General features: G+C 36.5%; 14 protein-coding genes, 1 long non-coding RNA gene and 1 pseudogene across 41 annotated transcripts in view; 8 read left to right on the top strand and 8 right to left on the bottom strand.

The window, feature by feature from the left end:
- Window positions 1-461, bottom strand: part of LOC109109327 (partner of Y14 and mago B-like) — a 1853-nt gene extending 1392 nt beyond the window's left edge. Inside the window, exon 1 of the mRNA XM_019122465.2 lies at window positions 367-461. Within this exon, the coding sequence (XP_018978010.1) occupies window positions 367-397 (31 nt within the window). The 5' untranslated portion in view covers window positions 398-461. The remainder of the gene's footprint in view (window positions 1-366) is intronic.
- Window positions 462-7193: 6732 nt separating this feature from the next.
- On the top strand, window positions 7194-26098 carry LOC109064507 (spermatogenesis-associated serine-rich protein 2). 2 transcript variants are annotated; one of them, XM_042761681.1, is made up of 13 exons: window positions 7194-7344; window positions 11706-11757; window positions 16208-16287; window positions 16455-16563; window positions 16843-16892; window positions 17005-17239; window positions 17326-17505; window positions 20914-21049; window positions 22923-22981; window positions 23573-23682; window positions 23757-23859; window positions 24597-24754; window positions 24833-26098. In XM_042761681.1, the coding sequence occupies exons 2-13, from the start codon at window positions 11733-11735 to the stop codon at window positions 25079-25081; spliced, it is 1494 nt and encodes a 497-aa protein (XP_042617615.1). In that variant the 5' UTR covers window positions 7194-7344; window positions 11706-11732; the 3' UTR covers window positions 25082-26098. The 2 variants fall into 2 exon arrangements, with proteins under 2 accessions (XP_042617615.1, XP_042617616.1); XM_042761682.1 differs by lacking the exon at window positions 7194-7344 and adding an exon at window positions 7401-8035.
- A 12134-nt stretch (window positions 26099-38232) lies between these two features.
- On the top strand, window positions 38233-48008 carry pcsk1nl (proprotein convertase subtilisin/kexin type 1 inhibitor, like). Its single transcript, XM_042761683.1, has 3 exons — window positions 38233-38404; window positions 44768-45310; window positions 46112-48008. Exons 1-3 carry the CDS (start codon window positions 38327-38329, stop codon window positions 46502-46504), a joined length of 1014 nt encoding a protein of 337 aa, XP_042617617.1. The 5' UTR covers window positions 38233-38326; the 3' UTR covers window positions 46505-48008.
- Window positions 48009-49007: 999 nt separating this feature from the next.
- LOC109059898 (LHFPL tetraspan subfamily member 3 protein-like) lies at window positions 49008-56379 on the bottom strand. Its single transcript, XM_042761684.1, has 5 exons — window positions 56234-56379; window positions 56102-56147; window positions 54321-54749; window positions 53255-53488; window positions 49008-49586 (listed from the first exon to the last, which is right to left on the bottom strand). The coding sequence occupies exons 3-5, from the start codon at window positions 54736-54738 to the stop codon at window positions 49561-49563; spliced, it is 678 nt and encodes a 225-aa protein (XP_042617618.1). The 5' UTR covers window positions 54739-54749; window positions 56102-56147; window positions 56234-56379; the 3' UTR covers window positions 49008-49560.
- Window positions 56380-59138: 2759 nt separating this feature from the next.
- Window positions 59139-72869, bottom strand: LOC109055290 (histone deacetylase 6-like). Its single transcript, XM_042761685.1, is given in 28 exon segments — window positions 59139-59875; window positions 60061-60189; window positions 62053-62199; window positions 62945-63088; window positions 63170-63537; window positions 63636-63810; window positions 64100-64249; window positions 64331-64523; window positions 65517-65719; window positions 65831-65999; window positions 66164-66328; window positions 66423-66543; window positions 66694-66761; window positions 66846-66952; window positions 67029-67118; window positions 67200-67259; window positions 67346-67411; window positions 67614-67740; window positions 67842-67910; window positions 68287-68391; window positions 68491-68603; window positions 69683-69779; window positions 69879-69919; window positions 70016-70100; window positions 70409-70494; window positions 70936-71046; window positions 72000-72095; window positions 72685-72869. Coding segments are annotated over 27 exon segments (3321 nt in total). The 5' UTR covers window positions 72063-72095; window positions 72685-72869; the 3' UTR covers window positions 59139-59806.
- Window positions 72870-78589: 5720 nt separating this feature from the next.
- LOC109089297 lies at window positions 78590-83973 on the bottom strand (annotated as a pseudogene).
- Window positions 83974-90183: 6210 nt separating this feature from the next.
- On the bottom strand, window positions 90184-114392 carry LOC109102906 (host cell factor 1-like). 6 transcript variants are annotated; one of them, XM_042761691.1, is made up of 30 exons: window positions 114181-114392; window positions 112411-112595; window positions 110699-110847; window positions 108728-108888; window positions 108427-108635; window positions 108259-108343; window positions 107196-107302; window positions 106890-107069; window positions 106314-106637; window positions 106049-106200; window positions 104257-104451; window positions 103412-103636; window positions 102543-102644; window positions 101953-102003; window positions 101286-101499; window positions 100961-101100; window positions 100727-100865; window positions 100422-100618; window positions 98773-99723; window positions 98259-98667; window positions 96776-96918; window positions 96185-96436; window positions 95247-95496; window positions 94893-95162; window positions 93613-93731; window positions 93374-93511; window positions 92691-92876; window positions 92313-92610; window positions 91979-92042; window positions 90184-91878 (listed from the first exon to the last, which is right to left on the bottom strand). In XM_042761691.1, exons 2-30 carry the CDS (start codon window positions 112583-112585, stop codon window positions 91839-91841), a joined length of 5925 nt encoding a protein of 1974 aa, XP_042617625.1. In that variant the 5' UTR covers window positions 112586-112595; window positions 114181-114392; the 3' UTR covers window positions 90184-91838. The 6 variants fall into 6 exon arrangements, with proteins under 6 accessions (XP_042617625.1, XP_042617624.1, XP_042617620.1 ...); XM_042761690.1 differs by having other exon boundaries at window positions 98259-99723; window positions 100961-101028; XM_042761686.1 differs by having other exon boundaries at window positions 98259-99723.
- A 1176-nt stretch (window positions 114393-115568) lies between these two features.
- LOC109102567 (interleukin-1 receptor-associated kinase 1-like) lies at window positions 115569-127640 on the bottom strand. Of its 2 annotated transcripts, none has more exons than XM_042761692.1 (14): window positions 126984-127640; window positions 126150-126317; window positions 124607-124714; window positions 124418-124494; window positions 124036-124221; window positions 123848-123912; window positions 122725-122839; window positions 121937-122049; window positions 120056-120263; window positions 119062-119130; window positions 118762-118986; window positions 117479-117893; window positions 117230-117349; window positions 115569-116203 (listed from the first exon to the last, which is right to left on the bottom strand). In XM_042761692.1, the coding sequence occupies exons 1-14, from the start codon at window positions 127093-127095 to the stop codon at window positions 116106-116108; spliced, it is 2079 nt and encodes a 692-aa protein (XP_042617626.1). In that variant the 5' UTR covers window positions 127096-127640; the 3' UTR covers window positions 115569-116105. The 2 variants fall into 2 exon arrangements, with proteins under 2 accessions (XP_042617626.1, XP_042617627.1); XM_042761693.1 differs by lacking the exon at window positions 126984-127640 and adding an exon at window positions 126564-126977.
- Window positions 127641-127937: 297 nt separating this feature from the next.
- On the bottom strand, window positions 127938-140679 carry LOC109102566 (methyl-CpG-binding protein 2). Of its 3 annotated transcripts, none has more exons than XM_042761696.1 (3): window positions 140523-140679; window positions 135779-136147; window positions 127938-134410 (listed from the first exon to the last, which is right to left on the bottom strand). In XM_042761696.1, the coding sequence occupies exons 1-3, from the start codon at window positions 140552-140554 to the stop codon at window positions 133174-133176; spliced, it is 1638 nt and encodes a 545-aa protein (XP_042617630.1). In that variant the 5' UTR covers window positions 140555-140679; the 3' UTR covers window positions 127938-133173. The 3 variants fall into 3 exon arrangements, with proteins under 3 accessions (XP_042617630.1, XP_042617629.1, XP_042617628.1); XM_042761695.1 differs by having other exon boundaries at window positions 135779-136150; window positions 140523-140663; XM_042761694.1 differs by lacking the exon at window positions 140523-140679 and adding an exon at window positions 140112-140509.
- A 7965-nt stretch (window positions 140680-148644) lies between these two features.
- Window positions 148645-190435, top strand: LOC109102905 (FYVE, RhoGEF and PH domain-containing protein 1-like). Of its 7 annotated transcripts, none has more exons than XM_042761699.1 (17): window positions 148645-149662; window positions 175410-175547; window positions 176558-176744; window positions 177491-178160; window positions 178839-179077; window positions 180205-180361; window positions 183612-183750; window positions 183954-184012; window positions 186205-186351; window positions 186463-186555; window positions 186636-186715; window positions 186912-186942; window positions 187035-187136; window positions 188041-188169; window positions 188253-188411; window positions 188505-188651; window positions 190054-190435. In XM_042761699.1, the coding sequence occupies exons 1-17, from the start codon at window positions 149515-149517 to the stop codon at window positions 190321-190323; spliced, it is 2895 nt and encodes a 964-aa protein (XP_042617633.1). In that variant the 5' UTR covers window positions 148645-149514; the 3' UTR covers window positions 190324-190435. The 7 variants fall into 7 exon arrangements, with proteins under 7 accessions (XP_042617633.1, XP_042617631.1, XP_042617632.1 ...); XM_042761697.1 differs by having other exon boundaries at window positions 148646-149662; window positions 175410-175622; XM_042761698.1 differs by having other exon boundaries at window positions 148646-149662; window positions 175464-175622.
- A 4976-nt stretch (window positions 190436-195411) lies between these two features.
- Window positions 195412-214958, top strand: LOC109068256 (microphthalmia-associated transcription factor-like). Of its 4 annotated transcripts, none has more exons than XM_042761705.1 (10): window positions 195412-195916; window positions 199636-199749; window positions 205456-205684; window positions 205786-206004; window positions 209117-209212; window positions 210886-211003; window positions 211727-211783; window positions 211990-212065; window positions 212385-212532; window positions 213886-214957. In XM_042761705.1, exons 1-10 carry the CDS (start codon window positions 195780-195782, stop codon window positions 214309-214311), a joined length of 1620 nt encoding a protein of 539 aa, XP_042617639.1. In that variant the 5' UTR covers window positions 195412-195779; the 3' UTR covers window positions 214312-214957. The 4 variants fall into 4 exon arrangements, with proteins under 4 accessions (XP_042617639.1, XP_042617640.1, XP_042617642.1 ...); XM_042761706.1 differs by having other exon boundaries at window positions 210886-210991; XM_042761708.1 differs by lacking the exon at window positions 195412-195916 and adding an exon at window positions 197731-198106.
- Window positions 214959-219979: 5021 nt separating this feature from the next.
- Window positions 219980-226541, bottom strand: LOC109068259 (myoD family inhibitor-like). Of its 3 annotated transcripts, XM_042761709.1 has the most exons (6): window positions 226388-226539; window positions 225357-225507; window positions 224390-224521; window positions 223879-224118; window positions 222458-222757; window positions 219980-220135 (listed from the first exon to the last, which is right to left on the bottom strand). In XM_042761709.1, the coding sequence occupies exons 2-5, from the start codon at window positions 225484-225486 to the stop codon at window positions 222498-222500; spliced, it is 762 nt and encodes a 253-aa protein (XP_042617643.1). In that variant the 5' UTR covers window positions 225487-225507; window positions 226388-226539; the 3' UTR covers window positions 219980-220135; window positions 222458-222497. The 3 variants fall into 3 exon arrangements, with proteins under 3 accessions (XP_042617643.1, XP_018940655.1, XP_018940652.1); XM_019085110.2 differs by lacking the exon at window positions 219980-220135 and having other exon boundaries at window positions 221979-222757; window positions 223879-224082; window positions 226388-226541; XM_019085107.2 differs by lacking the exon at window positions 219980-220135 and having other exon boundaries at window positions 221979-222757.
- On the top strand, window positions 220121-221949 carry LOC122145900. Its single transcript, XR_006160621.1, has 3 exons — window positions 220121-220273; window positions 220461-220682; window positions 221831-221949. It is a non-coding gene; the product is annotated as an uncharacterized LOC122145900 (long non-coding RNA).
- A 1334-nt stretch (window positions 226542-227875) lies between the features above and the next one.
- LOC109068266 (CXXC-type zinc finger protein 1-like) lies at window positions 227876-234394 on the top strand. Its single transcript, XM_042761715.1, has 15 exons — window positions 227876-228047; window positions 228556-228668; window positions 228775-228875; window positions 229033-229160; window positions 229287-229442; window positions 230023-230166; window positions 230525-230632; window positions 231032-231219; window positions 231310-231517; window positions 231740-231847; window positions 231955-232004; window positions 233360-233456; window positions 233550-233702; window positions 233891-234038; window positions 234141-234394. Exons 1-14 carry the CDS (start codon window positions 228045-228047, stop codon window positions 234035-234037), a joined length of 1704 nt encoding a protein of 567 aa, XP_042617649.1. The 5' UTR covers window positions 227876-228044; the 3' UTR covers window position 234038; window positions 234141-234394.
- Window positions 234395-235122: 728 nt separating this feature from the next.
- On the top strand, window positions 235123-251556 carry LOC109063625. 5 transcript variants are annotated; one of them, XM_042761710.1, is made up of 14 exons: window positions 235123-235276; window positions 237936-238416; window positions 241830-241941; window positions 242471-242982; window positions 243168-243244; window positions 243352-243392; window positions 244683-244739; window positions 244901-244936; window positions 245141-245191; window positions 245581-245763; window positions 245862-246143; window positions 246698-246778; window positions 248039-248287; window positions 249379-251556. In XM_042761710.1, exons 2-14 carry the CDS (start codon window positions 238187-238189, stop codon window positions 249844-249846), a joined length of 2379 nt encoding a protein of 792 aa, XP_042617644.1. In that variant the 5' UTR covers window positions 235123-235276; window positions 237936-238186; the 3' UTR covers window positions 249847-251556. The 5 variants fall into 5 exon arrangements, with proteins under 5 accessions (XP_042617644.1, XP_042617646.1, XP_042617645.1 ...); XM_042761712.1 differs by having other exon boundaries at window positions 245889-246143; XM_042761711.1 differs by having other exon boundaries at window positions 243355-243392.
- Window positions 251557-253322: 1766 nt separating this feature from the next.
- LOC109068485 (coiled-coil domain-containing protein 120-like) overlaps window positions 253323-288358 on the top strand; it is a 42894-nt gene continuing 7858 nt past the window's right edge. Inside the window, exons 1-6 of one of the 3 annotated variants that reach the window (XM_042761718.1) lie at window positions 253323-253553; window positions 285323-285472; window positions 285581-285662; window positions 287343-287473; window positions 287678-287794; window positions 287886-288009. In XM_042761718.1, coding sequence (XP_042617652.1) covers window positions 285611-285662; window positions 287343-287473; window positions 287678-287794; window positions 287886-288009 — 424 coding nt within the window. In that variant the 5' untranslated portion in view covers window positions 253323-253553; window positions 285323-285472; window positions 285581-285610. Of the gene's footprint in view, window positions 253554-273331; window positions 273692-285322; window positions 285473-285580; window positions 285663-287342; window positions 287474-287677; window positions 287795-287885; window positions 288010-288358 lie in introns of those variants that run through there. The other 2 variants (XM_042761719.1, XM_042761717.1) reach the window with 2 other exon arrangements.

Raw genomic sequence — 288358 nt, forward strand, 5'->3', positions numbered from 1 at the left:
TAACAAACAGCTAACATCAGTTCATTGATGAGTCAGTGACGTCATCGTCCAGTTCAGTTCAAACAGTGTCTGTGGAATCAAGTCAACAATGTCGCCAGAAATTGCTAGTTTCTGACGCAGAACTAAACTGCCTCACCGCTGCAGCGTGTGTATCTCAGCAGGATAAAACGAGCTCGAGTAAATGAAACACAGATATACAGAGGAAAAAACGAAAAGATTCGGATGCTTGATGTGTGTCGCGATCAGCTCGAGTCTCGCTGTGTTTCTTCAGCCTCGCGCACACGACGCCACGCATTATCACTAACACACATGGCGATTATAAGACTGTCTACGCAGAAATGTGTGTTTGTGTGTGAAAGGCTTTACCGGATTCATCTGTCACATAGGGGGTTGCCATCTTTAACAAAGGCTAACTTCCGTTTCCGCTCTGTGTCGCTATCGCGAGACTAAGAGTTTGTCTTTTTTTTTTTTTTAGAAATTTTATAATGCATCAGACAATAAAGAGACAAATGACAAAACAGACAGAACTTCTACAGGAATGAAATTACATAAATTCTTCATGTAAAGTTCCATAAACAAAATAAGAGAACGATAATAAATAAATTAAATTAAAATAACATAATAAAGATATAGATTTTATTTTGAGAAAATTTGTCTAATATTATTAAATTTTTTGTTAAATATGTTTATTCCATCTAAGATCAAATCAGGTTTTTTTGTGTCACTCTTACTAAAAGTTAGATGACATTTAACAAGTGTAGCTAGACCGGAAGGGACCGCTTTAAGCACTGCATTATATTCTGTAAACGGTACGGGGGAATTATGAACAGACATCTTCATAAGATAAAAAATGACCTGATTTATCAAAAACTGAAAGAATTCCAATTATATTCCTGTTAAACCATGTAGAAAGAAAAACAGATTTATTCCTAATCATTATATCGGAGTTGTTCAATAGAAAGGTTTTATGTGGTGAAAAAGCAAGCAAGAAGAGCTTGTTGATGAAATTAGGACAGAGCTACTGGCAATCTATTGGGTAGTTACTTTTTAATAAAATGGAAGGCCACCAATTTTTGTAAAAATATGATTTGGGATAAACAACCATATATATACTGGGATGGGATTTGTTATATTGTATTTAAATTTATGGTATTTGTTTTAGATGTTTTAATAAAATCTAACACTTCAAGTCCACCTTTTTTCCAACTATTTGAAAGGACTGTTTTTTTAAGCTTATGAGGTTTATTTTTCCATATGAAATCTAGAAAAATGTTGTTAATTCCTTTAGCAGTAGAGTCATTAACAAAAAGAGAAAGAGAAGGATATACAAAATGAGATAATCCTTCTGTTTTAGACAAAAGAGCTCTGCCTTAAAGGGAAAGGTCTCTTTGGAGCCAAAGATTAAAGATGCTTTTAGGTTTTTTTTGACCCTGCTAGAAAAATTAAGCTGTTTTCTGGTTGCAAATTTTTTGTTAAATAAATACCCAGATACTTTACAGTCTCTTTTACAGAGATAGCATCAATTAAAGCATCATCACTTTAGTAGAGCGTCATTATCTCACACTTGGACATGTTTAGTTTCAATCCAGAAGCACATGAAAACTGCTCAATTACATTTATGGCCTTAGTTCATTGACTCTTATGTTTTAAAAAGAGAGTCGTGTCATCAGCCAACTGGGAGATTTAAATTTCTCTATCATTGCTCATGGATAATACTTCACGATAATAGTTCTGTAACTAAAATAAACAAAAAGGGTGAAATTGGACAGCCCTGTCTGACACCGCGGGTGATAATAAACCTATTAGAAGTACTGAAACTAATTAAGACAGAACATTTTAATAACATTAATAAAAAAGTCACCAAAACCAAATAATCTGAGAGTCTGCTAAAGAAATCCATGCTCAGCGGTGTCAAAAGCTTTATAAAAGTCTAGGAAAAAAATCATAGCTTTAGAATGTATAAAATCTGCATAGTCTAAAATAAGTCTTATATTGTTACTGATGTGCCTATCTTTTATAAAACCTGATTGTGTCTCAGCAACCAACTGATTAAGTTCATCCTTTAATCTATTAGCAAATACTAAGGCTAAAATGTTATAATCGATGGTCAGGAGCATAATTGGACGCCAGTTATCTATTAGAAGAGTGTCCTTGTCCGGTTTGAGAACAAGGGAGATAACACCTTGTTTCATTGATTCTGTCATTTCCTTTGAATTTATACATTCTTTATACATACAAAGCAGTGGTTGTTTGATTAATTCCCAAAAATGAACATAAAACTCGACAGTTAGTCCATCGCTGCCTGGAGATTTTCCTTTCTTCATAGAGTGAAGCGCTACTCAAACTTCTTCAATAGTCAGATCAGAATCACAAAAGGCTTTAAAATCAGTATCAATAATTGGGACATGAGTTTGAACCTTCTTAATAAAGTTGTCGCAGTTATGTTTATCAAACACAGATGTGTAAATGAATTGACTTCTCCTTCTTCCAGCCATTTAGCCCTGGACCTAACAAAGGCACCTCTAGCAATATCTAGATATGCTTGATTCATTTGTAGATGTAGCTCCCTTAATTCTACCTCCTCTTCATGAGACAGATTACCAGTCAATAAAGAATTTATTCTTTCCATTTTTTCAGTTTTTTTTTTTTTTTTTTTTTGGATGCTTTTAAATCTTTACTTCTTTTTATAGCTATTTGTCTGACTCTGTATTTAAAAAAATTCCCATTTAGCTTTATATTTGTTATGAATTTTATCAGGAAACATACAATTAATAATTTTTTTAATATTGTCTTTGAAAATGTTATCATTTAAAAGACAATTATTAAATTTCCAATAACCATGTAACTTCGGACTCTCATCATTGCAACCTAATTTTAAAATTATTTGTTTGTGATCAGAAAGAGGGGCGAACGAATGAGATACACTTTTAACAATTTGCAGGGCTGATGAGGAAACTAAAAAGAAATCGATTCTAGATTTCAAAGACATTTTACTATTTTACCAAGTGAAGTCCTGTGTGACACGATGAAAAAACCGCCAAGGATCTGTGAGGGAGAGAGAAGAACATATTGATAAAACATTATTAGAATTATGATTAATACTGAGACCTTCATTGCTTCTAGGAGGAAATCTGTCCAGTGTCATCTAAACATTCATTAAAATCACCGCCTAAAAGTTGAAAGGGACCTGTGTATTTATTATGTATTTCTGTCAGTTTGCAAGTAGTTTGAGAAAATAATATTTTGTTAGCTGATAGAGAATTACAGCCATATAAATTGCAAATAATAAAATTTTAATAATAAAATTGAAACCCCAGCAAAGTGATTAAATTAAAACCATGGCTACAATAAATTAAATTACCCCATTGATTCTTCCAGAATTTAACATCCAACTCACAGGAATGTGTTTCCTGAAGGAAAATTAAATCAGTTTCGCAGCTTTTGCAAAATAAAAAAATAGCTTTTCTCTTTACCACATCACGCATACCTCTAACATTTTTTTTTTTTTTTTTTTTTTTTTTTTTGTCATTTGCCAAGTATGGTAACCCATACTCGGAATTGGTGCTCTGCATTTAACCCATCCAAGTGCACACACACAGCAGTGAGAAGTGAACACACTGTGAACACACACCCGGAGCAGTGGGCAGCTACATCCAGCGCCCGGGGAACAACTGGGGGTTCAGTCATGAGTATTGAGGGAGGAAGAGAGCGCTGTTCATTCACTCCCCCCCACCTACAACTCCTGCCAGCACCGAGACTCAAACCTGTGACCTTCGGGTTACAAGTCCAACTCTCTAACCATTAGGCCACAGCTGCCCCCAAAGACATAAAAGAGAATGAACTAAACCTGAAATCCATAACAAATAGAGAAAGACAAAAAGAAAATATATGAACCAACACCTGAAGAAACTGTACGGAAACTTTATTTCAAAGGAAGGAACGATATACAACCAACCAATGTCATAGAACAAATAAAGTGACCTATGCAACGTTATAATAATATTAAACCTAGATAACCACTTCTTAAATATAGACAAAAATAAGATAAATTAATTTTATTTTTATTTTTTTCCCAAACTAACTGTCAAAAAATAAATAAATATATAAATCAGTGCTAACGAAAATCAAGCATACAATTTAACATAAGAGTCAAGTTTAGCTATAAACTCAAAAGATTGGATCATTAAAAAATCAGTCTCTTCTCATATATAAGTCACTTATTAACCAGGCACATCAGCTAAAACAAAAAGGCTGAATACCGTCTAAACCCAGAAAGAACAGAAGAATCATAAGCCTAATATAGCCTACTTCACATTGGCGAAGTCAAATCTCTTCCCATCAATCAGAGCAAACGATCCACGGAAAGAAACCTTTTGGGGCTTCTTGACCAACAGCCAAAGCTTTTCTCCTGCCACCCTGTCCTCTGGGGATAGGGCCTCAGTGAGTCGTAGCTTGTTGTCACGCAGGAACTTGCAACCTCTGGCAGCTTGCCAGACAGTATCTCGGTAATGATGAAGAGCAAACAGGATAATTATAGACCTGTATGTACCATCCTTTCTCCGCGGGCCGAGATGATGGGCGATGTCCACCGCAACCTCCATCCTCTCACTGATGCCAGGAACCACATTGCCAAGGACATTGATTGCAACACAACGGACATCTTCTCCATCATTTTCCTGTACACCGTGCAGCTTTAGCGTCCACCTCCAACTGTACCTCTTGCAGTCTTGTGCAATGTATTGTTCATTGTTCCTTCGTGTTAGTTAATACATTTAATAATGTTAACAACTGACACCTTATTGTAAGTGTTACCATAATATCTATAAATATTAATACTTTATAATGATATTATATTACATTTACACACACAAAAAACTAAACATTTGTTTAAATCATCTGTAAATTGAAAACAGGAACATTTCATTTTATGGATGTGGAACTTCTCCAATGTATCAATAATTCTACATATATAAATGTTTTTTCTTCATTTCTTTCCCATGGCCATTGAAATATATACTTATATGAGTTCTACAAAATTGTAAAACTTTTTTTCAAGATCAGTCCAAAACTTCTATGTATAAAAATTCTGGATATAATATGAAAAAAATATTTTCACTGTTTATTTAATAGCTGAGACTTGTGTAGAGCGCCCTCTAGCGGAAGCTGGCCTTGCTGTTCACATTGGGGTTTGATGCTGCCTTTAGATTGGATCATATAGTTTGGTTTAAACAGTCATTCAGTGTATTGGTTATTGAGAAACTATAAAATCCAATAAACAAAACAAAACAAAAAACTTTTCATTTGACTAGCTAAAAGAGTTCAAGCTGTTTTTTTTTTTAGAAGTAATGTGTAGATGTGTAAGTGTGATGTCCCATTCTCTGAATTTGTGCTCTGCATTTCACCCATCCAAGTGCGAACACACACACACACACACTCTCACATGGACACACACACACACACTCTCTCTCTCACACGGACACACACACAGACACACACACACTCAAACTCTCTCTCTCTCTCACAGACACACACACGCTCTCTCTCTCTCTCACACCCACACACACACACTCTCTCTCTCTCATGCACACACACACTCTCATACGGACACACACACTCTCTCTCTCTCTCTCTCTCTCACACACACACACACTCACACTCTCTCTCTCTCTCTCTCACACACACACACACACAGGGTGTAGAGAGCACTGGTCATTCACTCCCCTCACGACTGCCCCATTTGCAGACAATGAACACAAATGGGGAGAAATGACAAATAAATAAATAAATAAAATCAAATAACAAAAACAAAACAATAAAACACCATAGAGTGTTGTTGTTAATTCTAAATCTTCTGAAGTCATATGATGCTTTGTTGGAGGAACAGTCCCAAAATGAAACCATTGTGTAGATGGGAAATGGCCATTTGGGGCATGCAGTGTTAATGTGTGCTTGATGACAAAAACTGTGTTGTCTGTGAGATGTTTTGGATGAAAAAAAATGAGAGAATATTGGTGCAATATTTATTTATGAAATACAGATAAATACAGACTATCACTGCTGCATCATCAGTAATGGAAACCAACACATATAATCTGTTTTTCAGGACAAAACACTGTGTTCTGTTCACTTCCACTCATCACCCGTCAGCTGTTCTCGCGCCTCTGCTTTCCTGCTTCACATCCGGCCTGAGGACGCTGGAGCAGCAGAGGAACTAACCTCGTCAGGTTTACCCTAACCCTTTTTTCCTTTGTTTTTTTGCTTCGATTACTAAACACTTGTAAAAAAAAAAATCAGTTCCCTCGAGACAAATCTTTAAAACATTTTCTAGTATTGGAAGATGATTAGAGCTGTTTCACAACTTTGGTCAAAGTCTCTAACCCTAACCTGAACCCTATTCCTTCTCTAACTTTAACCATGATAGTCTTATAATCCTACTTTCTTGATTTCAACCATTATAATTTTATTTATTTTCTTAAGTTTGGAAAACTTACGTCTTCTAGATTTTAAATTTTTAGGTGCTTTTCCACTTTGTTCTTTTATCCCACGTTAATGTTTTAATACCTGTGCCTGAGCTTGCCCATTAACTGGGCCTTCATTCCCTTGACATATCCTATCCTAACCTCGACTCAACAGAGCTGTTCATTCATGACATCAGATTAAGGATGGGTTTGAAGACTAGTTGTTTTAGATTTATGAGTGCAGTAAGACTGCAGTGAACAATACTTTATAAGGGGAAGTCGTGGCCTAGTGGTTAGAGAGTTTGACTCCTAACCCTAAGGTTGTGGGTTTGAGTCTTGGGCCGGCAATAACTGCTCCCCGGGCGCCGCAGCATAAATGATACCCACTGCTCCGTGTGTGTGTGTGTGTGTGTGTGTGTGTGTGTACACGCACACACTTTGGATGGGTTAAACGCAGAGCACGAATTCTGAGTATGGGTCACCATAGTTGGCTGTATGTCAAGTCACTTTCACTCAAGACTTTCAAGTGTTGCTCTACAACATGAATTGCATCAAACATGAATTCTGAACATTTTTTGGAATCGTTCTGCATGAGGCCCTTCAGCTCATAAATGTTCCTTCTGCACGCGCGTTTAATTGTCAGCAATGCATGTCCCATTTGTTATATATTTGAACTTTTAGTGAACTGTGTTCTCTGTGGCTCAGCTGCCGCGCGTGCGGATATAAAGTAGGGCGGAAGTAAGGGGCGCGCGCTGGTCGAGCGGAAGTGACGCGTTAGCCGGCTGAAAGAATAGACAGACGTTCGCGCACAAGCGATCGCGCAAAAGTCAAATAAAAGAGCGTACGCTGCGCGTGCACGTGCCGCGGATTTCTGCTGGTCGTTCAGGTAAGACGCTTCGCTCCATCGCTCTCGTGATTCCTCGTGAACGCGAACAAAAACACCCGGCGTCCCGTTTGCAGCGGCGAGAGTCGTGTGTTAAATCTCGTGCTTTGTACGGTTGTTTTCATCCGTGTGTCGTTTTGTGCGCGTCGCTCTCTGTTAGCATACATTAGCTCCGCGGCTAGCAGAGGCGTTGCTAAGATACTGCCACATAGCAGCGCGCGCCGCAGTGTGATTGATATCATAAACGCTCGCCTCGGTTCAAGCGCGTTATTATTAACTCGTTCGGGAGCGAATCACGGATCTCTGAGCGTCGCAGCATAAACGCACCCAGATCCAGGAATACATCGCCATCGTTCACAGCAGACAAACGCACCTCGAAGCGCTCTGGACGAGTGTTTTGACGCGTGTCACGTGCGCAGTGCCACATCAGCGCGCTCTTCCTGCCGGGATTCGGTTCGCTTCCTGTCGCGGTGGCCCATTTCCAGACGGGAACACAGCGGCGCTTTGTCCGGCTCCAGTTCAGCCTCCTTTCTTCTCACCTTTTCATCGCGCAGATCGTGTTACGCGTCTTATCGCCGCACGATCCGCGGAACTCTGCGCGGATGGATCCGGTTCCGAGGCGCGGAGCGGCGAGTCACCGCTGGAATATTCCGGTTGCATAATAGAGATGCGAGCGCCGCGTGCCTCCTCTTTGGTAAACAGCCGCTCGGTGTTCCGGTCAGGTTAAATATAGCCCGTGAATGCGGCTTCACCTGTTTACGGCGCACAGGTGCGCGATGTGCCGACGCCCGCGTGACGTTTCGGTTGCGTCGCCCCCGGCGGGGAACGGGGTGTGTGTGTGTGTATGCGTGCGTCAGTCCGAGCGCGTTCGTGTTTGCATAGTTTAAGTTTCTTTTTCCTGAGAGCGAGTCTGTGGTTATTGTGCTCATAAAGGAGCCGGTGTTCTGAAATATTCGGTGTCTGAGATTTTCGGTGACGCTGGGCGGAGCTTACATGAATATTCATGAGTTTCCTGTTTCGCGTTAAAGCGTCTCTGATAATATTAGTACGTTGTCACTGAAACATAAACGATTTTCAAAAAGGTATGTTTTAGCCTAGAATGACATTATGCTTAGTGTATTGTTGTTTTTATTACTATTGTTAATATGCAAAAATAATTTAAAGATTGTGATTGTCGTAATGATTTACCTGATGTAGGCTACGCTCCAAATGAGCCTACAAACAATTAAGCATTTTTATAATATTAAGAGTGCTTAAAATGTGTCGTTTAATAACTGTTCCAAAATGTATCTGTTGTGCCATAATAAAATGTATGATGATTATTCTGTCATTCCTAATCGTTTGCTCAATCATTCAAAAAAATTTTTTTTAATAACAAAGCAAAAGATGAATTTTTTTTAATGCACACATGAACTGGAATATAAACATTCTTAATCTCTGTATTTATTTCTTTATTTGTCTAAAAAATATACATTTAGTACATAAAATGCACTATATAGTTAAACAAAAGTGTACAAATGTCTTTATACACTTTATTATTGTATTTAATCATATACACATTGTGGTGCACTTGACAATCATTTTGACTCAAATGTGTATTGGTCAAGTTTTGAAATCCACAACCTTGCAGTACTTTAACAATTTTTTTGCTTATTTTCTACAAACTTATAACAATTAAAATGTTTTGTAGTTTAATAGAAAGTGGCTATATCAAAACATACAGTAATTTGTATATTTTCATTTCAAAGATAAAAGTAGATTGCTTTTGCTGAATAAAGACTTCAACTGATTCGGTGTTAAAAGTTTTATTAACCGATGTGGTGAAGACATTACATAAATGACATTTACTACACACCTGTATAAATATAAAATACATGGTCATGTTTTGAAAAAAAAAAAAAAAAAAACAGGTGAAAGCTACACAAGGATGTAACAACTTGTATATGTGTTCAGGGATAGGCCTACTGATCAACATAAGCAAGCACATGTTATATGACTTCTGTTTTAAGTAAATTATTAAATACATTATTAAAGTAAATTCCTATATGAACAAGAAATGGCAAACAGAAATTTATGCACCATGAACAAACTCAATGAAATCAGTCTAAATGTTGGGAGAAGAAACATGCTTCCAAATCAATGGGATCATATTGTTTATACCACTGCAGAATAAGCCATTCAAGAATGACCCACATGTTTTTAATATTAGTGGAATATCCACCAACATGAACTTTTTTACAAAACCCTTTATCCATGAAACATGTTTTATTAGGTTGTGCTTGGTTTGATTACCTTTGATTATCTTGATTCCAAAAGTGTGGATTTCAGGAGACAAAATGTAGTAAAACTTTAAAACTGGTTAAATAATACAACATTTGTATCAAATAGTAGGCTATACAAGTTTTTTATTTTGCATATGATTTGTTTAACTATTACACTGATAAAGTACACATCCACCATCCCCTGCATCAGATAAAAAAGCAAAAGTTAATTCTGAGAACGTTTACGCATGTCTTCATCTATGTGTGCAATAGTGGCCTCATATATAACTTGACAAAAATATAAGTCTCCCCCATTAGAAGAGCTTGTAAGCTATAGGAAAAAAAATAACAGGCAGAAGTGCAAGTATCAAACTCTGCTGATTTGTAACAGATATATTAATTACAAACAAACAGCTTCTCCACATGAACTGTAGGCTGTCATGCACTTCCATGTGACACCTTTTTTAAGGAGAAAAAAAAGTTAAATAGTTGTTACTACATAAGAGTCTTTATATCGTTCTTCATTTCTCACCTTACAGTCTTACAATACAGTGAGCAAGTTTGTGCCACCATATGCTACACAACTTCAAATGACATACTTTTCATAGCAAAACAGAGGAATATGAGAAAATATTTAACAGCTACTGGCCCATTTACTTGTAGCGTATTCTAACGATAGGCTGCTTCTGGCAAATCAGTGGCTGTAATCGTTGAGTAAACATTTAAAACAGCAAACAATAACATTTTGTGCACAAACGAACAATTATATTCAACATTTGCTTATCTTCGTTAGAAGCTGAAACGTAATTAACCTACCTTGTTGAACAGTTTTTGTGATCCGGTGAAAACGTACTAATATTATCAGAGACGCTTTAACGCGAAACAGGAAACTCATGAATATTCATGTAAGCTCCGCCCAGCGTCACCGAAAATCTCAGACACCGAATATTTCAGAACACCGGTCGAGTCCGGGCAGAGGCGGAACGCGCGCGGCTCTCGGGGAAGAACGGATCTACTGAGGTGCTGCTGAGCGTTTCTGTCCCGTCCGCTCGCTGCCAGTCAGCAGCTATTCAGCCAGATGTGTTTTCTGTGACGAGCGCACTTCAGTTTCTTCATCAGGTCGTTTCAGTTCGGTTGTGTTCGGTTCTCTCCGGCGAATGCGTTGCAGCAGAGAGAGAGAGAGAGAGAGGGTCGAGTCCAAGTGTAAATGTGGAGGTTTGTCCTCGCGCAAAAAAGACGCAGATCACTGCAGGCCTGCGGAGAAATGAATTCTTACACTCCGTCATTAATGATGCTGGAGTGAGAGTTAAAGTGATGCTGCTGGGCTCTTTCTCACTGAGAACGGGCACCAGATTTGTCTCTGGATACTTCAGATCGAGCGAGGGCCCTGTGTCTCGGCTGGGTGCCTGTTGGTGGCTAGATTGCTCCGAAAGCTGCCCGTGTATAATCACCTTTATTGTGTCATGTTGTAAATTAGGCTTGGTTCAGATTAATCAAACAAAAGCGAGATTATATAATGTTTGCACTGCGAAGGCGGCTCAGAGGTGCTTCTAAAGTGGCAAATAGGCGTCCTTACACAGGCTCAGAGGTGGCTTAAATGCATTCACACAGTAAGTCCCACTGTATGCTTCGACACTAGAGCCGAGGTGGGTCTGAGCAGGCATAATGTAACCCGGCTCTGATGCAGAATTGTGTATCTACACTGAATTTTGTGCAGCCTTGACTTGGTTGTGTAAAGATGCAGTTAGTGATTAAAATCGTTCTTCCTTTAGCTGCCATAACATCTAGAATGTAACTTTAAAATAAAATGTTGGGTGAAATTTCACACTGTTTCTCTTCTCGTGTGACAGAGCACGATAAACCATCTTTAACAACCATCGCTTCACTTCTGGACACTTTAATGAGCGACTAATGCAAATACTGACTTTAACTCTGCTTTAACTTCTTACTACCGTATGTTTCCATGAGCTTCAGTGAGGCATCATTTTACATCGGTGCCTTTTTCTCCATCTCAGTGTTCATGCTTTGAGAATTGAACCGTTTTAATTACACTCTTGATTACAGTGGCAGGTGTTAAATTTCAGATTTTTTCTCTTCCTGTAGAATTGTGACTGACTGAGGAGGAGGAGGATGGCGAGGAAGAGTGGTTATAAAGGTGAGCGATCCCTAAACATGATTCGGTTCATATGATCACTGACAGGCGAGTATCAGTAATATTATCTCCATACTTATTCTGATGACGTAAACGTAAGGAATGTCTCATTGTGATAATGTTCAAAGTTTAGACATCATGCCAATTTCACTCCTCTTCTGCACCCATATGGCAGCTGCTTGTGTTTGTGAGATGCTTTTTATGCTATTAAACACTGCAGATAATCAGTCATGTTGGTGAGGGATTATAAAGGCAGCGCTCTATGCTCACTTTCTGTTTATAACACACTCACAGTTTGAATAAGTTATTTTTTATTGCACTAGATACACACTGCAACGATTCTCGATTGACAACCGTATTAAATTCAGGATTTAAGAACAGGACAGTAGATCTGGGCGTTTTTGTTCTTCACGTTTCTTTGTTTAACAATGAACTTTGTTGTTGGAACTTGAACTGCTTTTGCACTTTCTGTAAATATTTGTATGTTTAAATGAGTACATATGTTATAATTTGTAGCTGTTCTGTCTGAGTCGTGAGTTATCCCTGAGCAAATGCTTTCATGGCAGTGACCGATGAGGTGCCGCCGAGTAATTTAAGTAGTTTTGTTACATTTGAGACTTTGATTCTGTCGTTAGAAACCCGAGAACACGAAAGCTTGTTACTTGTCTGAGATCTGTTTCCTGTGTTGAGTTTTCTCAAGCAGAAGGAGAAAGCAGTCATGAGTCAGTTCCACTCCTTCATCTGAACGCTCGGGGACTCCTGATCTCAGGGGGCTTTAGTCTTTGGTAGAAGCACAAAACGCGTCAAAGACCAGACTACTTTTGATGAAACGGTTCTTTAACGCTTCCTTTGCAGTTGAGTCGCTCTGTCCGCAGTCTCTGGTTTTGTTTGGCAGATGAAATCTTTGTTTCACTGACTTTGCAAACTGCTGAACTCTGATCGTGGGGTGGAGCTGGAAGCAGCAGAACGTTCTGTAAACTGAGCGCCTTTGACCTGATTAAACCGTTCCTTGCTGCGTTGCGTGTCTTTATGGCTGATATTTCTGACATCTCATCAGTTTCACTGTTCAAGAGCTTGAGAAATGTTGCTCAGAGGGAGATCCACGCACAGGCGCACATGAAAGCATTAGCATTTCCCGTGACGCTGAATTTTTGTGAGTTAACCTGGAGTAATGGAAACTAGTAGAGCTGCACAATTAATTTAATTTCTATTCGTGATTACAATTATGGATGCCACAATTATGTAAAGGCGCAAGAGTCCACTTAAATGATTCTGCACTTAAGATGTTTTTTTCCTTTCTACAGGTTATTTACAGTTTTTCCATTGTTTTAATTTCAGGTTTAGTATAACATCATACCATGCTTAATTTATTTTATTTTATTTTTTTAATTTAAAGAAGAAACCAAACCATTGTATATTTGAGGCATAATACTATAGAAAAGCAATAAGTTTTTCAGGAAGAGTGTTTTCAGCTCGTTTATTTTCATATTAAAAATGTCATGCAGTTGCTTCAAACAATGATATGAAGCTATTCAAAACATCATTTAATGTTAATTGTGATAATCATAATTAATAATCACAATTACAATGGAATAATCGACTACTATGATTGTTGTCATAATCGTGCAGCCGTAGAAACTAGACACATAGTTTGGATAAAAATCCAGTCAAACTGACGTACAGTGACTTACACAGCAGCTTCACAGATTCCTGTGAGAATTAACACGAAAATCTGCCCTGCTAACATCTGCTGATAGAGGCACTGTACTAGTAAACCTGCGGTCAGTTATCTGGTTATCTTGCAGATCGGCTGGGGCTTCAGTCAAAGTCTGTTGTTCTTTACTGATGCCTCCCCTGCATCATGTGACAGGAAGTTCATACTGGATGTTCATGTGTAGTTTGAGGGCTCATGGATAACTATCATCCTTTAGTCACTGATCTGAGAACAGCTTATGTTCTCGGATCAGATTATGTCCTTTCTGCTGTGAGATGACGTGACTAAAACTCTGGATTAGGGCTGTGTGATTAATCGAAATCAAATCACAATCACGATTTGAGACGTTGCGGTTTTGCTAATTGCAAAGCCTGCGATGTGGAGGCGATATTACTCTGTTCCAGAGCATATGCATGACTGCAGCCTTGAGTGACAGTCTTACTAACCAATAGAGTGAGCGCACCTCCATTCTCCCCTATCAGCACTGCTCTAGCCAACTGCGTAAACACCCACCATAAAAAAAAAAATAAAAAATAAAAAACCTGGAAAGCGGGTGTGTGTGTGATTATGGCGCCTACAGGGTCAGATCGATACTTAGGCACATTAATACTAAAGAAAAAACTATGTAATATGAGATTACTTTGGCTTCGAAATGACAGACACCAAACAAAAAAAGCAAGAGCTGCGTCACAACACATATCAAGAGCTCCCTTATCGGTTCTGCTTTCAGTACTGGAGAACAAAAGAGAAATTCTTAGATGTTTTTATTAGTACATGAACGTTATTGCGGTCTTCTGAATTGTGAATAGCGAACATGCATTATAAACTTCTTTTAAATTATAATCTGATGTGCAAATTTTATCTCTCCAACAGATTGTAATTTGAAAAGAAGTTTATAATGCATGTTTGTTATTCCCAATTCAGAAGAGCGCACACACAGCCTGTGTCTCTGAATGCTTCTCATACTCGCTCCTCTCTGCCGCGTCTCACAGAAGAGCTGTTTAAACGATATGGACAAGGCTAGACACGCGCACAACCTGTGTCAGCTCGCGCCTGGCTACACGTTTAAAACAAGTGTAAATTCAGTCTTAACTGCTTTGCTAAATTCACTTGGATGAAGAGAAACATTCAGCACATTTTAAACTTGTTTTTAAAATCCCAAATACTTAAAAATGAACAAATCAGCCAATGTGATACTATAATAATTAGCTAAAGTAATACAGTTCTTTATTTACACAATAATTCAGTAATTAAGTAAATTCTGTAAAAGTAGTAATACCATTATAATATTCCCTGCTGAAAAAACAATAGAACCCCTCCCAAAACACAATAGAATATTTAATGGATTTAAAGGTTATAATGGGAATTATATTAGCTTTAATGTAAACTATAATGGTGTCTGCTGGTATTTGATGGATTCTATTGGTGGGATGTAATCTGGCAGATGAGAAACAATAGAACAAAGTAATTATTATTGGAATAATGGCCAAAACGCACTACAAAAAGCAATTTTGTAACTGTTTTAATGGAAACAATAAGAATTTCTGTGATGGTTTCTATTTTTTTTTTTCAGTAGGGTAACAATACCCATACTGTGCTGCACACTTTTGACAATGTTAAGCTAAAGCTAAAATCGCAAATCAAATTGTACTGTGCTGCACACTTTTGATACTGATTACAGGATCAAAAAAATCGCATTTTTTAGATATTTTCCCCAAATCGCACAGCCCTACTCTGGATGTGGTGAAGAGTCTCGGCAGGAATGTTCTAGTAGATTCATTCTGAATGAAGAGAGATGATGGCCCTAACAAAATAATCACATACAGAGTTTGCCCTCAGTATAACACCTGTACGAGCTGTCTAATATCCACAGATTGACTGTGTATTTTTATTTTTCTAGTTTTGTGAAGCAGCCTGCACCAGCACAGACTTGGAAAATGAACTTAAGCTGTGCTGGATGACAGACAGAAGTCACGTTTATGTTGTTTTAGTGTTTGACTAATTCTGTCCAGTGTTTGTGTAATTGTGTCCAGTGGAGATATCATTTTAATTTTGATAGACAGATCGATGTGCTGGTTTGCTCTAAAAATATATACTATAAGGGCCATTATGGTAATTCTGACTCCCTGTACAGTTAGAGATGGAAAGGACAGACATACTGGAAATTAATGTAAAAAAAATTAAATGTGAAGACATCAGATGAAACGTCAGGCGGTGTGGAGCGATAAGAGAAAGTTTGAGTTCTTCCTCTGTCTCAGTGCAGTTCTGATTTCTGCAAACATATAATAGAGTTTGACCTTCAGTAAAGTTCACGTCTGTTGCTTAATTAGTGGTCTGCATTACTACAAACTGGGAAACAAATCATACAGTGGATTCATACTGTAATGCTGCTCTAAACTGAGTAATGTTTTTCTTTTGTGCCTGAAAGTTAAGCTATTACACCACTTTAAAGTGGAAGTGTGATTTATATTCAGCTCTGTTCTAGTTTTACTGCTAGTGGAATTAATGAGAGCTGTTTCTAAAGACTTCATGTAGTGTGCTAGTTTTTCTGAATGTAATAACTGATCCTGCGATCGTTCCCCGTTCAGCCCCTCCTGTCTCTCTCTTGACCTACATATTTTTGGAGAAAAGCTTTAACCGAGATCCTCTGCCAAGACTTTCTGCACTGTTAAGTCGAGCTGCGTTTCAGAACTGAACACGTGGAAATCTCTCAGTCTCCCCTCCCTCCTCTTTTTCCAGATGTGTCGGGTGTGGTGTTCGACACGCACTCAAAGATGGTCATGTCTCAAGGAGGAACGTTTGAGAATATGAAAGAAAAGGTACGAATGGCTTTGCTTGTGTTTGTCTTCGGGTCGTTTACGTAGAACGGGATTGGGTTCTCTGTGAATGGCCTCTTCCAGTCTTCAGCTGTGCTCTTTATGTCAGTGTTTTTACTCTTTCCTGTGAATCTCGAGCTCGACTTGCTCAATGTTTTGGATCTCATCAGATAAACGCCGTGCGAGCCGTGGTTCCCAACAAGAGCAATAATGAGATCACTCTGGTGCTGCAGCACTTCGAGAACAGCGTGGATCGAGCGGTGCAGGCGTTTGTGGAAGGTACAAACACACACGCGCACACACTTTTAAAAAGATTTTTTTAAACACTCAGCACTTCAAAATTCAAATTTTTAGGTTTTTCATTTAATTAAACTTTTCATTTTATTTAGTTTTACTTTTAATGAACTAAACCATGAATATAGCCATAGAAGCTGGCAAAGAAAAGAGAAAAAAACAAACACACCCAGTGCCCTCATGCAGGTCTCATAGGAGGCAGTGCTGTGTGTCCCGAGTGATGTGATTGTAACCTCTCTGTGTGTGTGTGTGTGTGTGTGTTAGGCGGGGCCGTGGAGATCCTGAAGGAGTGGAATGTCACTGGGAAAAAGAAGGTGAGGGAACAAGCTTCACCAAACATGCAGTTTAAATGTGTGTCTGTAACACAAGTTGAATAATGAATATTTAAGGTTTAACTGCTGCTTGCGTTCACTCTGTAACTCACAGCCCAAGAAGAAAAAGAAGCCAAAAGCACAAACTGATGTTCCCGCAGACTCTTCTCCTGTCGAATTGGCTCCGGATGCTGAGTGTGAGGAAGCCGTTAATGGTTTCCATGCCAACGGTTCGGCAGCGGCCGACGGTGATTCGCTAGATTCTCTGAGCGAGCAGCTGGACTCCGCCTCTCTGGACACCACGGAGCTAGACTTGGAAACCGCCGCCCCTGAGGTTTCGGAGGCCACAGGTGTGTTTGCTGAGAGCAGGTGATCCCCTTCAGGTGTTTGAGCTGTGATTAATGCTTTAACTCCGCCCTTCTTTCCTCTGCTACAGGTGGAGACGTGGGGTCCACGTCAAGCCCTGCCCCTCAGCCCAGCACCAATCACGGAGCACGACAGAACCATCACAGAACCAGTAACAAGTCTCAAGCCAAGCCTGTTTCCAGCTCCCATCATCCCTCTGCGCCCGTTCTGTCCAGCGACACACAGCAAGGTCCTGCCAGCAGAAAGATGGGTAAGAGATTCTGTATTGGTCTGAGTTCCCTGTCTGCTTCACACACGACAGAAGACGAAATAAACATCTGTGTGGCACTGAGGCTGAGTTCTTCCAGCCGTTTCATTGGCTGTTTAAATAAAAGGAAAGTTAAACTTGTGTGACTGTGAGTTAGGGTTAGTGTGATCGGCCTGTTATTCAAGTTACAATAAAGAAAAATACTATTTTAAAGAGCAGGTCATATGGGTCTTTGAAAAATATCTCTCTTGCAGTTTATAACGTAGCTATCCTTAAATGAAAACAATCGGCAAAGTTGTTAATCAAAAAAGTGCATGATAAATAATAGGGCTGCACGATTAATTGCATGGGATTGTCATGCGTGTCTCGTCAGTAAAGCCTGTTCTGAGATGAGTAGCAAATGTCTATCACCTGCTTTCAAATGGAGCAGCACTTACTACACAGAGCCGTAGTTCACTGACAAGCTACGCAATATCGCATCAAAATCGCAGATGAATCGATTTGTTTACGTCATGTTGAGAAGATGCTGTGTTTAGGGATATCACAGAAATACAATTCGAACCTTTTGTTGTGTGCTTGTCATTTTACCGAGGACTGCTTCTCTAATCTTGGCTTTTATCTTCGTTGGCTTTTAATCTTCTTTATTTGGACTAACAAGCTCTCCGAACCACAGCCTGTACTTACGATTGATACGTTGTGTGTACATTTTCAATTGAGTGCCCAAAATATCAAGTTTTTGTGCTAATATGTGATGTATACCTAGTGCAGCTTTAAGTTTCCAGGTAAAGCACGATATTACGGTCTTACTGAAGTAGTTCTGATAAATCGCTGTGGACCTAAGAATGTGTCGATTAATGTAGACTGACGTCATTCTAATTACTTGGGTTAATAATAAAGAATGAATAAACAAACTTTATAATCAGTGAAATTGCAGTTATTGGGTTAATGTGGGAGAGGTTAGGTTAGGCTGGTGCTCCTGGGGTACAGCTGTTCTGCGTTCTGATTAAAAGTTAAGAAACAGAGCGTCTTTTGTCTGTCGTTCTTCAAACATTACAGTAGACAATTTGGTTTACAAACTGTATTGTTTCATCAGTTAGTCAGGTTAGCACTTGGCTAACATATCCAACATTATTGTTTTAAGTGTTCAGAGTTTATCAGCTAAACTTTAGCTGTGGGAACAATTCACTTAATATAATAAGTGAATATATTAGTATAAAAGTGCATATGTGGTGTTGTATTTTATGTCGTTATTATAAGAATGGATTGGAGCACTATATTATTGTTTTATATAAAGGTGCTTTGTCAGTGATAGCGCTGGCTTACTGGCTCAAGGACTCCTCTCTGTGCCAATCATAACAGGCTTGGCCAGCTGACCAATCAGAGCAGAGAAGGCTTATGGAAGGGAGAGGTTTGCTCCGAACTTTCAACTTCTTATTTATTTGTATAGCACATTTTAACGCAATTTTGTTGCCCAAAGTGCTTCACAATTTAAAAGAAAGCATATACAAAGATTAAAAACAATAAAATCTAACATAATTAATAAGAATAAACCACTTAATGAACCAACCAACAGATGACAAATACCCTTTATCAGGTCATTACACATTCTTGTCTTTAGTGTTTGAGAGGGTGGGCTAGTCTTTGTTGTTTAATAGGGTGTCTTGTTTTAAGTTGTGTGTTTTAATGTAATGTTTTTGGATTTTACAGCACTTTGGTCTGCAGTTGTGAAGTGCTCTATAAATAAAGTGAGTGAATGAATGAATGAATGAATTGGGGTTAGGTTAGAGGTCTCTACGAGGGTCTTACCTCTGCGAAGGCTAATGTTTTCGGCTGAGACTAAAAAACTGGATGGAGCATGCCGAATATGAAGTGGAAGACTATTCCACAATTTGGTAGCCATAAATGCTCTTATCATCTTTAGACCTCTTTTTGGAACTAAGAACTATCAGTTACAGTTTATCTGATGATCTTAGTGTCCTAGCCGATGTGTGGTACTCTAAAAGATTGGTGATATAACTTAGGGACATGTTATGAAGTGCTTATATTAAATGTATATTCTGAGAAAATTACAATGTTTTCTGACTTTAGATGCATTTAAACCTATTGTAGGGGGCTCCAACACAATATTAGGACACATTAAAATACCACATGACCTGCTCTTTAATGTTTTATTCTTTGAGGAAAGTCATGATAGCAAATTTACTTTGTGCTTGAATTTTTTCTTTCTTTCTGTTTATCAGAACTAAAGTAAAATACAGATATCCAAAAATAATGCTCAAGATTATTAGTGAAGTACTGTTACTCAAATACTTCACAATGAAGAGTCATGTGAATTTTTTTTTTTTTTTTTTTTTTTTTTTTCTCTCACGTCAGCAATCGCACAGAACACAGGAGAGCCGACAGAAACGTCAGAGAATCTGAGCTTCCTGAGATCTGTTCTTGTTTTAATCATTAACTCACTTCATTTTGATTGATTTCTCATAAAACAAGATCATATCTTCTGTCATTTTGTTACTTAAGTAAATGCATCTTGATTTAAGAATCTTTAGACATTCGCACTGCAAACAGGACAAAAATACTGAGGAGGAACAGCACTTTTTGCAGTGTACATGAGAAGTGATCATTTGTATTTTCAAACTTTGAAGTGTTGCAAATACAAGACATTTACATTTAAAGACCTTATAGATGTATCGACTTTTTCAATTTATTCCTTAAATTTTCTTCACTTGGTCTTAAAAGGTATTGAATATACCTTCATAAAACCTGCAGAGATGCTGGAGTGTTCAATTTAAAGTGAAAAACCTCCTGCTGTGAGAGAGACTGCAGTGTAGCTGGAGTCAAATTAATGTAAAGCATTCATTTCATAACCTTTATAATTGTTCAGATGAGTGACTTTACTTTTGCATGACTGAAGGATGTTTGACCTCGTCTACAGTTTATTTGAACGCTGACACTTGCTTTTTATAAGGGATTAAATCTTAAAGTTATAAAATATATTAAGATTAAAAGATTACTTCTCACTATCATTGTGTGCCTTTTAATCTGTACTGTAAAAGTAGATGGAAAATGAGAGCAACATTCTTTTTTTTGTTCTGGGGAAAGTCATGCGTTTCACTTAAATGTTCCTGAAGTCCTGCAGTGAATTAGGATTGACCGAAATTGTGACAGAAAAAGACACATTTTTCATCACATTACATTACATCACATTGTCGTCATCATCATGAGGCTTTTAAACACTGGTGAAGGACTGCTTTCAAGAGACGTACATTAGTGAAAAGTTTGCCCAAAACTCTGACTGGTCCCAGATGTTTGCTGGAGACCAATGGCTGGAGCTTTTGGGGCTCATGCACTGTTAAAAGTGCCTGTGTGTTCATGAGACACTTTGTGAAGATCTAGTGTTTGTTTTCTCAGGGCCTAACGTCGATCGCTCCGTAAAGGACCTGCAGCGATGTGCAGCGTCACTGTCCCGCTATAGAGTCGTGGTGAAAGATGAGATGGACTCCTCCATCAAGAGCATGAAGCAGACGTTTGCTGAGCTGCAGAGCTGGTAACTCATGCACACACTCACAAACACTCACTCTCACACTGACTCACAAACATGCGTTTGGATCATGAATCAGGAGTTTGATGAGGTGGCACACACACACACACGCAACTGACTCACTCGCACTCTCACTCACTCTCACACTGACTCACTCGCACTCTCACTCACTATTACGCACACACTCACTCTCACACTGACACACACACACTCACTCTCACTCACAAACACTCACTCTCACACTGACTCACAAACACTCACTCACACACACACACGCACTCACAAACACTCACTCTCACACACACACACGCACTCACAAACACTCACTCTCACACTTACGCACACACTCAACACTCAAAACTCCACACTGCACAAACTCACACAAAATACTCTCACACTGACTCACAAACACTCACACAAACACTCACTCACTCACACTCACATTTTTACACACACACACTCACTCACACTGACACACTCACACTCTTACGCACACACTCACTCTCACACTGACTCACAAACACTCACTCACACTGACTCTCACACTCACTCACACTCTCTCACACACACACTCACTCACACACACTCATCAACACACACACACACACTCACTCACACACACTTTACTCTCACACTGACTCCACTCTCTCACACACACACTTACACTCTTTCTCTCTTTCTGCACACACTCACTCTCACACTGACTCACTCACACTCACTCTTACGCACACACTCTCTCACACTGACTCACAAACACTCACTCTCACACTGACTCACACTCACTGACTCATTCACTCACACACACACACACACACACACACACACATATGCATACACTGAGAAATTGAGTTTTCTATTGTCCTCCTGCATTATCGACACATTATTTGACACTGTAAAGTTGCTTTGACACAATCAGTATTGTATAAAGTGCTATACCAGGGGTGGCGAACGTTGGTCCTGGAGAGCCGCAGCCCTGCAGAGTTTTGCTTCAACCCTAAACAAACACACCTGAATGAGATAATCAAGGTCTGAAGGGTTACTAGGAAGCTATAGGCAGTTGAGTTTTAATTAGGTTTGGAACTGAACTCTGCAGGGCTGCGGCTCTCCAGGACTGGAGTTCACCACCTCTGTGCTATACGTATAAAGCTGACTTGACTAACCCAACTCCTACCCTTAAACTAACCCATCAAACAAACATGTGCACAACCCTAGATTTACATCAACATCTTGTGGCTGATTTATAAGCCTTTTGAACTGATGAGGACCAGTCAAATGTCTCAAAGTATTTCACTTTTGGCCCTCACAAGTATAATCAGAACAAGTCCACGCACATTAAATGCTGTCACAGTTTGGCGTTTGGGCTGACGATTAATTGTCAAACAAATAATTGTGAATATTTCATTCATGTCACCTTAAAGGTGCATTCAGTAGTTCTTTAGCTTAGCATTAGCATTGCCATTCTTGTTTTTTAAGTACCGTTACCACAATGGTGTTAAATGGTCTCTGAGATTTATGTAAAACACAGTGAAAGCACTTTTGAGTCTTCATCTCATGTGAATGTACACCATTCAGATGACATTTTAAATTGGCAGCAAACTACTGAATGCAGTTTAATAAATCATTTACTTATATTTTACTTGGAATCATGTAATAAAGCAGGCTTGAATGATTAGTTAATATCTTAAAATCAGGGAAAGGAAAAAGTCAATTTAACCATGATCATAACACAGATTAGAAAGTCAAAACCCACGCACTGTGATCAGCAGCATGTTTGTCAAACTGTAGTCATTTGATTCGCTCAAACCTGTGACGAGTGAATAATCTGTGTTTATTCAGTATGTGATGGGTTTGTCTCTAACTGCTCCTGTTCTCTGTTCAGTCTCATGGATCGAGAGGTGACGCTGCTCACTGAGATGGACAAAGTCAAAGCAGAAGCCAGTGAGTAGAACGACAGCATTGCTACACATACAGAGTCAGTCCGTCTGTCGTTCAAACTTCAGCTCCTCACCATTCCTTTCCTTGTGACAGTGAAATGTGTAAATCAAAAATAAAGTGCTTATTACATGAAGTCAGCTCTGTTTTGACAAGAACTTTGTACTCCTATAAGGAGTACATCAGAGCCCATTGTCTGTCAAACATACTTTTTAATTCTGTTGATACACTGGAAAAGGTTTTTAAGCAAATTAATCTAAATGTAGTTTGCGTTTATGGGATGAATGGGTCTTAAATATCTTATTTGGTTTCTGTTTAACTCGAGGATGGTGTTCACCATGAAAAAAGCCAAAGAAGCTGACACCGCATTAAAAAGCCCTCGCAAACAAACCCATTGTCATTGTTATCATGCTGGCGCTTCATGGGTGTAACCTTGCCTGTCCAAAGCAGCAGCGTCTGTGTATGTCCAAATAAACCGCATTTAATGCAGATTGGCACAGAATCAAGCGTGTCAATGAGTGGAGGGAGACTTCCATTTCAGTCACTGTGTGTTTATGCTGCTCGCTGAGGCTGATCAGGCCTGTGTTCCTGTGACAGTGGCGATTCTGGACGGCCGTCAGAAAAGAGCAGAGGAGCTGAGGAGACTGTCTGACCAATCAGCATCACTGACAGAGGAGCAGCTCGCTGAACTACGGGCAGACATCAAGGTACACACACAGCAGTGACAGTGTAAATCATCACGCTTCATTTACAGCTGTCTAATGCCCATCTCTCTCTCCAGCACTTTGTCAGTGAGCGCAAGTATGACGAGGATCTTGGTAAAGCTGTGAAATTCTCCCATGATCTGGAGCCTCTTAAGTGCAGCATCATGTCGTTTGGATCAGGTGGGTCAGTGAACCTGACCAGTGTTGCCAGAGTCACGGTTTTCCCGCACAACTGGTCTGTTTTGAAAATGCAGTCGCAAGGAAAAACGAGAGATCTGAGGGTTGCGGATTTTTTTGGGTTACTTATATAATGTACCATGAAAAACAATTTTGATATAACATTTTAATCTGCTCACTTTAATTTGCTAAATGCTATTATAAAACAAAGGTGTAAATAAATAATAAACATTAACATCGTGATTTTCTGTAAAGCTGCTTTGAAACAATGTGTATTGTGAAAAACAATATAAATGGCCTAAATTGGACTTGCTTGAGTTTTTGTGGATGGCTATGTCTGCTTGCAGTGTTATTTATTTTTATAGCTCATTTTATACAAGCAGAGTGCTGAAAATGAAAATCAGACTAATAGAAGTATTAAGAGTACCCAAATTAGCTGAGGAGGAATAAAATAGAGATTAAATAATTATGCACATTCTACATATAAAGATGTTAAAATAATCTGAAAATTATTTAAAACATTGAATAAACGAAATCAAAACATTTATTTTAAGGCCCTTTAGGGGAATCCTGCAGCTGTCAACTGTGATTGGACGGGGCAAAATTGAGTTACTTTTCAGTCCTTTTGGGGGGGGGGGGGGGGGGGGAGGGAATATGGGCTGGGACCTGGCAACCCTGATCATGACTGTTTGTTCCATGATTAAATGTTCAAATGACTGATCGTCTCTGTCTGTCTGCAGTGTATCATCCTCAGACTGGCTACTCCAGCCGTTCTCGTTGTAGCTCCACCTCTTCCTCCATCACAGGCTCCACCCCTGCCAAAGCCCCGCCTCCCTCTGAGCTCCAGCATCATCAGGCCTCTGCTTACACGGGCCGTCCCAGCGTGCCGCACAAACAGGTGAGCGATCGCAGGCACTCGTGTACTGTGGCAGTCGTGTGGTCCTGCTGAGCCGATCTTTGTCTCTCTGTCTTGCAGATTTTCCAGGGTAACAGGCGCATCATTCATGGTTACCAGGGCAATCAGCGATTTAACGGAAATGCGTACCCCGAGCGAAATCCCAGCCGAAGCAGCTACCGCTATCAGGGAGAGCGCGGTCACCAGAACGACCTCAACTCCCAGCCGACCAATAGCACGAGAGGCTCCTCCCACTCCTCAGGCTATCGCTCAGATCCACCTGCCCAGAACGGGCTTCCACAGAGGCAACCGCGGACGCACTGCCCGTGATGCCCCCCCCCCCCCCACCACCCCCCTCCACCACCCACACACACAGCTGTCCGATGAAGAGAAAGTCGTTTACATCAGTTGAGCTGCGGCTCGACTTCTGCTCTTCACTCTTCTGTCTTACTCTTCTTTCACACCTGTCTGTCACATCAGCATTCAGTGTTAGTCTCAGTAGTTCCTGTGGTGAGTGTTTGCTTGTGGGCTTCCTCTTTCAATCAGTCAGAGTCGAGGAAAGCGATTCTCAGATGATCAACACTAAAACTGCAGGCAGAGTTTGTTCTAGTGGGCTGCGAGTGGTTTGTGTTTGTCACGTTGTCGAGGATTGAAGCCGGTGTGTGGCATCCCCCAATCGGGTGCTAAAGCACGAGTCTTCACGCTCACCATATACCTCACATGCATCCGCTCTCAAGGCCTCATTTCACGCTGCACTGTTCTTTCCGCGCTCAAAGTCGGCGTCCTTTAGCCTTTCTGAAAGACTCCGTTTGGAAAGCATGTACACTTGCGTTTGCATGCTGGGATATCAGAATGATAAACGTCTGTGTGTTTGATCAGGGAAGCTCTTCTGTCTGGTTTGACATTAAGTCTTGTCTGTGTCTCTTTTATTTCTGAAAGCTTCATGTCATGATGATCCGCATTCTTCTCAGCTCAATCCTGTATATATGTAAACTATATATATAATGTTTTGTAGCCTCCGGCCATGTATGTAGTGCAATTTATTAGTTCTCTGACTGAACTGTGTTATCAAGTAACTTCTGTTCTTCCTTGTGTATGGAGAAAGAGAGAGACTCGTTTCTTTTCTTTTTTTTTTCCCCAAAATGATCTGAGACCGCTGTAATCAAGTGCCTTCAGTCATGCGCTTTCACCATCTTGTTCCTTCTGCTCTGATGCGGACCAAAGACGTCAGAGGCCTGCTCCTGTAATGCGGACTGCACTAGCAAACACTCAATGTCTTTCTCTCTAATTGGCCTCCTTGCTTTTCCTTTATTATAAATAAAGAAGGATTGGTAGCAAATGCTGAAACTGTTTGCAGACTCTGTTTTCCTCAGTTATCCTTATTTTGCTGTTGGTCAGAAAATGGTGGCATTCATGATGAAATATTTTGTGTATGAAGCTGGTCTTGTGCTGATTTTTCTGGCCAAGATCACAGTGGTGTTTGCTTCAGGCAGAATGTTTCGTGTTCTGACACGTGTGCTCTGCTGACCACTCTGACGGAACACAAGCTGCTTCTTTAGTAGTTTACTGGCTGGCTCACACACAAGTTTCCATGTTTTATGGGCTCATTCCTTAGGTGTAATGGATACTGTGCAAACCAGTGCTCCGGGGCTCAAACACCCACAGAAAAACAAATATGCGCCATTAATTTGAAGCTATAGCTTGGTGTGTGTGCACATAATAATATTTCTTATAGAAGCTGTTGATGTGCTTTTATATTCATTTTTTTGATTAAGTGCCTATTTTGTAACTGAAGATTGGGAGAAATGTGAAGTGTTCATTGGAGTTAAACTAATCTAAGTAAGAATGTCAAAATGTTTTCAGTTATGTAGAGCTGAAGTTTTAAAAAGTATGCATTTTTAGCCAATCGTAATTTAAAGCTTAGTATACATAATATTTTTCTTAGAATCTCTATCTTTTATACGTTTTTTTTTTTTTTTTTTGTGTGTGTGTCTGTCTTGTTTGTTACTTGTCTTGTGTCCATTTTGAGAATCTGGAGCAATATAATTTTGTTCTATTTTAGCTAATTGTTAAGTGAGAATATTATGTTTAAGTCATTACTTGTTCATGCAGAGATGAATGTAAAAAATGAAAAGGTGTATGTGTTTCTCATAGTGCTGTCATTTGATTAAAAAAAAATGAACACTTTTTTCACATTTTTCTGAAATTAATCGCAATTAATCCCACCTAACATTAAATTTTTTAAATCTATTCTAATTGTAATTTCACATTCAATCTTCAAATTAATGTACAAACAACATTAAGACAGTATTTTTTAAATATTTGTTTAATGGCATCTTTTTTATGACTGAAGGCCATTATCAATGATACCAATAAAGATTTCTCAATAAAATGCCGTCCACCCCCCCACCCCCCCCCACAATATTTAACCATTGACTATAGCCATTCAACATTACAGTATAATTGAGAGCTATCAATTTGAAAATGTATTAGACTTAAAAAAAACAAAACAAATAATTCTAATTTAAGTGAGCTTAAAACAATCTTCACATAAACCCATTATAATAAATGTATAATCTTCACATAAACCTTAACCCTAAATTCTAAAGTTAATTTAGATGAATCCTTAAAGCAGGGGCGTGTCTAGGTGGTGGCCAGGGGTAGCACCGGCCCGCCCTGAAATGTGTCTGGCCACCCCAGGTGTCCCCCCACCAGATGTCTTACAATAGTCTTGTTTATGAAGGTAAAATTATGTCAAAAAGATTTTCATGCACAAGGTTATATTTGTTAAGTGTACATGACATTGCAAGCGTAAAATAAATTTGCATGCACAAAATAAGTTTTGTAAAGGTAAGTTTTGTAAATCAAGTCATATGCTCAAGAAAATAGGACTTGCATCATTTTACTATTTTTCTTAAGTGTAAATCACGTGTTGAAAAACTGCAACTTCATATTAATTTGAAATAAATATGATCTGTATTCTTCTGACCTGTTTTTTGTGCTGAAATGCGGCCAAAAGCCTTGCAAGTCTGTAAATGGCTGTTTGCAAGCAAAAATAGTGGTGTTAAAAACAGCAAAACAGATTCACTCTGAAGAATATGTCTCTGTGTGTAAAATAAAGCTGTTGCAAAGGTGTAAACAATTTGTTGCATATGCAGGGCAAAACTTTTCCTGAAATAACCCGATATACGCTGCACTGTTTTTTTTTTTTTTACCTGTGCTTGCAGTTTTGGCACGATTGTCTCGCTTATTGGAGTTTGCAAGCATGAGTGGGAAGGTGGGACTTATTTCTTGTAACCAAACAAACAAGATTCTTGTTGACTCTTTCTTTTCTTATATCTGATTGGCTCAATAATGCTCCGGGAAGACGTCACTTGTGTCATTTCAGCTCAGCATCATCCTCGCGGCAGCAGGAATGGTACTTTAATGCACTGCACAAACAGACAAATATAGAGATTTTACGATCATTTATCCATGTTTTATGGCTTATTGATTACCACTGGCTTAACTGTAGTAAAACCATAATGGCTGGTATACAATTTATGTTGATATGCAGATCATATATCTGCTTACACCACTGAACTGATGCTACATTCAGTAATTAAAACTGTTAATACCAGTTAGGTCTCAGAATCATGCAGTGCTCTTTTCAACAATACCTAAAACAATACTTTAACTCAGTGCTGGCAATGGGCAAGATTCTCTGGGGGTACTTAAGTTGGGGGCATATTTTTCCACCGATGCAGAAATCCCACTATATGTATGAAAATGTACTCCCTTGACTTTGTTAACCTGTGTCCCCTCTCCCCCATTTTCAGCCCTGATTTTACTAACTCAGTTTTGAAGATCTCTATAGATCTCTATCTCTACCACGACTGAGGTGCCCTTGAGCAAGAACTGAACCCCCAACTGCTCTCCAGCATAAATGGCTGCCCACTGCTCCGGGTGTGTGTTCATGGTGTGTGTGTGTGTTCACTGCTGTGTGTGTACACTGCTGTGGATGGGTTGCCCACTGCTCCGGGTGTGTCACGAATTCCGAGTATGGGTCACCATACTTGTTACCATGCTGTATGTCATAAAGTTGGCTTCACTTTCACTTTCTAGTTAGATCCTGCTGCTATAATGCACACCTTTTATATTTTTTGATAATTATGAAAAATATTGGCTACTTTTTCATTACACTGTTCATGAAAGTGCACTTTAGAGGATGAATTTAACAATAACCCTATAATAAGAAATACTATAATTATAAATGAATAATTCGCTAGTTTCATTTGTAAATGCAAAAACACTAAATTTTAACAAGAACGTTAATTATTAAGCCCGATTTAATATAAGTCAGTAGGCAGCTGTACGATCATGGCGTGGGTGGTCTCTCCTCAACCACCAGCAGTGTGCAGCATCCACTTGGAAGCTATATGAATCAATCTTTGATAATCTCCATGGTTGCTATGGTCACGCGGGTTTGTTTATTGCATTAAACTCGTCCGGCAAAAATTAAACCAAAAAAGATTCGAGCTTCATTTTTTTTTTATCTTACAATGACAGTGCATATTTACTACTAAAGTAGTGTCCAATTACTACTCAGTAGCTAACTCGATTACTCCCACAGGTTAGATCTTAACTCCGATTACTTATCAAGTGCGATTGCAAACTGCCTTAAAAAACTTGCTGGATTGTGTGGAGTGAAAGAAAGTGACGTGACATGTGGCCAAGTATGGTGAACCATACTCTGAATTAGTGCTCTGCATTTATCCCATCCAAAGTGCACACACACTGTGACCTCACACACATACTGTAAAGTGTTCCTTCGTGAGCATTTTTGGGCAGCCATTTATGCTGCGGTGCCCGAGAGCAGTTGTGGGGTTGGATGAACAGTAACAGTTGCCTGTTAGTCATTATCCTTGCCTGCTATTGACGTTAGGGTCTAGGGCGATATATCTAACGTCAAGCCATAATCATGAGCACATCTAGTCAGTAAAGCTGGTTCCCTGATTAGCGCTAAATCGCACATCACCTGCTTTGACAAATGGGACCGGCTCCAGGAGGCATGTTTAACGCCCCTGCCCCTTGACAGAGCCGTAGATCACTGACAAGCTACGCAATGCAATCGCGCACAACTTCATCATTATCGAAGGCGATACATCTGCGATAATGAACCCGATATTGCGTAGCTTGTCAGATGCGCATGATTATATCGTTAGATATATCGCCCAGCCCTATTGGTGCCTTGCTCAATGGCACCTCAGTCGTGGTATTGAAGGTGGGAGAGAGTGCTGTACATTCACACCCCCCACCTAGAATGCCTGCCGGTACGAGACTCGAACCCACAACCTTTGGGTTATAAGTCCAACTCTCTAACCATTAGGCCATGACTTCCCCAAAGAAGAAGCAAGGCACACCCCCACTGGTGCTCTTACTCAGCCAAGACTTATAAGAACAGGTTCTAATGGACCTTCTGATGCCTTACATACAGGAAACAATGCAATTTGTGGAATGTCAAATGTTTCTGCTGAAAAAAATACAAATAAGCCTTCACCAGCTGTCAACAGGTTAGCTCTTAATGTTAATGGAATAGTTTTACAAAGCATGAAATTTCATCATCATTTACTCACCCACATGTTTTTTCAAACTTATATGACTTTCTTCTGTGGAACACCAAATAAGAGATATTTAAGATTATTTAAAAAAATCTTTTGGTCACCATCTACATTAACTACAGGAACAAAAAAAGTTGAGACCATTTAACTAAATACTTTATTTTTTGTTTTGCAGAAGAAAGACTGACATGAGTAAATAATTAGTGAATTTTCATTTTTGGCTGAATGCTTTAATGCTAAAAAAAAAAAAAAACAGGGGTCTCCTACCATGCTCCTGGAAAGCAACTGTCCAGCAGAGTTCAGCTCCACTCCTAATCAAACACACCTGCACCAACTAATCAAGTGGTCCTGAGTTACTTGAAAATGACAGACAGGTGTGTTGGAACTAAAGTATGTATGAAGGCAGCTTTCCAGAAACAGGGTTGGGGATCCCGTCTATAAACATACATTATTTATTAAACTAGCTACTGCATGTTGGTCTCGTTGCTCTCGCTGACAAAGTGGATCCACATCCATAATATTTACCACTAACAACATCACAAAACGCCAGTAGTTACAAAAAAATTAGAATTCAAGCCACTTGACACCCTAGAGGCAACTCAATGAAAACACTGTTATGCCATAGTGGACCTTAAAATGCCTTTAGTTGAATTTGTCCATTTAAAATAGCTACTGCATGTTTGTGTTTGCTCTCTCTTACAAACTGGCTCCACATCCATAATATTTCTCCACAACAACATCACAAAATGCCAGTAGTTACAAAAAACTTAGAATTCAAGCCACTTGACACTCTAGAGGGCACTCAAAGAAACACTATTATGCCATGGAGGACCTTACAATGCTTTTGATTGAATTTCTCCAATTAAAATAGCTACTGCATGTTGGTGTATTTGGTCTCGCTGACAAAGTGGATCCACATCCATAATATTTGCCCCTAACAACATCACAAAATGCAAGTAGTTACAACAGTCTTAGAATTCATGCCTTTTGACAACACAGAGGGCAGTCAAAGAAACACTGTTATGCCATGGTGGACCTTAAAATGCCTTTGGTTGAATTTGTCAATTTAAACTAGCTACTGCATGTTGGTGTGGTTGCTCTTGCTGACTAAGTGGATCCACATCCATAATATTTACCACTAACAACATCACAAAACGCCAGTAGTTACAACAAAATTAGAATTCAAGCCACTTGACACCCTAGAGGCAACTCAATGAAAAACTATTATGCCATGGTGGACCTTTAAATGTCTTTTATGAAATCTGTCCATTTAAAATAGCTACTGCATGTTGGTGTCTTTGCTCTCGTGGACAAAGTGGATCCACATCCATAATATTTAGCCCTAGAACATTACAAAACGGCAGTAGTTACTAGAAGTAGTTAGAAAACAAACCAATTGACACCCTAGAGGCACTCAAAGAAACACTATTATGCCATGGAGGACCTTACAATGCTTTTGATTGAATTTCTCCAATTAAAATAGCTATTGCATGTTGGTGTATTTGGTCTCGCTGACAAAGTGGATCCACATCCATAATATTTACCACTAACAACATCACAAAACGCCAGTAGTTACAACAGACTTAGAATTCAAGCCACTTGACACCATAGAGGGCACTCAATGAAAAACTATTATGCCATGATGGACCTTTAAATGCCTTTGATGAAATTTTTCCATTTAAAATAGCTACTGCATGTTGGTGTCTTTGCTCTCGCAGACAAAGTGGATCCACATGTACCGGCAGCGTGCAGCAACTGCCGCCACAAAATTACATTATATTTGTACCATATTGTCATTAATATACTTACTGACTTTAACTTGGACCACTAAATAAATAGACTGCTATTGTTATGTAAGTATGAGGGTTAGATTATTATACAGGTCATTTCAAGAGTGATAAACAAAGTGATAGAAAATATTTATTTTCATGCATTTTAAATGTTTAAAAATGTGGAAACCACTCATTCATTGCATCATAGCATCTCCTGACTGCATTATTATTTGTAAAATAGGGGCTTTATGGAGTGTGTGTATACATGGTTATAAGTATAACAGTTTATATTTCATTAATTTTGGGAAATGAACAAGTGTCTTAGCCCTCAAGGGACTATTTGTCCAACCAGCTTATTCCTGCTTGAAAAGCAAAATGTTATTGATAGTGTAAAAAACATTAACTTTGAAGCACATGCTGATTGATGGACTTGCATTACTCAACATTACTTACTACCTTCCAGCAACACTACATTCAATGAAGGTAAAATAGTAAAAAAACATAATTATAGTTTATTTAAATGGAATTGGAACCAGAAAATTTGTATACTGTAATATATATGTTGAATTTTGACATTGACAACCTTTAAATTAAGTTGACAGTAAGTAATAAACAGTATTGAACACTGAGTATTGCGCATTTTTCCTTACCACTATTTTTTTAATAGTTGTTTAATGATTTTAATGGAACCGGAATCGGAAAATTTCTAACGATTCCCAACCCTAGTCATGTGTATGTTGCTGTGTTTAGTTATTCTAAATGGATCCGTGTACTGTAGTAGATATATGCAGTTAGCAGGTGGCTGGTTTAGGGTTTTTTTTTTTTGACATCTCCATGTGGCCCTGTTCAGTATCGCAACTTGGCTTCTCTAAAATGTAAAAAAGCTCTTTGCTGTTGCAAATAAACTGTTGAAACAAGATAAATGGTCTATGCTTAATTTCATGAAGTGTGCGATTTAATCACAGAAAAAGGGTGTGATTAATTCGATTAAAAATGTTAATCTATTGACAGCCCTAATTTAAATAAAGCCTACATATTTATTTATTTTTATTTCTTTAACATCCTGCCCAATTTTATCCAATAAAACAATGTTTATATTAAAGGCATTGAATTATTATAAAGGCAATGAAAACAAATATAGTGAAAAAAGGCTATGCTGTCCATTATGTGCAAAAAGGGGCTAAATCACATTACAATCTAAAATCAAAAATAAAGCTTTTTAAGGCAGAAGTTAAATTCACTAAACTAAAATGCAAGTAAATAAACAAGAGCTCAGATTAATTAGGGGCCAAGCACCGAAGGTGCATAGGCACCTATTGTATCCGATCCGTTAGCGTTCTTCTTTTTCTTCTTCCGTTTCTTCTTCCACTCTTGAGTCTATGGCTGCCCATAGAACCGCTTGCGGGAAAGTTGTGAAATTTGGCAAACTGATAGAGAACGGTCTCAACATTAACCATAGCAAGTTTGGATCCTCTAATTCAAACTCTCTAGCACCACCACAAATAGCTTTTGAACCATAAGGCACAGAAGGAATATTGTTTTTCCTTCTGAATCCTTGGCTCATGCCGAGTCAAATGAACACTAAAAATCAAAAATCGCAAGGTTTAGTTTTTTCGCTAATTTTAATTGTTCGAAAAACCTACTTTTGTCTGACTACGGTTGGTCTAATTTTCAACCAAAATTGAGTCAGTTCATCTTCAGACCATGCTGGCAAAAAGTTATGGAATTCAAGTTGATTCGTTCCAATCGTTCTTGAATAACACGCCATGTATTCTATGAAAAGCATGCAAATGTTAAAATGGTTGTTGGGTAGGGCTGCGTGTATTTTGTGATATGTATGTCTAAAAATGGATGTAAGCTTATATGCGCCCTGTTAAACTGACAGGACTTAAAAACACATGCAAATGATAACTTTGGGTGTGGTCGACTTATTTTCACATGAGTCACCTTTTTAGATTCCTGAATCCTTGCCGAGTCCAGTGATACCAAACATGCCAGGTTTTGTCTTATGGTTTGTGCAACGTTGCATTTTAGCGCTTAAAAAACATTTGCCAATATCTTAGAAACCATTACTCCGATCTACACGAAACCACTGTAGGAAATTCGAAAACATAGCGTGCCAGCCATATCTTCATGCCCAATTGACAAAATTTTGATAGTAAGTGGCAAAAAAAATGCCAGTCCATCCAAAATGCCAAAGTCGGTCCATCAGTCATTTTTTCTGTTCTTATATATAAAAATGCCTTTAACTCCAAAACAAAATTAGATTTTCACCAAATTTGACATACATATGTATGGGCACACTCTAAGGACACATAAAAAATTTGGTGGGATTGTGCCTCTTGGTGGCAGTATAACTGAACAAAACATGAAATTGCCATTGACTACAATGTAAAGTATTATGATATAAAATGCTATATTTTACGAATGCATTGGTGTACCATTACGAAACTTTGTATGTACCATCGAGACAATGACCTGAAAGTACTCAAAATTTTCACACTCATCGGAAGAATAGCTGCTGTCAAAATGAAAACCCTACCCGAAATAAACTATTTTTTTCTATGATCCCCATCACTCCTACAGATAAATGGTTCAAAACTCTTAATTCATTAACAACACAATTTTATTGGAAAAAAAAAACCCCAGGATATCACTCTCAACACTACAAAATAAAAAATCACATGGGGGGCTTGAGGCACCAAACTTCCATCACTACTTTCTGGCAAATCAATTCATAGTTAAATGGATCAATATACACAAGCATAATTACCCTTGGCTAGAACTGGAACAAAACCAATGCACAAATATCTCAGTTGCAGACCTCCCCTTCCTCTCACAATCAATCAAGAAATCCAAACTTTGCCAACATATTACCATCCATTCAACTCTGACAACCTGGTGGAAAACGAACCAAATCACAAAATCATCACTAGAATTAAACAGGTTCACCCCACTCTGGCCCAACCCAGAATTCATGATACAGAATAAACCGCTTTATTTTCCCACATGGGCACAAAAAGGAATCACACATCTTCACCACTTTTTTTTGAGAACCAACATTTCATGTCATTTAACACACTCACACAGAAATATGGGGTTGGGAGAGAACAATTCCTTCAATATCAACAACTTAGACTTCAAATTAAAGATAAAACCACACTTACTAACAATACATTACAACCTTCCCAGCTTATAGAAGAAATTTTGAAAATTAAAAACTTCAAAAAATTAGCCTCCCAACTATATACATTGATTTTTAACCAAAACACAACAATAACACTTCCAACAACCAAGTGGGAAACCGATCTGGCTGTCTCTTCCAGACAGCCAGAGTACTGGGAGTACTGGGAACAAATCTGTAAGAATACATTTTCCATGACCGATAACACAAACCTGCAGCTTATACAATATAAAGTCATTCATAGAACTCACATGACCCAAAGTAAAATGTTCAAAATGGGCCTACACAACATTGATATCTGTTCACAATGCACTTTAGGTAGCACAGACGACTATTTGCACGATATGTGGCATTGCCAACCAGTTCACTCTTTTTGGATTACAGTCACTGAGACACTGTCCACGATCCTGAGCCACAGAATCCCATCATCACCAACACTTTGTCTCATAGGCGACTTTTCCAAATCCATATCCCGCAAAAATACAGGAATCCATTGCTCATTTCTCTAGCTGTCGCTAAGAAAGTAGTTCTTCAAAACTGGAAATCAAAAAAATCTTGCCACATTAAACACTGGACAAATTTAATCTCAGAATACATTGCAGTGGAAAAATACAATGCACACAGAAGGAAGCAATCATCAGCTTTTGAAGACACCTGGTCCCCATTTTTGACATTTCTTAATATATTTCTTAATATCACACAAACATAATTACAAGCCAAATGTACATTACCAGATATATACCTCACTTCTTTCATTATGTAAGTTTATATATTCTTTCTTTTCACTTTTGCTTTTGCCCTTGCAGGTATCATTTCATACATACACATAGGCATACAGTATCCATACCTATGCATAACATGTTTCCATATTTCTTTCCATATTTTTTTCTAACATCCACCAGGGCGTTTTTTTTTTTTTTTTTTTTTTGTTATAGTAAATTAATGGAATTAGTTAATGCATTTTCATTGTACTGTTTTATGTTATGTTATGTTATGTTATGTTATTTTTTTTTTTTTTTTTTTTATAAAAAAAAAGAAAGTACTCAAAATGTTTTGAGACAGTGCCACCTTGTGGTCAAAAGTTATAATGAAATTTCAAATAAATGAGCGCCACCTATTGATCAAACATCGTAAGCCAATAAATCATGATACTAGAGGTTGTATTTATGATTTTTCAGCCATTTTGACTGTAATCATCCTAAAATGGCTTCAATGATTAATTTCTGCAGTTGGTAATTGCTGCTTGCAGCTATATTTGCATTTTATTTTTGATTACCCTATTAAATCTATCTGCTATCATGAAATACACTTACAAGTTTAAAATTATACATGAGACACAATTATTGTGCTCCTATTCTATTGCGCTCCATCTGTTTGGCGGCACTCATTCTATAAGTCTGTGAAGTTTAGCGGAGCATCACATGCAATAGGCTCCTGACAGCAAAATGGTCATATTTCCATGACTTTCCAACATTTACAGCTGGAGAATACCTGTGACACCAGTTAAATGTAAGTTATGCACTGAAGAAAATGGCAGATATCAAACGCATTAAACCGCACAAGAGCCTATCTGTACTATGGGTGCTTCTCAATATTCAAATTGATGCTTCCTCGTTTCCTCACTCTGCTTCGAGCCTGTGACCCCAGAAACCGATCGAACTCAGACATCTTGAAGGACATCTCAATTCTCTAATTGCACCACGAGGAGGCGAGGAACGAGGAGTGAGGAAGTTTCCTGATGAGCAATGAGCAAAGATACATGGGTGTCTTTTTCTTCTAAAAACTTGACACACTGATAAATTCTCCTGCCCCTTCACATCTGTTGTAATAATTTTAATTTATATTTTACCTTTTTCAGTTTAAATAAGCCATGCATGTCATATTTTTAAAACGGGGCATCTTTTGCTTTATTAATATATAAAGCAGCTGATAATGCTTTGAAGTGACGCTTAAGTGTTCAAGAATATTCCAATAAACAAATAACCGTTCCTTTGATTCCTCCGTCCCCATTTTTCTTTCCTTGCATCCTTCCCTAATATCCTAAAGGGGTGGACCTATAATGCAGTGAAAGGAAGTGAGGGAAAGAAACGAGGATGCACAAATAAGAAATGAGAAGCACCCTTTATCTTACCAGCTATTTTAAAGCCCTTAATATAAAGCATATCTCATGTTTAAGACCTAATTGGATTATGCACTTTCCCCGCAGCATGTCCTCTGCTATTATTCAGATGCACTCGTATCAAACTATTGTATATCAATATAGGTGGTATGGTCACATTCTGTATGCCTATTAACAACTATACAGTGTCTTATTATTCTAACTGAATGTACTGACAATTTAATATAAAATGTAATAATACATTTAATAAGGATAGGAAAATATTGCCCTTCATATCATTAAAAAGTGTTCTAGAAATTAAAGACAAATATATGCTGATTAAGTAAGACCTGATAGAGCACTGATGAGACAATTGCTTCAGAACAAATTGCATTTAAAAAAAAAACTTTTTTCACCCAGACAAGTAATTTACTGACAAGTGAATGACTGATTTACTTGTCCGAAGGACAAGCACGTCAAGGCTTAATGTCAAGCCATGTAATTACTATTGTTACTTCTAGTACTACTACAAAAATCTGATCTGAAGTTCTTGTGCATTGTTGATTGCACATAAAGATACTGCCAAATACTGAAATGGTGAATAATCATTATTTTGTACAGCCAGACATCATGTACCCATTTCCATATAAGTGCATTACTAAACCGTGATCTGATTTTTCAGATTCCAGTAGAAATTTATCACCAGCTTTACCATGCAAAAATCACAAGCACAGTCTCTTTCTGTCTCTGTCATGTATCTCTGATCAGAGAAACAGTGAAGCTCCTCCCCCTCTGCTCTTCACACACTCTCTCTCTCTTTTTCTCTGTGTTTCTCTCTGTCTGGATCTGTCCGTTTCTGTGCTAGTGTGTGGTAGCAGCGTTTCTCTTCACTGCAGGGGCAGCTTCATTCTCTCTTCCAGGATGTCGGGCCTTCTGACCAGCTCTCTTCTGCTCTTCCTCTCCCTGACGCTGTTTCAGATCCCCACACCAGAGGCAAAGGTAAAGCAAACACCATACCAGACCCTCATTATGTGTGTTTTCTGAGACTGAGTGCGTAATTCACTTTGATTTCTCTATAGCTACATTTTTAACCTGTATGTTTTCTTCCTTTTTACCTCTATGCAATTAGAAAAGAGGTTTGCATTTGGTACTAAATGCCAATTTCATTGTGTTTAGAGGGACTTTTCTATTTCATTTCAAGTATTTGTATATGAATCATTGCACATGGGTCATCTTGAATATGTGAAAGTAGGCCTACTCATTGTATTATTTGGGTGCTTTTCATATGTTATGCTTGGCTGTGTGTTTCTGATACACTGATGTCAGAGAGAACAATGAGATCAGTAGAGCCAGATGGCGTGAAATAGAGCGTACAAATCATCATCGCCTGGCAACAAGAGAGCACATATCAACAGGGTTTAAGTGTCAAATACAATCCTGATTAAATGCTGGAAATTTCTCAGAAAGGCAGCACGCAGAAATGGATGCAGAGCAAAAGGCTCTTGCAAACATCCCAAGATCACATTAAACATTACATGCATCTTTCAGTCGCAGAGCTCTATGTTATTTTAGCAAGGTAGACAGCATGAGAATTATCATAACAGATTATGTGTTTTGTGTACTTGTTGAATTTGCTGTTCTATTGCTGATGAAAGCATTTTATTATGAGGTTTTATACAAAGAATATATGTGAATATTCATACACATGAATTTAAATAAATATAAATTTGCAACAAGCACACAAAAAGGTAATTAATGTTTAGAATCAGTATTGATTCCAAGGCATTGCTATAATGTTTGGAATGTTTAATAGTGCATTTCTATGCATTTGCCAAGGTGATAGGGCCTGTGATACTGGTATCTAAATCCTTTTATCATAAAAATGAGAGTTCAGCAGTACTGATATACATTGGAGAGATCATTGGAGAGAGACCTGATATAAAGAGCTGTGAATTAAAGTGACGTGTAGCAGTCATTAGTGTGCGCTCATGTTTTCAGCACCATGGACAGCAGCTGTCACTGAAACACAGTCATGTTGATCTGAATGTAAACGCTACAGTCATTTTGGGAAAGTGTGAAGGATTAGGGACCGTATCTGCAGGACAACACGGGATAAAATCAATAGCAGAGGAAGCAGAATCTCATTAGCAGAACAAACAGCCACTCTCTCACTCCAAGCGTAGGAGGCACGCTGCCATGGCAACAGCTTTCAGAGAACACTCAGTTTTCTTCCATCCATCCATTTATACTGTAAAAAATGTTTGTCAGTTAACCTAAAATCTGCTTCATGTGCTATCAACAGATTTTATTAAACTTAAAAAAAAAAATGTAAATGACTGAATAAATGTGAATATACTGGGTTTTCATCTAATATTTATATTTAATTTTATTTAAATTTTATGTCAATTACTAAAAATAGATTTTAGATCTTTGTTTTTTTTAAATTAGATTTTTTTAGAATAAGGATTTTAAATAAACACTGATTGGATTGAGTTTTTTTCTTTTTATGATTGTTTTTATTTGATATATATACAATATTTTTTTTACACCTTTTTAAATTGCCAAAAATATTTATTTATACTTTTACTTATGGATTGAGTTTTTTTAAAACAGTTGTTTTTCATTAAATATTTTTTTTTTTAATTCAGCTTTTTAAATTACCGAAAACAATTTTTAATAGTTTTAGCTATAACACCACTGATTGGATTAAACTTAATCCATACACTTAAACTGTAAAAACGTTTTACTGTTTTAAAACTGTTTTTTACACTTGCTATTGATTTTTTTAATGAAAAAAGTGGATGCATGAAGTCCAATCCCATGAAGTATATTGATAATCTCCAATACATTTTATAATGACTCACACAACTATATGCAAATTGATGTGACAAAGCACTTTGGCTGGAGTCTGCAGGAGCTGTAAAGTAACTTTGCAGATAGTTGTTCACATTAGAAACATTTCCATTGGCGCAGTAATGCAGAGTGAAGCTGATGGTAAGGAACCAGAGGACATCAAAACCACTTGAACTCATGATATTAACAGCAAGATTCATATCACCACACACGCAATGTGTATGCCTGGAGTGCTACAGACGTCATAATGCGCCAGAATGAGTCACTGATTCAACTCCCACAGCGCTCAGAGGAATCCTGCTCCTTTAGTTTCAGATGTCACTATATCTGTCTCATTTATTATGAATCATAACAGCCCTGAAATACCACATAAAGTTAGAACTTCATTTATCATTCTGACAAAAAATATGCTTTACAAGAACACAAAACTTGCACATATGGTAGTTTTTGAGCTGCTATGTACATAGTTGCTTCTCAGCGCTCGCTTTGCAATTTAGAATAATTATTTTGCACACAGAGGGTGAAGACATCGTCATGACTCAGCACTTCGTTTATAGCCTCAGGCTTGAGCTCTTTTCAGTGGCTAACATGAGTAGAGAAACAGATTCAAGGTTCTAGACCATAAATCCCTGCTGAAACACAGGTCTCCTAATGGTGGACACAGATCATTATCAGTGCCAGTGACAGAACTAATATATACACTGAAGAGGACCTGGTTACTCATACTGTCAAAATGTGCTTGCTATGCACCCTACAATGATTTCAGGCCCTAGAAAGCATCTTTCTTTTCTTCTCAACCGTGTGTGAGTGTAATTGAATGTCTGACTCAGTGGGGATGGAGAGGAGGTGTGAGGATGGGAGTACAAATGAGAGGAGAGGAAACATGCTTACTAATGCTTCCTCTCGAATGCATTAATGACTAGTATGTAAAGTGTCATTGAAGTGGGAGGTGAGTGTTTCTGTTCTCTCAAAGGCAAAAATGTATTTCAGAATCTTCAAATCGTAAAATCTTCTGCCCTTACTGCCATTCATCCCAATTTGGTCCTCTGTAGGAATACATTAATTTCTAAACAAGATTACATTATTTAATTGCATTCAATTATTGAACAATACATAACAACAAAAGTGTAGTTTAACATTCCAAAATGACTGTAATCAATTACAGTCAATATCAATGTCACCTTCAACTCAACCTTGCCAAGACAGAACTGCTTGTGGTTCCAGCAAACCCAACATTTAATCACAATTTCACCATCCAGTTAGGCACATCAACCATAACGCCTTTGAAAACAGGCAGAAACCTCGGAGTTATGGTTGATGATCAGATGACTTTCTCAGACCACATTAGTAAAACTGTCCGGTCCTGCAGATTTGCTTTATTCAGCATCGAGAAGATCAGGCCGTTTCTTTCGAAACATGCTTCACAACTCCTTGTTCAAGCTCTTGTTCTGTCCAGGCTGGACTATTGCAATGCTCTCTTGGCAGGTCTTCCAGCCAGTTCTATCAAACCTTTACAATTAATCCAGAATGCGGCAGCAAAATTAATTTTTAATGAGCCAAAAATAATTCACGTCACACCTCTGTTTATCAATTTGCACTGGCTACTAATAGTTCCTTGCATAAAATTCAAGATATTAATGTTTGCCTACAAAACCACCACTGACTCTGCACCCCTTTACCTAAATTCATTACTTCAGACTTATGTGCCTCTAGAACCTTGCGTTCTGTAGGTGAACATTGCTTTATTGTGCCATCTTAAAGAGTCACACAATCACTTTCACAGACTTTTAAATTAAATGTTCCCTCCTGGTGGAATGACCTGCCCAACTCAATCCCAGCAGCTCAGTCCTTAGCCATCTTCAAGAATCGGCCAAAAACATATCTCTTCCATCTTTATTTGACCCTCTGACTCAAGCACTCTCTATTCTAATTCTGTTCATTAAAAAAAAACTTGCCCCTTTTAGACTTGGACTCTATTCATTTAGTAACGGCTTGTTTTCTTTAAAAAAAAATACTAGCTTCTCTAATCATTTTTTATTCTGTTTTCTTTTTAGTTATTATAAAATTAACAAAGGCAAAAAAGGCCTCTTACACTAGCTTGCTCTATTATTTCTTTATAGTTTATTTTTGTTTACTATATAATTAAAAAAAACTTGCTATGTGTACTGCGTTAAGCTAACTTAAACTTGTTATAGCACTTGCATATCTTTTGATTTTGATTGCTTCGCTAAATGACTAACCTTAAAAGTGAATGTAAATGTAAATATAATAGGCCTAAATCAACGGAACTAAACTTGCATCACCACTTTTTTTAACTACAAAAAAAGTTAAGCTGAAATGACCAAAAATACTGAAATCCACTAAAGTATGTATCATCATTTTAATTAACATAATTTCACAAAGCTACTGCTAGCAAAACCAAAAAAACCGCCCAAAGACACGTCACCTGTCAATATAATAAGTCAACGGAACAAATTTAGCAGTATTTTAAATTAACAACAACAACAAAAGTTTAGCTTAAGTTACCAAAATAACTGAACTCGATTAAGCCATCTACAGCTATTTTTAATTAACGTAATTGCACAAATCTACTAAATCAAAACCCCACCGACGACCAAACATCCGTCACCTGTCAACAAAACAAATCAAGGGAATGAATGGAGGCCCATTCCATCTACTTACCAGTGTGTAAACTAACTTAATCCTCCGCTCCATCCTAAAGTAAATTCATATTTGTGTGTTATTCCGTCTTGTTTTGATGTTTCTCTTCACCTGTTTTTTTAATCGCACGTTATGCGCGTCGCCGCGGCGCTAACGGTGAAACTGAAAGCTTATTGAATTGAATTGTTTGAAAACGCCGTTCACGCTGCGTCATTTAAATATTCATTTTGATTGGTTAGTTTAGTAACGAGAGGCGCTTTATATGAACGCGCTTGATTTACAGCATATGAAAGAAAAATATTTTCTATTTTACATGCATCTTGGTTATACACATTACTAGGTAAACTAATTTTATCACGTTCGTTGTTACATTCATTTTTAAAGGGGTCATATGATGTTGCTAAAAATTATGTTATGTATTTGGTGTAATGCAATGCATTTATGCAGTTTAAGGTTAAAAAAACACATTATTTTCCACATACTGTGCATTATTGTTGCTCCTCTTTGCCTCGCCTTTCTGAAACGGTCGATTTTTACAAGGCTCATCGGTCTGAAAAGCGAGGTACGCTCTGATTGGCCAGCTATCCAGTGTGTTGTGATTGGCTGAATACCTCAAAAGAGTGTGACGGAAATGTTACGCCCCTTACCATACTGTGATGGCGTCTCCGAGCATGACGAGACAAAACCAATAAAACCCATTATAAACGAGGCATTCATTGCATCCAGTGGGGACGTAACTACTGATTATAATGACTTATACTGTGTTTTTACGCGTTCATTGCATATCGCATCTAGTAAACATAAAACTATGTCTGCATTTTGTGATTGGAGAAATGATAAACAACAACCACTACTCTACACTGCTCAAAACTCACATTTGAATCGTCAGTGGCAAATTCGTAACATATGAAAATGTACTTACAGGCTGTGAGTCAGAAGTGCCATACTGTCCTTGCAAAGTTGGAATTGCCCCACTTTATAGAAACAGCCTTTGTGCACAGACGCATTGTAGGCTACTCTCCCAGGTAACAGTCCTCCGTAAAATGCAATGCACACATCTGAATATTTGGGTTGAACTGTTCTGGAACAGTGTTGTAAATACAACTTAACCACTGATTTGTAGTTGTGTCCTCTTTTGGAAGACCAAACAAAGTAGTTTTGCTTTCTCAACGAAACACACAGCCTCTTTACGACATGGCGGAGAAGGCAGCAGCAGCAATACTACAGTGAGAATCAAAGTTACACCTTCTTTCTTTGCGTGAACATTTGGGCGGCATTATGCAAATCATCCCACACAGTGATGTAGACATGTGGGGGCGTGTTTAAATGAGGTGTTTTAGGAGGGCGTGGATGAGTTTTAACTTTTATAAAGAATATCTCTTTGGGTTTGAGTGAATTCTGTGAACTAGAAAAGGTTTTCTTGTTCATTATAGGGTTTAAAATATGGGTAGTTGACAAATAAGTATATATATGTAATATCCATATAATATAAGCAACCTTTTGTTTTTGTACCATTTTTAATAATTTAAATTAAATAATAAATATTCATTTTAATAATGTAAATGAGGTCATAAAAGCTGCATGCATAACATTAGCTCTGAATGTTCATAAAAGATTACTGAACATTATGAAACCATACAAACTGGAAATACATTTGCCCTGTCATTCCATTCATAAATAAAATGTATCTTTACATTACTGTACGGCCACTCATGATATTTAAGAGTACAATGAGTATAAATAAGATTTTCTGTACTAAACTGTACACAAACTTGTTTAACATCATAACGAGACACTTTTCACCAATCATCTGTTTGATTTCTTTCTCCTCTTCTCTGTATTTGTCAGCCTCTCTCTACCATGCGTGGAGGAGGTCGCAGCTTTGACACCCAGGCAGGTGGAGTCCGTCTGCGAAGAGACCTGCGTGATTCAGTGCCCTACGAGGCCCAGATGATGTCTTACCCCGCTGCTGACTTCAGGAGTCGGAGCAATGATCTGTACTACCAACCAGAGGTCTTAAGAGCTCAAGGTGTTGGACAAGCCCTCCAGCGGCTAGTGGAGAATGATCAGAGGCGGGATCAGGAAGCAGCATATCTGGCATCAATGCTGCGTCTCCTGAACGAGGCACAGAATAACGGGCAGGGCAAACCAGAGGAAGAGGAGGAGGAGGAGGGTGATTTCCAGGGCCCGTACCCTCCAGACTACGACGAGACCGAGCAGGCTGTGAGCATGGCGAAGCCCCAGGCCTCATGGCAGGGCCTTCTGGATCCTCAGCTTACTCAGGCTCTACTCAACCGCTACAAGCAGGAGAGACTGATGCAGGCTGGACTCGCTCCGAACACCAACAGGATACCAGAGAGAGAGCAGGACAAAGACCAAGAGATGCTCAGGTAATGAAAACATACCGTTCATAACCAAACCAATGCCTCAGTGTCAGGGTTATTATCATTAAGTAAAACTATTAAAACATTTTTTTGTTTATTGAAATAAGCTGAAACACTAAAACGAATAACTGTAAATAAATAAAAACTACAACTGAACTAAACCTAACTAAACCCAAAATATAAATATTAGATGAAAAACTTAAACTATAAGATAAGAAATAAATAGTAATATTAGAGAACGATAATAAAACTGACAAAAGCACATAATACTAAATTATGTGTAGTTATATCTAACTAAAATGAAAATGAAAATAGAGAAACGAAATACTCATTCAAAATAATAATATTTATATAAAATATTTAAAAAAAACTAATAAAAATGAGAAAAGCACATAAAATTACTAAAAATATTTAACCAAAATTTAAATTTAAACAAAATATAGTTTAAAAAAATCTAATTAAAATATAAATATGAACTAAATATGTTAAATATGAAAATTTGATCTAGATAATAAAATGTAAATAAACTACTACGAATCACAAAAGCACAGAACTAAATTATATATTTTTTTAAATTAAACTAAAACTGAAAATAAAAAAGCTAATTTAAAATATTAATAAAAAATGTCGAATGAAAAACTTTAAAATACAATTAGAAATAAATAGTAATTTAAAATTGACAAAAGCACATAGCAAAATGTTACTAACAGAAAACAGAAAATGCAGCAATAAAAGTTCATTCAAAATATCAATAAAATACCAAGCAAACATCAAAACCATTTTTTATTTTTTGTCTTTATATTTTCAATACCTTGTTGAGAAGATCCTCTCCAGCTTGGGATCGGGTGGCAATCAGGGAGGCCCTTCAAACCAGCGTGCTAAACGGGACCTGAGCATTGTGGCCAACATGGAGCAATCTGGAGGATCCGCCCTAAAACGCTCCCGCCGGTCCTTGGACTCCGCCCCTGGCCCCTCCCCCCATGCTGAGGCATCACTGCTGAGGGTGAAACGGCTCGATGGCGACATGGACGACGACGAGGTTGCAGGGCAGAGCAACAGAATGCCACACGTCGGTCTACAGAGAATGAAGCGCATAGACACTGACCTGCCACCCCCCAAAAACCACAGCCGCAAGCGCAGAGCCCTGACCTACGACCCCGCTCTGATCGCACAGCACATCCTGCAGTACCTGCCAGCCTAAAGAGTATGTGAAAGTGAGAGGAATAAAAGGGAAATGTTTGGGGAAATAGAGAGAAATCTAGACAGACAGAGCAAGCAAGAGTTTCAGACGGGACTGCAACATTTCACTAGATTACAGATACGCCAGTGTTCATTGTCATCTGCCTAAATCTATTCAAGGCCTGCTTGCCGAGGTACTCTGATATGATGATACTCTGTTTCAATGTTATACTATAATAAATCCCACACACATAACAGCTTATGAAATATGCTTTTTGTTTTTCTTCTTTCTAGCTACATTCTACAGAACGTAAGCCCTTTTCCACCACGGAACAAAAAAAAATAAAAAGGTAACTGTGACTTTTTTTTCTTGCAATTCTGGGTTTATATCTCACAATTCTGACATAAAATCAGAATTGTGAGATCAAAAGTCGCAATTACCTTTTAAATTTTTTTATTCCATGGTGGAAACAGGATTCCATAGTACAGGCATTAATTGACCATACTGACATGGAAATAATTAGTTATTGACTTGCACAAGTAGCTTGTTGCTGTTTTTGTCAGAAACAACAGGATCAAAGTTACATTTAACTTAATTACAGATTCAGATTTTAAGTGATGCTACACTATAAATAAGATCTGTTTGAATATTGCTGCTGATAACCCACTTGGTTCTTAAAAACAAAACCACAGCTTGACCAGGGTCATGTAAGAGTGCATTTAGGTGACGTTTTGTCGTGTACATTGTTCTTACTGTAAGCCATTTGCCACTTGGCAATCCTGAGTTTCTCAGCAGATGAAAGGAGCATGACTCTGTTTCCTTAGAGATCCAAATATATCAGAGCTTTGCTACAGCTACAGTGAGTTTGGAGATGCTCTGTTTCATATTGTGAGCAAAGTAACAGTAACTCACAGCTCAATCAGTAACAGGCTCAATCAGTGTCTACACCTACAGTACTGTTTTAGAAATGAAACTTAATTTAGAATTTAGAATTTTTTTTTAGAAACAAATGATTGAGAAACGAAAATGTCTGAAATCTATTTATTGCATAAGATATCCAGTACAGGTTTAAACAGCACAACACATCAGATCAGTTGCTTTATACAGCAGTAATCAGCAGCACTACATGAGTTTAGACTCAAAAAGAGCCTGTCTAAATGTCAAACATGCTCTAAGTTAGTTTCCTGTCCTCTCTTTCTCTGATTGGCTGTCTAAAGTAGTGTGCCATTTTCTTAGTGTCATATGCATCCTATCAAAGCTTGATGAAGTGTTTTTGTCCCTTGACTTGGCTTTGAAACACTCTGTCTGATACTAATCGCTGTCCCAACTTTCTGCCCTCTGGGTCTGTAATCTGACTGTTATGAATTTGTGAAGGAAATCGTAGCTATATAATCGTATATAAATGCTTATTTGTGCAGTCATAAAATCTTGTACAAAAATACATTACTGCAAAAATACAATACTGCAAGTTTTGTCAAACAACAAAAATCAGTGTAAGTGCTAATAAAGTGTATGTGAACTACAACATTTTGTTTAGAACTCTGCATTGCTTTTACAGTGGAAGTGGATTAGAAAATACATCACATTCAACATTTAATGCAACGGCTTGATAAAGTCATAACCTATTAGCATTATATCTGAAACAAGCACAACTGACAATGACTTTTTATATTTTAATGGTGGCTGAAGACAATTACGATTAAAACAGTGACATGCAGTTTGAAAGTCAGCATGAAACAAAAGTTGGAATCTACTTTACTACCATATTGTGATGTGTTTCCATGTGAAACATGAGAAATTTATCATTACGGTACATCACTTGCTCACCAATGGATCCTCTGCAGTGAATGGGTGCCGTCAGAATGAGAGTCCAAACAGCTGATAAAAACATCACAATAATCCACAAGTAATCCACACCACTCCAGTTTGGTTCATTTGTTGTCATGTTCAGTGAAGTGAAAAGCTGAGTGTTTGCTTTGGTTCATCAGTTTTTTTTTTTTGTGATTTGATTAGGTGTGTGTTTGAAGTAAATAATTTATTATATGAGTTAGTTTAGAGAAAATGTCCATCTCCTGTTGTCCTTTCACATCAAAATCCACTGACATATTTATTTAGAATTAATTAGGACTGTTTTTCCTTGTAAACAGTGTGTTATCTGTGCATATTTCTCTCCTGAATCAGATGAGATTACTTTTTCACTGGAGAAAGCAATATTATGGATAGAGGACTCATATTTTTGCAATGGTTTGAAGTTAAAAAAATGTCTTCATGATGGCTTTGTTTCTTACAAACACGCAGCTTTTCACTTCACAAACTGTTAATTGCTGGACTGGAGTGGTGTGGATTACTTGTGGATTATTGTGATGTTTTATCAGCTGTTTGGACTCTCATTCTGACGGCACCCATTCACTGCAGAGGATCCATTGGTGAGCAAGTCATGTAATGCTACATTTCTCGAAATCTGTTCAGATGAAGAAACAACCTCATCACTGGTGAGCAAGTGATGTTATGTTGGATTATTTTGATTTTGTGCTGACTGAAATATGAGCACTGTAATTTGCTACCTTTAGCTTAAAGATGATCAAATCAGTAAATCTAAACGATTAAGACTTTACTGACCAAAAACAAAACAAACTAAATAGATTTACAGTATTATTATGCTGAATCTCTAATTACATATAAATTCAGACCTCATCTTAAATTCATGCACAAAAACATCTAGAACATGGAATCAAACATCACAGTCAATCCTCTAAATATCATTTAATTGAAAACCACATGTCTTCTGTGATCACAGAGACCTCGACTATACCTCCTCTTGGAAATGCACTAAAGAAAATGGCCTTGCCTCTTCTCTATTTAGAGCCGCCATTACAAGATCAGAGTAATGTTCCTCCGTCAGGGGAGAAAGGACTCAGATACTGTTGCCAGGTGACTGTTTCTATGCAGACAGGTTATGTAAGCAGAATTCACAGGACGGTGACATCATGCTGAGGGGGAAGAGAGAAGCGTCTCTTCACATGTTTTATGTCATCATTATTTGTCAAGAGAGAAGTTGAGAACAGCTCAGGCCTGCTTTATGCTGCCAGTAACAAGCCAGTCACTGAGAAGAGAGAATAAAACAACATTACATGATTAAAATATCACACACTTCACAATAGTTTATTAGTTAACATTAGTTAACTACTTTGGTTAACATGAGCTAAGCATGAACAATACTTCTACAGCATTTATTAATCTTAGTTAATGTTAATTTCAACATTTATTAATGCATTATTAAAATCAAAAGATGTGCTTGTTTACATTAGTTAATGCACTGTGAATTAACATGAACTAACAATGAACGACTGTTTTATTATATTATATTATATTATATTTTTTGTAATTTGCTAACATTTATTGTTGGCAAAATATTAATATATTATTTGTCAATTAAGTGTAATTTTAATCTAATTTATATGTTATTATAATATTAAATAACAATTTGAATTAGAATTTATTTTAAACTGTTTTCATTTTATTTTATTTTACAATTATATATATATATATATATATATATATATATATATATATATATATATATATATAGTTGATGAATCATCATCCTGGCTTGGGGATCGTTATATATATATATATATATATATATATATATATATATATATATATATATATATATATATATATAGTACAGTATATATATATATAAATAAAATGATCCCCAAGCCAGGATAATGATTCATCAACAAGCAGGTCTGGTGGTGGACCGATGAGGTTAAAGAAGCCACAAAGGTGAAGAAAAATCTTGTGGGTGGCCAACAACTGGCAAGAGTACAGACGACTGAAGTTGATAACGAAGAAGACAGTGGCTACCATGAAGGCCCGACAATATGCCAATCTCTATGTCCAGCTCAACATGCCCAAAGGAGCCAGCCAAATCTACAAACTCAAGAAAGCCCCCCATCGCTCAACCCTGGACACTGGCCAAGTAATGAATATCAATATCTATCAATATCAATAATAAAAGCCCTGCTGAGGTCGAGCTTGCCATCAAATAGATGAAGAACGGAAAGGTCCCCGGACCCGATGACATTCCCGTCGAGTCGTGGAAGTTACTCAGACACAGAGGTACAGAAATTTGTCTATTCAGCAAGATCATCAACGAGGGTGCCACTCCCCCACTGTTGGCTGCCAGTGTAACGGTCCTGATCTGGGAAGACAAAGGCGATGTCGGCAAATGCACCACGTACTCCCCGATCTGCCTGCTCTGCCACAACATGAAGATATTCGAGCACGCAATTGATGCCCATCTCCAGAAGATCATCTCTATCAGTCCCAATCAGTGTGGATTTGTTAGAGGAAGCAGGACTACTGATGCAATCTACGCCATCAGACTGCTGCTGGAGAGGCACGGGGAGAAGAACCAGCCAATACACATGGCTTTCTTCTATCTCGAGAAGGCATTTGTTTGCATGCCCCGGGACCTCATCCGACATTCCCTCCACTCTCACGGTGCACCCAAAGAGTAGGTACAGTGGATCCAGCTCCTCTATGCCAACACCATCAGTGTCGTCCGATGCCCCGCTGGCCTGTCCGAAACGTTCTCAATCACTGTCGGCGTGCACCAGGGATCCGCCCTCTTCCTGCTTCTGTTCATCCTTTGCATGGCCATGGCGGATATTCAGGCACTTCAGCAAAACCCATTGTGGGCTCAAATGAGAAGTAAGTGGCAGGACGTGCACAGATTGCGCCTCAACATCAAGAAGATGAGTACATGGCCCCAGACTGATGGGACCATTAGAGTTAGAGGGCAGCCACTGAACAATATCACCAAATTTAAATATCTCGGTTTGCTCATCAGAAGCGACGGCGACTCCCTCCCCAATGTCCACGCCTGGGTCAACGTGGTGTGGCTCAAATGGGGACAAGTTATGGGGTTCTCTTTGACCGCCAAATGCCCATACAACTTAAGGGCAAGATCTACAAAACCATCATATGCCCAGTTGTGCTGAAAGGTTCAGCGTGCTATATTTTTTCGTTGTTATTGTTAATTATTGGCACCCCTGTTTAAGATGTGGTCGTGGACTTCTAAAAATTCTCCTTTTTTTTTTACACAACATAGAACCCAAATGCAAAAAAAGAGAAAAATCCAACCTTTTATTTTAGTACATTACTTTGGTGGTAAAAAAAAAAATCACACATTTAGAAAAAAAAAACTTGAAATCATGTGTCCCACAATTATTGGCACCCCTAACAATTCTGCTGAAAAATGTAATTGATTTTTTTTTTTATATAAAAATATTTTTCTGTAGTTGAAAAAGTTGGTCAGGGTATCTAGGAACTTTTAATTAGTAATTCATGACCTGGGGTATAAATATGATGTGACACAGAGGCCTAATTCTCTTACCCATTTGTCAACATGGCAAAGACAAGAGAACACACCATTCAAGTAAGGCAGATGTGTGTCGGCCTTTCATAAGTCAGGCAATGGCTACAAGAAAATAGCCACTCGCCTTAACTTGCCCGTATCTACAGTCAGAGGAATCATTAAGAAGTTTAAAAGAACTGGAACAGTGACAAACAAGGCTGGAAGAGGTCCCAAGTCCCAAGTTTATCTTGCCACAACGCACAGTGAGGAGGATGGTAAGAGAAGTATAAAAAAGTCCTAAGCTCACTGTCACAGAATTGCATCAAAGAGTGGAATCTTGGGGTCACAAAGTCTCCAAAACAACCATCAGACGCTCTCTACATGCCAACAAGCTGTTTGGGAGGCATGCAAGGAAAAAGCCTTTTCTCACTAACACTCACAAACGTAAACGTCTGGAGTTTGCTAAGCGGCACTGGGACTTCAACTGGGATCGCGTGCTTTGGTCAGATGAGACTAAGATTGAGCTTTTTGGCAACAAACACTCTAAGTGGGTCTGGCGTAAAACAAAAGATGAGTATGCCGAAAAGCACCTCATGCCCACCGTGAAGTATGGTGGAGGATCTGTGATGCTGTGGGCCTGTTTCTCTTCCAAAGGCCTTGGGAACCTTGTTAGGGTGCATGACATTAAGAACGCTTTGAACTACCAGGACATTTTAAATAAAAACCTGATGGCCTCTGCCAGAAAGCTGAAGATGGGTCGTCAGCAGGATAATGATCCAAAACATGTGGCAAAATCTACAAAAAATGGTTCAGCAGTCACAAACTCAAGGTCCTCCCATGGACATCTCAGTCCCCAGACCTCAACCCAATCGAAAACCTGTAGGGCGAGCTAAAGAGGAGAGTGCATAAGAGAGGACCCAGGACACTGGATGATCTTGAAAGATTGTGCAAAGAAGAATGGTCAAAGATCCCTCTCTCTGTGTTCTCCAATCTTGTGAAATGTTATAGGAGGAGATTAAGGGATGTCTTGTTGGCAAAAGGGTGTTGTACAAAGTATTAACATCAGGGGTGCCAATAATTGTGGGACATATGATTTCAAGTTTTTTTTTTTCTAAATGTGTGATTTTTTTTACCACCAAAGTAATGTACTTAAATAAAAGGTTGTATTCTTCTCTTTTTTTTTGCATTTGGGTTCTATGTTGTTTAAAAAAAAGGAGAATTTTTAGAAGTCCACAACCACATCTTAAACAGGGGTGCCAATAATTGTGGAGGGCACTGTGTATGTATATATATATATATATATATATATATATATATATATATATGCTAAACTCTACTGTCTTAAAACGGGCAGTAAAACATTAATTGATTTTAGAGATTTTAGCAAGAATAAGTGCAGCATTTACCATCACCATCCTTGGCATCTTCTGGCAGCAGGGCATCTTGGCGATTCCCCAAAACAAAAGCCAGCGTGGACAGTATGCCAGCGTCCAGCACCCCCAGCATGGCCAGTATATACGCCCAGTGCACAGAGCAGTTCCCCGGGGAGAAACTACTCACACGGTCCCCGCACAGCGCCCGCATCTCAGCACACGCCCAGGAGTCTGGGAACAACACACACGCCAGGGCCAAACAGAAGCCTGCATCAAGAAACAGAGATGCAATTAGTAGTACCGTATTGGATAATATATATCACAAGCTTTCAATAATCACTTCTTCATCATCACATACTACACAGATCTCTGGATCATGCTGTATTTCATGTCAAAATTAAAAGAAAGAAATTAATATATATATATATTATATATATATATATATATATATATATATAATATATATATATATATATATATATTATATATATATATTTCTGTTAGAAATTGCAGCCTTGTGAAACTATTCAGATTTTCTGAATTGTGATATTATTTTCATTAGAATTAAGCACAAATTTGTAATTTGAGACACATTTATATGTAAAAGTAAATTAAATTAGATTTTGCTTTAATAAGGTATATATTGGTGTCAGTGAGGTTGTTTCAAAGAATTAAAGGCATTCATTTCAAAAGTAACATAAAAGACATTAATATTGTAACAAATTACTTTTATTACTAATACATGTTTTTCTTTTGAACTTTCTATTCATCAAAGAATCTTCAAAAAATGTTCACAGTTTCCACAAAAATATGAAGCAGCACAAAAGTTTTCAGTATTGATAATAAACAGAAATTTTTCTTGAGCAGCAAATCAGTATATCAGAAGGATTTCTGAAGAATCATGTGACACTGAAGACTGAAGTAATCATGCTGAAAATTCAGCTTTGCATCACAGGAACAAATTATATTTTTAAATATAGAAAACAGTTATTTAAAATAGTAACATTTTACAATGTTACTGTTTTTCCAGTATTTTTGTTCAAATAAATGTAGCAGTGGTGAGCTGAAGAGACTTGAGGAGTCAGCTGAAGAGTCTCACCTGCTGTGAGCTGCAGCCAAGCACAGATCTTATAGACGGTTGCTGCATTGCAGAATCTGAACAGACACAGGCAGCCCACGCTGGCCCACACCATAGTCAGAGACATGCACACCAACACAGCGGGAGACTGGAACGCAGAGAGTGGAGTCAGGGTGCGAAGAGATCCCCGGCATTCTGGGACAGGCCAATCCATCTCCATGCAGACCTCAAAGAGGCCCAGTGTCCCGGTCGGAGGAGCCGGACCCCCTCCTCGGTAGTGTAGCTCTCGTGTGCCCACCCATGAAGGCTGGATGAGAATGACCACCTCAATAATGGCAAAGCAGAGCGTGCAGATGGCCCAAAGCATGCCCACCGCCCGTGCGCTCCGAATGAACTCAGTCTGATACAGACGGGCCACTTCAGACGAGTGACGCTGCATGCTGGAGACAGCTGGAGACGACAATCAGCAGAAAGATAATATTATGCAATGACATTCTATTGATCATCTACAACGTTTAAAAACAACATTTTGAATATCTATGTCATATGTCCGTAAAAAATAAAATTTTTTTACAAAAATAAAATTCTGTCATCATATACTAACCCTCACCACCAGGGTCATTTTAGTATCATTGAGATACTTTTACAGTATTTATTCATATTTTAATTTTAGTTAGTTTTAGTAGTTTTGTTGTGCAAACTATCTAAAAAAAATTAAATAAGTTTGAGATTTAAATTAATTTCTGTTAAAGTTTGATAAATGATATTTAATAGTTTTAGTTTCAGTTAACTATAAAACCCTGTTTCAAACAACACCAGACCCCACTGACTTTCATTTTATTTTGCAGATACCATAGTACTATAATTCACATTCCATAGCTTTTATGATCACACTGTACAATAAGGTTAGTTATCACATTAACTAAAATTAACTAACAAAGGGCAATTTATTTGTTACCATGGTTATTATAGTAATATAAAACTAAAATTGTTGAAAAAAAAAAAAATGTTACTTGAAATAAAATATTTAAAAAAAAACATTTCAGCTAGTCGCCAAGGTAACATTTCTTATTTTGAGTTAGTCTAACTAGATAAGATAATAATTTAAAATAAAAATTAAAAACTAAATTAAAAATGAATAAAAACTAGACAAACAAATTCTAATAAAAATGACAAAAACACAAAATTACTAAATCTAAAATGAAAACAGAAATATAAAAAATAATGACTAATAATTTGAAATATAAATAAAAACCATTAATATCTCTGTGATACTAATATAACAATATTTATAAATTTTTGTTAGCCTGTTCATGTTATCTTAGGTCTATTAAATATATACAATTTTGATTTTAATAGTATATTAGTAAATGTTGTAATTAACAGTAATACATTTTTTATTGTTATTTCATGTTAACTATAATTGTTATAATTGTTAGTTTATATTAACTAATAAAATAATAATGTTAAATGAAACCTTATTATGAGGTGTTACTGTTTTTTACAGTACTCGTGTGGTAATATCAAATGTACTTTTTTGTGCTTCACATTTATTTAAATTATACTTTAAGGAATATGCTATTACAATGAAGCATGTTCTTAAAAAAAACAACATGGTTTTACCATGGTAAAAATGCTAATACCATGGTCATGTTTAACCAAAAAATCATCAAAACGCATTGTCAATTAATAAAAAAGTGACATGATGAACAGATGAACAGCAAAGAAAGCTGATGCCTAGACCTGAAAACCTGATCTCAACCTGGTAAACGATGTAAAGAGATGGATGAAGGGAGAGTCACCTCTCTGCTCTGGCTGACTCCAGGCCTGTTCCTCCCACCTCAGGATCTGTGCGACAAAAATCTCATTAAAATTGAATTACTTGAAAGCAGCATCACATAAAATGTAGGAGTGAGTGAAAGAGAGAAATTGACCTGAATGGAGGGATTCTTCTCCTCCGCTTCCTCCCGGTGGGATCACGGCAGGATGTGCGACAGTAAAAACAGGCCCACGCTGCTTGCAACCATCTTCCTCACACATATGGAGGGAGAGAAGGGAGGGGGAGCGCAGAATCATTCGGATTGGGAGGAGGGTCTCTGTGCATGCGCGCACACACACACACACACACAGAGAGCAATGCAATCCAATGATGCACAATGAGAAAATGAAATTATCTGTCAATCCCTGTTGGGGGGGGGGGGGGATGGAAGAGTTACAGCTCATCAATCCTAAAAGCATTAAATTCCATACAGAGAGAAGAGGAAGTGAGAGAATAATACACAGAGAAGAAGTGATGCATTTCAGATGAGCACAAGATAAATACTACAATGAATACTAAGGGAATAAACATGAATGGTGGAGGGAAGAAGCTCGTCTGTGCATCATTTAACAGGTTCATTTGCATTATGATCGCTCAGCTGACATGAAAATTAATGCCTGCAAAAACAGTAACCATAACATTTAATACAAGACTATCTTACTCTGGGTATATCTAATTAAAATATATCACCTCAAGAAAAAAAAGGCCTAAAATATATATATAGTCACTAAATAAAAAAATAAAAAACATATTTTTTATTTATTTTGTGGTGAATTAAAAAATAAATAAGCATCAGTTAAAAAAAAAAACAAACAAAAAACATATTCAGATCATATTTCGACCCAAAATCTATATATCCATCTCTCTCTCTCTCTCTCTCTCTCTCTCTCTCTCTATATATATATATATATACTGGTACTAATATTGCAATTAGGTATTATTACTAATATTAATATTAGCAATATTGCAACATTTATGGGTTGTAAATGTGAACTGGTGGATCGACAAGAAGATAATGTAGTATAAATTAATATTAAAATTAATATAATAATTGATACTTTTGACTCCATTTTCCTAAAAAATGGTTTAAAGTCTGAATTGTGAAGTGTATTACTTTATAAAAAAATTTGTTTTAAAGTCTTAAATATTAGCTTAAATATCTTGAAGATAGGCGGCTCTGCCAAAAACCACCAATTAATATTTTTAGGTATATAAATTGTCCGGACCTTGGCTGGTGAGGAGGGGTTTATTACTGGACCTCAAACAATTTTAGATGAAGACCCCTGAATTTATATATACACTGTATATATATATATATATATATGGTGTGTGTGTGTGTGTGTGTGTGTGTGTGTGTGTGTGTGTGTGTGTGTGTGTATCTATATATAAAATACTATTGTAACATATACACACACACACACATATACATTCACACACACACACACACATATATATATATATATATAGGAACACTTTGAACAAAGAGATCTCAATGGGGAAAAATATCATGCAGGATATCTATACAGATATGGACTGGGTAATTTGTTAGGAATGAAAAGATGCCACATTGTTTAATGGAAATGAAAATTATCAACCTACAGAGGGCTGAATTCAAAGACACTCAAAATTAAAGTGAAAAAAGGATGCAGCAGGCTAGTCCATTAAGCTGAAATTTCATTGCAGCAACTCAAAATGGTACTCAGTAGTTTGTATGGCCCCCCACGTGCTTGTATGCATTCCTGACAAACGTCAGGGCACGCTCCTTATGAGACGAAGGATGGTGTCCTGGGGTATTCCCTCCCAGATCTGGACCAGGGCATCACTGAGCTCCTGGACAGTCTGAGGTGCAACCTGGCAACGTCAGATGGACCGAAACATAATGTCCCAGAGGTGTTCTATTGGATTTAGTTCAGGTGAGCGTGGGGGACATTCAATGGTATCAATTCCTTCATCCTCCTGGAACTGACTGCATACTCTCGCCACATGAGGCCGGGCATTGTTGTGCACCAGGAGGAACAAGGACCCAATGCACCAGCGTAGGGTCTGACAACGGGTGCAAGGATTCCATCCCGATACCTAATGTCTAGCCTGTAGAGGTCTCTGTGTTCCTCCATGGATATGCCTTCCCAGACCATCACTGACCCACCACCAAACTGGTCATGCTGAACAATGTTACAGGCAGCATAACATTCTCCACCGCTTTTCCAGACCCTTTTACATCTGTCACACGTGCTCAGGGTGAACCTGCTCTCATCTGTGAAAAGCATAAGGCGCCAGAGGCGGACCTGCCAATTCTGGTGTTCAATGGCAAATGCCAATCAAGCTACACGGTGCCAGGCAGTGAGCGCAGAGCCCACTAGAGGACGTCAGGCCCTCGGGCCACCCTCATGAAGTCTGTTTCTGATTGTTTTCTCAGAGGCATTCAGACCAGTGGCCTGCTGGAGGTCATTTTGTAGGGCTCTGGCAGTGCTCATCCTGTTCCTCCTTGCACACAAAGGAGCAGATACAGGTCCTGCTGATGGGTTAAGGACCTTCTACTGCCCTGTCCAGCTCTCCTAGAGTAACTGCCTGTCTCCTGGAATCTCCTACATGCTCTTGAAACTGTGCTGGGAGACACAGCAAACCTTCTGGCAATAGCACATATTGATGCGTTTGACTGTTTTGGGGGTTTTCTAATGGTTGCCCATCTAGTGCACCTGTTGTTAATTTTATTAACACCAAAGCAGCTGAAATGAATTAACAACCCCCTCTGCTATGTAACTGACCAGATCAATATCCCAGAAGTTTAATTTACTTAATGCTATACTCTGATTAAAAAGTGTTCCCCTAGTTTTTTGAGCAGTGTATATATATATATATATATATATATATATATATATATATATATATATATATATATATATATATAATATATATATATATATATATATATAAATACTATTTATTTAATTCCACATTGGAGTGAGATTCTCCCCTTGATCTTTTCACAAATGTGGCCATAAAATTGCAGTGGCTTTAAAGAAAGTGGAACAGAAGAGTTTTTATTTAGAATGCAACATGTATCAAGAGTTACAGAGTGAGGGTTTCCAACGGTTTGAGTCATTGTGTTTGTGCAAAAAGGAAAACAAAAAAAGAAATGGAACACAAAATAACTCATTACATCCTGTCCTTGGATGCTGTTTAAGTAAAAATTGCACTTTTTATTGCTTTCAGGTTAAGGTGGTTTTGTAATTTCCACAGTTTGATCGACTTTGCCCGGAGTCATACAGTGAAAACAGGAATGCTTCTCAACAGTGCTGTGCAAACATTGAGAATGAAATACATTTGAAACACTGATTTGGCTGGTTGTAAAATTGTGGTTTTAGCACCATGCTACCGTTTTTCTGCAAGAAATCTTCATAAAATCAAAGTACTGTTTGGAAAAAAAGCTACTATTACAAACTGTAGAGAGGGCACCTTTTAAAAACTAAGATTTTCTTTAAGATCAAACAAATTCCATTAAAAAAAAAATCAGTATTTTGGCAAACAACCCCACAACTGGCACAATGAGAATCTATGAAGTATGTTTACGACAAAAGTGAGGAAGGAAGACCGATAAACTGAAGAAACTTGCTTCCACTGCAGCTCAGTTTGGTCTCTTCACATGCATGCAAACAACACAAACAAACGCTTCCTTCTCTCTGCTGGTTTAGCTGAAAGGAGGAATCTCCTCTCCAAACTTCACAAGGTGAGCGGCACTTTTGGCTTCATGGAGCACCTGTGTGTGAAGAGACAGACAGTGACACGGCTGTTTGTGCATGTGTATTGAAAAAGTGCATGTTAAATCTAACAGTGACAATTTAATTGATCTCATAAAGAACAGAAATCATGTCATAGAACAACATTAACAAGTTGTCATGCATCATTCAGCGATTACAGGCCCCTGATCTGGGCGGCACCCACCTTGTTGTGGATGTATGACTCACAAGCGTAGCACCAGACAGAAAGGTCAGCGAAGCTCAGCACCATTGGGTGACCCGACACCTGTCCGTGGGTCACCATGTGCTGCTTCACATAACGCCCACAGAGCACCTGACAGGAAACAACAAAAAGTGCTTCAACCACAATAAGATTCATAAGTGATCTATTAAAACAACAATAGGTCTCATTCACAAATAATTGTGTGGATTATTCATATTTATAAACACAGAAGAACTTCAAAAAAAAAAAAAAATCTAATTCACAACATGTGCATATTCACATAAATCTGTTCTTAACCGTCATGTTGTATTCTGGTGATTTTGACCCAGAGAAGATTTTATTTTTCTCAAAAATAGTTCATGTTATTCCACTGGATTAAAACTTACTGACTTTGTTCACACAGGATGTAACAACTTCCCAAAAGACTCAATCATTTTTGTACTTGTGTTAGAATGTTTTTTCCACCTTATTACACTAGTGGAAAAAAAATTAAAAAAAATCAACCATGGCTTTTTTTGGTCAGAGCTGCCCACCAATACAATCAGATTCTGTCCAGTTGGACTCAACTCATATATATATGTATATATATTACTCTTTGTCATTCAAAATTGCAAGATAAAAGGCAAACAGAGCGGTCTGACTTTAGCTTTGTGAAATTATGCTAAAAAAGCGAATTCACTCTCTGACAGCAGGTGGCGCTTACGGAACAGCTGCAATATAGTGTTGTTTGGTTACTGCTGTAAACAAAGCAGTGCTGTAAAATGAAAAGGAAATGAAGCCGTCTGAACAGGGTTCCTACAGGTTTCTTTAAGTTAAATTCAAGTCTTTTTAAGACCTTTTTAAGACCATTTATATAAAAAATTAATGCCTATTTCACGTGCCTACCAGCAAAGAAAAACAAAATCCTTGAACTTGTGTTCATTTATTTTTCAAATGTGGAATGGGTAAAAGATAAGTCAAGCAGGTTTGAAAAATAAAAACATTTCAATGGGCCACAAGAAAGTTTGCTGAACAATGTTGTTTTTTAACATTAGCTAGCTACTTATTCCATGCTGGGAATATGGGGAACTGAGAGACCCCTGAACAATAAACATCAAAAATCAGAACTCAACAATAAATTAAATTAAGAAACACAGTCAACTCCTTAGCTCTTCACTCAGGGCAGCATTCTCTTTATCAAGGTTGTCCACTGGTTTCAACCAATGACTAAAAGAGTTTTTATCCAGCCACGCTTCATTAAATTTACATTTCCCCATAACCTCAGAATGAAATTGGTAGCTAGCTAACGTAACAAAAAAACGTTAAAAATATAACGGCGTCAGTCAACCTTTCCTGTGGAATGCTGAGATTTTCTTTAATTTTTCACGCTTCTCCTTTGCTTGTTGCTTGAGGTCTGTGTTGTGTTGTTTTGCTTTGCAGTCTATGGTTGTGGTGCTGCAGTGCGTCATCTTCATTTACTGAAGGCATCACGTGTTTCGCAGTATTTTGTACTGTGACCCGGGGCTGCGTTGCGTTCTCAATTATTGGTTCCGCCACTCTTTATTTATACTACGTCATTTAATCAAAATAATCGTGGTTGACAAATGAAACTTTTGAGGAAAATTACAATACGGAGAAGTTACATACAGCACAATTTTTAAGACCCAGACATCAAAATTCAAGACTTTTTAAAGTCTTTTTAAGGTATTATTTCCAAATTAATAAATTCAATACTTTTAAGGTTTTTTAAGACCCCGCGGGAACCCATGATTAAAGAGTTTTTATTGTGTTTTTAAGTTTTTATTTCAAAATTAATAAATTGATCATCCTAAACAACATGCACGCTCAGTGAATGAGACCCAATGTGCACCACTGTTGGCAGTGATAAATCACAACTCTAAACTTCATTCAGCACTCAGTAAGGCTGTTACATGAATGAGTTTGGCACATCTATGTGTTGTTTTTGCTGTGATTTTGAGCGTCATTAACTGTTACCTTGTAGCAGAAGAGGCAGATCCAGTTTTCTGTATCACCTCCACACTCTTCACACGGCAGGAAGACATCGATGCCGCCTGCAGGCACCGGTCGCACCGACTCCAAGTGTGGGCACCATGACAACGGGTCCACCACATACATGGTGTCCTAGCAACAAGAGCCACATGATTAGATCACCACTCAAATTCACATTAGTATCGCCCAGAGTACTGAATGATGCAACAGAATGAAAACAATAAATCTAGCTCTCTGCTACTCGGCAATTCAGCAACATGACTGCAACATTCTTAAATTTACCCATATGCAAATACCCTACCCTACCCTAAAAAAAAAAAAAAAAAAAAAAAAATATATATATATATATATATATATATATATATATATATATATATATATATATATATATATAATATATATATATATATATATATATTTATTTATTATTTATTTATTTATTTAATATATTATTTGTATTACTACTACATATATATTATTATGTGTCTTTTAAATTATTATTATTTTTATATATATATATATATATATATATATATATATATATATATATACACCTTAATTTTATTATTTTATTGTTCATTTATTACTCTTACATTGATATAAACACATATAATATATAATGTATTATTATTATTTATTTATATTATGTATTTATTATTACTTACTATTAAATATCATATATATATATATATATATATATATATATATATATATATATATATATATACACACACACACACACACACACACACACACACACACACAAGCACACAAACATTTAATATTTATTATTATTACTATTATTAATAATGTATTTTATTTATTTATATATTTTTTAATTTTATGGGTCACATTTTACTGCATGTGCATATGTTACCAAATCCGTGGCTTGTGCTCCAAAGACATTTCCTAAGACTGACATCATAGTGGCGTGACCACCAGCGGCTTCCAGCACTGAACTCTCCTGATCATCCACAGCAGCTGAATTTCCAGAGACCACAGATTCTGGGATTGTCCGTTCCTATTCAACAGAGCATGTTTGATGACTGAATACATTACTAGTGACCAAAACATACTGCTAATGACATTAGAGATTGCTTACAGGTGTCTCTGCTTTTACAGCTGTAATCTCTGCATGCGTGCCATCTCCAGCGCTGGCTTTCTCTGACTTGAGTTTTAGGGGTGACTCCTGGCCTGCTGAATCCCTCTGTGGGTTGGGTTTCACCTTCCGTCTGGCTCCTCCAATGGGGACAGATGCTGGGCTGGGGTTAGATGAGGTACTTGTGTTGAGATTCAGAGAGAGCAGGTCCTTACTGAGCTCATCAAGGCTGGACTGCTCGAGATGCTGCGGTGTCTGTCCAGGACTCTGGGAAGGGGTGGACTGGCGAGGAGATTTCTTGCTCTTGCCCGCCGATGCCCGCTTGCCTTTCGATTTAGGAGACGGCAAAGTCAAACGAAGGGACTCTGGAACTGACATAAACACACAAACAAAAGCATGATGCATTAAAATAGTCATCCTGTTCGTACAATTCAATTCTTCAGACTTCAGATTCGATATGCAAACTCACTCTGTATTCTCAAGGAGCTCCAAAAGGGGGCGTGTGCACGCAAGACATTGTTAATGGTAACAGTAGCGCTGGTCTTCGGAGGGGGCAGATTGTCTAGAGACGGAGGAGAGTCTCCCAGCAACATACTGGTGCACATGGACATTGACTCAGAGATGGAGGTGAGGTTATATCCTCCCTATGGTGAAAAGGGTAAGATGACGTCCTAAATGATGTTTTTAAAAGAAGTCTCACCAAAGCTGCATTTTCTTTGATCAAAAATACAGTAATATTGTGAAATATTATTACAGTTTAAAATGACATTTTTCTATTTGAATGTATTTTAAAATGTAGTTTATTCCTGTGATGCAAAGTTGAATTGTCAGGATAATTTCTCCAGTCTCTAGAAACTGATTTCAGCATTAGCCACTGAAAACCTCAATAGGAAAAAGAGTAAACTTGTGAATGTGTGAGTGAATCTAACCCACCTCCAGTATGACTAGCACTCTTCCTGCAGCCAGACTCATTAACTGATGGGTGAGGTGAGCGTAGCCCTCTGGGGTCACCTGATACCCTCCTAACGGATCACCTCGTGCTGCATCAAACCCAGCAGACACCAGCACCAGCTCTGGGGCAAACTAGAACACAGACAACACTATTCAGTTAGTATTTAACACCAAACAACATCAGGTAAAAACGAGCATATGATGTGCTTTTACCTCTCTGGCTATCGGCATCACTATGTGATGGAAAGCCGCCATGTATTCTGGGTCTCCCATCTTTCCTCCATTCCAGGGGATGTTGACATTGTATCCTGTGCCCTTCCCGACCCCCACTTTATCATAGTTAGCATCCTCCGAGCTGGGGAAGAATGTCCCGTCTTCGTAGCGATGCAGGGAGATGTACAGAACACTGGGAGAACAAAGATATTTGATAGCTCAGCTTTGTGACTGATCTCAAACAACAATATTTATACATATGACAACATAAAGAGGACACATTAATAATGCAAACCCCCCTTTGCCTATCCACCCAGACAAAACAAAACATTAAAAAATGGGTCATTTAGGAACATTCACGGTTATGATGCACCAACCATCACACTTTAGCACTGATTGTTTTATGAATGCAACTTTGTAAACAGGCTAATATTGAATGATGTGGCAGGTTAACACTATACTGAGTGTGACCACAAATCCATTGTTAGTCATTTAAAATGCAAAGAGGTTGGCCAAGCAAAAAAAAAAGATAACTTGCATCAGAAGTCTCAAAACAGATGGTTTAATTCTCAGGGTCAGAGAAAGAGTCAGAAATGCTTAAGCAAGCTAAAATATGATTTTGTTTGGTGAAAGGAAAATTTTAAATGATAAATTACGGACCTCTTATCGGCACCTGACTTTGGAATCCAGATTAGTGATTTTTTTATATATATTATTTATATACTATTATAGCATTTATGAATATTTTGAATATTGTTCTTTTATTTATTTGTTTTTTATATTATATTTTTCATTTTAACTTTAGTTTGAGTTTTAGTAATTTTGTTGTATGCTTTTGTATTTATACTACTTTTATTATTATTTATATAGTTTTATAATTTTTAGTTTATTTAATTACTATTATTATATTATTATATTTTATATTATATTATTTTTAATATAATTATTATTATATTATTATTATTTCTATTCAGCTTTTATATGTAAGTCTTCCTTTTAGTAATTTTGGTCTTTAAAAAAAAATTTATTTAATTTTTTTCCTCTAATATTTATTACTATCATAATATTATTATATGTCAAGTCACAAAAAAAAATTGTAATAGTTTTATTTTGAGTTAACAATAACAGCACTGATCCAGACCACTATACTATGGTTGATCATGGTTGACTGTGGGACTGGTCAAACCTGTCATCCTCCTCAAAGATGTGTTGTGTGCCGTTTCCATGGTGAACATCCCAATCGAGGATGAGGACACGCAGGGATTCGTGAGTGATGCTCTGGGCATAGCGTGCGGTCAAAGCAGCCGTATTATTGAAAGAGAAAGAACAAGATGTTTTTTTTTCTTCATGATGACCCGGAGGACGGACTATGGCCACGCCATTTCTCACCTACAGGACCAGAGAAAAAATTAAGGACACCTGGGAACAAATTCAAGCAGTAACATTCTGGGACACATTATACTGAAACATGTTAAGAAGTGTATTACTCATAAAGATCACCTGGCCTGTGATTATGGCCCGTACAGAGTTAAAACACGACCCAGCGGCCACCAGGGCGCAGGTGTAGCTCTCATTACAGATGTAGATGGAGTTGTAATCGTTTCCCAGTCGGTGCAGATCTCTGGGTTTCATGTGCTCTGTGCTCTTTATAGTGCTTATATGCGCAGAACTAGCACAAGAGAGATAAACAGACATGAACTGAATCAAATGCAACGTACGACATCAGTTTTAGTAAGAAATTAAATAGGAAACATTAATTATGCAAGTGAAATAAAGACTTAATTTTGTTCTACATTAATGTGGTCGATATTGATTTACTCATTTGATTGTCACCTGTGACAGAGTGCCAGCTCTTCTTCTGTTGCTAGGCGAGCTGGTATCTGAAGGCAACGGGACAGCAGGCCCAGCTCCTCATGCCGGCTAAAGATGCGAGAAATTCTCTGAGGGAGCTCTGGATGATGACTGTGGGAATCAATACATCCTCATCTTATATATTACGTACAACCAAATAATTAAAACACACACAAAAATAATAAGATGTTTTTTGTAGGGGTGGTGTAGTTGTGTGTGTTTTTTTAGCTCTTTTACATATCACATGTTTTGTTGTGGAGTATTTCTCTGGTCATAAACTAGTCCAGTGATCAGAGAGGAAGCCTTCACTTCTGCACACACTGGAGCGGGCAGGGGAAGGACATCGGAGAGAGGACCACCCTCTGAAGATCAAACACACACATTCAAGAGCCGAAGAAAACATACAAACCTGTCAATCTTACTATGGTGCCAGCTGTACTGAATAATTTTTGAATAAAAATGGTGATGAATGTTTACTTTATATCTGAAGATGAAGATAAAAATCTTCTTACCAAAAATCTGAAGACTCTTCCAAAATGGATACAAGGCTGAGATGGTCTCCGAGATGGACTTCAGGGCACTGCAACAAACAAACACAACAAACAGGGAATAACACAAAGAAATGTAAGAGAACGTAAGCAGATGTGTTCTTCGGTTCACTCACCTTTCACTCGGAGCACCAGGAGAGGTCAGGTGAGGGCAAGGGTCACCCAGCAGTGACCTCACACTAGCACAAACACCCTCTGCTGTGGACTGGAGGTTATATCCACCCTAACAGATGAAACACTAGTGAGTCTGAGTGAGATGTTAACCACGAAGAAGAATTTTGTTCATGATACGATCATACCTCAAGAGCCAGCACGAGTCGACCCTGTGCTACACCTTTCAGCATGTGGGTCAGGATGGAGAAACACTGAGGACTCACTCGCATCTCACCCTAGACACACAGAACGTTTTAAATCATTCAAATGGAATGAGTTTTGGAAACGATATAAAAGGGAATCACCTCGCGTCTCACCTTTGGGTCACCGATCACAGAGTCAAAACCGGCCGCCACTAACACCAGCTGAGGCTGAAACTGTGCAGCACACACACAAGAGATCAGTCATCATGAAACAGCAAGCTTTAAATCAGATGTGCAGGGGGCTGATCTAAAAGGTGTACCTCATACGCCACTGGAAGCAGGAGCTGCTGGAAAGCTGTGACGTAATCGCCATCCTCCATCCCTGTCTGGAGTTAAATAAAGAGATCTGGCCACATTACCACACTTCTGAAACATGTTCATTTCTCACTTATATGTTACCCTAATGGAGTTTTACATGACCATTTTCAACCTCATTTCAGGTGTTGGTAGCATTTCTACATGTAAATGTAATTTGGTTAATCTCAGGAAATGAGTCACACAAACACTTAGTAAATTAGTGTGGTGTACCTTGTTCCAGGGCAGGTTGATATTGTAGCCCTGTCCTGCTCCTGAACCCACCGAGCTGCTGTCAGACTCCTTGAGATGCGGCCAGAAGGAGCCGTCTTCATATCTGTGCACTGAGAAATACAGCACACTGCCACACAGAAACACAGAGAGAGTCTTTACAAATGAGGGACATTCAGAGAGAATAAATGTAATGTGATGTTCTGGTGCTTCGGATATGGACAAGTTTACCTGGGATCCTCTTCAAAAATATACTGGATTCCCTGTCCGTGATGCACATCCCAATCCACAATCAGAACTCTGAATGAGGAAAGAGTCACACCTCATGCAATAGATTCTCAAACCACAAACATCATTTAAAAACGGTTTTGCATCATATTGAGCTTCTGTGATGTTACATATTTTCTGAATATTGAGGGGAAATAAATATAAGACCAGACTTTCAATTTTTCATGTCATTTACTAATATTTTCCGTCGCCTATGCAGCCTTAGGCACATGGGTAAAAAATATGTTTCAGAGGTGATCATTATGTTTGATGAAAAATGATTTTCTGTCTCAGGATAAAAAGTGCTCTGAATAATCGCTCACAATAACACCGGGAAAATGTATCAGGTCAGTTTCATAATGTATAGGTGCAAATAAAAGTGTGACGGTAAAGCAAAATGCTCTCTCACCGTTTAACTCCATGCTGCTTCTGTGCGTAGCGCGCTGCTATGGCCAGATTATTAAACATGCAGTAGCCATTCATCTTATCTGCATGAGCGTGGTGACCAGGAGGCCTGTGTGTGCAAGGGAAAAACAGTAACTCAAACATAGATCAATATAAACCGAAAATGCAGAAATATTAGCATTGCTAAGAATAACAGATGCAACGAGACCTGTTGATGGAGAAGCCGTTACGCAGCTGTGCTGTGATGATTTTATGTAATAGCTTTATCCACGGGGATGTGGTACTGATGCCAGACGGGAGGAGGGGAGAGGATTAATATTCCTGGTTGAATTAAAAAAAGTTCCACAAAGCTAAAACCATGTTGTTTGGCAACCATAAACTAATAAACTACATCACTTTGTAAGAACAATAGATTATTCTGATTATGTTTTATTATTATTTTATAAAAGCAATAAGCCAAAAGAGACTGAGTGTTACAGTTATTTTATCACTTTGATTCATGCTTAAAGGGATAGTACACCCAAAAATTAGAATTTGATGTTTATCTGCTTACCCCCAAGATATTCAAGATGTAGGTGACTTTGTTTCTTCAGTAGAACACAAATGAAGATTTTTAACTCTTTCCCCACCAGCATTTTTTTTTTAAAGTGCCTGCAATTTTGATGATTTTCGCTAAAATTTAATGGCCTACAGCATATTTTGCTGTATGAATAATTTAATATGCAATACACCAAAATAAAGATCAAAGCCTCTACTTTTAAACAAAAAAATCAGTTTTTCTAGTTTAAAGCATTCTTTTTTGGGGAAGCTTTGTCTTCTAAATGAGGAGATAACTCGTCAATGGTGGGGAAAGAGTTAACTCCAACCGTTGCAGTCTGTCAGTCATATAATGTAAGTGGATGGGAATCACGGCTTTGAGAGTCAAAAAAACACAGAAACACAACCAAATTAAACCCTGCGGCTCGTGACGATACATTGATGTGTAAAGACATGAAATGATCGGTCTGTGCAAGAAACTGAACAGTATTTATATCGCAGGGTTTAATTTGGTTTTGTTTGTGTATGTTTTTTTGATTCTCAAAGCTGTGATTCCCATCCACTTACATTATAAGATTGAAAGACTGCAACGGTTTGTTAAAAATCTTCGTTTGTGTTCTACTGAAGAAACAAAGTCACCTACATCTTGGATGCCCTGGGGGTAAGCAGATAAACATTGAATTTTCATTTTTGGGCGAACTATCCCTTTAAGCCCTTAATAGTCATCAATACTGATTTCATGCTGACTTTGAGAAACATCAGGGAATGTACCGGATTTAGATGAACACTGAAACATTGGAACTGGAGTAATAAGCAAACAATAAATTCCTGGACTGGAGGAGACTTGTAATCAGGTGACTCACAGGATGCAGGTAGACAGAATCATATTTATGAGCCAGAGTCTTCAGCTCCTCCTCTGTCATTTTCTGTGTGGATTTCATCAGCTCTACATACTCCTTCCTATTGTGCACAACACATTCCCCCATGTGACATCAGATGATCATAAAACAAACGCGATTAACAGCGTCAATCTTTATTCAAGCTTGCATATAAACTCACGTATGAACGAGTAACAGCTCAGCTTCTGACACAGCTCTGGCTTAAATGCAAAAATAAACCAATCAAAACTCAAAAACAGGAGGAATTCAGGTACAAACCTGTTAACAATAACATCATCGCTACAGGAGTATCTCTACCTCTACTTGTACACAGCGTCCCCGCAGACCTTCCGTCTCCAGCATCTCCATCACAGTGCTCACTCTCGCTGGACACTCCAGGTGACTGAAAACAAAGACATCCAACCCACTGTTACATAAAAACTTTATAAACCAATACTAAGTGAACTATTTCAAAAGAGGTTAGTTATCAAGAATATGTCACTAAAATCACTAAAAATAATATTTCTACTGCATCTTCAAATGAATGATCAAAAGAACTTTTGAAGGTTCTGTCTTTAAATGCTTTATAGCATCTACTGGAAAGACATAAAGGGTTACCAAATGGCTTTCTTAATTAAAGAAAAAAATAAGGCAGAATTTTCACTTTTAGGCAAACTATTGTCAATAAATGTAACCATCCTGAAGCGTCACCTGGCATCCCAGAGGCAGTGAAAGTGAGTAAAGGCATCTACGTAGACGAGACCTGTTCCTGTTGCTTTAGTTTTACCACGAACATCCTAAAAAACATCCCAAAAACATTCAAAAAGCCTTTCCAAAAGCACGCCATCTTTGAACATGCAATCTAACACTGATAAAAGAAAATACCGCATGTGCGTAACTGAAAATGTGCTTTTATGCCAACATTGGGCAGCTATATTAAAATGGTCTTGCCACACCTGCTTGTAATCAAAAGGAGTTAAGCACAGTAATGCTATTTTTTTGAAATATGAAAAGCTACTGTAATCTATTATGTAAGCTGCAGGACAAGACAAGAGTTGAGAAAATTGGGCAGGAGAAGGGGGAGGAATTGCAATTGACTAAAATCTTTAAGGTTTTAAAAAAAAGAAACAGACTCTTTTATTCATGCATAATGAATTTTGCTGTTTGAAATACAATACAGACAATTTTTGACAAGTTTCATGAGAAAACACATTGACTAAGCGTGATTAAACGTCTACCAAGTTTTTGAGTTCATTGCTCATCTCCTCCTCCTCTTTGCTCCGATCCATCCTGCCCTTCCTCCGCGCCTCCTGCAGATTCTTCTTCTGGTTCTGATTGTTGTTTTCTCTCTGGAGAACACAAAGGTTTTCAGAGAGATTTGCATGCAGCCTAAAACAGGAATCCAAATAAAACACTAGCTCCCACGTTGAAAACTGAGCAAAACAGAACAAGACACTGCGTAGATCAAGTGGGCAAACTTAAAGAATATCTGTGGATTATTAACCTCTGAACGAAGCTACTCATGTACAGACTGAAAAAAAAAACAGAAAATGATTAACACACGATGAGCTGACAGGTGCTGAGCACTGTCTTAAAGGAATACTTCATCCAAAAATAAAACATCAACACACCCTCAAGATGAGGATGAGTTTTTTTCTTCATCAGAACAGATTTGGAGAAATGTTGCATTACGTCACTTGCTCATCAATGGACCCTCTGCAGTCAATGGGTGCCGTCAGAATGAGAGTCCAAACAGCTGATAAAAAAATCACAATAATCCACAACACTCCAGTCCATCAGTTAATGTTTCAGGGCTGTATGTTTGTAAGAAACAAATCCATCGTTAAGGCATTTTAACTTTAAACCTTTACTTTTGGCCAAAATACAAATCCAGCAACAATAAACAATACTTGCACTTTTCACTAGTAAACGGTGCTTGATCTGTACACATTTCTCTCCTGAATCAGATCAGACAACTTTCTACTGGAGAAAGCCATATTATGGATAGAGGACTATCCAGAAGAAAAGGTTAAAAACATCTTAATGATGGAATTGTTTCTTGCAAAAATGCAACAAACGCTCAGCTATTTGGCCTCTCATTCTGACGGCACCCATTCACTGCAGAGTATCCATTGGTGAGCAAGTGATGTAATGCTAAAATTCTCCAAATCTGTTCTGATGAAGAAATAAACTCATCTACATGTTGGATGGCCCGAGGGGGAGAAAACTATTTAGGTGAACTATTCCTTTAAATGGTTAACATGAATGTTTTCTGGCAAATGGAATATAAACATTCTCTCACTTTGGTTTCAGATGTTGCTCTCGGCGATCGAATAGAACCTCTGGAATCTGGAACAGGATCCATCAGTTTAGGATTTTACAGATCCACACCAAAAACCTTGAGAAGAAGAGGATGCTGTGACAGGTGCTCAAAACATCTACTGTACGTCAAAAGTCCCAAACTGCATGTATAAAAAAGATCATTTATATGGAAGAACAAACAGTTTGACGATAAATTAGAGGTTATCGCAAATGCTACACTTAGTTTTATTTTATATACAGAATAAATAACCGATACATTTGCTATTTTAAGTTGTGACTATGGCTGAATATTGTCATAGTGACTGAATATGACTGTATATACGTTCATATTATGACATATAAATAACATGACATAAACACCTATCATGTTATGAACTTCATAACATGATAGGTGTTTATGTCATGTTATTTATATGTCTGTAATAATAATACACTATTAAAATAAAAAGTTACTAAATAATAAATGAAAATATATAACACCATATCCATCCATTCAATCATTCTGCTTTTGCACAAATTCTAAATCAAGAGCAAAATATCTGAATATTTAACGAGATACAGTACAAAACAGACCATTTGATTTTCTTTCTTAAAGAAACGTCCTGGAAAAATGAAAGTTAAAAAATGACAGATGTCTGAAGAATGTACAGAACAGGTTTACTTACTGCTTTCAGAAATGTGTGATGTGTATATGATATGGACAGATTTGCTGTCAGATTCTTATGCCGTTCGTAAAAAAACACTCTTTGAAATTCAGATATGATATTAAAAAGGACTAATGTGCCAGTCATTTGAGCCTAAAGCTGTCTGCTTTCCTAAGTTTCCGTGCCTGATGTTATTTTTTGTTTTCTGGACTTGAAATGTGAGTGATGAATGTAGGTAGATGGGGTGGGGATCGGATAGTAAATATGTATGTTCAATATTATCTATATTCAAAGGGTATGAAAACAGCACAACAATGTTTTGTTTAGAAATGCTAACGGCTAACACGCCCAAGTGTGCAGAGCAGCAGACGCGATTCCGTCTCTATGAACTATTTCCTATGAGACATGACGCGCTGCAGCCTCTAGGGGGCGCATGGAGGCTCCGACGACCTTCAATGAACACTTATTTAAGTCTATTAAAAAAGTCAATTGTTATTTCAAATTAAGTGCTTTCTGGCAAATATTAATTTACAGTAATCTCTATAAAAAATATAATTTCCAGTAAACACGGACTGTGATTGGTCCTTTTCATCCTTCGGGACAAATGTGGAAAAAATATTTTATTATTATTTTTTTACTTTATAAATGTGTGTGTATACTATATATATATATATATATATATATATATATATATATATATATATATATATATATATATATATATATAGTTTTACTTTTAATCTTAAATGGCAATTTATTTATATAGCACAATTAAATACAATTTACATTGTCCGATGTGCTTTACAGTATAAAAAAATCATAAACTAACGACAATAAAACCATAGTACAAATATAGATTTGAATATAATATCATAAAATAAAATAAGTGCTTCACTAATTTGATAATGAAATACAATGGAATGGTGCATCAATGAGCCGGAATTAATGGGAAATAGGCCTATATAATTCAGAGCATTTCTTCTTTTGTCCAGTAAAAATCAATAAATCCAACACAATGCAGATCACACATACACATAAATGAAGGGCTGAGCCTACAACATTCTCAATGTGGCAAACACTCTCTCTCTCTCTCTCTCTCTCTCTCTCTCTCACACACACACACACACACACACACACACACACACACACATACAAAGCATTGAATGAGCCTATAACAGAATGGCTTTTTAATTTTTTTAATGGCTTTTTGTCAAATAAAAACAGCCACTCACACATTCAAAAACAAAGATCGGAATGAGCCAATTACTTTTTCACACACTTTCTCTCTCACACACACACACACACACATTCACACACACACACACACACACACACACACACACACACACACACACACACACACACACACACACACACACACACACACACACACACACACACACTTTAAAGTCAGCTCAAAGTACTACTGCAAGACCTGTTCATGATTCCAAACGAAACATGTCTGGAAGATGCTAGAGGTTAAGTTCGTTACAACATTGACTTTTTATAGCAGGGGGTCAAACTCAATTCCTGGAGGCCCGGAGCCCTGCAGAGTTTCGATTCAACCCCAATTAAACACACCTGATTCAACTAATCAAGTCCTTCAGGCTTATTTGAAAACTACATGGCATGTGTGTTGGAGCAGGGTCGGAACAAAACTCTGCAGGGCTCCGGCCCTCCAGGAATTGAGTTTGACACCCCTGGTTTATAGATTTCAGCCTAAATATGCAGCCACTGAGTGCTACAGCCAAATAGTGATACTGATATTTTTTTATATTTTTATATTTTTATACCATCATATGTCACCAAAGTCACCAAATTTTTAGGTTTTGGCAGTCTGATTTTTTTTTTTTTTTAATGATTTTTTTTTGACGTTAAAAAAGATATATTAAATATAAAAATAAGCATATTTTACATTAAAAAATGGTAATTTTAGAGGTAAATAAATTTAAAAATCACAAAAAAAGCATAAATTGATTTTAATTTTTTTTAATTTTATCGGAGATAGTGCTATGACATTTATTTAAAAATAAAAATTGGTATCACACCTGAGACCTTCGTGTCCTACAGCACTTCCTCGTCGCTACACCCCGCCCCTATTGACTCTGCTTTTTACATTAACCACGCCATTCTTCCTCTTTATTTTTCTCCTAGGCGCGAGAGCAGGCGCACTGAAATGACGTCATTAACGCAGAGCGCGTGCTCGCTTGCAGTCTGTGCTGCAACGCTGGAGGTCAGTGCTGCGTATTTACCAAAAATTGTGATTATGATATGACATAATTGTCAATTCGCTTGACACGAAACTTTACATGTAATACAATTCTCAAAGAAAGATTCAAATAATAATTATGCACACTATTTACAAGTACACCCTGGTTTCTTTTTTTTTATAATTTTTTTTTCTGTCTTTTTTTCCCCTTCTTAATTTATGTTAGCGGTCAGGGGCCAACTTGTACAATAATACAATATAATTTGAAATATGCCATACAGACTAAGACATGGGATTTTTGTTTTCAAACTGTAGTCTGCAAGGTAGCGCTCTGTGGGGGAAATTAATAAATAAATAAATGCTAAAAAATGAGATCAAACTAAATAAATAAATTTTTATAAAAATAATAAATTAATACTAAAAATAAATAATACATCTAACATTACAGTACTATGTTGAGAACAAAAAAAAAAACATAATAATGTAATATAATGCAATAAAAACATTTCCCAAATAATATTTTACGCATTTTTTATAGGCCTAATAGTATATACATTTTCACAGTACAAATTATAAATGAAAATATATTGTTTTATTTTAAATTTCAGGGTGGGAGTCCCTTGCACAAGGATGATCATATCAGAAAGATTGGAAACACCTGGATTAAGAATTTTTTTTTTTTTTTTTTTTTTTTTTTCTGTAATTATGACAAAGCCCCCTGTTTTCAACTTTTTTTTATTAACACAAACTGGTAATATTTATATAATAAACGAATTAACCATAATTTATTTTGTAATTCAGAAATTAAAGAACTTTATGTTCTATATTAAAATAAGTAGTTATTGAGTAGTTTTTTTTTAGCATTTAAATTTGCATCAGAGTTAGATTATTTAAACGTATTAATAATAACTTATTAATTGAAATACTTTGAAGTCAAACGATGAGGCACTATTAAAACAACTACAATAATACAGGGAAATATTTAATCAGAATACACAGCTACATTTGAATGGCTGTCAGTGGAGAAAGATGCTTTTATGGGGTCAGTGAGGTCAACAAGCTAAATTTTGACCATCCCTTGATAGAAGCCATCGAAACAAACATGTAAGGCCACCAATCAATCCTAAACTGCTGGAACATTTTTTTTTCTTCTCTAATGATTCTCATATATTTCATGCCAAACAGTTCAGCCAGTTTGTATTGTGATCAACATTTCTGCACACAAAAGCAGTTTATTTAGCATACTGAGAAATCACCTCTATCGATTTTAAATGGAAAAAAACCCATTTAAGCCCTTCTTGTCTTTGTCAGTCTGTTTACGTGAATGGAAAAGAGGTTGCGAGCGTGAGCGCGGTGGAGCTGGCGAGCGCTAACGTTCGGGCCTGTATGTGTCGGCTGGACCTGTCCTGTGGTTGCTAATCTCTCCCAGTCATTCAGTAGCATTTCCCCCTCACTATGGTGCCGACTCCACCAGATAACACGGCTTCACCCTGAATGGAGGAAGCCCATGACAGAAAAAAGCGAACGATGTGCCTTGTGCACCAGGCTTGAAAAAACACCCATGCCATTGCTTGCAGCCTCTTTCTGTGCATCTCCCTTTCCCTTTTGCAATTTTTTTATAGAGTCCGGAAAACCAGAAGCCGCCTGCGTTGCACAATGAGGCTCCACTAGAAGCCAGGGGAGCAGAGCTATGTGGTCAACCATGAGAGATGGAAACAGATGGAGGAGAGGGGAGGGGCACTATCTGAGATATCATCGCCAACCAGAGTTCAGCTCACACAGAGACCCGTATTCCATAGCGCTGAGGCCTTTTTCCAGAGTGGCATGGAGCAATGCACGCAATAAAGCCAATCTGGCGGCTCAGTGATGCTGGGATTATAGTTTGTGTGTGTGTTTTGGTGACACTGAATGTCATGTCTTCCATAACAGTTATGATTTTGACTAGTAAGCAACCACTGAGAACTCTTTAGTAAACACATACTGTAACAACAGCTTAATAACACTCAGAGCACCTTAGAAACTGTATAGCAAAACCATAGCCAAACATTCTCACTGGGCAAAAAGAAAAAAAAAAACCTGGCCAAAATATATTTTAAATGTATTATAATGCTCAATTAAATATATAATGGTCTAATGCTCAATTAAATATTTTTAGTTTCTACCTTTATATACCAAAATATATTTTTAAAAATATACAAGTAAAAGGCCAAATATAGAAAAAATATTTACGTACAGTATTATATGTTTTTGCCTTTTTTTGCCATATATATATATAGAGAGAGAGAGATAGAGTACACACACACACACACACACACACACACACACACACACACACACACACACACACACATATATATATATATATATATATATATATATAAAGGGAGCAACATATGGTTTAAATAAGAAAGTGGAACATCTATGAATTTGCCTGTGATTTGCAAAACTAAGCTTTTATGTGTTTTCGACTATAAATCACACATGATAAACAAAAAATGCTGTTGAAGAAATGTTTCTCCCACAGCACAATCTGAACTAATTGGCACTGAAACAGCTCGTATGATTTATGCATTTTGGCATCACTCATCCCCTATGATTTTCGAGCAGCACTTGCTCCTCCACTCTATGGAAAATGCTGGATTTGCATATGTGCTGTCATGGCACATCGTAACTGTCGAACTCCCACTACAAGCTAATTCATGCAGGCTGCAGAGTTCTCAATGGAGTGATAGAAAAACCACAACCACAACGTCAAACGTCTGTTATGATGCAGTCACGTCAAGGAGCCTCGCTGTTTGGATATAAAGACTGTTTTGAATTCAAGCAAGTCTTCACGCTCCTCTTGTATCTTGTCAAGATTTACAGCAAATACAAAAAGAAAACGATACTTTACATAAATGTTTATTTGTAAACTGCATTCTTTTTCCATACAACATTTTAAAAACAAATTACAGATTCCACAAAGAAAAGTGTTAAAGAAAGTTCTAGAAAAGTGATTACAAACACAAAAAAGTAAAGGCAGTCTATATATACACTATCATTTAAAAGTTTGGGGTTGGTTTTTGAAAGAAATCTCTTCTGCTCACCGAGGCTGCATATATTTGATCAGAAAAACAGTAAAAAAAATGTGAAATTTTATTACTATTTAAAATAACTGTTTTCTATTTGAATATATTTTAAAATGTAATTTAGTGCTGTGACACGAAGCTGAATTTTCAGCATCATTACTCCAGTCTTCAGTGTCACATGATCTTCAGAAATCATTGCTTCTCAAGAAACATTTCAGATTATTACCAGAGTTGAAACAGTTGTGCTGCTTCACATTTTTGTAGACACTGATACTTTATTCAGGATTCTTTGATAAATAGAAAGCGTTTATTTAAAATTTTGTAACATTATAAATGTCTTTACTGTCACTTTTGATCAATTTAATGCATCCTTGCTGAATAGAAGTATCAATTTCTTAAAAATATATATCTTTCTGACCACAAAACCTTTGTCAAAACTTTCATGTAGTTTTATAACTATGGACATGTTCCACTAATGCTTCACAATATGCTTCATAATATTTTTCATCTTTCAAGCTTTTCAAATCAAACAAACTTGAAAAGTGTGTTTGTTCTATCTTTCTTTAAAATAAATGCACACGATTTGATGTTTTGTATACAGTGGATTGATGTTCAGATATCATGTGTGACTTAAGCATCCAAATATTTTTAGGGCAACATGTTTTTTTCATGCATCCACATCTGTTAAATTTTCAAGTATGTTTTTACTGAGTATCTTAACACATGGCTGGGCAGTTGTGAGTGTTTTGTACAACTTTTCCCAGCTTTCCATGGTTCCTGTCACACCAGGCCGGGTAAGATGGCAGCTGGTGGGTGGTATGGGTAAGGCAGGCTGGTGGCTGTGGAAGGCAGCGGTGGGCGGCAGTGAATGGGAAGAGTGGCTGTAGATGCCCAGAGCTCCTGGACTCTGAGAATACAAGTCGAAATGCTGATCGGATGCAGGATTCTTTGAAAAGTATAGATTCTCCTCTGTGGCGCTAAACTTCTTCCCTTTCCTGTTCTTGCTGGACACCTTACGGTTGCGGGTCTGGATGCCTTCCTTCTTCATAGCGAGCGGTCTGTTCACCTGATGAGAGAGATTATGTGTAATTTCTAGCCAAATGGAATTGCATAAATAATGATAATCTGGTCGAAATTCGACAAAACTACTTTACGGTGTAGAGTAAGTCAGAAGTTGGCTGAAAGTGTTGCAGAGCTACAGGGAGGAAATGACTACGAATGATTTGTTTTTGTTTTGTTTTGCTCGCAATACACAGAAAAAATTCATGCAAATCAGGTAACGGCACAAATGCAGGCAAAAATTTGGTGCTAGATGTAATTTGCATGCCACAATTCCCACTTGTGAGTGACACGACTTCACAGTGGATTCCATCGCAGATTTTTACATGCATCAGCTTTTACTCAATTAACCCAATTCCGTTTTTACATTTGCATAAAAAAAGTCAACTGAAATGAGTGAAGTTGCTCACATTGTGAAGCTTGAAATAGAGTCCGCAAGCGTTACACACGGGCTCTCCGCTGGCGTTGCGTCTCCACAGCGTGGTGGTGCTGGTCTGACAGTTCGCACACTGAGTTCCTGTTCGCTTACTGATGACCTACAGAGAGAGAAAAATTATACAGCAGAAAGTTGAGATCAGTAAGACTTGGGGTTTTTTTTCTAAAGAAATCAATACTTTTATTTGGCAGAGATGCATTAAATTGATCAAAAGTGACAGTAAAGAAATTTAAAGTACTGCAAAAGATATTTGAAATAAATGCTGTACTTTTGAACTTACTTCCACAACAACATTAAGCAGCACAGCATCAAATTAGCATATTAGAACGATTTCTGAAGGATCATGTGACACTGAAGACTGGAGTAATGATGCTGAAAATTCAGCTTTACTATCACAGGAATAAATTACATTTTAAAATACATTCAAATAGAAAACTGTTATTTCGAATTGTAGTAATATTTCACTGTTTTTACAGTATTTTTGATCAAATAAATCTTTAAATAAATCTGTTTTTTTTTAAGTTCGTTCTCTAAATCAGTGAATTGAGTATATGTGAGGTGTACCAGTCTCTTTTTGGGTCGGATGAGGGGTCTGTTCTGTCCGTTCATCTTGTGGTACAGACCGCAGGCATTACAGAGGTAGTGTCCCGTTCCATCACGCCGCCACAGAGGGGTTGCAGTGGCCCCACAGTTCACACACTCACGCGGCTCTGTCACCACAAAAGATCAGAAATAATGTTTACATTGCACATCATTGCCCAGCTTGATCAGAAATACACAATGAAACAAATTCTTAAAAATAAAGATTTCAATTAGAGCATTTACAGACTGATGTCCTACTTTTATTCTTTAGTTTGTTAGAAAACCATTTATGTGCTGGTGATTTTTATACAATTCAGAAACCAATGTGCTGATCGAGTAACAACAAAGAACCATACAGTAGCTGAACCAAAAGTACTGCAAAGAACCACTGAAGAACATTCAATTTTAAAAAAGATTGTAATTTTGACAGTAAAAAAATACTAGTCTAAAACCCTTTTAGTTGGTTAACAATAAGTTCCCTTATTCTATACTGTAAAACTCTATCTAAAGGGATTTTTCATGTAATTTTACAGTAAAATACTGTTTAATTTACAGTTTTTGGAAGGGAAAAGAATGCTATTCATCTTAGTTCATTAGGGTTTTATGCTACATCTTATGTTAATTCATATTTATTGCATAATTGTCATGTGTATTAGTATTTACCTCAGTAATTATGAGGTACTAATTGTATTAGTATTATTGTTTTGATTTGATTTGATTATTTTTTTTGTTGTTTTAAGCTTTTTCCCAGTTAATTTTGATAATTTTATCAGAAATCAAAACATCAGAAGTTATTTTGCTTCTCAAATAAATCTATCTTGATTTAAGAATGTTTAGATATTTGTATTGGAAAACAAGACAAAAATATATAGTAAAAAAAAACTTTTTGCAGTGTTTTAACCCACAACTCTAGTGCCACCCCACATTATCTGCCTGTTATGATACTTCCTCACCTAATGGAGAGAATTTCATCTTGCTGCATAATTTGGGTGAGAAGGACGAGGGTGTGTAGAGAAGTGAACTGTTGTAGTCCTGCGTGAAGCTCCCGTAAGGACTGTAGTGGCTCAGTGACTGCGAGTGTGTTTTTGAGGAGTGTGTCTGCGCATACACACTGCTCACTGAAGGGGAAAACACACCGCCAAACGCCTCTCCACCTCCAGGAGGACTCAGCCTCTCTCCTTTCATGCTCTCCTGCACAATGAGGGTGTCCTTTTGGTCCTGGATAATTGAGGGCAGGGCAGAACGAGGCGGTCTGGCAGAGGAGAGGGGCGTGGAGCCGTGGAAGGATGAGGAAAACGCACTGCTGTGCCAGGATGATGGGGATGATGAGAAAAGGCTGGTTAGAGATGGGCCATTCGAACTTTCCAGCCAGGACAGGTTTCCCAGGAATGGAGAGGAGTAAACGGGATATACTGAGGGAGAGAAGGAGGAAGGAAGGAAGCTCAAAGAAAGGAACTGAAATCTGGGAAAGTCTGTTAATGCTGCTCCATTAGGCTGCTTAAGTAAAACGAGCATGTTGATAGCACCACAGAGACACAGTATTTATATATATTTTTAAAAGAGTTTCAACTTTCATTCAATTACTTTTCTGCATATTAAACTGGGATATGTATGAAAGCCTGTTTCTGCCACTGAATAAAAAATAAAACAAGGTAATTGCGACTTTTTATCTCACAATTCTTTTTTTCTCAGAATTGTGATATAAACTCGCAATTCTGACTTTATAACTTGCAGTTTTGACTTTATAACTCATAATTGCGTGTTATAAAGTCAGAATTGCAAGAAATGAACTCACAATTCTAAAAAAAAAAAAAATCAGAATTGTGAGTTTATATGGCAATTACCTTGTTTTATTTTTTATTCAGTGGCAGAAACGGGCTTCCATAGTTATGTTGTTTTATTTTTTATTCAGTAGTATTATTTTACTTGTGTAAAGTAAAAATGCTAAATTAAAAAAATTAAATTCTTATATTTTTTACTATTTTTTATTTTTTACTGAATACATTTTTTTTAAAGTAATTGCGATTTTTTATCTCACAATTCAGACTTTTCTTTCACAGAATTGTGAGATATAAACTCACAACTGCAAGTTATAAAGTCAAAATTGCATGATATAAACTCGCAATTTTGGGGGGGGGGACTGTTATGTTCTCAGAATTGCGACTTTATGCCTCGCAATTGATAGTTTATATCTCGCAGTTCTGACTTTATTTCTCAGAAATGCAAGTTTATATCTCACAATTATGACTTTTTAACTGGCTATTGTGAGTTTGTATCACGCAATTCTGAGGAAAAAAAGTCAGAATTGTGAGATAAAAAGTCGCAAAAGTCACATTTTTTTTTTTTTATTCAGTGGTGGAAACAGGCTTCCATACAACACAGTCTTTAACAATACATTTTAAATATAACCATTGCTGAAGATGTCCCATACTTTCACTTACATATAGTTTCTCTGTACTAGTGGGTTCTTTTTACATTATTTATATGTTTTTTTCTTTATAGGACAACAACAGAGTACATTTTGGAGATGTTAATACTATGGCACTGTTCCAAGAAAAAGTAATAGCATATGAATATGGTAATTGTTCAGTACAGTATACACTACTATTTGATTAAATAAATGCAGACTCAGTGAGCAAAAGAGACTTCTTTCAAAAACATTTCAAAATGGTACAGACCTCAAACTTGTGCATGGTAGATATGTATATCAAAGTACCATGTTACATTGCCATAATACTTGACAGTGTGCTGTGTCCTGTACGTGCAGCACTGACCTGAGCTGGTTTGAAAAGCTCCAGATGGACGACCATTGACAGGGCTGCTGAACAAAGAGGGCAGGCTGCTGTGATCAGCATCGGTGTAGGGGTACACTGAACCCTCCTCAGTGTGGACCATATAGCTGGAGTCAGGTGTGTAAGTGGGCATCACCTCTGATGATACCATGGAGGAGGAAACCCAGCGAGCCTGTTCAGTGGAGGTCTCCATGTCTGTCCGGAACTCCTTTTGTACCGCGTGAATAGGGAAATTTAATGCACATGGAAAATGTCACATAAAAAAAAAAAAAAAAAAATTATATATATATCCCTGAAGTAGCATGTTAAAGTGTAGTGCAATGAGGGAAAACCTCCTAATTATGTATAATTCTGTCAGTAAGAACAAGAAGAATTTTTTGCATTGAGTGTATCAGTTACAATCCAAGCTATTATTTAATTGTTTCAATAACTGCAATAGAATATCTTCAGTTAAAAGCTGAACCACATAAAAATAAATTTCAGAAATACATTCTGAATATATTTGGAAATCAAGCTGGAATCCCAATAACATTTAAGACCATATTTACATTTCAGATTCACATTTAACACAAAACCCATACTTTCACATAGCAAACAAACCCTTCTATCTTTGGCACATATCTTAAAATAAATGATACTGATTTGAAGTGCACAAGACAAATCACAACAGCAGTCACCTGTCTATTTAACAGAAATTACACTTAGAATCAAATTACTCTAAAAACAAGATAAGCATCGCTTGCATTGTTTGATTTGCTAATGCAGCTGTAGATATGGTAATGTAGATCTGATTGTAAAGTGGCATACCTGAGCTTATCTGTTCGGTCTTCAGGACAGGTGTCTGTGACGAAGATGAGCACCGCTGATGGGTCAGAACTTTATGTGTGAAGATTTCTGTGCTCTGGCATTGTGGGTGATTGAGGTTAGACATGTGGGGACAGTGGGCGGAGCCACAGACAGGTCAGCTTCAGCAAATGGGGTGTCTCATAAGTTCAAATGCACTAAAAAGTCTGGAAATATGCCACATCAGTCTACACTGCAAATGAGAATTTCAAATATGCAAAGACAACAAAGAGTATAAAGACCAAAATCAAATACTCAGATCTGCTAAAACACACAGAAAGGTTTCTATGTGGAAGTTGAACCGAATGCATCAAGAAAATTTGAGTAAATTCTCAAATACTAGCTTTAAACTATTTTACAATTATTCTTAAAGTATAAAGACATATAAAAAGCAATATAAAGAAATAACCAAACTCATTTACTCACATCTACATCATTTACTCACCCTCATGTCATTCCAAACCTGTACGACTTTCTTTTGTGGAGCACAAAAGAAGACATTTTGAAGAACAACTTTGGACCCCATTGACTTTCACTGTATGGACAAGAAAGAAAATGACTGGAGTCATTTTTCAAAATATATTTTGTGTTCTACAGAAGAAAGAAAAACCTACAGGTTTGGAACAATGTAAGAATGGGCAAATAATGACAGTATTTATTTTTGTGTGAACTATCCCTTTAACTAAACTCGCTGTAAATTCTATTAATTATAACCAACGTAAAAAATAAATAAAAATCTTGATAAAAGCCAAACCACCAATGGAACAAAAGGGAAAGTGGAGCCAATAAAAGATGCAAAGCACAGCTTAATATGTAACACAAGAGGACAGTTGAGCTGATTGCATTAATGCAAATAGAGACAAATGCTGCAATCGTTCTAAAGACATCCAGCTTCACCACATGCACACAGAGCGGGGCTGTGGAAGTCATTTGTTAATCAAAGCGTACCGTTTTCTTTCCTTTTGTTTGTTCAGTCTGAAGGGAACTTAGAGCAGTGAATGATGCTGTGTGTTGTGTTTATCATTTAGCTCAAATAATGGAAAGTATAACAGACTACAACAGAATAAAAAGTCCTGGTTTGGAGTTTATTTGCCTGAAATATAGTGTCCATGTTAATTTAACAGATTCACTGAAGTTACACTATCTGCTTCCACCTCTGACAGAGAGGCTGTGTGATGAGATTCACAACTATGACTGTGTTAGTGCTTATAGTAATAAAGTTAATATAATGTAAAAACAGCTATAAAACAAGGACAGAACTGCTTTGTGCACTATTAATAGAAACTAGTTGTTTGCATGATCAGTGATAAGACTAGCTTCCTTCACAGCTTTTCAACAATGTAATGATCATTTGAAAGGTAGAATGCTTCCTTATTGTTATTAATTATATAACAGTGGATGTACACTAACCTACTGTTCAGAAGTTTTAATGTTTTTAAAATAAGTCTCTTCCTCTCACCAAAGCTGCAGTAAAATTGTGAAATGTTTTTACTATTTAAAATAACAGTTTTCTGTGTGAACAATTTTAAAATGTAATTTATTCCTGTGATGCAAAGCTGACTTTTCAGCATCATTACTTCAGTCTTCAGCGTAACATGATCCTTCAGAAATCATTCTAATATGCTGCTGTTAAGGAAAAACTTCTTATAATTAGCAATGTTAAAACAGTTGTGCTGCTTTATATTACAATTGTTTCAGTTCACAACAACAGCATTTATCTAATATATATATATATATATATATATATATATATATATATATATATATATATATATATATATATATATATATATATATATATATATATATATATATATATATATATATATGTGTGTGTGTCAATTTTCGATCAATTTAATCCACCCTTACTAAAAAAAATCTTACTGTGCCCAAATCTTTGAAAAGTAGTGTATGATTCACAACCTGGTGATTTGTTCTTTGGTGCAAAAAACTGGTGCAGGGAAGAGTGCTGACACTAAACTGCATGAAGCATGATCAAACCTGTTCTTGTGCATCACTGTATATAGTTACAGCTAACTGAATAAAACCAAAATCAGTTAATTTCCACTGACTGGTGTGAAATGATAAGGTTAATGGTTGTTGAGCAGAAAGGAAGAATCGTGGGACTTTTTTTCCATTGGCATTTTACAATTCCTCTGAAGTGGAGTAAGTAAAACAGTTTTAGATGATATCAAGTCAAATAGGCTGTTACTCTAGCATGTGTACTGTAGCATGTAAATTGAAACCGAAATATTTATATACAAATACAGCTAGACATGCCGTTTGAAAGTTCACTTATAGTCTGTTCAGCAAAACTGAACATTATATAGCATATTCCTTTTTAATAGAGCATTATAATAAATAATCTGAATATTTATTTAGTTTTTCATCCTCAAGAAATGACAAACTACACTTTTGTTAATTAAATGGTTTGACTTTTTGTCATACTTATGACTTTTTATTAGGGCTGTCAAATGATTAATCACGATTAATCACATCCAAAATAAAAGTTTTGTTTACATAATATATGTATGTGTACTGTGTATATTTATTATGTATATATAAATACACACATGCATGTATATATTTTATGTTATGTTTATATATTAAATATTTTATATATAATATAAAATATAAGAATATAAAGAATATAAATGTATATACAGGGCTGTCAAATGATTAATTGTAGTTTATCACATCCAAAATAAAAGTTTGTGTTTACATAATATATGTCTGTGTACTGTGTATATTTATTATGTATATATAAATACACACACATTTACAGTATGTATATAGATAAGAAAAATATGTTATATGTATATATTAAATATATTTATATATAATATAAATATAAGAATATAAATATATAAATGTATATACATGTAAATATTTTCTAAATATATAATTTATGTGTGTGTATTTATATATACATAATAAATATACCCTGTACACATACATATATTATGTAAACAAAACTTTTATTTTGGATGTGATTAATCGTGATTAATCATTTGACAGCCCTACTTTTTATGTAATAATTTTGCCTTTTCATTGCATAATTGATTATCTCTTGAAAATATTTGATGATATTTAAACACATCAATCTAGGCATGCCATTTGAGAGCTCATTAAAAGTATGTTCAGGAAAACTGAGCCTATTTCATCTAATTACATATTTTAATTTAATTTTCCTTAAAAATGAAATAAATGTGCATGACTTAATAGGCCTCTTCCTGGTGTGAAACAAAGTACAAAGCCCTTCATCTCTGCTCATACCGCTGTCACAAACAACTCTGCGCATGTCTCTGGATCAGACTCGGTCCACCAACCTTTCATGTAAAGGTCTATCTACTGGGAATTCAGAAGGTGTGTGCATGCACTGTCTGTGCTTTCCTCCACGCTGAGGGATGGGCAGCTCTGAGTGATGAGGGTCCGTGAAGAAATACGGATGGAGGAAAGCCTAAGGAGAGAGACGGGGCACTAAGAGTGTCACTGGAGTTACACGACTAAATAAATCTTTACTTCAAATGTGCACCTGTCTAGTACTGATGCTTTGTTTGGTTGGAGAGATGAGGAACTTCTTCAGCAGGTCCAAAGCTTGTGATGACGTGTCAGGCACGATCTCATCCAAAGGAATGGGGGGGGGGGTTTCTTTAAAAGTGATTTTATTGTAGTCTGGTAGTTCTGTTATTTCCTAGATTAGATCAACAAGACATAGGCAAAACAATGACCCATAGTTCACCCATTGTGTGTCAAGTTGTTCTAAACTGTAATGATGAACGGACATAGTGAATGCAAATGAGAGCTCACTGGCCAAACTTTCTGGTTGGGAGTTCCCAGCACTCGTAACACACACCACAACAGCTCAATGTCATTCTCTCCAGGGAAAAGTGGAGAGTTATTCAACAGCTCCCCCAAAAATGCAGCCCACTGCCCTGAAACAAGCCAGAAGCCACTCGGACACACCAGCTGAGTGTAGAATGGACACTACTGCCATCTAGTGGACACTCGAGGAAAGAGACAGTTAAGAAGGGATTAAAATATCTGCTTTAACTTTACATTTATTGTACTATGAAATCTGACATTCAGTCACAGTTTAGTTTGAGTTCATTACTTTGGTACAATTTATCTAATTTAATTTAAAAAAAAAAAATCAAAAAATGAAAACAAAGACAACTGTCAACTATACATTTTACAGCTACAGATTAATAGACTGGATAGTAATTATAATTATTTATTGATGGATAGAAAGATAAAAATGTAAAAAATACATGCTGATGCATTTTACATTCTTTATCAGTAACATTTTACTCAATAATTATTTTTTTAAATTATAGGAAATTTCCTATATTCCACAATTTCTTACCAGAGATCAACTCCTTCATCATGTTTCCGAGCACCATACAAAAGTTTGGGCGCTCTGTACCATTTGAAACACAGCACATTAAAAAATTTTAGCCATTTAATCTATGCTTTAACTGAATCTCACTGCTAGGACCAGTGTAGCTCAATGCCGGCTTGACAGAAGAATATCACCTAGTGACTGTACAGACCATCTCCTTCATTGGAAAAGAGCCTGGCCAGACTGAAGTCAGCCATCTTCAGGTGACCTGTCGAGCTGATTAGAAGGTTTGCAGGCTTTAGATCCTACACACAAAAAAAATGCAAAGCACATTAATAAGACAGATCACAGTGAAGGATAAATGTAGTGACATGAGGAACACTGGCTCACCCGGTGCATGATGGAGTTCTCGTGGCAGAAAGCCACTCCTTTCAGCAGCATCATCATGTAACCTTTGACCTGGGATGCGGTGAGAGGACGCTGGGAATTCCGAAAGACTTCTGACAGATCTGAAAACATGTATTCAAACACCAGCACAAAGCCTGCGCCGCGAGGGAAGACATCCTTCAGCTCCACCACCTACAGAGATGATCAAAACAGAAATAAAAATACATCAAATGAGGGAAATATAAATAATATAAATAATAAAGGATTCCAGGTTGTCCAAATCATCATAGCATGGAAGCACATTTCTGCCACATGAAAAAAAAAAAAAAAATCTTGCTTTGGTGAATCATAATGATATAAAGAAAAATCATAATTATGACTAAAGTTCTGACTTTTTGTCATAATTTTGACTTGTCATAACTTTGTCATGATTTAGACTTCTCATAATTGTCTTCATCTCATAAATGACACGTCATAATATCAGCTTTTCATCTCATAATTTTAACTTTTGTTAACATTTTTAAATTTTGACAAATTTCTGCCATGGGTTTGCAAGTCATAATTTAGACTTCTCATAAGTATGTCTTTTCATCTCATAAATATGACTTAGTATGTCATAACTTCGACTCTTCCTCTAATAATTTTGACTTTTTGTCATCACTTTGACTTTCATTTCATAAATTTCTGCCATGATTTACTATGGCATAATTTCAACTTTTCATCTTAGAATTATTACTTTTTATGTCATAATTTTGACTTTGTCGATTTCCCATTTTTAACTTTTTGTCATAATTTTTTTTTTTTTTTTATAAAATAATTTTGACTTCACATCATAATTTTGATTTAGTATTGCCTAACTTAATTATTTTACGTGGCATAAATGGGCTTCCATATTCATAGAATGTGAGTTTCATAAGCAAAAGAGATATATCTTTACTACACAAGTCTTCAGTGGTCAGTATCTCCGAGACAGTTTCTGTACGGCAAGCGAATGAAGACAAAAGTATTTTTAAAACGATCACGTACTGATTTATTCTAGACAACCACATAAATAAAAACGAACATTTTTTAACAAAAATGGAAAGAAAATTTTTTATATTATTTTTTTTATTATTAGTATGTATAATTTTATTTTTTTTTTTAAGATCTGTTGTATAAAAAGATATGTGTGGTGTGGATATGGGGGCTGTTTTAGACGGACATCATAATCGATTGCGCTTACTACTATATATATATATATATATATATATATATATATATATATATTTATAGCGATTGTTGATCTACATTTGTGTGTCAGATACCAGCATAGAAATGTCCCTAGGTTTATGGGTAATGTTACCAACCCACGAGTAAAAACATTTTATCCTGGATATCCTATAACTTATTGGAAAGCATTTTTTTCCCCCTATGCATACATGCATTTTCATATATATATATATATATATATATACACACACACACACACAGTTAACCCTTTTCTAAATTCATGTTGTACACTTACGAGGCAAATAGACTTAAGCAACCCCATGTGTTAAAAGATGTTAAACTTGTCAAGTTTTACCTACATTTGAGGGCAAATATGGTAAATTTTTGACTTATTTGTAGGATTTAAAGAAAATATTAATGTTAAAATCCCAAAGCCATGTCTCATCTTTTTCCTGATACAAATAATCTTTAATATCTTGCTGGTCACCTATATTTCTTGAACATAACATTTCTCAGAAGACAAGACCATCAGCAACACAAATGACAAAAACGCTCAAGTAAACAGCAGGCAAAACAAGACAATTGAACAGAGACAGAATTCCATTACTTTTATATGTCAAGACACAAAAGCAATCAATAGATGACAACATGTAAAAACATTTTGTTACAGATAATTATATAAAAAAGGCAAAGAGTTTTTCGTTTTACGTCTTGCTACGTGAAAGAACTAATTTACAACAGAGTTCAAACTCTGGCTAAGCCAACAATCCATCTGCAACGTTTTCCAACCGCTAGAAACAGGAACACACTGTTTCTAACTTCCATTCAAAGACAGACATACTCATCAAAACCTCTCCTTAATTTCCAGCAATTTAGCGTTTACACAGGCCTGCATCCCTAAACAAGTCCAAACAGTCTGAAGCAGAGAGTGAAAATGGTTCAAACTTTTGCTGCACAGCTTGAGAAGAATCCCAATTCGTATCTACCAACTCACAAAACCAAGCATATAAGAGTAACGTGAGATTCAGAAAAGTACATTTACAGGAACTAGAGACTAATGACAAGGGGGAAATAAAAATAAAAGCATCTTTTTCTATAGTAGCCTTCTATAAATGCCAAAAAATAAAAAGCTGGGTGAGAAAAAAAAAAAAAAAAAAAAAAAAAGGTGGAGAAAGCCTCAAAAGTGGGTCACTGATCAGAACAAATACATACATTTTACACTACATTTCCCAAAATAAAGGTGAAATCATTCATGAACACGGGAAACACTGTGGCCCGCATTCAAATTCACAAGCATGGAGACTAGAGGGGAGGAGAGGTTTAAAACTGCGCCCTGAAGCACAAATACACAAGGAGAGACCTTTTCTTATAAAAAACAAAACAAAACAAAAATGATAATTACAAAAATAAACCACACACAAAGAACTCCTGTATCACCATTTACTATTTTTGGGATTTTTTTCTCTCTCTTTATACAAGATCTTGTTTAAAGTAGTATGCTTTTTTTTTTTTTCATCTACATGGATGGAAGTCCTTTTCGTCTTCAGCATTGCAGTCCACAAATTGTCCATCACAGCAAATGTATGAACACACAGTGATGCAAAACAGGCTACTGAACAGGAAGTGAATGAATAATTACAGATTCTCCGAATGAACAGAGTCTATTCCCTCAGAAGCATCACCAAGTGCTGTTCGTTTTCATTTTATTTCCATGCATTTCCCTGCTTCGTTTCGCCGTCCACACTCCCTCCTCCGCATCGTGGTTGAAATATAGACTTGGCCAAATAATGAACACATCAACAGACTGACAAGAGAGCAACGTTTTTTTTTTCTGTTATCTATTGCTTGTATTGAAATAAGCTTAAAAAAAAAAAAAAGAATATCAAGGGAGGAAAACAAACAAGTATCTGATAACACAGTTAGAACTAGACTGAACGCTGTTGGAATATCTTTACACAGAATTGTCAGGAAAAGCAAATGCATGTGCTTCTGAGAAGGAACATTTATGGGTTTTTAAAAAATACAGTTGGTAATAAGGCGTCCATGGCACCAAACTGTCCAGTGATGGGAGCGGATCTCTCAAAAATGGAAACAAAGGTTTTCCTATTTTTGGCTGCAGTTTCCTTCCATTTTGTTTCATTTGATGGAAAGGGGTGAGAAGTGGAAGCAGGAAGGTCTTTCAGCCAGAGGTGGAGTTCAGTCATGGTTCAGCTCATAAACAGGGTGGGGTCAGGGGTCACGTGAGCTCTCACTGGTCAGATCTGGCCTTCTTTGGACCAGCGCCTTTCCTAAAAGGGCAAAGAAACGTCCAGTTTCAGTAAAACACATTAGGTTTGGTATACAGGTCTGCATTATTCGTTTTGGAAGGTATAAGGGCAACATACTCACATATCAGGGGACGAGACCGGCCTTTTTGCAGCAGGTTTGGCCGCAGAGCCATCTTTACTGGTTTCTGCAAACATATAAAAAAAATTTATAAAACAATTTCATTCCACAGCTTAAAGATGTTTAAATGCACCCTTTTCATATTTTCAGGGTTCTATCAAGTCATAATCATATTTGGTTTTTGGTTAAACACATTATAGGAAGTCGTGGCCTAGTGGTTAGAGAGTTTAACAGAGCACAAATTCTGAGTATGGGTCACCATACTTGGCTGTATGTCACGTCACTTCACTTAATACGCCACAGTCTGAAAAGTGTCTATCCAACAAAATGTTCTCACCTTGTAGCCACCTGACTTGTGTTGCGGGGCCGTAGCCCTTCTCGTTGCGGGCGGCAATACGGAAGATGATGGCGGGTTTGGTGGTGTAGTCGATGTGGGCATTGGAGAGACTAGATGACTGCACTAGACAGGACGGGTTGGGCCCACAGTACACCCGCATAAAGGCAAGCTGAGCCGGAGCGGACGCTTTAGCCTCGACTGTTTGTGAGCTCTGGATGGCCAGATACACCGAATACTCAATGATCTTCCCTGAGGTCACTGAAGGAGGCTCCCAGGTCAGGTGAGCACCATCGGGGCTCTAATGGGAGAGGAAAAACTATTTAGTGACCAAGATTAACCCATATGTAGACCTTACACAAGCCATTTGCATTGCCCAACCTTGCTGATTTTGATGGCACACGGTGCTCCAGGGAAGCCAGGTAAGCAGGTCTTAAATGCAGAGACCTCGGAGAACGTCCCACGGCCGCATGCATTGATACCAGCCACACGAAACTTATATGCAGTGCCTGGAGAAAGCTCAATCTTCTTCATTCGGCTGTAGTCTGGGATTGCGCCAGAATCATCCTGCATTGTCACAGTAAAAATTATGATTAGTGGTCGACTGATATGGATTTTCTCTCTCTTTTTTTTTAAATGCAGATGCTGACTAGGAATTTTTTTTAATGCCGATATCTTAAGAGTGCAGGGTGACTGACAGACAATATTTCTCACTATTTAAAGATAGTGTAAAGTCATTTAAGAGACCGAATTTGAAAATTTAAAGATAAAAAAAAAAAAACTAAAAAAAATAATCAAATAAATAAAGTTAGAATTTAGATAGCAAGTTTTTTATTTTGTTATCAATCCTATTATAGTATTTTTTATAAATAAAAAAGTCGCAACCAGTACAATCAGTAATCTGTTGTGTTTGAGCACACTGGGAATCTTTTTCTTAAAAAAAGACTAGGTATCACTAATTTTGCATAAAGTACACAGTGATTATGACATTTTATTAGGTGTTCAAAATACATTTTACTTGAATTGCAGCAAAATACACAAACAGCAACATGATCACTACTTACATCAGTACCCGCTGAATCATCTGCTGGCACATAATAGTGTGTGACAACCATGTTTGTAACCTTAACGATTCCAACGTCAAACCACTGATTCTCTTTCTTCACTGGTGGCTTTACAACGGCCGGAGGAGCTTCTTGCTTCTATGACAAAGACAGATGGTTGAACAATAGTCTCAAAGTTAACAGCATCTGAAATGGATATCGGTGCAGTAGTTCAAATCATGCACCACCAATAAACTCACCCCAGCTGCTGATTCAATCCCATTGGCCACCTCAGCTAAAGCAGTGGCCGCTTGCATCTTGGCAGGACTGGCGACCACCATTGGCTGAGATGGTGCAAAAGTACTTGATGGGGCTAGAGCTGCAACAAAATAGAGGCATTTTTAGCATGCACTAAAATTTGATCATGAAACAAAATTGAGAGTCCAAACAGATGATAAAAACATCACAATAATCCACAAGTAATCCAGACCAGTCCAGTCCAACAATTAACAATTTGTGAAAGGAAAAGCTGCATGTTTGTTAAAAAATAAATAAATAAAATAAAATAAAATTCTTTAAAGTTTCTTCACCCTAAACTGTCATTCTGCAGACAATAGTCCAGACAGAGTCCATAATAACACTTCCTCCAGTAATAAAATCCAAACCCTGTTGTTCTCTTGAACTGTTTAAGACTGTTCACTTGTAAAAAGTGCTTGATTTGTGCATATTTCTCTCCTAATTTAGTCAAGGCGACTTTTTCACTGGAGCAAGCAATATGCAATATGACTTGTGTTTTAGTGTAAAGGTGCTTCTCAATAAATTAGAATGTCGTGAAAAAGTTCATTTCAGTAATTCAACTCAAATTGTGAAACTTGTGTATTAAATAAATTCAATGCACACAGACTGAAGTAGTTTAAGTCCTTGGTTCTTTTAATTGTGATCATTTTGGCTCACATTTAACAAAAACCCACCAATTCACTTTCTAAATGAATATGTTGACATGGCAATCAGCTAATCAACTCAAAACACCTGCAAAGGTTTCCTGAGCCTTCAAAATGGTCTCTCAGTTTGGTTCACTAGGCTACACAATCATGGGGAAGACTGCTGGTCTGACAGTTGTCCAGAAGACAATCACTGACACCATTCACAAGGAGGGTAAGACACAAACATTCATTGCCAAAGAAGCTGGCTGTTCACAGAGTGCTGTATCCAAGCATGTTAACAGAGAGTTGAGTGGAAGTAAAAAGTGTGGAAGAAAAAGATGGACTGGAGTGGTGTGGATTATTGTGATGTTTTTATCAGCTGTTTGGACTCTCATTCTGACGGGACACCCATTAACTGCAGAGGATCCATTGATGAGCAAGTCATGTAATGCTACATTTCTCCAAACCTGTTCTGATGAAGAAACAAACTCATCTATAGCTTGGATGGCCTGCAGGTGAGTAAACTTAAATTTTTGTGAAATGGGACCATATTGTGTGCGTCACCACTCATTTTTGTTTGCACCATTAAAAACGAGGAACAAAAACAAACATCTCACTCTCTGCAGAAGTACGTGGAAGGAGACGGGCCACGGCTCCCATCTCGTGGCCATTGCTCTCAGATGCTGGGTCATTGAGGCTGTCTGCTGGTGCCAAGGCTTCAGTTGGAAGAGCAGCTGCGGCTGCTTCAGCGCTTAACTGCTGGGCTGCGGCCGCCTGCGCCTCCTGGAGCTGCTGCTGTTGCTGAACCAGAGCAGCGAGTTCCTGCTGGGTCAAAACTATAGGGATGGTGGTGGTTTGCTGCCCATCCTGACCTGCGTTTCCCTCACCTGAGACAGAAAGTAAAGTCAAGCAGAGAAGTCAAACTCTACTGCATACATCATAATGCATATGGCAGTCTCTCGTACACTTACTGAGCACAGCCTGCTGAGCCGCCTGTAGGACAGCCTGGATGGCAAGGGCCTGGGCTTCTTCTGTAGCCGCAGCCTGTGCTGCAGCCTCGGCCGCTGCAGTCACAGCCAGCTCCTCTGGCGTCAGTCCAGTCACCATGAGGGTGGTTTGCTGCCCTTCTGCAGACATCAGCTCCTGGGGCAAAGCGAGGGCTTCTGAGTCTTGAGCTGCGAGGCTCATCGATTCTGCACCCTCCACACCGGCCTCCATCTGCTGTATGGAGACAACAGGGAATTGGTTATTTGCACAATTAAACAAATGTTAAAAGGTTCACACAAGAAAAGTTTGAGGTAGACCCGGGCGATAAAACGATAATTACCGAGAACTAATTTTCCTTGATAAAACAATAAAAAGAGTTAAGAAATGTTCAATAGAATTGTATACTCATTTGAACCGCGCCACATGGACCATTTATCCACTCGGCTCAAAGTTCAAAGATCAGCCCCATCAAGCTCTCGTTGGATCTGCTCCTCTGCGAGAGGAACGTCTGTATTTCCGCAACAGACAACAAAACTTTTTGGTTGAAAAGGTGCGCTCGTTCAAAACATTTGCATTCGATCGTTGAAATCTAGCGGGTCTTTTGTGTCGGAAATTCAATGATGCAGGTAGCAACGATTCTCTCCGGCCAATCCATGATCAGCAGAGTTTACATGTCACGGTTTGGTAACGGTACGGTTCACTTGGAACCTCAACCGAGGTGGTACTAAAAAAAAAAAAAAAGTACCAGGTACTGTACCCAGTGGAAAACCCCCCAAAAGTGAACGTACCGTGTCGTACCATGCAGTGGAAAAGCACCATTTCATTATGTTATTTACGCATTTATTACTGTGAAGCAGCTTTGAAACAATCTGTACTTAACACTGCACTAAATAAAGTTGACTTCACAAAGTTTCTTCCTTACCTCAGCCTGATCCCCTTGACCTGGCTGTGCTTCCATGGCGACATGAACCTGTAGCATGGTGCCCTCCTCTCCCCCTGCACTTTCATCTATGGCAACGACCCTGACAGCTCTCTCTTCAGCCAGCTCTCCCTGACACTCAGTCTGCATAGGCTCTTCTCCCGCTGCTGCGGCCTCAGTGCTGGTCTGCTCCATGGCCTCCGCCTCGCCCGGGACCTCAGCCACCACCGCAGATCCAGCCATAGACGAAATCTCCTACATTGTGGAGAAAACACAAACAGAACGTGAGGAGGATGACGAAACATCTTAATCTAGATCATTTATTTGCATGTCTAAGATCAGAATTCAGGCATTTGTAAAAAAAAAAAAAAAAAAAAAAGCAAAAAATGGCTTGCACTACAGCTTATTCTGGTTCAGACGTACCTAATTAAACAAGAAAGTACTGTGTGTATATGTAAAATGTCTTTACTAGATACTTTTTTTTTTTTTTTTTTTTTTTTTTTTTTTTTAAGAGTTAAGTAGAATAAACAGGTGTGTTAGTCACAGGAAATTGCATGAAGCCAGCCAATCATCAGTTTAGAGGTGTGTTCGTACCGGTACTGATGGTCCTGGAGTGGGCGTGGCCTGTGTTACTGTGGTGATGGCTCTGCTCTGTGTTGTGGGATTGGCTGGTTCTGTAGATGATGTGGGTTCTGAGCTGGTGCCACTGTCACTCTGCCCATCACCGGCCTGCTGGGCTAAAAGGACAAACACAGATGAGCTTAATTACTAGGGATGCACTGACACTGACAGAAAAGTTACGTTGATAACAGAGCCAATAATAATTGTTAAGCAGTTGACATGATGACCAACATTACAAATCTGTATGGTTTAGCATATTTTATTTTTAAAAAATGTTCACTCTGGAGTCTCAATCTAAGTAAAATAGGCATCAAGACATTTTCATTTACAGTAGAAAAGATGGATAATCTATTTAATTCTTCTGAGAGGGTGCAAACGGGTGTAATTTAGCCCTGGTATTAACAGCTTGAAATGTCAGGCTAACCAGATCAAACATGTTAATTAAGAATGGGGGTGCAAACAAACAAAAATACATGAAAAATAATAAAAAATAAAAAATAATACGCCTTTGATAACACATACTTTATACACAAATAAGTGACTAAATAGTATAAAACATTTTTACATTTTAAAGATTAAAAAAATATGCCCATGGAGCTAAAAATAAGACGCCTCCCCTTTTAAAAACAAATAAAAAGGAAAGAAAATACAATTATCACTAATATTTAATAATAAAAATACTATATAATATACAGAATATAAAATAGATGAAAACATGAGTGGGTTAACAACTTCTGCTAACTGAAACAAACAATTACGCATTCCCTTCAAATTAATAATACAAATTGATATTTTAATATCTATTATATATTATTATAATGTGCATATTTACACTAGGGATGCTCATATTAACTGTTCAACGGTTAACTGAAAGTAAAAAAAAAAAAAAAGCTGCCCGATTAATAGTATCAGTTTAAACGGTTTAAAATTTTTTTTTAAAGTATAGAAAATCGAAAGTGAACAGTGAGCACACATTCAAAAGCGATTTCAATACCGGCATATTGATAGTGCAAAAATTATAAACAATATAAGAATGTTTGTGGGACTGGAAGGTAATGGTCAGAAGTTCAGAAGGAGCAGCATTATGAAACAGTTCCGCGTAGAGCTCTACTCCAGACCATCCACACAACAAGTCATCATTTTAGGCTATTTTTAAAAAATAAAAACTAAACACATTGTGCACTGAGGGAGCCCTGCTATTTATTTTTATGTGTAGGTTCTGTTCTGTATGCTGCTGTTTGCACTTAAACCTGTGAATTTTTTTTTTTTTTTTTTTTTAATGTCACAGACACTCATCAATTCTATTTTTATTTAATACTAATTTATTATTCTAATCTTATCAGTTGACTGTTAATGTTCGAGTAACAAGTAATGGTTGTCAGTCGGGAAAATGAACCAAAAACGAGCATCCCTAATTTACACACAAATAATGTTCAGGTGTTGTAGAGATAAATACCTGTTCCTTCTCCAGTTTCTAAGCTGCTTGTAGCTGTGGTGGCTGTGTTGGTGGTGCCAGTCTCATGAGTTTCACAGGGCGGATTGGAACACACCCTCTGAACAGTGCTGTTCTGTCCAGCACCAACAGAAGATGAGGCCTGGGTTGGTGTGTTGGTGGTACCTGTTTCATGGGTTTCACAGGGCGGATTGGAACACACCCTCTGAACAGTGTTGTTCTGTCCAGCACCAACAGAAGATGAGGCCTGGGTCGGCGTGTTTGTGGTGCCGGTCTCATGGGTTTCACAGGGCGGATTGGAACACACCCTCTGAACAGTGTTGTTCTGTCCAGCACCAACAGAAGATGAGGCCTGGGTCGGCGTGTTTGTGGTGCCGGTCTCATGGGTTTCACAGGGCGGATTGGAACACACCCTCTGAACAGTGTTGTTCTGTCCAGCACCAACAGAAGATGAGGCCTGGGTTGGTGTGTTTGTGGTGCCGGTCTCATGAGTTTCACAGGGCGGATTGGAACACACCCTCTGAACAACGTTGGTTTGCCCACTGTCCATACTGGAGCTTGACTGCGTAGCCGTATTGGTCGTGCCTGTCTCTTGTGATTCAAAGGGAAAATTTGAGCAGACCTGCTGGTCACCACCGGACACCGCTGAAGTGTTTGTGGTGCTCGTCTCGCTTGTTTCACTGGAAGGGCTGGAGCACATAGGCATCAGCGTAGAGGAGATGGCAGCTTGGCTTTTGTTGGAGCTCTGCACTGTTCCCGTCTGGTCGGAGCCCATGTTGGAGCGGGCAGTAGTGGAGGTGTTGGTGGTACCTGTGCGGAGATTCTTCGGCCGCATGGAGCCTGAGCCAGCACTGCTCTCTGAGACGGGTGTTGCTGGTTCAGAATCAGAAGCTGAAGATGTAGCTGCCGAAGATGCTGTCGTCTTGCTGTTTACGGTTTCCATCTCTTTAGATCCCATGTCGCAGCTGGCAGTTGTGGCTGTGTTGGTGGTGCCCGTGTCATGGGTCTCTGAGGGTGGGTTGGTGCAGACCTGCTGTGAACTGCCCATGTTCACAGAGGCGGTGGTTGCCGTGTTGGTGGTGCCTGTCACGTGCATCTCACAGGGAGGGTTTGAACAAGTCTGTTCAGTACCCATTTTGGCAGAAGCCGTTGTAGCAGTGTTGGTCGTCCCAGTCTCATGGGTCTCACATGGAGGGTTGGAACAAATCTGTTCAGTGCCCATTTTGGCAGAAGCTGTTGTCGCCGTGTTGGTCGTTCCAGTCTCATGGGTCTCACATGGAGGGTTGGAACAGACCAGCGTCACAGTGGTAGGACCTTCGCCAGCACCGTCACCAGCATCAGCACCAGTGGTGGAGGGCTGCTCTGAGGTGGGAGAGGCCAGGATGGAGACAGGAAGATCCTGTGCAGGCTGAGCCTCAGCACCACTTGGAGTCGTGATCAGGGTTACTTGAGTAGGTTGGGCTGCCGACTAAGATGGAAGAAAACCATTAGGACATTTTTTCATTGTGTGTACCGAAAGGAATGAATAAATAATTGTAAATAATATAAAGATTTATTTAAAAAAATAAAAATAATATTACTACTACTTATGTTCATTTATACAAATTAAAAAAATTGTAATAAAAAAAATTAGAGATTATAAATAAATTAAATTATTTATTTAGATAATAAATTATAATAACATACACATTTAAAAGTTTGGGTCAGTAGATGTTTATTTTTTATAATTAAATGTCTTTTAATATTCATCAAGGCTGCATTTACTGCATCAGAAATGCAGCAACAGTGAAATGCAGTGGAATTCTATTACAATTTAATTAAAGATATTATTACAATTACTTACCATTTAAAATAACCATTTTCTATTTGAATATATTTTAAAATGTAATTTATTCCTGTGATGCATCATTACTCCAGCCTTCAGTGACACATGATTCTTTAGAAATCATTCCAATATGCTGATTTGTTGCTCAAGAAACATTTCAAATTATCAATGGTGAAAACAGTTGCGCTGTTTAACATTTTTGTGAAAATTCTTTGATGAATAGAAAGTTTAAAAGAATATTTAAAATAGAAATCTTCTGCAACATTTTAAATGGCTGAATAATAGTATTAATTTCTTAAAAAAAAAAAAAAAAAAAAAAAGAAAAACAAAAAGTGACTCACTTGTATTGTAGCGGTGGCGAGGTTGGTCTGGGCAGCAGATACAGTGATAGCGGTGGGATTGATCACCTGGCTGGACAATGTGGCAATGGAGCCAAGTGTGGTGACTGGAGTCACCAGGCTGGCATTAGCGCTTGCCACATTGGCTCCTGCCACGCTACTCGATACAGTACCAGTTACTGTACCCAGAGTTGTGACTCCTAAATACAGAGAGGGCATTATTAATGAGGTAACGATATCAAGAAAAAATACTTCTCTGTAATTTGTATAAAACTACACTACAGAGTTCATAATCTGAATATTCATACCCGTGGTGCCCTTGACAACCAGTGTGGTAACAGTTGGTTTTCCAGCGGAGACGGTGCCTGGTGAAACCAGACGCACTCCACCCATAGGCAAAGTGCGCAGGATAGTGCCTGGCTGTCCGGGCGCCCCCTTCAGAACCACCTGAGACCAAATAAAATATTCATGAACCACTTAAAATACTAAATCAAAACTTATTTGAGCTGTGACTGTGGTTTCAGAGTTCAACTAGGCCTCACCTGTGTGACCCCCTGTTGTCCTGCACCTGTCAGCTTTGGCATAGCGGTTATGATTTTCCCCGGAGCACCTGTGCCAGGAGTAACAACCTTAGTGGTGATAATTGTGATGGGGGACTTGACCCCAGGACTGCTAGTCAGACCTAGTAATGAATCAGGAAATAACATCAGGAAATCATGTAAGCTTGCAACGATGCATAAAAAACCGATCTGTTAATTAAATATAAACACAAGGTTGTGCGGCTTAACATTTTGAGTGCAAAGGTGAGATACAATTTAACTAAAATTGCAATTACAAATGAGATGAACAGTCAATTGTGAGATGGACCTGTTGCTCCTTGTTGGATAGCAGACATGGGAATGGTTTTAATAATGGTGGTTCCTGGTTTGTTGGGGGTAGTTGGAGAGACTGTGCTGTATCCCAGGATAGTGGGTTTGGTGCCAGTCCCTCCGGCCTGTGTAGTTGTAATGATTGTGGTTGTCTTGCCATCAGCAGATGTGACCAGTTTCAGGATGGTACCGGCAGGCAGAGGAGTTTTTGTCTAAGAAAAAGAAGAACAAATCAACATAAGCTACTTAAACTGGGAAATTCACAAGAAATGTTTCTGAACAGCAAATCAGAATGATTTCTGAAGAATCATGTGACACTGAAGAGTGGAATAATGGCTGCTGAAAATTCAGCTTTGCCATTTCAGAAATCAATTACAAGTACAAGTTCAAATGACAATACGCTACTTATTCTAGGTAATTCACAATATAATTTATATTAACCCCTTAGCAGCCCTGTAAAATTTGCCTAAAACGCCCTACCCAAAGTAAATTGCATGCTGTTCTTGAACCATTTGTAGTATTTGCATGGTTTTGGTCTCTTTTGAGAGGTGACACACTGACATTTGTTCCTCAACAGAACAAACCTCAGAATCACTGCAAGTCTTACTTGTATTTAGTAATAGAACTTTAAACACACTGAAAAAGGAAGGAAGCATTCCGCCTACTTTTGTTTTGTAATCAGATGCCTGCAGATGATTATAGCTGGGAGCTATTAGCTGGAAAACACAATGGGATCACAGCATGAAGCCTTGTTGGCGGTCTGACAAAGACACTGATTGTACCTGCTGTGCTGACTGTATCTTAAAACGGTATGCATCATTCGAATCACAAGAATGTCAGCTGTCCAAAGATGTGTGACATGTTGTATTGTTTCCTTGCCACTGTCGACTTTGGCTTGCTTAGTTGGGGACACCTAATTTCTGGCAACATTGTTGACTTGATTGCACAGATACTATTTGAACTGAACTAAGCTGAGCTGGATGATGATGAACTGACTTTAACTGGAAAACTGAGTGTTTTCTATCGTCCTCTTGCATTATCGACACACTATTTTCCTGTTTAATACTGTAAAGCTGCTGTGACACAATCTGTACTGTATAAAGTGCTATATAAAGAAAGATGACTTAAGTATGTGACAAAGTTAACCCTCAAAAACATGCAGTGTACCGCGGGGTTACAGTGGAACGCTAACAGGTTGAGAATACATATGATTAGGTAAGAAATGTACATGATTAAAATGAGCAGCAACACTGACTTGTATTAGAGTGACAGGACTGCTTCCAGCCTGCCCGGTGACTGCAGAGGTTTGTACTGGTTTGGTCTGGACAACAGACATCACCTTCCCGAGGCTGGAGAGCTGAAAACAGTTAATGTTTATTACTTGAAGATAACCAAGTCAAATGCTTAAAGAAAGAAAAAATAAAAAATAAAAAAATAAAAGGCTCTACCGTCAAAAAAAAAAAAAAATTAGCAAACCAACATGAGAGAGGTCATATAATAAATCATTAAACGTTTCCTTTTGGAAAGGTTATCTCATTGGTGCACTTAATATAGGTCACAGTAGAACAAAAAAGAGAACAGTTTTAAAGACTTATTGTGTTTGGAATTGCCCATTATTACAATCTTTGAATTTATGTCACTATTAACTAATTTTAAAGGGTTAGTTCACCCAAATATTAAAATTATGTCATTAATGACTCACCCTCATGTCGTTCCAAACCCGTAAGACCTCCGTTCATCTTCGGAACACAGTTTAAGATATTTTAGATTTAGTCCGAGAGCATTCTGACCCTCCATTGAAAATGTATGTACGGTATACTGTCCACGTCCAGAAAGGTAATAAAAACATCATCAAAGTAGTACATGTGACATCAGAGGGTCCGTTAGAATTTGTTGAAGCATCGAAAATACATTTTGGTCCAAAAATAACAAAAAATACCACTTTATTCAGGATTGTCTTCTCTTCCGGACTAAATCTAAAATATCTTAAACTGTGTTTCGAAGATGAACGGAGGTCTTACGGGTTTGGAACGACATGAGGGTGAGTCATTAATGACATAATTTTAATATTTGGGTGAACTAACCCTTTAAGTCCAGACTATCTGTTATTGTTTTTTCCCTTACCAGAGGACCGCTGCCACCCATTGAAATGGGGCTCTTAACAAGGGTTATAGTTTTGGTGACTCCTCCGACCATGGTGGTGACGACCTGAGCCTGCTGGGCTACGGTTACTGTGCCTGATTTGTGCACAGTGATGATCGGCCGAGTCGGAGTGTTAGGAGTAGAGATGGCGGAAGTGCCGACCTGAGCTGCAGCTGTTTTCAGCATTCGGGTCGCAGGATTAGTAACCTGGAATAGAAGTAGGAACAAAGACAATAAATCACAAACAGCTACAGGAAGTGAATAATCTGGGTAATTTAAGTCCAAAAGGATGTGAGAAAGGGAAGTTGATGAGGCGTTCTGTTTTATTATTTTAAAACACATTAGACAGACATTTTATCCAAAATACTTTTTGCTTACCTACAGCACAACAGTTCAATAATCCACTTCAGGTGTGTAAAAGATGCAGGTAACACTTTACAATAAGGTTCTATTAATGTATTAACTAATATGAGCAAACAATAAACAATACATATATTACAGTATTTATTAATCTTCGTTAATGTTAATGAAAATACAGCCATTCATTGTTAGTTCATGTTAATTCACAGTGCATTAACTAATTTTAACAAGCACAACTTTTGATTTTAATAATGCACAATATTGAAAATTAACTAAGATTAATAAATTTTGTAGAAGTATTTTTCATGCTTAGTTCATGTACGTTATAATTGTTAACTAATGTTAATTAATGAACCTTATTGTAAAGTGTTACCAAGGTGCCTAATGCCTGGATGGTTCTCGAACAGAATAAGCTGGAGATCTTACAATGTTTAGTCAAAGGTCTTGTTGTGCAAGACGACACTCACCATTACTGGTGAAGCTACTTTGACAGTAGCTGGCAGAGTTGTGGATCCAGGAGTCAGAGCAACGGTTTTCACAATGGTGGCCCCAGCTGGAACATTTAGCACAGTGGTCGCGGAAGAGGGTGGGATCTTCTGTGTGGCAGCTGCAGCTGCAGCCAAAGCAGCCATGCCACTCATCTGAGGGCTGCTGCCAATTGGCTAGAGACCAAAACAGTGTTCCAAATGGTTTAAATGCAAATTCAACATGGGAAACTAACATTTGAGACAGGGCTGAATCCAGGTTTGCTGTGCTTGTTTGTAGGCCTGCACAACTTGGCCAAAAATGTTGTGGCTTTATATCATTATAACAATAATTATTATTATTGTTGTTATTGTTTATTAAAGATGACATATCATGAAAATCTGACTTTTACAGGTTTTAAGTGAAATAATCAGGTCCCCGGTGCCAACCGGGGAAACGTGTAAAAGATTAACCCAGTAACTTTGTTTTGGTAAGCCTTTTTCTGCAAGCATCTGAGAAAACAAGCGCGTCTGATTTCGCTCCCTTGGTGACGTGGCAAAGGGATCTCATTATAATATTACCACCCCATAATCTGTAAGTTTATACCCATAGTGCCGTCATTTTGATTTTGCAAGTGCCAACGGTGTACCCGCTCTGATGCCATGGTGAAAGTTTGAGCAAAACATACTAACTGTTCTGTCTTTGGCTGCACAGACGAGAACAGAACACTATTTAGAGTCCCAGCCTCAGAGGAGACAACAGAGCAGTGGATTTATTTACTCTATATTGTGGCTGCCACACAGATCTAAAACCTTTACAGACATAACCAACTGTTTTTGTAACTCATGTGTGTTTTTAATGTAAACTTGTGTGTGAAAGAAATTAGTTTAGTATTCACATGCTGTGACAGCTGCTTTCTGTCCATGTGCTTCAGATGTGTGCACTCAGAAACACTATATCAGAAGTTTAAACTAATATGGTTTAAAACGCATGATTTCAGCGCGATAAACATGACAATCAGAAACAAAAAAAAAACAGATGTTTTTAGCAGGTCCGAGCAGTAATGACACAGCTCTATTCTGGAAAAAGGTGGCGGGGAGCAGCAGTCCATTTGCATTTAAAGAGACAGGCCCGAAAAACAGCGTGTTTCTGCCTCCACTCAAAATAGGCATTTTCAAAATGATATAATAAATGATCTGTGGGGTATTTTGAGCTGAAACTTTACAGACACATTCTGGGGACACCAGAGACTTATATTACATAATGTAAAAAGGGGCATAATATGTCATCTTTAATAAATAATAAAATGTAGTATATATTAAAATACATTAAAAAATGCATTTAAAATAATAAAATATTATTATTATTATTATTATTATTATTATTACTACTACTACTACTAACAACAAAGTTAATAATAAATTATTTTATTAATAGTCGTTTTTATAAACAATCATTTAATAAATATTTACATAAAATGTAATGAACTACTAAAAACAACATTACAAAAAAATAACATAAAATTGAATATTCCTATTGTAATATTTTACTGTAAAAATTACAACATTAACACAATTAATTTCCTAATTTTCACACTGGATCATGAGATTGCATGCGTGTAAAATAACATCACTGCACTTCACTCTAAAACCAGCAGTGCATATATTTATTTAATAAAAATCACAGTTTTTTATTGTGTTTGATTATCACAAGTCAAATCGCATTTTCACTTTGTTTTAAAGTAATTGTCAAGCTCTAACTTAAGATTTACACTGATACTGATTATCTACATACCGTCCCCTGGGTACTCTGTGCAGGGACAACCATGCGGACACCTGCAGGAAGTGATGTAACTGTGACTGGGGATTTTCCTCCTGCAGTGGCCTGACGCACAGTAACGACTGACGTCCCGGGGGAAGAATGAGGCGCTGCCACTTTAAGAATAGCTGGGAATGAAGAGAATAAGTTGGGTTAGGTAACGTCACAATTATTAATATTATTCTTTACAGAAGGTTGCACAGCAGTCTGCCGATTGCAAAAACCACAAAGTAATTTGTACCTGGTCCACGAGATGAGGCTGCAAGAGGGCTGCTTGGCATGGCGGCGGTGGGGGAAGGAACTTGTGGCACCATTGTGACCCCAGACAGAGGCAAGCTCTGAGCTGCCGGAGCGGCAGTGGCAGGTACCGGACTCTTAGGCGAGTTGATGGGTACAGACGGGATGGGGTTGACCGTTGGTGACGTGGCAGCTGTTGCGGCAGGGAGGTCGTATTTCTGCAGCTGCAGCAGGTAAGTGTCAGCAGTAGGCACCGCCCCCCAGCTCACCTCCAGAGAGTTGGTGTTGGCACGGACCAGCTGCACACGTGATGGAGGCTGAGGACGATCTGTTAGTGAAAGGCCAGATTTTAAGCACTGTCTGAAATAATACTACTTTGATTAAGTGTAATAATTTGTTTGTTGGTAATTTAGCACCATGCCAGCTACTACAGCCATATTCACGCTGGAAAACTAGCGAAAAATAGAAAAGGTAAATATTCTAAACAAAACATGCGGTGTAGATACTACAGTCCCAACGTTTTTCCAAAAACACCTATTGGGCTATTTGTGATGTACACTGAGGTATCAGTTCAACTCGCCTGTTTCCAAACACCACAGATCTTTGCAGCAAACTTGGTTGTTCCAGGCTTTGCGGTAGCCGTCTCTTCCACTCCAGACGTACAGCCTATTGTTTATAGCCACAGAGCAGTGTCCGGCTCTGGCCCTAGGGATATTATCCTCGAGCGTGTCCATCAAGATGGTCTCCCAAGACATCGAGTCTGAAGGAAATAAAGATTAAGATCAGCAGTGATAAAACATATGAGCTCTGTTCTGAAACAGGCAGCATTTTAAGAGATAAGAGGCTGATCTCTTTTAAAGACCACTGGCTTCTTTGTGTAACCTACCTAGATTTAAGCAGGCCAGTGTGTTAGTGCACTTCCATTCCTTCTCGTGTGTTGCTACTTTGACATCATCCATGACCAGAGGAACCCAGCCACCAAACACAAACATCCTAGGAAAATATGAGACCAAAGTTAGTCAAATCCACACTAACTAGACAACTAAACATGGTTCAACACATTATATTTTTGTGATTACTATAAAAATAAAAACTGTAGGGCTGTCTTTAATTTTATCCACTTCCAAAAAGGAAAGCTGTTTCAGAGACGTGCAAGGTTTACATTTGATAAAAGATCATTAACACAAAGATTTGTTTTAGTGGTAAACCAATACAGATTTTTTTTTGATGGCTGATGCAGACACCGATAATAGAGATAAGATGCTTTTTAACTACATTTAGGTATACTATATAGTACCCATGTAGCTAATTGTGCTATTTATTTAAAGATAGTAAATAATATGCTGCAATTAAATGTTTATTTTCCATAATATTTACGAAATTAAAAATAATTAATTTACAAATAAAGTAATTGGTAAAAACACATTTGTATGCAGGAAACAACTTCATAGCTCATAACAGCTGGATTCGCTAAAGTTTGCAAGGTTTGTGGAATTAAATATTTACTAGACATTCAAAGACTTGTTTAAATGATTTTAATGTGCATTTGCTAAATGCTGACACTATATTTGAACGTATAATTAATTTAATAGACTCATAAGCAAAGGCAATAAACTACTGAAGACTGAGAATGGGAGCTCCTTTGCCGCTGAGATCAGGTGCATTTTCAAAATAAAAGTCCTGCTTCTGACACTCATCAGCCAAACAGGAAAAATTCAAATGCCAAATATCGTAAAGGTCAACTACTAATTTGTTTCTGTGGAATAACATGGACAACAAGACTAGAAATGCATGCTGAAGTAACTCTGAAAGTCGATTATGATTTCATGCAAACTAAATCTTCATAAAATAAGGCAGTGCTGGTTTCTCATCAATTATTTCCAATCTTGAAGACAGTCAATGTTTAAATAAACACTATGTTTAAACAAGCTTGAGAAGTTATAACTTACTTGTTGGTTATAGTGGTGGCAGAGTGGAGACTGCGGGGCAAAGGTGCCACACCACTTATGGCAGGTTTGTTCCAGGTTAATGTATCTACAAAACAAAGCACACGGTTAACGCATGTTATAGCATGGACATTTCTCAAACAAATACCTTAAGCCAAGACTTTCTCTCACCAATGTCTAAAGTCCAGAGGTCTCCAAGACGGCAGCCACTCATGCCGCCATAGATGATGAGACGAGACTTTTTGGACGTTTTCTCTGTGTAGACAACAGCAGTGTGGCTCTCTCGAGGAGGGGGAAGCACACCGTATGTAATAGGGATGTCCCAGCCTGCCACGTTAGACCCCGGGCGAAGCTCGAGAGTGTAGAGGTCATTCAGGTATCTGAGGCACAAATGAAGAAACAATTTAATTGTGGATCTACTGCTCAAACATTTAAGAATTAGTTTGAGCATAAACTGTATAAGGCTTTTTACCTGGGAATATTGTTTTTGGGATCCTCACTGTCATTTGCCAATCCACCAAACAAATAGCATTTGTTTCCAACCAGGGAAAAGCTGTGGCCCAGGCGAGGACATGGTGGTGGGCCATTCTTGGGGGCTTTGGGCTTCAAACGTTTCCACTCCCATCTACTGGCCTGTTTGAAGTATTTGACAGAAATTATGAATTATTACATATGTTAGGGCTAATACTACGAAAAAAAAACAACAACAGTCAACCTTAAAGTGCCCCTATTATGCCATTTTTAAGGTTCCTAAAATTGTTTTTTTTAGGAGTGTCCTACAATAGAATTACATGCATGCAAGATCAAACAACACTTGTTTTCTCAAAATATGCATTTAATATCACCTCATTTTCTAATGATTCTCAAACAATTTGTATCTCTAAACCCCTCCTTTCCGTGAGCCTGCTCTGCTCTGATTGGTCAGATGGCCCAGTCTGTTGTGATTGGTCTACCGTGTACAGTGAGTGTTTGAAACGATACGCCCATTGGCATAGTTCCATATTTTGAACGCTTGATAGAAAATAAACATCTATTATTTATCAGAATTACAGGTTGTGATTCAGTGGAGCCAGCTAGTCCAAATAAACTGGGTAGTAGTGTTGTCAAAAGACCCGGTACTTCGGTACCAAGTCGGTACTAAAAAAATGAAAATATCACGGTACCAGGTTTCTTTAAGTACCCGGTCAACCCGGTTCTTGACGCATACAGCGCTATGATTTCCGTGAAGCAGAAAACGCGGACGGAATCTCAAAATCCAGTCATGAAAATGAAACTTACATTTTAATATGGACAGTCACGGAATTTGTCAAAGTTATCATAAATTAATCAAATCAAATCTCCATATGGACCAGTATCTGTAAATGTTAAAAGTTGGTTAAAATATGAACCCTGCATGTTCTGCGCGTCTCTGTGTGAATGAATGAATGGCGTGCGGGTTTGTTTACTACATAGACTGAAGCATGTGACGCTTGCAGTAATATCAGCATCTGCGTCTCAATGAGGACATAAATATATAAACAACATCACCAGAACTGTTCTGAGTCACTTCACAAGCATTTTATAATTTCATTTGAGTAAAACCAGTGTCAATTTAAAGGTATTCACGGCAACCCGTCAAAATAAAAGTTCATTTTTACATAAAGGCATTGTGCTGGAAATATTACTATTATTTAGTAGAATGTATGTGATACTGCTACTACTGTTGAAAAAAAATAATAAAACTTTATTTTTTAAAGAAATAAATCACACAATATTTCTTCCATGTTTTAATTTTAATAGCAAATCCCCTTTATTTACCAAAAAATAAATGTGTTTAAATTTCATAATTAAAAGAAATTAAATTTGGGTGAAACTTGTTTACTGTTTTTCATAATTATATTACTTGTAGAAAAACTTTAAACAATTGTAAATAAGTATAAAGAATGGCATTGCTTTTATTTTTAGTGATAAAGTGTTTTTTTTCTCCTTAATTAGCATATTTTTGTGTTTTGCTTTGGTACCGAAATTGGTACAGAGAACCATGGATTTTTACTGGTATAGGTACCGAATACTGAAATTTTGTTACCGTGACAACACTACTGGGTAGTGAGCCATTTTCAAGAGCAAGTGTTTTGTGAATCACGCACTGAACTCGAACCCGAGATTAGAGAAGCAGTTAAAATGACGTGTTTGTGGGCGGGGTCAACGTAGAACAATTATGCAAATGTGTTACCCTGTGACGTGTAGCCATCACGGAAGTAGGATTTGAATTACTAACGAACGACTCACTCAGGCTGTACAGAGTCAACTCTTTATTTTGGGAGACAATAACTTTATTTATCGTGGACTTTCAGCTTTACAACTTTGCAGTTTGCTTACATTCACATACAGCTACATTACACACTGCATCAAAGGCAATAATGGCACAATAGGGGAACTTTAAAGCTGATGCTGACAGACTTACCTGTAGTTCATAAAGATCATTGCTGTACTTTCCGTACTCAACCATGCCCCCGAACACAAGGAGTCTGGTGCCATCGCACACAAATCCATATGCAGCACAGCCAGGAGGAATGTCACCCCGGACAGCAGGAATAAACCACTGATTGGTGGCTGTTGAGAAACATATATGTGCGTCATTGTGGTTTTGATAAATATATCATTCTGTGCTGTGTTGCAATGCATGTGTTCTGTTATTCTGTGCAGAACAAGGTTATTATAGTTAACTAGAAGCTAAAAAAAAAAAACATGATGCTGCTTGAAATTACTAAAATATAGAATAAAACTAAAAAAATACAAAAAAAGACATCTCATTTTCATTTAGTTTAACTTGATTTACTAAGTGAAATATACATATATGAAATAAACTAGTTTTTTTTTTACATATTTACTAATTAATAATAATTTTTTTTTTAAATAATGACTTTAAAATAAAAAATCAATATGAAAAAAATTATAATTTGAATTTTAAAAAAATAAATAAAAATAAACATTTGTACTTTTGATAGCAACTTAAGTGTGTAACCCTATTATAGTAGTTTTTCCACAAATAAAGGAATCGTTTTAAACATGCATTTTCATGCAGGCCACAAATGCACACTCCCGACGATCTAATAGCTGGATTTGCTGAAGTTTTAAAGGTTTGTGGAATTAAATATTTCATTTTAAAATAAATGAGAAATGCTGCACTGGCAATTAGCTCAAATAATATCAATAAAATAATCTGATGGCCTTAAATAACTAACTAAAATATAAATATACCTCTAGCAAAAAAATTTAATAATAACAATACAAATACTATAATAGCATCTTAATGATACTAAAGTAATATCCAAATGTAATATCACTATCTTAATAAAAATCATCACTCGGCGGCATGGAGTGCAATATCAAAGTAAACATCAAAGTCTACTTATTTCATAACATTCATCAGGCCTTTCCGCAGATCTGCAACATTATTTAACCTTAAGTAAAATTATCCACAACATAAATAGTGTGAATTACACTCTCGTCCATTCATCCTAGAAGTATTTACATGGCAATGCGGGAAATGTTGTGGGCGGGGCCTGTGTGTTGTGATGACGCAAGCGGCGTTCTCATAACCCGCCATTTCTCTTTGCATTTTCCAGGCGTGCCTGACAGACCCACAGAGCTTGGCTAGTGCTGCAGCGTTAGCTGGTTAGCGGCCACTTCAACCCATAAACATCTTAACCTAACCACACACAGATCAGCTAGCAGTGCACCTGAATGCATCGCTACATTCCGCGAGAGATGCACTAAAATCAAATGCACTAATGTTAGCGCAAACATGACTATGTGAGTTTTGAAAAACACAGTCAAGTGTTATATTTTTGTGCACATTCTTCATGGCTGGCTAGCTAGCTGATCGCTTATGCAGATTTCGTCTAGCCGCTAACTGCGCTAATGTAACGTTACCTGGCTAATCCTGTCAACAATCAGTCAAGAAACTGCTTAATAAATTAAAAGAAGGAGTTGTGTAAACTGATATATGTGGTTAATTATTTCACCTGTCGATACGTTTGCAATAAAGGCAAATCTGACTAACTTACCAAAACAAGGCAGAAACTGGCTAATAACATAGCAAGCTAAAGGCTGCAAAAATAAAACGCAATTACAAACACTAACGCCTTTAAACCTAAATAATAACGTGCTTACCTGTGTTATAGACGTGCAGCTCATCCACGATGCCTTCGTTCCCTCCGCCGAAGACTACCATCAGCTCTTTAATGGCTACAGCTCGGTGTCCGTGTCTCGGGCGAGGAACCGGGCCAGACCAGCCCAAAACCCTCTTCCAGCGCGGCTGCAGAACCGAGGTCCCCGAAGAAGCCATGTCCACTTCTCTAGCGAGACACAAATCCCAGGCACAGCGCTGATTTTAGTTCGGACTCCAACAGCATTCGTGTGTCAAAAGCTCTGTGCTAACCGGATTAGCCCGCTAGCACTAGCTAGCTTTGCGCCAGCTGGCGTAACTAGGTCACCGAAACGCGTTTGTTTTTGGCCAGATGCTCCCCGGAATGCACCTAAACGCTACGTTCTGGGAAATACTAGCGTTTACGCGCGTCGAAATTCGAAAAGCTTGGCGCCTGGGAAACCGTTAGCACGTTAGCCGCTCAAATCTGCGCGAGCCGCCATTTTAGCGGCAAACGACGCTTTTCATCACGAGAAGAAAGTAAATAAGACGGACGCCGGCGGCTGAGCAAACGCGAATTCCCGGCGAAACGAGGCAAGGCGAGTCGAAATACACAGCGGCACGCGCAGGTGGGCTCCTGCACATTTTTCTCAAGTATCCTTAGAGTGAGCGAAAGCGCATTTTTTGGGTTAAATGTCTTTTGGAGGAAAGGAAAAGCGAGATGAAGATGTGTACGCCGCCATCTTGCGGAGGCTAGCTAAACTCTAAACACGGGCGCCTAGTTAGCTGCTAAGCGGCTAAGCTAACACACACAGAAGCTAGTGAATAGAAATGGGCGGCGGAGGCGGAAAAAAGAAATGGGCGGCGTGAACGAAATAATAATAAACAGAGAAGGGAGGTGGAAAAAAAATAAAAACAAAGCAAATAAATCTAAAACACACTATGAAGGGAACAGACATGTGCAGCGGGGGCATAAATACAAATAAAAAACGATCGGCGAATCGAACATATAACGAAATTAATATAACGGAAATCGTATTGTCCGTCAGTTAAGTTAAACCCCGCCGGTAAAATGTGTTATAAAATTAAAGTGCGCACTGAAATAAATGCGGATAGAGGTTTTTAGTGTAAAAGTTCATGTGATGTGAGGATTTTTTTCCATGCCTCTCTTGTCTGGGTGCCGCCATCTTTATAAACAAACCAAACAATCCTCCCTCTGGAACCAAATTAAGCTTAGCGCTTTATAACTGATCCGAATGCATGTTTATATTTACAAACAAATACATAATGAAACTCATCAAGTACAGTTTTCTCCTGCAAAACAGCGCTGACAGGACTAAAAGGGAACTTACTTTTGCTGTTGTTAGCTATTAGCCGCATTAGTTAGCTGAAACGTTCAATGAGATCCACCGGGCAGCCGGCCCAGACAGCAAGCATTTTCTGCCCAGATCCGGCCCACATCTGGTCCGCGTGAAATCCATGCGGGCCAGATGTGGGCCGGATCTGGGCCGAAACTGTTTGCTGTCTGGGGGTTAGCTTCAGTGCTAAACAGCTCAATACAACACTGTAAATACTACATACTCATTTGGCACAACAGAGGAAATGTTACACGTCTCATGTTTATTTACTGTTAACATTGCAGGTGTGGTTTTTAATCGAGATGCACAGTTCAGTAACTTCTGTTATGGTTTCGTATCGTTAGCTTCCCTCAAGAAAAATGGCGGATGTACCGTTAGCCGTCACAGAGAAAGCTGCAAAAAAACGGTTTCTGTCATAGCCTGACACCAAATACTTACTCGTTCCGATTCGTTAACTTAATTTAAAAATCACGAGGGAGGACTCAGAGAACGAATTCGACCCTGGGTGCGCCTTTCACTGTAGATATTGCTAACTCTACATCTTTTCATGCAGCGCAGGAAGCCGCCATCTTCTGGACAAGCGCTCGAGAATCCAGCGGCGGCGCGCTTCCGCAGTCCGCGTAGAACGTCACAATCTTACTGTGCGCGCGCAGATACTTTCTGGCCAGATATGACTTATTGGTTTGGAAACAAGGGTCCAATCACTGCCTGCTGTTTTTTTCTGGAAACCATATTGTGTTCGGATTGTTGTGGGATGACAAAAGGCATAATATTTTCATTGATGTGAATCATGTGATGTTGATTCTTTATCCATAAACAGATGCTTTAACTATAATTGAAATATATTTGCGGGCCTGCGAATTTACTGGAATGTTGTTAAGAGACGTTTGGAAGATGAATCAAAGCTACTAATGTGTTCATTTCCCGCCAATTTTATTGTGTGTTTTGCAGTGCTTTGTTATTTATTTATTTATTACAAAAAAAAAAACAAGCAAGCCCAGCCCAAGTGACAAAAAAAGTAACCGTAAGCACCGTAAGGGATTACTTCGCACAAAGTAACGCAATCAGTCAAATTTTTATGGAGTAAAGAAATATTATAATGCATTACTTTTAAATATATATATATATATTTAAAATTAAAATCTATATACAAAAAAAAATCCATATATATATATATATATATATGGATTTTTTTTTAAGTTATTGGAAGTTTCTAAATGTAAAGCTTTAACTTTTATTTCATGCCCATCATTTTAAAGTTAATCCTTCAATGACACTGTTGTCTCCTTGTTGAAGAAAAACACTATCTTTACAAAAGTGGTGGTGGGATTAACGGCACAATAAATATTTATTTCACTTTGTTTAGATTATCATAGTCTAACATTTGTAATAATGCATATTTTTTTGGATTTTCATAGTTTCAGATATAAAGTTTGGGCTCTTTTTGAAAAGTATCTAAAATAGATTTTGAAGGCGTAGTAAAGGAAGGTTTTTCTTTCTTTCTTTCTAATGTGATCTCCATTTAGTAAACATATAAAAAAATTGGAAATATTTTAGCATTAATAACGAAACATAGTGGGGGACACCCATTACAGAATATACAGAAATCATGTCAAATATATTTTTATTATGTAACAGAATAGAGAGAATTTCTCCTGTAACTCTAACATGACGTTCTTCCATCTCAAGTATTCATGGTCTCTGCATGAAATAATAATTCTAGTTGCTAGTCATATAATTCATGTAAATATTATATGCTTATAAAACATTTCACTGCCAATAAACAAGAGTTGTATTTCATTCACAAATAAATGACCCAAACTGAATGTTTTTTTCCCCCCTAAGGAGCAGATTTAATAGTTGCATCTGATAACAATTTTTCAAGTTATTACATTACAGTGTAAGTCAGTGTATATACTTAAAAAGGGCTGATTGTAGAAATCTGTAAAAATGCTGTTACGTAATGAAAATTGCACTGGCTAAATGTTTAGTACCATAGAAACAGATTAGTCATTAATGTTAAATAGCACTCTCACACATGTAGGTGTTTTGGCCATAATACAAAAGCTTGACTTTGTTATAAAAAACAAAAACATGTCGCTGAGAACTAAGCCAAAAACAACAAACAACAACCAACAGACAGATATTGGATCGCCAAAACAACAGGCGTATAACAATAAATTATGCACTTTTATATTTCTTCGGCTTGTCATTCAAGATTCACAGGTTCACAACTACACAGATTTCTTCATCAGTACCACTTTTTATTCATCAGCAGCTTTGGCCAAGGCATTTTCTCTACCATAAGCGTAATTTCTGGTAATATTTGAACACCGTATTTGCTGGGTCCCAGTCATCCAGTGCTAAACTGCAGCAGGCGACGGCATGTTGATTCCAGATGTCTCACATGCAAACTCATCACTCTCTTCTGGCTCCCTTGTTTCAGCATCCATCCCTCGGTCTGCAAAATAATGAAGCAGCATAAATATATTATTTTGATTCAAGCAAACAAGCACAGAAATATTGTGTCGACATTTTGTTTTTAAAATGACAGTTTTCACCTGAGATTTGGAGCCATATTAGAGGGGATGTAAAAGTGGTTTTAGAAAGCGGGCAGCATCATTTTATCTTTACACAGAGATTGGTAGGTCTATTAATAATATCTGTTGACTTTAGCAATTTTTGTTTCATTATATGTCAACGGTGACAGTTCAAAAATTGGCAAAAAGCACTTCTTGTGTTTTTTGCCTCAAGTTTGCATGCCTGTAACTTAAGTAGTATTAAAGATACCTTAATATCCTTTTAGGTTCTGGTTCTTAACAAACCTTCCTTTTGTTGTCTTCATTTTAATAGTTTCAGATATAAAGTTTGGGCCCTTTTTGAAAAGTATCAAAAATAAATTATGAAGGCGTAGTAAAGGAAGGTTTTTTTTTATGTGATCTCCATTTAATAAACATATAAAAAGGTGGAAATATTTTAACATTAATAACTAAACATAGTGGGGGACACCCATTACAGAATATACAGAAATCATGTCAAATATATTTTTATTATGTAACAGAATCCATGGTTAACATGATAATTTCTCCTGTAACTCTAACATGATGTTCTTCCATCTCAAGTATTCATGGTCTCTGCATGAAATAATTGTCTGCTAGTCATATAATTCATGTAAATATTATATGCTTCTGAACAATCCACTGCCAATAAACAAGAGTTGTATTTCATTCACACAAATAAATTACCCAAACTGAACTGAGCCTTGAATTTGTCACCACAGTTGCACTTTGAATGCGATTTGTGACTTGAGCAATGCCTTAAAAGCAAATCTACAGACATTAACCACTGCGCAATAAGACAGAGCAAATGCAATCTTGTTAATCAGGATCTATGATTATACTATATGGGTAATTTTCAGCTACGTCTGAAGGATGCCTTTGTTAGTATAAAGTACTGTCATCCAGTTACAGCTGATTTGGACACTTACATAATGAGGTGCCTGATGACAGCAGATCAGAAGTTAAAATCCTTCCCTCTTCATAAAGCTGAATTTTCTGGACCAGTTGCTGCCTCACAGGATTTACAAACACTTTCTGTTCAGAAAAATCTGTAGATGCAGAAAAATTCAGACAGAGAATGAGAATGGGCCAACCAGAAAGTTATAATACAATACATAAAAAAAAATGCTCTTAACTATTTATGATCTGCCTATTTTAATAACAAAGAATCTCATTACCTTTATTCAGACTGGACTGTGAAGGGCTTTTCACTGAAGCACCACTTGTTTTAGTGCTCTGAATGCCACAGGCCCCACATGACGTCGCCTGAGCTCTGCTACAGTGACTTGTCAAGTATTGAGAAAAGCCTTGACTCTCATCCGATTCACACGGCGTGCCAGAGGAATGTGAAGCCCATGATTCAGCATTCAACTCTGACTCTGAGCAGCTAGACTGAGTCCCGGCAGAGGTCTTGTGAAGGCAGGGGTACGTGCTCTCTTGAGGGTGGAGATTGGAGAACTGATGGACGAGAGAGTCCAGGGAGCGCAGAGGCTCAGGGGTGGATGGATGAGATGATACGGGAGACATTCTCACCGTGGTCGATCTGCCAAAGGTCTTCAACCCTGAATGCACATCTTGCAGTGCTTTAAACACCTATAAAAACACCAACCGAGCCAGAATAAGCCAGATAATTCTAACTTAAACATAATATTATAAAAGGGTATTATTGTTTTTAATATTCTTATTATTTCCCTGTTGTCTGTTTAGTTTTTGTGACTGCTCTCTGACCCATCTGTTTTTCGCTGCTGTACCTTTAAGAAACACGCCCTTCACTTGTGAAAAGCTGGGTTTGTTGTCAGGTGCAACCGTTTTTAATTTCTCCATCCTTTAATATTTAATAACCTCAATAAACGCTCTTTTTAATTATGAATGTAATACTATATTTACAATTCCATTTTTAAGTTTTCAATTTTAATGTCTCACCAAGGCTACATTTATTTGTTCAACTTCAAGCACACAGTAAAAGCAGTAATATTGTGAAATATTATTACAATTCAAAATGAACCGTTTTTTATTTGTATATATTTTAATATGTAATTTATTCCTCTGATGCCAAGCTGAATCTCAGCAGCCCTTACTCCAGTCTTCAGTGTTTCATAATCCTTCAGAAATCTTTAGAATATGCTGAAGAAAACATTTCTGAATAATATCAATGTTGAAAACAGCTGCTAAATATTTTTTGTGGAAACCGTGGCACTTTTATGTCAGAATCTTTTGATGATATACAGTTTTTATTTGAAACAGAAATCTTTTGTAACCTTATCAATGTCTTCAGTGACACTTTTGATCAATTTAATGCATCCTTGCTGAACAGAAGTATTAATTATTTAATTTATTTTTGATTAATTGAAGTTTTTTATTTTTAAAATTAAAGAAATAAATTTTAATTTATCCCTTTAACAAGTTTAGCTACTAAAATCATAATATAATAAACAAATAGCATTTGAATAGATTCTCCTACTTCCGTCATGCGAGGTCTCTTCTTCCGTCGTCGGTCTAAACACTGACATGCCAGCTGAGAGATCTGCATTGATCCATGTGGGGTAGGAGTGTCTTTAGTCTTCAGTCGAGGATCCAGATGTTTCCTGCAGATGTTCTCCGCTGCATGAGCATAGGACAGCTCCCGCGAGTGCTTCCCTTTGCTGAAGCTTCTTCCATCGTCTTCCTCCTCTTTAACTAAATCTTTCTGTGAGAAATAACAGGTTTAACCTCTACACTAACATACTGTATGTGACTAAAATATGACTTCAGCTCTTCTTACCAAGTAAACCGTTCTGGATTGGTCATCGACCTCCAGAGCCTGCCGCCCAGTAAGCACCTCGAGCATGACCTGCGGTACAAAAGAAACTGGAGTGTTACATAATCAAATATGGAAAGCTGAAAGACTTTTGCAGTAGGAATGGGCGATACATCAAATCAAGTTTAAGTTGAGCTTTATTGTCATTCCGCTACATGAGTGGACATACAGTGGAACGAAATGTCGTGCCTCACAGGACCACGGTGCTACATAAATACAGACATACAACAATGAAGTAGAACAGTATAAACCTATACACAACTAACCTACTGACAGATTTTGATTATAAATATACTATATATAAATGTTTACCTATACATAAGTTATATGAATGCTTCATGTGATACTATACCTATACACAACTAACCTACTGACAGATTTTAACTATAAATATACTATATATTATATATAGAGAGAGATATCACTATAATATACTAATATACTGTAAAGCGAAACTTTTAACATTATCACAATATTTCCTGATTTATACCTTCAGCAGAGATATCACTATAATATACTAATATTATAGTGATATCTCTGCTGAAGGTATAAATCAGGAAATATTGTGATAATGTTAAAAGTTTCGCTTTACAGACAGTGAGCCAACTTCACTCGCCTTTTTTTTCCCCCTCACAGCCATGACAAGTGATGTCAATCATGGCTGCTTATAAAATGCTCCTGTGTGTATTTGAGTGAGGTTTCTGTATATAAAGTGTTTTTGCAGCATTGCGCACTGCAGCCAATCACAGACAAGCAATGTTTCAGAATGCTATGACTGACGATTAAAACCATGGCAAAAGATGGGACAAAAAAAATCTGATATGGTCAGATGTCAGAATAGATCTGTGCATGAAGTCTTGGAGTCTAAAAGGAAAGTAATACCCCTCCCGTTTATTTTATGTAATGCATTTCATTGTTCTTCAAAGAACTGGCTTTGCTCATCTGAGCTGCATCTCACCACTCCAAAGCTGTAGACGTCGATCTCCACTCCAAGCTGTCCATCCTTCAGGTATTCCTCTGGGAGGTATGCAAGAGTTCCCCGGACCGTAGCTGTTTTAGCCACAGTGGACGTCTTGCCTGGGGTTTTGTTGGGGTTCCGGCATAAACGCGCCAATCCAAAGTCCCCCAGCTTGGGCTCCAAGTGATTCCCTAAAAGGATGTTAGAACTGTAACAGAGGGAACACGACTGGTTGGTACCCTAATGATTAACATCCATGCCCAAGTGGATCAATATATTCAGCAAAAAGCAAAACTGAAGTGCTGGATTTTATCGTTCTGGAACTGTGACGTGAAAGTGAAATGTCCCTAAATTTCCAAACATTTCGGGTGATGGTGTTTTTGCAGCACCAGTGGCAAACAAGTTAACTGACCCAAATGCTTACTTTTGTTTTTTATTTTTTTCATTGACTAACTCATCCCGATCAAAAGGTACTTTACAGTGTTTGCAGGTTTTACAAATGTAATGGGTGCAATCACACTGCATTTAAGACACTAGTGGGGAATGAATTTGCATCCGTGAAAACTTAAAAGTCCCTGTAATGTCAATTCTGAGAATTGTTTATAAATGCATTATAAATGTTGCAAATGTATTACTGAAACACATTTCAAAGACTGTGAATTCTGTAGTACTGAAAAATGGAGTTGAACCATTTTCACCAATTCTGTGTTCAGGGTTTTTTGGGTGGGGCTTAAACTGTGTCACGATGATGCACTGGAGCCACTGATCATGGCCCCTCCCTTAACACTATAATAAATGTCGATGACGCACTGGAGCCACCGAGGTTCTGGCTCTGGAGGCTCAAACATGTATGGCTGTGTAAATTCAATTAAGCTGCTAGGAGCATCTACTCAGGCTGCAGCGGTATTTGACTGTTAAGAGGCGGCAGCTTTCCCGCAAGTGGGCGTGGTTTCAGCGCAGACAGCGGACACACCACCAGTGTTTGAGAGCAGAGGATACCGCCCAATTTTTTCAAGATATTGACAACTTATTTTATGAACTTCAAATATTTTTTTTTATTATTCAAATTTGGCTGAGTGGTTAATAATACATTTTTCTTTGGTGTGACAAACTCAGAACACATACTTAATATTGACTTTACAAGGACTTGAATTCCATCAACTAATCTGAGGTCATTTGGGTCAATATGATTCCTACAATTTATGTAACAGCAGTGTGATTGTCAGAAGCTGGGACTGACGTTTGGGGTTTTAGGAGAGAAAACTTTCAGTAATGTGTGATGTGATTCCAAAGATGCCCACACCAAAATTCATCTAAAAATACTGACTAGTTGGTTGGTTAGTGGAAAAAAAAAGATACAGTATTGCATTTTCATGATTGACTATTGCTGTCCCTCCCAAGCATTCATGTTAATCCCTATCAAATGCTGCTGATTCAAAGAGTCCAGCAATGAGCGTAGACTTTTTTTCTTCATATTTTTTAAAAAGCCTCTTATGCCCACCAAGGCTGCATTTATTTGATGAAAAATACAGTAAAAACAGCAATATTAAGATTTTTTTTTTTAACTATGAATTTTCACCATCATTACTCAGTCTTCAGTGTCACATGATCCTTCAGAAATCATTCTAATATGCTGATTTGCCACTAAAACTTCTTATTAATATCAATGTTAAAACAGTTGTGCTGCTTCTTAATTTAATGGAAACAATGAAAAAATTTTCAGGATTATTTGATGAATAGAAGTTCAAAGGAACAGTGTTTATTTGAATGTATTTTTTGTAACATTGTAATATACGTCTTGGGTAAATTAAAGCAAAAAAAAAAAAAAATATCTTATTTTGAATGCCAGTGTACATGTGATTTACATGTTCTTGCACTCACCTCTTGATATCGCCATGAATGAGTGCAGGTGAGCAAGAATGCAGGTACTGAATAGCTTTGGCAATGCCCAGCAACACATTTACACGTTGTGACCAACAGAGGGCGTTACTGTCCTGAAAGAAACAAGTATTACCAACAGATGTACTAATATGATAATTCTGTCGTCACTTACTCATGCAGTAACAAACCCTAATGACTGTTTTGGGGGCTCACTTACATACAAGTGCATAATGACAAGATACAAAAATGATAAGATACAAAAATGATAAAAAGCCCCACTTAAGTACCACAGAAGTTGTCCATATTTTGTCTTGTGAGAACCAGTGACTCATGCCATATCTTGTCATTGATATTATTGGCATTGTCATTGATGTTGTCATCATTGTCGCTGACATTAAACATTGCACAACAAGTTGTGATTCATTATATTTGAATGTACAGGCCCTCAAATGAGATTTGAGAGCCAGGATGGACAAAACTATTTTCAGTGAAAAACAATTTAAATTTCATTCTATTGTATGACTTCAGAACACTTCAATTATGAGTCATAAACTAATTTTGTGGGTTTTTTTTTTTTTTTTGATGTCTCTGTTCCATTCACTTTCAATGTATGTAAAAATAGCACACAGGACTTTCCTCAAAACATCTCCCTTAGAAGAAAGTCATACACATTTGGAACAACATGAGGGTGAGCAAATGATGATGTAATTTTCATTCTGAGTGTACTACTCTTTGAAGTAGTATACTAAACAATGAGCCCATATTGTCTAGCAAGAGTGATTCCTCACCTCATATCGAAGCCGGTCCTCTAAAGAGCCGTTTGGCATATAAACATATATTAAACAATAAGTTTGTCCTTCTATACTGTAGCCAACAAAGTCCATTATGTTGGGATGTCTGTATCTGTGTAATAAGAAAGAGCCGTATGAAAAACCGTGTTGCTTGAGATTATATTACATAACATGTAACAAGGCTTTACAGTAGCTGAAGGAAGCAAAGCTTGAAAGGTTAATGTGTCAGAAAAAATGATGAGACAAAAAGGATGACAACTAACCACAAAAAAAGTTTTGGAGGGTGTGCTGGAGACCTTCATTTTTGGCTCATGAAGAGGTGTGGTGCATAAAGAGCGATCTAAATTTGAAGTGGGTAAGTCCCATTCTGCGATTCTGTTGAACAAACATAAATGCATCACAGCCAGCCTGAAAAAAAGTTGATTAAAGGAATTGTTCACTCAAAAAGTTATTTCATCGGAAAAGATGTGGAGAAAATTAGCATTCCATCACTTGCTCAGCAATGGATCCACTGCAGTGAATGGGTGCCGACAGAATGAGAGTCCAAACAGATGATAAAACATCACAATAATCCACACCACTCCAGTACATCAGTTAATAACTGGTGAAGTGAAAAGATGCATGTTTGTAAGAAACTAATACATCTTTAAGTTCAGTGAAAAAGTCCATCTTTTTCACAGGAGCAGGCAATATTATGGATAGAGGGCTTGTATTTTAGCAACGGTTTGAAGTTAAAAACATCTTAATGATGGATTTGATTCTTACAAACACGCAGCTTTTCACCTCTGAAGACATTAACTGATGGACTGGAGTGATGTGGATTACTTGTGGATTATTGTGATGTTTTTATCAGCTGTTTGGACTCTCATTCTGACGGCACCCATTCACTGCAGAGGATCCATTGCTGAGCAAGTGATGTAACGCTAAATTTCTCCAAATCTGTTCCGATGAAGAATCAAACTCATCTACGTCTTGGATGGCCTACGGTGGAGTACATTTTCAGCTAATATTTATTTTTGGGTGAACTATTCTTTTAAGACAAAACAGGAAAGACAGATTTTGAGGCCGAGAACAGGAAGCATAAGCCAAAGGAGCAGAGGATGGACAGACAGTTTCTTACTGTGATAGCTTTTCTACTTCCGTCATGAAACTTTCCTTCACGACATTCCAGTCCAAATGAGAGTCCTGCTCCGAACACCCACATGAAAGAGAGAGAGAGAAAGAAATAGACGCTCAGGAAATAAACTGAATGACTCAACAGAACAACCAAAATCATATTGGTTTGTTTTGTTAGTTCTGTTCTAATACTTCTTTCAGCTTCTTCACAGCAAACTCTGTGTTTCTCATCACAGCTTTATACACGTGTCCGAAACCTCCTTCTCCAATCTGCTTGCAGGGGGAAAAGTTGCATGTGCATCTCTGTACTTCCTCAAATGGCCAGCTCATCGCAGTGGAGGAAAAAGGGGGGGGATCCACGCGGTTCTCACACAGGCACTATGAGAAGGCACAAATGTGTCAGTGGATTATGAGACTGAACGAAAGAAAAACAATGGCTAAAGGAAAAGTCATCCTGACTAATGCCTCACCAGCACAATAAAAACAATGAACAGTCAACCAATCAAGGATTTTCTATTACTTGTTTTAATGGCTGAATATCTTATTATTTGTATTTTTTTTACAAATGAAACACCTCTATATTTGAGATTCTTGAATTCACAGAGTCCAGATCAGGTGGCGGGGGGCTAGGCTTGGGTAGAGGCCTGATTTCTGGAAAAGCAAAATGACCATTTTTACCAAAGATGTTCTGATTAGCAGCAGTCAACTTGCATTTTTAAAAAAGAATATCATCATGTACGACAGATGCATGCACTGCACTTACCGGGGACAGGGAGAGACTCTTTGACAAAGGAGACTGTACTGCTTTGACATGCAGGGACTGGTGGCACCGTTGAAGGCTGCTCTGAACAAAACTCCGGTATACGTCTGCCTGTGGAAATGAATACAAAAATACATTAATGGAGTATAATATAATACAAGTATAATGACATGAAGTGTCTGCACAAATCTGAAATATATCAGTTAGTAAACACCTTTTCTATGTTTAATGGACACTTCTCTAATACAGATGTATTTTAGTATTATTTATATATTATTTTAGCATTCATTAATTTTGAATTGGCTTTTTTATGTTATTTATATTTACATATTTATTTTAGTTTCAGTAAATTGTTATAGTAATTGTTTTATATATATATATATATATATATATATATATATATGTATATATATACACACACACACATACATATAAATATAAATGTATATATATATATAAATGTATATATATATAAATGTATATATATATATATATATATATATATATATATATATATATACACATATATATATACATACATATATACATATACATATATATACACATATATATACACATACATATATAAACATATATATATATATATATATATATATAATATATATATATATATATATATATATATATATATATATATATATATATATACACACACACACACACACACATACATATATACATTCATATAAATACATACATATATATACACCTATTATGTATTTATTTGTTTTTTTTGTATTATAATATTACGTATTATTATATTATTCTGTATTATAATTTTTTTCTAATTTTTATTTCAGTTTTAGCACTTAAATTTTAACTTTCTTATCTTGGAAACAATTATTTATTTATTTTCCCATCTGGCAGTTCCAATAAACTGTAAGCCATGTCAATAAATAATACACTATTTGTTTAAAAAAACAACAACAACAAGATAGTGACTCTCAAGCAAATATTGTGCTAAAAAATCTAATTTCAATCTCAATTGCTATAACTAAATGAGCCTATATAGCAAATGTATCTGCATTATATATGTAATTAGTTGCATTTTGATTAAAGACTATAGGGACATCTTTTTTCTTTGAAATAACATGCACTGATAAATCATGCAAAATTAAACAGAAAAAAAGTGTTTTAACATCAAATACGATCAATGTGTACTGTTTAAGATTAAATAAGTATATAACTAATTATTCACTGTTGTTTTTTTTTCAGTAGATGTCAGGGGAGGATGTTATTGGTTGTAGCTGTAATGCCAACAGCCTATCTAGTGATCAGAGAACAGAAACTAAGACAAATAAGCACGTGTGATCACAGCAGAAAACGGTCACATCTGACAACATTGTGTTTCTTCACAACTTAAATGTGTTGCTTGTCAATAAAGTGCCTAAATCAAGACTATCATGTGAGTTTCATGACAACCACAGAACCCACCTGATAACCTTGCTGGTTAGGGCATCAGATGTGGTAGAGGCAACAGAAACACGCAAATGACTTGACACAATGATATAGAAAGTGTACGTACATTTAAGGATGATATCACGGGCCCTAAACAACTGCAAGCCCTCAAGAATCTTCAGCAGTTCTCCAACCGTCCCGTTGCGACAGCCCCATGTGTGCATGAGGTCCTCCGTCCGTCTGGGGCTTTGCTCCAAAAGGCGTAGTTCGGTCTGGTCTGATATTACCTGTGAAGCTGCAGGGAACATTGGGACTTAGTTACAATTGTGTAAGAGAATCATTCATGCCAAAGGATTATTATTACGACTGTGAAGAAAGTTCTAGCTGACTTTCTCCAGCTACCTGGATAAAAGGACAACACTGGCAAACATTTACTTCACATAAATACCATTTTATCTAAACTAATTTCCAATCCCATGATTCCCCCATTGAAGAAAAGCTGTGATGTAGCAATAAGATGGATTAAATTTCAGCATCTCACCTGAATCAATGGACACAAAAAAGACAACCCCAGCGATCCACGTCCATTGCTGAACAGATGTTTACTTTTTAAAAACATTACGAATTATTTAACCCTTTATTACTCCATCGATCACGATGAGGCCAGGGCAACAATCCTGACATTTAGCGAAACACTGTAACTCAGTTACCTTAAATACATTCATAACCACACGAATATCATTATAAAGATGTATAAACTTTATTCACAACTTAATTAAGCAAATTAACCATGGCGGTGAGAAACTGAACAAAACTAAACTTCTGACATCAGCGCTCAGATGGCTAAGCGAGTTAGCGAGTTTGCTAATCAACACATCCTCTTGCCTTCGAGTTCAGATTTAAATAATTGACTACTACATAATCCTAATGGAAAAACTAAACATAAATATGTAATTCTTACCGAATAATATCCAGTCTGAGTGTGAGAGTGAGTCCATAAACCGTGTAAAGTCATTCATAACAGACGCGGGTAGGATGTACAGAAACTCCGTATCAAACTCCGCTCCAGACATTTTCAAAAACCTTATTGTATTTTGCTTCTTTGTGTTTTTTTTTTTTTTTTTTGCTCTTTACTCAGCTATATTGTTTTACGTGGTCCTTGAACGCCTGAGTTTCCTGCTTGTGGCTGTCACTCCTCTGAAAGGGGTCTTTTTACTTTGAGTCACCACCACAGCCGTCACAAACCATGAATATTTATTGCGTCATCTTTAAACCTGTGCGTGACCTAATTAATATTCATGAGCCGCCGTTGAAGATACCGCACCTGACCGCCGCCCACTTTCTTACGTCAGCAGTCGCGTTCTCACCGGCTCTGACTCGGAGAGACCAAGTCACATTTCGTTTATTAATATTCATACCCGTCACCTTCACCATAATAAAGTTCGCTTATTCCTTCGCCATCACGTATGAATCACATCTTCCACTTCCCCTTTTCCACATTTAGTAATAGTGTAAATTTCACTGTCCTGATATTTAGTGCTGCATTTGCATTTTAAGGCATATGCTCAAATTTCACGTGATGCGATATGCTACACGTATTTTTTTTTTGTCTGAAAAATACATTAAACTTGCATATATATATATATATATATATATATATATATATATATATATATATATATATCAAAACATGAGTGATTACTAAATTAACTTAATGTACAATATGTGCAACCATTGTTTTGACTGCAAACTTCAGAGAAAAACTCTGATTACACTCCTTTACAGTACTTTTCCTTGTTTTGTACGTTTTTTCCCCCTCACATTATGAAATACTAGATATTAATCTTACAATAGGATGACAACACTACCATTGTTTTGTTTGTGATGCGAGTCAAATAAATGTTTTAGACAGAGAGCAGGTAAATGTTGTTTACTATTGTGTATCTGTTACATACGGCAAACAAATTATACAGTAACACAGTACTATAAAAGTAGACACAAACTATACTTTTCACTTTCAGGAAGGCAAGGACTTAGCTGGGCAGATGGTGAATAACCACTGACACCTAGTCTGTAGGATTGTTTGGTTAAAATAACATTTTTTTTTTTTTTTAAAGATACATACTACCCATCCCTTTTATTTAAAACTAAATCAAAAAATAATATGAAAACAAAACTGCTTTGGACAAAGGTAAAAAATACATAGAAAAAGTTAATGGGTGTCCTGCCGGGAAACATACTTTATAAAGTGCAGATCTTAGACTCGTTGTCCTTCCGGTCAAAGCTGAAGGGTTTTTTTGTTTTGTTTTTTGTTTTGTTTTTCCTCATAAAATGCGATGTGATTGGAAGATTATGTTTGAGGCCAAGTTTTTTTTTATGGTCGTGTCAAAATGGTGAATATTTCCCAACAAACACACAGTACTCAATAAACTGTGAGACATTCAACATAACAGGGATGAAAAGAAAAAAAAAAACACATCAAAATCCTATAGCTTTTTACATCGTCAATATTGCCCAAGTACATCTCCCTAATGTTATCCTTTTTTTTTCTTCTCAATTAAGAAAATAAAGCAAGGCAAACATATTCTTGATCTCTATAAATCCTTAATACATCCAAAGCACTGAATACCAACAAGAGGCAAACACATGACTCGGAATAAAAATACAACTACAGTAGAAAGATAAATTCTATTACTGAAACTTCAAGGCACAAGACTATGTTAAACAGACCATGAACTTTCTACCACGGTGGATCTGGAATCTGTTTCTTGTAGTTTAACTTCCGTTTCATTTGACTCTGAATTGTCCTCCTTGCACAATTCAGAGTGCTGCATTTTAGTCATAAGGGTAAATTTCTTTTACTTCAGTCCTACTGTTACACAAATCTAAAGGAGAAAACTCATTTCCGATCTGCTGGGTATACTATTGCTACGAAGATAAAACGGTCTATTTCAAATATTGGATTTATAATTGAAAAATAATAATAATAATAATTCTACTAATAAAAATAAATCTAACACAGAAATCTACAAATTACTCTAGCCACTACAAGTAGTGGCGTTAGCAGCCCAAACTCAGCTACCATCAGCTAAATCAAAAAATACTTCAATGAAATAAATCTGTTCATATCAAACAGACCGAAGTGCACAACCTTCATTAAACAGAACACATTCAGTATTTTATACCTCATGAAAGCCTTCAGATTCGGTTGGTGTGGTTGGGCTCAGCTCTTGGAGTGCTGTTCGAAAACATCTTATATATAATAGTAAAGGGCAAGCAATGTCCTATCTTCTAATGGCAATCATGCATATTGATACATGTTCACGTACATAGCATGTATTTTTGGCTACAGGGACACAAGGACATTCCTAAAGCATATTTCACTGCCAGAGGCACAAATAACCCAAATGAGGGAATAAAACAAACAAATATAAATAATAAAAGTAATCATCTTATTCTGTCTTTACCCATTTGTTAGGGCTCCATTTTTGTCAGTGGGCGTTGAGCGCTACAAAAGGCAAGAAGTTCATAAAGCAGAGGGTTTTTAACAATACATAATTTCTAGGTGGACACAGATGCCCAGCTGATGGAAAAAAAGAAAAATGATACCCTAGTTACAACACACACACACACACACACACACCAGTGCACGTTCTACTTATGAAAAATGACCAAATAAAATCCAAGCATTTGAGTAAATTCACCATCCACGTTGCTTCGTTGGGATAAAGGTGTTTCTTTAGAATCAAAGGTCACTTCTACCACCTTAGTAAGTCTCCCAAAATAAAGGCACTACCCTTTCTTTTTCCGCCAGACTGATGCAGCTTGTGAGTTGTGAGTCGTAACTTCAATTCATGTCTGGAGGTTTCGTTCCTGTAACTCAGAATGTGCTTGCCGAGTTCAAGGTAAAGGAATCCATTCGTCTACCTCCAATCTCCAGCTCGAGTTTAGTCAAACCAGGGAGACGTTCACCGCAGACAGGTCACAACGTCAGCCGCCGGTTAAGTGAGCGCTCAAACTCTGCCGAGGACAGAGGGTGAGCCCGTGGTGTTTGACTTTAACACTTAAAGTCTCTTGTTTGACGTCAAGCAATTAACTGAGTTTGTCTTTACAGCGAGGACCAGACCGTGTGCTCCTCTGACTTAAAAATCCATTTCCTTCATCTGCTTTTGACTATTTGAAATGATTACATAGCCCTTGTTCTGAGCAGAAACGCTCTTTTATTTTCTATGCCTCTTCCCGGTGAGGGTCGAGGGAGCGGGAGGCTGGAGGAAGAGAGTGGAGATGCTTTCAATCTTAATAAGACTTGAGGGGAAAAATAAATATGCAATGTTCCTTGTGATTGTCGATTGTAATTTAATCTACACAACATAAAATTATTCTTTTTTCTTTAAATGTATTTGACATAGCAGACAACAAGGCTACTCTAAAACACACTTGGAAAAACAGGACTGGTAAGTTCTCTCTCGCATGCATTTCAATCCCTAAACGACAGCAAACATCCAAAACAACACCCTACTCTAGTTGAACTACCAGATGAAAAGATTTAACAAGTGCTGAGTGTTATGACTCTAATTAAGGTTTAGTAGTACATATTTTTCAGCATTTATGTCAGTGGCAATGCACATCCATCACCCAAGCCACAATAACTATGAATGTATACACAGACAAAACTGAACACAATAGTTTGTGGAAAAAAGAGCAACCCCTCACAATCTGTGATGACATCAGATCCAGAGATCTGTGAAGATTGGTATAACAAAAAAATAATTGTATGGTTTGTCTGGCTATATATATATATATAATTTCCTTTTTTTATTTTGATTTATTAATTAGATTAGATTTGACAAGCACACTGAGTTGCATGTAGCAGTCAAACATCAGGACATTTACTAACTAACTGCGTTTGTCACCTCATTACTGGCCATAGATACGCGATCACAAATACTGTACGTTAGAGTTGGGGTTCTTGGACTCGGACTGCAATTATGAATGAACTCTGCCATTTAGGACTTTTTTTTTACTGAGTACAGTTGAATCCACATCATGTATAACATGAACGTTAAAAAGAGTAACAACATAACATTAAGATGACAATTCATTAATAATGGTTTCCCACTCAAACTTAATTGACTAAGGACTTTTAACTTGACTCAGACCTAACAAGCTGGACTCTGACCCAACACTACTGTAAGTCAAATGTAGCCTTTATGCGTGATAATTTGGTAAATATGGGGTATTTGTACAGAGAAAGCAAATCTAAACAAAAGAATGGATCTTTATAACAACACTGAACATGCATTCTATGCTGCTGACACACATCTAAAAAAAAGTTACAACCTCCGGACATGAAACTGAAGTATGTGCAAAGCAATTCAGAAAAATATATGCTATTAAATTGGTATGTTTCTCACAATTCCAATATTAAATTCTGTGAAAGTGTTTTAAAATTAAGGTGCATTTCATCTAGAAGAAGAAACAAAAATGAAATGGAAAAAGTGCTGTATATTTTCTGTAAAATCCTAATTTTACATAATCAACAAAGAAGAAAATTCAGAATTTCCTTAGGATTGTTTCATCTCAAAGGTACAATCAAATTAATTACCAAGACATCTTTAGTATGTTCAATCTCTCACAACTTTATGCACGGACCTGTGATTTGGTGTCCTTCTTTCTGATTGCAAATATTCTTTGTCATTTTGAAAAAGAAGACTTTAGAAAACTAATAGAACTATTCATGATTGCATGGTGTTGTACAATGTATGCAAGGTTTTCTTTCATTTGTTGCCAAGTAATGTTTCATAATACTCATAATTAAAAATATTTATGTATCTATAACACTTAACCCTCATCATCAGTGCTGAACCTGGCTTTATAAACCTTTATGTACAAGAAAGACAATGTCGGAGTACTGTAATAAATAGCACGCAAAGCACGCAAACATCAGCAACCCATGCATTTGACACAACTACAGCCTGACAAGACATTATATAAATATAGCCATCTATTAACTTTTCCATCAGAATCGTTTTTAGAACAGCAGCTCTATGGGATAAGTCTATAACCACACATGATAAAACCAAAAGCTACATTTGAAACGGTATGCTTTTTTTTTGGTAGGGATTTGTGTCGTAAGAACACAAGGCCACTATTTAAATTGTACTTAATGGAAAAAAAGCAGGTTAACATAACTAATTCCTTTTCTCGTATTCTTTTACTCGAGCTGACATCTACTCCAGATGCTACACTGGACTGTGCTTTCAATACTCCCTAACAAATTCATTTGTGCTTTATCTCCCCCAGCAGAGAAAATGAAAAATAGAGCTTTCCGCTCTAGTTGCATTTTCTCAGGCACCTCCGAAACTGGTGATTATTAGGTTAACCAAACTACTGATAATTAATAGACATGTGCACTAAAAATACCAACAACTCAAAAGGAAATACTGCTTCCAAATTCAATTGATCTTAACAGGTCAACAGGCTGGAAATATCAGCTTGGCACAAACCCACGACTAGGAAGTTCATTTCTGTCAGAGTTAAGCTAGCGTCTTATTTCAAAGGTGATGATGCTGCAACAGCTGCGTCCGACTCAAATGGAAAGGTGGTGATCGGAAATGTGGCCCTTTTTTCTTCAGCTTGCTGTCGGATTTGCCCCTTCGTTTTAGACACAAAAGGAAGAACACACTGATAGGACACCTTTTTTCTAGGGTTGAGATGACATGGCTACGCTGCATTTTAGTACTTTCGAGAGCATCTTTGATCGGAAAGTTTCGCTTTACGACAACTATGGCATGTGACTTGTGCATCCATTACCACTTGAGTGTGTTTCTACTTCCTACAAGCTCTGACAAAGGAATAACTGGTTTAGGTGAGTGCTAAGATATACTAATACAAAGATATAGTGGGAAATAAAAGGAAACCATAAAGAAAAAGGTTAGCAGAGAATTCATCCGGAAGCAAGAGAATTATCGCCCCGCGTCCAACCCACAGAGAGAACGAGACACAACAGCTGCCTTTTGTATAAGTACGTTTACATTTTTGTATATTTTTGTTTCCTTTTTCTCTTTTCCTCAGTAAAAAAGAACGAAAAATCACTCGTCTCGCCATGACCGCCTCCAACTCTTCCGCACCCGATCCATCACTTAAGTCAGTCAGCTCACTGGCTCGCTCACTGGTGTCCGGGACTCGACTGTTTCCTCTCGGCTCGGCCTTGGAACGGCGGAGGGAGGAACAATGTCTCTCAGCTCCTTGCCATCCCCCGTCACAGTCGTCTGCTGCCCTCTCAGGTCAGAGGAAGCCATCTTGCTTGCGTTCTGAGCGTCCCTGCTCGAGGAGCTATCAGTTCTTGCTTCCTCCCGGCAGGCCACATGTTCCGCTCTGGGCCTGGAGGTGCTCAAGTCCTGGGGTTCGTTTTCCGTTGTCGCAGGCGCCCCCCCTTGCGTGGAGTGACCCAGGGAGAGCTGGTGAGCCTGCGGAGTGTAGGTGGAGGGCGGCATGGCCTGCAGATGGTGGTGTTGGTGGTGGTGGTGATGGTGGTGGTGTTTAAAGTGCTGCCCTCGATGATCTCTCTTCTTGTGACACTTCGGTCCGCTGCCGCTGCTGCTGCCGCTGGTTGCCGTCCCGCTACTGCTGCTGCTGCCGTTTCCCGGATCCGTGGACGCCTCTTTGTGCTTCCGGCTGGGATGCTTGTGAGACTTCTGTCCTGTTTCTACCTCCTCCCCTGTAAGGGTCACAGTTGATGCAGTCAGTCGTTTTGCTATCACGGGTACAAACGTCTCCGTCATGGAGGTGGTGGAACCTTCCAACTCCTCTAAAGTCTCTCGAGTTTTGCGTTTCTTAATGGGAAGTGCCCTTTCTTGAACAGGCTTTACGGAAGACTCCTTCTGAGCTTTTTTCTTGGCCTCGGCGGTGAGAATGGCTGCGGCCGCGTATGCAGCGGCTGAACCCGTCCCCACCGCCGACTGTGAAGCAGCTGCTGGCTTGCGGCCACGTTTTTTGGGGGTGCTCGGCGGTTCCTGTTCTGATTTCCGCTTGCGCCCTCGGCGCACTTTGGCAACTGCCGCTTGCACCACTGAAGCCCCTGGTTCAGTTTTGGGTGCCACAAAGGGCATCTTTACAAGGAGTTTTCCTGGACTCTTTTCAACGACACGCTTTACAGCCACCCCTTCTGTGGCCTGCCGTACCTTCCCACTGCCTTTGGGCCGACCCCTCCCGCGACCAGAAGGTTTGACCACTTTAGGCTTCTTTGGCGGCCTCTTTTCTCTGCGAGAGGGGCTCCCGCGGCCCGTGACTGTGAAGTCAAAGTCATTGGGATCTGTGGTGGTATCGCCCACCTTTTGGAAGTATGCCATGAGCTCCACTTTGGAACGGAAGGCTTTCCCTTCTGGGCTGAAAAATAAAAACAATATATTTTGTATTAAACAAATTGATGACTGTAATTCTGAGAAAACAATTTGAGAATTTGAGAAAGTGTATCTGTGATAAATTTACATTTTAAATCATGTAAATCATAGTTAAAAAAAAAAAAGTTTCTTGGATTTCACTTTTATTCTTTAATAAAAATTATATCAAAGGGAAAAAAAAAAAAAACTGGTGCGGGAAGTAAATCATACAAACCTGTAGTCCAAATACAAATATTTTCTTTGATTTCACATTTATTTTTTATTAAGCACCTTTTAAGAGTAAAATGAAATCAAAGAAAAAAAAAAACACTTCAGTCAGTGATGAACAGCATGCACCCTTATTCATCATGTCAAATTGTTTGGCAGAACAATACACTTGACAACAATGAATTATTAAGCCATTCAACAAATCTTAGAAATCTAATCTAAACATTAATCTCTGTGACCCAGACCAGTGTAATGTACAACTCTCTCTCTTTACATGTAATTTAGATTTACTGAACAACCACTGAGTTGTTATATCATGCTTCAAATACTGCTGGGATCTGTTACACAAGCTCATGTCTTACACTGAAAGTGACCAGCGACACGCCACCTCCAACAAATCAGCTGTAAATCTGTGATTAAAAGACCGCTCGCTTTGACAACAATAACTATATTAGCGTCCACACCAGTGCATGATAACGCTGTATATTATGAGCAAATGCTGCATTTATGTCGTCTGCCACTTTAAATGCTCGAGCTCTGTAGAGCAGGATGGATTCTGATTGGCTGCCTATGTTTTTATCATTCATTAGCAGTAAAAAATCATTTGCAATTATATATTGTTCTCTGTGCTGTTATCGTTATTGTTGTAGTTGTGGTGTGGACTCTGCTATTCTTTTAAAGAACGAATTTTAAAACTTTAAATCTTCATCACTGTCATCTTTGGTATGAACAGGCCTTAGGACTTTAACAACAATAAAATGGGAAAGTTTCTCACTCAAAACATCAGTATAAAAGTATGAGCTAAAACAATTAAAGATGATTTAAATTTGTAGGCCAGAGACCAAAAACATCACAAGCTTGCTTTAACGTAATGGACAGAAGTACTTAACAAATAAGATAATTCATGATATATGTAACCATAGGGGATATAGCATATCAAATGAAGCCTTAACTGGTACCTCCAGTGTTAACAGGTTTAGCAGCATGCCGTCCCTTTTAATCAGCAGTCAAAGAATCTCCAAACACAATAACTGAACTTTAATAATGACTAATTTGTTGCATGTGTGTCATGAATACAGTATTATGAAACAAGTATCCTCACAGTTGCTCTCAAAAAAAGTACTAACTTCCTGTAACTTGTACTAACTTGATCAGGTAGACATCAAATTTTCCAGCGGATCGCCCCGACTTGCGCTGTTTCAGCTTGCGCGTCCAACCTTGAGGCAGTGAAGGGTCGTCATACAGTGGGCCTCTGTCCCGAATGATGGAACGCCGCTGCTTGGCTGATGCGGAAGATTCTGGAGCGCTGAGAGCAGCTCCAACTTCAGGGTCAACGGGTTCAGACTTCCCTGCCTCTGTCTGTTGTCCAACATCCCCCTGCGTAAGGAGGGGCGGGGGTGGAGGAACGGACACTGTGGCCTCGAGTTTTTCCACATCTTGCCGTTCCCTTTTGTTTTTCTTCTGCTTCTGCGTCTTGTCTTTTGAGCCCTCCTGGTCTTCATTCTTGTCCTCACCTCTGCTGACAACACAAGAAATAAGTGGCACACTGAGACAGGATGAGTCTTACGGGTCCATATTCAAGTCAACCGCTTGTCTAAATGAAGTATTTTTTTTTAAACTGAACAGAAGTGCTGCGTTTGCATGTTTGCCATCATAAATTCAACATTTTGGCTTCAAAGCATGCTCATTTTCAGATCACACAAGCTCTATTAAATACCACCAAAGAGCAGGCAATACGTGGCCTGAATTTAAAGTGTTAGCATAAGACTCGGTTAACCAAATAAACTGATGCAGTTTGCACCTTAACATCTTTAGACATCATGTGAAACCGGAGTCTAGGATGTGTCTATTTCGTAACTTCAGGAGAAACACGTTCAATTTGATTTCTACTCTGCTTACAGACACACGGAAATCACCCTGGAGGTGTCGAGAGGCCTTTGTCAAGCAAAACCTTGACGTGGAGGTTGAATCTTTGAGGACGGAGGGATTTCCCACTTGTCTGTGGCTCGTTGATCAAAGCGACAACAAACTCTTTGTCATTTTTACAAAAGAGGTTACTGATCAACTTAATTTGCCTTAGACCTAATTGGCAGATTACTCTAAAAACGTATGTGTTTGTCATCGTGACCACATCGCAGTTTGGTGTTTGAGTAATGAACAACAAACTAAATATTTCGCCCATAAAAACACATATACATTGTGAACTTCATTTCCATATCTACAGCAAAGAAAAAGTGAGAGATTTAAAGGCAAAAATAACTACCAAAATATGCTGCCTCCTTATTGTGAACTTTTTATACAGACGTCTTACAATGCTTCCTGCCTTGTTTCAGTTTAGAAAACTTTCACAGCACAGACACCTTTTTTAGATTTTCTTAACATTTAGAGTTACTCTATCAGGGTGGAGACTGTAACAGATCCCACATGTTCAGATGTTGTCACTTTTAAATGACAGCAGGTGAAGTAAAGCGATGAAAGCATCGACAAAATTTACCAGGCAGAAAGCTGAACGAATAGTAATTTTTTTTTTTTTATCTTACACTCACTAAAACAATGACTAACAGTCTGCAATTAGAGTTGCTGACATGTTTCAGTACATCAACGAGAGTCACCACACCTGAGAAGTTATAAACAAACATTCATTACAGAGTATTCAATTTTGATGTGCACGACTTAGCACATTGTCATACTATATTGCAAAATAAAAAACATATCTGAATTCAATTTAGCTACTTTATGAGTACACATGCTTTACTTAGCATGCATTAGTATAGCTAGAATATTTAATTTGCACTATAAACCCTGAGCTACCATTTCCCATCATGCATTTTCACCGGTTTTAAAACTTCAGTAGAGCGCAACAGTTGGGTTTCGGAAGCAGAAATCACATTTTCAAAACAGAGAACTTGAATTTTAAAAATAACATAAAAGTTTTAAGAGCTCAAAGACTGTTAAGTGATCATATCATATGCTTCTGTGGAAGTCAATGAAAATTTCATTTTTAGAAGTTGCTTAATATAAACTATTTAACTTAAAATGGTATCTTAAAAAAAAGGGGAAAAAAAGCCTAAAAGTCAAATTCCCAGTGAAAAACTATGCTATCCATAATCCTGAAATGAGATACATTTATATAGAAATGAAAAGCATGGTAAAAAATTATTCTGAAAGGACTGCTCAGTCTCAAAATGCACTGCAAATAACATAATCAAGTCTGCCTTCCAAGTCTCAGACTACTTATTTCCATATACATGAATATTCTGCAATGAACATAATTTAGAGTGTAATGCTGTTTTGCTTAAAATCCACCAGTTTTAGTTTTCACATTTTTAAAAACAATTGCATCACAATGTTTCATGGGATGAGTAGTTATGTTGAGGGTCTGGCAACTCTGAATCTGATTTAAATACTTGGTGACACATAAAAGAGGAGTGACAGCATGAGATAAAGAACCCTTCAACAAGCCAAATTGGCTTCTACTTGACTTTTAAATAAAACACTAAAATAAGTTTAAAAGAATGAACTTCTAATGTTTTTACTAATAAACCCAAACTAACTTGCACAGACTGCACTACATCCTCAGTGATATTCACCTGACTTCTTGATTTATATCTTTTGAAGAGCCAGTGTCATGAATATACATTTCTACAATTACTTTGTTAACAAACCATCCAAGGAAATCATCATCATTTTAGGCAAAATCTGCATCAATTCATCACTTGAGCTGGACAAATATGTTAATTCTGACATAAAACATTTTTGGGAAGTTCACATTCTGCAGTGTGACTTGCAAAACTCCATTTAAAATCAATTTAAATGAATTTTTTAATACATTTTGCATATATGTTATGAATGCAACTTTTATGACTTCATGTCAAATGAGAAACTACAGGGAATATTTGCATTTCATCAATATTTGTAAAATGATCCACACTGAAGGACCACCTAAAATGAGTTAAAGACAATTAAGTTATTAAAAATTTAGAAAATACGGTATATATATATTCATTTAAAATTTTGCTATGCATTCACATTTATTAATTTACAACTTCAACATCTGTTGCATGCTCCATGAAATGATTGCTAAGGCAGAAACGGTTTCATTTGGCGTAGATGAGATATTCTGTTTGTTAGCCATGGAAAAATTTATAGATGTGACCTTAAGCATGAACTACCCATTTATGAAAGGAACACAAATGAATACAGGCCACTAGTAAGTTTTCTTTAAGCCACGACTTTGTTGGGGCAAGTCAATTAAAGAACCATAATGAAAGCTAATTGGTATTGGTCATAATCAAGTTTTTAATGTGAACGTTGACTGTTCAATTTAGTACTAAGTAGGAGCTTTACAAGAGGCGGCGAAGGCCTCGAACCTCAGCTGGAAATCTATGAATATGTGCATTAGGCAGCTCCTCGTATGTAACCTTATAAAATATGAACACTTATACCATGTTGGACAATCAAGGATCATGTTTAACCATAATGAACAACCGTCTTTAAAAAGACATAGGAAAACCAGAGAGGGAAAGATTTTAACGGTGTTTATTTTAACTTTCTTTTGACTCACGATGATGAAAATTCAACTTGCCCCACACTGTAAAAACTGATTTTAAAAAAAAAGCTATAAATAAAACAATTATTGGACTGTATTTTACCAGGAAATACTTTTTTAGTTTTGCTTCTTTAAAATGTAATGTGCCATTCTCTGAACCTTTTTGTAAAATCTACTAAATTTCTGAGTGAAAATTGTTTGTTTTTTCAGTGCATTTCCGAACAACATTTTAGTGACCGATTTAAATTCATAATAAATACTCAAAACAACAATCTCCCACAGACTAAATATTTCGTCTAGCCAGTACCTGCCCTTGCAATGAATTCATGGAGTATGCAACACAGGAAGAAGTTGCACAGGATGCAAGTTCAGCCTTCGAGACATGTCACAAGTGTGTGCAGAAGACATTAAACAGTGTCTTGCATGTCACTTAGTTTGTGCAAATCCCCCTGCGGTCGACCACACACACAAACACATACACAAATGTGATGCTGCTAGATCAGTTAGCTGGCTACCGGAAGTCAGCTCAACAATATCACCATGGGAGTGCCTTGTGCATTACTAAAGCAAGCACACTATCTATTGAAGTGATGCGAGAAAAACAACAGTGTGTTTTACACCTGGATTTATACTGTTTGCATGCTGCAGGGGCGAAAAGAGCAGCAATAACAACACAAGAGACGCACGCGCGGTGACATCAGGCAGAGAAATAGCACACTGGCCAACTTGCATGCATATGCAAACTTGGTACCTGATGATGCACAGCTACCCACACAGCGCAACACCATTGTATTGAGCTAAAACGCATCTCAACCTCATTTTCTAAGCACTTAGTCAAGCCATTCCACGCCAGGACAGGCAGATCTATCTAGAGCACATCTCATTTCGGTCCCCTGCCTTGTCCTGCAGCGCCACAAGCAAGCTAACTTACTTCAGTATGCTGTTTTTGACAGCTAGCAAGCGCTTGGAATTAAACGACGTAACATTTCCGCGAATATCAGCGAAACAAAACATGTGTGCGTCCAAACCCCAGGCTGCCGTTCGCGCTAGATTTCAGAAGAGTTTTTGAAGTAACGTCAGAAAACGACACCGAGCACACAGTGGGCTAAAGCGCGCGGTTCTCGTGGCGCACAAAGTGTCCGCTGATCGTGGAAAAAGAGCGGGAGAAATGCGAGTGACGTATTCCCAACGCCTTCGCGGGCTAGCGCGGCTAACATTTCCCCCCTCAGCCTGCGCCTGCCTGACAAAATATCACAGCGACGATCAAAACCGACGCCATCGCCGCTCGCGACGCCTGACATTGGAATCCGTGACAACGGGAATGGATGCGGTTCACACTTACAGTCTCTCCTCTCCGCTCTCTGCGGCGGCCATTTTTATTTAAATAAATAAATTTCCAAAAAATCACGCAACATCTTTGTGGATACCCCTCACCCTTCTCCCCACTGCCTCTAACACAACACCATCCTTCGGACGCGAGATCTCGCGAGAGGTGGGGTGGCAGGGAAAGGGGGTATAGCGCGTACGTTCTCGCGAGAGCTAAGGAGCGGATAACCAGAGAGGGAAACAACGTCCAGGGCGAGGACAGCTGCATTGCACACCAGAATAATAGTGCATAACTGTATTATTCCATCCTGTGACAAAGTGCTGTTTCTTTCAGATAAATCCATGTCAAGTTTGTGAATGTGTTTTCAGATATTCTTGCCTTGTGACAAAAGTGTAGATTTATAAAGTGTATAAACACCCTTTTCAAACAGGTCTCTGGAAGACTAGGAGTGTCTCTTTAAATAAATGTAAAAAATACAATAATTATTTTATGTTATGATCCAAAACTGAGATATATAGATATATATATATATATATATATATATATATATATATATATATATATATATATATATATATATATATATATATATATATATGAGGAGCTTTTTTCCAGAATGCTATAAATCCATTTTAATAGTTTTCATTTTTTTTACCTAGACCCATACATTTTGTTAATATTTAATTCATCCTGTTAAAATGGTCTATTGGCTCAGTCTGAACATGTTAAAAAATAATTGAAACAACAATATTGTTGATTATAAATTCAAAGTTTTTTTTTTTTCAAAACGCTACAAATCCATATTTTTTTTCAAAATGCTACAAATCCTTTTTTTTTTTTGTTCAAAAAATGTTGGTTTTATGTCTTTTTTATTAAAAAAAAAACAACAACAAAAGAACATGCAACATATGACATCAGGTACTCATACTATAAAGTAATATAAATCAAATAAATGCAAATGCATAAATAACAGCCAAATAAAAAAATAGTAACAAACTAAATAGTAAAATAAAATAAATATTTTAAATTTCATGTTTCAGTTTTTTCCACCACATAAAACAAATAATTAAAAAAAAAACATGCATACAAATACCACTAATTAAATAAAAATACAACAATGTTAACATTACATTCAAATCATTTAGTAACACATTTATATTCATTTAGTAACACATATATATATAATATTTATAAATGTAAATTAACAAAAAAAAACTTTTAAAATAGACTTTACAGTTAAATAAGTTTAAAAGTCTTAAAAAAATAAAGTTTAAAACAATAATTGCAAAAACAGCAATTATACATTGTTTGAATATATAAAAAAGCCCCTTTAAATTGCATTTTTAAAAAGCTTTTGGCACTTTGATTTTTCAATCCATTTTTTATCCTGATTTGCTTCTTTGTTTTGTTTTTTGTTTGTTTGTTTTTTTTATTTTTTTTCTATTTATCTAAATCACAAACCTGAACAAGCAAGAATAAGACTCTTTATGCCAGTGAAACTCATATGTTGTTCAATCTGAACTTTCTTCAATTACATATTTTGCTTGACATTGACATTTTCATCAGTCCAGCTCAGAGCAATCAACAAGAGCTGTGGGATGATGTTCGTAAGGTTGACGTTGGTCTTTTTTTTCCAACTTCCTCTTTTGACACATGAATGTGATAATGAGGTAAGAAAGGGAGGAAATGAGAATACTATTGGGGACGTCCCATGTCTTTACTTACAGGCCCACAGTTGAAGGTATATCACAGACGTGGCAGAAAGCAGAAAAGAAAGACATTTAAAAAAAATGCACATTTATGTAACCTTTACCTTTAAAACTGATTCAACATCAAATGAAAATGCCATGACTCAATAAAAACTCTGCCATTTCCATTTTAAATAATTGTCCAATCTATATTGGATTTTACATGGTGAGATTTTTATGTATTTGGATTGGAGTTCTTGAGAATGTTTTCCTTCTATTCAGTTGAGCTTATTTTAGTCTCCCATCCTCCTTCAATCAAAAAACATTTGCTTGGGTATTCAACAACACTTGCATCTGAAACAGCGAAAACAGGATAAATCTTGACAGCTACAATTTCTTGAGAGGCACTAAATCCATACTAAAGCCCATCACTAGATAGGCTTAGAATAGAATATAAAATAAAATATGTACAATGTTAGATAACAGATAAAAATAAACTGCCCTATTTTAAAGATAGTGATGTCTGAACCTGCACCCAAGACATGGATCCTGTGGCCTTCTACAACTACTATGATGTTTTTTTTACACATGCACACAGCATATGTTTTTTTTTAGAGTGTGAGCTGGCAACAAAGAGATGTGAGAACAATTTTCAGGTGTAAAGGTGTCTAGATGCATATTTTGAATATGAAAGGTATTTATGTGTATAAAATATTAATGTGAGCCAATTTTCATCTGGGTTTCAGGTTGACTGAGAGTTCAGCGCGGGGTGCGGAGCAGTTGGCCTCCACCCAGCGGATGGCAGAAGATCTGATTGTGGCTCAAAGTGAAATCTCAGGAAAGCATCCTTCGCAATGGAGAGGAGCTCAAGAGCACCCTGCAAGACTCGACTCAAGGTGATGGTCAATATATAAAATATAATGGAGTATGCTTATTGAAGTATATCTGGTTTAGAATCACTGATATTGAAAGTTTTAGCAATAAAATGTTAAAATATACTTTTATTTAAAATATGAGAAGCTCATGGTAAGAACTAGAATGTTGAAATTCTGGCAAATACAATAAGCCAATAATTATTTTATGTTATGATCCATAACTGATAACTAAAAAACATCTAATAAATTCTATACTATTTAGTCTAAAAATATTGTAAATATTCACACATGTGTATATATATATATATATATATATATATATATATATATATATATATATATATATATATATATATATATATATAGGAGAAAATAAAATAAATATAGAAAATTACATTTATTTTAAAGGCTGCTAATGTACAGTAAATGGATATTCATTTTGAGTTTTCATACAATTATATTTTACTGTGTTATTAATTTATTAATATTTTAAAAGATTAGCTTTAAATTAGTGTTTTTACAGCAAAGGTCATTAAAATGAGAAATGAGCATGCACACTGAAATATTCAGTATTAAAAAAAAATGTGTAATATTGACCAGTATGGTATCTATATATTATACACCCCTAGAAGTTACTTATAGTCCCCAATGTGTAAAGGTCAAAGGTCATGTTGAGATGTCACAGTCCTCCTCTCTCTTATCATTTAGATTTTCAGGTCATCGCTGACTCCACAGACTTATATGTCAGATCATGCAAATATATGCAGTTGAATTTATTCTGGAAATTTACCACTTAACATGCAGGCTCCATTTAAACTGTTTTGTAGATCATTTCAGCCTGACAGAAAAATCTTTTTTTATGCATGTTGTAGAGATGAGGCAATCAATGCCAATCAAACTGAAGTATGTGCTTGACCTCAAAATGTCTCGTCTTTACCTCATTCTGTGCATGTGCTGTGATCCACACTGAGCTAAACTGTTTGAATGTTCAGGCCTGAGAGATGTGTTTGAGGAGATGAGACATTCTGGTGGCATTTGCGGAAATCTTTAACCATGTAGCTTTCCTTCAAAGTTTCATTATGTCTGAAACTCACACATTTAGTTGCCTCTTCTACAACGCCCTGGGCTTGGCGCCTCTTTTCTTCTGACTTCAGTCCGGCGCACAGCTGGAGCAAGGAGAATATAAACCTGATCAGTCAATGGAGTGATTCTAGAATGGATGACGATATAGTTATTTCTGAACGTTCCACTCTGACTGATAAGATCAGACTGAAAGGATCAGGGATCTTAGCTGTTTGTTGCAAGCATTTCTAGCCATATGCAGAGTTGTAGGTGCTACACACAGCCAAGAACAGCCCTGGTTTGACTGATTTTCCCACCTCAGAGTAGGCATTAGTGTGCATATGTTCAAATGTATGCATCTGTCTTACATCAGAAACCTGCACAAATTTGGAAAAACGTTTTAGAAGCTGTTTTTCATTTAGTAATTTTTCTTAAGTTTTGAAGTTTGAGTGTTTCATAGTAGGCATTAGTTGTGTATGTTCAAATTTATTCGTCTGTCTGACGTCAGAAACTTGCAAATTTAGAAGTTCATCATGTTTTAACTTAATTGAATCATTTTCAATTTCTTAAATAGTTTGAATGTGTTTCATAACACATTAAATTTTTGTAAAGTCATATTGATCCCTTTAATAAAATTACTCAGGCACTGACATCGATGCATCATGATTAATTTTAGATTTTTCCTTTTTGGACTCGTGGCTTTGAATATATACCTCGAAAGGATGATCTGTAAGACGGTGTTGGAAAATGAGGCCCATGGATTTCAACATGTGGTAAGACTAGTGCATACTACTGAAGTGTCAATGTTGTCTAGGTTTAAAGTGTGGAATTTAAGCAATGAATCCGTCATGGTTTATAGCAGATTTCTTTTTTTGCATAGGAGAAAATTGCCTTTTTAGTTGGTCTTCTAAGAAAAACCATGGTTCTAACTGGATGCCTTGTTCTGCCGTACTTCGCTCTGCTCTACCACAATATCAGCCGAGAGAGTCTTGAAATTCTGAGGGAGCTCAAATCTTCAGCAGGCCTTGCAAAAAGCAGGTATCTCCAAGAGAGCAGGTACCTTGACATTTAAAGGGTTTAGTTCCAGAATTTGGTCTTGATCTTTCATATGATACCTTCTAGAATGTCTCTTGGCATCTGTGGATGAATGGAAGAGGTCCAGACAAAAATGTTGGCAGAGCAAGTGGGAAGAGAGAGATAACAATTTAGTTGTTCTGCATCCCTCTAGCGTTTCACATTCTCTGCGTCTCCTGACAGTAAGCGCTGCTTCTGAAAGAGTTGACATTTTAATCAATCTGCATGTTTCATGAGGTGACCTGAGCTCATGATAATGTAAATTTGTTTCTGAAAGATACACAGTTAATTATTTAATATGGTTTGGTTAACAATAATATTTAAGTTAGCACTCTGATTTGTTGAACTAACATCCTATTTCCATGGCAAATCTATATTGTCATCAGCCAGACGTTATGAGACACAAAGCTCCTCTGAAGCCCTGAATAGACATCAGCGGTGCACATCAATGAGGTGATGTGCATACATTGATTTATGTATTAATGTTACAAGAACGTTTATATAATGTGGTTCCTTTCTAGAAAGATTATTAATAAATGACTTTAGAAGCTTTTTGAAAATTTTAGGATGAATTTTTGAAGTGTGAATGTGTTTCATAGTACAGTGAACTTGATATTGACCCCTTTAATAAAATCAATCTGACATTAACGCATTGTTTCATTTTAGATTCTTCCTTTGAATCTACATCTTGAAAGGATGATCTGATGATGAGCTAATGTGGTTACATTGCAGGAAGATTATTAGAAAATAGCTTAAATTTCACTTTTTCCTTGCAGAAATTACCGCACTGCATGATATTTGTTGAACGAAATGCTTCCAATGCTTTTTGATTTTGGGGTGTTGATCATTGAAAGCCTAATCCTGATTTCAAGGTCAGAAATATGGCCAATGAAAGATGAAAATGCAAACATGAGCCAGATGTTTTCTGCTACATCTGTGGATGCTTTATTACATCCAAAGAATGACAGAAAATTGCAGATTTTGTAAAAAAAAAAAAAAAAAAAAAAAAAGCCTATGATGAACATTTTGACATTTGATTTTGTTACTTTGATAGATGTAGATTAAACTGTTTCCTGATATTAAATATATATATATATATATATATATATATATATATATATATATATATATGGGTGTGTGTGTGTGTGTGTGTGTGTGTGTGTGTGTGTGTGTGTGTGTGTGTGTGACCATGGACCACAAAACCAGTCTTAAGTTGCTGGGGTATATTTGTAGCAGTACCCAAAAAAACATTGTACGGGCCAAAATTATTGATTTTTCTTTTATGCCAAAAATCATTAGGATATTAAGTAAAGATCATGTTCCATGAAGATATTTTGTAAATTTCTTATCATAAATATATCTAAACTTAATTTTTGATTAGTAATATGCATTGCTAAGAGCTTCATTTGAACAACTTTAAAGGTGATTTTCTCAATATTTAGATTATTTTGCACCCTCAGATTCCAGATTTTCATGATGATGTATAAATCTCAATTTTGTGGTCCAGGGTCACATATATGAAAATATACTTTGAAAATTTAGTATTATTTTGTGAAACAAAATTTTTTTGATACTTTTGAACACAGCATCAAATTAGGTAATATTAGGCCTTTTTAGCAAATCAGCAAAAAAAAAATTTCCATGATGCAGGACTGTGAAATATTACATTGAAAATTTTCACTCATTTAACAAAAATATCATTTTTTTTAAGTTTCATAATTCTCAGCTGTATAGAGACATTTGTAGCACTTTTCTCAATAATATTTATCCATTTCTAGCAAAGTAATTATAGATGTTTATTGTAAAAACCACATGGCATGTGTTTTCCAGCTGTATTTTGGTTGAAAATGTCTGTATGGAAATATATTTTCATTGTTTCCCCAACAGCCGAGCTATAGCCTGAGAAGTCGGAAATCTTTGTGTGGTCCAGCAGTTAGCGGAGTGAAGGACTGACGCAGAATATCAGGAAAAGGTTTGATTTCCATCTAAAGATCTGATCCAGTGAATAACAGAGATGCCAGATCATCAGAAAGATCTAAAACCTCTGAAAGGTGGAAGATCACAGATGTTCCATCCATTCTGAATGTATGCTTCCATTTTAATCTTTAAACATTAAATTTGTTTCATCGGATGTTTTGTTTTTTTATATCCAATAAATAAATTCCAATGTAACAACTGAAGGTTCAACTTGATCTTTTCTGCAAGTATGGCCGGTTACTTGTTTATCTGACTTTCTAAGCAAAACTGACATCTAATGGCCAAACTGTGTAATTGACACCAACAATTATAGAAAAGGCTCAAACCACCTTCCTAGTCAAATACTGTCATCACTGTAGTTAGTGGTGGGCAGGTCCTTTTTGCTCTTTTTTTTTTAAGGTTAAAAGTGGATTGAATTCTGTACTATATATGACACATGCAGGAGTAGATTTAGACTGGTCTGTATGTCATTATAACTCCAATGATTAAGCAGTGATGATAAACATGCAAAAAATGTATTGCATAGAGAGCCGTGTGAAGAGATCCAGTCCTGCAGCTGGACAGACTCCACTGACTCAGCCTGTACGAACTCAACTTATATAAACATTGCCGAGTTTGATGGCGCCCTTTCCACCCATAACATGTTCATTTATGGGAAAACACACTCAGAAGGTTCACACTGCTGACAGAAAGGCAAAAAGTTGAGTTAATCTCACAAAACCTGTCATGGACACATCAGAGGTATTTTTACTCCAAGATCATAAATTATTAAAAAAGAGCGATACATTATTTATTGACATCTGTTGTTAGGACTATTAATGTTTTTGAGTTTTTATTTTGTTTTGAATTATGTGAGACATTATTTCCATTACAAATTAAGCAAATAATAATAATAATAATAAAAGACATGGTAATATTTGTTTAGCTGCTTTTGATTTGTTAATTTTCTAGAAATTTGAAATACCAATTATTATTTACTGTGATATGGATATGTTGTGGTATTCAACCATTGATTATTAAAGCAATGCATCATTGTCCATTAAGTGTTGTACAGAAAATCTAGTGCTATTAACCTAATGACACCCAAATTCAAAACTGGTTAAAAGTTCAGCCCCCCCCCCGTTTGAAATCTGAACTCGAGCTACTGGTGCAATGTAGCTCAAATGGGACGAGTCCATGTTTACAACCACTTTAGCTCTCCTCCAAAATCCACATATGTTTTATGGGGTGTAAATATTTATTTATGAATTTATGAAATATAAACGATCTCCCCGATTGGGGTTTCTTTTCAGGAAGGGGGAACGTTCAAATCCTTTGAAAGTTTTTCCTTTGCATCAGATTTCAAGCGCAGACCCTTAGGAAAAAAAGAAAGAGAGAGAGGGAGAAAATGAGAAACAGACTTTGGGAAAAGAGGAGAGAGAGATGGAGGGGGTTGAAGCTCGGTTTCATATGTCCTGGAGGAGGAGGAGAAGGAGGAGGTTTTCAGTTTAACAGACTTTGGCGTTGTCGAGTCCCACAAAAGAACAGACAAGCAACCGGTGGAGAGCGAAAAGAGCGGAACTGTAACATTTCAACGTTCTAACAATGGAACGCTGCGACATTGTAACCTTCGTTTTGTTTGAGGATCCCGCTTAAAACACACGCAGACAGCCGGAGGAGTTTTCAAACAGCGAATGTGGATTGTGTTTGAAGCAGCTGAGTGTGCGTTTTTTTGGATACGGTTGTACTGAACGGAAACGGGGGGGAACCGTCTGAATAATAACGACAATATGCGGCGCCGTTTACATTCCGCAACCAGAAGTTTAGGGAAGGCGAAATGGGAAAGTTAGTTTCAAAACGCGAATGTCACTAACAGAACCAATGCGGTTCTTCGAACCTCGTTTGATTTGGACACGTCATGTAATAATGATCATCTCTTATGTTATGGATTCATAACGCTATTCGTTACATTCTGTAACCGCGACACTGCAAATGGCATAAGAAGATGATTGAATTTCACAGAGGTCATTTCACAAAGGCGCATTTGGGAGTTCTTTATATCACATTTGCTTGGACTTGTATGTGGTTCTGGTTAAACTGATCGTTGATGGCTGTTTCTGTTCGGGTTTACTCTCCACCGGCTGATCAGGGGGGATCGATCCGCCTGATTCACGCTTTCCAGCATCTACAGGAGGAGGACGACCTCGGGACGCGAGAGAGGCTGCTGGTTTTGGACCTGGACTGTTTCGAAGATTCAGCTTTCATATCTGGACCTGGATCATAAAGCCCGTTCCCTGGAAATCGTCCGCGTCTTGTGTCCTATATGCCTGCGTGAGGGTTTTGCAGGCAGGGATGCAGCTGAATCGACCCAAGAGCGCGCATCTCATCAGCTCCAGTCCGCACAATTCATCCTCTTATTCCAGCCAGTTCAAAAGCATGCGCTTCTCATACCACATCAGCAGCGGTTTACCCAGTCCACAGCCTGCCCTGCGCAGATCAGGTAAGTCAGGATCTGATTTAAGGTTAGATGCTCTGACGTGTGCCGTTTTCGTTCTCTTTTTCTTTTCAGTGTCAGTACAGAGAGATTTGGTTTCTCATGCAGTTCTGCCAAAGCATCATTACAAATAACAGAGGTGACATTGATGTATGCAAATGCAGATGTGTCAGTCACAAATAAGGATGTTTTGTAAAAATCTAGTTTAATGAGCCAACTTCTTGGAAAAGTAATATTTAGCATTGTTGATGTCAATGTTAATGTTGAAAAGTTTCAAGAAAAGGTGATTTAATAACTCTCTAAAATGTCAAGTGATGTAACCACCGTTCTCAGATATATATTTTTTAAAGTTTCAATCATAAATTACAGTAGTTGAACATAGCTTTTCATTAAATATGATATTTTTAATAGCCCAGTCACGAAGTCCTGGCTGTTTTGATGGTTTCTTGTCACATGACAACAAAATGGCTTCCTGTGTGTTGGTTATGCCTCACTGATTTTAATTTGGATGACGTTTTTAATATATATATTAGCGTTTATTTTAATATTTTAAATCAAAATTACATAACTGGGGATACGATTTTAAAAAAAAAAATCAAGGTCTTGTGCTATAAAATAATATTGTGAAATATTTCAAATTTAAATAACTTTTTTTATTTATACTGCTTTTAATTTTTTAAAGAAAATATATTAAAATAAAAAAAGTTATTTAAATTTGAAATATTTCACAATATTATTTTATAGCACAAGACCTTGATTTTTTTTTAAAAAATCGTATCCCCAGTTACTTTGTTTACTTTGTTTCATTGTGCTAAATTAACTGATTTTTTTAAATACAAGTAATCATTTTAAAAAATATATATATATAATTTTTTTTTGCAATAGATCTGGACTACAAATTTGAGCATCATTGACCCATACAGTATATGAAGCTATGATCTGGTAAATGAAAGCTTGCAGGTTCAATCCCCAAAATGGTAGCTCTATTAACTGTGACCATTGTGTCTTTGAGTAAGACTCCAGAAGGACAGAATCCTTTTACTACAGTTCTACAATTGCTACCCCAACACTTCAGATCAATAAACGACAACTCATTCACATGACAACCCGGCTATATTATGATAATATAAAAGAACAGACATACATAATGTTTACATAGAGTAAATGAACACACATTGTGACCCTGTAAACTGTTTTGGATAAAAGCTTCATCTAAAGTAACACATGTGTTGATGTAAATGGAAACAAAGATGTTGAATACTTGGAATTCTTGTTGTTTTTCTCTCTGAGAGCGAGCTTTGGCTCCGGATGTCTTCAAGACTAGAAAAATGCCACCACTCCAGTCCTTGTGTCTAGCATGTTGTGTAGGCGCTTGTACGATTGAGTCCCAGAAAAATTACCCGTACACTATTTTAAGGGGAGGCCAAGCTTATACTAATGATTACTAAAAGAAATCAGCATTCTTCTTATTTGTCCTACACAGCATAGAAGCAATTGTGCTCTGAATGGATGGGCCTGAAGACAAGGTCATCAGTCAAAGTGACATAATGTATTATCCTGCCACCGCACATTAGTCTCAGAGGACGGCGAGTCACTAAATCAATGCCCAACATTCAGAGTGACATTTTCATGCGATTCCCAATTTGAAGGAGATAAAACTCCTGTATAAAGAGCATGCAGTGTGTATCTTGATAATACAGTGCAATATATTCCAGTTTGCAGCAGCCACAGTAATCTGTGTAGATAAACGTGTGTTGGCGATCCAGTCCGTCAGATGTTCGTTGTGCATGAAATGATATTCACATGCTCTGCTGCTCACTTGCTGATAAGGCAACAGCGGAGCCTGACCGGAGTCCCTTTTGGTGCTACGCTGCCATGTTTGGTGTTTAGTGCTATGCTGCCGCTGCCATGTTTGTACTCGGGTGTGTAGTTACTTGAGTGTCTGTCAGTTTGGGATATTTACTCAAGCACTGCGCTGTGAAATCCAATTAAATGCGTCTGGAGTTCACTTCAGTTCAGTGGGTTGCCTCTGTGCTGACCACCAACTCGCTAGCGGCTTTCAGAAACGTGTCAGTAGTGTTTGATGCACTGGAAGGAAACACATGAAGAGTTGTCTCCGGTGAATATCTTCTTTAATAACTCGTGCGTTTGCTCAATCTATTACCCTTAAAGAGCTCCTGTGGTGAAAATCAAGTTGTTCAAAGGTCTGTATGATGTTTTAAAGGCATAGTTCAACCCCCAAATTAAAATTTTGTCCATTTCTCACACTCAGGATGTTCCAAATCTGAGTTTCTTTCAGTGTTGAACACAAAAAAATAGTTTGTTGAATGGTAACCAAACAGTTGCAATTGAAAAACAATTATCATCAATGGACATGAAATAATTTATAGAATGACCGAAGCATTAAATTCAGCATGAAATGGAAGCTGCATTTGTATTTGCTTCCCTATTGTCAAATTTAATTTCATGGTGGCTTTAAACTTTGGTATTGAAGTATTTGCTTATGAATTTTGCTTTAAATTGTGTGGCTTATATAGCTGTTCTTCTGCAATGCATGATGATATCTTGTTCAGTCAGTCTGTGTAATTCAGTAAAATGAATGCATCCCAGCACATCAGAAATAATATGATGTTGAGGTTAAAGAAGAAAGAATGAATGTGGAGTAGAAATAGCACTGTCCTGTCTTGTGGCAGATTTAATGCAAGAGGAGCAAAATAATCTCACTTAGACTCGTGAACGGGATCATTTTCCATTGTCACCCATAAAAATAGCATGCGGGTGTTTTATTCTGCTGTTATTTTGAAACGTTTTTGTCCTCGTTGCATATGACAGTAACAGATGAGCTTTTTGTCCATGCATTGTTAGACTCGCTTGGATCTGATTTAATCAATATAACAGCTGTATCAAATGTGTTTGAAAGCTCTTCAAGCATCTGTTGATAGATTTGCAGTTTAAAAGAGGGCATTCTTAAGTGAGTGCATTCTTTGCATTGATTTTAATTATATATCAAAAGTTTGGGTGAGTATATTTTTTGAATGTTTTTGAAATAAGACTCCTATGCTCACAGAGGCTACATTTATTTCTACAGAAATATTATTACAACTAAAAATAACTTTTTTCTATTTGAATATATTTTCAAATGTAATTTATTCTTATGAAGCAAAGCTGAATTTTCAGCATCATTACTCCAGTCTTCAGTGTCACATGATCCTTCAGAAATCATTCTAATATGCTGATTGCATTATTTAATTATTATTATCAATGTTGAAAATAGTTGTTCTGCTTAATATTTTTGTAAAAATGTAAAAAACTTTTACACTCTTTTTTTTGTCTTAACTGATCTTGAAAACTTGCATATTACCATTAGTATCATGATGTTTTGTTTTGGATATGGTGGATTGGTATTATTATTATTATTTTTATGTAACAGGCCAATGGCATATTTTCTGAAGTACAATGGAGTATCATATAAATACCATAAATATGATAATCATTCAGTACTGTGGTGGTATTATCATTTGTTACCATTATTGCACCATGATTTTACCACAGTATTTTTTTAACAGGAAGATCTATGATTGTATTTTTGTAGAAATAATGGCAGAAACCACATTTCACACCATGTTTTCTGTGTCTCAGAGTCTTTTTGCCTTGGATGAAGGAGTTTCATTTGAAAATGTTGGAATGTGAAGGAAGAACATGTTGCAAAAACTTGGACCCGTCTATTCTTAACAGGGTGTGTGTCTGCGTAACGCAGCCCGAGTACGATCAGCCCCACAACTCCCATGATCATTGTCACATAGTTTTGGAAGACACTCTTATCTCCTCCCAGACAGCTATCACGAGTAGCTGTGAGTGAGAAAACTCTAGCTCTTTCACTTCTCAATGTTCAGAGCGGCTGAAGTGCTGTTATTATGACAGCGTGAAAGCGCAGCAGTTCTCATTGGTCAACGGCCAACTCGGTAGATGAGTAGGAAGTCTGTCTGGCTCCTCGGCCTGGCGCTCTGTGGAGAAATACACTTGTGTGAATGAGCCAAACTCCTTGTAAATCTCCAGAGCGCCGTTAAAGAAACAGTCCTCGAGATGTATCCATATATAGGTTGGGAAAGAAGGAAACCGACTGAAATGGTTCGCTGAACCTTAAGGAAGCCCCGTATGCAAAACAGAGCCTCGCTCATGACCCTCTTGGCCTTTTTTTATAAACACAGAGTAAGGATAATACATTATGTTTACTTTAACTCATCCTAGTTTGTGGTTTGCTGTGCAACAGAGCACAACAGCCAGGCTCCGGAAGTTAAAATCCCACTCGTTTGCTTCTCCGAGAAAATGTTTTTTAACAGTAACGTTTAAACCTTTCCAGAAAGACCTACCATGAAATCCCAGGTTGTTAGACGATGTTTTATGTTTCTTTGCAAACCATAAGTATGATAAATTACGCAGAATTGCTCTGCAAAGACCGCCCACTCCCATGATGCACTGCTGATGACATAATCGAGTCAGTCTCCCTAAACTCCCGGACTGCTTACTCTATAGCTGTCAAAAAGTTTTTAATATTTAAGAATTTTTTATGTTTTTGAAAGAAGTCTCTTGTACTTCAACCAAGACTGGGTTTATTTGACCAAAAATTCAATAAAAATGGGGAAATATTATTGCAATTTAAAATAAGTGTTTTCTGTTTCAATATATATTTAAAATATAATTTATTCCTGTGATGCAAAACTGAATTTTCTGCATCATTACGCCAGTCTTCAGTGTCACATGATCCTTCAGAAATCATTCTAATACTGTTGTGCTCCACTCATGGTATCATCTTCCTTGCTGAGTAACAAATTCTGTGCGCAGTCTAGTCAGACTTTCTGTAATATTGGTATTTGCAATAATAGACCCGCCCTGAGTGACTGTCATCAGTCTGCCATTGTTTCACTGCTGGAGCAGATGTACACAAGAATGTCTCCTAAGCGATTGAGGTGTTCTGTTGTTGGATGTAATAATGAACATAGCAGTCATCATTTACTCCTGACATCTGAGCCGCTGAAGACGCAGTGGATTACGTTTGTTTTTGAAGGGAACGCGCCCCGATCTACATAAATGTGTCTATGTTTGCACGACTCATTCGTCATGATCTAGCTTAACAAACAGAAGAAGTGAGTGTAAGGTTTTTTAATGTGCTAATTAGCAAGTTTCACAATGAATGCTGCTAAAGTAAACAGTCCCTCAGAGAGCAGCTGGGAAGAGAGGGGCGGGGTCAGCAGAGCTCATTAACATTTAAAGAAAAATGCTACAAAATGGCTTGCTCTGAAAAGAGCTGTTCTTTACAGGGTAAAAAAGGTGTTGTTTTACACTACCATTGAGAAATTTTAAACAAACTATGTTACAGACTTTTCATTAAGACCATAAAGATTCATATCAACTTGTGGAAAATGGGCATCCGATGACCCCTTTAAGACGTTTATAAACACCCATATGCTCATATAAAAGCCATCTGGTGAAGAGATTAGATTACTCTGAGGTGGTTCCAATCTGAATATCTGCTTCATTTCCAATAATATGTGAAAATTGTATGTTTGCACAATTTCATGCATAAATGTGTGGGTTTGAAGGTCATCTGTCTGTTAATGCTATATACAGTAATTAGCAGTAAGTGTTAGATAATTTAACAAACCCATAAATCCTAAACTTGGGCGTGTTTAAATATTTTCTTAAAATGTAATTTATTCCTGTGATCAAAGCTGTATTTACAGCATCATTAATCCAGTCTTCAGTGTCACATGATCCTTCAGAAAACATTCTAATATGCTGATTTGCCTTTGCCTTATTTGCCTTTTTCAAGAAGTTAATTTTTATTAAATGGGCCAAAATTGCATGTAAAGAAAGAATCAGCCCTGTGTAATATTTCGACACGGTCTACACTTGCTTTATTGTTGTAGGGTAATGTGATTTGGAGCCTTTGGGGAAATAAACAGCGGAGTCAATGGAGCAACTGAGAGCTGTGTTGATGAAGCTTTACTGCTCTGGTTCTTGTTAGGATCCCATAAAAGTCTGTCTCTATTGGTTTTTGCATATTTTCATTTTTGATTCATAATTATGACCATATTTCATGCTGTGGAGATTATGAAATAAACACAAAATGAATAGGAAAAGTCCCTATTTAGATTCAATTGTTGCTTTATTGAACTATTTCAGGTGTTTCAGAGAAAGCATTTCTACAAAGCAAAATGCATGCAGTTTCATACTTGCATTTAATACTTGGGATTTGAACAAACCCCAACATTAAAGGAATGGTTTACCCAAAAATTAAAATTTGCTGAAAATATACTCACCCTCAAGCCAAGATGTAGATGAGTTTGTTTCTTGATCAGAACAGATTTGGAGAAATTTAGCGTTACATCACTTGCTCACCAATGGATGCTCTGCAGTGAATGGGTGCCGTCAGAATGAGAGTCCAAACAGCTGATAAAAACATCACAATAATCCACAAGTAATCCAGTGAAAAAAGATCATCCCCTGTTGTCCTCTCACATCAAAATTTGTTTAGAACTGTTTTGGACTGTTTTTGCTTGTAAACAGTGTTTGATCTGTGCGGATTTCTCTCCTGATTCAGATAAGATGAGTTTTTCACTGGAGAAAGCAATATTGTGGATTATGGAAGTGTCAGTTTAAGGTAAAAATGTCTTTATGATGGGTTTGTTTCTTGCAAACATGCATCTTTTCACTTCACAAGATGTTAAATGATGGACTGGAGTGGTGTGGATTTATTGTGATGTTTTTATTATTCTGACGGCACCCATTCACTGCAGAGGACCCATTGGTGATGCTACAAGTAATGCTACATTTTTAAAAATCTGTTCTGATGAAGAAACAAACTCATCTACATCTCGGATGGTCTGAGGGTGAGCAAATTTCATTTTTGAATGAACTATTCCTTTAATTATGAACTCATGTAATGGTGATACTTATCTTAGCAAACACTGCTAATAATAATAATAATAGCAATTTTATTTCCACTTCTGTTGAGCTTCCAAAAGGTCCATAGTTTCATAAAGCAGGACAGTGGTATGTAGAGATTTAAAAGATGAGAATATATAGCTATCAAAGAGCACTGACAGGCATTCTGGTCACACATCCACCACTCACGGGTATAAATAGAAACCTCAGAGGTTTGGCCAGGGCTCACAGAGGAGAACTGAAGGGACAGGGCCATGACGTTACAGAGCAGGCAGTGACTGTTCATGAGAGTCATCAGCTTCACCAAATCCTGCACAAGCTAAAGTGTGTTAGTTAGCCGACCCCCAACACCATGAGAACCAGGTTTCACCCTTGAGCAAGACACTTGACCTTTGACCCTCTACGTTTCTCTCTCAAACCACATGTCCTCTACACTCAGACCCTTTAGGGGGCTTTTTTTAATATTTCCTCAGTGAAATCGAGGTTATCATCAGAGTTGTATATTATGTAAAGCCCCGGTTACTAATGCGTCTGGTAGCCTGAAGTGGATGTGATTAATCCGAGCGAACAGTCTTTAGCAGGTACTGTGTGAGTGTTAGCTAGCTGTGAATAAAGTGACAGTGTGATCGTCAGTACGAGGTGCTGGTACTGTTCTCTCACCTTCCCTTTCTCTTTGCTTCCTTAATTCAGTGAAAACACTAGCACCGTGTGGCTGTTTCCTACCTTTATTAAATTTGTTTAAACGAAAAAGCAAATTTAATCAACCAGGATCTTTGCTAAAAGGGGAAACAGTAAATACTGCTATGCTAAGGCCAACAAGCTCTTTATTGTGAGTAGTGACTACTTGCAATTTTATGTCCCAGATATAAATATATATATTAGGGCTATCAGTCAATTAAATATTTTTATCTAAATAATTACACAATGTGTCGATTAATTCATCTAGTTAATCGCAAGTTACCTTTGGCTGTGAAAGTACCACCCAAAGATTATTTAATGCTATTTTGGTGTTAAATGAGAAAGTACTGTACAGTATTAAGTAGACATTATAAATAGTAGCTTTAGAAATAAATATTTTATTTGATCCAACTTACAATTTATTAAAACATTTATTAAACTTAAACGTTTAGGCATACATAAACTATGGAACATTAAATAAGATAATTTGAGAAACATGTCAGGTTTTTTTTTTTTTTTTTTCGGTCATGCAGTGGAAGTCATTGGTAACCAGAACAGCTTTGTTACCAGCAGTCTTCAAAATACCTTCTTTTATGTTCTGCAAGAGAAAGTAGCCTAAGTCATTCAGGTTTGAGTAAATGATGACATAATTATCCCTTTTGGGTGAACTATTCCTTTAAAGTTTTTTTTTTAAAAAACGAAATGATACTCTAAATAAGAAATTAAAAATGCCAGAAGGTGGCGGTAAATGTCTATATGAGTCATTCATACATTCAAACGGCTGATTCATTCAGGAATGGAGTAAAAGGCATTCTCTCTTTATAAATGTGGCTTTGAATCATTGATTCACATGATTCGTTCAAAACGCAGATTCATTCAGAAACTAAACACGCTGTGTTGCTCGGAGGCGCTCAACAGTTCTGCTGTGGCTTTAAAGGTAATATTTTTGTTGGCAAAACTGAGCAAAAACAGACAATATTGTGTTTAAAATATTTACTGTACTGTTGTATAGAATCATACTGCACATTGCTCTTGCAGCTTTATCTCGCTGTGATATTGCTTATCATGTGATAGCCTTAAAAAATTAGAAAATAAAAATTGACAAAAACTCATACAGGAGCATTTTTGGCCCAATATCTTGAATGTTGAGGCACAATTTCGTTTATGGAGTTGTTGCCCTGCATCATATTTGTCAACAGTGCGTTAATTGCGTTAAAATATTTAAATAGCGTTATTTCTTCACAACTAATTAAATAAGTTAATATGTTAAACTGACAGCCCAAATATATATATATATATATATATATATATATATATATATATATATATATATAGATAGATAGATAGATAGATAGATAGATAGATAGATAGATTATTTTATTTTATAAAAAAATTAATTTTTATTAATAGATTGATATTTTTAATTAAAAAATCCTCTCCTTTTTAATTTTCTTTTTTTAGTTTTTAATCATCTTTTTTCTTTTTACTTTTCGATTGTATAATGTTATTATTTTAAAAAGGTAAAAATATTTTTATTTCCTTTTTCATTTAATTTCTTTAAATGTTATTATTTATTATTATATTATTTCTTTTTAATGTATTGTACTACTTTTCAAATATTTTTATTTTTATGAATAATTTTTTCTTCTTTTTTTTTCTTTTGAGTGACTTTTATTACTTTTTTGTTGTCATACGAAGGTCACATCAAACATATTCCTTATTCTCTAAAGAATTTTTTTTTCTATTGAAACAGGTCTTGCTCCATATTTCATATATATCTAAAATAACCCCATTTTTCAAGTTTCATTTGTGCCCCAAATATTCAGACTTTTTAAAAATGTTTTTTAGTACTTTTATTTCTCTATGGTAATATGTAATAAATTGTGTGAAAATCAGTTTTTCAACTTTCAAATTGGCTTTAGCTAATAGACAAAATCTTTTGAAATTTGCACCAAAGAATGTTAAGCAAAAACATAATTAGAAATGTCAAGGAAATTACATTTTCTTGGTTAAAAAAAAAATATAGAAATTAACAGCATGCCTGCTGTTAGACACTGTTAGTGTACAAATGAAATAAACTAGTGAGTAAAGTGTTATTTTCTAAAGGTCCTTAGGGCCAAAAGTTCCCAGTTGAGGAAACACCCTTTAATAAATAAGGCTGTATATTGTGTGTGTAAAAAAGAAAATAGCAGTGTTTGTGAGCAAGTCTTTGAGCATGGATGTGAGCTAAAATGCTGTCTGCTACTGCATCTGTGGACCGAGGATGAGATGAGGGAAAACCAGGGGAAAGCAAAGACAGTGTGTCAGTGTGTCAGCGTGTGGGAATGCCGTGCTGCCGTTTGAAACCACGGACAACGTGGCAGGAGAAAGAGAGAGCGGAAGCTCTAATCGCTCGAGAGGGAGCTTTAACCCACTCGCTCAAATCCTGGACGCTTTAATCTGCTCAAGTGAACAGGGAGTGCTTGATAAGTGCAGAGATGACTGTCAAAATCACGAGCTGATTAGACAGCTCACGAGAGAGACGAATGTGTGTCTGGAGAGAGGAGGGGGTGTCTCCGGTCTCTGCTTCTCTACATGGAGAAAATGTAATGAGAGAGGCAGACAAAATAAAACATGTGACCTTTTTCCAGCAGTGAAGGGATGAGAGAAATCCATGCAGTGCTTCATGGATTTTCCTATACGTGTAGCATTTTCTGCATTTTTTTCAGCAGCAGTCAGCAGCCAGGTCCACGTGTGCACTGGTGTCGATGTGTAAATGACAAAACCATATTATATAGTTAATGTAATAATGATGTATTTACAATTATGCATTTTGCAGATATCCAAAGCATTTATCGAACTCACATTGCATTTAAGATCTTCATTTGATCATTTCATGCATTCACTGGTAATTGAATCCATGCCCTTGGGGTTGCATTTAAACCGAATGTCATTGTGATTGAGTTTCAAAAATAAAAATGAATAGTCAACATTGCTTTGCTTGTTTAAGTTACTTCATTAAAATGAGCTAATGCTACACAATTCTTGAATATTTTGTCATAATTAAATATGTAAAATGGATGTTTTCATAACTGATTTGTGTTGGACTACATGCATCTTGAATTGTGACATTAAATACTAAATAAACTGTTGTTTTATGTGTTTTGAGAAGAATGAGGGAAATTAGTTTAAAAAATATTTTTATTGGGAGCTACTCAATTCAGTTACATTTCTAAACAAGGTATTTGAGTCAACATTTTACATTTGAAAATATATTCAAATAGAAAACAGCTATTATAAATTCTGAAAATATTTCACAATATTGCTGTGATTCTGATCAAATAACTGCAGCATTGGTGAGCTTAAGAGACTTCTTTCATGAACATTAAAAAATGTTAAAAACGTTAGTATACTACTTTCAGCCTCTTGGCTCCATGGCTTTAAGTCTCAGACTCAGATATCAAAGTCAAAGATCACTGAACCTGCATTCCAGCCCTGTCTGAGCTGAACAAAGCATTGCATTCCTGACCGCTCAGAGAAGCTCATCTATACATACAATAGTATCAGAATTGAAATAGAAGCCTGCGATGCTGTAACCGAAGCAAATGGATTCTCTTTCTTTCCAAGAGATAAGTGAAGCTACTTCCAGTAACAATCAATGGCATCATAAATCTTTTACTCCTCATGCACCTTTTCTGAAGGTCTAAACTGAATATCTGCAACCTGGTTCAATTCCAGAGAGAGATGCCTTGAGCAGGTTTGGTTTAGGGGAGACTGTACTGCAGAGGTGTTGTTTTATTAAACAGAAACCGCTTTTTGAGGAAATTGATAAAACCTTTGGTTTGGACTGCAGTGTAAAGGGATACTTCACCCAAAAATGAAAATTCTGTCATCATTTAGTCATCCTATTGGTCCAACCCTGTATCAGTTTCTTTCCTCTGTTGAACACAAAAGAAGATATTTTGAAAAATATTGGTAACCAAAAAGTTGCTGGTACCCGTTGACCTCTATAGACTTCCCTATGTAATTTAATGGCTACCAGTAACTGTTAAAAATATTTTCTTTTGTGTTCAACCGAAAGAAAGAAACTCAGGTTTGGAACAACATTTAATTTAATCTTTGTTTGAACTATGCCTTTAACAGCAGTCTATCCACTTTGTTCACATAATACTGGTTAGCATGCTCAGAACGGAGCTACATTGTACATGCCGACTGCTGATTATATTCACAGTCACTTGAAAGTCAGCCGAGGCTTGTTTTTTTTAAATGGACCAGATATTATTAAGCATGTTTTTAAAATCATGCGTTCTCACAAGTGAGCAGATGACCAGCCCCCTCTATCTGAGTGTTGTTAGACATCTGGTAAAGGGGGTGTAACAAATCCAGCCCTCTGGGAGTGAGTTCAACATGTCAGCAAGCAAACAGCTGAGACTCTCAAGGCCTCATTCAGCCCAACAGTACAGCACTCACACCAGCTCCATTACAGACACTAGACCCTCCATTACAACAACAGCCGGCCATAATCCACTCATACACTTACATTTCCTGTACTTTACTATGGATGTGTTCGCAATAGCATTTTGCATACTACTTTTACTATTTTTGTAGTATGCTGTGCAAATTTTTGATGCACATGCATGGAATATCTGAATGATCTACTGTACTATATTTGCCAAATGAGGAATAATGTATTTCACAAAGCAGTGCACTTAATTTGATCCTCCATTTCCAGTGTGATCATTGGATTTAGATATTTGTATAGAAAGTTGGATTAAAAACTCTCTTTTTCTCTCTTATTTATTTACTTTAGTTTTGTAAACTAAAGTAAACACACACACACACATAAATATATACATATATACATATATGTATATGTATGTAAAAATTGTGTATATAAAATTTTCTTTTGTTTAAAATGTTTAAACTTTCAAACTCTCTTTCTCTCTCTCTCTAATTTATTTACCTTAGTTTGTAACACACATATATATATATAAGTATATAAATAAATATAAGTAATATATATAAATATAAGTAATGTGACTTTAAAAAATAAAGGTTTTGTTTATAGCTTTTGTTTATATATATATAAGTATAAATGTCTAAATCGCCCGTGATTATTCTTGGTAATACATTAATTTTCTGATAAAATATGAATAATAACAGTGTGCAGTATGCAACAATAAACATTTCAAACAGCAGTATGCTACACTCTCGCATGAAAGTGCATTTTCAATTTAGTGCATTTAATTTGGTCAAATTATGAGTCAAGAAGTACTGTAGATGTACATGCAATGATGCAGTGCTTGAAATGCATTCTGCATAAGCCCCCTGTGTGGAGTGTGTTTTGTTAATTACATTAAGGTGATGTGTGTATAAAGTGGCCAATAAAAATGTGCTGAATGCAGAGAGTGAAGGTCAGCCCCATTAACCCTTAGTTCATCCCTCCTGTTACTAACAAAAGACCAGTGAACTCTTCTACTATCTCTCTTACATTCATCCAGAGGGGCTGTTGTTGGGGTTTTATGGCCTTGAGGTAAACGCAAGAGAATGATTGCACCTCTGGAGATCATTTTAATAATTTAACACATGAACTTTATACATAGCTCATTCAGTTGTACTCGCAGAGCTATTGTGCTATTATTAGTGCCATTTCCTAATATATTTGTGCGTATGTGTATAGATATATATTTACATATTTATTTGTAATTTATTTGGCTTTTTGCAAGGGCCACTCATATTTATTTGTTTGGATGTTTGTTTGTTTATTTTTATGTATGCATGTTTTTATTTATTATTACTTATTTTTTGCAAGGACCTTTTTCATTTATTTATTGTTTTCATTTTATTTTTTTATTTATTTGCTTTTTTATGCAAGGGCCACTTATTGTTTTTTATTTTTATTTTATTTGTTTATTTATTTATTGTTTTCAATTTATTTATTTAATTATTATTTGCTTTTTTGCAAGGGCCACTCATTGTTTTTTATTTTTATTTTATTTATTTATTTGTTTATTTATTGTTTTAATTTTATTTTGCTTTTCTTTTTTTGCAAGGGCCACTTATTGTTTTATTTTTATTTTATTTTATTCATTTATTTATTTTTTGCAAGGGCTTTCATTCATTCATTTAGTTTTTTATACTTGTTGTTTTCACAGGTGACATAAATAGATTTATTTATTTGTTTATTTTTGTGTATTTATATTTGTGTGTTTATAATGGCCTTTATCTATTTATTCATTAATTTTGTTTGTTTGTGTTTAGGTTTTGTTCACACTTTTATTTACTTTTTCCCAAGGGCCACTAACATTTATTTATTTTATTATTTATTTATATATTATTCATTTATTTACAAAATATAAATCTAATTTTGTATTTTACTGCAGATGATTACGTTTTACAATACATGTTTAATGCATGTGGAAATTAGCACACACTTTTAATAAACTTCTGGATATGAATGCTGTTTGCCAGTCTGTGTCTAAGAGCACACGTGAGTCATTGGCCTGAGGCATTTAGACTTGTGATGCCGTCGGTGAGCATGCGCTCTGTGTCGAAGTCACAATAATGGGCAGGGTGACAGTAGGCAGATGGCCTTCTCTCTAGGGAAATCAGGGGGGTAAATCTCTCCATTTAAAGCCTACAACCTGTGCCAGGGTCTGAGAGAGCAACAGCACTGCTGACCCAGCAGGGGTGAGGAAAATAAAAGAAACAGAAGGAGAGATGGGGCAAACCCATGCCACGTAATCTCAAGTCATTCTCTGTGCGAGAGGATTATTCAGACATTGGACAACAGAGACATACACCATCATAGAGACATGCTAGAGCATGATGTGTCTTGTCTGGAGGGAAGCTGGGTGTAAATTGTATGACCTCAGAGATCAGCCAGGCCCATTTCTTTACCTGATGTCACTGCTGCTGAGAAATTGGTGTGACACACTTTTATATTCTGTGTTAGACTTCGTTATTGTGTTCTCATGCTCTACTCGAAGTCGTAAAAATGCAATGTTAATCCGGCTTGAAACCAATCTGGATGGATGATTTGTGGTGGTTTATGTCAACACCAGCAGCATCATTGCACTTATTTACTTTACTTGATGTACGGTGGCCAAGATTTCACAAAGCCTTAAGCTCCCTTAAGACTTTAGCCATTATAAATCTATAATACAACAAAATATGAATATTATTTGAAAGAGATATATATTTTTAAACAAAACATTTAACAGAAAGTTTAAGTTTTATATCATAAAAGAGATGTTTGAAGTAAACAAAAACATTAATGAAACATTTACATAAAGTGAAACTGCCTTATTTTGATTATTAAATACTTTGTCTAATGCAGTGAAATGCAGACATTAATGTCCTGAATTTTCTTTAAATATTATTTATTTTTTAATATTTTGTAATTTGAGGGCAATTTATGGTACTAGACAATATTCATCTTTAATTATACTTTGTAAAATACAAATATTAAATTACAGACAAGGGGCCATCTTGGAAATGGGAGTGGTTTTTTATGTTGGTAATAGGCATAAAGTACTGCTCATATCCACTTGAATGGTAAAGGAATGAAATCTCCAGTACTGTTTTTAAGATTACAACAATATCTAGAAATAATAGTATCATAAATTTAACTTTAAATCACATTAAAATGTTTTTCAGACTGGTTAAACTAATGCACATGCATTGGCTCTTTAGACTAAAAGGTGAGACTTCCTTTCCTTCGGCTCCCATGTTTTAGCATTATGGTTTCTTCCATTCATTTTCCTAGGCTTGTTTCCTTCTCTGGTTAAAGTCAGTACATGTAGATGATGACAGATACGGTGACGTGTATAATCATTTGTGATGCCTATTTTTTGAGAGAGCCTAATTACACGGCACCACGCCTGCCATTTAACTATAAGATGGTTATTCCATGAGTCACAAGCCCTCGATGTGTCATAACCTTTTTAATTGAGTGCATTTCTAATGCATCAGTTCCATTATGCCATCTTGATGAAAATCACATCAACCTATTTTTTAGAGTAGATTGAAGTGCAGTAACAAAGCTGCAGAGATGGTTTATATATATATATATATATATATATATATATATATATATATATATATATATATATATATATATATATATATATATATATATATATATATGCATGTACATACATATACATGTTTTTTATGTTGTATTTTCTTTATGTTTCTTTAAATATATTTGTTTAGATTTATTTATATACTAGACATATACTACCATAATACAACATTTTTCATTTTTCAAATTACATGAATTTTAATATTATCTGATATCATCACTGTATTGATATAGTACATTGACTCAAGCAAATGGTCATGATTTCATGAGTTTCATTTGCAGAGAACAAACACACATTAATGCATCCCTTATATACATTATACATCCTAAAACATATTAAAGTATATTCCTTAAATTAACTGTGAGTTACCTTGGATAAAATAATTTTACCAAGTGAATAAGTGTGATGTAAATGTAGACCTAATATACTTTTTGCAACAGAAAGCCTAGAATGTAGAATATAGAATATACAGCAAACACTCACGGACATAAATAATTGAAACATTTCTTTATTTGCATGACAATATTAGAGGTATCATAATATACACACAGTCCAAACTAAATCCTCTAAACTGTTGTCAAGGAAACAGAGCTGAGGATGGTGAAGGGAGGAGGGACCGTGTGTGTGTGTGTGTGTGTGTGTGTGTGAGGACAGTTGGAGAGGGGTGGGGGCGCGAGGGTGCACTTTATTTCCTTATCGTATCCGCATTGTCGGTGTCATCATGGCCACCGCTGCACAGAGCTCTTATATATTGGTTTTAGCGTCGTTTCGGTGTAATTAGCTTGATTTTTGCGGCGGGTTTGTGTAGTAAGCGCGTGGTCTCGAGGCGCTGGAGATGCGCGTGAGAGCGCAGACTCTCCTCGCGCCTTAGATCGTTCGCCGGCGGACTGGAGGAGCAACCGGGTTTGCGTTTATTTACCGTTAATTGTATCTATTTGATTTTCATTTCATCCTTGAGCAGCTGGGGGGGATTGTGTCTCCCCGTTCTGTATTTTAATGACTGGTTTCGTATTTTGCTGCGCGATGTACATGGATAAAACCAGTGTGCTCCGGGGTAAGAACCTTTTTATTTTTGTATTTCATATTTTATTTCGACATATTAAAGCATAATGTGGGTTTTAAAAACGAAATTGTGTCAATAACTGTAGTTTAAGCATATGCAGTGTTGTATGTTTGCTCATCTGCAGCATCATATACACCATCATGGTGGGAATATTATACATGCATGTTCAATAGTTCAGTGTGTCAGTATGTAAAGTGGGTGTATTCACCATGTACTGTCTTTTTATGCATAATTTGCATTGGCATTTGATTATTTTCATCATGCATTGTCATAAAATGTGTATTTTGCGTTTGGATTAAATGTTTATGCTTTGATCCTGATTTTTATTTAATTTTTTTGGTGGAGGGGGATGGGCTTTATATGCAATGGAGTAAAATTAATGACATGCACCTTTCCTGTGCACATGATAAATCACACCTTTATGCACATTTTGAATTGTCTGTGGAATACCGCTGGTGCTTCACATACATTTTGCAGGCTGGTGCATCATGCCTGCTGTACACGGATGCAGGGAGACATGTAGTGCAGTCTGACATGTAGACGTGTGTGTGTGTGTGTGTGTGTGTGTGTGTGTGCAGGACACTACTACTGCTGTCGGCAATCCCTGCGTTTGCAGTAAGCATGCCTTTTGAAGGTTATTTGACGATGCAGAGACAACATGCACCTGCCATCATTAGTGCACTGTAGGTGTGTTTGTTTGTGTTTCCATGCTGTTGTCAGGGACTGGCTATGTCAATGCAATGTCGGTTTCATCATTCCATGTCTGATGAGCTGACAATCTGTTATTTTAAAAATCAAAAGGCACTGTATGATACATCAAAACAACGCCTGTTGGCTGTCAACTCACCACAGAGTGGGTGTGCCTGACTACAGTATCCATTTCAGAGATGTGTTCATTCGGATTGCTGCATTTTGGAATTGAATGAACTATATTCAAGTGCATCTACTAAAACTTTTGGCATCACAAGTATTTCCCTGAAAACATGATTAACTTTCATGCATTGGTGTTGTAGCGGCCTTCTTCATGCAGTGCATTGATTGATGTGTGGATTTGTTTAGATTTATATAGAAGATTGGGTGGCAGATGTGTGCAGTGTTTTGCTGATGTCTGACCCATTAACGCAGCCTTTAGAGGCACAGATGTCTACGCCTGGTTTAAGCTGCATTATTGACCACCTTCAGTAGGTCACATAATAGAGTATTTAAGCATCTGTAGTTCTGACTGCAGTAGTTTTCTTAAAGGAATAGTTCACCAAAAATTAAAACTGTAGAAACTGTATTCGCATACAGGCCATACGAGATGTAAATGAAGATCTGGAGAAAATTCAGCATTGAATGGATCCTCTGCAGTGAATGGGTGCCATCAGAATGAGAGTATTTACTGATGATAAGGACATTAAAGTTGTAGGTTAGTTTTTTTCTTAATTAAAGTCTATCAATTAATGCCTTGTGAAGTGAAAAACTCTGTTTGTAAGAAACAAATCCCTCATTAAGATGTTTTTAGCTGTTGCTTCCAGCTAAAAAAAAATAAATCCTCTAATCAATAATATAGCTTTCTTCAGTAAAAGGTCGCCTAATCTTAATCAAGAGAGAAATATGCACAGATCAAGCACAGTTTACAAAGGAAAAAAAAATTCCAAAACAATTCTAAGCAAGTATGTTGATGGATTTTGATATGAGAGGACAACAGGACTTTTTTTGGCCAGAAGCAATGGTTTATAGTTAAAACGCCTTAATTATGGATTTCTTTCTTACAAAACTCATCTTTTCACTTAACGAGTCATTAATTGCTGGACTGGAGTGGTGTGGATTACTTGTGGATTATTGTGATGTTTTAATCAGATGTTTGGACACTAATTCTGACGGCACCCATTCACTGCAGAGGATCCATTGGTGAACAAGTGATGGAATGCTAAATTTCTCCAAGTCTGTTCAATAAAGAAACAAATTAATCTTGGGTGAGAGCATTTTAGGCACATTTTCAGTTTTAGATGAACTACCCTATTCTTTTAAAGGCAAAATTATTTTTTATGCATTGGTCAATTTTGACATTTTGGGCGTATTTGGTGTTTCATAATGTGTTTTTTAAACTAGTGGAAAGGAAACATGTAAAACGTGTTGATTTTATTGCACTTTATCTATTTGCTTCGGCGAGGTGTTTCTCCTGCACTGAGTCAGAAATCTCCACTTCAGTAGCACTTGAATACACTAAACTATTCAGTTTTATTCATATCTATATTCTGAACTCCTGTCTCTCTAAACAAGTATTTTGAACCTGGCTTCATGCAGTCTTCAGATTTCTGTTCTTCAAATATATTCATATTGATGACCTGACGATCTGATATATTTCTGATATATTTTCTTTCGGACTGCTGCATTTCGGAAATGAATGAACTATTCAAGTGCATCTTCTGAAACTTTCTGCATTGCAAGTAATATATTAACTTATAGTGCCCTTCATGCAGTGCATTGACTGATAAAATTAGTACATATTTAATTAGACAGTGTCTAATTAACATATTCAAACATAACATTTCAGAACATTTGTATTTAAAAAAAAAAGTCCTTGCAAGTCTTAATCAATCAACTGGGGAAGTGTGGTGATATCTTTTAGCACTATTTTTACCCTGTTCACCTGTGATGTCTTGCCTTAAACCTTCCAAAGATTCCAGTAATGTTTCCCTGCAGATTTTTGGACAGCTTTTCGAGGTGCTTTGATAAAGACTTGTTTGTCTGCTTCACAGGCTGTGCATTGTTATGCAGTGTCATCCTCGCTTGCGTCTTGGCCATGTTTAGATGAGAGCAAATCTTTGCTGAGGCTTGGATTGCGTGTAGCATCTGTGTGTTGACTGTCCTGTCAGTGCACTTGCTTCTGATCAGGATAAAAATAGTCCCCCTGTTTCAACACATCCCTCAGCTCATGGTGGAATAGATATTATCAAAAAGAAAGTTTTTTCTTTCTGTAGCTGCAGCGGTCTGATGCTTGCTGTTACTCTTTATATTCTCTGCATGTTGAGATGAGTATAAAAACTGATGTCTGGTGTTTCTGAGGAGCCTGTTTCCATTCCATATCGGTGAGCTCATGAAATATTCATTATAAGTCACAGAGGATGATGAATCAGCAAAGTGGTGTGGTTCTAAATGTCTTATTGATCCTGAGCTGACTGACAGACACAGGGATTCTGACTGGTCATGTTATTGTAACATGAGGAAGCCCTAATCTATAGACATCACAGACTGACACATCTCTAACCACAAGCATCCTATTTTATCTTTGTTCCAAAACATAGGCATAGTAGACCACAGACCAAGAAAATTGGTGTAGGATTTACTTGGAACAATTTTCAATTTACAAATATTACAAAGAAATGAAAACTTTCAGCTTTTTTAAGTTGAATTCAGCAAAGCTGAATTTTCAGCATCATTACTCCAGTCTTCAGTGTCACATGATCCTTCAGAAATCATTCCGATATGCTGATTTACAACTAAAAAAAAACTTTTTTTTTATTTTTGGTGTGATAATTTTTTTTCCAGGTTCCCTTGATGAATAGAAAGTTCAAAAAGAAGAACATTTATTTAAAATTGAAATGTTTTGTAACATTATAAATGTCTTAACTGTCACTTCTGATCAATTTAATGCATCTTTGCTGAATAAAAGCATTAATGTCTTCCAAAATAATAATAATAATAAAAATCTTGCTGATCCCAAACAGTAGTAAATAACTACATGGTTTGAATATTGTGTATATATACTGTAAAAAAAAGATTTTTCACAGTTTTTCTACTTCGAAAATGTCACTTTTAATTCAATGTTACTTGTAAACATTGACGTTGTTTTATTATTCATTGTGAAATTTACGCGCAATTTAAGTTCAAATTGTTTCTGCACTATTTTTATTTCAGTGTACCTTTTTTTCACCATTGTGAAAAGCCAATATGTGTCTGACAAGCTGTGAAGTCCATCATCATTCAAATAAGAGTGTTTCTGTGAGGTTTTATAGTGTAGACATCAATCTGAAATGTGAAGATATAACCGATACCCTGATATCAGACCCATGGGGAGGAGATTTCTGCAGAGGTTGTCAAACGCGAGTCCGCTGTGCCTCAGTGCCTTGCCAGCAATACCTCCACCTGTCTCCACCAGACCACAGCTCATTTTTTACAGGCCTCTTGGCACCATTTAGGAGAAGAATTTGACCTGCGTCCTAATATGTGAATGTCTTTAATAATCACTTCCTTACAGTGCAGGTGCAGGTACATCCTGTTTGCTTATGCACGAGGTGTGCGCTGATGTCCTGATTTCACACTCAGAGTTTGACCTTGAAATGTTTTCCTGTGGTTTTAGCCAGGTTGGCAGTTTCTTTTAGGTTCAGTTGTGACTGTAAAACCACATACTAGGGACTTTCGTTTTATGATGGGAATTCTTTCGGAGTGAACCCACAGGTTCTTATTGAAATGCAAACTGCTACAGTCAATAGTAAATCTGTCTGTAAATGTCTTTAAAGTGGTTTTGTTAGGGAAGCTGGTGAGGCAGATGTTCTATTGAATCATGGGTAATTCAGATTATGCTTACAGACCTCCGTGACACAAACTTCTCATTGGAATTGAGTTTCTTAAAGGGATAGTTTATAAAAAAATAGAAATCCTGTCATTTAGTCACCTTATGTGACAATATTTACCCCCTTTTTACCTTTATAATGGCATTTTTTATAACCTTAGAAGTGTGCATTGTTTTTTATGTCATAAAAAAATGATTCTTACATTTAATCAATTAATTAAGACAGTGAAAAGACAATGTTACCAGTCACATAAAACTGGTATCAACAAAATCCATCTTTGCACTGCAGAAGTTGCACAGAAGTTGCATCTGAAGTGGTGTTTAGGTGTATTTAAAAAGGCTGTTTAATGCAGCTGTGGACAAATAGTAAAAAAGACAATATTAATGTGTCTAAAATGTAACTCACAATGTTTTAACTTGTAAATGTTAAATGTCAATATGACATTTGCAATTGCGCTGATATTCTGGAAAAACAGCACTCTTGCTTATGTGATATTGGCTTCAATATGGTTCATGTGAAGTTACTAATTTTATCTCATAAAACTCATCTACTGATCAAACTGGTAATCAAAATTACATATTTAAGCTTTTTGTCCTGTGAAAGTAATTTCTGCATGCCTAAAAATGGCTTGAAAATAACTCTACACCCTTACCTCATTTAGCATATACACAGATTCATGAATATGCAAATTAGTCTCCGCCTCCACTCAATCACAGCAGCTGAAGCAGTGACAAGCTGCAATACTGGATTAATTCAGCCATATATGTTTGAACCAGAAGCTGATTCCGTAGAAGAGGAAAAGTGAATTATACAGTTGTTTCTACTCTACAAGTCCACGTATTAGAATGATAATGCATTTTATGTAATATCAGACAATAACGTAATTGATATCATTAGACTTTGGCTTGACTACTTTAGCAAACAGCTAATATAGGGTTATTAATTCTAAATAAATCAATTTCCTGATTGTCATCTCTGAAAGCTACCCTTGTAAAAATCAACATCCTCTTGTCGAAACGCTTTGCTAATGATATGAGAAGCCCGATCTTGAAGTTTGTGGGATTTACAAACTGGAGGTGAATTATTCCTTTAATAAACTGCTGCCAAAGCATGTCAAGGATTAATCTTAAGTCTCTGAATTGAAGAGCAGTAGCGCATATTTTTCTCCAGTATTTCTGTCTCTGCTTTATCTTCAGGGCCCTAAAAGCCCCTGTCTGCACTTTATGCCTTCAGGAGAAATGGAGCATGAAAATATCAGTCAGTCAGAAGTAAACTTCTCAAAAGAGAAGACGCCTGTATGAAGCGTATTTCAGCAGCGCTTTATTTCTAATGACTTTCAGTTTGTAGAATGAGCATGCAATGCTAGTATTCATTCAAATGCACACTTTTGGCCATACAGGAGGAATTTTCCCATCTGTTTAGATGTCTTGACTTTAGGCTTTGTGCCTGTAAATGGAAAGTTTTTTTTCTGTCTGCTATGGAAAAAGAAGTCTGTCTCAAAGACCATGTGAGAAACTAGTTTTTAACTAGAAATTTAACAGTGGGTTAAATTTGGGTTCATCTCTGTAAGATTCCAGTTTTAAAATGTTATTTTGGGCAATGAGCTTGTATAATTAGCATTAAGCTAAGCAACACTATTTATAGTGGCATCATTGCTCATATATATATATATATATATATAGGGTTATGTATCTGAACAAACTGCTTACACTAAGTATTACACTCCATGTGAATATGAACGATTGTTCTCTAAGCTTCTAGATGAACAATTTTCCACTGGCAGATAGTAAAATTTACATTTTGCAATGATGCAATGAAACAATTTAGTAAATTTCATTAATAATTACAAAAAACTGACAAGTTACATTTAATTAAACATGAAATTTTGAAGTAGAAAGGCTGAAATAGAATTTTCTTATTATATTATTTATAGTACTCCACTAATTGAATTTTATAAACTGTAGTACTGTATATATAGTTTTATGATTCATTTTCTTTTTGTGATTTGAAATAAAAATAAAAAAATAAAATTAATAATAAAAAAAATTAATAAATACTCAAGTTGATTTAATTCTAGCTAGTTGCCAAGGCAACATTTCTCATTTTCATTTAGTTTAACTTGATGTACTGAAATTACTAAAAGTGAAAAAATGAATTAAAACGATATAGACATTTTCAAAATCCACACAATTACTAAAACTTGTGTGTTTTTAAGCCTCGTTTTTCTGGTTCTCCTGTGTCTTGGATTCTAGTTTTGTTTCCCTGCCTGTTTGGATCCCCTGTTGCCTGTGTTTTTGCCCTGTTGCTATTGTTTGGACTGATTGCCTGTGTTATGACCTTTGCTTGTTTTTGGAGTTTGTGGATTACCCCTTTAATAAGTACTGCGTCTGGATCCTCAACCTTTGTGTACCTGTGCAGTTTCATGACACATAGTATAGTCCTGCTATTTGCAATAACAGAAAAAAGGCTTAATTTGAAAAACATTATATCGTCTATAATGTGCTCTTCAAGTTGATGTGTTTTGGACGGGCCTGTTCTTTTGATACATATTTAATCCGTCCCAACTCAAACAGGCTTGTAGGTCACAGCACACATCCCTTTCCTGTACAGGAACTCCAGAGCACATGGGAAAAACAACATGTGCTGCGAATCCAAATCTGCGGCTAGGATAACTCTGGGTTTCTCCCTCACTAGACTTTCTTCACCTTTAAGTAATTTTGGTGGAGCATGTGGAAGTCATTTCAGCCCCTTGCCTTCACTAGCTGGTATGAGTATCACCATATGGAACCAATTAACTCTTTGTAGGGGGACGGACAAGCTTTTTTTAAAATGGCAACATCATCTAGACGGCGGGTCTGCCGACCATCTGACCCGACTGTGCCACTTTAAGAAATTCCTACAAGGTTTTTTCCTGTCCGTGCTCATTTTGATATGAAAGCCCTTTAAATCGTATTTTCATGTGCATCGTTTGTAGCCTGTGAATTTTGTTATGTCACTAGATCCAAACTTACGATGTGTTACAATGATTGAGCTGAACAGGCAAATATACACAGTAGTGACTGGCACTTTAACACACTGACCTACTTAACACATGACGGCCCAACACGGGCACAGAGCACTCAACCGCTCTCCCTATTTACCCAGAAGTCTCTTTACACAGTTTGATGTCATGTTCACATTGTGTCAGCACAAACTAGTGTGTAATTCAAGACCAAGACTGATGGGAAGTATATACTTGGACTTACGTATCACTGGATCTGTACTCGCAGTTTATTGACCCAGAGGTGATTTGTGTGAAAACGTTTTGTACATTTATGCTTTCTGGCGTTCAGACATATCACTCAGTCAAACTGAAATCCATTACGCCCAGCCGGCTCCATTAAATTAGGCTGAATTGAATTTGCCCGACATTTTCTTCTCTCTTGTTGATACTTAAAGTGTTTCCTGTCTGAGATGATCATGCTTGCAATGATGAGACAGTTTTTACTTTTTAAATGGCAGTGGATTTAATTTTTGCATTATTGAAAACATTGTGCAATATTTTTATTAAAGATAATTTTTTTTGTTCTCATTAACATTTACACTATTGTTCAAAAGTTAATTTTATTACTACTTTAAAATACTAAATTAAAATACTTTTATTGAGCAAGAATGCATTAAATTGATCAAAAGTGATCATAAAGACATTTCTAATATTACAAAAGATTTTAATTTCTAATAAATGTTGTCCTTTTGAACCTTCTATTCATCAAAGAATCCTGTATCACAATTTCTACAAAAAGCAAATCAGTGTATTAGAATGATTTCTGAAGGATCACACTGAAGACTGGAGTAATGATGCTGATAATTCAGCTTTGCATCACAGGAATTAGTTAATTTCTTTAAATATAATCAAATAGAAATCACCGTGAACAACACGGGTCATTATGGCACTTAATATGAATCAGTCCGTCTCTGTGTAAAACTGAAAATAAGCACATCAGGTTTTTGTTTCTTATAATTTTTTCTCATTGTTGTGGTGGCTTCATTCCCATGTTGTTCTGGAGAAAAACTTTCATTATCCTACAAAATCTTCTGATGTTAAAAGTTGTTAGGAAATGCATGAATTGTGACTGTTTTGGTCATTCATTTGCAATGACTCACATCACTTACAAGTAACTGTTTTATTTTCTTGCCAAAGCCAATTTTATTCACATTAATGACACTGATGGGAACACACTGTATTGTGTACATGCTGCTGTTAAATCACAAAGCTCTGGCTATGAAAGAGAGAGTGGTGTATTTCAACACAAACTAATCTGAATTTAAAAACAAGTCTCATTTTGGCCAAAACCTACTCAGATGAAACCAATAACAAGAACATCAGCCATGGTTTCTTCCCCTTATTCAGATTCCCTTTACTCTCCAAATCAAAGCGAGTCTGCACTCTCTCTTTCTGTCAGGCCCATCCACCACCAGTCCACGGCTGCTAACTAAGAGTCTGTCCCTTGAGCCAGGCCCCTGCCTCGGAGCCCACGAGACCGCACAGCGCCTCTGCTCTGACCCTGGACCCCTGGAAACACAGCACTGCAATGGCACAGGTGAGGATGGACCTCAGGACGTCCCGCCTCCACCCCCAAAAACACGCCCACCTTTACCTGGGCCAAAGCCTCAAGGTACGTTTGAAGGGATAGTTCAACCACAAATTAAACTTCTATCATCATTTACTCACCATTATGACACAAAATTGGATATTTTGAAGAATGTCCAAGCTTTTTGTTTCTATACAATTCATAGAAACCATGAGCAAGCTCTAAAAAGGACAAAAAGGCTACTTTTATGCCATATTTCAAGTCTTCTGAAGCCGTAAAATAGCTTTGTTTTGAGGAATGGCGGTAAATTTGTTGTTATTGATTCAAATATGTACATATGCAAATAAGATTCAGGAGCTACAGTACAATTCAAAAGCTTATGGTCGGCAAGATTTTTTAATATTTTTGAAAGTCTCTTATGTTCACCAGAGCTGCATTAAATTGATCAAAAATACAGTACAAACAGTGAAATATTATTACAGTTTAATGTAACTGTTTTTATTTGAATATATTTTAAAATGCAATTTATTCTTGTGATCAAAGCTGAATTTTCAGCATCATTACTCCTTCAGTGTTACATGATCCTTCAGAAATTATTGTATCAATGTTGAAAACAATGTTTTTTAAAATTTTTGAAATGCTATTTTTGGTAATAATGTAAAAATATTTACTGTTTATTAAATTAATAAAATGATTGATTTCTTAAGTTCATAGCAAAAAGTAAAAAAAAATTTTTTTTTTGAATGGTAGTGTATGTTTTGTGCATATTTAAATATATGCAAACCTTGTAACTAAATTGGCGTCACCATTATTTTTATGTTTACTGTATTCTCTTTGACCTTATGTATAATTTAAAATATGATTTATATATATATACATTTATGATGGAATCTAATAAAAGTACCTAGTTATTCTACCCTGTTGTTCCAGTTTGATATCTGTGTGTGTCTGTGATGCGGTCATGTGATTGTGCACCAGTCTCACTGTATTGATTTGCGGATTGATTTTGTCTCGTTCAGTGCCCCCGAAACCTCCTCATCTACAGCAGCAGAGCGCTCGAAGGCCACGCCCCCCGGATAAACCCCTCCCACCTCCACCCTCCCGCCCACTCCCCGCCGATCCCCGCCAATCACACGCCACCTTACCGAGAGCAGAGGGAAGCTCCTCCCCCACTTGTGTCCTCTCGCTCATCGAGAAGTTTGAGAGGTGAGAGATCACCATCAGTCGAGCGCTTGTCACTGGAGACGCTTTTTAGATTATTATTCATAACTACCAATCTATTTATTAATCAATATTTTTGACTTGTTTTCTAGCAAAAAATATTTAAATATCCTAAAAACAATATGTACTTGAGAAGCAGAATTGCGTAATAATATTAAGATTTTTTTTTTTTAGAGAATATAGCTAGAGTTTCTTATTTTTTACCGGAAATCTTACTAAATTAAGCTTTTTATTTACTTTGGCTTTAAATTTACAGCAAAGCAATATGTACTTGAGAAGAAAACACTTTTTTAGAGAAAGTGCCTATTTTTTAACAAAATGTTTTTTTTTTATTTACTTTAGTTAAAAAATTTAATGATAAGCAAGTTGTGCTTGGGAAGAAGAATTGTGTAAGATTTATTTTGCCAATGGGGTAAGAAAGAATTAATCCAATATACAGTAGTTTCTCTGAAAACAAGTGTTAATATCTTTTTTTAGCAGATTTGCTTCTGAAGTAAATGTTTGTCTTAAGGATATTGATACTCAGTCAATATTTATTTAATATTATTTTATTATATATTTTAATTTTTATTTAATTGAATGTATTATTTAGATTTTATTTTATTTATTTTATTATTTTAATACAGTGCTCACAATGTGATGTATTTTAAATATTTATATACACATATTTAGACATGTTTGCCATATGTAACGTGAATATGGTATTTTTTTTAATCTCTTTTTTTTATTAGGGAGCAGATCATCGTGGTGCCAGATATCACCGGGGGAGTGATGTGTACCCCACGGGTCCCTGAACAGCAGGCCGCTTCTGGGACATTTAGCCCTCCACCCTCGGAGTTCATCCTGCCCTGCACGTCCCTTCAGGAACCACTAGAGGTGCCGCTGGCCGAGGAGGAGGTGGAGAAAGAAGAAAAGGAGGAGGAAGAAGAGGTGGACGAAACCGAGGAGGATGACAGTGAACTCGGGGCTTCCTGCTCAGAAAAGCGTCTCTCTATGGAATCAGGCTATGGTGCCTCTGATAAACTGCTGGACACTATGGAAATCAGGGACCTTACAGCCAACCAATCAGAGATCCCCTCGGACCGCTTGTCCCTCCCTCCGTCACAGATGGATGGGAAGCTGGCCAATAGAGACAGTGGTATTGACAGCATCAGCTCGCCCTCACACAGCGAGGAGCTCTGCTTTGTCGGGGACGAGAGAGAGATTTATCCCTGCAGCCCAGGGCCCGGGCTTCCTTGTGTCTATGCCGAGGGGCCCGAGGGAGAGGGGGCCAGTGGTGTGGAGGGCGGCAGAGACTCAGAGGGAGACAGTGATATGGAGGAGGGCAGCGGGGATGAGAGTGAGATGAACCCCATGGCCCTACAACCTCTGCCTAAAGCTGAACGACAAGACTCCACTGAGGTGAGGAGAAGTGTGCTCTTCAGACACTCTACCTATTCACCTACACTTTATTCATAAGGTGGGAAAATTATGAAATAATTTAATCATGGATTGATCTTACTTTTAAATACCTGGGTATTACCAAAGACTTATTTACATATTGTAAATACAGCTTAATTAATTCTAAGTAAAGAAACCCTGATTAAAATACATATTTATAATATATGAATTTACACACACATTATATTATTAAATATATATCTAATTTTTATTTATTTAACACAGTTATAATTAATGTTTTATTTAATAAAATGTTTACATTATAAATATTTGTATTAATTTATTTTCATTTTCATTCAGTTTTTATGAATAATAAAAATAAAAACATAGTAATGTACAATAAAATACAAATTATAATTTTTAATTGTTTTTTTATTAAATATATATTAATATAAAAAAAAACTTTTTCAAAGTCACAAAATTCTTAATTTATTAAGATCAATTTATTAAGCTTTCTAAAGTATTAAATAAATTCATTAATATTACTTTATTAAATTTGAATGTTTTTTAAAGTTCTTACTATTAGAAGTACATCTAAGCTAAACTTCAGAATGAGACTTATCCTATGCACTTCAGTTCAACTTGTTGTCACAGGTGTGTTCAAACTCATTATTCAGCCAGTATTTTCTGGTTTTGCAGCTGTCAGTCCAGCAGCGGGTGTTTAACATTGCTAATGAGCTGCTGCATACGGAGAAAGCGTACGTGTCCAGACTGCACCTCCTGGACCAGGTGTTCTGCGCCCAGCTGATGGAGGAGGCCCGAGCTCGCAGCTCCTTCCCCTGTGAGATGGTCATGGGCATCTTCTCCAACATCTGCTCCATCTACTGCTTCCACCAGCAGTTCCTGCTGCCCGCGCTGGAGAAACGCATGGAGGAATGGTGAGAAAGAAAGAAAGGGACTGTGAGAGTGATTTTATTATGGTAAAATGGTAATGTAACTAATGTTCTATTTTCTCTCTGTATTTTCTCTTTTACTTTTCTCTGTCCAGCACTTTGGTTCCTCTTGTGGTGTTGAAAGTGCTTTATAAATAAAGTAGAGTTGAGAGTTGAGTTGAGTACTAATCTTGCTGTCAAGTCAAATTTATGTATATAGCACTTTTCACAATGCACATCGTTTCAAAGCAGCTTTACAGAAAATCATGATGTTAATGTTTATATCTCAATACCTTTATGCCTTATAGTCACCTTTAGCAGATTAGAGCTGGGATAATAGTAGATAATAGAGATATACTGTATAGTATGTAGTAGAAGTAAAAAAAAATATTCTTACATAGTGTTTTGGTCTTATTTTCCAGTACAAATACAAGACTTGTTTACTTGAAAAGCAAAATCATTTAAGATATTATGTCTGGTTTTCTGAATGATATCTGCCAGTGGGTTAAGAAAAATAAACTTCATTCAAAGGGAAACCAGATTATTTTTCCTTCCCCTCTGGCAGATATGTTTTAATTGTTTAAGCAAAAGCTCACTTAATTTTGCTTCATTTTTCAGAAAACAAGACTCAGACGTATTCTACGCACTTCAATATCTGAGGAAATTATGCAGTGTATACTGTACTGAATATATGTGGATAAACTTGGACATATTTATATATTCAAGTTTATATAAAGAGCTAGTTACATAAAAATATGTTAATTATTAATAACCCTATTGAAAAATATTTGATTAGTGTAATTATAGAATGTTAGTTTAACTAGTAGAGTTGGCACATAACAGAGAATTATAGAGTATTAAATTGAAGTGTTGTTAAAGGCTTTGACTATTTAACAATGTTTTGTTTTTGTTTGTTTTTTACAGTGGCTCATGCGATCAGATTTTAGAGCTTTACATCAGTTTTCTTTTGGACGTAACTAGAAATTTTGAATTCAGAGGACATATGCAACATATGTGTTTCCACAAACTAAACTTTGTTTAGAAATAGTCCATTTTGGAAAGGGAAGGGTGAACTTCACAAGGAGTTGGGACACAAATGATGAACAAACCTTGACTTCCGCCTCTCCCCTCAGGGATCTGAACCCCCGCATCGGGGACATCCTGCAGAAACTGGCACCTTTCCTGAAGATGTACGGCGAGTATGTGAAAAATTTTGACCGGGCCATGGAGCTGGTGAACACCTGGATGCAGCGCTCCTCTCAGTTCAAAGCCATCATTCACAACATCCAGGTACCGATCTAAACACTTTTTGCTTAACTAACGATGCTCTGTAATAAGAAAAATGTTTGTATCATGCATAAATATTTTGCGATGATACAAGCAATCAGTTGATATATGCAATACTTTATGTAGCAGTAGTAAAAAATTATTCTTACTTAGTATTTTTCTAAACATTCTGAAATCAACATACTGTACATTTAATTGAGAAGAAAAATGACTTAAGATGTTATGTCTTGGTTTCAGAAAAATGTATAAAAATAAATGAGCTTGTGCTTAAAACAAGAAAATATCTGTCAGTGGGGTCAGAAAAAACTTAATTAAAACTTAATTCAACAAGATTATTTTTTTTCCTACCTAACTGTGCGATATATTTTATTGCTTTTAAGCAAAACTCACTTAATTTGATTATTTTTTTCAGAAAACTAGTCTAAATAAACGTTTGTATCATACATAAATATTGGATGATATACACTACTATTGTTCAGAGGTTTGGGAGCAGTACGATTCTTTCTAAAAGTAATTATTACTTTACATCATAACTGCATATTGTATTATAAAATATTTATGAGGTAAAGAGAATACAGTAATCATTAAAATAATGGTGACCTTAAGTCTCGCATATATTTATATATGCACAAATCATACACTGCCATTCAGATGTTTTTTTTTTTTTAAAGAAATTTTCATTTTAATTCAGCAAGAATGCATTTAATTGATCAAAAGTAACATTAAAGATGTTTATAATCTTAAAAAGATTTCAAATAAATACTGTTCTTTTAAACTTTCTAAGTAAAGTACCACAGTGTTCACAAAAACAGTTTTCAACATTGATAATAATAATAAATGTTTCTTGAGCATGAAATCAGCAAACTGGAATGATCACGTGACACTGAAGACTGCTGAAAATTCAGCTTTGCATCACAGAAATAAACTACATTTTAAAATATATTTGATCATATTTCACAATATTGCTCTTTCTACTGTATTTTTGATCAAATAAATGCAGCCTTGGGCAATATAAGAGACAAACATTGAGCGATAATGTATATTTAAAATTATTTCTCTCAGTTGCATCCACTATTTTATATTTTTATATTTTCAGTGCATTCTGGTATTTCCTTATCTGGGAAGGATGCAAATGATGCTGCATTTGATTTAAGGCTAAAATCAGGTATCTTAACGTGGGTTTTTTGTAATTAACTTTGAGTCGGTAGAGTATCTTAAATACTACTAGTATGCTGGCAGCTCAGTAGAGTTTAAAACAGAGCGCTGAAGAGATTTCAAGTGTAGAAGTGTGAAACGACAGTAAGAGTTACAATAAAATTTCTCTTTAAAATTCAAATTGTGATAATGTCAAGGCATAAATGGTTTCTATTAACATAAAGTGGAAGTCAGATGTGGTGAGTGCTGTTGAGCATCACACTCTCAGCTCAAATGTGTGAAAATGAGAAAGTCTTCCCAACTCCCTCACTGTTATAACGAGTGTTAATTGCACACAGCATTGCATAATTCACACCCGTGGACTGAATGAACGGAGTGTGTGTTAGTCATACAGTAATCTTTATCACCAGGTGCACTCCACCAAATTCACCTTCACAGTCTGAGACAAGAGCGTTCATGTTAAAAACAAGGCGTGCGCTCCCACGGCTCAGCCACGATTGAGTGTGTCAGATGAAGGAGAGAGTCGCTGTGGGTGCGGGAGTGTTTTTGGGGAGTTGTAGGTTATGGTGAATACTAATGGCGTCCCAATCATGCCTGGTGCTTCACTTCAAACGTCTCTGGTTGCCACTGTGTGAAGAATATTAAGAGAGCGCAATGCCCAGCGCCTGAGATCACAGCACTGCTGGAAGGAGATCAGGCATGTCACGCACGGGTTACAACACCAATGAATCATCTGGATTGTGCTCGCCCGTGTTTTGGGAGTAAGCCTTATTGTTAAAGACAACATGAAAGAGCATTCAATCAACACATTTAACTTTTGCAACATGATGTATTTCACAGTGAAACTAAATATTCAGTGGGAAATAAAGTAGGCAGAAACTTGATTTTTTTATTTGAAATAGGAAGTAATTTTTTTTTTTGAAATTTTATTAAATATTTTTAATATTTAAAACCAAACCTATTATTTTAAGTATTAAACTATAGTAAAGTTTGGAAAAACCATATCTAAGGAGCAACGTATAGAGACTTGAGGATGTATTTTAATAATATACTTATTGGATTAAATATATAATATATATATTCAAAAGTTTACATATGCTTGATTCTTAATACTGTGTTGTTACAGCTGTTTGTGTGTGTGTGTGAGTGTGTGAGATAGTTGTTCATGAGTTCCTTATTTGTCTTGAACAGTTTAACTGCCCGCTGTTCTTCAGAAAAATCCTTCAGGTTCCACAAATTCTTTGGTTTTCCAGCATCTTTTGCATATTTGACCCCTTTCCAACAATGACTGCATGATTTTGAGATCCATCTTTTCTCACTGAGGAAGTCAGAGTGCGTGTCTTAAAAGTCTCCCTTTTGATGTGGTCATAAAGATGTTCTGCATCTGAATAAACGCAATTCTTGACAAGAAAAAAAGAGCTGGAAGCTGCAGTTGTGCGTGGGGTGGCTAACTCTAGCTCTGCCTCTGCGTTAATTGCGTTAAATATTTTTAATGAATTTACCTGAAATAAATAATTGCATGCATTAACACATTAATTTTGACAGAATATATATATATTAGTGCTCTCAAACAATTAATCGTAATTAAAGGGATACTCCACCCAAAAATGAAAATGTTGTCATTAATCACTTACCCCCATGTCGTTCCAAACCCGTAAAAGATTCGTTCATCTTCAGAACACAATTTAAGATATTTTGGATGAAAACAGGGAGGCCTGTGACTGTCCCATAGACTGCCAAGTAAATAACAGTGTCAAGGTCAATAAAATGTATGAAAGTTGTCATCAGAATACTCCATCTGCCATCAGACGTGCAATCGTGTTGTTATATGAAGCGACGGAAACACTTTTTGTAAGCAAAGAAAACCAAAATAACGACTTTATTCAACAATTCCTTTGTCAAAGGTCTCCTCTGTGTCTCTCCATATCACCATATGCTGTGTATGTATCATCCGCGCCACAAGGATGCGCTGTTTCTACGTGTATTTAGCTTTGATTAGAAATAAAACAGCGCATCCTTGTGGCGCGGATGATACAGAAGATGGTTCTGTAGCATGGTTTCTTTTTGCTCATTGCATGATTTTGGGTGTGTTTTGCAGAAAGAGGAGATGTGTGGGAATCTTACCCTACAGCACCACATGTTGGAGCCTGTGCAGAGGATCCCTCGCTACGAGCTCCTGCTCAAAGACTATCTGCACCGTCTGCCAGAGGATGCGGACGACTTCAAAGACGCTCAGAGTGAGTGCAGAGCGGCGGAGCGCTCAAATGGGCCTTATCTCCTCCACTGACCGCAGCGGCCCACTTTCTGTTTCATTTCAGCTATTGGTGCATGTGCCTGGAAATATTGCAGTGAAAAGATTCATGCAAGGTTAAAAGGCCAAGATAAAAGGCGAAATGGAAAAATGACACCTTGTGAATATCAAGTCCTTTATTCTTTACAGAATCTCTGGAGCTGATCGCCACAGCGGCAGAACATTCAAACGCTGCCATCAGGAAAATGGTGAGTGCAGCTTCAGACGAACCACACACACTCCGTCTGGGGTGAAAGCAACACTGCCACTTAACATCCCTTTGTAATTAAACTTGTTTGCCTCTTTAATGTGAGGTCTGTTCTGAAAGTCTCTCATTTGAATCTGTTAATTGCTTATGTTTTTATTTTCGACATTTTGAGACACGAGGCACCTCCCTCCAAGTAGACCTGACCTAAAACAGACAACGTCAAATTTAACGTTTTTATCATCACTGAAATCAAGGTCGTAACCATGTCATAACAAAGTCTAATTCTACTTGTGAAGTAATCAATTTGAATTATTTGCAAGTAATATTTTATTTTAAAATATGCACACATTTACTTTTATTCGTATGCTTAATATTTCAAAAGCACAAAATGTTTCTTGGCTTGTCACATTCAGTTATGAATTAGATTAATCATGCTCTGTAAATGATAGCATATTTTCAATTAAAAAAAAAAAAAATTCAGAAAGAAATTAGAGTAGTTTTGCATCACTGGATATATATAATATTATATAATATTTAATTATTATAATACTTTAATAATATATACTTTAGCGATATGTATATTACATCATGTGTTTGAATATACAGTATATTAAAGTTTTTTTTAGGTTATTTTTAATTGTTTTTATATTACTAGCATATATATTCATATATATATATATATATATATATATATATATATATATATATATATATATATATATATATAATAATATATAATTTATATATATAGATAGATAGATAGATAGATAGATAGATATTGTTGTTTAATAATATTACTATAATATTACTAATGTATAGTAATAATTTATATGTGTGTGTGTGTAGAAAAAAATCTATATAGAATATATATACAGTACAGACCAAAAGTTTGGAAACATTACTATTTTTAATGTTTTTGAAAGAAGTTTCTTCTGCTCATCAAGCCTGCATTTATTTGATCAAAAATACAGAAAAAACAGTAATATTGTGAAATATTATTACAATTTATAGTAATAGTTTTCTATTTGAATAGACTTTAAAAAAATAATTTATTCCTGTGATGTAAAGCTGAATTTTCAGCATCATTACTCCAGCCTTCAGTGTCACATGTAACATCCAGTCTATCACATGATCATTTAGAAATCATTCTAATATTCTGATTTATTATGAGTGTTGGAAACAGTTCTGCTGTCTAATATATTTGATGAATAAAAGGTTAAAAAGAACTGCATTTATTCAAAATAAAAAAAAAAATCTAATAATATATATTGTAATAATATATGTTCTTTACTATCACTTTTTATCAATTTAACACATCCTTGCTGAATAAAAGTATTGATTTTATTTAAAAAAAAAGAAAGAAAAAAAATTACTGACCCCAAATTACTGACCAGTAGTGTATATTGTTACAAAATATTTATATTTTAAAAACATAGCTTCTTTTTTTTATTTTTATTTTTTTTTACTTTTTTTATTCATCAAAGTATCCTAAAAAAGTATCACATGTTCTGAAAAAAATATGTTAAGCAGCAGAACTGTTTCCAACTTTGATAATGAATCATCATATTAGAATGATTTCTAAAGGATCATGTGATAATGATCCTAAAAATTCAGCTTTGCATCACAGAAATAAATGATAATTTAAAGGTATAATAAATTTAAAAACAATTATTTTAAATTGTAATAATATATCACAATATTACATTTTTTTCTGTATTTTTGATCAAATAAATGCAGGCTTGATGAGCAGAAGAAACTTCTTTCAAAAACATTAAAAATAGTAATGTTTCCAAACTTTTGGTCTGTACTGTATATATATATATATATATATATATATATATATATATATATATATATATATATATATATATATATATATATATATTTTTTTTTTTTATTTTTTATATTTTTGTTTTTATTTTTTTTCATGCACAGGGCAGTCCTTATTTTTATAATACTTTTATATTTATATTATTAAAAGTGTATATTAAAATATGTATATATATAGAGAGAGAGAGAGATAGATATAATTATTAATTTCTATTACTATAATACTATAATATTACTAAAGTATATATGTATATGAATATCACAAATAGCAAATATTGGTGGGGAAATTTGTCCATTTCTTTGGCCATTACTTAAATGACATGACAGATGTTTGTACAAACGTGTGAATGTTTTGTCCCTCAGGAGCGCATGAGAAAGCTGCTGAAAGTGTATGAGTTGCTCGGTGGAGAAGAGGACATTGTTAACCCGACTAATGAGCTCATCAAAGAGGGACACATCCTGAAACTGTCAGCTAAAAACGGGACATCACAGGATAGATACCTCATTCTGGTGAGTCAAAGACAAACATTAATGACAAAAATCATCCATCAAAGTGCTTTTTTTCCTAGTAAAAGTGTTGGTAAATCATGCATGTTTAACTTTGTTCATCTCTCTCTGAAGTTCAATGACAGGTTGTTGTACTGCGTCCCCAAACTGAGGCTGATAGGACAGAAGTTTGGAGTGCGTGCGCGGATTGACGTAGACGGCATGGAGGTTCAGCGTGTTTTTATCTTTTATATTCAAAATAAATCTGCTGTTATCAAATGGCTGATTTACTCTGCATTGCTTTACAGCTGAAGGAGACCAGCAGCATGAACGTACCGCGAACATTTCTGGTTTCGGGAAAACAGCGTTCACTGGAACTGCAAGCAAGGTACGGCTGAGGGAATGTGCTTCTTCTGCTTTTAAAATCAGATCTGGGGTTGACTGACAACCACAGAAATGTTTTCTGAGCTTTTGGGCATTAGGAGAAAATACCTAAGATAAGCATATCAGCCACTGGAAAACAAGAGAAATATGTGCGGCTTTTAGCATTTTTAAAATGTTTGCCGTTTTTTGTTCTTCACCAGGACGGAAGAGGAGAAGAGAGATTGGATTCAGGTAAGCTTTTCTTCATCATATCAGGTTCTCATATCCCTCGACTATAACGCTCCTGCTTATATTATTCTCATTTTTTGTTCACTTTCTCACAGGCGATCCAGGCCACTATACAGAGACATGAACAGACGCTGGAGACCTTCCGGATGCTCAACTGCTCGTTTCGGGAAGAGGACTTCACTCCTCCAAACTCTCCGGTTAGTTTTTATCCCATCACTCGCAGTCTTGTTAACTAAAGCTAAAAGTAAAACTATTTAAAATCATTTTTGTTCATTAAAATATAGATAAAATGAAACATAAATATTATAAATGTATTTTTGTATTTATATTAAAAATGTTTACTTGTTGCATTTGTTTAAATGTTGCATTGGCAATCGAGTGAAATAAATAATTTGAAGTTGAAGTACTAAAATGATTCAAAATCAAAATTATTATATCAAAATATTGATAAATACTGTAATAGTGTATAAATCATACTAAAATAACACTAAACCCTTATCCAGACCTCATTCGGATTTTAATGGTCAAAATAAAACGTAGTCTCTATCCAAAGTAAGTAAATAATATAATATAGTTTAAAAATACAGTATAATACACTGAAAAATATATAATTTGTTTATGCTTTCTAAACTCAGGTTGTACATCATGATCTTAATCAAATCAAAAAAAGATGTCAGCTTAATCACAAGTATATTATACATATTATATAATGAAAATATTTACCAGATAATATTTTATGCATATTTATAGTGATTTCCACAGTCTAAATGGGTCTTCATAGATGAAAATATAGCATTTATAATTCATAAAGGGATGGCCATATTTGGGCGTCTGTGGCATCAAAATGTTTGAAAACCCCTGATCTATATGAATAAATACATAATATAGTGACCCAAAAGATTCTTTTGATGCCACACTTAAAGATGTTTGTATGTAATTACATTCATTTACAAAATATCAAACCAAGTGGCATTTAATTTAAATCACACCACTTTTTAAAGCAAACACTAATGCAATGACTAATGCAATTTTAACCCATGTTAAGTTTCTGAATATGTTTTGTGGCCGCTGCAATATTCTCTGACCGCTCTTTGTTTTCAGAACTGCACAGAGCTTGGAAAGCGAGCACCTACTCCAATCCGGGAGAAAGAGGTCACGCTGTGCATGAAGTGTCAGGAGCCTTTCAACTCTATTACCAAAAGACGGCATCACTGCAAAGCCTGTGGACACGTATGTTACCCCGAAACTGTTATTTGACTCAGCATGCTCCTGATGTTGACGTAGTGCTCTGACGTGGGGCTTCTTGACTTTAGGTGGTGTGTGGAAAGTGTTCGGAGTTCCGTGCCCGTCTGTTGTACGATAACAACCGAGCCAACCGCGTGTGTATAGACTGCTACACCACGCTAGTGGGAGTGCCGCCCTCTCCGGCCAGTCTGAGCAACAGCGCACAGAGACGCCGCTCCATTCTAGAGGTCTGATGGCAGATTTCAACTCTTGACATCTGGCAACCCAAAGCATGAAAGCTAGTGGTGGTCTATATTTTTTCTCCTTTTTTTTCTCTACAGAAACAGGCCTCAGTGGCAGCTGAGAACAGTGTGTTGTGTAGTTTCCTGCATCATATGGAGAAGGGGAGTGGACGTGGATGGCAGAAGGCCTGGTTTGTCATCCCTGACAGTGAACCACTGGTGCTGTACATCTATGGTGCTCCGCAGGTAAGACGATCAAACCAGGCTGCATCAATTAATCCATAGGTTTATACACCACTATTATGAAAGTGTGTGTGTTATTGTAAAACATTCATGTGATTTCTTTTTTTCTGTATTTTTGAAAAAAGAATTTGAACCATCATGACTTAATGTATACCTGGTATTATCATCTATTTGGGGATTATTTCAGACTTGCTTGATCTGTCCTGGACAAACATGAAGGACTAATTTCACTCAAACATTCTGTTAACACAAAGGTTTCAAACTTTGCCCATTCCATGTGGCTTTATAAAAAATGATGCATGATTAAAGAATTTGCAAAAGCTCAAATATGTGACCCTGGACCACAAAACCAGTCTTAAGTCGCTGGGGTATATTTGTAGCAATAGCCAAAAATACATTGTATGGGTCAAAATTACTGATTTTTCTTTTATGCCAAAAATCATTAGGATATTAAGTGAAGATCATGTTCCATAAAGATATTTTGTAAATTTCCTACCGTAAATATATCAAAATGTAATTTTTGATGAGTAATATGCATTGTTAAAAATTCATTTGGACAACTTCAAAGGAGATTTTCTCAGTATTTTGATTTTTTTGCACCCTCAGATTCCAGATTTTCAAATAGTTGTATCTCAGACAAATATTGTCTGATCCCAACAAACCATGCATCAATGGAAAGCTTTCGAAAAATTGCCACTTGTGTCCAGGGTCACATATATCCACAACTGTTCAAAAGTTTGGAGTCAGTGTGATTTCAAATGATTTTTTTTTATTCAGCAAGTACATTGTTTGAAAATGGATAGTAAAGACATTTATAATGTTACTAAAGATTTCTATTTCAAATAAGCGCTGTTCTTTTAAACAAAAATATGAAGCAGCACAACTGATAATAATAAGAAATGTTTCTTTAGCAGCAAATCAGCATGTTAGAATGATTTCTGAAGGATCATGCGACACTGAAGACTGGAGTAATGATGCTGAAAATTACATTTTATCATCACAAGAATAAATTCATTTTTTAAATATATTAAAATAGAAAAGAGTTATTTTAAATTTTTAATAATATTTCACAATATAACAATTTTTACTGTATTTTTTATCTAATAAATGCAGCCTTGGTGAGTAGAAGAGCCTTCTTTCAAAAACTCTGAGAATCTTACCAACCCCAAACCTTTAAACAGTAGTGCATATGCTTGTTTGACGTCAACATGAAATGTGGTCACACATGGTTGCACTTGCAGGAGATGCATATGACATGCATGTTACTGCCAGAGTCATGTGATCAAACAGATGTTAACACTATGTGTAAACAAGGCCTTAGTGTTCATTCCATGACTAATGCGGTTCACAGTGGTCAGTTAATGGTTGACCAGTAAACTCAACCTTTCTCTCTCCATATGCACAGGATGTCAAAGCCCAGCGCAGTATTCCCCTCATCGGGTTCGAGGTGTCTCTACCTGAATCAAGTGACCGTCTAGAACGTCGCAACGCTTTCAAAATGAGCCAGAGTCATTTGACCGTTTACTTCAGTGCCGACTGTGAGGAACTGCAGCGACGTTGGATGGAGGTTTTATCGAGAGCCGGCAGGGGTGAGGAGCTGCAGTCAAACGGTCCGATATCCGAGGCCCTCGAGGAAGAAGGGGAGGAGCCAGTAACTACGGGAGAAAGCACTTGATTGGCTGAAAATATGATATCATTTTGCACACACAAACTGTACAAATGTGACCAAGGTGACAGGATATAATAGACAAAAACACACACACCTATACCTTCTCACTTACACACATCTGTATTAATTGTCAGTTGTAAATTGCATGAAATATCTACAGGTATGTTTCTCTGTGAATTGCTCATCTTGTGTGAGTAACCAGTGTTTGGAACAATCTGACAAAAGTGTGCACACTTCAAAGACGACTTATCAGAGCACACGTGATTACGTGCATCAACTCTTTCGGTCGCTAGCAGTTTCTTTGTTAAATCGAGGTGTTGTGAAATGGTTTCTCGACTGAGGCTATGGTTTCGAAAAGTGAGATGGTTCTACGGTTTGCTGGCTGTGCGTGAATGTTTGGTCTGGTTTCATGAAATGTTTAGGTAACTTAGAAGAGATCCTACAGTAAAACACCCTAGTTTACATAACCAGAAGCTGGAAGGAATGACTGATTTTGTTGATTTTAAATCAGCAAAAGTCAGTAGACTATGAATCTTGCCAATATTAATGGCAATAATCCGCTTGGTAATCCTGGATTTCTCATTTCGATTACATGTTAAACATTGGCTTTTGCATAAAAGTAGTGAATTGTGACAGGACTGGCCACATGAACTGTTGTTTAGCTATGCAAGCCTGTGTACATGTGTGGTAATCAGGAACTGCTGGAACATGGCAGGAATATTTATTAAGCGGGTTTTAACCACTCATAACAACAGAAATATGTGCTTCCTGTTGACTCCACGGTCCTTCAGCTCAGAAAACACCAACAAATGTACTCTGCCACCTAGTGGACGCTCATCATAGCGCGCACACATTCTAGGAGTGAATGTCAGGGAACATGTCAAGAAACAAAATTAGAAACTTTATTTTGCATATAAATAAAGTAAACGAATCTTGTTTTAATGACCATTAAGATTTTTGTTGCACTGTGACATGGTTTATTAGTAAAAATCTCATTACTGTAAGGTGAAATAAATTTTATATTATTTAAATTGTAAAATATTTATAAAGTGTAGTATATGATGTACTGTCTTTAATTTATGCCGATTTAAATAAAAAACATGTTGCAGTAATGAGAATCTGATAAGAACTATTGAGAAAAACAGGAAAACAAAACATCTTAATTGTATTTAGTGTGTCACAATGTAAAAAATAAAAACTTAATGGTGCTTTGGGGCAGAAATGTGCTGAAGCTTGTTTCTGCCATGGGATAAAAAATAAGGTAATTATGACTTCTTATCTCACAATTCAGACTTGCCATAGTTTATATCTCACAATTCTTACTTTAACATATAATTGCAAGATGTAAATTCATAATTCTGAGAAAAAGGCAGAATTGTGAAATATAAACTCGCAATTGCAAGAAAAAAGTCAGATTTGTGAGACAAAAAATCACATACCTTTTTTTTTTCGTGGACACACAAAAAAACAGAATTTAGAGTAAAAAAAAACGTCAAAATTGCGAGACATTTATTCAGATTCTCTATCTCATAATTGTAAAAAACAAACTGAATTGTGAAATATAAACTCAGAATTGTGAGGGGAAATAAAAAATCAGATTTATGAAATAAAAGATTTGCAATTACATTTGTAATTTTTTATTCTGTGGCAGAATCAGGCTCTCATAGAATGTGACCTGGACATGTTTTTGTGAGATTCACACCTAAGACTGTCCCTTTTATTCAAACTGTAGGGAGAAACTATTCAGAGGAGGAAAATGTGTGTAATAGGAAAGTTTCACTGAAGGGACTTGACATGGGTCTCCAAATGAGATTTTATCCTGTTTTTTTGAGTGTGCATGAGTGGTTTTGAATGCAGCGGTGTTATGGCATTTTATAAGAATGCAGATAATAAGAGGATTTTAGGTCATGAGGGTGTGTTTGAATCGGGCTTGTTTTATCATTGTAAGCTCAATGATATCCCTGCCTTATTTAGAGGGTTTTTTGATAAATATAGTATATATAAATAAAAAAGGTAAAAGTTTTGATGAGGATATCAAACGTTTTCAACCGTGTTGTATTTGTGTATGAAAAGTGCAAAAGATTAAAGGACAAATTCATTTGTAAATATAACTTATTCCTCTGAGCCCAGTTTTGTGGGTTAGGTACAGTATTGTCGATGAGCTTTGGTGTTTGATCTTTGTTATGTGCAGTTTTAAATGGACTTCTGAGCATTGTGGTAAATTCCAGGTCAAGAAAAGCTTAAGATAAGTTCTCTCGTTTCACCACTTTTTTTCAGAGGTTGATATTCAGCGTTTTAGAAAGAGCGTCATTTTCATTTCCTCTTTTGAATCCAGTTATTCGCCAATGTGAACACCTGATGACTCACTGAGAACTGCTTTGACTTTTCTGTGTTTGATATTGCTTTAATCTAGCTCTTTGTTGTCAAAGACATCGCTGGAGAAAGTGAAGGTGAATCAGTCGGTGTGTTTTCCCAGTCCACCAGCGGTTTCCTTCCTCAGAGGTTTTTGGACTGTTGATGGCAGCGCATGGCTTTGGGACAGGGCTGCGTGTGTTCACTTCCATATGTTTATGACTTGTACTGGTCACTCCCAGATCCTCAGTTGAGCCTGCCTGTCACTCACGCTTACACACACATTCATCTTCCTGCTTCTCTCAGTATTATTGTTCTTGATATCCTGCCTTACTGATATTTCGCAACCTTGTGCTTATCTACACATTGTTTTTCACAATTGCTTTTTGCCAAAGTGTAATGTGTATTAGAAATTTAAGTGTTTGTCACATATTTTGTTTCTTTATCTTTCTTTTTTGTTTAATGCTAATATTTATTGTTTTGTTTTTTTTACTCCTTGAGGTAATAGTAGTAAAGGTAGTAAACTTTGCAATGAACCAAAAGATGAACACTACCAAAATACAAAGGAAAAGACTATTTGTTAACATTTGGGAGAATTTAAGTTATTGTTTCTGTGTGCTCTAAGTATGTTAGAGTCCCACAATAATTGGAAGTTAATGCATGAAATTTGATTTGTTATATTTTTTTTTCTATTTTTTCATCGCTTAGTCCACAAAATGTATTTGTAAACTATTTCGTAATGGATTTATTTCTCTGAAATCTCACAAAAACTACATTATTCAAAGAAGATGCAGATGAAATACACTGTAGTTAATTTTAGCAAGGATATCTGAACAATTTTGCATACATTAAGTGTCATATACAGAAACAGAGGTGCTATTTTATTGTTTGATCAAGGGAATGGCTTTGTGTTTATAAATATATGATATAATGGGATCAGGAATTCAGTTTTCCTGCATACTTACCTTCAGTGCATCTGAATGAACAGGCTATAAAATGAGAGTTTCTAGTCTTTAATATGGAAGAAGTACACAATGGTACTTTAAGGATTATTCTGTGTGGCAAGAATCGTTTGGGAGAAACCATTACATCTCTGTGGTGTAGAACAGAGAATTAAAATACATTGTATATATTGTATATGCTCAGATCTGCATACCAAAAGATTCCATGAACAGCACAGTCTGACGATGATGATGTAATCTGTTCCTACACCTGGATTTTTGACTTGAGTGTTCTGATCTCGTTCATTTTTATAACCTAGTTCTATTGCACCAAAACATTTTGCCATGAGGATGATTACTTTGTTACACACCAAACATTTAAACCCTATTTATTATAAACCAGGGTTTGGTCAAGCAGTCTTTTTTATATGGAATCTAAAGAAAGATATGTGGAGGCATGGACAGCTGTTTTGCTCATAGATGTTAATGATTACCTTTCTAGAGATGATCTACCATTTCTTCTCCTCTGCTCTCTGGCATCATCACAGCATGCCGAACCCGAGGTATTGGAATGAGCGCCTCCTGGCCTGTTTCTGTCATTTTTTGCTGACTCTTCATGTGATGTACGTCTGCAACAAATCAGCAGAGAGGGATTTGTAAAACATTGCCAGACAGCCCTATCTTCTCAAGGACGGTTCACATGTGTTATTGTGCTCAGAAACACTCTCTCAGACAACCAAGAATTTGATATGTTTGTTTTTTCAAGCCTATTAGCCGAACCATCACACTATATGGCACAAGTATACATGCTATCGTTTTCCCTCAAGAAACCTGGTTTATTGTACACATCATGGGTATTACTGTTATTTTAAGTACTATTATAATTATTATTGTTGATTAAATTAGTGGCAGGCCACTGGGTACCATTGTATGTTAATATCCCAATGAAATCTGTGGAAGATCATGGAAATGTTTATGAAATAAAGTAATAAAAGAACAAAAAGAGTATCTCGTTCATTTCTTTCATGCGAATATTGTGATACAGTAGCTTGTACATTTAAATATCTTACCAGAGCTCATGTATGTTTACATATATAGTTCGTATATGTATAAATAAAATATTTATTTTAATTGGTTCGTAAAAGGACATATAGGCTTAATTTTCAGAAAATGCTGATCCTATTTACTTCCCACTATGCTGTGGGTCAAAATTCTGATTCAGGTTCCTTAAAAAATTATAGCATTATCTGTCTTTTATGATATAGTTCCAAATTATACTGTTAATTTTAAAAAGGAGATACATACATTCGTGCTTTAAACTAGCCGTAGTTTATCAAACGTCAAAATAGATGGGATTTGTGCCAGTTTTTTTTTTTTTTTTTTTTTTTTTTTTTTTTTTTTTTTTTTTTCGTGAAATGTACCAAAAACACATACCTATGTCTAGGCTATAAGAAATAATTAAGCTTAAATAAAATAAATATTTTGTATATTTTTATAGGCTACGCAAATAAGATGCCATACTATATACTCAATTAAATCACTGAGTATTTATTTAATCGTCAACATTATTTTTTTAATTATATTATTCTTTTCAGCCGAGTATCACACGGTCATCATCTAAAACTAAGGGATGACGAAATAGTTTGTAATGTTATATCAAAGGATGACCTAACATTTGAAGTAAACAAATATTCTATCGGTCGTCTATTGGCTGATCGCAGTGAAGCCCCGCCCATGCTGCAAATCTATTGGACCGCTCGTCTGTTTGTCCACGCTCGGCTGATCATGGAGCGTCACCGTGGGGTTTTCCAGTCAGATTTACACCCCTTATTGTGCGGAGAAGAGAGCGACGTAACTGTTTGCACAGCAGCCAGACTCTGATAGAGGAACAGGACTTTAGACTTCTTTCAATCAAGCTCTAGTGCAGACTGATAAAGAAAGCATTGATACGGGAATCTGAGGAAACGCACAGACCAGTCGTGCAGTAAACATCTAACGTTAGCTAGCGGTCAGGTAACGTTAGTACGACGGTCCTCTGTTTTAATCTCTTCAGAAAACAACTGGTTTGATATTTGTCTGTTCACTTTAGCGCTTTAGCTTTGTTATCATTCTCGTTTACCCGAGCTCGTTTGGTTTGCTGTTTGTAAATACCATTTTACACCTGGAGAAATGTCCAGCCTGCCGTCCGTCAGACCCGAGAAGGGCAGACCGGAAGCGATGTTACCTGGGCAACCTGCGCCGCACGAGCGTCCTCAGACCGTCTACGTCATATTAGACGCCTCCGCCGAATCTGTCAATCTCATCAGGTGAGTGCAAGAGCATCACATAAACTCTCTCGTTTCATTTACTAACTCAAACAACAAAGTGATTGTTTGTTGTTTTGCCTCTACATGCGTTAATCCCGCAGACTGTAGTTCACTAGATCACAGGCGAAATTGATTAATTTGTTTGTTGAACATCTTAAGGCTACTTTATAGATGTGAAGATATTGACAGCATGGGGATAAACTCAATTTAGATGCTTTATAAGCAAATCAGTGTATCAGGATGCTTGGGATTAGAGGTTGTTCAACTCTTTGTTGCATCAACATTCACTGCAGTGCTGATAGTTACCCTTTAGGGTGTAGATTCAGAATCAGACTGTTCCTCTGCTGTCACATTTTTTTGGGTTACGCATTTTATTTTTGTGTATAACTTGACCGTACTCAAAGGAATGTATGCAGTTATTCAAAGGCTATTTCTCATTAAAATTATTGTAATATTAGGATTATTATGCACAGTAACCCAAAGCAGACGTTGGACATTGCAAATATTGTTTTTGTGCAAAATGCAAGTCTCTACATGTCGTGTGCAGATTTATGACTTATGACTCAACTTTATTTCTGTTGCACTTTCTAAACATAATGGGGACAAAAGTGCTGTGCATAAAAGTTGCAAAAGTAATCAAATACATGAAGCCAAAAACAACAATAATCCAATACATTATTGAAAGCTAAAGAAAATTAGGCTCCCTGAAATGCCCCTAATGTGGGAATTTTCAGAGAACCATCTCCTTAAATTCACCAAACCAACCACCTCTCTCCCTTCCACCCTGCCAAAAACTCCTCTGGAATGCCTGTTTGTGTTACTCCAACCCACAAGAGCCGTTTAACCGGAGGCTTTGTTTTACCGTTTCAGTCCTGAGCCTCAGATTTCACGGGATATGACTCAGCAAATCCACCCACCCACCCATTTTCCCTTATTCTTTTTTCCCATATCCCTGTTTTTGCTGTCCTTCCTCTAAAGTTCTTGCTTGCATTTACTAAATTTTATTTTGCTCCTTTTGTACCCTAAAAGCATGTGTTTTTCATTTGCCATCCTCAGAAAAAAGTCATGAAGTCAGATTTTTCTCTCTATAGCCCAATTACCATAAAAGTTTACCTTTTTATGTTTTACACAGCCCTTGTTGCATAATGTTCTTCTAGAGTTCGAGATTCTTTATTCACGTTATCACACTGGTGGTAGGTGTGTTCAGTGCAGAAAGAGTAAAATAAAGTATTACAACAAGAGACTATATAAGTGATGACAATTAATACAGCAGATTAAAAGTTTTTGAAAGTGTAGACTGTTTCTCTGTTTAGCAATTATATACAACTGAGTGAAATAGATTGAAAATACATACATCCATTCTTATCTACAATAGAAAATATTGTAAAAGCTTGTATTGTATTGTAAGGGTAAGCTTAATAAATATATGAAATGAATAAAAATAAATTTATATTGATAAAGAATTTATTGGAGTGGCTCCCTCTGGCGGTGACTACTGATATTGGGCGTTTCCGTTTCTCTATTTTTAGGAAAGCGGCAGCCCGCAGCGGATACACTTGGCAAACAGATTATTTATGTTTAGGGAAGATTTTCCCGTTTATGAACAATTTTCGTTAAAATTAGGTTATTTGGGAAAAGTTCCGCAGCTTGAAAAGCTTCACTAGAGAGGCCGGGTTGCGAATACATGCCGTACTACGCTGAAGGTTTGGCTCATGAATATTAATTAGCCCTCCCTAGACATCCAAGCTGGTTGGCTCAAAGACAGGCGTGCGCGAGTGGGCGCTAGTCAACTGGCCAATCAACGAATAGCGAGGGCTCGGTTAATGAATATTCATTTAGTATTCTGACTGACAGCTACCAGGCAACGTCTAAATGAGCTTTTTAATATACATGAGCTAAGCCTTCAACGTAGTAGGTTTCGTAATTTCACCGGAGGACAGAGGAGCTTCGCGTGCGCGGAGTGGCACAGACATGGCCACATAGTGAAACCAAAACACTAGCGAAACGGCGCTTAAAATCTCGCCTTCAGATTGTGCAAATCAGCGTGACAGCGTCGCATCAGCCCTGGATTCAGATGCAGACCATGAGCTGGAGGTGTTTACAAACCGGATTTACCGGAATGCTCTCCTTTGATAACGTTTGATCTGATTACATCACTTGGATTATTCAACTATCCAGAAGACGCTTTAGGTATGTCCTCTAGAAATGCATTTAGAGCTCTCTGTGGATGCTGTTTCATACTTTATGCTCAGAGGTGATGGTGCTGTAGATGTTTTTGTCACTTTTCTGTTTATAGTAGCATCTTTTAGTCTCAAACCCTTCTGATCTGCCTACATAGACATCACTTTTTGGGATCAGTGCTAAATAATTTTGCATAGATGAGAAGCTGACTAGTTTTGTGGCATTTATGCTTTTTATGGTTTTGATGGCCGAGAATGCTGTATTTGCATGCGCACTAGGTGCTGTCTAGGTAGGTTTATGAGCAAGTGTAGTCTATTAGGACATGCAATATATATATATATATATATATATATATATATATATATATATAAAGCATGTATTTTAATTTAAGTAGAGATGCATCAAAATGAAAATTCTGGGCCGAAACTGAAACTGAAAATGCTTTGTTATCATTATTTATTATTTTATTAAATAATACAAAGTCATTTTGTAAGACTTTTTAAATTTAACTCAATTTTAATGATACTGATTTTAAAAAGCACAAGCCAATAAAATAACCACACTTTTGCTGAAAATAAAACAATAAAACTGGACATAATTTTTTATATATATATTAAAATATATATTTTATAATATTGGTAACCTTTACAATAAGGTTCATTAGTTAACTACTTTAGTTAACATGAACTAAGAATGAACAATAGTTATTCAACATTTATTAATCTTAGTTCATGTTAATTTCAACATTTACTAATGCATTATTAAAATCAACAGTTGTGCTTGTTTACATTTAATGCACTCTAAATTAACATGAACTGTATTCTCATTAACTAACATTAAGAAAGATTAGTAAATACTGCAATAAATGTATTGTTCATCGTTCATTCATGTTAGTTAATTCATTAACTAACATTAACTAATGGAACCTTATTGTAAAGTGTTACCTTAATATTAAATATCAACATATTATTTTTTTGGTTGTTTTTTTTTTGGACTAATTATCCAAATAATTTATAGTCCTACAAAGCTATTATTATCAGAGGATGTGAGCAGAGCATAGCTAATTTATATATATATATATATATATATATATATATATATATATATATATATATATATTTATATATATATGTGTGTGTGTATATGTGTATATATATATGTGTATGTGTGTATATATATATATATATATATATATGTATGTATATACACACACACACCACACACACACATTGAATTTAAGATTTACATATTTTAAGTGTATGATGATACCATCAAAACTTTGGTTTGGGTGTATTAAATGATAGATTGTGCTGTATTCTGTGTAATTTACATGTGCATGGTTTTTCCTGCCATCAAAGCTGTGATGTATTAAACAGTACTGGGAATGAGGAACTGTGGTTAGTGACTGGCAGACTTTATTAATGCCAGGATTTTACTTTACACCCCTCCTGTTCACGGTCTCTGCATCATCATGTCAGATTCTAGGAGATGTTTGTGGACTGACAGTAATTGACGTAGCTGTGTTCTTCTTTTCTCAGCGTTGAACCCCTTCTGCCTGAGTCAGGGATCGTGGCAGATATTGAGGTAGAAGGTGTTTTCTCCACCGATTCTGACACTTTCTATGAGCTGAAGAGTCAACCCATCACCCCGAGGTGAGTCCTGTAACCGTGATCATATAAGCACACTTCCTGTTTGTTTCTGTACTCTCACCTACACACACATTGTGGCCGCATACCAGTTATGCTTATGAGAGAACCGCAGTCGTATCTGATTTACTTCCTGCATACTCTGTGTTAGATGCCAAGTTTTTGATCATATTTTGCTGCATACCTGTGACACATTGATTTGGTGGACGGTATAATCAGCTTTACCCCGTCGGAGTTTCCCGGCAGTTACTGTGCTTCTAAATTGTTGAGATCTTTTACATTCTTCTTGTTTTTTGTATTCATTACATTGCTCGTTATATGTGAAATTAAACACTGTTTTTGTGCCCATTTGTGTGAGTGCCCCATGTTTTTTCTGCGATGAGGCAGGTCAGGGCATGAAGGTGTTTAGACGGGGCGTTGGGTTTCAGTTGACAGAACTTCCCAGTGTCTGTTTCCAGTGACTGCCCAGTGATTCAGCACAAATCTAAACACCCCGATCAATCATAATACCTCTTTCCACTGCTCTTCTTGGAAAAAAAAAACTGATTATAGAGTAATATGTTTAGGATAGTGGTTTGAGTACCCTGAAGAGTTTCAGAATTACATAGCCAAGTGTTTTTCAAGATAAATCAATTATACAAGTGTTTCAAAGTTCACACTCTGCTGTCTCCCGCAGTCTCTCAGCTTTATCTGATAGGATGATCTGCCTGACATAGTATTCTTTGGATTTGCTTTTTGCAAACAGTGTGTGTGAGGCAACGTGGTCTTAGCTGCTTGTTTTCCATTCACTCTGGGACTTCCCAGAATGACTCATCAGAAAAAACAAGTCCGTGTGAAGGGAATGTGAAGGCCGTGTTGTTGGAAATGCAAGACTGTACAGAAAGATGTGATTTATTTTGCTCTGCTGTTATGTAAGTAGTGATCACTGATAGCACAGCTTGATAATGTTACAAAGGACATATTCTGTTTGTATTGTCCACATTCTTAAGTCTTTTAAGATAAAAGTGTATGCTAAATGAATAAAATGTTGATGGTTGTATATATTTTAAACACTGTTGTTAAAGTCAATGTGAACAGGCTTGCTGCAACCAATTTTTTGTTTCCATAATAGGACATATTTTTCAAGTGAAAGTGAAAGTCAGTTAGAAAAATATGTGGGATAACTTTATTTTCCCCATCAGTTGATTGGATTGTGAGACGTTATTTATTTTTTATATTTAATTTATTTTGATGAAATATTATTAGAACGAACATTTTGTTTCTTTAGAATAACATGCACTAATGAAAATTACACCAGGAATATGTATTAAGAAAGTAAATGCATCAGTTTTGATTTCACACTGACAACATAAAATAGCATTTGCACTGCATTTAACATCCACAGTGTGATGTATTTCCAAGTGAAACACAACATATCTTGCTGTAATAATGTACATTTACATTTTACATTTACATTTAATCATTTAGCAGACGCTTTTATCCAAAGCGACTTACAAATGAGAACAGTAGAAACAATCAGATCAACGAGAACAACAACGGTATACAAGTGCTATTGACAAGTCTCAGTTAGTGTAGTACAGAACACGTAGCCAGGGGTTTTTTTTTTTTTTTTTTTTTTTTTTTTTTTTTTTTTGGGAATATGATAGAAAAGAAAAAAGGTAAGTACTAGTATTAGTTGGTTAAGTGCAGGCGAAAAAGATGAGTCTTTAGATGTTTTTTTGAAAATGAGTAAAGACTCAGCTGTTCGAATTGAGATCGGGAGGTCATTCCACCAGCTGGGAGCAGTCCAGGAAAAAGTCCGTGAGAGTGATTTTGAACCTCTTTGGGATGGCAACACAAGGCGTCGTTCACTTGCAGAGCGCAAACTTCTGGAGGGTGCATAGTATTGGAATAATTAGTTTAGGTTGGTTTTGGACGTGTTTGTTGTGGTTTTGTAGGCAAGCATCAGTACCTTGAATTTGATGCGAGCGGCTACTGGTAGCCAGTGTAACCTGATGAGGAGAGGAGTAACATGGGCTGTTTTTGGCTCATTGAAGACAACCCTCGCTGCTGCATTCTGGATCAGTTGTAGAGGCTTGATAGTACATGCAGGAAGGCCCGGCAGGAGAGCATTGCAATAGTCCAGTCTGGAGAGAACAAGAGCTTGGACAAGAAGTTGGGTGGATTGCTCTGACAGGAAGGGTCTAATCTTCCTAATGTTGAATAAGGCAAATCTACAGGAGCGGGTCGTTGTAGCAATATGGTCTGTGAAGCTTAACTGATGATCCATCACAACTCCTAGGTTTCTGGCTGTCCTGGAAGGAGTTATGGTTGACGAACCCAGCTGTATAGAGAAGTTGTGATGAAACGATGGGTTAGCTGGAACCACCAGCAGTTCAGTCTTAGTAAGGTTGAGCTGAAGGTGATGGTCATTCATCCAGCTAGAAATGTCACTCAGACAGGCTGAAATGCGAGCAACTACCGTCGGGTCATCTGGTTGGAATGAGAAGTAGAGTTGAGTGTCATCAGCGTAGCAGTGATAGGAAAAGCCATGCTTCTGAATGACAGATCCTAATGACGTCATGTAGATGGAGAAGAGAAGCGGTCCAAGTACTGAGCCTTGAGGAACCCCAGTAGCAAGTTGTTGTGACTTAGAAACTTCACCCCTCCAAGACACCATGAAGGATCTATCAGACAGGTAGGAGTTAAGCCACTGGAGTGCGGTTCCAGAGATGCCCATCTTTCTGAGGGTGGACAGGAGAATCTGGTGATTAACAGTGTCAAAAGCAGCAGACAGGTCCAGCAAAGTGAGTACTGAGGATTTTGAAGCTGCTCTTGCCAGTCGCAGGGCTTCAGTAACCGAGAGCAGGGCAGTCTCAGTTGAGTGGCCACTTTTGAAGCCAGATTGATTGCTGTCCAGGAGGTTGTTCTGTACAAGAAACATAGAGAGCTGGTTGAACACAGCTCGTTCGAGTGTCTTTGCAATGAATGGAAGAAGGGATACCGGTCTGTAGTTTTCTAGAAGTGCTGGATTTAGAGATGGTTTCTTCAGCAGTGGGCTTACCCGAGCCTGCTTAAATGCTGAGGGAAATGTTCCAGAGTGAAGAGAGGAGTTGATAATGTGAGTAAGTGAAGGTATGACTGAAGAAGAAATCGCTTGAAGGAGGTGAGTGGGGATCGGATCCAGAGGGCAAGTAGTAGGATGACTGGACAGGATAAGTTTGGAAACGTCCGTCTCTGAGAGTGGAGAGAAGGAGGAGAACGAGTGAGCATTAGTCGTTGTGAAGTTATCCTCAGTCTGCGGCGTGGAGAATTGGTCACTGATGGTTCTTGTCTTATTTGTGAAGAAAACTGCAAAGTCATCAGCTGTAAGAGTCGATTGAGGAGGAGGTGGAGGCGGATTAAGAAGAGAAGAGAAGGTTTTGAAGAGTGTCCGAGCGTCACAACAGTTGTTAATCTTGTCGTGGTAATATGATGTTTTAGCAGTGAAGACGTTTGCAGAGAAGGAGGAGAGAGGAGAGACTGATACACACTGAGGTCGGTAGTAGTTTCTTGATTTAAGCCATTTCCTCTCTGCAGCCCTGAGTTTAGAGCGATGTTCACGGAGTACATCGGACAGCCAGGGGGCAGATGGGGTGGTGCGTGCTGGTCTAGACGACAGTGGGCAAAAGTTGTCCAAGCAGGAGGTCAGAGTGGAACAAAAAGTGTCCGTAGCACTGTTCGTGTCCAGAGCTGAAAACTGCGAGAGTGAAGGAAGTGAGGATGCAACCACAGAGGATAGGCGAGATGGAGAGAGTGAGCGTAGGTTCCGTCGAAAGGTGACCCGCGTTGGAGCGTGTGCCGCTTCAGGAGTAAGTGTTAGATTAGCAGTAATGAGGAAGTGGTCTGAGGTGTGCAGTGGAGTAACTAAAGTGTTGTCCACTGAGTAACAGCGCATGTAGATGAGGTCCAGTTGGTTGCCCGATTTGTGAGTGGCTGTAGTAGAGACTCGCTTGAGATCAAATGAGGCGAGCAGAGTGTTGAAGTCAGCAGCCTGGGGTTTATCTAGGTGGATGTTGAAGTCACCAAGCAGTACCAGAGGAGTACCATCTTCAGGATAATTTGATAGCAGCACGTCCAACTCCTCCAAGAAGTTTCCCAATTGACCTGGGGGACGATAAATGACCACAAAGTGGATTTGAACAGGGTGGGTTACAGTAACAGCATGTGATTCAAATGAACCGTGACCTGTAGGTGGTGGTTGAAGATCAAATTTCCAATCTTTCGATATAAGGAGACCAGTACCTCCACCCCTCCCAGTCGTACGAGGGGTGTGGGAACAAGTGAAATGAGTGGAGAGGGCTGCGGGAGTGGCAGTGTCCTCAGGTTTGATCCAGGTCTCAGTCAGTGCCATGAGGCTGAGACCAGAATGAGTAGCAATAGAAGAAATGAAGTCTGCTTTGTTAACAGCGGACTGGCAGTTCCAGAGACCAAGTGGAATAGAGAGCGTCGGAGTAGAGGTCAGAGGGACAGGCCTTAGATTTGTCAGGCAGGCCTTCCTTCGACGTACATAGCGTGCTCTCCGAGTGTTAGTAGTGATAGTAGAGATCTGAAAGCACATAGTGACTACAAGTGACCAAAATAAGTATTTGCGGAAGAGCTGTACAAAAATTGAAGGGGAGAAAAGCAATACTCAAGTGCCCTGTCGGTGTCCTTGCTCGGTGGAGTCGCGCAGGTAGAGTCGATGGTCTTTACACTCGTTGGTCTTCACACGAGGAGGCTTCACACGAGGGCTGCCGCGACCGCTGCCGCGGTGACACCTACCACTTATATATTTGCCTGATTACCTGTGATTGAAGTAAGCTTGTCACGCCTCTCTATTTAACAGACCGAAACTGTCCAGTCCCGCGATAGGCAAACGCAAAACCAAACGCCACAATTCACACGTAAGACACACAGTGATTAAAGCAAAGTTTCCCTAGCAACGATAATCACGCAGTACTCTAATGAGAAAACGAGGCAAAAACACTTACAAACTGCTGTCCTTCTCTGTCGCTCGACTGTTTCTTCTGACAGGCGTTTACAAAACAGCTCTTTAAGTACTTTTTACCGGCTTACTGGCTATTGTCACACCTCTCTATTTAACAGACCGAAACTGTCCAGTCCCGCGATAGGCAAACGCAAAACCAAACGCCACAATTCACACGTAAGACACACAGTGATTAAAGCAAAGTTTCCCTAGCAACGATAATCACGCAGTACTCTAATGAGAAAACGAGGCAAAAACACTTACAAACTGCTGTCCTTCTCTGTCGCTCGACTGTTTCTTCTGTAGAGCAGGATTTGATTATATTCATCAGGATATAAATGGATTGTAATAAACTAGGCAGACATATTATTGGTAAACTATATTTTCCCAGTTTGCCGAAAAAATAATTTCATTATGATATTTTTGCAAAGTAGCATGCAAAACAAGACCTTATAAATAAGAAATGTATTATTTTTAATCAATAGTTTTTGGTTTTATGAGAAATGCAGTTTTTGAGTTTTACATCACAAGTAAAATGTCACAATATGTTGAATAAGAGATCATTATTTTTGACCGTCTTGTGTTTTAAGTTGCTGTTCTCATGCTGTCTCAGTAGTGAACTCTCAGCCCTGTGTTTCAGAAATAGCATGTAGTAATATGATTACAGCACGGGGTGTAGCGTGGTACTCTAAGCTGATTTACATTCTCATCGTCTGCCCTCGTAGTGGCTCTGTGACCCCTGCTGACCCTGTGACCCCAGCCGGCGCCGTGATGACGTCACGCGTGTTGATGAGGCAGGAGCTGATGCGACAGCAGGCTCAGGACCAGGAGAGACGGGAGGCCCAGAAACAGGCATGCAGCGCTCAGCAGCGCCCCACTGACGCCACCCCTGCCATCTCCGTCGCATCCACCCTTCCGGCCACACCGACCCAGGTGCCTGTGGAAGTGCTGAAGGTATGACCGTATGGGAAACCTATAAAAATGAATGTGAAATATGATCATTTGGATGTTGAAAAACTGTTTATAACATGAGTTGTCCTGTGTTTGAATCCCAGGTTCAAACTCACTTGGAAAACCCAACGAAGTACCATATCCAACAAGCTCAGAGGCAGCAAGTGAAGCAATACCTCTCTCACACCCTTGGCAATAAAATAGCCAATCAGACGCTGGTGACATCGCCCTCGCCCCAGCCCGCTCCTGTGTTGGCCCCTGCTGCCAGTAGCACTCCCAGCAGCCCGCTAGCTGTGCTCAGCCTGGGATCAAACAAAGAAGAGGTATGAACTGAACCCAGATCAGATGTTTCTGTTTTAGCATTTATATAGCCAAGAATGTGGTCAGTAAAGGTGATGGTTTTAAACAAAGCCCTTATGTTTTAAAAGTGATCAGGAATGTTTTTTTGTTTTTTTTTTAACTTGTGTTCATCAAGCATGCATTAAATTTAACAGTCTAACAAAAAATGTCCATTTCAAGTAAATGCTGTTAACGTGAACTTTTTTAAACATTAAAGAATCCTGGAAAAAAAATGTATTACCGTTTGCACAAAAATATGAATGAGCATGTTTTCAACACTGATAATAAGAAATATTTCTTGAGCAGCATATGAGAATTATTTCCGAAGGATCATGTGACACTGAAGACTAGAGTAATGATGCTGAAAATTCAGTTTTGCATTATATGAATAAATTACATTTGAAAATATATCCAAATAGAAAACAGTTATTTTCATTTGTAATAATATTTCACAATATTACTGTTTTTACTGTATTTTTAACGTTCATTCAAAACATAAAAAATCTTACCAACCGATCTTACTGTTCAAACTTTGAAGCAGTAGTCTATATGAATAAAATCATACTTACCCCATTTATTTTTGATCAAACAAATAGAGCCTTGGTGAGCTTAAGACACTTTTAAAAAACATTTAAAACCCCAAACAACTGAATGGTAGTTTATCTTGTCTCAATCTCCACATGATGTAATTTTAGCAGTACTGCATCATGGCCATAAAGTTATAAAAATTGTTAAGATAAGAGTCCTTGAGCCAATGCCATAACAAAAGATGACCCCTTTACACAAACAATGATGGCATAACGTAATCTTCTGTGCTCTGACCTACTTTCACATGCACAATTACAATATAACCTTTACTATCTCTGCTCAATAACTAGATTTTAGTGTTACTTGATGCCATGATTCTAGGCTCCGGTCCCTTCTTCAGTGTAATTCTAGCAGTACTTGTGCATGTTTTATTGTCTACCTGGCAAAAAATCTTAATATTTGATTGGTTTAAAAAGTACCCATGGCACAAACATTTACATTTATGCATTTGGCAGAAGCTTTTATCCATAGCAACCTGTACTGAATTTGAGGTATATGTTTTATTAGTTCATGCATTCATGCATGAAATTGAACCCATGACTTTGGTGTGTTAACTTTAGCATTAGTCCTTCAAATCCAACCCTGAATATGAGCTTTAAAAATAGCGATTCTTGCTTTGGAAGTTAATATTTCAACCTGAAATGGCTTTTGGGGTGCAGGAAATAATGTAAGGGGGCTTGATTATCTATGGTGGGATAAAACGTTTGGCTAAAATTATAAAAACTATTATAGGCAAATTTTATTTCCCTCCTGCTGTTTGTCCTTGGTTACATCAGCAGAGAAATAACTCTAAAAATAGAATTGGCTTTCTTCACCTCTAGACGTGATTTTTATGAAGATTATGAATACAAACATTTACATAACATGCACTGATGAATCGTTGATAACAGACCAGGAACATTTCTGTAGAAAGTAAATGGTGTCATTATGTTTTTATTTATATACATTACCGAAAAATGACTACAGCTTAAAATAACTGATTTCTATGTGAATATATGTTCAAATGTAATTTATTGCCGTATGGTAAAGCTGAATTTTCAGCATCATTACTCCAGTCTTCAGTGTCACATGATTCTTCAGAAATCATTCTAATGTGTTGATTTGCCACTTAAGAAACTTTTTTTATTAATATTATTATTAAAACAGCTGTACTGCTTAATATTTTTTTGGAAACTGTAATGCATATTTTCAGGATTATTGATGAATAGAAAGTTTAAAAGAATGGTGTGCATTTGAAATAGAAAATTTTGTAGTGTTATAAATGTCTTTACTATCAGCTTTGATCAATTTAATGCATCCTTGTTGAATATAAGTATTAGTTTCTTTACTAAAAAAATATTACTTGCCCAGAAATATTGAATAGTAGTGTGTGTGTGTGTATATATATATGCTTTGGGCTACTTTCACATGCAGAATTGCAAGATAACCTTTACAATCCCTGCTCTAACGAATTACAATAGAGATAGTCCTAAAGATTTGAGGATTTCTTCAATATACAATATCTCAAATCTGACCCAGTAAGATAACAGCACATTCTCTATATAATATATAACTTGTGTGAGAAGTCAAACTTTAGCATTGTGTTATCAAACAATGCTGCATTGGCAGGAAAATGTTTTATTCTCCAGCCAACTTATTTTGCTAGACACTGTCCCGGTTTCATAGACAGTGCTTAGCCTAAACCAGGATTAGGCCATAGTTCAATTAGGACATTTAATAAACATATCTTAGCAAAAAAGCCTTACTGGTGTCAATCTTAAGACAAAACAAAGGCACTGACATGTTTTAAGATCAGTCAGTGCAAGTTTCTTTCAGTTGAAATAGCTCAGATTTACATTTTAGTCCGGGATTAGACTTAAGTCTTGTCTATGAAACTGGGGGACAGTCTGTGAATTTCACATGCTTACAAAACCGTACTAACCAGTAATTATTGTCCTAATAATCTCAAGGCTTGTGCCATTTAGAGTATGCTAGACAACTAATTAAGTGTTTGGCTCTGAGACTCGGAAAGATCCTTTTGAAGAATGCGTCTCGCGTTTGCTAAATACAATAGCACGCTTTGTCAAGTCTGCGTGAAGTCGGCCAGACTCTTTTGGGCACTATGCTTTTGGTACCACATTGTGCTGGTAAATATCACACTCACGGCTCAATGACCCCAGCACACTTTGCACTTTGTGTGGGCTTGGCTATTAAAGTCTTTCAGTCCTGTATTTCTCCTGTGTACATACTGAAGGACCTTCTCAATCAAAAACACTGACTGGAAAACCCTACGATGAAGTACAAGCTGGCTAAGGTTCGAGACTTTTATCGGGTGTCTGTATTTCTCATCTCCATGTGGCCGGTGTGTCACTCTGGAAATCGCTGTGTAGTGTGTTATTTAAAAATCCATCTGCTTCATGACTCAAGGCGGAAATGCACTGTAAAGCCATTTTTATTTTATTTTTTGTCTCGCAAGGAGTCTAAAACATTATCTACACGCTGTTTTTTCTCTTGGTTTTAAATGCACAGATCGAAGACGTCATTGATGACATCATCAGCCTGGAATCGAGTTTAAACGATGAATTCATGACACTGATCGACTCGGGTTTGCATCTTCCCAGCACGGTATGTAGCAACATCCTTAACTCTATTAAGGATCAGTTGAGCAACTCAAGTGATTTTGTCATCTATTTCTTAAGAACTGATTAAGTAAAGTTTGTTGAACTTGTTTTGCATGACTCTTTGGACCAGGTTTTATTTTTTATTTTTTGGAGATGATGATAATGACACAACAGCCATTTGTCATAATTTGCAGTAATTAATTAAAGTCCACAATTCTGCCTAAGTCTTTTGCAATGAAAAAGCGAATCCTGTTCTGACATGCCATTGCTTTGGAAATACAATTTCGGTTTTCAAATCAGTAATTTTCATTTGAGTCTGGGAGGAGTCCAGATAGAGGCACTTGTGTAACCAGTTATGATTAAAGGTTAACTTAGACTCATATGCTTGCATATTGTCAGTGTAGTGTTTGCATTCAGGAAGTTTGGTTTGAATGAGGACTTGAAACACTCGAAGCAAATATAAACTTCTGACACATGGCTCACAATGGGTGGGGTCAGCATGCCATGGAGGAGTGACAGAGAGTTGCCGCACACACACACACACATGCAGAAACGCTGGCCACTGAACGTGTGTGTGCACAAGCTGAATTCTGTGGCAAGCTTGCCCTTTTTTTTTTTTTTTTTTTTGAGACTCCAAAAGATATTTCCCCATTTCTAAACGTCCCTTTTTACGGAGAGACGCAGAGAAAGAGGAAGCACTTTGCGGGCGTGTAAGAAAACATGAGGATTCTGGTTTTACTGCCGGAGAATGAAAAGAAAAAAGGCAAGATTGAGGTAAATTTGAGTGCATTTTAACTCTTCAGGTTGCTTGTCCTGTGGCTTTCTGTGTAAATGCCATGGGAAGATCATGGTAGGTTTGTGTTTTATTTGTGCTTGAAAGACAGAGTGATGTGTTGTATGACATTTTAAGTAATCTTTTAGGTTTATTAGAGCATGTTAATGCCTCAGGACAGCAGATTTCAGAGCTTGGATGAATTTTATGGTAATGATTTCTGCACAGGTGTCATTTTATCAGTTTCGCAGAATAAAAAGTCAATTTTCAGGCCGGCTCTGTTTGTCATGATGCATAAAATATGTTTTTGGGTAAACCTGCGTGTTTGAAACTTCAAGCATGTTTCTGAATCTTCTGTAACTGGTTTAATTATTAAAAAAAAGTCTGACGTTAGGGTTGGTAATGTGTAGTTTTCTTTCAGTGCTCTTAATGCTTCTGCTGCCTCTTTGAACCTCGTTTCTGAAACGCAAGCAGAATAACTTGGCTATTGTGTGGAAATTTACATGAGTGTTTTTATTAAGAAATTAAACAAATTTGTGGTTAAATGTGCTCTGTTTATGTCCTCAAAGGTTTCATTAAGCACTAACAGAGGAAAGTTTATGTTTTTGTATTTTTTTTCCCCCTCCGAATTGTTTTTTATTTATGCATTTTTGCAGATTTTCACTATATAATAGTCCTCGCCTTGTCTAGTTTGTTTCACTTTACAAATAAGCATGCACACAGAGCCGTTTGGTCATTGTTAAAGATGTCGCCCTTCAGATATGAAGGTTCATGTTTGTGGTTATCTGAACTGAATGAAGGTTATCCATATGGTGCACCATGTGGCAGTGAGGGGGCCTCTGACTAGATAATGCAGTGGGCGGGGTCCTGGTTTAATTCATTGCGATTGTTTTTTTTTTTAACAGCTGCCAGTCTCAGGAAACCTCCTGGATGTGTACAGCAGTCAGGGCATGGCGGCACCCACCATCACCGTCAGCAGCTCCTGCCCTGCAGACCTGCAAAACGTCAAGAGTGAGTTGACCGGTGTGTATCTCGGTCTGTGGTCTTCAATCTCTTTATTTCGCTGCTTCCTCTTCCTCATTTCTCTGGCACCGGCCCTTCACCGGCCAGTCGAGTCAGTCTGAATGTATCAGCAGACTTCCACACCACATTTGCCATTTCCCAATTTCACAGATCTGTTCTCCCATACACAGTATTCGAATACAGTCATCGGTGCATATGATTCATTATCGTATCAGTGGATATTTATGCTTTTGCAGAACTTGTGACTAAGTGATTAGTGTAAATACCCATCATTCATCAGTCATTTCCCAGCGGGCATTAAAAAATTAAAGAATTATAGAAGTGAAACTGATGTTTTAGTAGCAATTGCAATAAATTAGCAGCCTTTTATGAGACATTTGGAATAACAGAAGTGCAGATATTGTTTGTGAATGCTATTTAGCGAACATAATAGTGATGTACTTCCTTGTATCTCATTTTACTATCAGAAACCACTATAAAGAAGTTATTTGTTGTCTGATTCTGACGAAAAGTCCCACTTCTCAGTCAGACGATGCTATAACTTTTACTCAACCAGTGGTGTGAGTTTAGGATTGGACCTTCTGTTTGCTCAATTAATAGCAGATAGAGGGAGCATTCGGGATACCTGTTTGAAAACAGTCATTATTTTGGCATTTCTGTCTAGTGATGCAAGTGACAAAGAAATTCACACTTCCCCTGTAAAATTAAACTGTTGTTTTATAGATGCAGAGGCGAAAGCTTTTATGAAGGAGAGACAGAAAAAAGACAACCATAACTTGAGTGAGTTTGAATTCTTGCAGATTTTACCTGCAGTTTCTTTTTTATCTCTGAGATCTGTCATCACTATGTGCACATGAAAACCTGAAGGTTAATCATCCTTGGTAGAGTATAAGGAAGTGAATTCAGTTAATGTGAAACAAACATCTTGCCTGTCTAGTCATTCCCATCAATTTCAAGTATGTGTGTGTTTTTTGTGTGTTTTGTAGTTGAGAGAAGAAGAAGGTTCAACATTAACGACCGCATTAAGGAACTGGGAGCTCTGATTCCAAAGTCCTCTGACCCGTAAGTATCAGTGCTCTCATTCTCACTTCTCTCTGCTTTTCAACAGGGACTGTTTCCAGAGCTGAAAGATTTCAAGAGAGTGTTATTTTGTTGTATCGGAATTGTAAAAATATGATTTTAATGTCATAAGCTAACTTCTCATTTTATTTATTTATTTTTTAATTATAAAAGTTTTGTTTTAGATTTAAATGGCAATTCAAAAAATTCAAAGTGGTTTTAGACTTATTTTTCCACACTGTATTTGTTTTCTTAGTAATTTTTTAATGATTTTGTTCAGTACATGTGTCTGTAAGTGTGTCTGCATGTGTTTTCTCAACAGCGAGATGCGCTGGAACAAGGGCACTATCCTAAAGGCGTCAGTCGACTACATCCGTAAGCTACAGAAAGAGCAGCAGAGAGCCAAAGAGATGGAGATGAGACAGAAGAAACTTGAACACGCCAACCGCAGCCTGCTGCTGCGCATCCAGGTATGCTGCATACAACAGATTTCCACAAAAACTTGTTTACTATACTTAAAAAAGTTTACTCTCTCTCTCTCTCTCTCTCTCTCTCTCTCTCTCTATCTATATATATATATATATATATATAATAGTGTTACTTATAATTTATTATTGCTCTATTTATCAATATTTTGATTTAGCTTTTATTTTTATACTTTCAGTTTTCATTTTTATTTAGCAATTTCGTTTTGGTTTTCATAATTCCCATTAATTTTTTTAAATAATTAAATGTTTTCTATTGTTTTTTTTTTAATATTTAATTCTACAGATTTTTCACCAAATCACCATGGAATTAGTAGTACTTATGTACTATTATTATAGTATTTCTAAATATTTAGAATTAGCTTTTATTTTTTTATTTTAGTAATATTGTTATGGTTATGGTATGGTTTATTATTATTATTTTATATTTCTGTTTAGTTTGAATCTATTTTTATTTCAGTTTGTTTTGTTAATATTAGTACTTAAAATTAAACTTATTTCATTTCAGTTAGTTGCCAAGGCAACATTTCTAATTTTCATCTGATATTTATATATTATTTCAGTTATTTTTCAATTAGTGAAAATTGTTTTTAATATTTTTAGTTTTAGAAAAAAATATATATTTTTAGCGAATAATAACAACACCACACAGAAAATGTGAAATGTGAGTAATCTTTTTATATATATATATATATATATATATATATATATATATATATATATATATGTGTGTGTGTGTGTGGTGTGTGTGTGTGTGTGTGTGTGTGTGTGTGTGTGTATATATATAATTTTATTTTTCATATAGGCTAATATTTTTTTATTTTTATTTTGCCATTTACCCCAAATAATTGCATCCTCTTCTCAAATCTAATAGTAATAAGGAATGAATTGGAGCAGTGGCCTGGCACACATTCCAGACACATTGAGCTCTAGTGCTAATTCAGACTCAATTTAGACTCAAATTTTAAGATTCTAAATAGACCCTAATTTGAGTCCAACTTGAATTGTGTCCTGATTCCATGCACACTTTCATCCACGTAATTTCTTTACACTTACTGTCAAAAAGAAAGATGAATTTAAGAGACATTGACAGCAATTAAATCGCTGGAGGTTGGTGAGTCTGTGTGCAGCTGCTTTCTAGTAGCCATTTGGTTTAAACAAATCTGGCAGGATCAGCCAGCAGATAAATGTCTATCACACCATCGCTCATTTGCATAAAGATGACCTTTGTTCAACTCTTATTAAAACTTTGGCATCTTAAGTTGTGATTTGAATGCATGTTGTGCGTGTGTAAATGCCCCTCTTCCAGTTTAATGATTGAGCCTGTGTGATCGACAGGAGCTGGAAATGCAAGCTCGTCTCCACGGGGTCTCATCATCTCAGATATCTGACTCCACATTGACCCAGACGCAGACTTTAACTCTGGATCACAACCCCAGCAACGATCTCTCCAAGACCCTACTGTCCCTAAACCAGACCACCTCTTCTTTCTTATCTCCACCTTCTTCCACTTCCTCTGTGGGCGGGACGGTCACCAGCCCCCTGGACCTCGGGACACTCAGCTTCAGCGAGCTGGACGACCCCGCAGCCTCCGTGTTTAATCCAGCCCTGATGGCGGAGATGGGATTAGAAGATATTCTGATGGATGACAGTGGCGCTCTGTCACCCGTAGGGGGCGCCGATCCCCTGCTTTCCTCTGTTTCCCCGGGAGCATCCAAAACGAGTAGTCGTAGAAGTAGCTTCAGCATGGAAGAAGACTTGTGATGTCTTCAATTCGAACTATAGTATTGCTTTACGATGCAAATCTTGCTTGCACGCTCCATTGTCGGCCAGTAGAGGGCAGTGTAATCCTAAAGTCTTTAGTAATCACCGTACTGTAGAAGTCCGAGATCCTCAAGACTTTTTTTCTAGAGGTGACACAAGTGTAGAAAGACTTCGGGAGCAGACGCTGACATTTAGAAGCCTCATTTATTATCTGGACCTCTGATAATATATAGAAGGATATATGTACATAGAGTAGATTTAGTGCTAAACACCAATTTTGTGTTTTTAATATGCAGTTGTATGAAAAGTAGCACTATAATATTATCTCGTGGACACTCACAACATGAATTTATTAGAAACGTTGGTGGAATAGCAAAATATATGATTATTTTTAGTTTCAGATCTCACTCATATATAGTGGGCTCCAAAAGTATGAGACTTCAAACCTGGCAATATGCAAGATTTTGAATCGTAAATAAAATACAAATATTTTAGATTCTGCACTTAAAAAGAGACAATTTTCAGATTCTCTTGTTTTTCAATTAAATAAATTTACAGGTATGATGCTAATAATATACACTATTGTTTAAAAGTTTGATTCAGTCAGTACAATGTTTGAAAGAAATTAATACTTTTATTTAAAAAGATGCATTAAATTGGTCAAAATTGACAGTGAAGACATTTGTAATGTTGCAAAACATTTCTATTTCAAATAAGAAAAAGAACTTTTTTTATATATCATTGCTAATAATAATAAAAAATAAATTCTTGAGCACCAAATCAGCATATTAGAAGATTTCTGAAGGATCATGTGACACTGAAGACTGAAGTAATGCTGAAAATTTGCCATCACAGGAATATATAGAAAAAATATATTCAAATAGAAAACAGTTATTTTAAATTGAAATAATATTTCACAATATTACTATTTTTAACTGTATTTCTTGATCAAATAAATGAATTATTTAAAAAAAATAATAAATCTTACCAAACCCAAACTTTTGAACAATAGTGTCATTTCTAAAAAAAAATATATATATATATATATATATATATAATATTAAATTATTCTATGTGTCTGAGGTTTTTGGATGTGTGTGTGTTTTTGTTTTTAGTGTTGTATCTTATCAAATACGGGAGGGTCATTTGTTTTTTTTTTCTTTTTTTTATTTTTGTGTGCGTGTGTGTATCTGCACGTCGTACATCTGTGCATTTGATAAAGGTGGCAGTAAACCTGTTCCTAAACCTGCTTCTGATGTCCTCAGGAAAGAGCAACAGACAGAAAAGAGAACATCCTGTTCAGCTCGGCTTTCATTTCCTGCTGGGATTTTTGTGCTCTTCTGTGAAACCGGTGTTTGATTATGGAGCAAATTAAGACCAGCTTCACGTCGAGGGTCTGAAAGATTTACAGGATCACAAACAGCACGAAGAAAGTCAAAGTCTATTATAAACCAATTCTATGATCAGTAAGTCATAGCAACATAACTTCAACTCATCAAAATAATTTTGTCTTCATTTTTTAAGTGATAACATTCAACTCGATTTTTGAAGTCAGTTTAATATAATTGAAGCTGAAATTATTTTTACAGCCAATTTGATACTTAGAATATTCTATAAGCAGCTGAACTTCAGTTTTTAAGTTGAAGTAGGTGGAATTTGTTTACAATGTACCTACTGTATTTGTGCCATTGATTTGCACCGCATCTTTGATTTGATCCAGCTGAGTAACAGAGTTTCATGTGCCGATGTCAGATTGTGTGTGCAAGTACTTTGATAGTGAAGTAGAGGTTTCTGTGATGTTTCCTTTGACATTCAAAGACCTTCCAGCTCTAAATATTGTTTTTTACATATTAATGAATCAACAACCCTTCATTTTCGTGAATTTCTTACTGCAATCCAACATCCCTTATTAGGATTATTATTACATTCACAAGTTCTGTTGTTATTTTTATAGAGACTCGTTTTGCTATTAATGCTTTTCATATATGCTTATATTCAGATGAATTTGAATTTACTTCAAAGTTGAATTTACTTCTGGATGACCATGTTAAAAACATGCTTTTTTATGTTTTGGCATAGATTTTTTTTTTATATATATACAGCTATAAAAAAAGAAGGAGCAGTTTTATTGTGTACATTAGCAATAGCAGCTTGGGAAACTACTGTAGTTATGCAACATTACAGCTCATCGATCTGTTGATGTGTCCTCTTAAACTGTAATATCTATATATTATAAGCTGATTTAGCACAATGGCTTACATATATTTGGAAAAGAGTTTTTAGTTTTTACCACATATATAAAGTTATGTTATATATTTAAGATCAAACTATATATTTTCACTGCTATGTCCTGAAAAATATAACTGATAGACATTAATATCCACAGTGATGGATAGTTTTAGTAACTTGCTGGTGAAGAGGGAAAGATTTACTTTTCTAGACAATGTGTAGATAATACGTTTTTGAAAATCACAAAACAGGCCAGTTTAATTATGGTGAATCTGTCAAACCTCGTTGCAGAAATCTTTTGCCTAATTTGGTGTTTCTGGTCAAAAATGGCCAGTGTTTAAAAAAAAAATAGCTTGTGAATATTTCATTCTGCTATATTATCACCAAATATTGGATTCAATCTTTTTGTCAACATGTTTTCTTTCAATGTTCTCTCAAAAACTGAGGTGCATCTGCTCAATCAACGAGGCCTACAATCAATCAGTTGCAAAAAGAAATCCAAAACCTGTGCTAACTGAAAGAAAACAAGTTGATGCATTATTTGGTAAAAAAAAAAAAAAAAAAAAAAATAGCATAACAAGAAATGTATAAGCATTTATTTTAGGTTGCTCATTTTTGACTGGGAACACCACCCGTGTAACAAGGTGGGAGAAAAAAAATCCTAAAAATATAAAATAGATTTTGGACCTATGCTATGTAAGTGTGATCCCTGTATCGTCACGTCACTTTAAGGTGGTTTTATCTCTGGTAAAGACGTCTGTTGTCTTAAAATCTCTACAGCTCGTGTTCAGCCGCCTTGTGATTGCATGATCACCGCTAAAGATCAGTAACCACTGGGAATCACGTTTTTTGTTCTTAGCTAAATTAAGTACTTTTGTATATATTTCTTTGACGCCCCCATGTTTAATGTCCAGTGATGGGATTTGGCCATTGCTTGTGTGTTTTTGGAGGTTATTGTGCAGTTTCTGCCTGATGAAATGTCCTCAAACTTGCCATCAGTTCTGTGGTTGGTGCTGTGGAGAGCTACGAAGCGTCTACGAATTCATAAAAAAAAACCCTTATGTATAACTGTATAACTGTACTGCAGGAGACTAAAGAAGAATTAGGCAGCGTTTACATTCATCTCATACTTGATAATATCCTGTAGATGTCCACTGTCCGCTCAGACTTGAGCAAAGGGAATGTGTTTGTCGTGTATTCTGTATTTCAGTGGGTCCACAGTGCTTGTGGATGTTTATTCCTGTATTTTCTCTACAACATTGAAACAAGCAACAGTTATGCAGATTTCTTTTTGTACTCTTCAATATATTCTTTTTTTTTTTTTTCGTAAAAATGTATGAATAAAGTTGTAAAACAGCTATGCATTTGTAGGAGTATTTCATTTTTGTTACAGCAACTTTCTATATCTTTTCTATATGGTTTCCACTTTTCAGGACCATTCAGGCCTCAGTTAACCCCCCCCCCCCCCCCCCCCATGATTATTGTAATATTTATGTATTTATTTTCTTATGTGCTTTCCTTTACATTTTATTGTTTATTATTTATTTATTTTTAAATCTCATTAATGATTCTCATCAGATTCTCTTTACTGCAATACAGTAAATAATATCATAGTGTCAGGACTCAATATGCTTAATTGTTTTTGGGGAATTATACTGCAAAAACTCTATATGGTCCTCGAAAAAGGCTGCGTTTAATTTTCAATTTCTTTAAGCAAAAAAATAAATAAATAAATAAATATATATATATATATATTATATATATATATATATATATATATATATATATATATATATATATATATATATATATATTTAATATATTATTATTATTATTATATTATTATTATTATTATTATTATTTTGAGTGAAATATGACCCGCACATGCAAATCTATCCACACGTGAAAATCGATGTGGAAAATTCCCTATATATTATTATTCCTTATATAATATTAACACGGCGGTTTTTTGTTTTTTTTGTTTTTGTGTTTTTTTTTTAGTTATCTTAGAGTGTGCTCTTGAGAACTTCACCTAATACCATCTGTGCACTGTTTTATTTAACCCTATTTTTGAGGTTAAAACCGTTCAAACAGCCAAAGTTGCTCATTGCTATTGTTTGTCCAGCAGAGTGCAGTAACATCTTTCATCTTTGTGTGTCTCTTACATCACCGCAGTTCAATAGCCTTAATAACTCTCGTATCTTCATAAACCGCCCTGCTTAGTTAATTAGTTTGGTCTTGTTAGTGAGACTACAGGGAATGCTGTCTCGCTGTTATTCCAGCTCTCCTCCTCCCTGCTGTAAAACCCTGTCTGTTTCTTCTCAAACCTCACTTCCACATGTTAACTGTGTTAGTTTTGGACGAAGCCTCGCGCCCAGCTGCAGTGCATTCTGGGCAGATCTTCTCGATTGTGTGTTTTAATAGTTCACTTGATCCTTCATCAGGGAGCGGGAGTGTCGTATTATCACGGATATGATATAAAACACTCGGACGGAAAGTGTCCGCTTTGTTCTGAGAGGAGATGCCAACTGGGCTGTTTTTATTAGCACTTTGTGGCAGGACAAAATTATTTTCCAAGTGTGCAGATAAGCAGATTCCAAGAGTAATTGAATTGCATTTAAATCAAACTAAACTATATATATATATATATCGTATTTCTTAATATTTTAATTATGCATTTTTTTATATGTTAATTATACATATGTTAATATTTGAATTAAGGGGAGAGACTGCAGGCAAAAACAGTTTTTTCATGCACCTGTTAAATTTTAGATTTTGGGCTTTTTGGCTTTTCATAAAGTTTTTTTTTTTTTTTTTTTTTTTCAAACTTATGGAAAGAAAACATCCAAAAGACACTGTTAAGTGTTTATTTAATAGCACTTTATCTATTTGTGTCAATAGATTTCAATTACAATGCATATTTTTCATAAAATAATTGAAAAATAATCAAAATTTTTTTTTACCCTATTCACCTGCAGTGTCTAGCCTTAAGTAATAAATATTTACATACAAATATTTTAATAATATATAATTAATAATTTATAATTAAATCTATATATTAATATATTTGTTTAAATAAATTTATAAATTATATTTTTATATTTATGAATATAATATCTATTTATATACAAACTTATATTTTAAAATAAAAATATTTATGTAATATTAATGTTGTTGTAATAATAAATTATTTTAATTTAATATGTTGTTGTATAACTTGTATAATTATTTATATTTTTAATTTTATATTAATACTGTATATATGTGTGTGTCTATGCAGTTAAAATATATATATATATATATATATATATATATATATATATATATATATATATATATATATATATATATATTTTAAAGGTTGTTTCTTATTTGGTCTAGCATTGCTCAAACGAGAGTAACTCCACTAATATAATTAATTAAACGTATTATTCATGTGGCTTTCAACCTTCAAGGGCCAAATAAAGGAAGTTCTGATTATTTCTTGACCCCGTTTGAATGTTGCGGTGCTCCTCAGTCATAAAGAATCTGCAGAGTTTGTTGTTCTTCATGGGTGAGAGTCTTCACGACGTCAGCACTCTTTCTTCTCCAAAACCTTGAATGAACAATAGGAGGATTGTGGTCAGTCGTCTGGCGAACCCTTCGTGCAGCCCCTGAGGCAAAGACGTCACAGACTACAGCAGACTCGCCAGATGCTCGGTTATACTGCGTTTGCAATTCTGCAATTCAATTTGTAAGCCACTAAATCAAAAGCATTAATGAACAAAATTTCTCTTCAGTTTGATTTCTGGGTACTAGTGTAACAGAATCAAATGTAATGATCTAAGCAGAGCAGACCCACTTTCCTACTGACTTCTTCAGCTCTAGCGTGACATTTGGGCTTTGATGTATAAAACTGTGTTTTGTCTTTTTTGGTGCAGTGATGCTGAAAGCTGCTTCCTGTCCCTGCAGACACAGAGTGGTGGCGGCTCTTTGAAACAGCGGGCAGGAGCGCTGGGTCAGAACCAGGCCTGGTTTAGGGCCGTGTGGCCTATCCTGTCGCCCCAGCACTGTCATTTCAGTCACTTCCTCCACTTCCTGTTGACGCCACTTGGCACATCTGTACAATAAACACTGCCTTCCTGCAGCCTACGGTTCAGGAGGTAAGAGTCATCTCCACATGCACTCAACTTGATTGCTTTACAGCATATATCTGTTAAAGATGAGACATCCCATTTTGGTGTCTGCATCAAATTCAGTTAATAAAGTGATTTTATATACATACAAAGCAAATTAAATGCAAGTGTCTATTTTAATGTTTCAAATAACTTTTCAAAATATGGGTGAAAGAATGTTTCCTCGTCATTCAGCATAACAAACATATCCTAACCTGTACTTACTAAAAATATATATAAAATAAAAAAATATCATATAAATGTTATTATATTATAGGTAAAACCTATGGTTTTAAGAATAGTGGCGAATATTGGTAAAGATTTTATATGACAATTAATTAGTTTTTGAGGACTGTACTGTGATCCTTAAATAGAGTATTTTAATGTCATCTTATGAGTCTTATTCTAAATATCCCTGACAAAACTGTTTGCATTAAAACTAAATAAAATACATTTTAGTGGGTGTCTTTTGTAAATCATGGTACAAAATGCATGATAGACGTTTATTTTTGGCACAGAAAAGAAAAAACTTTCTAAAATGCAGATTAAAATATTAAAACTGTATTTATGCTATTGTTCTGATGCATAAAAACCCCTATTAAGCTTTGACCCAAATATATAATAAATGTTTCTTGAGCATGTTCGTATAAATAAATAAATAAATAAATAAATATATATGCTTGAGAAACATTGATTATTATTATTTGTTGAAACTGTGAAACCTTATTTTTTATGATGAAATATAATAGTATAATTAATTATAAATATAGTTTACATATACAGTATATGCACATGCATATGTTAAATGATTATTAGAGTGATGATAATTAGCACTCTAATTATCTTTTAACTAATTATCTGTCTTTTAACAAAACAGACTGAATGATAGAATGAACGATAGATAGATACTTTATTAATCCCACATGAAAAGTGATGCTTGAACAAAACTTTTAGTTGTTCTAAACACACTTTCAAATATTGCAAATCGTTATTTGCTTACTTATTTAAATAATCAATAAATCAGTGATGGAGGGCAAATGATGTTTTTAGTGTGTAACCCACAGTGGGATGAAGAGAGGGAGGGAGCTGGTGTCAGTGGAGCTTGCTGGACTCACAGATCTCTGTCCCTCTGCCAGATTCAACATCAGCTCTCTCTAGAGCAGTGCCCGCTGTCTAAACACTGGGCAAAGTCATCTGGAGAAAGCCTGTGAAATTCAACATGCCCAGAGGAATATGTGCCCCCCCCCCCCCCCCCCCCCCAGAAAACAAGAGCTAATATCTTAGGTTGCTTCTCAAGTAAATGTTTCATGATTTAAGAACTGTTAGATATTTGTACTGGAAAAAAAGACAAAATCTTGTTTGTTTGTTTGTTTGTTTGTTTTTTTTGCAGCACAGTCTCAAACTTTCGAACGGTAGTGTAAGTCTAAGTGAGCAGTAAACAAAATCTTTGCTCTTCACCGTTAAAAAAATGATGTGTGTTATTCCTGTGCCACCAAACAGAATTGCAATAATGAAAAAGATTTGCTGAACTAACGCCATTGGTCGATTCTCCAATAAGCAAAGCAATATTTCACATTAAAACGTGGATTTTGTGTGTATTTTAACAAACAAAAAAATAACACACTTCAGATTTAAGGCCTGTCAGAATTCAGAGAGTAGCCTCGTACAGAACAGTCCAACTTTGACTGATGCAACAAATTCATTTTTCATTCTAAATAAATACAAAATGCGGGATAACACTAAAATGTATAACCGACGCTTACAGTCTTTTAAGCAGTTGATATCAATCTGTTGAGAATCCTGTTAGGCAGGGAAACAGATGGAGCAGCATTCCAAACAGATCTCCAGACAGTCTGAAGACTGGCAACAGTCCTCCAGTATCCCACAGTCCAGCAGGGCAGAGCAGGTGTCCTCAGCACAGCACGCCAGACCTCCGGTGGCCGCTTCCCCACAGCAGCAGACAGCGTCACACTCCAGACCGCAGGCCAAACACTGAGCCACGGCTGAACAGCACGACAGCACCTCGCAGAACAGACAGGCCAGGATGCAGTGCGCACAGCAGTCTGAAACCAGCCACAAACGTACTCTGTTTATGACAGTATTTAAAACAATTTGTGCCCTTTTTGTGACTAAAATGACGATATAATTAATTAGACTTTATCATATTATTTGAAAGATTTAAACCCTGTCTTAAATGAAATGCAAAGGAATTTATAATGTTTTTGATAAAAGTCTCTTCTGTTTCACAAGGCTGCGTTTACTTGATCAAAAATGCAATAAAAACAGTAAAATATCGTCGCAATTTAAAATAACAATTTTCTATTTGAATATATTTTGAATTGTAATTTATGTTAAAAAACAGCATTTATTTGAAATAAAAATATTTTGGAACATTATAAATGTCTTCAATGTCACTTCTGATCAATTTAAAGTGAGAAATAACTATACAAGTATTAAGTATTAGCTTTATTTTAGAATACAAAAACGCTATTATTGAAATTAGAATATCCACTGTTATTCTTTTTTTATGTTTTATGCATTTTCTGAGAAAATACAAATTTTGGATTATTCTTTTAACTTTTTTCCACAACCTTGTTATGCTGCTTTTTTCCTTTTTTTGTGAGGGTTTTAACTTTCTGATGTGAGTGTCTACTGGCCATTGTTAGCATTTTATTATGTTTACACTTATATTACCCTCTGAAAACTCACAGCAGTCTTTTTTTTCAACATTCAAAAACATATAAATAATGTGGTAAATAAGGTTATTTTTATTAGTCATTTCTATTTCAAACACACAAAAACAGAGATACCACCAGAATGTGCTTATTTTATCCATTTAATCCTAAATGAATTCCTTCACAACATGTGAAATAATGCCACAAACTCACGGAATTATCAAAACATCAAGCCCTCTGAGTATTTAATGTGAGTTAGTCATCAAACAGAGACATTTGACCTCATGGAAAGAATTATCAAGAGCTGACATGAAGGGACCATTAAACACATGAAGATAAATCCACAGGCCCGCACTAGTGTCGCTGAAAGATAAGACCAGGCCCTATATTTATGAATAGCCCTGTGGGTGGAGGCCTCTTTTCAAAAATATTGACACTAAATGGTTGACGGTTTGACTATGGGTTGAACCAATAGTTATAATTTTTAAAAGGGCAAATGGTTTTCTTACCATCTCCAGCTACTCTCTGTATCTGTGAGGCATCACCCTTGAAGCTCTGCTGGCTCTTGGAGGTGGAGGGGGTGTGTTTTCTGTGAGGGTGTTTGTGTCCATTGCACTTTGCATGTCCGTTGCATTTCTGTTGCGTTGTCAGGCGAGGCGTCGATCCTCCTGATGAAGACGCCGGAGGTGTACGGATGACAGCAGACCCACTGACTGGAGAACAGGAGCCATTGGGAAAACTGGGCTTCACTGAAATGTGTTCAGTTCAGATAATAAGACATTTGAATACATTACAGTTTGTAAAATATATATTCATACATATAATGCACTTGCAACCAATTCTAATAAATTGATTATATAGTCAGTTTCATTAAAATGATTGCATCCGATGCCTTGTGTTAAGGAATAGTTCACAGAAAAGAAAAATACATGGTCAGAACTAGCAAATGATTTTCATTTTTGGTAGAATTATTTGTTTCAATTATTCATTGCATTTTCTGATGCATAAAAATGTAAATACCGTTGCCTTTCTCTATTTTGCGTGAAATTGTAGGTATGTGGTCAGGAAGCAGTAAAGCGTCGTCATTGGTTGTGACACTGTCTGTCAGCGACTCGTTGCTTCCGCTGTCAACAATCTCAGCTGGGACAGGACCTGTCAGTCACAAACAATTATTTAAAGGAAAAGTTCACCCCGAGATGAAAATTTGCTTAAAATTTACTTACTCTCAGCCCATCCAAGATGTAGAGGAGTTTGTTTCTTCACAGGAACAGATTTGGAGAAATGTAGCATTGCATCACTTGCTCACCAATGGATCCTCTGCAGTGAATGGGTGCCGTCAGAATGAGAGTCCAAACAGCTGATAAAAACATCACAATAATCCACAAGTAATCCACAGCACTCTTGTGAAATGAGAAGCTGTGTGTTTGAAAGAAACAAATCTATCATTAAGAGGTTTAACCATAAACTGTCACATCTCAATCCATAAAAAGGTCCATCCTCGCATCAACGTACTTGTTTTAAATGGATTTCACTGATAAACAGTGCGTAAGCTGTGCATATTTCTATCTTGATTCAGATGAGATGACTTTTTCACTGGAGAAAGCAATATTATGGATAGACGTTAACTGATGGACTGGAGTGGTGTGGATTACTGTGATGTCTTTATCAGCTGTTTGAACTCTGACGGCACCCATTTACTGCAGAGGATCCATTGGTGAGCAAGTGATGCTAAATGCTAAATTTCTCCAAACCTGTTCCCATGAAGAAACAAACTCATCTACATCTTGGATGGCCCAAGAGTGAGTAAATGTTTAGCAAATTTTCATTTTTGGGTGAACTATTCCTTTATGTTTGTCTAAAAGCTTTCAAAAATGTTGGGGTATAAATGTAATGACAGTTTTAAATGCTATTTCTCCCATGTTAAATAAGCTTAAAAGCTACATATGCCCCAAAATAAACATATTTGCTTTATAAACATCCCTCTCACCTGTGACGTCAGGTTTGCCGGTGGCCTGTGGTTGTGTCGTGTGGACATGACTCTCCTGGGGCATGAACTTGTCCAGTGCGCTGCCCTGCCCTCCGTCCTGATGTTGGACATCCATGGCTTCTGTCTCCATTTGAGACGCTTGACTCTAACTCTAACAGAAGGAGAAACATTTAGCATAGATGGACTGTACGGAGTCAGTCCGGGTGTTTGTGGGGTAAGGGATCTTAATGGAAAGCTCTAATATGATGACTTTTATCCCCTAAGACAGAGTCTGTTAACAATTCAAAGTGTGACTTGAGTGCATGAAAGATATTTGCGCTGCTGCTCTGAAATGACCTGGAGTGATTTGGGGAAAGTGCCTAATTTGAAAATCCTGCCGAGTCACACAGAACTGACAGTATCATCAAAGCCCAGAGCGAATGTGCGGGAGTCATAATAAACATTTTGTACAGTTGTTTGCCGTTTTAAAAATCTGCCTACTTCTACCTACAGAGCATTCGTTGAAGCAAATACCTCTGGTTAAATGCTTGTCCTTATCAGACTCTGATTCTGAGTCAATCTATGTTCTAACTTTACCATTTCTATAAAAATAAATAATCTTATTTCATACTTTATAGTATATATCTACAATATTATCTGAATAAGGTATTTACGACGCTGAATAGATCTATTGTATTATGTTTCTGTTTTTGTATTTGTGTTAATGATAATGAAATTTCTTTTTTCTTTCATGTAGCTTTAATTTATTGATTGTTCGTTGCTTTTCGTTGCTTTTATTCCTTTTTGAATATTAAAAAATATTAAATATATATATGCATACATAAAAAAAGGATTAAAGTTTGAATTTAATTATGCAAAATATTGTTTGTCCGAATTAAGCACACGTTATTTTTAAAACTAAAGTGTGTACATACATTTGCACTTGAAACAAGTAAACAGAAGTACATTTTCGGATGACGTGACCCTCATTGTCTACTGACATTACTGAAATTACCACCGCATGAAGACACAAGGTTGAATCGAAGTCTTACCTTAACTTGAATAACTCCAGTCTTGTACCGAGGACGTTTTAATTCACTTTAATTCAGAATGAACGCGTGATGTTCCTCTGCGAGCGCGAGCTGTCTCTGCTCTGCTGACAAGCGCGTGTGCGCGTGCACGACATCCTTCCTGAACTGCAGGGAATCGACAGCTTTAGTAACGATTTATTTGATTTCGTTGTGGTTTATCACGTGATTTTCCTTCAGGATAGCTACAATTTCTGTTTTTTCTTTTTTTTTTCTTTCTTTTTTTTTTATAAAGTGAATTTATTTTTCCATGAATTTATTTTTCCATGCATTGATTGTTGTTTGCTCTGTTTTCTGTTGTTCATTAATTCAGCATTATTTGTTTAAATTACTGACTATATCCACTCACATTTTTCTCTCTCTGAATTCTCTCTGAAATGGTAGTATTATCAGCATTAATTAGTTCATAATGATATAATACTCTCATTTGATTCTAACAGTAGAAAACTCAATAAACTTTTCAACAATCAAATCCAATTATAGGCATTTTATAAGTGTTAAAAATAATCAATTTATATATGTATACTCTATAACAAAAATGAAACGTTTGATCTACGTTTGCAGCTAATTAACAAAGTTAATTTTATACTATTTATCTTTATTAATATATTTTTATTATTATTTTATAATTATATATTATTATTTTTATTTCAGGTTTAATTATAGTTGTAGTTATTTTGTTGTGTGTTTTTGTCATTTTAACTATTATTTTTAAACATGTCTGTATGGGTTATATATAAATAATTGAAAATATTTACATATATTGAAAAAATTACATGTACAGTATTTACATGTATATATTTATATTAATATAATTTATATTATATTCATTTTAACTATTAATAATATGAAAAAAAAAAATCTGAAATATCATACATATATACATGCATGTGTGTATTTATATATACATAATAAATATACACAGCACAGCACTTTGTTTATTTTGTTTTTTTTATTTAAATAATAATATATTATATTATATTATATTATATTATTTATTTATTATTTAAATTTTTATATATAAATATATACATGTAAACATGTAAAAATGTTTCAAATCATATATTACTGTATGTGTGTAATTTACTAGATAAAATCAATAATAACCCAACACAGTACACACATATTATGTTAACAAGAACTTTTATTTTGGATGGCGATTAATCGTTTGACAGCACTAATATATATATATATATATATTATTATATACACACACACATACATAATTAATTAATTAATTAATTATTTTTTTTTTCATTAAACATTTCTTTATTTTAAGTAACGAAAAAGTTTTTTTTTTTTATTGTTTTTAGAGATTAAACCCTGGATGTCTACTGAAAAAGTTTTTTTTTTTTATTGTTTTTAGAGATTTATTGTTTTTAGAGATTAAACCCTGGATGTCTACTGCCTGTCGGTGGCGACACTTACACACACGTCCAGTAGGTTTGTTGTTGTTCAGTGTTCCGCTGTGTAAATAAAAGGATTAAACTACTAAAACAATTCACTGCACAGCTGTTCAGTTCACCGTGGTTATGATAGCTTATTATTATTTGTGTTTCAGATGTTCTGGACGACTGTGGTGACATTTCTTCCTTTTGGACATTAACCGGACAAATCTGTCATGGTAATATTTGTGCAGTTCTGGTTTTGTCATTTGTCATGTACAGGTTGTAATAACTTGGCACTTTGATATATATACCAGAATACTGAATGAATGTGTTTGAAAGAATTCCATGGTATACATATACTTTTTTGTCAAAAATATAAAAAGCCATATCAAGATGTTAGTTATATATATATATATAAAGAGAGAGAGAGAGAGAGAGAGAAATGTAATATATTATCTAAATGGCCAGGACAGCTCAGAATAGCTTTTACACAAATGTGCCGTCATTCAAATGGAGGTTTGGCATCACAGAGTATCAGAAAATACATAAAATATAGTATATAGCAGCATATTAAAGCGTGTCTTTACAGTATATATACAGTGACATTCTGCAGAATGTAAACTGCACAGATAGACTGTAAAACAGGAAAGTTGTTGATATGTAAATGTCTGGATTGAAGTAGTTACAGAACTTACAGGTAATGTAAAATCGAATCCACGTTCAGTTTCTTCTCTCATGTTATAGGACAGCGAATTGTCAGACTTGGAGCAACCTCCCGGACCGGAGACGAGTCTGAACTGGAACAATGCACCTGTTTATTGCGTTTGTCGCAAACCAGACTTTAATTGCTTTATGATGTAAGATGTGTTTCTCTTTAAATGTTTGCATGCAGTTTTTTTTTGTTTTGTTTTGTAAAACCAAATATATGTAATCATAAGTTTCACGTTATTTTCATGTACACAGTGCCTGTGAAAACTGCAGTGAGTGGTTTCATGGAGACTGCATTAATATATCAGAGAAGATCGCCAAAACCATCCGTGTTTGGTACTGTGAAAAGTGTCGCAGTAAGAAAATATTTTAATTATTCATTTTATTTTATGTAATTATTTTTTTTAAAACATAGAAAATTATTATATATGTATGTAATTATTATTTTATCTTTTTTTTTTTTTACTATAACATCAAAAACATTCCTCTGAGTGTGTATATCCTGTGATCTAGGTAAAAATGAGTCCCTAGAGATCAAATTCCGTCCCAAGAAAAGCAGAGAGAAAGAAGCGGAGCAAGACGGGACTGATAACCAGCAAGACACACCGGATTTCAAATCGGTTGGATGGCGTGGGTCACGGGTGAGAAATTCTGATTGATAAAGCTGCTCTCTTACAGTGATCTTTGTGAAGACCGTGGCTGAAAAAAAAAGTGTTGTTTGTCAACCTTTGGTCTGGCTGTGGGGAATATTTGGGATTTGTCTACAGATTAAGCGCTCAGCTCGCATGTGTGGGGAATGTGAAGCCTGCATGCGCACAGAGGACTGTGGACTGTGTGACTTCTGTAAAGACATGAAGAAGTTCGGCGGCCCAAACAAGATCCGGCAGAAGTGTCGTCTAAGGCAGTGTCAAGTGCGCGCTAGAGTGAGTTTTACTCTTGTAAAAAGTGTCATATTGACAATCTTTTCTATCAAATGCATTTATGGAATATTTTAAGATATGACATTGTTTATTGACTCTGTGTACGATATGATGCATCTCAGCAGTTAATCCCAAATGGTTCTGTAAGTTTTGAGGGGTTTTTACTGATTGTTACTCATTTTCATTTAGCAGACACTTTTATCCATAGCAATTTCAGTAGACTTGAGTCTGGGTTATTAAAGTTAACTAAAACTGAAACCATAAAGCATTTATGTTACTTGAAATAAAATAAACAACAGTTGATTTTTTTTTAAATTCATTTAGTTTAACTTGATGAACTAAAATAACTGAAATAAAATAAATATAGATAGATATTTAAAAAATGACAAAGACTTTTAACTAAAATTAGAATGAAAATCTAAATATAAAAACGAATTTAAGCTAATAATAAAAACTATAATAGTATCTCTGTGATATTGAAATAACACTGGAAGTAACCTGAGGTTAAGGATTATTCCTTGTGGAACCTTTCGGTTTCCAGCCCTTTTTAACCACTGTGCATCCTATTTTTTACATTTTTCAGAAAATGTTGCGAGTGAGAGATGAGGAGGGCTCCATGTCTAAGGGCAGAGACTATCAAGACGGCCCGCTGTCTGAAGACTACAGTGAGAATGAGCTGGAGCTGTATCAGCATTACTGTGCCGGGAAGTATGGAGACCACAGCGCGGTACCTGCTTCTCCTCATACACTCACATCACTTCAGAGAAGCATAAAATACCTTTTTAAAGGAAGTTAGCCCACTTGGATATCTTGGTAAAACTTCTGGACACACATTTCCAGCAATGCAAGAACCGCTCATATGCTTTTGAATGGGAAACGATAAAAATCTATCGTTTGCAAAATTGATCAAACCAGCAATAAAACTTATAAATGTAGCTTCCTTTGATCAGGTCAGCCAAAATGTTTTTTTTTAGGCTGATGCATGTGCAGGAAGTAAATTACTTCATAATGTCTATACTAGGATGACATTGACGATACTTATTTTTGCAGAAATAGTTGTGCCTAAACTTTTTTTTTTTAACCAGGGTTGGAACAGTGATGACGATGATGGTTCATATGCTGATTCTGCTATGAGAAAGAGAGCTGTTAAAGTCAAGCATGTGAAAAGAAGAGAAAAGCGATCTGAAAAAAAGGTAAAGACCTAAAAATATGTGCATAAAATACTTTAACCTTTAGACAAGATATTTTAAAAAATGTATTAAAAATATACATTTTACAGTATGCATCTGTGTTTTTGGATGAGGATCATATTTGATGCATCAGGCTTTTATGAATCGTATGCTATGACAGATGAGAGTATGGAGCTCAATTTTAAGCTTGTATAGAGTAAAGTATATCAGTTGTCACTTTGTATCAGACAAAAAAATTATGATATTTAAAATCTTAGTTTATAGTTTACATGTAGTAGAATGTGTACAACAACGTTTTGACCTTTTGCATATCAAATATCTTTTCTTAGCCATTTTTGGTTTGACGTAGATCATTGTGCTTGAAATGGAACATAATTAAAAGACTTTGTTTTCATTCATAAGAAAGAGGAGAGTAAGTCTCGGAAGCACAAACCTAAACAGAAGCACCGTGACCGGGTGAGACACAGCGAGCGGGCAGAGGTTCGGGACAGCGGAGGAGCCAGACAGTGCCTCGGACCCGGATGCGTCGAAGCTGCACGTGCCAACTCTAAATACTGCTCTGATGAATGCGGCATGAAACTCGCTGCCAAGTAAACCTGGAAATACTTTACAGTTGTAGAGAGCTGTGTGTAAGAGATTAGACAGACTCTCAACATTTCTGTGTCTTTTTGTCTTGCCAGTCGAATCTATGAGATTCTGCCCCAGCGTATCCAGCAGTGGCAGCAGAGCCCGTGCATTGCTGAAGAACAGGGCAAGAAACTTCTAGATCGAATCCGCCGTGAACAACAGTCAGCTCGCACGCGACTCACTGATATGGAGAAACGCTTCCACGAGCTGGAGGGCATCATTGCTAAAGCCAAACAGCAGGTCGTGCAGCACGATGAAGAGGTGAGAGCCGTCACAAACATCGTTTCAGCATTCTGTTGTTTTGAAAACACTGTAAATATGTTAGAGTATAATTGTTTAATCTTATATTTTAAATAAACAAAATGCAATTAAAGAAAATGTTATTTATTCCTGTGATGCACAGCCATTACTCCAGTCTTCAGCGATATATGAACGTTCAGACCACATAACAGTCCCCTGAACATTGCTTTTCTTTTCCCCGAAGTCAATGAGGGTGATGACGACACAGATTTGCAAATCTTCTGTGTGTCCTGCAGTCACCCAGTTAACCCCAAGGTGGCACTGCGTCACATGGAAAGGTGCTACGCCAAGGTGTGTTGTATTTTACAAATTGTGATGTGTAGACCTACAAACATTGTCACGTTTAAGTGTTATGTTTTTAAAATGATGTTCATGTTTCATCTTTTCCTTCTAACCAGTATGAGAGTCAGACGTCTTTTGGCTCCATGTACCCCACACGCATAGAGGGGTAAGTACAATTTTATAGAAATATATATATTAATAGTACATATTTTTAGATTAACATGCTTCCACTGTGATATAAAATGGTACTTTTTTTAAAGTGGTCATGAACTACCTTTTTTTAATTATTTTGTACTGTTCTCTGAGGTCCACTTATAATGTTATCAAGATTTGAATAGGTGTGGCAGATTGTAGACCCACTCCTGCGTCGAATTGTGCCTTGTTTATAAACGAATCTACGGTGAAATGAAGTGAACAATTGACCAACCTTTTACTGAAATGGTCTGGAACTTCATTAAAAATAAAACTAATCCACTCTTTTCTAATGTTGGAACACGATGCAAAGACTGTGTTTGTCCATAATTTGGCACTGCACAGTGTCTTGTTGTCTTCAGAGCATCTTTATCGTTTGGTTTCTGTGTAGACCTGCGTTCATCTCTCTCATTATTTACACTACATGTGCGAATCAATAGGCGGAGCTAAACAGGCAGTGATGAAGAAGCAGGTGTTGATCATCTTCTGCGGACGCGGGGTTTACCCGCTCTATTACATCTGTTTTGCCAGATTGGCTTCAGTATATGCTGTTTTAAGACTAGTGAGAAAGTTTTGAGTTCTGAAACTCACAGGATGTTTTTATAGTACGATGACCTCTTATATGTCAAAAGATCAAGGGGATTTTGATTTCTCAGTTCATGACCCCTTTAATGTTTTTGAAAGTCTCTTCTGCTAAACAAGGTTGCATCTATTTGATCAAAAATACAGTAAAAACAGTAATAATGTGAAATACTTGTTACAATTTAAAATTATTTTTTTCTATTTGAATATATTTTGAAATGTCATTTATTCCTGTAATACAAAGCTGAATTTTCAGCATCATTACTCCAGTCTTCAGTGTCACGTGATCTTTCAGAAATCATGCTAATGTGCTGATTTGCTGCTCAAAATTTTTTTTTTTATTATCAATATTAAAATCAGTTGTGCTACTTAATATTTTTTTGAAAACCATAATTTTTTTTCCAGAAATCTTTGCTTAATAGAGTTCAAAAGAACAGCATTTAAGATAAAAGTATTTTGTAACATTATAAATATTTTTACACATGCGCACACACACACACATATATAAATATATAAACTGCTTAAACTGTAAAATAAATCTTTGATTTTTTTTTTATATTTATTGATTATATGCCTATATCATGCAATGTTACTGTGCATTTTTTCAATGTACTGTTAATTGTTTTTGTAAAATACGGGAAAAAGTACTGAGTGCACCTTTAATGCCTTTGACAAAAGCAAATAATATATTTGCGCACAATCTTGAAGTCTCATTATTTCGGCTGTTTTTCTTCTTGAAAAATATAGTGCTACACGGCTCTTCTGTGATGTTTACAATCCACAAAGCAAAACCTACTGTAAGAGACTTCAGGTTCTCTGTCCAGAACACTCCAGAGACCCAAAGGTACTTTACCACATGCAGTTGATTCATAAACGCCCAATCTGCATACAGTAGATATTAAGGACATTAATCAGAATTGTGAATGTATGCATGCAGGTCCCTGCGGATGAGGTCTGTGGGTGTCCTTTGGTTCGTGATGTATTTGAACCCACCGGAGAATATTGCAAGGTGTCCAAACGCAAGTGTAACAAACACTACTGCTGGGAGAAGCTCCGCAGGGCCGAAGTGGACCTGGAACGAGTCCGAGTGGTCAGTGCATTTGCAAAGGAATCGTTTATTTGAGGGAAAGAATTAATTTATTTGGATAAAAGAAAATCGCTGTGTAATTGTAAACTCAAAGTGATTAAGATGTTCTTGCTTTAAGGATTGCATCATCATTCATCAATCTTAATCTTTTATTTCTTCAGTCATTCCCATTATGTCTTCTCCTTCCCTAGTGGTACAAGTTGGATGAATTGTTTGAGCAGGAGCGCAATCTAAAAACAGCCATGACGAATCGTGCAGGTCTCATGGCCCTCATGCTGCACCAGACAATCCAACACGACCCAGTTACCACAGACCTGAGAACTAACAAGGACAGATAAGGTTACTGTCTTTCCCTTTGATCATCTTTTCATCTTTTATCCATGATGTTCAACCGTGAAGCAACTCTCCTGACAGTCTGAGGTTTTGTCTTTGATCTTACAGAGAAACCATCGCTGGTGAAGTCGCCTGATGTTTGTGAAGAGTCAGTGTCTTAGTAGTTGTTTGTTGAAACTGTAATTCATGTACAACACTCTTCGTGTTTCTGCATTACGCGTTTATGTAACCCTTGGCTTTACTTTTTGGAATGGTGCTGTGACAACACTGAATTGTTGTGCTTACATTTTTTAGATTTTTAAAGAATCTCATTATCATGTATCGTGCATTAAACAAGTAAACTGGAGAAAGATTGAACTATTTTTCTGGCTGGTGAAATTCTGTTATTTGTCTTTATATTGCATTTCTTGTGCCTCTACACAAAAGTATGATTATGACGGGTTTGTTGGGCTGATGGGATTTCTATAGTCCAGATGTGGCCAAATTATTTTAACATTTTTGAGACGTATTACTACAATGAAAAGTTTGCCCAAAGTTTAGATTCATATACATCTGAACGGTACATTTATTCTTCTTACAGGGTTGCATGATTGATTCAAAACTGGCTCATTCTAATTGCGTTCCATGTAAAATATCAAAATGTCATGCTTTTTGATCTGTTCACTGATCATGCAATGGAGCAATTCTAAGGTAACGTTAATGCATTTCACTTTTCATAAATGATTCAGAATTAGGATGGCGATTAGCAACAGATAAGTCGGAAAAATACTATCAGAGAGTAAATGTAAAAATTTGAGAAGTTAAACGTAATTCAAGTCCCTTTCGGATTTAAATTCTAAGCAGATTCTACATTTCTTTAAGATTCGAAATTTTAAATCTGGTGTTATTAATCTAGGATGAAGAACGATGGTGCGTCTCATCGAGAAAAAAAAAATGTTTTAATTTGCTGTAGCGATGCCCGAGTCGGTGATATTACTTATATTCGTAAACGCTTATCAAAAGAACTACAGTTACTGATAATCTGGCTTTATTATTGTTTTACACTAATGGTGAGCATTATTGCAAAGACTCTGAACGCTGACCGACTGATCTGCCGCTACATTTAATTATTCCAAACCCCATGCGGGATCGACTTCCTACGATGCTCGTGTCAGCACATGCGCAGTAGATCGCCGAAAGTATCGCTGATCGGAGAGAACGAGGCGCAGATGAACGGGCCGATCGACTGCACGAGACGCGATAAGGTAAGAATGTCAAAACGCTGCAAGCCTTCGATGCGCTGTGTTTTTAGTGCACGGCAAAAATGCGTGCTTATAAAACGCACACAACGTCAGAATTTCGCGTTAGCGCTGTAGTAAAAGAGTGGAAAGATCGGCGTGGTTCCGTGCAGGAGAAAGCGTTCGGAAAGTCGTTTGCGAGGCTGCGTCGCTGAAAGCAATGGGGAGTGTGGAAGGGGAGGGTCAACAGTGAAGGGGGGGCTGTGCTGGAGCTCATTCAGCACAGCGAAATGGACGTTGTAGAGTCGTGCAAAATAAACTTATCGTGTCTTTAACATGCCACAATTAATAAAGGACGTTGTCAGTGAAATGCGCGCACAAAACGCGTGATGTTTGATAGTAATCTCGTTAAATCGGACGTGTTTTTGATCGCACGTCTGGACAGCACTCCTCACTCCAGCGATCTGTAATGGAGGCTGGCGGAACTCGGGTCGATTTATTACGATCTGATTATTTTGATAGGTAGAAATGTTAGGAATTGCACAAACTATAACTTTAGTTTTAAGTTAGTTAAGTTAATTTGCGATGAAAAAGGTGCACTGCGCTATTTAATTCCCATTCGGCAAATTGTTCACGCGCTTTTTGCGGTAAGTTACTAATAATGACCACGAGTCCAAACAAATCAACTTTTAATTAGTGTGTCACATAATTAAAATATCTATCTATCTATCTATCTATCCACATATATATATATATATATATATATATATATATATAAAATATCAATTAAAACTTCACAGATGTCAATCAAATTACATTACTAACATTTTATAATAGTGATACAGCAGCATTGTCAAATTTTAACATATTCCACAAGGCTTCTAAATAAGTAACGTTGTAATACACGGTGCAGAATATGCACTTTTTGGGACATACTAAAATGCGTATTTTAAAAATTGACCATGCAGAACTATTTAATCTTGCACTGCAGTGTTTTGCATCATTCTGTTGCATCACATCAAAAGAAAAACAGTCAATGTTGTTTAAAGTACCTTTGTTTTTCTAATTCTTTTTAACATTTAAGTTTTTTTTTGTTAGTGTAATTGAGAAAATTTTATACTGATTTTTAGATCGATTAATAAATAAATTCATTTGCTTTTCAGTTCATTGTGATTTATTCGGGTGCACAGATCTGTATTTTTAAAGCAGCTATCAAACTATATTTTATATATATATATTTAGACATTACCGTCTCATTACAAATATTGCATTTTGTGACTACATTTAATAGAGTTTGATCATTACTGATGAAACATTTTGAAACTTGGAAAATATTTTTTTTTTTATCCATTACACAGTTGCATATATTTAGAAAATCATCATACATGTTATTCGTAGTAGCTGGAAAAAAATGAGGAACTTTCTGACTAATTGACTGAAAATTACTAGTTTGGTACATTTTCATATTAGTAGTCAGAAAAGACGAAGAATGTAAAGTTGGGTTGATAATGAGCTAATAATAATAATAATTATAATAATAATGCATTTTATTTCATGGCACCTTTCAGAAAACCCAAGGTCACCTTACAAGCAATATACAGGTCACTGCATAAGACAAAACACACAACAAACAAACAGCATATACATATGACGTGCATTTAAGTCTCAATAAAACATGTTATAAGAAAGATGCGTTTTAAAAGTCAACAAGCACTCACTATTGCGAACATCGAGGGGACGAGAATTCCATATTTGGCTGCTGTATTTGTTACTTTTTTGGCTATATGAGAGCTCACCAGTTAAAATTACTAGTCTAGCATTTGAGATTTTAATGTTACTGAACCGATTCGGTGAGTTACTTCACTGACTTATCAAGTAATCGTCTTACTCACTCTGTATATTTATCTAAACAAATCACCCTGTGACCCAGACTTAAGCTAAAACCCACAGCGAGATTTGCTTTTGTTCTTATAATTGTGAAAGTGCTTATTTCCGTGGTCAGCCTTTCAGTAGTTTTCTTAAACAGCAGTTGTATTAATCAGTTGGTTTTAATTACATATAATTAGGGTTTCAGGAAATGAAGTATTTTCCATTAAACAAACGCAGGCTGCTTGCTGCACTGTTGCGCATTTCTTTGCCATAATAATTGCGCTGCATTGCAGATATCGAATGTTCTCAGGCCATTTGTATCGACCTCCCCACCATCGATGCTGGCAATTCTGTCACCATGGCAACCGCTCGTTTCAGCCCCATTCTATAAATATTCTCCTTCACGTTAGTCTATCGTGTTTCTGCTAGCTTGAGTCTTTGCAGTGCCCTATTTTAATAGAAGGGTTTTATTTACATCGGTTCACTGGGAAAGACTTTCTTAGAAACTATTGTTTAAATGTTTTATTGGTGTGCAGATCGTGATACAAGTTCATATTTCTCTTTGGCAGTTTCTTAAATAATCAGTGACAATATTAAGCTGTATGTGTGTGTCATTGGTTTGGAATTCATCTCAATACAAAGTATGTCTATGGAAATTCAGTATGTCTTTAGAAATCCATTAAGCAGCAAAAATGACCACGTTGGCAGAAATTTAAAAACAGCCTGTACCATAATAATAATGTCACTGCATCTATAAATAATAAATGTAAAAAATAAGCAAGTATTTTAGTTCTCTTCATCTGCTTTTTCTTTACAGGTATGATTCATAACCAGTAAAGACATGGATGAAACATTGGATTTTTGACATTTCATGCAATCCAAGCTCTTCAGAGCTTTTTGAGATGAAATTTATACTTCCAATTTCTATGGACTACAAGTCATTTTTCCTATTTAAAAATGTGAGCTGGCGTTTCAGCATCCAAGCTCTTCTTGGCATGGCTTAAAAGCATTGGTCTCATAAATCTACTAGTAACACAGAGGCCTCAAGGCCAGAGAACGGGATCTGATATGACGGATGAGCTGAACGGGGCCTCGGCTGAACCGGAGTCGATGAAACCGGAAGAGACTGTGCCGATTGATGCAGATGTTGTTATTAAAGATGTGGATAATGCAGTGGCTGGAAAGGTGATGACCGAATCGCTACCTGATTGGCTGAAGCCAATGGAGGAGGATGAAGATGATGGTGGTGAGGGTGTCAAGAGCAGTGAACGGATCATCACGAAGACCAATGATGACGTGTATGTGCTTATTATACCTAATTTTTGTTTGCATTTAGTGGGATATTTTATAGTTTGGGTTAGAGGTGCAACAATATATCATGTCACAGGATGTCACAGTACAACAATGCAATTGTAGTGTATATAGGGCTGGGCGATATGGGCAAAAAATTATCACGATAAAATTTTTCATATCAGTCGATATCGATGGGATCATATTGTCTACACGCGCTGTCGAATAGGACATTCCAGACTAACCCATAGTTTTCTGTTGGCAGGAGAAGATCCTCCTTTATGTTCTTTATGCCAGAATCCATTATCTTTGAAGCATATTTTGATGGATTGTAATAGTTTAAAGTCTGTCAGAACTCATTATTTTTCTGTTGATTTTTATGGAAAGATTTTTAATGAAGTAAGACCAGATTTAGTTTTAGAATTTTTATCTAAGATCAAATTTAAAAACTTCTTAACAAATTTAAATAACTAACCTTGTTCGCGCCATGAATATAGTCGAGGTAGCCTGCATGGTGTTAAATCATAAACAAACAAACAAACATCAGTAATTATCATGATACATGTTAAATCTTTGTTTATTTTCAAGTTTAAAGGTAGACGACTTCTCCTGAGTTTAAAATGACTTTTTGTTTTGTCAGAACATGACAAACATTTTTAAATAGGTGAACATTTCACAAATATGAGGTACAACATTCAAAACGTTTATAATAATATTTTTTCTACATCAGTATATGCATGAGTAAGTAAATCCTTTTTCAGTCTGTTTTCCTTAAAGTATTTTAATAGAGAAATTAATTTCTTGGTTTCTGCATGTTCTAGTGGGTGATATTCTTTCAAATCATGAAACAGGTTTATGCCCCCTGACTTCTGTGGCATGAAGTCAATGTAAATTTGTTCATTAACAAAAAGAGTATCATCTGTAAAAACCTATAGGGTAAAATTTAGAGGTGAAATATTGTAAAAATGTAAATATTCTTACTGTTTGAGTTAGAACTCTCCTTTTATCAAAATTATCCATTGGTCATCTACAGTATCACACAATTAGATCATGATAACCAGTGTTGGGGAAAGTTACTTTTAAAAGTAATGCATTACAATATTGCGTTACTCCCTAAAAAAGTAACTAATTTCGTTACTGATTTCACATGTAGTAACAGCTGCTCTATGTGAAATCACGCACCTGATGGAACTTACCGCTGATTAGAGAACCGGCTTTACTGACGAGATGTGCATTAATTATCAGCCGATATTTATCGTGCACCCCTAAAGTAATGCGTTGTTTTTAATATAAGAAGTTCTATTTATAGCAAATGTAAAAGCCCTTTCACACCAAAAAGTGTAATGAATAAACCTCAGGCTGAAGGAAAAGTAAATTCATGTCTGTGCAGTAGAACACTGAAAAAGAAGGTTCAACACTCTTCAGCAATAACAAAAAAACAATGAAGCACAATTGTTAGTTCATCTAAAGTCATTTTTGCTTATTAGTATGGTTGAACTGGATCATCAAAGGTCAGCAGCAAAGACATTGGTTATTAAAATAGGATTAGATACGTTTGTGTTATTTAACATATTTAATTATTGCAGGTTTGCGTCATATTCTGAGTTTGCATTTCACTGTTTTAATTCATTTTGATGAATACTAAATCTGTTTTTTTGTAAGTGGGGTGAATTAATGCACATTCACATTTAGTCTAGAAATACAGTAACATCATGTTCACACAGCGCACACAATGCCTCTGTACTTCCGACTGGTCGGTCAATAAATGGGAAAACAAAGTAACTGCCGTTATTTTTTTGAAAAATTTTCTTATAAATTAAAAAGTAATGCGTTACTTTACTAGTTACTTAAAAAAAGTAATCTGATTACTTAACTCGCGTTACATGTAATGCGTTACCCCCAACACTGATGATAACCAAAGGTAAAAACACACATAGCACCTCATTACCATGGTAAAATGTAACAACGTATTTGGTTTTTATAGTATTTATATGAGAAACAGTAGCCTAAATACATTTACAAATGCTATAGACCCCCCCCCCCCCACTGCCATACCCTATGGTTTTGAGCAACGCCACCACTTATTGAGACCATAGACTGTTAAAAAAAAATATGGAAAAGTGAAGCCAAAACATCCCAGTAAGACCACTGTTATCTTACGAAAATGATGTCATTTAGAGCCAGAGTCTGCACTGTATTGATTGTGAGTTGGAGCCACGGTATCAAAAGTCCCGGCCAAACTCCCACAGACCCAATTGGAAGCATAGTCTTGTCACAATTTGTCACAATTCCCATTAGATTACATGGAGTGGGCGGGGTTTATAACATATACTGGGTTCAGCCACCTGGGGGTGATCAAAACATTATATCGAACATATGTCATCATTCTATCGAGGGAAAATATATAGTGATAGTTGTCATTATTTTATCACCCAGTCCTAAACATGAGAATTTAGACATTAAATTTAGCATCGAATATTGTTTATTATTTATAAGTTACAATTAAAATGCATTATTTAATAAAATATAATATTTAAAATGCATTTAAATGATTAAATATATAAATAATAATTATTAAATTTTCTTTTGTAAAGGTTTGTACAGGTGTTTCGATTTGAAGCTTGTCAAATTGTGCTGTAGAATATGATTATCAAGTTTTGTTCATGTCATCTTCAGCACTGCTTTCATTAATCCAATAAGAAGACAATCCAAATATGATGAGACATGCATTTCTGCCATGACAACTCTCGGGAGAGTTTAGCATGGTAATGTACATGGCAGTGCCGACACGTTTGGTCTTGGCGGAATAGATCTGCTACATTGCTGCCGCTGCTGTTGCAGTGGAAGTACTGAGACTTGCTATAGACAGTATTTAGATGTTATGGTGCTTTTATAATGTAATTTATGCTGTTGATGTACATATAACATATATGTGACGACCCCATATAAAACATACATAAGCACCCCGTAGCAGACCTATACAGGTGGAGCTGGGGAAGGTGGAGGGTTTCTGAAGCGCGCTGCCACTGCTACAGCGAGCACTAGCCAAGTATTTGAATGTTTGAGCAGCAAGCTCATTGGCTGCTGATGCAAAAAGAAACAATCAGCTGCGCCACGTGAATAATGATGTCATCATATCAGTCTGCACCATCTAGAGTTTTAATGCAGAACTTTGTATACATTTTTTTTTGTTGACTTTTTCCACTCAAACTGTTGTGCTGAATATTTGCAATTAAATGTTTTAATATATTAAAAAAATACTAAATAGAAGCATTTTTCACTAGTGGTCTCACACTTTTGGACCCAATTTTGTGTTTATATTTAAATTCATTTGATGATAAATCACTTTTGATAGTTCTGTCACACCTGTTGATCATGTTCAGTTGATAAACTGACTTTCGTACTTTTCATATTCTCACAGTCCAAAAGTAAAACGGCGCAGAGGTCGGCCCCCGATTGCCAGAAATGTTAGACATGGACTTACTCGTTTAGATTTCAAGAAAGGATTGCATGCAGATCGCCCAAAAACTGAGGTTTGTGTAGCAATCTTGATTTGGGGTTTGTTTGCACTGTTAGAGAGAATAATATGTATGCAGTATGGGAGCATTTGTTTTAATCAAAAATACAGTAAAAACAGTAATATTGTGAAATATTATTTCAGTTTAAAAGAACTCGTTTCTGTTGGAATATATTTTAAAATGTAATTATTTCCTGTGATGCAAAGCTGAATTTTTATCATCACTACTCCAGTCTTGATCCTTCAAAATTCATTCTAATGTACTTGGATTTGCTGCATAGTTCTCAGTTATTACTTTTAATGTGTTTTTAATATGTTTGTATGTTTATAGGATGTTATATTATTTAATATAATAGCAGCATTTTTGTTTAAACGCTTTAATTAGTGGTGCTTGCTAAGATTCCTACTTTTCTAAATAACCAGGAAAATGTCCAGAATTGTAGGATTCATTTCTTCTTCAGTCTTATAATTTAATCCTATTTGGAATTATTACAATATTTTTAAAACACTTTCTTCTTTTCTATGTGGTTGTTTGGCATTTGCAGACTGTTCATCCTGTACTGGGAAGAACCCGTTCAAGTCAAATATCAAGAACTGCCGTTCCCGTCCCAGATCCAGCCCGCACGCCTGAGGTTTTACCCAGAAAACCCCAGAGCATCATTCACAACTCGACGTCAACATCTCAAAGACCTCGACTCATCCCCATCTCACCTGCAGGGGGCAGCAGCCTCTCCACAACCCCCAACACTGAATTTCACAGCCCTCCACGCCTCACGAGGGTCTCGCCGTTCAGTATCGACACATCCGTGACACGGAATTTCGTTCACACTCCGGCTGTAAAAGTGGGTAATGTTTCCCAACAGATTGTTTCCTCTACTGAACCTGGGAAAGATGGCACTGAGCCGCCCCTTCAGCTCTGGCTCTGTCCTTCTCTGGAGCCCATCAGCCCTACAAAAACTCAGGATACATTCTCAGATCAGATTGTAAGTTCACCAAATTTTCCGGAGACTCCGCTTAATGGAACAGTGACCCGAAAGGAAAGTCTTCCTCTGCTCAGGTGAACAAATCGGACTCATTTTATACCACCTAAAAAAGTCTATTTTGTATGCTCTAGTTTTAACTAGGACCTTCACAAATGTTTTAACATCGCATCCAGTTCAGGGTTTCTGCAGGTCTTAAAAAGTCGCCTTAAAAAGTCTTAAATTTACCTTCATAAAGTCCGAGTTGTTTGTCTTTCTTCAGTGAATGTGAAAGCTGTGGCGGCCCATTTCCTGCTCAGAAGATCGGAGACATAATGTGCTACGGATGTAGGCCTAAATGTATGTGAACTTGTAATTACACCCTTCATTTCAGCAAGCAGAAGAGGATAAGTATGATATTTGTGTGATTTGTGTTGTCTAATTTCTTTTATTTCTCATTACTGTAGCAGACAAGAAGCAGTCTCCTCCAAATATTGTGTTTAGGAAGGTATGTACCATTAGACAGGCATCGCAAGAGATCTCATTCCTGCTTCTCTGTACTTTCCGTCACTGATTCTTGAGACTGGGATAAAACAAAAAGTTTATGTGGCAGAAATGGTTTTGGGTTATTTTGGGTCCTGTTTCTTCTATTTTAAATGTGTTTTTCCATCTCTGAATCTCATCGGCAGATAAAACAGTGTGTTCTGTCATGTCCAAAATTGATCATATATATTGAATAAATTAAGTGCAGCAGTTTTTTTTCCTTTTTGGTACCTAGTGCCAGGACATAGTAGTAATGTTTCTTTAAATATCCCAAAAATATTGTTTTTTTTTTTTTTTTTTAGTTTACTATTGTTTATATTTAAAGTTTACTATATTTTATATTATATATTAGTAATATTATTATAAGACTTTTTAATAAGTTTATTTATAATATATATAATTTTGTTTTTAATGAGTACAATTTTATTTGATTTTATTATTATTATTATTATTAGTTAAATTATATTAAGTTATGTAATAATATTTAAATATTAATATTTTATAGTTTAATAAAAATAAAATATTTTATATATTTAGGATATTTGTATATTTTTTATATATTTTCTTCAAAGTATTAAGTTGTGTTCTGAAGTTTTTTAGTTGCTAACAGAAAAAATATAAATAAATAAAAATATAAAATTAGTGAATTTTTTAAAGAATATTCTGGTGATCATCTCTGATTCATTTCAAATTGGAAATGTCATTGTTTTCAAAACTAGAGGAAGGTCATATTTTGAGACATGTTTTCCCATGTATCAGTGCTGTATTATTTTTTGTTAATGCAAGACTGCACATGGGAGGTTAAAAAACTTTTTTATATATATATTATTTTATTTTAATTGTACTTGCCAGAAAGTCCATTAATGGCCTTTATTTCTCATCTGTGCTGTGTTGTTGTTGATATTGTGAAGTGGAAGTGAGGCAGTGTTGCTGCATCTGTGTTCATGTCTGCTCTATGGGAGGAATAAGGCTTTGGCGATACTTTTGCGTTTTAACATCTAAACTAACACAACCTAATTTCCTTTTTTTTCTGCTCTCAATATATGAGCCAAAACTGTTGTTTGTTCATCATAAGCAGCTGAACAAAGTCCAGATTCTCTTTGATTTCTCTGCTAGCATTCTTTCATTCTCTTGATTATTCTTTTCTAGCAACATACTTTCCCTATATTTTCCATTCTGTTGAATGTAACACCATAGTTATCATATTTCCCTAGCTTCATTTTTATTATTCTTTTGTATGTTTTATTATTTTCAAGTGGGGCAGGATCAGTGGGAGGTTGGGAAAACAAAACATCCAAGAAAACAAATTCTGGTAATAATAATCACATGACATCATGTAGAAACATTCGTTATGTTTTTGGGTTGAAACGTGAAACTGCAGCATACACAAAAGCATTGCCAAAGATCAGCAAAAAATGTATCAATAGCTGAACTACTTCACACCTGAACATAATGTCACTCTGTCTCCCACAGAAACAACGTCCTGAATACAAGAAAACTATAAAAATGGTGAGTATACATGCTTTATGGAGCTAAATCTTTTTTTTTTTCACATACTTCAAGTCTTTATAATGTAAATGTATTTAGTGTATGGTTACTCATTCATAACTCTGATTCATTATGTGCTGCTTCTAGTGCAGAAATCGCAATATATTCAGGAAAAGTCCTATGCTTAAAATACTCATCCAGGTTTTTATTGTGTGTGTTATTTAGGATTTTGTCCCTGATGGGGATGATGATGATGACGATGATGATGATGACTGGGTGAGTGATTCGGCAGCACATTCTCAACCCAACAGACATTCATCTATTTTGGTGTTTTTAATGATTGTGGCATGGGATGTTTTTAACCCTATAAAGCCTTCTGCATCATATTTGAGACCTCTAAATTATTACCATTATCAAAACGTTGCTGAAAAACTGTCAAAATTTTGTCTATAGTATTAATAAACTCTTTAATTTCATTGTCAAAGTATTATTTCATATGTCAGGCTTTACATGTTTTGGACATATTACGAATTGGACATGGAATATTCTTTTCCTGGTTATTGCTGAGTTCATAAAACCACTTTAAACCTTTAGTTATGTTTTTATTACATGTCAAAAAATCTGCCCTTTTTTACCAGAATTTCTCTGTCTGCTCTTGATTTCAGGTTACGAAGAAACGCAATCGCAGGATGTGCCGGCAGTGTGATGCGTGTCTTCGTGAAGACGACTGTGGCAAATGCGACTTCTGCGCGGACAAGCCCAAGTTTGGTGGCAGTAACAAGAAAAAGCAGAAATGTCGCTTACGGCAGTGCAAGTTTCAGTCAAGGCTTCATGGTCAAAGAGCAAATGTATGTATTTATCTGATTAGCATCTAATGGCATCATATGCCAAATACACATGCAAGATGACTTTTGCCAGATGTTTGTTGTTTTATCGGATCGTGCAGGGAATGCTAAAACCATCCCTTCCACAGAGAAGGAGAGATGTGAAGCCCAAGCTCAAGAAGCGCGGGAGACCGCCGAGAAAACAGAAATTCAGAAGCAGCCCCTGGGAGAATGATGACGAAGTGTCTGACAAGGATGAGGATGACAAAGAACACTTGAGGCGTTATAAGATGAATGGCAGGAAAGGAGGAAGGAGGAAATGGAATTACAGTTTTAAGGAAGATGAGGAAGACATGTTCATTGAGGCCGTGATTGAGGATGACAGAGCGTCCAACACAGAGGAGGTTTCTGATTTCTAAATGTTGCAATCAAAGATTTCAGTGTTTCACAACCAGTCACTAAAACACAATGTAGTTTTATGCTGCTTTCACACCAAGACAGAATTACAAGCTCACAGCCCTTGAGCTTTTTAAACTAAATGATTAGTTTCTCTGGGGTAGTGAAATGGATCCATGTGCAAATTGATGATGGTAAATTTGATCACTACTTCATCACTACATTCATTCACAATCACAACTATTTGATTGTGTAGGGACAAAAGTAAGGACATAGAACAAAAAATGCAGTTACAGAAAGAGCGGTCAAGTGAGAGACATCAGAGCTGCTATTCATTTCAGCTCGTGGATATGGGATTAACAATGACGTTAAGGATTTTTATGAGTAATGTTGTCAGTTATTTTGATATGATGGGATTGCAGCATTTAACTAAAAGTAATTTCAGTCACCCTCAAGCATGTAATTCAATTCAGAAATATCAATCAATGAGGTTATTAAAAATTTTCTTGATTGTATTTAATGTTATATTGTCTTTGTTTACTATTTTTTTTTTTTTTTTTAGGATCCTGATATTTTGGGCAATCAGAGGTCAGCGATGGTGTCTAATGAGATGTACTGCAACACGTCTGGACTCAGTGCTCAGGTAACTTTCTTCATCATTTTTGTTTCCAGCCTTGGTTCTGAAATTAGTTTCCTAATTCATAGGCATTAAAAAAAATCTAATAAAGAGTTCTAAGCCTTAAAGTAAACAAATTAGCTCTGGAATGAATTGCAACTCTTTTATAAAAAAAACAAAAAAAAACAGAAGGTATAATGAGTACTTATATTTACATTTTATGCATTTGTTAGATGTTTTTTATCCAAAGTGTCATACATTGCATTCAAAGTATAGGATTGCAAATTTTGAAAATTTCAGTTGTGATTTAAATTTTTTTTTTAAAAAATCCAGGTTTGCTGTGCTTGTTTGTAGTGCTGCACAATTTGTCCATAATTTTGTAATTATATATCAAAAATACTATGATAATAATAATTGTTGTTGTTATTATTATTATTAAACATTACTAAATAAAACCAAATAAGAACATTACAGCTATAAAGTACAATACGTCTATTAAGTACTGTTATTAATGTTTGTCTTAATATGTTTAATTTCAAACATTAAACCATCAAAATTAAATTTTGACCAAAAACAGCAGGGAGCCATTAAAACAGTAACACTTTACAATATGGTTCATTAGTTAATGATAATTAATGCATTAACTAATATTAACTAACAATGAGCAATACATTTGTTACAGTATTTATTAGTCTTTGTTTATGTTTATTTGTTAAGTTATTTTTTTGTTTTTTATTTTGTTTTAGTTCAGTTCAATTATTTAATTTTTGTTGTTAATTGACATTGGATTTTAATAATGTATTTTGCAATTAATATGAACTTAAATGAATAACTGCTTTACAAGTATTTCATTGTTAGTTCAGGTTAACTAATGTAGTTAATTAAAGCTAACAAATGAAACCTTGTTGTAAAGTGTTACCATTAAAGCTTTTCTTTTATTGATCAGCGCTTCTCATTACAAGTAGTGGGATATTGTTAGTGCATGCTGCCTTCCCAAATTTGAAGTATTTATGCTCTAGTGATTAAGGATCTAATAATTCACTTTATTTAGTTATGTACCAAACATTACCTTAGTCGACTGAAAAAAATCTCTGACTGGTGAATTTTGCATCAGGATTGCTGGTAGTTCACCAGGAGTTTGGCAAAAAAGTTTTTTTTTTTTAGTTTTTGAAGCAGTCTGCAATTTTTTCCAGATAAAAAGTACAATCTGCAACATCCAGTTATGTGTGGTTTGTGTTGGTGGCCACTGAAGGCTGATGTTTGTTTGGATGTCTGCATGTTTCACAGGGATTATACTACAACATGTCAGGCGTGCCGGCGGCTCCTTATGTGCTCGGATCAGTACCTCTGTGTAACAGCAATCCAGCGCCGATGGGTGAGGAGATCAGCTCTCTGCCGCTGGGGGACGATGTGACTCAGAACGGTTTTCTTCAGATTGAGATGGTGAGAGTGGGATCACCACCGTCACATTACACAGAAGAAGCTCAGGACACAGAACAGCACGTGTCCGTACCACAGCAGGAGCCCACGCCGGTGGTGAGTCTCTTCACTGCCACCCAATACAGCACTAATCAACGTTTTAATGCTTTTGAATGAAGTCTCTTCTGCTCATCAAGGCCGCATTTATTTGATCAAAAATTCACTGCCACCCAATACAGCACTAATCAACGTTTTTTTGTTTTTTCAAAGCTGAATTTTCAGCATCATTACTGCAGTCTTCAGTGTCACATGATCCTTCAGAAATCATTCTAATATGCTGTTCAAGAAATTTCTTATTATCAGTGCTGAAAAGAGTTCATATTTTTGTGGAAACCATGATACGATTCTTTGATGAATAGAAAGTTCAAAAGAACAGCATTTATTTGAAATAGAAATCTTTTGTAACATTAGAAAAGTCTTTACTGTCACTTTTCAGTTTCTAAAGTATTATTTTTTTAAATTCCTGTAATTTTAATTAATTATTTTTAGACCTTTATTTAATTTGAATTCATTTTAATTACATTTTATAACATGAAATTCAGACATGTTTGTGTGTTAATCTTTACAGCCATTGTATACTTAAATGTGACCTTGGACCACAAAACCAGTTTTAAGTCTCTGGGGTATATTTGTAGCAATAGCCAAAAAAGACATTGTATGGGTCAAAATTACAGATTTTTCTTTTATGCCAAAAATCATTAGGGTATTAAGTAAAGATCATGTTCCATGAAGATATATTGTAAATTTCCTACTGTAAATATATCAAAACAAAATTTTTCATCATTAATATGCATTGCTAAAAACTTCATTTAGGAAACTTTAAAGGTGATTTTCTCAGTATTTAGATTTTTTTGCACCCTCAGATTCCAGATTTTCAAATAGTTGTATCTCGGCCAAATATTGTCCTCCTAACAAACCATACATCAATGGAAAGCTTATTTATTCAGCTTTCAGATGATGTATAAATCTAAATTTTTAAGAAATTGTCCCTTAAGACTGGTTTTGTGGTCCAGGGTCACAGATGTCCTCTAACCCCTATTTTGAAAGATTCCAAATGGGATGATTGTTGATTTAAAATACTTTCAGCACAGTCAAGAGATTTCCGCAGCTATCAAGCATGTCAGACCATGTCACATCTGCTTTCATAGATCACTCAGATCTTCAGTCTGGTGGGAGGAGAGAACGACTGCGACCGAGACCAAGGCCTGATGGAGCTGTTCACTTCCCTAAGCCAGACCGTGCTGCCCGCTCACTGGGTGGGCGTCATGGCCAAAGGCCCCGTCCTCCAGCTCCTGCAGTGCTCCAAACTCTCCACCATGGCTGACACGGTGGTCCAGATCGAGAAGGGCTTCTTCTACCAGGTCAGTGTCCAGAACCAGCCTCTCCTGCTCATGCACGCCGTCTACTCACACCACCCCACCTGCCTCGAGTCGGTCGATGACGTGGTGTCACTCTTGCTGGACTTGGAAGGGCTGGGAGTGTGTCAGGGCTACCAGAACATCCACATGGGCTCACCGTGGGAGCCTAGAATGAGCGTGAGAGCAGCTCTGTGCGATTTACTCATTCCCAAGGACGAGGAACAGTGTCCAAAATGCACACAGCCTGTGGAGGGTTGAGCATCCGTGTGAGAATTTACTGTAAGTTTTCGAATCTAGTAGTTCGAGAGAATCCACCACCAGTTTGGAAGCTTATAGTGCAGTCAGAGCTGTTTCTGACATCGTGATGAATTGACATAAAAAAATGGTGCTTCTTAATTTTTTATTTTATTTTTTTTAGAAAGAAGTTAGTGACACAGCCTTCAAAAAAGGACTCACAAAACACTGAGTTTTACCGAAATCCTTTCTTTTCGTTGCTTTCCAGTTGGGATTAGGACATAAATACATTCAGTTCTCATTTAAACTACCTCTTCATTATTTTATGGACCAGTTTTAACCTTAAACCTCCCACGTGCCCTTATTGATTCAGACGTTTGTGAACAAGTTTATTGTAGTACAGTGAGAAGCATGGAAGCTTGTTTCTGCCATAGGATAAAAAATACAAAATGTAATTGGGTCTTTTTATCTCACAATTCAGGCTTTTTTTTTTCTTGTGATCGCAAGATATAAAATCTGAATCACAAAATATAAACTCAATTCTGAGAGGAAAAGTGCAAATTGTGTGATCACAATTGTGGGGGAAAAAATCTGAATAAGTGAGATGAAAAGTCACTCTTTTGTTTTGTGGCAGAAACAAAAAAATTGTGAGGTGTATACTGAGAATTTCGAGAGAAAAAGTCTGCATTACAAGATTTGTGAAAAAGAACATCAGAATTTAGATCAATCAGAACAATGAGAGATTATATCTCACAGTTCTGAGAAAAAACACTGAATTGTGAGATAGTCACAGTTACCATATTATTTTTTGTATTCTGTCGCAAAAACGGGCTTCCGTAGAAAAGTATATTCTGTACTGACTTTGTCATGCTACATTTGGGCTTGTATGTTCAAATCTAAAGTTGTTAAAACGCAATTTTAAACCAAAATGTTTTTTATTGATGCCTTACACTGTAAGGTGTAACTTTATAGCCCAAAGCTAGCACACGTCTTTCATTATGTGTGTTATCACGTGTTTTTATGCAACGGAAGATGCTCTCTGGTCTTTTTTTGTCCTGTTGTTAATCACACCTGCTTTCATGTGACTGAATTGTGTTACGTATGATAAAGTGCAACTAATAGCATTGCGATCCGCTGTGCATCTGTGTGCATTTCTGCTGTGGTGTGTATTATTCCCAGCCTACAGTACGACATCTGACCTGAGGACATTTCAATGATCAGCCTTCTTAATTCTTCCTAGGATAAATCGATGCAGTTAACATTTGACTGGTTTTTATTTCAGTGCAACATTGTTTTTCATTCCTGAGTGATTTTAATTCAAATGTTTTTTTTAACCTCTACCCCTGGAGATCTGTGTAAAATAAGGTGTAAAATATACATAATTGCCTGAAATTATTTATAAATAGAGGATGTAAGCTAGAGGTGTTTCCGAGAGCATCTCTGTATTGTCTGTTTAACCACCGAGTTCAGTTTTTGAAACACTGTAAAGATTTTTATGAAGAGTGGGTAAAATAAAGGTTTCTTTTTTCTTATATAGAGAGAAAATTCTGCTCCTTTTTTCTGTCTGAAGTGACAATCAGAATCATTCTTGATCCATGATGTAATGCAGGGGTTTTTGAACTTTTTGGTCTATGAAGAATTTAGGAAAACAACAACTTTGCAACATGTACTTTTTGATGTGGTAACTTGCGATTAATGAAATATGATTTCATGCAATAAATTTACTGAATTTGACTTGTCCGATTTTATGATTATTCAAGTTGACAATACATTTGTGATGGTAAAACATTAAAATACAAATTTGACTTTCATTTATTTAAGACAAAATGGGGGTTGTGAACAACATTTGCTGTGAAAAGCGGTATACAAATACATTTTGATTGAATTAAAAATGTTTATGCATGCAGCATTTAACAAACATAAGTGACATATGCTTTCAACTTTCCAGAACAATCTTTTTTTTAAATAATTTTTGGCTTTAGTACAGTGTCGAATTAAAAAGCAGTTATTTATTCACACAAACTACATGTATAATATCATGCTTGCGTTTTTAGTCTCACGGTATAAATTGGACTTTATGCATGAAAATATACAGATGGCTTTATATTCTGTAAATTTCCTCGCTAGAGGATCATGTGAATTTTGAAAGCCCTGATGTAAGTGTCGTTTTCTTTGTCAGTTAAGCATTATTCCACAAGAGGGCCTCGTTCTCTTAATTTAGCTGTGTGTGGAGATGCAGCAGATGCTTATGAATGGATCTTTTTGAAGTGACACTTTACTGCTCTGCTTCGACTATGGAAGACAAAAATGTTATTTCTATATTTGCTGTGACTCTTGGAGACACCTGCAGTGAGTCGAGAGAGAGAGAGAGAGACTCATTCATGGTGTTGTGCATCGATCCTGAATGAGCTGCTTTGTTTCCATACGGAAGTGAGAGGAAAGTGACCCCAGTGGCCTTCCGTCTGATATCTGGCTTTCACATTCAGTCACAGTCTGATATTCATATCCTCCGTGAATCACTATTTTAGTGTGTGTGCTTTCAGTGGATCTGCCAAATTTCAATTACAAAGCAGCCAATATAAAAGAAAATAAGGCTGTCAAATATAGAAAGAAATATAACCTATACAAACTTTACATCAAAAGAGGCTCCGGTTTGTCATTTCCTTGTTACATTTGTGTATTCTTTTGCATTATTATTTTGTATTAAAGTGCTAGGTCACCTCTAGTTGCTGATCCCCACTGACTTGCATAGGTTTTTTTTGTTTTCTTTTTTTCTCTCTCCATACTGTGGAAGTCAATGGGGACCAGTAACTGAAGGTGAACTATCCCTTTAAGACACGGCTACAGCTTTTGAATTTTTGTGTAGGATTTCAGGCCTGTGTTGATGCAAACCATTAACAAATCAAACTCAAGCAGAGATATTGAATGGGAAGCTGATTTATCCACCAATACTTAATCTTCAACAAGGCTTTATGGATTATGGCTGTGGTTTAACCCTTGAGATGCCAGAGAAGGGTCAGTAATCAGGCATCAACCAGAGAATTAATAACACAGCTGATGCATAACAATTTACAGTTTCATGTATATATATATATATATATATATATATATATATATATATATATATATATATATATATATAGTGTACATATATTTAAATAGTATATACTAAATATATAAATTGGTACATATTGAATATTTGCTCAGTTGTAATTAGATTATGATGTTCTCTGTTTAATTTAAATATTTTTAAATTCAATAGTTTTTATGTACATTTGATATATGTATATTTTAATATTAGTATATTTTTTTTAAAAAATTGTATATATATATATATATATATATATATATATATATATATATATATATATATATATATATATATATATTCACTATTTGTGTTTCCAGTACTGTGGCGCTGAACGGGTTAAACGAGACACAAGCCACTAAATGTGGATGAAATGTGATTGGTTTGGTTCCTGCGTGTAGATCAAGGCAGGATAAAAATCTCCAGCTCCTGCAGATAGATGGAGGGAGTAGAGGGGCTGGCATTACCGCATGCTGTAAACACAGGGGTGTGTGTTGAAGAACAGGCGATGATCATGATGATCTGAATCGATGAGCAGAAGACAGTCATGCAGCTCAATGAAGGACTAAAGACGCTCCGGAGATGCTCGTGAGATGATGCAGAGGAACGCACGTGGATGGCAGAGACTCCAGCATCCTCTCAGGTATTTAGGAACGGCCAGATAAAGGTGCAGATGTTGTGATCGCTGCACTGATCGGATGTTGCATTGAGGAGCTGCTCTGTTTGCATGCAGCACATGGTCTGCGGGGCAAAACAAACACGTTTGAGAATGAATTCCGCGACACTATGCTGTTGCATACACACGTGCTGTGTGCAGAAATGAAGTTTAATTGTTTTGCGTGCGTTATTTCGGTCAGAATTTGTTTAGTACTGATGCTTAAATTAACATCTATATTGTGACCGGTTTTTAAGTATGATTTTTAATTCACACACGCACGCAGGCACGCACACACACACACACACACACACATATATATATATATATAAAGTCATTTTTTTTTTTTTTTTTTTTTTTTTTTTTGTGCATTCTTATCGTGCTGTATAAAGTCTGACCCCTGATCTCAGTGCGGTAGGCAGTGTTTGGAGATTTGAGTGTCCACGCGCAGGATCAGGTACATTAATGGGGTCACACATGCACCTCAGCGCCTTAACTGTTGTGCTAATTAATAGCAGCTGTGTTTACTTATTATGTTAATGTGCTAGAGTAAAGGTGTAACTCGATGTGTGCTGTTTTTGGGCATTGACACGCGTGGGAATGTTTCGTTGCTCCTGCGCGGAGACTTGGGCGTGTTCAGTTTTCATCCTCACTTACTTTTCAGCATTTTTGTTTATGTTTATAACAGCGAACTGATTTTTCTCGAACCATGGTTATTAAATCTCAGCTAATAATTTAACTCACAAGCTATTGCAGACCCAATTCAAAAATTATTTCTAAGATAAACTTAGTCGTAGCTAATTAATATTATTTTTGTAAACTGTATATATTTTGTATGTTTTATATAGTTATGGTTGGTTATTGTTTGTTTTATATATATTTATATGATTGCAGATAAACATTGTGAATATTTGCTATTTATTTTGTTATTTTAGTAATTTTACATTTGGCTATTTCAGAGTTCTCCTGAAACAACAATTTCTCAAATATTTATTACAATATATACTGATAAATTCAACATTTCACTAGTTAGCGGTCACTGGTTACCTGACCTGAATATGTTCATAGATTTGTGTTGGATGTTATCTTTGGAATGTAAATATAGATATTTTATTTGTAAACAGCATACTTTTTTTTTTTTTTTTTTTTTTTTTTTTTTTTTTTGCTTATTTCAGTTATTGTCACCCACATAAAAAATCTGACCAAAATTTCTCTGTGTGTGTACATTGCCAAAACTTCATATTTAAGAAGAGAACTATAGTTTCCAAAGTCAGACATCGCTTGTTTTGATTTTCAAGGGTGTAGAATTTAGTAGGGATGCTACCAATATCCAGCAGCTACTAAATTGTCCCAAGCAATAATTCTGATTAAACAATTTAATGTCTACTGCTGTTACATCCCCAATGCCATAATGCCAAAATCAAACCTACGCCATTGTATTGATGATTATATATATATATATATATATATATATATATATATATATATATATATATATATATATATATATATATATATATATATATATAATAAAAAGATTTGTTCACCAATTGATTTAGTGACCCCTACTATCATACAGTATGTGTATTGTCATGATACAATTTCAAAACAGGGATGAAGGAGTGCTAGGAGTGTGTGGGTCTAAACCTAAACCTTACCACTATTCATTGGCTGCTTTGCAAGCACTGCTATTTGCTCCTTGAAATATAATTTTAAACAGAATATCCAGCTGAGAGTTCCTCCCTGAAACTGAATGTGAATGTTCTTTGTACAAATTTGCAAGCATTTGCACATATTTGTGAAAATATCTGAAAGCTCTTTTGCTGCATCACTCTCATATCAGTGATAACCTAGTTAAAGGGTTTCAGAAATTAAACCTGAAACTAAAAAAAACTAAGCTGTATTTATGAAACATCCAATTAGACCTGATGTTTCTCCTAGATATTTTGCCACACTTTTACGATGCAAACACTCATGATAACATAAATATTTGAAGTCTCTCTGTGTCTCAGACCTCAAATACACTGTCATGTGAAAGTAATATTATCACTAAACGTCTAATACATCATGACTCGCTCTTTAGCTGGAGGAGCCAAGGAGCCAGAATCTTAGCCCATTATCCTCTTTACAGATCATAAGTGTAATCAGAGGATTACGCTGAACTGCAGAGAAAGAGAGCAGCTCTGAATGTGCAAACTGGGTTACGCCGCTGCAGGGGTGAAAAGGTCTCGCTGAGTATAATTCTGCTAACCTATATTAAAAGGAGCGCTCACACTCATCTGTCTCTTCCTGGGTTAGGGTTAGGGTGTGTGTGGATCAGTTGAGCTGCTGAACTGATTATGTGGGCCAAACGCATGTGTGAGGTCTGGCAGAGGTCTGGAGGAACCTGCGCCGGTGTGGTTTTAGCTCCGTTTTGTGTCTGGGTGGGTTATCTGGTGTATGTTTGGCTAATCTAGCACAGAGGATGTTGGAGGCTTTCAAGGACAGGTGGATTTGCAAAAATGGGGCATTTATATGAGGCTGTATGGATATAAGAGGCCAGATGAGGATACAAGGAGACAGAATAGACAAGAATAGATTAGATCCTCCCATTCTCTGGAGAAAAATTTGATGCTTGCCTGTGGAAATCTCTCAGGAACCTCCCATTACACTCCTAGCAATGGCATAGCAACACCATAGAAACCACCCTAAACACTCCTAGCATAGCAACACCTGTTCTGGGTGGTTGCCAGGGTGTTGCTACGCTGTTGCTGGGAGTGTTCTGGGTGGTTGCCAGGGTGTTGCTACGCTGTTGCCAGGAGTGTTCTGGGTGGTTGCCAGGGTGTTGCTACGCTGTTGCCAGGAGTGTTCTGGGTGGTCGCCAAGGTATTGCTTTGCCATTGCTAGGAGTGTTCTGAGTGGTTGCCAGGGTGTTGCTATGCTATTGCTAGGAGTGTTATGGGTGGTTGCCAGGGTGTGGTTGTGCTGTTGCTAGAGTGTTTCTATGGTGTTGCTATGCTAGGAGTGTTTAGGGTGGTTTCTATGGTGTTGCTATGCCATTGCTAGGAGTGTAATGGGTGGTTGCCAGGGTATGGCTATGCCTATGCTAGGAGTGTTTAGGGTGGTTTTTAGGGTGTTGCTATGCCATTGCTAGGAGTGGTCAGGTTGGTTTCTGTGGTGTTACTTGCTAGATTATTCTGGGTGTGTTGCCAAGGTGTTGCTAAGCTGTTGCTAGGAGTGTTGAATCATATTGTAAAGTGTTATGGTGTAACTTTCTTCTTATACTGTCAGTTTTCTTGCTGAACCAATTAGTTAAACTCTTTAACTAGTTATCCAAGCTACTTTAACACACCTTGATGATCAATGGCAGACATTTGAAGAAAACGCAATCTCCACCACATTAGCAAAGCATAAACATGTTAAATAATAGTTTGCCCCCCCAAAAAAATATTGCAATCATTTTCTCACTCTTGTGTCATTTCAAACATGTAGGATTTTCTTCATTGACTTTTATTGTATGCTTAAAAATCATTCTTCAACATATCCTTTCTGTTCCACAGAAGAAAGAAATTCATACTGTTTCAGCATTTGGGTTTATGTAAACTGTTTCTGACTTAAGACTTAGGGTTAATGGTTTGTTCAGATCCCTAACCCTAAGAGCAACAGGAAAAGTGAGGCTAGAGAAAGATAAAGAAAAGTTAAAAGTAGAGATCAGAGATGAGGAGAGAAAGAGTTTGTGTGTGGAGTATAATTGCAACAGTCAAACCTGTCATTGTCTCATTAGATATTCAGAGCAGAGCGGCTTGTGTTACTGGAGGCTCAGGGAATATTTTCAACAGAGTCTAAATCAAAGTAGCCTCTATCCCTGTCTCATCCCTTTCTCAGCCAACACACGGGCCAGGATGTGCTAAAGGAAAGGACGTGGGTTGCTTTGTGCATAATAAAGAGTTTCCTAAAGCGAAGGTACGTAGCTTAGCACTTAGAAAATGTGCTTTCGAAATCCCTGGAAGTCAAACTACATGGATGTGCAGGGACTTTTAAAGGAATAGTTCACCCAAAAACTTTACTCATCCTCAGGCCATCCAAAATGTAGATTTGTTTCTTTCTTGGGAACAGATTTGGAGAAATGTAGCATTACATCACTTGCTCACCAAAGAAGTGCTCATCTCTGCAGTGAATGGGTGTTGTCAGAATAACAGTCTAAACAGCTGATAAAATCCATTGGTGGGCAAGTGATGTAATGCTAAATTTCTCCAATTCTGTTCCAATGAAGAAACAAACTTCGTCAGCGGAGACCATGTGAATGAGATGCGCCCCAGAGACAGATCCCCTGCAAAGACCTCGTCTACTCGATGACCATCAGCACAAGACCACGGGAACCAGACAAGTCCTCTGCACAATCTGACCTGTGTTGCAGCCTGGAATTAAACCATGCCATACTGGTTTCGTCTGGCCAGAGGAGAACTGGCCCCCCGACTGAGCCTAGTTTCTCCCAAGATTTGTTCTCCATTTCTGTCACTGATGGAGTTTTGGCTCCTTGCCGCTGTCGCCTTTGGCTTGCTTAGTTGGGGACACTTGACTGATTTCACAGATACTATTATAAGAGAGCTGAACTGGATGATGACATCACTGAATCATCAATAAAAAATTATTCTTTGTTATTTTCCTCTTACATTATTGACAAACGATTTTCCTGTTTGACACTGTAAAGCTGCTTTGACACAATCAGTATTGTATAAAGCACAATATAAATAAAGGTGGCTTGACTTGACTTACATCTTGGATGGCCTGAGGGTGAGTAAATGTTCTGCAAATTTTCATTTTTGGGGAACTATTCCTTTTACAAATCCCACATCCAGAGTGGATCCTCTAGAGATGTGTAATGTTTGCCCGCTCAAGAGGTTCGTGGTAGATAAGGACGTGCAGTGGTGTTCACAGCGTCAGCGCCAGGGTGTCAGTGACAGAGTTGGGTCAACACTCAGTCTGCGCCTCTCGCTCTGGGCTCAGTTTAATGAGTTTGTAATCACTCTCATGTCAGAAGGATGCTTGTGCCCTGGAGGCTTGGACGGTGTCAGAGCACTTAAGGAGCGCTGGAATTCATTCTGCTGAGACTCACGCTGTGCTGCTGCGCTGTTATTGAAATATAAAGGCTTATGAGTGATTACGAAAGAAAAGAACACCTAAACCCCACAAAGGTTATGAAGCAAATTACAGAAATATTTGTCATACCTTCTGAAGAACAATAAATACACCTTTGGTCTCCTGGGTGCTTGAGAGAGAGAGAGAGGTATGGTAATGTGAAACAGCTCTAGGGAATCGGACAGTATGAAATCAGGTCATGTTGATCCAAGAAAACTCGTACAAAAAGTAGATTCTCAGTAAGAAATGGATGAGATCTGCTTTTCAGGTGTTTCAAGTGATGGTGGTAGAAGATGCTGTTTTTAACAAGAAAAGAATAACTTACAAATTAGAGCATCTTTATGTGATAAAGTTCATGACATGGTCTTTAGTCAGGATGGAGGGCATATTTATCTATTTATATCTTTCATTCATTCATTCATTCATTCCTTAAACATTTTTATTTATTTATATTTGTTTATTTAAATATGCCTTCTAACTTGTTTATTTTTGTTTATTCTTTCTACTATTTATTTATTTGTTTGTTTGTTTGTCTGTTTATTCATTCATTCATTCTGTTTGTTCATGTGAAATGGTAGTTCACCTAAAAAGAAAAAAATCTGTAATCATTATAAAATTAGTTTTGAAAAGAAGATAACACAAGGGTGAGTAGATGATGACAGAATTTTAATTTTCAGCTGAACTATCACTTTGACGTGAATGAAAACAATACTGTGAGAGACAGACGTACAGTCTGTTCAATGGGTTTTACTCTTGTGTTTGTGTGGTGTTGATTGTTCAGCCAGCAAAACGTTGAAAATGTCTTTGAATTTTTTTTTTTTTTTTTTACAAAATACTGCCTTGTTTTCATTCACATTAAATTAAGCATCATGTCAACACTGTGGAGATCAAGAGATAAAATTCATATTTACACTAAATCTCAGTCAACAGATTTAAAGCATCTTTGCTGATATCTTAATCTTTTAAAGCTGTGTGATGATCTTGACACCAACTAAATAAATCAAATGGATTCACACAGACACATCGAATCCTCCTAGACTGTGGTAACATACATGAATATCAATGCTGTGAGATTAATTTTTAATGAGGCTAGTGTGTACTCAGCATAAAATCACTTACCTTGCCTTACTTGAATGTATATTCAGTCTTATTAGCTGATAAGTGGTAACTATTTCCCTGTAGGTTAGAATAAATGGAGTTTTCTCCTGAGAAAAAGACCCTGTTATCTTCTCAAGACATTTAAAGGAGACCTCAAACATTTCATTAAATTATTTTTAAAAACAAATCTATGAGCTATTGCTTGCTATCCACATTTATTTTATAGTTATTACTGTGTGTCAACATTTGTCTCATTTGCATCTAATGAGAAACTATTTTCATTTCATGAGAAATGAAGTTGTCTTCTGGGGAACAATGATCAATGAATCTTTCTTTGTTCTAAACTTTAGTAATGCAACAATGTTGCTATGACTATTTGGCTGCAGGTTTGCTTTAATAAGGTGAGAAGCAGTTTTTCCACAGTCAGGAATCTGGTGTGAAATACTAGAGCCCAAACACTGACGCAGGCTCTGTTGTCTAACTGCTGTTTTAGGGGATCAGCTGATGGATGTGTGTGGTATAGAGTTTAAAAGATTAGTGGCTTTCCAGGGCTTTTCCCACGTCCTCCAGAGCATTAACTCCTGGAAGGACAGCGCTGTGCCTCAAAACCTGCCACTTAACTCTAGCTGTTTGGGTTACAGGAGCTTTGAAGCTGGTTTTCTACACCCCACCATTAGCTAAAGCACGCTGAAGTTCTACAGATGGGAGTCACACACCTGAATGCACAGCCATTATAATAATATATAATTACATTTATATGTAAATATATATGCAAATTTAAATTTCATATAAATACATATCAGCAATTCAGTGCTGAATACTGAAATAGTGAGGTGTAAAATCACAGTTCACAGTGTGTTTGGGCATATATATATATATATATATATAAAACACATTTTTGTTAAATTATAATTTATTTTTGTTTAATATTTAATTTATTATTATTATTTTTAAACTGCTGTGCAAATATTATTTTTTACAAAAAATATTTTTAGATATCAACCTCAAATTTTAGATTTATAGCTTTGATTTTTACATAATTTTTACAGTAAATCATGTTTTAAAATATAAAAATGTTACATTTTTACAATTTAAAAATAGTATTTTTGTTCATTTTTCATAATTATAAACTTAAACTTCTATAACTTTTTTTTCACTTCAGTAATCTGCCAAGTGTCTTCTTTAAAAAGAGACCTTAAGTCTGTGCTCAATTTATGACAGTTGAAAATTTCATATTCAGGTTTAAAAAAAAAAAGGATCAAAAAAGGATAAATATTCCTTGAATATAATTTAATAACATAAAATGTGTGTGTGTGCATGCTGTATTATATTAATTTATTAAGGACTGTGAATCCAGTACTTAATATTTATTTGTTATTGATATATTTGTCATTTTAATGATGTTTTTTATTTATTTTATTTATTTATTTATTGGGCTGAATAATCCGTTTATTTACATATAATTACTTACATTAATATATACTACATAGGAATAGGAGAACGAAAAAAATTCAGACATATACACCTCATGTTTAATTGAGTAATGAGTAATGCACTCTAGCATGCATGTAATGTGCAGGTCAAATTGGTTTATATTGCATGTATTTTGCACTTAAAGGACATCAAGAGTCCCTCCAGAGTAATGCTTTGACTGATGCGCGTGTTGGACACAAACTGATCCCTGCAGCTCTCCTGAAAGCCTCACGGGATAGAAAGAAGGGCAGTGTTCAAAGAAATCACCCGAGTGAGGCAAATAGAGGAGACAGTTTGGAAGGCAGTGTGGCCAATGGCTACAACAGCTCAGGGAAATTTAAAGTGACCTGTCTGAACTCTAAAAGCGGGTAACATCCTCAAACATAGCTTTATTGTTCAAACATGCTCCCTGAATAGATTCGCTTTGCAAGGCTGGCATTTTTGTGCGGTTTTGCCCGTTTGAGTGCCTCGTTGCATGAATTTGACCCCACCGGTTCAGTGCAGACATCTGGATGAGAGTCAGCCACCCAAACATGACGGTGCCGGCCCAGACCCGCCCTCCCTGTTCCAGCACCTCAGGGGTGAAAGGTTATTGGCTGTGCAGTCGGAGCTGCCAGCCTGCGATATGCCACTATTTTTAGTAGGGGATTTTTCACGTTGTTGCCATGCAGCGGTTGGACTCCCGATCGCTCTCAGCTCAATGTGTTGCTCCTGCTCATTGTGCAGTTTATCATTGCGGCGCTGTGATGCCGAACTGTGACGGATCTCTAAGCTTCACTCAGGCAGAAAAATGTAGGTCATATTATAAAGCAAACACCTAGAGAGGCAGACAGACAGACTGGCTACAAGGCATTAAAACCTACTCCAGCATGCACATGTTAAAGATGCTTCCTAACTTGCCTCTGGCTGCCTCGTGGAGCAGGACGGTGGGTGTGACTGTAGCGGGGCAAGAAAGCCTCACAAATGCGTTGCAGTGGTGTCAAGGACTGGAGAAGGAATGAGCACAGTTACAAGGCACTCAGTAAATGGAAAATGGAAAACAAAAGCAAGCGTAGCACAAGAAGCGTTCCTGCACCTCCAGATACAAAGAGATGCAGATTTGTCTTCATCACGTGCTCTGACTTGCTCAATCCTGTCCTTGCATCCTCTGTTTGCAGATGCAGAATGTGTTAGAGACTCACAGTCGGATAGAACTTTTTTATCATGGAAAGAAAAAGGAGTTCCGTCTATAGGAGATTTATTTATAGACAACGAATTTGCTTCTTTTGCTCAGCTTAGACAAAAATTTGGGCTACCTTCCTCTCATTTTTTCAGGTATTTAAAAGTACGGAATTATGTTAAAAAAAGTAATATCTCTAATTTTGAAGTTTAAGTCCCCTGAATATCTTTATTAATTTATGACCTCTTAACTTGACTCGAAGGGTCTTGTTTCTAAATATGTTGAATATTTTAATGATTCTAGAACTCCTTTTACATAATACTTAAAGATTTCTTGGGAAAGGACTTGGGGATAGATATTTCAGAAGATAATTGGACTAACGCCCTCCAAGGTATTAGGTCTTGCTTTATCAACTCTAATTTTCAGTTGATTCAGTATAAAGTTGTCCATAGATTGCACTACTCTCGTACCAAATTACATTCTATATATCCCTCTGCGTCACCTTTGTGTCTTAAATGCAAGTCCAATGAAGGCACTCAAAGGTACTAATCAAAGGTACTTAAGATGGATTTTTCTCATGACCCTCTTATTGCAATATTAGGCTAGGCCGCCTTCTTAGAGAAGTATAGTTTCAGTCAGATCCAAACAGTTAAATATGGGCTGACCATAGCAAAAAAGACAATTTTGTTAATGTGGAACAAAGAGTTTGCACCTAAATGTGGCTTAAAGAGCTCAGTAATGTGTTACATATGGAAAAAATTAGAGACAAGATTGAGGGTAAACCAAAGAGATTTGTACAGATTTGGAAGTCCTTCTTGGAATATTTCGAAGGTGACCAATTGACCTGAATTTAATCTTTGATAAAATAGCAGTGTGTAACAATTATATATTTCCACAATGGATTATTTATTGGTATAGGATGTTTATTTTTTTAAATGACTCTGTATGTGTATATGTAGATATGGCTGAATGTGCTGTTGTATAGATACACAAGTATGAATGATGTATGTTTATGGAGGTGTATATGTGTACTATATGTGGGTGTGTGCATATATGCATGATTACATTGATTACAGTGTCATTAGGTTTTTTTTTCTCTTTCTCTTTTTTTTTTGATATCCTTTGATATATATATATATATGTATATATATATATATATATATATATATATATATAGTATTTTACGTACATATATATATAATATATAATATAATTATTATAAATTAATTAACCTCACTGGAACTCAAACCATATTGCACATATGAGCATTTCAGTGCTGAATACATATATGCACTCATTTATTTATGTATTATTATAATGAAAAAAAAAATTAAATTAAAATTTTTGTTTTGCTTTTGTTTTTTTTTCTCCACTCAACTATTATCTAAAATTCACTGACATTCTTAACAGTTTGATGTGTTTCCTATCTGCACATCTTACCTGTTGTTTTCTCAAAGCAATGTTTTGTTTAGATAGAGCCGGTAGATAACAATAACAGATTATCCATCTTTCTGTTTGAATTTCTGCTATGATTGACTCTTGTTTTCCTGCATAAAATCATACTTAACTTAAATTATGATGACAAATTAATGAAATTCTTTTCTCTAGCTGCAGCATGCTGCTGTAAAAGATTAATTATAAGCAATTAATTTCTCTTGGCACATGTTGTGTAGACTGTGGAGATTCGTTGTTGCGGTGTGAATTATTGTTAGAGTGAAGCCAGGTGGTGATCTATTTTTAAAACGCCCTTCTGAGCATGTTCTGAATTTGAGGACTGTTCACACCTCTAGAAGTGCTGCAGTCAGTTTGTTGTAGTGCTGCTCCTTGCCACAGAGGGCGCACTTGTACTTTAAACCCCATTTGCACACAAACATATATGACTTGATTTTTCAAGAACGATAAATAGGATTTACTAGCACAATTTCAGATCTCAAATACATATTATAGTCTATACTGAAAATATTAGGAGAGGGAATGAGCAGCAACCTGGTGATACAATATTATACTATTTGGGTCATAATATTGTAATATTGTTAAAATATTTATTCAAAATTGTAATGTATAAAATATTTATCTGCCTCAGACTTTTTGGACATTTGGATTTTGGACAAATAGAAATAATTATTAATACATCTGAATATTAGAATAAATAAGATATTGCTCCCTCGTTAATAGCATACTAGTGATATGGTCTTTTGGTATTTTATAAGAATGTAATATTTTATAAAAATATACAATTAACATTTATGATGTAGTTATAAATGTACCCCTATATATATATTATATATATATATATAGGGGTAGACAAGTTCGGTCTTGCAGAGTAATATATCAGATTTTAGTAATATTTTAGTAATATTTTAGTAATATTTTATAAATAGTATATTTTCAAAATTAATATTTATTTTATATTTTTTCATTCATGTTTTCATTCATATATATATATATATATATAGATATATATATATATATATATATATATATATATATATATATATATACATATACATATACATTGATTTTTCTGTCCATTTTCGATACTATGACCTACCTTGAGCTTATTACTGCACTGCAGTGCTTCATTCTGTCTTTGGCTGTAGTTGACTGTGTCTGTATTTCAGGAGGTTGCTTATATACTGTAATCTGTCCATTCTTGGCAGGGGTGATATTCCATGGATCCATCACAGTGTGAAAAGCTTTACAGCCCATTATCAAAATCTGTCCTACCTTGAGTTTTGGACCCCCTCCAGTGATGAAGCAACACAGATGACTTGGCAATTTCCGAATTCAGATGATTCAGTTACATAAAACATTCTGTCGTTTTTAGACTCTTTGATACCAAACCAGAAACCTAAGTTTTATTGTTAAAGCTTGCTAAGACATTTCCTCTGATATAATACCACAGAACAAGCCTTTAATTGGATTTATTTTCACTCTACCCTTATGCCTTTGGTTTTGTTGACTGGTGTCTTTGTTTTTCGCGCTTATAATCATCAGTGCTGTTGATTTGAAGCCACAGTACCTGCATTCGCCCTGCTGATGCTCAGAGAGCTCTTCTGAAGACTGTGGGAACTACAGGTCTTGACAGGTTGAAAGAGCAGTGAAGTGTTTGGGTTATTTTTCAGAGTTATCTCAGCTTCCCTCATGAGCCGCAGCTGTTCAGTCCCTCTGCGGCACACAAACACTAGCACACTGGGATTAAAACAGGTGCGTTCAGCCATTTCATCTCATCAAATATAACATGGTGGCTAACATCTCTGTCTGCTAATAGCGTCCAGATGCTGTTGAAACACTCCCCAATAACCATTTATGTGAAGCCTCGTGCTGATTGTATCCAAACATTCACAACAAGAGCTACAACTATTAAGATAACAATAACGATAACTTATCTTTAACTATCTGTTGTCTGCCTATTTAAATGCTCAAGCTCTTTAAAGCTGTATGGATTCTGACTGGCTGTCCATATTTTTATCGTTCGGGCAATTCTCCTGCCACCTCCTCCCCAGACTCTATGCTCGTGCAGGTTGCCAGATTGAGACACACAACAGGAACAAGCTCAATTTACAATGGAAGGCGACGAGACTTATTAATGGCTGGGGCAACTTTTTGAGCAATGTTGCCGCCAACGGGCAACCAGATGAGACACAAGGCCTATGACCGATCTAAAGTATCCAGATAGACATTTGTTATCCATTCTCAATGTGAAAGTTTCCAAGCAACATTGCTCAAAAAAAGTTGCCCAAAAAACTGCTCAAAAAGTTGCCCTGTGTATCATCAGCCTTATTGTCATTGTCAGCTGATAAGTTGAGGCCTCTGGTCACAGAGCTTTTTAGATGGTTTTCGAGGCTTTTTAGGTCAGGTGGAATCTGCGATCTTTAACCCTGGTCGTTTGCTGGCTACCATGGCTGCAATACGTGGTGTTTTCCACCAACTGGCAACCCTGGGTGTTGAACTACTTCTGGGTGAACTGGCAACAAACCAAAACAAAAACAGATGTTCTGACATGAAACACACATTTCCATGTCAAATAATTGGCTCTAGTATTGTTTTTCAGAGAAACATGTGAACTTAGCATGTTTCCTTAATATCTGCAAACATATTATGGTATTTGTATGCTTTAGTACAGTCAAAACATTCTATACAGCTCCTTTAAGGCCTGTTCACACTAAGAATGGTAACTGTGTTAGTGTTCACATCAAGAACGATGATGTTTTGTTTACTAGAGGCACATGCTGCAATTGACTCTGTGCCATTAAAGTGTGGTCACATTAGCGAAATTTCGTACAAAAACAGGTCGGGTCCCACTGTCAATATCACAGAGATGTATGAACACAGTTCACACAGAAATCACTTTCAAACGTATCAGATTTCTGTTGGTTCGCGCAGTGAATTCACTTGAGCAACATGGTCTGTGTGAACTTTTTCGCCCTCACGTGAAACTTGCACGTTTCTTTTGGAACGACTGGATTTCGCCATCAAAATTTCGCAGGGCAACAGTATATGTGACCCTGGACCACAAAACCAGTCATAAGTAGCACAGGTATATTTGTAGCAATAGCCAAAAATAGATTATGTGGGTCAAAATGATTTTTTTTCTTTTATGCCAAAAATCATTAGGATATTAAGTAAAGATCATGCTCCATGCAGATATTTTGTAAATTTCCTATACCGTAAATATATCAAAACTTCATTTTTGATTAGTAATATGCATTGCTAAGGACTTCATTTGGACAACTTTAAAGGTGATTTTCTCAATATTTAGATTTTTTACACCCTCAGATTCCAGATTTTCAAATAGTTGTGTGTCGTCCAATTATTGTCCTATCCTAACAAACAATAGAAAGCTTATTTATTCAGCTTTCATATGACGTATAAATCTCAATATTGAAAAATTGACACTTAAGAATATGAATGCACCTTTATAGTTGAGATATGGACTCTGATATTCTTTTAAATTTTTAATGATTTCTAAAATGATATCTTTATCGCTGTGGTTTGCCTGAATACTTTGTGATGATGTTGTGTTATGTAGTCTGGAGATGTGAGCTTGATAATTTGGCACTGCAGTAGCGGGTGGTAGAGGAGAGGAGGAGGGTGAGCAGAGGACACACTGTATGGATTTTTCTTCTTGGCAACTCACGCCCCTCCCGTTCGGTATCAAAGCAGAGTGAAGAGGAACGCATGCTGTTTGAAGCTCTGCTCAGAAGTCTACACTGACTCCTGACGGGATCGCACACTCAGCCGCCGAGAGCCAGAGCGAAATTCTTCCAGGGCAGTGGGGCACTGCATGAAATAATAATCAAAACACTTAGATGAAAAATGGTCTGTGGCTGAAACTGCTGTGGTGCTGACAGAAGCTTTAATCAGAGGAAATTAATATATTCAAACTACAGACTAAAGTTTCTATTGTGCAGAAATTGTCTATAGCAGTGGCACAGAACTAGTTTTGCTCATGACCTAGATTTTGTGAAGTTATGACCCAGAACAGTACCAAGCTTGTTAATAATAAACAACAATGGCTTTAAAATAAGACTTATAATTAGTAATATTTTCTTCAAATGTGTCAGTCCAACAGTATTCAGAATGAATATCCATCATAAACTGAACAGGAAAATTCACTTAGTTGTCTCTTTATAAATTCTCAGTAGATATTAATGCACAGTAGTTTTACAGTAACTTGAGTAGTCTGTGTAAAAGTTTGATAAGCACATTTATTATACTAATTAATCTTAATTATTAATGATTATATGTTGTGTAGTTGCATTTTACATTTGTGTGTACATAGGCTATATAATTTTTGTATTTTTATATTATAAAATTAATTATAATTATAAATGATATAATAAATAATTAATTATTATTATATTTATCATTTATATTTTATGTTGTATATTTTTATAATTATTTATTTGCATCTATAGACTAATTTGCATTCTATGTATACACACAATTTATATATTTTTATATTTTGTTATATTTTATAATTAATTATAAATTATAATTCTATTACTATTATATATTTTTAGCATTTATATTTTAAATATTTTTATAATTATTTGCATTTAAATAATAATTTGCATTTTATATACATTTATATGATGTATTTTTCCTTGGTGTCTGCAATCTTTCAGAACAGAAGTGTGACTCATCTGCGGATCATGACCATTTGAGAATCACCGGTCTGTTGGATGTTGACACTCATACTAGTCATTTATGGGCTTGGATGAATGTATGTTTATGTTTTGTCGCAGGTCAGGCAGTTCATCCAGTGGTCCATGACTTTAAGAGGAAGTAGAGGAAGCTTTGCCCAGGGATGTTCACATGACTGTACATTTTACTGTCATCCTGTGTGGAGTGGTGTGCTGTTGAGGGCATGTACATCTTCAACACCACAATCCCTAAACCTTTTTTACTCTCATAGAATAGAGAGAAAACAGATTTTTCACTCTGTAGTTTTGTATAGATACAGGACACTTTGGGAAAAATTTTACAAATTTAATACATCTTTATTGATCGCGTATAATGCAAAATTTATTTAACAGTTATGCAGGATACTGTATGTACAGAATTGTAAAAATAATAGTTTTTGCATTTACTTCAGGTATGTAAATGATGCTGAAGTGTTGCAGGTGGTTGCCAAGGTGTTGCTATGCATTTTTGTCCACCAGGGGGCAATATTTCTAAGTAATAATGCACTTCTTCTGAACAAGCTAAAGTACAATTTGACTCATTATATGCTTATTAGTTGATCACTCTGTCAAATGACATAAAAAAATTACATAAAATAAAAATACACAAAATTGGATTTAAAATGCAAAAATCTGTTCTTTAACAGGGAACTTGTTTTTATTTATTTATTTATTTTTTAAGTTAAAGTGCCCATTTTAATGTGCTGAGTGCTGACACATAACAGCGCTGGAAATACATTTTTGTATCATTGTAAAATCATAAACTATATTACCACCCTGCTCTTTATCTGCTAGATGCGAATATATGGCATGAAGATATTAAGATATGCACATTTGTACCATATTTATCCTTAAACGATGCATATTAGTACCTTAAAGGGTACATATTTAGTCAATTTTAGTACCTTAATAGTGCAGTTTAGTACCTTTTGAAAGGATACCACCCCAGTGACAGCTTTTGCACTTTTTTCTGAGAGTGTGAAAAGTGCTATACAAGTACATTTGACTTGATTAACTTGAATATTGATATTGAGAAGATTCCTCAAAAGAAAACATTGATGACTTTGTACGTCATAAGAGGAGATGAGGTTCATTTAAGGTGGGACAGAGAATCTGGCATGAGCTGTGGTGATTGGGACAGCCGAAGGGAGATGTTTGCCATCTGTTTAACAAATCGTGACATAAACGCTCTCCACCCCCTCCCGATTCTCACAGGTGTTTGTCATTAGCCAAGACCACAAATGCTGCCCAAAGAGGGTGACCTTAAACCCAACAGCTGCCCATTCAAGAACCCCAACATAAAACAGAGCAGCGCTCAAAGAACCATATCAACACTACCACAGACTGAAGACTTAGTGCCCATCCATTCACCGAAAGAAATGGACTGAGAGGGATATTCTATGGTACTTCCTTAAGCGTTGGCATAAGATGAAACAAAACCATGCTTCCAGGCCTGCAAGCCGAACTGCTTATTATAACATCTAAATCCCAAGCCATAATGATGTATAAAGGACTTTAATTATTCATATACTGGTACACCAAGTCTTAAGAACAGACTATATATAAAGTTGTGTTTTCGTGCTGCATTTTAAGTGGATTTTAACAAATGCACTCACACTTCTTTGATGTCTGAGTTTTCATAGGAACGCAGGAGATTTATGGAGTCTAAGACAAAAGCTTCACAGCGGCCAGGCATCATATGAGGGAGATCTTGGGGTAACAGCTGATTCTGACATATTTAATGCTGCTCTTTGAAGTTTTATGCCAGTTGGCTTGCTTCTCTCTCCATCTTTCTTTTCTAAAACCTCTCCAGGAGTAATCTGGGGGAAAAAGCCCCTCAGATCCAAACTCTAAATGCTCCTCTACACTAATCCACAGCTTCACACTCACAGTGGGGAGAGGGCAGGGTTTATCTGTGTGGTCACAGCACCGCAGATAAGAGTCCAGTGATCTACTTAACACGTACTGAATCTACTGAAGCATAACAGTGTAAGCTGCTGTAGCTGCCATTTTTGAAGTATAAATAAATTTATGTGTTGTCATAAAAGTAATTTTTTTTTGTATGACTGAATATGACTAGTTATTCAGATATTATTAACAATAACATCATGAATTTTTTTTTTGTAAAGCTGCTTTAAAACAATGTATATTGTGAATCACTGGGTGATAATGTAGTTGAGAGATACCACTTTAGCATACTGTAAGTATCCAGGTACTGTTTTATACTAATAATTTTTCTTTATTGTTGTATTTTTTTTTTTCAAGATAAGAACAACTGTTTCAACTAGTTCTTTGGGTTCAATATAAAATGATATTGACTTGCATAAAATGATTCTGGCAAAAAAAAAAAAAATGTTTTCAGTAATTCACATGCAACTGAATGAGGAAGTGCTTTTCAGAGATTTTTTTTTTTTTTTTTTTTCAGAAATCTGCTCGTATTTTTGATAAAATGCTTATTTTTAGAAGTGGGACTTTTATTAAGTGGATGAACATTAATGATTTAAATCCTGTGGGTGAATTTTCTCTAAATCAAATCAAATCAAATCAAATCAAATCATCGATTTAATTTAAAAAAATCACAAATCATTTTCGGTACTTGAAAAAAATTATAAAAAATAAATAAAGAAATAAAATTTTGTAAAATACAAAAAATGACGAAATGAAATTAAAGTTAATAAAAACTCTATAGACATTTAAAAAGAAATACTTATAAAACACTAATAAAAATGGCAAAAATACTAAAATACTAAATCAAAACTATAATACTATGTCAATGATAAATAACAATAGATGGAATGATTGGAAACTGGAACAGCGCAGGATGACTCATCAATATTTTGTGTAATTGTTTCCCACATGCCAATTTGTTCATTTTTAGGAGTAAACTTGCATATAGATTTTCTCAGAGCTCACAGACATGGATTAAAAAATGTTTTTTTTTTTTTTTTTTTTTTTTTTTGCAGTCTATAAGAGTGTGTACTGTAAATGTTGCATTAGTGTCACATTATTTTCAGGCTGTAAATTGTCATGATGTTGATTGGAGCTTCTGATAATGGTTAATTGGATAAGCACAATGCTGGAACCATGACACCGCAGACGCTGGTGCGGGATTGTCAGTCTCATTAGGAGGAGACCGTTGTCCCGTCCTGTGGAGTGATTGATGAAGAGGCAGAGGGGTCTGGTCCCAGCGGGGTTTCTCTAAGTCTCTCCCTCCTTCAGCGGGACTCGTTGTGAGAATGTTCTTGTGGAGAATTCCAGGAAGGGCAGGAGATGCACTTTGTTCTGATCTCCAGCCGAACTTCCCTTCATTGAAATCCTCACGCTCAAATTAAACTGCAGCACTGATGTAAATCCCAGATGACGTGCTCTCCTGTACAGTAAAGCTCTCGGAAACCATACTGACCATTAGAACCCGAGTCATCTGTAATCCTGCCTCACTTCATGCCTAATTATATGGTGAGAGTCAAGTATAAAAAAGGAGCTGGTAAAGATCAAACCATCTAATTAATGGATTAAAGGCAGAAAACCTGCTCACAAAGCCTTTTAGGACTTGTTATTTAAGGATCACTGCTATCAGGGTCTTCCCAAATCATTTTTTTTCAAGCTCATGTTAAGCTTTGCCTGTTTTTTCAATTATGTAACAAGGACCATTTTAACAAATTGTGCCTGTAATCAATGCACTTTTAAAGATAATTATTCATTAAAAATAAAGAAAACTAATATATATACAAGGTTCTAGTCAATATTAAAGTCAAAAAAATATATGTTTTGCATGCATTAAATTTGTTCAATATATAACATGATTGTGTATTATTTACCTTTTTTCAGTGTAATATAAGCCGTGGCCAGCTTAAAAGGATCAAACTGTTGTTTCATGTAGATGACATCCTTTACATGTGAATAGCAATGCTTTTTTAAAGCCTATTGGTTTGCAAATGAAGGCACAGCTCTGTCCCTCGGGGAAACTGAAGGTAGCCGAAACACAGTCTCAGTTTTCACCACCTAGATTACCATGAGGCTGCTATTCTACTGTCTTTGCTTTTTTTTTTAGACATCTTTGAAACTTCAAGAGTCATGAGATATTCAAACACAAATTCAATCGAAAGCACAACAGGAGAAATTTAGTAGGAGACCGGGTGTGAAAAAGTACTCACAGATATCTATAATTACAGCCATGTTTATTTTTACTAATTTATTTGTATAATATTTATATATTATTAAATAGAAGTTATTAAATAAGACCAATATGAACAGAATATGAAGAAACTGTGATTCACTTTGTGAAGTTTAATATTAAATGAAACTTGGTCACCAATCCAAAATCGCAATATATATATATATATATTTTTTTTTTTATTTTTTTTAAATTATTATTAATATATATTTTAATAACAGCAATATGAAAAGCTAAAAGAAAGTGAAGGTCATTATTTTTATGCATCTGGAGACGAGACGAGAACTGGAGATGCATTTAAAGAAATAAAAAGAAATGATAAATATCTGCAGTTAAATTTACTAATTGAAAGTTTACCTGATAAATATTTTTTTTTTTTAATTTAGTTGATACTTGGTAAATGTACTAGAGCGTCTTGTTACGTAATCTTATTATATATTCATAAGTACCATCCATCCGCCCCGCTGACTAGAGCCCACCTACAAACCTTTCAGCCAATCAGTTCAACCTACCCGGAGGACGTCATACTCTACGTAATTAATATTCATAAGCAGAGCCTTTAACACTTACCCCTGCGCGCGTGCTTGGAATGGATCGGTCCGCTGGAGTGCGCTGAGTTCGGAGTGAAAAACTGCACTGAAAAGTCACCTGGTCGGCTTTGGACTACTAGTTTATCATTCAAACTCGATAACTTATCCGTTTTAACCTCGTCAGTGGAATCATTTCATTATTGACTGACAGCAGAATTTTTCGCTGTATTGCACCTCGAATTGGAGCGCTGCAGTTGCCGGTTGGCTTTGCGTGCTCTGATAAGGATAACTCAAAGACAACTGATGCATGATAGACTGTAACCAGACTGACTTCCCTTTAAACTCACACAGAACAGCACATCAGGACTAAACATTTAATGTTACAGGTAAGATTTCTAGTATAACATCTTTAAAACAAGCCTGAAATCTTATTAGTATATTGTCAAACACATAACACCAAGCCACCTACCGTTTTTTTTTTTTGGAACATGTAATATGGAAGTACAGTGGTATTACCACAGTACATTTTTGTAAGGGAGCAATATATCAGTTGGATTTCATGACGTTTTATCATGACATTATGCTACTGTCATAATAACAGCTTGTTGTGATCTTTGTTCTTCAGTAATGTATAATTTTGTGGTGCAGTTAAACACATGAGAAGAGTGTTATTGTGGCAGCATTGCTGTATTTTGCATTTGCAGCATTTACTGCAGCTGCTTCTCACTCAAAATCACAGTTTATAGGGCATAATTTATAGAGAGATGATGAATATGTTGCAAAGTTTGATGACAGTCCTCTGTTTGCATGTACATGAGCTCCGGATACATCTGTACAAAACCATTAGGATGCCAAACTTCTGAAAATCCAGCCCTTCAGGGAAGAGGATGTTATGACAGGATTATTATTTAATTTATTACGCACTCGGCCCGATGCGTTGTGTCTGTTGATCTAGGTGGACTGCTTAGCTAACAAGACCTTTAAGGGACTTGGACTTCACACTGACCATTTTGAGCGGTGGCACGCAAGCATTTGCTCACTATTTTCAAGGTGTTGATTTTCACACAGAAAGCCTTTGTGTGGTTTGGTTTGCAGTGAACCTCCTTGAAGATTTATCTTGAAGAAGAAAAGAACAGACTTTAGACTGCCAGCTTTTGTAAATATTGATCAGTTGGCATTACCTTATCAATAGGCTCAGCTGTCTTCTTCATTTTTTGCAAGAATATTGTCTTCTGCACTGAGCAGCTGACATTGCAGTCATATATTGTGTAATCATCTGTGCTTTAGCTGTAGGTTTAGGTGATATAAGCTTTAAGAAACACATAGTCTTCCTCTTTGAATCTGTCTGTCTATAAGTTGTCACTCCAGGCAAAAATCTGCCAGTGGAGTTTGAGTTGACTTGCCTGGAGTGTCACTTGAAGAAGTTTATTGTTGCTTTGTGCTAAAGGAGATTAGTGAAGTGTTTGTAGAGCTACCTAGAAACCAGCTTCCGTCTGTGTCACATCCCCATGCTCAACACACACACACACACACTGATGACCTCTTGAGTCCAGGAAGAGTCAGTTTATTAAAAAGAAGTCTTAAACAAAACCTTCATTTAATGCAGGTCTTTATAATCAATCAGGTTAATGAATAGACATAAATTAACCTTGCTCCAAAATGTTGTTAAATTTTACTTCCCGTTCACTTCCTCACTTTAAGCAAATGTTATTCTGCCGAATTTGTGATGTATTTATAATGTATTTTGTGTCCAAAAAAAGAAAAGACATTTTTACAATTATTCTGACAATAACCCCATAATAACCCACAAACCCATATATATATATATATATATATATATATATATATATATATATATTTTATATACACACACACACACATAGTGGTTATTTTTATGTTTAAAATACAGTTTATATATAATAAAAATTATAATAAAAAATAAAAATAGATATAAAATATTCAAAATAGTTTAGGTAATAGTTACATTTTTATATTTAAAATATGGTTTATATATGTATAATATAATAATAATAATAATAATAATAATCATAATAATAATCATAATATTAATATATACGGTCCTGGTAACAGCATACATGACCCAGTGTTGATACTACCCATGCATGTAGATGAATGTAGTTGTTGTTGATTCTCTGTTGTGCCTCACCATCATTTTCAGCTCAGGTTGCCATCAGCACATGTGTGCATGTGTCAGAAGCAGCTGTGAGAGTCCCAGCTCTGTCAGGTTTATGGGTCACTATCAGGATGCCAAGACAACAGTGTTGGACTCTGGCTCCATACCTCCCATAATCAGCTGCTCGCTAGATCGCCAGCAAATGTGACAAACATGAGTGACGCTGCTGATGGGCGTGAGTCCAGTGACCACATGAGACCACTGACTGCTTTAATGACATGCTCTCATGTTCATGAAAGCAGTTATGTGAATCAGGCTGTTTAGTGTTAGTAATGGTGGTTGTTTGTTTTTGAGTGTAGTATGTCATATAATATTTCATATTTGACTGTTTTGAGATTGACTGCAGAAATGTTAACAGCCCTTGTGTTATTTACAATAATGTTTCCCTAATATATAAACTTAATTTTGAGTTAAAAATTTTTTATGTAATAATATAATTTACTGTATTGTACACAGCTCCCTGTAAAGCTTACTACTTCAGCATTGATTAGTTGTGTAGTCAGATTTTTTTTATATTTCTTTTTTTGTTTTTATGTTTTTTATGTCTCTTCTGCTCACAGAGGCTGCATTTATTTAATAAAAAATACAGTAAAAACAGTAGTATTGTGAAATATTGTTACAATATAAAATGTAATTTATTCCTGTGATCAAAGCTGAATTTTCAGCATCATTATTCTAGTCTTCAGTGGGACATGATCCTTCAGAAATCATTCTGATATTAGTATTATTTAAAAAGTATTATTTGAAGTATTATTAAAATATTATTTTATTATAAAAAAAGTATTATTTAAAAAAAATCTTAAAGCAAATGAAACTTAATGCAGACACAAGCAAACTGTTTAATATGAAGTCATTGTGATGCCATGTGGGGCCTACTTTAGTATACTGTATGTACACATATTACTGTATTACACATATTACAGTGCATGACAAAACAGTTGATTTTGCTCTAAAAAATGGTGAACTTGTGATTAAGTAGTTAACATTTATGATCACAGGTTGAACATAAAAGCACATTGTGATCTACTTTTGACTCACATGTGCTTGTCAGTCTTGATCTATGGCTACGTTCACACTGCAGGCTGAAACGACCCAATTCCGATTTTTTTGTCCCTATGCGACCTGTATCTGATCTTTTCATGACAGTCTGAATGACACAGATCCGATCTTTTCAAATGTGACCCAGGCCACTTGGGTATGTGGTCCTGAATCCGATACGTATCCGATGTTTTGAAATGCGACCTCCGTCTGAACGGCCAGGCCACATGAATCCGACCCGTACGTCATTGATACGTTACAAACGTCATAATTCTGCGTTGAAGTAGGCGGGAAAGAGAAGATAAACAACAACCATGGCGGACGATGCTGCTGAGACCGGTCAAAGGAAGGGAAGCGAGGTCACAGATTTAATTAATATTTGGGGTTCCATGTTTAACGTTAGCTACTTCCGCAAACAACGAGTGATGTCGTTGACCGTTGAGTACTCTTCTGCGCATGCGGGTCACTTCTGGGTCATTTCACGTTCACACAGGAGATCACAAAAGGTCGCATTTAATTGGAAATGTGAACGGCCTTGCAAAAAAATCACATTTTTTCCAAAAATCGGAATTGAGCATTAAGCCCTGCAGTGTGAACGTAGCCAAAAGGTCATGCAATTACTTGGTCTCATGAATACTTTAAAGGTGAAGTGTGCATTTTTTTTTTTTTTTTTTACAATTAATGTATTCAAACAGGTTTCCTGAACACTCTACTCATCTGCAATTAAGTGGACAAACAGATAGACCTGTCCTTAACTAAATCAACCTACAAATGGATTACTAAGAGCTGTCTCTGCATATTAAGCTAGGATATGAGGTATTTTAACATTGAAAACATCAACGTTCAGTCATATTCAGCTGTATTTCTGTCAGTAGCTCTTCCGGGCAGGGCGGTTTCCACCTTTGCACCCATTCAACACCTCAGTTAAAGCATGATTTCTGGTGGGTGGAGTGACTTTTAGCAATGGGGTGTATATGTACAGCGCACAAAAGTGCTGACGGCTGCAGTCCAACCCAACCCAGAAAGATCTCACACACAAGAGTGCACTATTAACCAACTGGCTCTTTGACTCACCACCATCACAGTCTGAATCATTTCTTGGCCAAATCATGAGCCTCAGATGGTTATACAGTAGTGCAGAAGCTTGTCATAAGTTGTCAGAAGTGGAACACTGATCTGAAAGGCGATGAGATCACCTTCAATCACACTCATGCAAACACACACACATACAAAATCCTTCCCATTGGCTTTGAATATTCAAACGAGGTTCCAATTTGCATCAGTATGAGTCCAGCTGCTTGAATGAGCCCAGTCTCTTTAAAGCCCACGTGTTTCTCTTTGAGGTCTAATCCGCTCATAATTATCTCATGTTTTCAATGCTCTTTCATTTCTCTCCTTCTGGATATATCTGCACTTCTCACGCTGTCTCTTTAATTTGTTATTTTTATTAGTTTTTTTTAAATATTACTTTTAATATTATTTTTGAAAGCATTTTTTAATGATTATTTTTTCAATATTATTTTAATTTGTTTATTTCTTTTGAGTTAGTAATTCAGTTTAAAAATAATTATTTAAAAAATGTATTTCTGTGTTTTCTGTGTCCTATTGTTGCTGAAGTAGTTGCCATCATTTATAATGTTCTGCTCTACCTGATTCATTGCTTAAATTTTCACTGCTGAGCCTGAGTTCAAAGACTTCTAAGAAAGCTGTGTTTTTTTTTTAGCCATCAGGAGCCCCAAAAAATGTTTCCACACACACAGTGTTCTTATTTCGAGCAGCTTCTGCATTTGGAATCACTGTATTAAAGCCTGAATTAGACTATTGATGGTTGGGCTAGATTTCTCAATCCCTGTGTGGTCTTTATGTGCTGCAGCAGTGCAGTGCTTACCATGGTTGCCAGAATTAAGTCTCCGAAGGCCGTCGTCTTTGTGTTTTTATCTAGAATGCTTATTTAATATGCTTTGGCTGTGGATCAATGTGGAACAGATTTCAGAGGTAGAGCTTTTGCTGTCAAAGCCTCTTGTGTGGTTCACTGTTACGTGCCGCCCAGCAGTGGATGGATGTTGTAGACGCCCTCAGACGAATGTTTGTGTAACATGTGTCTTCCAGATGTACAGGTAGTTGTTGCGGTCTGTCCCCAAGGGACTGCATTTCCTATCCATCATCTGACTTTGAAAGAGTTTTATGTGCATAGAGGTCTTTGGATGTGAGATAAAAGCATCACTTATCGTCCGTGGCCTAACAAAAGGACTATGATTAGGTTTTCATGTGGGGGACGTAATTGTCATGGTGCACTTGTTGTTTGTTGTCTTTTACAAGCATGCTGAAAAAAATGTGTTCAGTGCTCCGGTGGATTAAATCCAGGCAAGTGAAAGCCAGGATGCCAGTGTAAATTATTTATTTATTTATTTATTTTCCTTGAGACAACCAGCATGAATCACAGTTAACAGATGTTTGCTAAGTGTAAAATTATTGAATTTTCTGATGGTACAATGACTATTTTTCTCTCCCTAGTTATGAATCAGTTTAAAACGGCTGCATTTCATGTTTTTTAGCTTTGCTAATCAAGATCATTTCCCCTCAAAACAATAGTAATTAAGATTTTTCACCCTGTCTTTGACTTTTAAAACTTATCAGTCTTGCTGCTGTTCCTCTTGTTTATGTCGGTTGTCTAAAATTAAAATTTACTTTTCATCAGAAAATTAATTTGGAGATGTCACTCTTTCATCAATGGATCCTCTGCAGTGAACGCCATGATCCAAGATTAGTAGATGTGTTTCCAGTTTTTCAAGCACTGTTGACAGTGAAAACAACAGATTCGGTTGGCTTTGAGATTTAGCATTTTATCACTTGAAGGAAAGCGCAATTATGGACTAGTATGGACTCACCAATGGATCCTCTGCAGTGAAATGGGTGCCGTCAGACACTGGTGTTTACTTGTTATGTGATGTTTTTATTTAGCCTCAAAACTATTTAGCTGTTTGGACTCTCATGAGGATCCATTGGTGAGCAAGTGATGCTATGCTACATTTCTGACTACTAAGACTGAGGATGGTTGCTGACTGTGAAAATGTAAAGAAATACGTTATTGCATGTTTAAACTGTTGAACGGCAGTATATAGAAACCAGCATCATGATGACCGAACGTGACCTTTGAGCATGAATGCATCTGGTCCTGATTGTGCCAGCACATTGGGCTTTGGCTCTCTTTACACTAAATTTGTGCCACAATTGCATGATCCAAAAATTACATTTGATGAAAAATATGTAGCTAAGCAAATTTACAGTTTGTTTGCTTGAATGTCAAAAATTACATTTGATGAAGATACACATTCAAAAACTGTTTAACTACAGCAAATTTTAACATTAAAATTTTTAATGTTTTCAAAATAAGTATCTTATGCTTACCAAAGCCGCGTTTATTTGATCAAAAATACAGTAACAATGTTAATATTGTGAAATATTGTTATAATGTAAAGGAACTGATTTCCATTTGAATATATTTTAAAATGTATTTATTTCTGTGACGCAAAGCTGAATTTTCAGCATCATTACTCCAGTCTTCAGTGTCACATGATCCTTCAGAAATCATTCTAATATGCTGATTTGCTGCTCAATAGACATTTCTTATTATTAGCAATGTTGAAAACAGTGCTGCACCCCAGAATTCTTTAATGAATAGAAAGTTCAAAAGAACAGCATTTATTTAAAATAGAAATCATTTGTATCATTATAAATGTCTTCACTCTCACTTTATATCAATTTAATGCATCCTTGCTGAATAAAATTATTAAATCGAAACCTTTGAATGGTAGTGTACGTATAAGCTGCATTATTTAATCAGCACCCATGAGTAGAATTGCGGTGTCCGGCTGCAGATGATTATTGATCAGCAGAAAATATCGTCTCGGCTCCTTAAAATATCGTCCCCTTCTGTAACTCTACAGTATCTTTGCATCATTCCTGTTTTTTCATGTGTGCTCTTTGCTTTAGGTTCAGTTTGAGATCGTGAAATGGGGAGGGGGCTGGTTCATATGTTGGGGCCATCTGCTGTCTGCAGCCGTCCTGACTCCTCTCTGCTGGAGCTGTTGTTGCTGCCAGTCAGAGGAAATGTGCCCTCCGCCCAGCCTGCTGAGAGGAGACGGAGCAGATTTTTGAGAGTAGTGAGGAAGAGAAGGATATGGGATATCATTAAGTTGCTGGTGTGGTGAGAAGCAAAGAGCATCAAGGTGTGATCTAACTAGTGTTTCCTTTTGGGACCCTTGGGAGACCCCTTGGACTGGTTTCATGCCCGGGAACTTAACTGTAGCCGCATGATGCAACCATTGCAATAAGCATTCAGCAGCCTGTGTTTCCTTTGTAAACTGTGCCAAAAGGTCAGCATGACCGAAAGGTTCATCGGCATCATCTGAACTGTGCTCAAAGGCCAGGACCTGATAAATGCATGAGTAAAGCAGAAACAAATGACTACAAGCCTCATGGGGTTTGGATGTTGCTTTGCTTTCGTTTCACTGCATATAGATGTTCATTGTGAAGGAAGCTCCCAGTCTCTTGAGATGAAATTTAGTCGCTAGTACTGTGAATTTGGTTTCAGAGAGACTTGATGGCCATTAAAGGGTTAGTTCACCCAAAAGGAAAAATTAGGCTGTGTTTTACTCACTCCAGAGGTGTATATGACTTTCTTCTTTCAGACGAATCCAGTCGGAGTTATATAAAAATTGGCTTTGATCTTTCAAGCTGTTTAATGCCACTCAATGGGTGTTTCATGCATCAGTCCAAAAGAAGTTAAATAAAAAGCGCCCTTAGCAGCATCAGTTATGCAGTTTGCAAGGATAAAATAGCATACTTGGTTTACCAAATTTCCTGTCTTCCTCAAAAGAGAAATGGCTGTTTTTACTATTTTGGATCTTGGGAAAAGCTGTCTTTATTCAAAACCTCAAAACATTCAGAATTATGTGTCTGCATAAGTCCCTTTCTGTTTTGTTTATTGGTGGGTTGTTTTTATTTTGTCAAAGCTGTTTATGAGCAATAGACAACATTAAAGCGATATTCTGTCATCATTTACTCACCCTCAAGTTGTTGAAAACCTGTATGATTTTCTTTCTTCTATTGAACACAAAAGAAGATATTTTGAAAAATGTTTGTAACCAAACAGTTGCTGTGAGCCACTGACTTGCATAGTATTTTTCCCTTACTATGAAATGACCTTTTAGTACCAGCATTCTTCAAAATATCTTCTTTTGTGCTAAATTGTAAAAATTTTTGTATAAATGTGTTGGTAGAAAAAAGTATTTCTTAGTTTTTAGAATTTAAATTTTTGGGTGTACTATTCCTTTAAGACCTTTACTTATAACTTAAATGTTCCAAGCCATGCAGAAACCTGATGCCATTTGGTCCCAATTGTCCTTCATATGGAAGAGCAATGCCACACATGCATCTGTTTAGCCCCATTATCCGGATCAGCATGGCTTCAGGCAATGGTTTAGACAGCCGGATTTAAGTAAACTAACTTTCTTTGAATATGCATGGAGAAAATGACAGTTTGTGTCATTTTCAAGATGCAGATAATTATAAGTAGAATTTTACGTTTTATGCAGAAAATGAGAGTAATTGTTATCCATGCAAAACTAGCCAGAGTATTTGTAGTCTGAGTGGTTGCTAAGTAGTTGCTGACAGGCCCAAATCCTCCTAAGAGCCCACCCCAATTCTCTATGATATTTTGGTTAAGAAAAACCTGTTTTGACTAAGTGTATTTGTCATTAGTGTGACCCATACAGTGTGACTGCATGTAATTTTGCAGTGAAGAAAGTAAGATGGTTTTGGTGCAGTCCGGTGATGTGGAAACGCAGCTGTGTCCATACCTCCTTGTTAGTGTGGGATTAATTACTGGAGGCACGGAACAGTGGAGAACACGTCTGTCAGATGCGCAGGGATCAGAGAGGTCACAGAGAGTCCAGGGAGCAAAAAAAAATCTGCTGACCCCCCCTGCTCTTCAGCGCTTTCTGTGAGAAGATACAATTCAGTACAAACCGTGCTCCCCAGAGGAGAATGTTCTGCAGTCCTGATGAAAAAAAGTTGCCATTCTGTTTCAATTTGAAGTTGTTGATGTTATGTGAAATATCAAGGTCGTTATTGGAGGGATCAGTCAGGAGAATCTTGCTGAGAGGAAAAATAAAGAGGAAAGAAAACAGAATGATGGATGTGCTGTCTTTTACAGGCAATACAGCAATACAATGAAAACAGCCGGAGCTATGGGCAACTGGTAATTGACTGCTTCATTACGCCTGCCCATGCATCTCATCTCACATCACGTCTTCGCCACTTTTTTAGTGAAACGTCAAATCACCCAGTTGACTCAGACCTACTACAGCCTAGATTTGGTGCCCTGCAATTTCTAGATCACCCAGTTGACTCAGACCTACTACAGCCTAGATTTGATGTCTCTATTTTTCATATTATATTACTTTCTTGACATCGTATATATAACATCTGATTGTGTGTGTGTGTATGTATATATAATACACACCCATATAAAATGTATTATATATACATTTGATTATATATCTATATATATAATATAAATATAAATATAAAAAATCTTCTAAATTGACCAAATAGTAATAAAAATACACATATACAAAAATGTTTATTTTTAATATTATTTTTGTTATTCTTTAACAATTTGTTAAAATATATGTGTATATATCTTTTTTCTCTTTTTTTATTTAATATTTTTTATTATGGTTTATATTGGCATATACCTATAAAAAATGAAATTATACCTGAAATTCTAGGGTAATTTCAATTCAGCCAAATTTCAAGGTGAAAAATATCCTACTGAATGCCACAAACGTGTACAATACGGCCCCTTTACATGTTCAGAGTTGAGCAACAGGTTTACAGAGAACATAATAGAGATGGATAGAAGAACAAATGCGGGAAGTCTAAAAAATGGACATATCATACTTCCACGAACATCTGAACGGGAGTGATAATACAGGCTCCGACATGAGAGAGTGGAATGCTGGCAAACCTTGTGAGGACCGCAGAACATTTGTCATGACATTTGGCGAATCACACACACACATGCACAGCTTGTCTGATGCATATTTATGGTCTCAAATTAATGCTGGCTTGCAAAATCTGATTTTATCCTAGATTTTTATGTTTTCCAGACAATGTGAACAACACTGCATGGCTGTGCAGGACTTCCAGCCATGATGCTAAGGAGTAGTGAGTGATTGTCAAGGCGTTGCTATGTGGTTGCTATAAGGATTCTGGCAGGTTGCTAGGGTACTGAGTGGTTGCTAGGTGACCCAAGTCAAAAAATGATATTCTGGTCTCTAGATTTGGCTCAAATCCCTCATTCAGCATAAGTCTATGAGATGAGTTTGCCTGGTTTATTGTTGAAAACTGTAGAACACTAAGTGTGAGCAATACTAATAGTGACTATATCCTTAGCAAATACCTCTAAAGGAACAAAAACACTCTCAAAATGAGTAAAACTATTCAATATGTATATGAGATCAACATATCATGCTGCTATTATGAGAAATAACTCCACGGCCAACTTAGAAAGGATTAGTATTGCGAAAGGGTTTAATCAAAACATTTAAAGATTTAGGTAAACTCTACAGTAAATGCTTAGAATCTGGCAAACGCATCAGTCTTCAAGATCAGGGGTCTTATCAAGCTCAAACTGACAACAGCGTGACTCCATTAGCTGAAACCCAACACTAGGCAAACTAAGACAGGCATAGACACTGTGTTTGCTCTTGCAATTACGTTATTCGGCCCGCTCGCTTTTATTTGTCCTCCCTTGACCCTTGAGTGTGTGTGATGGGCACGATTAGGTCATGACAACATACAATAGCCACATTGTTCTGTGGCTTTCTTTTAATTTGGACGTGTGCTTCACTCATCTGCTATTCGATTCTCCAGGTAAGTTCGGCATATGACTCAAATGGGTCTATTAACTTTCTTTATAATTATAACCTTCTGCATTTTTCAGAGACACCCATCATTCATAGCTTCTCAATGATAGAGCCGCTCCGGGCCATCCAGGGAGCCGCCCATCTCATGCTGCCGAGATAATAACTACTTTCTGATGCATGAAAAACGGCATTGAGAAGACTAGCTCACCACTGGGCGTCGAAGCTGAAAACATTTGGCCTTTTTGGAGTTATTTAGGTGGCAGACAGGAAACCGTGTGAGTTGCAGTATTTGTGGTTTTTCGACCTTTCTCCTCATTGTCCGTGCCTCCTTGTTTACGGCTGATTTTAGGAAATGACTTGTGCCCTGGGTGAGTGTTTTTGTGCATGAGGGTTTCTGACGGCATTGTTGTTATAGGTCAGTCTGAGCCTTCCATTTCTGTTTTCCACACTCGCTTCCTGCTTCGTGAGCCACTTCCTGCACGCCACTGTCCACTTCCTGTCCGCAGTTCCCACAGGCAGTTCCATGTGAATATGAAAGGGGGGGAACACACTGTGAATCACATGTGAATGTGACTTGGGTCAACCAAAGATCTTGAAAGTGAAAATAATTGTGTCAAAAATGGTCTTATCTGTATCCAATTTTTATCCTTCTATAGAATTTCTGAGACAAGATGAAACAAGATACTTAATGGAAACATAATTGAGAAATCAGTTACATCTACTAAACCTCACAGGTCCTATCAGTTAGATTAAGTGCAACTTTGTAGTCAGTCTTCAAAGGCCTTCTCTAGATCAGAGCTCTTACGTGTGGAGGGTCTCCAGTGTCTCATGTGGTTTGTTTTATGTTTCAGGGCATTGAGTTTGTGAAGCGTTGCGCAGCAGCACAGTGGCTCCCCCTCAGGCCAGTCACAGTACTGCAGCAACACCCAGCCACAAATCTGCTTCATGGCCACAAGTCCAAACCTCTGCAGTACGTATGACTGTTACTAAAGGGTGAGAAGGTAAGAAACGTATGAACTATTTACATGCCTTTCTTGTTTTAATAGACTCCAGCTGAGTCTGCTGCAAGAAAGATTAGTCAGTGTCATGTTTTGTTTGTCTTTATGTAGGTAAACTTACAATCAGGAGGCAGTGAGGTGATGCGAAAGACCTATGATATGGAGGTCAAAGGTCACCTGATAACAGGTCCTGGTAAGCATCTCCATGTGTCTGTCTGTGTTTGTTTGTTGATAAGAACTTGTCATAAGAACTGTACTTTGTAAATTTTTAGTCTGACAAGCTTGTATGTTTTGTTTATGTCTATTGTGGAGACCAAATGTCCTCACAGAGACCCCACAAAACCTTAACTGTGGGAACAATTGGGAGGTTTCTGTGAGGAGAACATCTTTATAAAGGGACTAAATCTGAGTAAACTGGAAACTGCAGTTTGCATCTGCTGTTTGGGGATGCAAGTGTTGCAGAAATGTACCTTTAAATCTTTAAATATTTTACATGTAAAAATGCCAAGAGCTGCCCAAAAATGGAAGGTTATAGATATATGATATATAGATATATGTTTTTCATGTCTTTCCCAGTTATGCATGATTATAAAAAAAATCCTTACTTTTCTAGCACTTGAAATCAAAATCTTAAATTATTTTTAAGAAAATCCTGACAGTGGCAAAATAAAGGAACAATTAAACATGGATTCTTTATTATTATTTAATTGCTAATACAAATTAGAACCTGTATACTACAGTTCAAAAGTTTGGGGTTAGTAAGAATTTAATAATAAATGAATACTTTTATTCAATAAAGATGCATTAAATTGTACAAAAGTGAGAGAGCTGCGTTTACATTGCAAGCCTTAATGCACAGATCCGATCTTTTAACTAGTTGCTTATTAGCATGCATATAACCAGCATATTGGCTGTTTATTAGTACTTATAAAGCACATATTAATGCCTTATTATGCATGACTTTATTCTAGATCCCTTAATCCGACCCCATTAACAACTAGCTTATTAATTATTATTAAGCAGCAAATTGGGAGTTTATTGAGGGAAAAGTCGTAGTTAAAAGTGAATTAGTGTTCCCTATTCTAAAGTGTTACCACATTCACTTTAGACACAACTGATATCGGATATCTGATTAAATTAATTCCCGCCCGTCAGTGATCACTTAGACTATGCACATGGTAGTAGGCCCTCAGGTTTTGAATAGCCGTGCTATTAAAATGATTTAATTCACGACAAATGTGGACATCATTATTTGCAAGCCTGGGGAACAGCTATCATGGATGTTTTGCTTCACAAAATCTAAAAACAGCTAAGTTCATGGGGCAGGAGTTGAAAACAGTTCCTGAATGTTGTGCAGTTTCTTACATATAAAGTTCCCGCATCAATAAAATGTGAGTGCATATTATACAGCACGCCTGCATTAAAACGCTAACTTTATGGTCAAATGTGTTGCTCTCACATTGTGTTGGCTTGGAGTTCTGAGGGGAATCGGATTTGTGTGTTTAGATATAGATCGGTTGTCCAGATATCAGATATGGATCTGATTTTTAAACCACATTTGGAAGTTTTTTTCTGAAGTGATTTCTGAAGGATCATGTGACACAGAAGACTAGAGTAATGATGCTGAAAATTCAGCTTTGATCACAGAAACAAATTACATTTTACAATACATATTTAAATAGATAATTGTTATTTAGAATTTTTACAACATTTCACAGTTTTTATTGTTTTTACTATATTTTTGATCAAACAAATGCATTCATGATGAGCATAAGAAGACCTATTTAAAAAAAAAAAACTTACCAATCCCAAACTTCAAAGTAAGTGTATTTGTGGTCCTTGCTATGATGTGACACGTGTGTGTTTTTCACAGAGCTGCAGGCCGCTGTGGACAGTAAGCAGCGTGTGGAGCGGATGGTGGAGCTGCAGGAGCGCCGGAGGAGTCTGCAGTCGCTGCTCAACACTCGAATAGAAGAACTCAAACGTGTGTGTCTGCAGGAGGCGGTCAGTGTCTAAAAAGAATTTTAAATTAAATACAGAATATTAAACTATTTATTAAGAGCTAGTACAAGAAAGCTGGACACGATAAACTTTGTATTTCACCATGGTGTCACTGCCGAACAACACAGTGGTGAGCAACCAGATCATGTGACGCCGCAGAGATTTTAAGGAAAAAAATACTTATGTTTCCTCTTATTAATTTTTCAGGAATTAACAGGTGAAGTTCCTCAAGAATATCCTTTGGAAAGTGGAGAGAAACTCCCTCATGTGCGGCGCAGGGCTGGTCTGTCCCGCAGCGGGTCCAAACATAACACCAAAAATGAGGTGTGTGCATTTGAGATTAGATGGGTGGCCACTAATTTGATATCGAATATGTGATAGATAAATATAATAAGCTGCTCAATGTTTGGCTTAGGAAGAGGACGTCTCTCAGCGCAAGACAAAGAAAACTCTGTTCAGCGGCGCCCTCCGCAGGCACGTCGATTCAGAACAGCATCCTCCACACAGCAAACGCACAGTTCATAGAGGATGCCACACAGGTGACTTTCAAGATTATAAAGATGAACTAAACACCATTTCATGGACAAAATTTGTGTTTGGGAATATTTTAATTATGTATACGGTATACTGTACCATTCAGAAGTTTGGGGTCTATGAGATTTTTGAATGTTTTTGAAAGAAGTCTCTTCTGCTCACCAAGGCGAAAACAAATATTGTGAAATACTTTTATCCTTCAGAAATCATTCTAATATTCTGAATTGCTGCTCAAGAAACATTTCTTATTATTATCGATGTTGAAATTTACGTGCAATGATTTTTTTAGGTCCATTAAACCTGTTAAACACTTTAAAATGTATCAATTATACTAGATGTTCAACTAATTGACAA

The sequence above is a fragment of the Cyprinus carpio genome, chromosome A8 (assembly GCF_018340385.1).
Source record: "Cyprinus carpio isolate SPL01 chromosome A8, ASM1834038v1, whole genome shotgun sequence".
Lineage (NCBI taxonomy): Eukaryota > Metazoa > Chordata > Actinopteri > Cypriniformes > Cyprinidae > Cyprinus > Cyprinus carpio.

Excerpts from the sequence above, each read along its gene's own strand:
- LOC109068266 (XM_042761715.1), top strand. Across the intron at positions 228,669-228,774 it reads GACTTTAATTGCTTTATGAT|TGCCTGTGAAAACTGCAGTG; the intron begins GTAAGATGTGTT and ends TCATGTACACAG. Across the intron at positions 230,633-231,031 it reads AAAAGCGATCTGAAAAAAAG|AAAGAGGAGAGTAAGTCTCG; the intron begins GTAAAGACCTAA and ends TTCATTCATAAG.
- LOC109102566 (XM_042761694.1), bottom strand. The coding sequence starts at position 140,194 with ATGTTTTGTTTCGCTGATATTCGCGGAAATGTTACGTCGTTTAATTCC. Across the intron at positions 136,148-140,111 it reads GTCAAAAACAGCATACTGAA|AGGTGAGGACAAGAATGAAG; the intron begins GTAAGTTAGCTT and ends TGTTGTCAGCAG. Across the intron at positions 134,411-135,778 it reads TTTGATGTCTACCTGATCAA|CCCAGAAGGGAAAGCCTTCC; the intron begins GTTAGTACAAGT and ends TTTATTTTTCAG.
- pcsk1nl (XM_042761683.1), top strand. The coding sequence starts at position 38,327 with ATGTCGGGCCTTCTGACCAGCTCTCTTCTGCTCTTCCTCTCCCTGACG. Across the intron at positions 38,405-44,767 it reads TCCCCACACCAGAGGCAAAG|CCTCTCTCTACCATGCGTGG; the intron begins GTAAAGCAAACA and ends TGTATTTGTCAG. Across the intron at positions 45,311-46,111 it reads AAGACCAAGAGATGCTCAGG|TACCTTGTTGAGAAGATCCT; the intron begins TAATGAAAACAT and ends TTATATTTTCAA.
- LOC109068259 (XM_042761709.1), bottom strand. The coding sequence starts at position 225,486 with ATGGAGACAGAAGCCATGGATGTCCAACATCAGGACGGAGGGCAGGGC. Across the intron at positions 224,522-225,356 it reads CGGCAAACCTGACGTCACAG|GTCCTGTCCCAGCTGAGATT; the intron begins GTGAGAGGGATG and ends TGTGACTGACAG. Across the intron at positions 224,119-224,389 it reads CAAAATAGAGAAAGGCAACG|TGAAGCCCAGTTTTCCCAAT; the intron begins GTATTTACATTT and ends AACACATTTCAG.
- LOC109102567 (XM_042761692.1), bottom strand. The coding sequence starts at position 127,095 with ATGTCTGGAGCGGAGTTTGATACGGAGTTTCTGTACATCCTACCCGCG. Across the intron at positions 122,050-122,724 it reads AGGACCGGCTTCGATATGAG|GACAGTAACGCCCTCTGTTG; the intron begins GTGAGGAATCAC and ends TGTTTCTTTCAG. Across the intron at positions 119,131-120,055 it reads ACGTCTACAGCTTTGGAGTG|GTCATGCTCGAGGTGCTTAC; the intron begins GTGAGATGCAGC and ends TTTGTACCGCAG.
- LOC109063625 (XM_042761710.1), top strand. The coding sequence starts at position 238,187 with ATGACGGATGAGCTGAACGGGGCCTCGGCTGAACCGGAGTCGATGAAA. Across the intron at positions 243,393-244,682 it reads CAAATATTGTGTTTAGGAAG|GTGGGGCAGGATCAGTGGGA; the intron begins GTATGTACCATT and ends TATTATTTTCAA. Across the intron at positions 244,937-245,140 it reads ACAAGAAAACTATAAAAATG|GATTTTGTCCCTGATGGGGA; the intron begins GTGAGTATACAT and ends TGTGTTATTTAG.
- LOC109064507 (XM_042761681.1), top strand. The coding sequence starts at position 11,733 with ATGGCGAGGAAGAGTGGTTATAAAG. Across the intron at positions 16,893-17,004 it reads ATGTCACTGGGAAAAAGAAG|CCCAAGAAGAAAAAGAAGCC; the intron begins GTGAGGGAACAA and ends TGTAACTCACAG. Across the intron at positions 23,683-23,756 it reads AACTACGGGCAGACATCAAG|CACTTTGTCAGTGAGCGCAA; the intron begins GTACACACACAG and ends CTCTCTCTCCAG.
- LOC109102906 (XM_042761686.1), bottom strand. The coding sequence starts at position 112,585 with ATGGCTTCTTCGGGGACCTCGGTTCTGCAGCCGCGCTGGAAGAGGGTT. Across the intron at positions 107,070-107,195 it reads ACTGGCCTGCTTAAATCTAG|ACTCGATGTCTTGGGAGACC; the intron begins GTAGGTTACACA and ends TATTTCCTTCAG. Across the intron at positions 101,500-101,952 it reads CATCTGATTACAAAACAAAA|ACAAAAACTCCTCTGCCTGC; the intron begins GTAGGCGGAATG and ends TCTTTTTCTTAG.
- LOC109068256 (XM_042761705.1), top strand. The coding sequence starts at position 195,780 with ATGTCCAGCCTGCCGTCCGTCAGACCCGAGAAGGGCAGACCGGAAGCG. Across the intron at positions 209,213-210,885 it reads GTTTGCATCTTCCCAGCACG|CTGCCAGTCTCAGGAAACCT; the intron begins GTATGTAGCAAC and ends TTTTTTTAACAG. Across the intron at positions 212,066-212,384 it reads ATTCCAAAGTCCTCTGACCC|CGAGATGCGCTGGAACAAGG; the intron begins GTAAGTATCAGT and ends TTTTCTCAACAG.
- LOC109102905 (XM_042761697.1), top strand. The coding sequence starts at position 149,515 with ATGCAGCTGAATCGACCCAAGAGCGCGCATCTCATCAGCTCCAGTCCG. Across the intron at positions 188,170-188,252 it reads ACTGCAAAGCCTGTGGACAC|GTGGTGTGTGGAAAGTGTTC; the intron begins GTATGTTACCCC and ends TCTTGACTTTAG. Across the intron at positions 188,652-190,053 it reads ACATCTATGGTGCTCCGCAG|GATGTCAAAGCCCAGCGCAG; the intron begins GTAAGACGATCA and ends CCATATGCACAG.
- LOC109059898 (XM_042761684.1), bottom strand. The coding sequence starts at position 54,738 with ATGCAGCGTCACTCGTCTGAAGTGGCCCGTCTGTATCAGACTGAGTTC. Across the intron at positions 53,489-54,320 it reads TTGGCTGCAGCTCACAGCAG|GCTTCTGTTTGGCCCTGGCG; the intron begins GTGAGACTCTTC and ends TTCTTGATGCAG. Across the intron at positions 49,587-53,254 it reads AGATGCCAAGGATGGTGATG|TGACTGGCTTGTTACTGGCA; the intron begins GTAAATGCTGCA and ends CTCTCTTCTCAG.